Raw genomic sequence first — 244,212 nt, 5'->3', positions numbered from 1 at the left:
TCCCAGCTGGAGGACAGCACCTGCAAACACCGGGGGGGGGCGTGTTCAGGAGAGGCCCATGCAGGTGCCAAGCCAGGGGCACAGGGCCTGGTGATGGCTTGGCCCGAGTGTCTGTGTCCTCCCCCAAACTCCGGTTAAACCCCCCATGCGATGGTATTGGGGTGGGGCCTCCAGGCTGGGCAGTGTGGAGGGTGGGCCCTCCCGGATGAGCTGGTGCCCAGGCACCCCCTCAGCCCGTCCAGCACGTGAGGACACGTGTGCCACCCGGACCCAGCTGGTAGCCTCCAGAACACGAGCCTCCCAGGGCCAGGGGCCCAACAGAGAGAGGACAGCCCCCCCAGTACCCCTCTCACACCGGGTTCACCGAGCGCCGTGTGGAAAGGGGAGCATCCCAGGCCTCCTCGGTGGCTATGGCACCCCTGGGTCCCCGCACGACGGCCGCCCGCTGCCCCCGCCTCCCACCTCCCCGCCCCGGGCACACGGACCTCCAGCAAGCCCGTCCTCAAGGTCAGCAGGATGCCCCGAGCTCAAGGGGAGCTGAACCCCCGCAGCTGCTCACGCTGCCCCTCCACAGGGCTCCCCACGAGGCTCCTGGAAGCCCCTCACCCCAGCCGGCAGCACCGTGTTAGCCGCAGCTGTCCTCTGCTCTGGGACCCACTCGAGAGACAAATGTGCCAGCTGGCCCAGGCTGCGGGGGGTCAGGGACACGGGATTTCAGGGTGCACATCGGTGTGTCTGTGCCCCTGTATCAGCACTGCCGGGCAGCCGAGTCCCCCTGTCCCACGCGGGGCGCATGCCAGGGGCCCTAGGTGTGGCGGCCCCCCAGACACAGAGGCGCCTCTGAACCCCACCATGAGTGTGGCCTCGTTCGGGAAGGGGTCTATGCGGGAAGAGGTGTCCTGAGGGAGGACGGTTGTGTGACCGCAAAGACGGAGATGGGAGCCGTGCGACCACCAGCCAGCAGCACCCGGAGCCCGGGAGCTGGACGGGGTGACCTCGGGGCCCGTGGCCGACACCCCGATCTTCAGCATCTGGCCCCCAGAGCTGTGAGGACACAGTTCCGCTGTTGTTGGCCCCCAGCCCCTGGTGACTTGTCACGGCCAACCCAGGAAGCTCACACACCGGGCAGGTGGCTGACCCGTGAGCGGCAGGGGAGAAGAATGGTCCGCCACCGGGGTGGACAGAAGGCGGGGCGAGCCCCCTGCACCCCCACCCGCCGTGCTGCGGACACTCCCGCCGGGACAGCCCCCGCCCCCACCTCCTCCCGACAGTGCAGGCCTGACAAGCTGCGCATCACCTCCGTCGGGGGCCGTGGAAAGTAGACCTAGGCTGGAAAGCATCCCACCACCCTCGGTCCCGCACCCATCTCACCACCTTTCGCAGCATCCATTAAGCACCCAGTGTATACCCAGTGTGGGAGGCAGACTTCTGAGGCAGACGCCAAGATTCCCACCCTGGGTGCGCCCCCCGTCCCCCCGTGGCCCCCCGCCCCAGGCCGGTGCTGCTGGAGGGTTCTGAGGACGTCATTAAGGCTCGAACCCCTGAGCTCACGTCGGGAGACGACAGGAGCAGCCTGGCCCGAGCACGGGGCCCCTCACATGTGGGTCCAGAGCCGCAGCAGATGACACAGAGACCCCGACAGGAGGGGACAACCTTGAGGCTGGCTTTGGAGAGGGAGGGGCCCGTGGGAGGCAGCCTGGGGGGCCACGTGGGCAGGACACTGAGTCCTGCTGACACCCAGGGCAGTGGAGGGAGCCCCGGCCTGCACATGGGGCGCCACCAGCCAGCATCTCGAGGCGGGGGCCCAGCTCCCCCAGCTCCCGTGGGCACGACACCATCCTCACACCTCGGGCTGATCCCAATGGACTCCGCTTGGCGCCCCTCGCAGGGACCTCGAGGAAGACGGCCGTCCTTCGGCGCCTGGCCTCTGTCACTGAGCACGACACCCGGAGGCACGCGTGGGGCGGGACCGGCCCCTTGTGCGATCCCCGTGCGTACAGCCCGCAGGCTGGTCCCCAGGCCTCCGTGACAACCCCCGGGCCAGGGCCCATGCGGGCTGTCAGGGTGACGTGAGCTGGCCAACAAATGTCCCTCCGAGACTCTGCTCCCGCTTCTTCTGGGCGCAGATGCAGGAGGGGGACCACGGTGTTGCGTGGGGACTGGCTTTGGGTGTTTGAGGAGCTGCCAAACGGCCCTCCACAGGAGCCGTGATTCATTTTTGCTAACATTTTCAAGATCTTCTAAATGAAAACCAGAGCAGACAGTAGGAAGTGAGTTGTTTGGCCTGAGAGGTGGGAAGAAAGCCCCTCCCCCAGGTCTCATGGTTGGGGGGAGGCATGCATCCATCTGTCTGTCCATCGTGGGCCTCCCCCACACCCAGGCCCATGGGGAAGCCTCAAGGCCTCACGTCACTGTGCTTCCAGCTACGACGGAGTCATGCGTGGTGCTCACCCGGTGCCGGCCTCCGTGCAGGCTCCAACCCCGAGTGGGAGCCCTCCCCACCCACCCACCCCCTCACCCCTCACGGAGACCCCGGCCAGCCCCCTCCTGCTCTCCGGACTCAAACAGACCCGCTGGGGAGCCCTCTGCACCCCCCTGAAAGCCTCCCCCTTCCTTCCCGGTGCACGAGGCACGCCAGTAGTCTCCACATCAGAACTGAATCTGGGTGGGGGTCCATCTGGCCTCCGAGAGGTGATCGCAGCAGGGGCATTTCCAGCAGACCTGCTGAACTGCACCATCTGGAACGTTCTCTGGCTGAGACAGCGCCAGGAGGCAGGCCCTGCTGTGCAGCAGGCCTTGGGTTGGAAGCGCCTTCAAGCTGCTGTCCTGGGTGCCCCGAAGCCAGGATGAGGGGGGAAGCCCCAAGGGCCCTGGAGCAGCCTGCCCCCTGCGTCCGGGGCGCTGCAGGGCTCCCTGTGCGGGGCTGAGCCGCTGGTCTAAACCACAGGGCTTGGGCTCCAAGCCTCTATCTGCTTCTCTTCACCAGGGGTGGCCACCTGACACCCTAAGCCCTAAATCTAGTCCATCAGCTGGAGTCAATGAGGAGGATGGGTCAGAGCCGTTGCTAATGCCCCCGTGCCAGCCCCGCACCCATAGCACCTGCCCGTCTTCAGCCACAGGGGACAGGCAGCAGGCCAGCGGAGGCAGTCGCCATGACCCCTGCCCAGGGCCAGGTCAGCACAGCCCGCCCTGTTTATCTCATCTGTTACCTCAGTCCACAAGGCAGCCAAACGTGCCACCGCTAGCCTGTGTCCCCCTGGAGCAGGAGGGGATCCGGTCTAGCCCGAGGCAAGAGTCCCTTTCCCGGAAGCAGGAAGCGGCTCTGAGAGGCTATGGGAGCTGACCACACTGGGCACCAGCTGTGCATGCTGCGGGGATCGCCCGAGGTTAGGGACCACGCTCCAGGGCCCGGCGGGCTGGGGCATGGCACTCTATGTGGGCCCCGGCCTAGAACTCGGTGCCCTCCCCTGTAGAATGGGACAAAGCAGCACCTGCCCCAGCGGGTTGGGAGGAGAAAACAAGTTGACGCATATGAAGAGCTCCGCAAGGGACCTGCCCAGACACTTGGCACCGTCAGTCCGTCACTCCGGCCCCAGATGGCTTTCTCGGACCCTCACTTGATTCAAGGCCCAGGAGAAGCCCCAGCACTGCCAGGCTGAGGCACCTGGTCTCGGCCCAGTTGCTCCTCCTGACCCGCTGGGCCCCTGGCTTGTCCTGGGCATTTTGCTTCCCCACGGGCAGCGAGGGTGCCAAGGTCCAGGCCTATGCCAGCGGGTTTGAAGTCGGGTCCACCAGGAGTCAGTTGGTAAGAGGGAATGAAACACCTGGCTGCAATTCCCTTTGGCCTTTCTGTCCACTCCGGACGCTCGGAGCACTGCCAGCTGCCCTGACCTTCCACACACTCCACAGGACAGTCTGTCCCTTTTCATCCCTGAGGCCTATGTGGCCAGGTTGTGCCATTCGTCCCTAGACCCCCATCCTGGCCTTGCTAGGGCCTCGCTGCAGACAGAATGAATTCCCCTACCCTGTGGGTCTGGGCTTGGCCCCGAAACCTGTCGATGGAAAGTGGGGAGAAGTACCAGGGAGGCAGGTTCCGAGCCGAGGCAGCCGAGTCTCCTCCCCGCATGGTGAGGAGGTGCCCGGGGGTGGGGGGGGGGTCACTGCTCCTCAACCTGGGTCTGGAATAACACATGTGGAATGGAGCTGAATCCCAAGTCCATACAACACAGCCAATATCAGCCATTTCTGTAAAAAATGAAACATTTTTTTTTGCAGAAATCTGCAGCAAAGACTGACTAGTCAGTACAAGAGTGTGTCCACTGTGCCCACCCAGGGAAGCGGCGCATAAGAGAAAGGTCGAGCAGCCTCTCTACTAAAGACGGCTTCATGTGAGGAAGGCAGCATTCCCAGATAGGACACTCGCAAGAACCCTCCACGCTGCTTTTTCTATGTAACCTATTGGCTACGGGACTGAGAAGGACGTGGGCAAGTGGTAGGGATGTGGGTAGGAGGAGAAGGTGACAGCCATGGTCAGGACTAACTTTTCCAGGGCCAAACACGGCTGTCTAAAGACCTTTGGCTTAATTGAGTCACTCAACAAAGGCCAGGTGAGTGTCTACAGCATGGCACCCAGGCCATGGCAGTGAGCAAAGAGTGACAGGGCCAGAGCCCCTGCAGGTGGAGCTGACTCTCTCCTGGGAAGGAGAGTCAGCCGACAAATAGAGACATACGTAAAACACCTAGAACGTCAGATGGTGACAAGCTTTCCAGAGAGGTGTGTGAACTGGGGAGGGGGATGCGCCCCTGGTGAGTTCGGGGAGCAGCCAGGAGGCCAGCGTGGCTGGTCCGGGCAAGGTTGCAGGCGTGCAAGGCCTCGGGGGTTGGGAAGAGCCTCTGGCCTTTACACCGAGTGAGCCAGGAGCTGCTGGAAGCTTCTGAGCAGCAGAGTGGTCAGGGTTAAATACTGAAGAAGCGCCCCCCAGGGTGAGGCTCCCCTAAGTCAGTCCCGTCACTAGTACTCCTTTCCCACATGACAGGTTGCAGGCCACTAACTGCGGGAAGCACATGCTGCGTGACTCCATTTACATCAGGCATCCAGAACAGGTGCATCCATAGAAACAGAAAGTGGGTTGGGGGGTTTCCTGGGAGGGGGGTGCGGGTTGGGGCTGGAAGGATAAGAAGGCCGATAGCTGAAAGGTATGAGGTTTCTTTTCTTACTCTTTGAAAAATCTCCCCCTTTATGTCCCCTTGTTCACTCAGTTAATTTGGTCCTTTACTGCCTCCAAATATGAGGGTATTTTTCAGGAGTATGAAAAAATACAGGATCTTTATACATGTAAACCTTTTAAACATGAGTCTGATGCTGAAAATGTCACCTTGTTGTCCACAGAAGCGGCTTGTTTTGTGGACGATGAAAATGTTCTAAAATTGAGTAGGGGGATGTTTAGACACATCTGTGAATATGTAGAAACCCCTTGAATTATATACATCAAACTGACGATCATATGGGATGTGAATTATATGCCAATAAAGCCATCTTTATTTTTAAATTATTTTTTAAGATTTCACTTTATTTATTTGAGAAAGAAGGGAGAAGCAGACTCCCTGCTGAGCAGGGAGCCTGACATGTGGCTTGATCCCATGACCCTGACCGAGATCATGACCTGAGCCAAAGGCAGATGCTTCACCAACTGAGCCACCTAGGAGCCCAATAAAGCCATCTTTAAAAAGTTGGAGCGTATTTTAATGATTGAAGCCGCAGCATTAAAATCCCTGCTCCTCAGAGACACAGTGACATTCATCTCTGCCTCCACTGTGGTCCAGGTCCCAGGTCAAAGTCCCAGCCTGGCCCCCTCCCAGTGGGCCCAGGGACAGGACTAAGGAAAGGCATTGCTCCCAGTCCTGGGCGACCCCACACAAGAGGTTAATTCCTGGAGTGGGCAAGGGGTCTGCAGACCACCGCCTGGGGCTCCAGGGCACAGCAGAAATGATTCTGTATGACAAAATAGAATTTACAGCTGCTTTAAGCTTCACCCTCCCTTTTTTTTCTATTCTTTATAATTCGGCAGGCTTGGTAAATCAGGTGTCAGGAACACGGGGGTGCTTCTGAGCTGTTCCCCAAGTTACTGTGTAACTCAGAAAAGTCTAACTAGTTTAGTTAATTCCATGTGATGCTCTGCGCGCCATGAAGGGAAGCTGGGAAGGTGCTATTTAAATCCAAAGTCTAATTTTTGTCCTTATCTGAAAGAAGCAGCTGTGAACAGTACCTGCTTCAGACAGCTGCTATTAAATGTAATTGTTTCTTAGCTTGTGAGTTTTCCTGTAGTGAGATTTAGTGCCAGCGCCTGTGATATAAGTAAATATGTAAAATATACTAGGATGTCAGCAGGAGGTACGAAGACAAGGCTCCCATCAATTGACTGCTTCCTCAGGACTGAAAACATTAAAAATGCCTTCTCCTTCCCCTGGTCTGGCCTGGCCCACTGTGGTCCGTGGCTGATGTCACTACACTCTGCTGTTCTCCATGGCCTTCCCCACCCGGAGCCTGGTCTTCAGCACCACGGCCAGCTCTAGATATCACGTCTGGAAAAGAAACTTCCTGCTCAGCTCAGATTTTTTTGTTCCATTCCCATGTTTTTTCTAACTCATGCTATTAGATCCTGGACCAACTACATTCTTGTGGGCTCCCCTATGACCTCTGTCCACCAGCTGCGATGACATGGCCAAGAGGTGCCAGAAGAACCTATAGCCTCTAGATACATGGTCTGCCCATGAATCATTTTCTTTCCAAGGTGCCTAATCCCCAAACCCAACAGACTGACCATTGTTGGTCACATAGATCTGAGGGCTTAGCACCCCACCAGAGCTGGACTAGTGACAGGGAGTGCCAGCCATGCATCAAAATTAGAAAGAGAGAGACTATTTCAGACAGAATTTTATACTGTATTTGATGTTTAAAAAGAGGGGATCCCTGGGTGGCGCAGCGGTTTAGTGCCTGCCTTTGGCCCAGGGCGTGATCCTGGAGACCCAGGATCGAATCCCACGTCGGGCTCCCGGTGCATGGAGCCTGCTTCTCCCTCTGCCTGTGTCTCTGCCTCTCTCTCTCTCTCTGTGTGTGACTATCATAAATAAATAAAAATTTTAAAAAAAAAAAAGAAAAAGCTTCAGAAGTAGACACTTTCAGAATATAGGATAAGGAACTCCAAAAATCTGTTTTTCCATAAAAGCAATGAGAACAATGGCAAAATTTATTAAAATTACTATTCAAATTTTTAGAATTTAACCAAAGGTTTGCAACTCAAGAAATTCAAGGAAAACAGCTATATCTCAGAAAGAACAATGAGCTTTGAGGTCATTTTAGCTTGCCCCATTCCCAACCACCTCTTCATCCCTGAAGTGGTCCTGAAAATCAACAGCTTCATAATCCCAGGAATCATAAAAACCAGCAGCCTAACATCCACTGGAGGAGTGATAATATTTTGGGGGTTTGCAAGAGCCCCATCTCCTGATAATTATCATTATTTGGCCTATATGGTAGTTCCCTGGAAACCCAGAAATAAAGACAAGCAAGGCTTATCTTTATTTGACCTGACTCAATCCTCACTTCTTGTGAACAGCTTTTTCCCTAGGGTGATTGTTGAAAACAATCAGTGGCAATTGTTTAATATCACAGCTGTCTGAAGCGGTATTACCTCAATTGAGGTGAACAAGTTGACCAAAAGCTTAAAGGGAAAAGCTGAGGAATAAGATGTCCACAGGGAGCCCTGAAACATCTTCATATTCTCCTGAGAATCCAGAAATTAGAAATCATTAATAGAAAGAAATTTGAGAAACTCACAAATATGTGAAAATTAAACAACCGACTCCTAAATCATCAATGGTTGAAAGAAATCACAAGATAAATGAGAAGATACTTCAAGATAAGTGAAAATGAAGACACAACATACCAAAATGTAGGAGATGCAGTGAAGTAGTGGTTGGAGGGGAATATATGTCTGTAAATACCTATATTAGAAAAGAAAGATCTCAAATCAGTAACCTAAACTTCCATCTTAAGAAACAAGACAGGGAAGCCTGGGTGGCTCAGCGGTTTAGCGCCAACTTCAGTCCAGGGCATGATCCTGGAGACCTGGGATCTCCCTGCATGGAGACTGTCTCTCCCTCTGCCTGTCTCTGCTTCTCTCTCTCTGTGTGTCTCTCATGAGTAAATAAATAAAATCTTAAAAAAAGAAACAAGACATAAAAGAGAAAACTACCCCAAAGCAAGTAAAAGGAAGGAAATAATAAATGACAAGAGAAGTAAGTGAAATTAGAGAATAGTAAAATAATATAGAAAATCTGTGAAACCAAAAATTAAAAAAAAGAAACCAAAAGCTAGTCCCTTAAAAGATCAACAGAATAGATAAATTTTGTTAGATTGACTAACACACACACACACACACACACACACACACACACAGAAGACTCAAATTACTAGAATAGAAAGAGGAGACATTCCTACTGACCTTATAGAAATTAAAAGGTTTATAAGAAAACTATGAGCAATTGTATACCAAAGAGTTAAATAATCTAGATGAAATGAACAAATTCTTAAACAGACAAACTACCAAAACTGACTCAAGAAGAAAGAAAATCTCAGGAGCCCTATAACAAGTAAAGATATTGAACTGGTTACTTTTTAAAAATTACCCCCCCTGACACACACACACACAAAAGTCAGGCCAAGATTACTACACTGCTAATTTCTATCAAATATTTAAGGAAAAATGAACACCAATCCTTTATAACTTCTTCCAAAAAATAGAAGAGAAGTCAACACTTCCCAGCTCATTCTATGAAGCCAGTTGTACCCTGATACCAAACCAGGCAGATATGACAATCAAAGAAAACTATAGACTAATATCCCCTACAAATATATACAGAAAAATCCTCACAAAATACTAGTGCACCAAATCCAGCAATATATAAAAAGAATTCTATACCATGACCAAGTGGTTTTATTTCAGGAATGCATGCTCAGTTCAAAATATGAAAATCAATCAGTGTAAGACATCATATTAATAGAAAATATGATCTGCTCAGTAGATGGAGAAAAAGCATTTGGCTAAATTTAACACTTTCATGATGAAAACTCTAAGGAGCCAGGAATAGAACTTCCTCAATATGACAATGGACATCTGTGAAAACACAGCCAAAATCATATTTAATGATGAAAGACTGACTGCTTTATCCTTAATATCAGGAATAGGACAAGGATGTCCCTGCTCACCAATTCCATTCAGCACTAAACAAGAGATTCTAGCCAGGGCAATTAGGTAAGAAAAAAAATAAAAATCACTTATTTGAGGGCACCTGGGTGGTTCAGTTGGTTAAGCATCTGACTCTTGATTTCAGCTCAGATCATGATCTCAGGGTCATGAGATCGAGCCCCGTGTTGTGCTCCATGCTAGGTGTGGCACCTGCTTGAGATTGTCTTTCTCCCTCTCCCTCTGACCCTCCACCTTCCCCTCAAAAAATGCACTTATTTGCAGATGATATGATCTTCTATATTGAAAATCCTAAGAAATCCACAAATACATTATGATAACTAATAAACAAGTTCAGCAGAGTTGCAAGATACCAGCTCAATATACAAAAATCAATCGTATGTGTAAGCACTAGTAATGAAGAACCAGAAAACAGAATTAAGGGTATAGTTCCATTTATAATAGAAAAGTAATAAAATAGGAATAAATTTAACACAAGATGTGCAAGATCTACACACTGAAAACTACAACATTTTTTTCATTCTATAAGTGAAAGAAATTAAAGAAGATCTAAATAAGTGGAAAGATTTCCATGTTTGTGGATCAAAAGACTTAATATCATTAAGATGACAATACTCCCCAAATTGATCTACAGATTAACTCAATCTCTATCAGAATCTCAATTGTCTTTTTTTTTTTTTGCATAAATTAACAAGCTGATCCTAAAATTGCATGGAAATACAAAGGACCCAGAATAGCCACACAATCTTGAAAAAGAAAACAAAGTTGGGAAATTCGTACTCCCTGGTTTCAAACTTACTCTAAGCTACAATAAACAAAATGGTATATTTGGGCATAAGGATATATAGATAAACCAAAAGAATAGAATTGAAAGTCCAGAAATAAACTCTTACATTTATGGCCAATTGATTTTCAAAAAGGGTTCCAAGTCCATTCAATTAGAATAGTCTTTTCAACAAATGGTGCTGAGACAACTTAATATCCACATGCAAAAGGATAAAAAGTTAGATCCCCGCCTCACACCATACACAAAACTTTACTCAATGGGGACCTGAGACCTAACTATAAAAGTTACAATTATAAAACTTTAAAAAGGAAACATAACTACAAATCTTCATGACTTTGGATTACACAATGTTTTTTCAGATATGACACCAAAAGCACAAGCAATCAAAGACAAAAATTAATTGGACTTCATTAAAAACTTTTGTCCTTCAGGGGACACCATCAAAAAGTCCAAAAAACAACTCATAGAGTGAGAGAAAATATTTGCAAGTCACACGTCTGGTAAGGGACTTGTATCCAGGACATACAAGTCAACGATAAAATGACAACCCCATTAAAAATGGGCAAAGGACACAAATACACATTTTCCAAAGGAGACCTACAAATGGCCAAGAATCACATGAAAATATGTTCAACATCATTAGTCAGAAGGGAAACGCAAATCAAAACCATAATGAGATTCGTTTCACACCCACTAGGATGGTTATAATGAAAAAGACAAGGCACGAACAAGCGTTGGTAAGGACGGAGAAAACAAGCAGAACTCTCTCATTCATTGCTGCTGTGACCATAAAATGGTACAACCACTTTGGGAAACAGATTGGCAATTTCTCAAAAGGTCAAGAGCAGAGTTACCATCTGACCCAATTCCACTCCTGGGTATATACCCAAAGGAAATGAACACACGTTCACAAAATATTTGTGCATGAATGTTCTTGGCCGCCCTATTGCTAACAGCCAAAAAGTAGAAACAGGTCAAACGCCTCCAATCTGACGAACGGATAACGAAGTCCGGCACACGTACAGGGGAGCACTGCTCTCCACCGTGAAAGGAATGAAGGCCTGACACAAGCTGCCACATGTGACAGGAGGGGGAGCAAAGGCATGGAAATGGCATGTTGCTGGACAAGACCAGCTGGATCTGTGCGTGGGAAACGGTCTTTCTCAGAACACAACCTACTTTCCTGAGGCTATCTGCATCACCTTCCCACTAGAGAGGTGGGCATGGTCCCCAGGTCTCAGCCAGAGCATGGTGAGCTCTGTGACAGCACCTCGTCCCCGCGCCACCATGTGCAGAGGGGTCAGGAGAGATATCTAAGGCTCGAGAGAGTTGTTCCCTGAGCAAGGAGCCTCCCGCGTGCAGTCCGGTCCCTGGACCTCTTGGCGGCTGCCTCTGGGGTTACTGCTGTCTGTGGCGTGGAGGCAGGTCTGTGGGGACGAGGCAGGCACACTATGCTCTGGAGCAGGGGAGACACTCAGCGAGGCCAGCATTGGGGGTTGGCGGACATGGGTGCCCACGGAGACACCAAAGGAGATGTGGGGGTCAGCTAAGTGTGAGGGATGTGCTCTCCAGGCCTGCTGTCCCAGAGTGCTAGCATGGCCTGGAGCAGCCTCGGGGGTCTGGCTATACTGGGGACTCTCTGTGGCCCCGCTCTGCCCCAGGGACACACACTGTGGCCCACCTCCGGAGGCCCACGGGACCACTGGCTGAGTGACAGAGAAGGCTGGCGCAGCACCCCGTGAGATGGCCCAACAGCCCAGGGCTGACCCCTCATCCACATCTCCCAAGGAAGGATGCACACCCATGTGCACACGCACGTGCACACATACACACAGACACATTTAAAAAATAATTTATCAGGAGGCAATTCACACAACACGAAATGAATCATTTTAAACTGAATGATCAGGGTGCCTGGGGGCTCATCTGGTGAAGTGTCTGCCTTTGGCTCAGGTCGTGATCCCGGGGTCCTGGGATTGAGTCCCTGCATTGGGTTCCCTGCTCAGCGGGCGTCTGCTTCTCTCTCTCCCTCTGCTCCTCCCCCTGCTTAGGTGCTTGCGCGTGCTCTCTCTCTCTCTCTCTCTCTCTCAAATAAATAACTCAAATCTTTTAAAATAAGTAAATAAATAAACTGAATGGTCAGTTGCATGCAGCCCCCATGCCGCGTTGTACAACCACCACCACCTCCATCCCTCCAGGTCACACTCCTACACAGTAGCAGTCCCTCTGCCCCCCATGACCTCCAACCTGCCTTCTGTTTCTGGATGTACCCGTTCTGGGTGGCTCATGTCAATGGAATCCTACGACATGGTCCTTCTTTCGCTGAGCATCATGGGCTCGGGGCCAGTCCATGTTATAGTGTGTGTCCGTACCTCGGTCCTTTCTATGGCGGAGCAATGTTCCAGTCCTCGTGTGGATGCCCACATCGTGTCTATCCCTTCGCCATCGGTGAACGCTCCTCTGGCCACGGTGGACAGGGCTGCGAGGAACACCTGCGAACAGGCATTTAGTTGAGTCCCTGCTTTTGGTTCCTCGGGCACATACCCAGGAGCAGGACCGCAGGGCCATATGGAAACTCTGTTTAATCCTCTGAGAAGGGGCGCCTGGGTGGCTCAGCGGTTGAGCATCTGCCTTCAGCCCAGGGTGTGACCCCAGGGTCCTGGAATGGAGTTCTGCATCGGGCTCCCCGCAGGGAACCTGCTTCTCCCTCTGCCTGTGTCTCTGCCTCTCTCTCCGTGTCTCTCAGGCATAAATAAATAAAATCTTAAAAAAAAAATCCTCTGAGAAAATGCCACAACATTTTGTAAAGCGACCTGTGATCTGACATCCTTAGGCAAACAGGGAAACAGTTATGCTGGAAAGCTAAGAAAAGCATGAGCAGGGCGGGAAGGTGGACGGTGGCTGCCCAGGGCCGCTGGGGTGGAGGGGGAGGATGAACTCCCCTCCGAGTGGCTCAGAAGTCCCTGGAAGGCTGACCTGGGCTGGCCATGTTTCACAGGGTCCCTCCGACCCTGAGTGGTGTGGCTGTCAGCTTGCACGGGTCAGACCCGAGCCAGGGGGCAGGGATGGCTCTTGAGCACACCCTCTGCAACCTCGGGATGTCCCCACTTCAGGAACTCCCTGGAAACCACTACCGGCTTCACACCATGGGCCACACCTGCCCTCACAGCCAGCGGCTGCCCTGCTGGTGGAGGAGACCCAGGGACACGTGGCCCTCACCCTCCTCTCCAAAGCCACAGAACTGTTCAGGAGGGTCCAGGGAGGGACAGGGGTCGGTGTGGGCCTGGGCCGGGGAGGGCAAGCCAGGGCTGGTTCGGCCTGCTGATGGGTGGCGTGTGGGAGCGGAGGGCACGGGAAACAGAAGAATCTGGTGTTTTATCTCGAGTGCCAATAGCAAAATCCAGAGTAGTTCCAAAAGTCCCAAAGATCACACCACGTTGGCAGCCTGTGGCTCAGCTTCCGGGGCCCCGGGAGCCAGGTCACACGGCACACTTGGAAAAAAGCCTTAAAAACAAAAGCACGTGGGCAGCCCAGGTGGCCCAGCGGTTTAGCGCAGCTTTCGGCCCAGGTCCTGATCCTGGAGACCCGGGGACGGAGTCCGGAGTCCCCCGTCAGGATCCCTGCTGGAGCCTGCTTCTCCCTCTGCCTGTCTCTCTCTCTCTGTGTGTCTGTCATCAATCAATCAATCAATCAATCAATCTATCTTTAAAAAAAAGAAAACAAAAGCACATGAGCCCAGGGGGTGCCGTGAGGTTTCTGTGCCTGCAAGGCTGGCGAGAGGGAGGCAGAGTGTGGGACCTCGGCAGGAAGGGCTGCGCCCCCGCAGGCCCAGCCCCGCGCGGGGGCAAAAGGGGGCAGGGGAGCCCGAGAAGGGCTTCTGGGGGGGCAGCGGAGAGTGGGCTGGGGCCGTGTCCTCAGAGAACGGGGTGCTCCTGGGGGGCGGGCCTGGCAGGGGATGTGGGGCCACCGTGGGGGCTCCCTGTGGCCAAGCCCAGGTCATAAAAAAGAGCAGTGGGTGATGTCGACCGCACGATCCTGACTAGGTGACAGCCCACAAGTCCAGGGTGACACCAGCGAGAGAGTGAAGGAGAGGAGGCAAGTGTCACTTGTCACCGGGAGGCGACATGGATGCCTCACCGCGCAGACTGGCCTGGAAAGGTAAGTGACCATCCTTCTTCCTCCTGCCCTTTCCCTGGTGACCAGGAACAGCTCGGGAACGGAGGACAGCCATCACTGCACGACCGCTGACCGTGTGGGTGATTCGGCCGGGGCGCCGGGGCCGTTCTGCGTCCTGAGAAGCGACGGTGACCCCCGGGACTTCAACAGAGCCCCGTCATGGTGTGCAAAGTCTCGTGCTCACTCTGCGTCAGTCACGGGCACCGGCACGGTTGTCGTTTGCTGCATCCGCCCATCGTTCAGGGACGAGCCAGGACGTCCGTGCGGCGTTAGGACCCGGGACTCCCCGCCGTGACACTGCTTCGCGACACTGCTCAGCCGGACACCCCACTTGCAGGTGCCACTGGAGACGGAGGAAGCGGCCACGGGGTCCCCCAGGAATCAACCCAGCAGATCCAAAACGCAGATCCCAAACCTCAAACCATCGCGCACAGAGGGCAGAGGGGACATGGGGCTGTTCCTCCACTCGGGGGCCAGAGGCTCCAGGCCGCTGCGGGGGCCACGGGCCCCAATGGGCACCCATGTGACCCACGAGCACAGCAGGGGACACTGGGGTAGCGACTGGATCTTGCATTATTACAGTTACTGGATAATTCCTGTGAGTTTCCTTATAGAAACACACGAAGCCAACATGGCCAATGTTAACCGTTGCCACGGGAAACACAAAAGGCTTTCAAGACACTCCTGTTCCCACTGCGTATCCGAGTGAGGGGACCCGCCCCACGCGCTGCAGCCACACACACACACACACGAGGCAGGACGCCGAGGCAGGTGGGGAGCCCGGCCGTCCTCGATGGGACCGGAGGCTAAAGAGATGGGCAAAAACGTGAAAACGACGCAGCGCGTCTCATTCAGGTTTTTGTCTTTGGGAACCTACAGGGTCTGGTGGTGGTTGTTTGGTTAATGAAAACGTGTTAATCACGTTAACGGGAGGTGAGTCATCAGAAGAGCCAGCTTGCTCTCTGTCCACCAGGCGAGACGCCAGCAGTCGGCACTACGAGGCCCTTGCAGAGGCCTGGCGGAGGCTCGGGCCTCCCGGCCTCCAGAATGGAGAAGGAACAAGCGCTTGTGGGCCCGGGGCTCTGCTCCTGCGGCCCGAGCCAAGCGGCTGCACGGATCCTCGTACAAGTGTCTTGCGAGCGTGTCTTTTCATTCCTCTCCGTAAAAACCTAAGGGAGCCGTCGCCGGGTGATGAGGCTTTGTGCAGGTACTTCCAGATGCTTCGCCAAAGGGTTGCGCCACTTTACACGCCCCCTCGGCAGTGCTCCGCCGGGGCGCACCATCTCTGTGATCGTAGCCATCCCAGCGAGTGTGCTGGCGGGTGCCGCTGTGGCTTCCACTCTCACCTCTTTGGTGTCTAATGAAGGGGACCGCCCCGTGTGCCTGGTGGCCTCCCGCAGGTCTTCTGTGATGAGTCTGTCCCCATCAGTTGAGCTGTCTTCCTGTTGTCGAGCCAGGTGGTTCTTCGTGTGTGCAGATACGTTCTTTACCAATATTTCCTCCCAATCTGCCACTTGCCTGTTTATTTCTTTTTTTTTTTTAAGATTTTACTTATTTATTCATGAGAGACACAGAGAGAGAGAGGCAGAGACACAGGCAGAGGGAGAAGCAGGTTCCCTGCAGGGAGCCCGATGCGGAACTCGATCCCGGGACCCTGGGGTCACGCCCTGGGCTGAAGGGAGGCACTAAACTGCTGAGCCCCCCAGTCGTCCCTTGCCTGTTTATTTCTTAATGATGTCTGTTGAGGAGCAGAACGTTCAGGGAGTCCACTACATCAGGTTTGCTCTCCTGGTTATGGCTCTCGGGGTGTTACTTTCGAGTTACGTTGAGAAGATGTTCCCCCTTTGCCTCTGGAAGGTTTCCAGTGTTGGCTTTTACGTGCAGGTCTCCATTTGCCTTCTGAGCACGGCGTGAGGTAGGGATCAAGGGTTGTCATTCCCCATGTGGGACCTAGTTTCAGAATGACTTATAGAAAAGACTCCCTTGCCCCCCATCAGATCGCTTTAGTGCCTTTGCTGAAGATCGAATGAGAGCACGAGTGGGGTCTGTTTCTGGGCTCTCTACTCTGCCCGTCCATTGATGCATTTGACGTTCTTTGCCTATACTACACTGTCTCGATTGCCACGGTTTAAGAGTGTACTTGAAATCCAGTAATGTGTCCTCCAACGATTTTTTTTTTTTTTTTTTGCCAAGATAGCTTTAGCTATCCTAGGTCCTTTGCATCCCTATACAGATTTTAGAGCCAGTTTGTCAATTTTCCCCCATGAAACTCTTCTGGGACTGGGTTGGGATTTTTTTTTGCTAAATCACTGGATTGACTTGGGAAGAATTGTGTTGTTTTTAATAATATTGAGTCTTCCAAAACACTGAATATGATATATCTCTCTGATCATTTGGATTTTCTTTAATTTCTCTCACTATATCATTTTTTTTACGTGTGTGGCTTATTCATTACTAAAATCATAATGTTTTATGGCAAAAAGCTGGAAAATGCAGCAAAGTCATAAACAGGGGAGAAAAAAGAACTCCACAGTCCTGCCTACCACTCCGGGGGCATCGCTGCTAACTTCTTGGTGTGCTTTCTTCCAGTCCCTTTTCCAGGCACAGTTCCTGTGTTTTCACTGTATCGCTGATGTGACGTTGCGTCTACAGTGTGCACCTCGCATCAATGACCGAGGCGTGTTGTAGCAAACCCCGTTGGTGCCTGTCCCACGCGTCCTCAGGCTTCTCCAAAAGCAGCTCCAACACCTGTTTCTTGCATCTCTGCCCGAGGGTGGCTCCGGCCACAGGGCTGGCGTGAGACGCACATGAAGCCACGGGAGTTCCCATCCATTGCAGAGCTCTGCTGCCCTGATCCTTTGTGGGAGCGTTTTGAGGGTGTTCCTTGGGTTCCGCACAGTCTCTCGGGGTTCCCACCTGGCTCCCTGCTCATGAGAGAAAGCACTCTCTTCTCCCTTTCATCCTTCCCATCTCGCACCCCAAAGGGACCTCCATATCTCGAGGTGGATGTGGCGGGAACCCACAGTAAGACACACCCCCCCACCCCGGTTACCGTAGTTCTTTGGAAAATTATGATTCACTGCATAATATTCCATCCAATATGTTCACTATTGTTTTCTCAAGCCTTCCCTCTTTATGGTGAGTTTTCTACTCTCAGAGAAGTGCCATGAAGACCAGAGTCATGCATGATGTGTTTTTGGTATTTGGAGTAAATTTCCGCAGGATCATTTCCCAGAACAGGGATTTTTTTCTTTTCTTTTCTTTTTTTTTTTTTTTTTTTTTTTAGGGCTCTGAATTTATGCTGCCAAAATGCTCTTCTGAAAGAATTAAGCCAATTTAGAGTCCTTCCAGCAGGATATATTTTATCATATGCTAAGTGGCCCATATTTTCTAAGAGGAATTAGCATGTACTCTTAGCTTCTGGAATGGGAAAATAAAATCTGAGTGATTTTTTTTTTCACTTCAGGAAAAAAGAAAAAAGAAGTCTTCCCCTTTGGGAAGAAAACAGGCACGCCACTGATTTTCATGGGGTCTTTCCATGTCTCTCTTGTGCGGTGAGTTGCTGCTATTTCTGTCAAAAAGGCTGATCAGAACGCCCACCGAAGGGGAAGCAGCAGCACCCACAGAGATAAGTTTCTGGGCCATGAGTTGGGTCTGTCCTATATTTGGAGCAACTCAAGAACACTTCACTGAGGGCCAGGATTTGAGAACAAATTGCTTTTTCGTTTTCAAGTGTTTTTTTTTTTCACTCGGCTGAAGAAATGGAATAAGGTGAGCAAGCGTGGGTAGGTCAGCAACACAGTTAATGGAAAACAGGTTATTTAAAACTAGCTTTTTATCTTGGTACCCAAATAATCCCACCAGTTAGAGTCCCTTGGCATTCACCTCACCCCGGAAGAGCAAGACTCGAGGGCGTCACTGTGCCTCCCATTGGTTCCCACGGTAAAGAGGGTAATGGCCACCCAGAGAGGTCCTTGTGCTGGTCCCCGGAGCTGGGAATCTGTCCCTCTACAGGGCAGAGGGCACTTGGGCGACGGGATTAGTTTAAGGGTCCGGAGATGTCCTGGACGGGCTGTGTGGACATGGGGTAATCACAATGTCCTTTCGAGGGGGAAGCAGAGGGGCCTCCGGATGGCTTGGTGGTTGAGCATCTGCCTTCAGCTCAGGGCATGACCCTGGGGACCTGGGATCGAGTCCCACATCAGGCTCCCTGCAGGGAGCCTGCTTCTCCCTTTGCCTGGGTCTCTGCCTCTCTCTGTATCTCCCATGATAAATAATAAATAATTAAAATATTTTTTTAAAAATGAAAAAACAAAACAAAAACAAAAACAAAGGGGAAGGCGGAGGGTCGGAGCCAGAGGAGGTGTGGTGGCGAAAGTGGAGGTTGGAGGGATGGGGCTGTGCTGCTGGCGGTGAGGATGGAGGAGGGTCGCCAGCCAAGGAGGGCATGTGGCAGTCGGAAAAGGCAAGGAAATGATCTTCCCGGAGCCGCCAAGAGAACAGCCTCGTCAAAGCCTCCACGTTAGGACTCCTGACCTCCAAACCCTGAGGATCAATGTGTGGTTAGCTCTCACAGGAGCCACAGAAGGCCAGTAGTGACCTTCTGCTCTCTTCTATCAAAGCCTCTCCCAAGGGGCGCCTGGGTGGCTCAGTGGTTGAGCGTCTGCCTTCAGCCCAGGGTGTGATTCCGGGGTCCTGGGATCGAGTCCTGCATCGGGTCCCCACAGGGAGCCTGCTTCTCCCTCTGCCTGTGTCTCTGCCTCTCTCTCTGGGTCTCTCATGAATACATAAAATATTTTAAAAAAAAAGACTCCCCAAAAGTTTCTCAATTGGAAAATCTGTTGTCTAAACACCACATTCTTGAAGTGTCTGCCTATTAATAATTAATTTTTAAATAAATAAACCGGCTTCCCAAAGGCAGCGACTCTGAGCAACCAAGGATGGTCCGTGCTGTCCGTGGGGACCAGGGACAAGCTTGCAGGCCTGGGGACAAACCCAGAGTGGGGGTGGGGGGCAAGCGGTGCCAGAGAGTAAAAACTAGCCATAAGTTTAGAAGAAAAATTGATTCTATTACATATTAGATTTAACATAAAATGGGCATCTTTACAAAATCGCCCATTAGTTTGCTCACTGGGCTTCACTTGTGCAACAGGCCTGCAGCATGTGTGCGGCCGGAGCGGCGTAGGTGCCACCTCCTCCGGGACGGCCGTCCGCACAGGCGCCCCCTGCCCGCTTCCCTTGGGAGGAGGAGAAACCACGGAGCACACGGCACCTGCGGTCCTTCCATGGGTCTCAACGCGGCCTCCTGCCCACGAGGTAGTGCTTGCCAGAAACTTCCATTCTCGGTTCCAGGGCAGAGGGACAGACTCGGGGCTACTTCTCCAGAGCTGGTCTCTGCGTGGGGGTGGAGGGGGGGCAAGTGGCCAAAAGTGCAGAGACGCCGAGAGGAGCAGATCCTAGTCACGGACTCCTAGCTTGTTCGTGGCTTTTGAATCCTGAGGCTCAGCGACTTGTCCCGGGGCGCCAGGGGAGGGACCATCGGGGCGGGGTGGGGGATGATCGGAGGCACCCCCGAGGGGCTGGGCTCTGAGGGACCACCCTGGGGCCGGGTCCCTGAGGCGCACACCCCGGGCAGGCCCCCGGAGCCTCCACAGAGGCAAGGAGTGAGTGAGCGACTGCTGTGCGTACGGAGTCACCTCCAAAATAATCTCTCCAGGACAGCCCTGAAGACACGCAAGACCACTATAAGCTCATCATCTTCGCTTTCTTTTTTTTTTTTTAAAGATGTTATTTATTTACTCATGAGAGACACCGAGAGAGAGGCAGAGTCACAGGCAGAGGGAGAAGCAGGCTCCATGAGGGGAGCCCGACGTGGGACTCGATCCCGCATCCCCAGGGTCACGCCTCAGGCTGAAGGCAGGCGCTAGACCGCTGAGCCACCCGGGGATCTCTCATCTTCGCTTTCTGGGTAAGAAAAGTGGTGTCCATTGGATGAAGGAGCGGAAGACCCCCCCCTTCCTCTCTCAGCCAGGTGACCACTCTGCCTCCCGGGACGGGGCCCCACAGCCCACCTTGAGCTCAGGGCGAACCAGCAGATGCGCCGTCTGGCCAACCCGGGTTTTCTGAACACCGCGTGCTACCCAGCAGCTAGAAATAGGCCCAGTGGCGTGGGCGCCAAGGAGGGAGACACTGGCTGAGACGTGACTCATCTACAGCTCTCGGATGCCAGCACTTCTAGAAACAGGTATTTTGGGTTCCTTCGGAAAGCGCACCACGGATGGAGAGGGAAAGCCCTCTGGGCCTGAGGCTTGGGCAGGGATGGGGCGGGCGGGCAGGCGGGCGGCGTGCTCGCAGGAGAGGACAGAGGGCAGTGAGCGAGGGGCCCCAGGAGCACAGGCTGGTGGCAGGGGGTGGGGGCAGTCCTGAGACGCCACTCCCCACTCAACCACGGGCCAGTTTTGTCCTAAGTCTCAAGACAGGACTGGGAAAGGGTCCAGGACAGAACAGACCCTCACGGGGAGGGACGGCCAAGGGCTCTGCGGGGCTCACACGTGGGTGCACCCCCAGCAGGAGGCTCCGCGGGCCTCCCAGCGATCCCAGGGCGCTGCCCCAGATGAAGCAGAGGCGAGGTCACCTGGGGACAGACACAGAGTCACGAGGCCTCAGGGAGCAGTGCATCTGCTCCAGCCCCCGCGGGTGGTAGGTCCAGGCTGGACTCAGCGGGGAGCAGCCCCAGGGCCGCGGGAGGGAAGGGGACAGCTCGGGCCCCTGCTGGTCTGACCCACGATGGAGTCGGGGGAGGGGGGCACCAGGGCTGTGGGAGAGAAGGGGACAGCTCCTGCCCCTGCTGGCCTGACCCAGGATGGCGACTCCCGCAGCCATCAGACACCCCCGGCTCCTCTGGGGGCACAACCAGGGAAGGTTCTAGAAGCCCGGCTTCTCACAGAAGGGAGCACCGCTGGGTCACGCGCTTCCCCTGTTTCTGACTGCAGCGGGATCAGGCCCCAGGGACTCAGCTGAGGAGGCTTGGCGGCGGGGATTCGAGATTCGGGGCTCTCTGACACCGGAAGCATGGGGTCACTCGGCAGCAGGAGCAGGGCCCCCGCCCACGGGGCCTAGCTGGGAGATCCGGGTCACTCCCGTGTGGGCTGCTGGGGCGCCGGGCCCCTCGGCCCTCCGCTTCCAGGACTGTCACCAGCGATGGAAATGCTGGGGCTCCCGGGCTCTGTTCCACCCAACAGCCCCATGCAGCAGCCAGCTGCCTGCCCCCCACCCCCACCCCCTGCCTGCTGGCCCGTCCCTGCAGCGCCCTCCCTGCCCTGAAGATGGGGCTCCCTCCCATCCCAGCCTCCCCCACCCAGTCTGGGCCAGGGCAGGGCTCCGACGGAGAGGACCGGTGATTAAAGCAAAACATTTAAAGTCTCTTAAAAAAATTCAAAAAAGTGATTAATCTTAGCAATAGAAGAGGATGGGGGAGCAGGGTCCTTCCCCCCAATAAACAAAATTTGATTATTCAAAAGCCCCTTGTGCCTTATTTGAGATATGAAGTTAAATTCCGTATTTGAAGACAGATCCAAGCGGTGGACGCAGACCACGTGAGCTGGGGGCCACGCACCCTCCGCCGGCCCCGCCCTGGACAGCTCAGGAGTGATGGGCCCCCCTGGGCTCCAGCCCCTCCCCCTCCGGGGCTGTGACCACCGAGTCCAGACGCGTTTGTGCGGAAGCTGAGCTTGGGAGGGTGCGCGGGTCCGTGGGCCCTGTGCTCATCCCCGCGCGGTGGCCTGAACCGGGGCCGGGGGAGGCGCAGACCCCTCCCCGCACGGCACCCCCACGGCACCCCTCTGTGGACCCCGGGGTCGGGGGCTCCGTCGGAGCCGGCATTCTTATGGGGACGCAGACCAAACTCATAGTGACAAACTGTGCTCAGTGCTGTGAACAAAACAAACGGGGGCAGGGGAGCCTCCCTGGGCAGGTGCCCGAGGACCCCGCGGGCCAACACCCGCTGTCCCCCCTCCCTCCGGCACAGCCCCTGCGAGGCCCGCAGCTCGCCTTGCAGAGAGGGGCTTGCGAGCTGTTCCAAGGGATGGGCGGAGGCTTCCAGAAGCCTTTAAACAGGGCTGCGGCCGTGGAGAACGGCGTCCTGTCTCTCGGGCCCCTCCAGCCTCCCTGCTCCTGCCCGGAATACGGTCGTGACTGCTGGAGCTCCAGGAGCCATTTCGTGACATGAAGGGACTTTAAGTTTGGGAAGCCCAGCTCTAAACGGCAGGTAAACCCCAGGGCCAAGCACTGGACTGCTCAGCCTAAAACCGACATTCCTCACCCAGTGCGACCCCGTCGTTCTCAACACACACACACACGCGCGCGTGCACGCAGTCAGGGCGCACAGCCAGGCAGCCTGCCCGGTGCCCGGGAGAGTGCAGGCGCCAGGCCGGGGAAGCTCCGCCGCCCGAGCTCGGCCCCCGACGCGGGGGACAGACAGGCCAGAGGACAGTTAAAATCAAATTCCCCGTTCCTCTCCGAGACTGCAACTAGATGAAATTACACGGTGCCAGCAACTTATAAATAGAAGAAAATAGACGGGGAGAAATGAGCAGATTAAGCCCCGAGCCGCCAGGAGACCTCGGAGGAGGGAACTCGCTTTGCTGGTGTTTCTCATTCTGCCCACGCGGGGCTGAAAGTCGCGCTTGACGTCTGCCGCGCGGTCCCCGGGGAGCGTCTGGCTCCATCCCTTTCTCACATCAGCTAAATCTAAGTGCAAACACGGAGCATCTCGCTCTGGAGCCGGCCCTTGTGACGCTGGGTCGGTCTCGGAAGGCGAGCCTGGAGGCACGCGGTCCCCCGTGGTCTGGACCTGGTGCGCACCAGGTGAGCACACAGGCGGGGACCCCAAGGCAGGCCGGGTCGGGTCATCAGCCAGGGGAGGCGCTTTTCCCTCCGCACCGCAGCCCATCTTGCGCGAGCTCACACGCTCACTCCTGCTCCATATCCAGTTAAGGTTGGCACCAAACACCGGCAAAACGAGGGAAAGAAGACATTAAACTTAAAAGATCCGGGGTATTGTCAGACGTCTTGCGGGGGCAGAAGGGGCACGGGAGGCTTTTCTGCTGAGTGCCCTGTTCTGCCACACAGAAGACCGCGAGCGATGCTGGGATACTCCAGAGGGGTGACAGGTGTCCTGGCGAGAGCCGGGGAAAGGGAGGCGGTGCCACTGGCCCAGGCTCACCCCCAGCCTCCGGCCAGAAGACATCTGTTATGGGGCAGGACAGAGAGCCTGCCCCAGGGAAGCCTTTGGGCCCCGGCGCTAGGAAGGATCTAGAGCACCGGGCACCCAGTGGCATCTGCCCCAGTCCTGCCCGCCTGGTGTCCTTTACTGTTACGCTCTTCATTTCGAGGGGCACCTGGGTGGCTCCGTCTGTTGAGTGTCCGACTCTTGATTTCGGCTCAGGTCATGATCTCAGGGTCATGGGATCGAGCCCCATGTTGGGCTCCATGCTGGGCATGGAATCTCCTTGAGACTCTCTGTCGGCCTCTGCCTCTCCTCCGCCCCAAAATAAAATAAATGAACTTCTCATTTTGAGAAAACAGTAGGTTCACGTGCCCTTATCAGAAATAACAGACATCCTTTACCCGGCCCCCCCGATGGCAACAGCTTGCACAACTGTAATACAGAGTCACACACAGGATGTGGACCTTGGGGTGGCCCGGCCTCCCACAGCCACACCCCCTCGACCCCAGGGCCACCCTCCCCAACCACCAAGCACCCACCCTTCCTGCCTCCATAACTCCGTCATTGTAAGGATGTTTGTAAGGATACATAATATTTAGGACTGATTTTTTTTTTTATTCAGTTTTGTTCTTTGGAGACTTGTCCAGCTGGCTGTGTATCACACACACACACACACACACACACATTCGTGCTCACACCGGCTCACCCTCACACTAGCACACACTCTTACTCATACGTGTACACACACCCCCAAGGTCACATGCTCAGGCTCACACTTGCACACACGTACACACCTGATGCTCACACACGCATTAGGGTCTGAGCTCACACCCTGATCCCTTTACCCTCCCTGGCTTTTGACAATCAAAGATGAGCTTGAGGCAGGAAAAGACAAAAACAAAAGCAAAGTCTGTTGTCTGCCTGCTGTTTCCCGGCTTCATCTTTGCTTCTTTTTGCCCGTGACTCTGGTGAGGCAGTCCTTTGGTTTTTGTTTTGCTTTATTTTTACTTCTTAGGCAATAAAACTCGTTAGCCTAGCACTGAAGCCAGGACAGGCATCTGAGGACAGGAGTCTTGGCCGCTCCCCAGGGGGATCGGTGACGGCAGGCCTCCCCCTCTGCCGGCCCAGGCGCTCCCGGGTCTGCAGGGGTGAGGCCCCGCTGCAGGGTCCTCTCTTCCTGCCCCTCCCACCCCCTATGCCAAGGGCATTGCCGGGGCCTGCCCCAGGTCCTCTTGGGGCAGGGGAGGCCTTCATCTTAACAAAAAATTTAAGGTGGCACCAAAAACGCAGCAGTTGAGATGAATAATGCTTTATCTCAATATTTAGGAAGTCAAACAGATGCCAAAAAAACCCTAATGAACAAAGTATCAAAATTTTAAATGAAACCAGGGCATGGCCCCCGCCTAGCCGTCCCTTCTTACTCAGCTCCCCCTGACCCTGGCCCTGCTCCGGGGCACCGCTACCATTAAGGGGAAACCCGCTTAGAATGGACTCTGGAGGCCGACGGAAGGCGCCCTCACCTCCTACCACTGTCTGCACCTGCAGAACCGACGACAAAAGACACACCTTGCAGGTGGATACTGCTGTAGCTACTTCACTGCCCAGCAAAAGAAGGAAGGTTTCCTCTGCCCTGGCAACAGCCCAGCCAATGAGAGACTGTCGTGACTCACTCAGCCAATGAGAGACGCCACAGCCCAGCCAATGAAGGACTGTCATGGCTCACAATAAAAGGCAGCGGTAGCCCAGCCAATGAGAGGCCAGCCCAGCCCAGCCAATGAGAGGCCAGCACGCTTCCAGCCCCCAGTTTACTCCAATGGACGGTCCGTTTACAAGAGCCCCGCCCTCTTCCTCTATAAAGGAGCCTCCTCCGCGCCGTCCCCGACTTGTCCATGGTGCTTCCCCGCCGGCTGCTTGTGGGCTGCAGCTCCCTGTTATTCCCAAATAAACCCCTTTCTGCTGGCAAGACAACTGGCAGTTGTATTTTCAGGGATGACAGCAGCCTGAGCCCCAAAGCGTCGGCGGGAGGACGGGCCAGGGCTCCGCACCCCCGCAGCGGGAGGTCTCCCCGGACCCCCCCCAGCTGTCGCCGAGGGCACCCCAGGCACACACGCGTGCGCACGGCGGCCGCTGCAGGGAGCTCCCCCGGCTGACCGCGGGCCAGAGCGGCGGAGGGACAGGTGCTCACACGGCAAGGGCGGCCAGAAGCCGAGGCCCCTTGCGGCGGAGTGGGTGACACGGCCGGACACCGGGCGTCTGCTCTGGGCAGCACGGAGCCCGCGGGCAGCCCCCCACCTGGACGGCGACCGCCCCTGGGTGCCGCCCCCGGCCCTGTCCAGTCCCTGGCTCAGCTGCACGCCCGCGGCCAAAGTGAATGAACGAATGACACTGGGACGGGGGGTCTCTGTGGAGCTCCCACCGGGTGGGGTGGGCTGTGCTCTGGGACAGGGCTGGTGGCTCTCTGGGCGGCAGGGAAGGGCACGGAGGTGGGGCCACTCCGAAGGGGCCCGAGGCCAAGGACGGTTTAGAGAGCACAAGGGGGTCAGGGGCAGTGTCCCTACTGGGTTGGTCACCGCAGCAGCCAGGCTGGGGGCTGGAGTCCTGCAGGACCCCGGGGTCCGGCCCTTGCCTGCCCTTCCCACACTCGGTTCCACCGGGACTCGCTGTGCCAGTTAATTGCTATTCCAAGCACCTTCGAGGCTCCTCGCTGCTTCCAGCTCAGTGTGTCCCACTATTTATAGTTGGCTGCTTAAGAGACACAAATGACTATTGTAACGCTGCTTCCATCTCAGACGCCGGAGAACACGATGGGCTGCAGCGCTCGCTAATGGACCTCATGTCTCTGACGGGTTTGCAATAAAACTGCCTCTCTTCTCCCAAGTGATGAGTGTACTTTCAGGGCCTCTCCAAAAATATAACTTCCTTTAAATAAACTGCTCAGTCGCGTTTCCTTGCGGGCGGACGCAGCTCTCCTCTCTACAAGGCCGCTGTGGCCAGGGAAGGCAGGCCGGCTCTGTCACAGGCTCAGAAGGCCAGGACCCCCCCTCGGCGGCAGCGTCTCTGACTCCACGTCCACCTGCCCACATCCTCCCAAAGCGTGGAGGCCGGCCTCCGGCCTGCACCAGCAGGCTGAAAAAAAGCACAAAACGTCAGATGGCTAACACTTGCCCACAGCTGCTCTGTGCCGCACGCTTGTCAATGCTTTACACGAATTAATTTACTGAATCCTCAAACAATCTGAGGCAGGTGCTACGGCCAATCCCGGTGGGGCAGACGGAGCCTGGCTCCCTCCCCCTGCCTGGAGCCCTACAGGCCAGCACCTACCAGCAGGGCAGCAGGGGCAAGCTCCTCGGGCCCTGGCCGGCCCTGCAGCTCCCCTGCTTGGGCCAGAGCGTGGCTTCACCCTTAAGCCACTTGCCAGGAAGCGCCAGGGTCAGTGGAATTAGTACAGGCGCAAGGACATGAAGCTTTTGTGGGCGTGGCTTGTCCTCTCAGGAGCAGGGGACCCTCCAGACCTGGGGGAGGGCCAGGAGGCTGCACGATGGCAGGAAGCTGGAGTCTGAGTGGGGCTGTGGGGGCCCTGAGTCCCTGGAAGGGCCTTTGTAGAGGTCTCCAGGATGGCCCTTCGGGACACTCCCTTGTGTGGGCCCAGAGGAGGGTGAGAAGACCCCGCATTTGCCCACCAGAGCAGGGCAGGGTTCCCAGAGGAGGGAGGGCAGGCTCAGACTGGCCAGGAAGGCGCAAAAGGAAAAGCTGGAAGCATTCGAGTTTGCCCCTGGGGAGATGAGGGTGTCCTCGGAAGGGTGGCTGGGCTCACCCTGGAGGTGGCAGGGTGGAGAGGGGCCCTGGGGACACAGCTGCACAGCCCCCTTCTGAAGGTCAGCGTGAGGGGGTGGGAAGCCAGGCCCAGCACTCCTCAGAGGTGCAAAGCCAGGCCCCCCGGTCAGCCCCAGGCTGCTCTGGCCCACCCCCGTCTCGTCTTCTGTTCTCGTACTGGCTTCTGGCAGTGATCCCCCAGACCCTCCAGACGTCTCCCCTGCCTGCGCCCCCCTGGCCTGGGCCCTCAAGTCAAGGAGCGAGGGGTCCCCGGGGGCAAGGCCTGGACAGGCCAGGTGGTGACGACATGGTACCTAAGTTGTCATTAGCGCTCCCAGCACCACAGCGGGAAGTCAGGGAAGGTGGAGGATAGAGTAGCCAAGGAAATACATACAGGCCATGTGGGTCCCCTGCTGGGCATCGTGCGCACACAACCCCACCAGGCAGGGTCTACATGGCAGCAATCCCAGCTGCTGGGCCCTGGGGCGGGAACGGAAGGGACCCAGTGACCCCCCCCCAGCACGTGCCGGAGCAGAGCCTGTCCACGAGGCTGGCGTCGCAGCCCCCATCGCGTGCACCCTCACCAGCAAGCCTCCCTCCTCAGCCTCTGCTGGGGGCACGTGGAGAGCTCTCCCAGCCCCGGGAGAGCTGCTCAGCCGCAGGAGTGGCTGGTGGCCTGCAGAGGTGGCACGGCCGCCCACCGTCCGCTCCCCGTCGTCCCACGGTGTGCTTACGCCACACCCAAGGCTCCAGCAGCTCCCAAGACGGCAAGACCAGACCTGTTCCTGCTGCCTTGTGATGACGGGGATGAGCCCAGGTCACTGCTGGGGACAGATGTGCGGGGATGGGGCTGAAACGTGCAAGCCAGTGACCGGGCACCGATTCAAAAGGACCCTAGAGCGGCCAGGAACCAGAGGCCGGGTGCTGGGCACACAGGGCTTTGATGTGCATTCAGGCTCCTGTGATAAAAGGTCTCTTATGTGACACAGGAAGCTGGTGGTGGGTGCGGGGAGGGGCCAAATGGCCCCCGGGGCACTGACTCACCCCCCACCCCTCGGCAGGAGTCCCCCCACATAGGGCCTCCTGGATGAGCATAGAAAGCGCCTCCCAGGCCTGCCAGAGAAACAAAATCGTCCCACCAACAAAGACCGCCCCCCTTCTAAGGACAGGGGAGAGAAGGTAACTTGGCTCGGCCAGCACCTCAGGGTCCCAGGTGTGGCACACGCCGTGAACATGACCGCCAAGTCTGGACAGGATCTCACACCAGGTTATAAAGTAGAAGAGAAGGCAACAGGAATGTTCCAGAACCAGGGAGGGTTGGTGGTTGGACAACCCAGATGCCTCTCTGGCGTATACTTTTCACTTTCTATTATGTGCATTTTGGTTCAGTTACCAAAAGCCCCAGGCTCTGGGTGTGCAGGGTGTGCCCCGAGGGAGACCCAACTGGCTGGGGGGGAGCTGGGACCCCACACCATCCAGTCCCAGGCCCTTTGCGGTGACCAAGTGGGAGTGGGAGCGCTGTCACACGTGGAGCCCCTTTCCAGAACTCTGCTGAATGTCTCACCGGCGCATCCTGACGCCAACTGAACGTCGCGTGTCCGTGACTGCACCCACGCCCACTAGCGAGGACCCTTCTTTCTTTGGGCTCTGTCCTGAGTGCTGGCACAGAGCCCTGAGTACGGCAGGCCCCAGGGAACCAGCGGGTGGCAGCCTGTGTGCCCCCCACACAGACCCCAACAGGATCTAGGTGACTTCTAGGGCCACCCCTGGGGAAACCCAAAGCAGGGCTAGTGGCCACCCAGCAGCTGGCATCTGAGGTCCCCCCACGAGCTTGCCCCACCTCTTCCTTCCTATTGCAACCTGGAGACAAAGCTAATTCCTGGTGACATTTCATCTCCTACTTTCTTTGCTCTGGGACGCAGGGCTGTCAGGGGCTTTGGGATGTGGGGAGACCACCCCTCCTCTGCCCCACGCACACGGACACTGCCCGGTATCTTCAGGTAAAATGTGGAGGGGCGCCCGGGTGGCTCAGTCGGTTGAGCGTCTGACTTGGTTTTGGCTCCAGGGCGTGGGATCGAGGCTCCTCCTCTCCCCACCACTTCATATCTGTTCTCCAAGGAGGAAAAAAAAAGTTGAGCTTTGTGGAGCGCAAACCGTGGCACAGGTTGTGTAAGGTTTGTTGGGGTTTGGGGACGCAAGAGTTTCACAAAATAAACTACCTTCCACTTCATGTCAGAACCTGCAAGCGTCCATCTGATCGCTGCTAGAAAAGGGAAAACCATCCCCAGAAGGATGCTGGGAAGCACACGATTGTTCTCACAATCCGTGCCGGGGTAGGAGGTACTTTCACTCGAGGCCCCGGAAAGAACTGTTGGGTCCTGCAGGCCTCTGGGCGCGCTCCTCCCACGGCTGTGCCTGCCCCGCACTGGCCTGTGTGCCCCCCAGTTCACAGGTCAGGTCCTGACCCCCCAGCCCTTCAGGACATGACCGCATTTGGAGGTCCAGGGGATTAAGTTAAAACGAGGTCACAGGGTGGGTTTTAGCCCGATCTGACCAGTCCCCATGAGAGGAGGGGCTGAGGGCAGACACAGGGGGGCAGGTGTGTAGGGACCCAGGAGGAGACGGTCCTCACGCCTGGGTGAGGCCCCAGGAGGAGCTGGGGTGTCGGACTCTAGCCTCTGGCCCTGGGAGCAAACACAGTTGTTCGAGGCTGGGTCCGTGTGTCGGTGAAGACAGCCGCGACAGACGGACTCGTCCCTCCCTGCTCAGCGCCCCTGCGCTGGCCTCCCCGGCCCAGAGCACTGCCCCAAACCTGTGCCCGACTCACGGCCCAGCCCCTCCCCTTGCCCCACTTCCACTGGAACAGGAGCTCCTGGGCCATGAGGCCCAGCGCACGGTGGGTCTTCTGCGGAGGCTGATGGCCTCCATCCCGGGGACAGCCCCTGGTGCGGCCAGCGCCAAGGTCCGCCGGGCAGCGGCCCTCTCGGCTCCAGCAGGCGCCCAGGGCCTATGCACACGGTCCTGCCCCTGAGTGAACCCCCGGCCGTCGCCCGCTCAAGACTCATAATGATTCTAGAGATAGGGCCCCCCAAATGCTGCAGCCGGCCCTGCCTCCAGACCCCCACCCCTTCCAGACACGGCCTCCCCTGCCTTAAACAGCCTCACCAAGGCCTCACCCCCACCTCATGGCCAGTGACGGATGCCAGGATGGGTGGGGGGGACCGGGATGGGCCCGGCCATGGTTCATGCTGCTCCGGAGCTGGGGGGGGAGGTGCTGCGCCGGCCAAGCCCGCGTCCCTGCTTATCCTGACTGCCCTCCCACTCCCCTGCCGCCTCCGGGGGCCGGGGGGGATGAGAATCCCTGACTCAGGCTCTGCTTCGAAGAGCCACCTCATCGCCCCGACAGGAGCACCCCGACCCGCTTCGGGCAGACGCCGAGGCCACATCTGCCCTAGGCTGCAGGCGCCAGTTCACGAGGAGAACAACCAGAGGCCCCAATGCCTCGCCCTCGCAGGCCCCAGGTTCCAGTCCTGACCTCCCGGCTCCTCCCTCCCCGACTCATGGGAAGCCCTGGGGAACCCCAGCCTCCAGCTCCTTTAGTCACACTGGGTGCCTGGAGTAGACCCAGCCTGCGGGAGTCCTGGGGCCCGACCCTTCCGCGCCGACCAGCCAGGCGTCAATCGCACACCAGCCGCCTCGCCTGGGCTCCCCACACGTCAGGGTTTACCCCACGTAAAGGGGGAGACTTTGCTTCCTGCTTTGAAACCTCACGTCAGCAGACTGGACTGGACGAGCCGCCCCGCCCGCCCGGTACCCTCCATCCGCGGGTCGTGGGCCCGCCAGTTCCGAGCCAGTGACCGGGTGGGCCCACGGGAAGGCCCCCTCAGGGACAGCCTCTCGGAGGCGGTGAGCGAGGGCCCGGGGAGCCCCAGGCGCTGCCGCTTGGTGAAGGGGCAGCAGCCACGCAGGGCCGAGCAGGGAAGGACCTGCAGCGGCGACCTCGGCGGAGGCCAGCACCACTTCCAGAGCTCCCCAGGCGAGGGCCACTGAACCCCTCTCCTGCTTAATCCAGCCCCCGTCGGGGTTCAGTGAGTCGGAACATTCTGAATCAAAACATCCCCACTTCGGACCCGAGCCCACGGAGCGCCCCGCCAACTCACGGAGGCAGAGCTTGTTGCAGTAGCTACAGGCGGAAGACTGCGACGACTGTCCAGCAAGCTGCCCGGGACGTGGGGCCGGGAGAGGACTGGAGGCCTGCCCCGCCTCCCAGGAGCCCCCGCACGGGACACAAAGGCAGGAGCCCGCGAGCCCCCATCCACCCGACGGGATGGATCTGGAAGAGAGGGTGCGTGTCCGCCTGAAGGAGGTGCCGCCGTCCAGACTGGCGCCAAACAAAGGAGCTCTGAGCAAAGGCCTCGGGCCGGAGCTGATCTGGGAGCCCCGTCTCCTGGGGAGCACAGGGCTGAGAGGAGCAGGGGGCCTGGCCTGGTGGGCAGGGGGCCCTTGGCAGGGGCAGGGAGGCCACCGCTGCTCCATGTCCGGGTGACCTGGGGCCTCCGGGCAGGACGGGACATTCTGTTCTCCCACAGGAGGGCTGCCAAGAACCCCACCGACCAGACCATCCCAGCCCCTCCCGGGGTGGGAGGGTGGGCACATCCCAGGCCATGAAGTACCATGAAGGAAATGGGGCTCTGGGGTGCGCCTGAGGGGACGCCAGGGGCTGTTGGGGGGCCTGATGGCTCAGGGAGCAGCGCCATCCCCACCGGGGGCCGAGGACTGAGGCTCGGCCCCTGGGAGCGGCCTGGCCCTCCAGCCTTGAAGGAGCTCGCCCAGGACTGAGCCGGCAGAAGAAAGGACAGGGCCAGCCACGGGCACTCGGTTACACGCTCGTCCCGTCTGCCAGGTGGCCGGGGCCCGTGCCCAACACAGGCCCATGCAACAGCCCTCATGACCTCCTACCTGTGCCCTGACAGCCCAGGGCTGCTGACCCCAGGTGCTCTGGGGCCGGAGGCGGGAGTTGCGCAGGGTGAGAGTAAACAGGGCAACGCAGCTGGGGAGGCGGGGAAGCTGGGCTGCGGACGAGGTGGGGTGATGAGGTGACCCAGGACGCCCCTCCCCGCCCCCTGCCCTGCTGCCCGGCGCCACAACCCCAGGACCCTGGCCAGGGACACGAGCAGCACTGCCAGGCAAGGCGGAGCCATTTGGGTGTCCAAGGAGTTTGGGGCCACTTTCTGGCTTTAGTGAATTCTAACTGTGCCCCCCACCCCCACATTCCAGTGTTTTCTACCCCTTTCACTCTCTGGCAAAGCTCCCAGAGCAGGAAGTTTTCCAGGGGCAGGAAAGGGATGGGGCCAAGCCGTGGAGTGTAAGACCCAGGAAACAATGCCCGGACCTAGGGACTGTGGGAGGCAGGACGCGGTCAGCCCCAGCCCCAGCGTGGGTGGGCCGGGCCTAACCAGCAGGCTGGGGTGCTGAGAAGGGTGGGCGGCTCTGATGGGAGCGGAAGGGCCCCGGGCACCCAACCAGGAGCTGCGGACAGCCCCGGGAGCAGAGTGACCCAGGCGGCCAGCCAGCAAGAACACAGAGGCCCCAGGCCCCGGCTGCCAAGAATTGAATTGTGCCCACAACCAGCGAGCTTAGGGGGGGGGACCCCAGGCCTCACATGTAGGGGCAGCCCTGCCCTCACCTCCACTACAGCCCCAAGAGACCCTGAACAGGAGCCTGCCGGCCGCACCCTGGCTCCCCACCTCCGCAGGGAGGCTGCAGACACGTGGGGCCCTGGTGGGCGCAGGGATACACGGGGACACGTGGGAACACGTGGGGACACATGGGGACGTGCGGGGACATGCCGGGCAGCCCAGTCAGCTTGCACGGGACAGAATAAGCATTTATAGAGAGGAGCAGAGAGCAAGAAGGAGGAAGACACAGAGGGAAGGGCTGACTGCACAGGGGCAAGTCGGGCTGCGGGGACTCAGGACACCCCCAGGCCCTGGGCCCCAGCGGGGAGCGTGGCCACTGCGAACCACCCAGGTCCTAATTCAAAACTCCACAGTTCAGGTTCCTAGGTGAGGTGGGCCAAGGTACGGGAGAGAGCAGGTGTGCAAGACGTGTCCACAGTATCCTCATGAGCCAGGCCCCGTAGTGGGCGAGGACCCACCACTGCCACCCAGGGCCCCCCTCCAACTACGCAAAGGAGCTGGGGCAGGGATGCTGGGCGCAATGGCTGGTGCCACTGACACACACCCCTGGGGCTGACGAGCCTGTGCTCCCCCTTCTTCCTGTCTCCTGTGCCTCTTGACAAACACACCGGGCAGCCTGGGTGTGCAAATGCGTGGCAGGGGCCGTGGCTGTGCCACACTGGCCAGCCCTGCGGTTAGGGTGCCCACCCCGGGGAAGCGGGTGGAGGTGAGGCTGGGACTCCGTCCATACTCCAGGGGTTCCAAAAACGTGGTGGCGGCAGCCACAGGGACAGACAGCCCCGTGGAGCCTTCCCTGCCCTGTGTGCGGATGAGGATACTGAGGCTCCCGGCGGTGAGGCACCCACCCGAGGGACCGGGGCTCTTTCCCTCTGCCCCCCTCAGACAGGAGGGTGCTGGCTAGGTGAACTCGAGCACACGCCCCGCAACCTGGCCTCCCACAGGCCCTGGGAGCCACACTTCTCCTTTGCCTGCACTGTCAACCTCTGACCCCATGAATCTAGAAGCTCCTAAGAGGTAGGCAGGGCTGCAAATTTGGCCCCACAGACCTCCCCAGGCCCAGCTGCCAAGGGTGGGGGCCGGCCCGCCTCCACTCAGCCGTCGAGGTCTGCAGCCCCAGCCGAGGTCTGCAGCCCCAGCCAACAGGGCCCCGGGGCAGCCGTGGCAGAGGTGCAGGCTCCTCCTGAGGCCTGATTCCCAGCCAGCCACCTGCACGAGGGGGGGGGGGCGCCAGAGAGGGAGCGCAGGGAGTCCAGCCCCCGGAGCTCTGGCGGCCGCTCCTGCAGCCCCCGGAGGGAGGAGGCCCTCAGGCAGGAAGCCCCCCACACCGGCTCCCCGTGGGCTGAGGAGCCACCTGGGGCCAGGACGGGGCGGGCCACTGGGCTGCGCGGGCTGGGTGAGGAGCCATGCCTGGGGACACGCTCCACGCCCTGCCCACTGCGGGGGTGGGATGGGTCCATCCTGCGGGGCCCCTTTTGGGGCTCCAGGCAAGGGGCAGGACCAGATGGGGCTTTAGCCTCGGGCTGAAGGGGGCCCAGGGACAGCACCGGGGTGACCTGGCAGGGAGGGGCTAGGGATCCCATCCGAGGACCACGGGCGCCCCCAGGGGCAGCTGGTGAGACTGCAGGTCCCAGGGGCGAGGGAGGGGCCACGGGGAGGGGGGTGGGGGAGTGTCCCCAGCGGTCACCCGAGGGGGCTGGGCCTCCGCCCTCCCTGAGCCCTGGCCTGCCCCTCGGCGCGGGGCGCGGGACGGAAGGCTCCATGGGAGGCCGCCTCGGGGGACGGCCCGGTGGGGAGAGGACACCCACGGGGTAACGCCGAGGGACTCAGTTACTGCAGAACCGGCATGGTTCCTCCACTGTCCCTTCTGCAAAGTGGGGGGGGGGGGAATGGACAGAGCCAGGACTGGGGACAGGGGACCGGCGGGGAGGAGCTCGAGGTGCACCTTCACGCACACACCACGCTGCGGGAGCAGCCCTGCACGGTGACCTCGAGTGGACACGTCTGGTCATCACGGCTCGGGGCAGGGAAGCCGCCGGAGACTGTGCGGGGGGTGGGGGGGTGCCCCAAGACTCCCGGGACGGCTGCCGCGGGGACACAAGGCACTGCCTGACACGGTGTCTGGTCACCAAATCCGGCCTGGGAAGCGAACCAGGCCCAGTTTACAAGCTGGGGGCCCCTCTCGGTGGGCACCCAAGCCCGGTCCGCCGGGGTCAGCTGGCTGCGCGTCTTCACAGAAGGGTCATTTGAGGAAATGTTCCCACCGGAGACTCCACCGGTCCCCACAGGCCGGGCTGGGAGCCTGACCGGGGCGGGCAGGCGCGGTGCCCCCTGGGGCCCTCCTTGTTCTTCAGGGTACGAGGCACAGGACGGGGCCTCCCCTGCGCCGCCCCTCCGCCCCGGCAGCCCACGGACCACGGGGAGTCGGGTGCATTTATTTGGGCAACTTCCGGGCCGAGGAGCAGCCCCTTGCTGTCAGGCACCTAGTGACCGAGAGGTTATTTCACAGGCAGTCTGAAGAGGCTGCAGCCTCCCAAGGCACTGGCCAGCGCGTCCCAACCTGGGGCTGCCGGCAGGACTGTCCCCAAGTCCACCCTCCATCCCGCTAGCGCAGGGACAGGTGCACAACTGCCGGCCGGGCACTCCCCTGCTGGACCTTCACCACACGGGCCCCCACCCCACAAGACACCCCCCAGCACCCCTGCGGTCTCTCCAGCCTGGGCAAAAGCCGCCCCCCACTTTGCTCCCCTACGCCGCCGGGCTGGACGCCCTCCTGGCTGTGGCTAATGCAGTAGGAAGTTACAGGACACAACGAGGAGGGAAGGACCACAGCGTGGCCTGAGAACAGCTTGGCAACCGGCGCTCAGGAGGCTGCCAACACCAGTTTGAAGACGGCAGGCAGGACTTCCATTTTTTTCAGAAACTTCTAGGATGTGCTTGTTCCCTTAGTTTTTGACCAAAAATATTTCACCGAAAAAAATAAAGCACAGCCTATCCCTGCCACACAAACACACACACACACACACACACACACAAAGCAGCAGGGGTGGCAGTGGGACCCCCCGGCGAAGGTGGGAGGGCTCAGGGGTTTGGCCAGGCCACCTACCTGTGTGCCTGAGCTCTGCCCCCAGCTGCGCTGTCCCCCCAGGTCACTCTGGAGAGCAGGAACTGTCACCTCCAGGGCAGTGAGCCTGCACCCCCGAGCCCCAGCCAGCCCCCCGCCTCTGCCCACCCAGCTGAGCGGACGTAAAGATCACCAAGCACCACTGTCCCCCAGCACGGAGCAGGCGTTAGGAACCGGGGTGCAGTTGAAGCCTGGAGGGGCCTCTTGCCGGGCTCACCCACACACCTCAGGCCAGCACCAGACGCTGCCCACCTGTCACCTACGCAGCCCTGACCACACGCAGTGCCGCCTGGGAGCCACCCAGAACCCACACAGAACTGGCTCACACCTACTGTCCTCATAACCCGCACTCCTGGGCCAGGGGCCCCTCCCACGGCCCTTTGGTCAGGGTCCAGCAAACGTGCCACTGCCTTGGACCCTCCAGGACGAGCAGCAGGGCGGAAACGGAATCAGAGGCGCCTCAGGGAGGCATGAGGGGCACAGTGGGCCTGCCCACTGTCACATGAGCCTCCCTGTGCAATGGGCCCGACACACCCAGGTTCAGGGTCAGCTCCGAATACAAGGTTATGAAGCTGACGTCCTGACAACCGCAGCTACCACTTGCCGTCTTCTTCCAAATTTTGAGAGATGTATGAACAGCTTTTCCCCACACGTCGGGTCCAAACACCACTTGGGAACAGCACCTGTCAATCCACACCCCTGGAAATCTTCCCGCAGGAACGCGCCAGAAGCAGGACTTCGTTCCTAATAACCGCACAGCGTTTTATTCACAGACACCCGCAGCGTGCAGCCAGCCCCCGACCCCAGGGGGGCTGCCTGCCAGGCAGGTTTACCTCTCGGGAGGTTTCCTGGCCTGACCAAAGTCAGCACAGCGTCAGCGCTCCCTGGGCCCAGCCACGGAGCAAGGGGCCAGAGCCCTGCTGACTCAGGACGCCAGGGAGCCGTGAGTGTCCACGTCCACAGTCTCAGTCTGTGACTGAGAGCCTACAGTCCTGTCCCCACTCAACTCAGCGCAAACCGGGAGGATCTACAGGGACAGCGCCTCCCCGCATGCTGGGCCTGCTGGGGTCACTTCCGGCTCTGCAGCGGCTGCTGCTTGGTCTGTAGCTCCTGGCTGCCGGCCACCTTCACTCTGGCCCCCGCCCGAGACCGCCGCCTCTTCTTCCGAGGCCCTCTCTGACCTGGGACCCCGGGCTGCTCCTGCGGCCCAGTGGGCTCAGCCCCTGAGCCCCGCCGCCGCCGCCGCCGCCGCCTCTTCGTCATCCTCTCAGATCCGGAGCTCAGGTCTGGACACGAGTCCTCCTTCCTGCCTTTCCCTAAAACAGCAGGGCCACGTGACCAAGGCACTGTGAAGGCCTGGTTACCCCACTTCCATGCTGACTAAAGGTGCCAGCTCCAAGGCCGCACAAAGGGCCTATGAGGGGACCTGACGGCCTCAGGAGCAGACCCACCACGGCCAACCAGAGCATCCTGCCTGTGTGGATGTCGGGTTCCAGGGCCAGCAGGTGGCCCTTCAGGAAAACAAGCAGACAGGCCAACCCAGGAGAAAGAAGCCTGTAAAGTTTAACCCGGGGGGTGGGCAGGCTCAAGCACAAGATGGAGCAGACCAAAGCTGGTGCACAACACAGCAAGCCAGGCTCTGGGGACCAGGGCACAAGCCAGGCCATGCAGCAAGGGCCCAGGCGTAAGCCAAGACAGGCGAAAGCAGAACCGGGGTGAATCAGGAGAGCTTCAGAGGGCAGACGCGCCAGTACCTGAGACCATGAAGGACATGTGGGTGAACACGGAAGGGCTCAGTCTGGGGTGGGGCTACCACCTGTCCCCTTCTGCATCCCTTTGCCCCGGGGTTGCGGTGGGCACTAGGTGCAGGGTGCAGGAGCACGGGGCAGGCCCCCACCCCCACTCCAGTGTGTCCACTGGGCCAAATCACAGTCCTGTGGACAAGCTGGGGAGGAGGCAATGGGAGGGACACAGACAGCAGGTCCGATAGCCCCACCACCAGCAGACACCGCCAGTCCTACCTGACTTGTGAGACGTGGATGTGGGCAAACGCTTCTTTGTCCTCCGATCCCGCCCCTCTTCCTGCAGGTTCCTGTAGGCTTTTTCTGGCACATCATCCTCTGGGAAGAGGCCTAAGGACCAAGCAGGCCATCAGGAGGCTGAAGGCAGGTTAGGGTGTTTTCAGGGTGCATGTGCAGTGCTGCAAACTGCCGTGCAGGCACCACCCACGCCCTTGGTGCAAGAAGGCCCCGTCCTCGTGCCCAGCACGTCTTCAGGCCCACCACGGCTGCGACCAGCCCAAGACGGTGCTGGCAGTACGACATCAGCGAAAGCCGGGCCCTGGGCCGGTTCCAATACATCATGATGGATTCCCTGAAAAGCTTAGGCTGAGGAGGGGCTGATAAGATCACTTTCTGGGCCAATGGCCAAACTCTCCATGTCACAAGGGTCTGTGTGTGGAGGACCCACCACATGTACACGATATTAACACATATCACTGTATGAAATTTTACCTAAAAATACTGAACTTTAGCTCACGGTGAGCACGAAGTACTTGTGGGAACAGTCTGACGGGGGGAGGGAGGGAAGACACGTGATAATACAAGAACAGCAAAATACGAAGGGTAGAACCAAGGTGGGGGCCGTGGAAGTGTTCACTGTAAATCTTCCTGGTGTCACTCTACGTTTAAAACTCGTGGTGACGTGAGAGACACCCCTGTCTTCTCATCAAACCTTATCACCAGTTGCACTGGGAGCACACTGAGCACCCACGTCTGCTGCACAGCACACCTGCAACAGGGCAGCCAGGGAACTCACCGGAAATGCAGGTTCTCAGGCCGCCCCGCCCTGGGAGCCAGCACACAGCGGGGGCTGGCGAGGAGGAGCAGCAGAAGCCCTCAGGCCCCCTCTCCCAGAGAGAAAGCCCTGCCTCCACAGCAACCAGTCCTACTGTGAGGGCGACCCTGGGAGCCAGTGTGCATCCCAGGGAGGGGAGGAGGGGGGAGTTGCCAGCCAGGGTCCCAGCATGAGATGCTCACCTTCAGCAAGGTCCTGCAACCTGAAAAGAGAGACAGGGGCTCACCATGGTTGCAGCTTCTGCTGGGGGTGGGAGGGGCCCCCCAGTAGGCAGCCCTGTGGGCCCTCCCCCGAGGACAGCCCTCCACCTGCACTCTAAGGGCAGGACTGAGGCCACCTGAGATGGGGGTGAGAGCAACTCCAAGGGCAGGGGCAAGGGCACTGCCAGCCACCTTCCGGGCAACTCACTTGCGGATCACTTTGTAGAGGCGCTTCCTGTTCTGGGAAGGGGTGCTCTGCTGGCTGGCCACTGCGAACAGTCTGCTGGCCACAGCCTCGTAGTCAAACTGCGGCACAAAGACACCAGTCACCTCCCAGGTGTCCCAGAGACGTGCACCCAGCAGGGGGAGTGCACAAACAGGTGGGGTCACAAGGACACACCCCGACGCCCTCCCGAGTCCCCTCTGCAAACACTGTACAACGCAGGAGGCAGTGAACACGCTCCCTGTGGCCACCACCCTGTGAAGGGACCGTCCCGGCCGGCCCCTGCAACTGGGCAGCCACATCAGAACAGGGAAAAACAACACTAGTCACGTTAATCTCAACAGACGTCATTTAAGCCAATATTCCTAATTCTAATTTGCCAAGCAACCAAATTCACCAATTAGTAAGCCTTCTGTTTCTACTGGGCTCCAACGCAGGTGTGCCCGGAGGTGACCTCTCAGCAATGCTCTTACCTGCCCCGTGCCCAAGGCCAGCAGGAGCACGTGGGCTGGCCGTGAAGCCTGAGCCCCGAGGGCCAACCCCCAGCCCCGGTTTCCAGGACTCTCTGCCTTCCTAGAGTGCAGAGGCAGAGCCAGGCCCCAGCCCAGTCCACCCACCTGGAGGACGGGGCCCACGCTGTCCTCGCCATCTTCCGCTGGCTCATTGCTCGGGTTGCAGGCAGCTCCACGGAGGGAGCCTGGAACGAAAGGAACCCATCAATTCAAAGACTCGTGCCCAGTGTGCAGAGGACCCCAACCCAGGCACCTGGGAACCAAGAGTCCTCTCTGCTGGGACCAGGACCCAGGTGGGGCGTGCAGGTGCGGGCTGGGGTATGGACAGCCTCACACTGGGGGCGAGGTGCCATGGAACGAGACATCCCAGGGTAGGTGGGCTTGAGCCTCTTCCTTAAAGCAAAATTAAGAGGAAATCATAAGTAGACATCTTACAAAGCCAACATAGCGTCAGAAATTCCCTAATCAGGGAAGAAGGAGAGCTAAGTCCAGCCACAGGGTAGGCCTGACCAAGGGGCCGCAAAGACAGGGTTGCAGGGGATTCGGGGCTTTGATGTCACCACCTACAGAACGGTTCTGAGCAACAGGCAGGAGAGAGTGACAGAGAATGAGGACGGCAGGGCCACAGGCAGGCACAAAGGGCTGCCAGGAACCCCTGGACCTGCCTGTGTTGGGGGGACTCCAGCTGCTGAGAAGAGATGGACAAGATGCACAGGTGGGCTGGCTAATGTGCTAGGGGCACACTTGGGGCAGGGGGTGGGGTGAACAAAACCACCCAGGAGCACTCCGGGGGGGGGGGGGGGGGTTGGCAGCAAGAGAATTTAGACCTTGAATCTATATGGCCAAACAGCCTTTCTGTGGGAGCCCCAGGACCACTCCCCAGGGAAGGACAGGCTCTTTAACACAGGGAGCTGGAAAACTGGACATCCGCCGGCAAGACCATGAGACTAGGCCCTCCACCCATTTCCAAAATTCACTTAAAGAGGATAAAAGAGCTACACGTAAGAACTCCCAATAATAAAACTCTGAAGAAAACACAGAGCAAACCCTTGACGAGACTGCACGTACCAAGGACTCTCAGATGGGGCACTGGGGGCATGTGTGACAAGAGACCAACTGAACTTTATGAAAGTTAAAACTTCTGTGCATTGAAAGCCACTACCCACAAGGCAGCCCACAGAATGGGCCAAGATGTGTGCGAATCAGGCCCAACAGGGCGTGTGTGTCCTAGACTCACTCCCGAGGCAGAGGGAGTGCCTAACGCTCAGCAGGTCACGACTGGCCTGAAAGCAAAGGAATGGAGCGGACGCGTCCCCAATCGTCCGGGACATCCTGACCAAAACCAGAGAGACAGACCCCCTCACAAGCCTGGGGCGGCTCCTGGCAAAGAACCAGGAAACTGGAACCCCTGGACGCTGCTGGTGGTGGTGGGTGCAGAAAATGGTGCAGCTGCTGTGGAACAGCGTGGGGGGAGGGGTCTCAAAATATTAGACAAAGAATCGTGTGTGACCGACCCCACAATCCTACTTCTGGGTATATGCCCCAAACTGAAAGTGGGGTCTCCAAGAGATACTCGTTCACCCACGCGCACTGCAGCATTACTCACAAGAGCCAAACCACGGAAGAAGCCCCAGGGTCCCCAGGGTAAGTGTGACGAGTGGATTATTCCTCAACCTTAAAGCAACGGACACATGCTGAGAGGGACCAGAGCAGTCCCATCTCTCATGCTGAGAGCAGAGCGTAGGGCGCCAGGGGCTCGGGGCGGGGGGGTTACCAGGGACACAGTGTCAGGAGGAAGGATGGAAAGTTCTGGAGGTCGATGGTGGCGGCGGCTGCACAAGCTGGCGAACACACTGAACACCACTAACGTGTACACTTAAACACGCCTAACTCTCCTCCGCCCGCGATGCTGCTGGGGAAGCCCCGGTCAAGGTCCCCACCCAGCACTGTCACGTCTAAGTCCAGGTCAGACAGCTGCGGGGCCGTTCATCGGCAGTCTGAGCGCTCTAACCACCAAGGAGCCTGAGCAACGGCAAACGCTCTCGGGCTGTGCGGTGACGAGACCCAGACACCAAGTGCCCCCAAGGCCCTGGGTCTGTCGCCTCCGCCACCACAGAAGAGGGGGACGCCGCTGGGAACACAAGGCCACCCGGGGGCGGTGGAAGAGCCGTGGAACCAGAGACGACTGTCTCAAGAGAAGATTCTCAAAGGCCTGGCGCTCGCTTAGCCAAGACAGGTTTCTGTTGGTGGCACGCAAGATGCCACTGAAGACCACCACATGAGATCCCCTCAAGCGCTATGGGAAAACTGACGTGACCGAGCGACGCGGTGGGAGGCCGCCCAGCTCCGTAATACCTGACGACCATGACTGCACACGAGACCGTCGCTCAGAAATACCACCCTGTGAACGGCTCCTGCCGCGAGGTAAGGGAAGCCCTAATAGCAGACGGCCGGTGCCTCCTCCAGGCAGAGGTCAGAGAGGTTCTGGAAACTTCAGTGGTGGCCATGGAGGTGGTCTGATGGGAATGACCACTCTGGTCATGGAGGACCCTTCCGTGGGTGAGGTGGCTCTGGTGGCGGCGAAGGCCATGGGGCCGGCTATACGGGATTTGGTAACGACGGGAGCAGCTCCACAGCCAGCAGAAGCTGCAGGAGTTTGACAGTTACAACAATCCTCAAATACTGGACCCAGGGGCGCAGCCCTAGTGGCTCAGCGGTTTAGCGCCGCCTTCGGCCCAGGGCATGATCCTGGAGACTCGGGATCGAGTCCCACATCAGGCTCCCCGCAGGGAGCCTGCTTCTCCCTCTGCCGTGTCTCTGCCTTTCTCTGTGTCTCTCATGAATAAATAAAATCTCAAAAAAAAAAACCTCTGGACCCAGGAAATTTGGAGGCAAGAGCCCTGGCCCCTGTGCTGGGGGCGCCGGGGGAGCAGCAGGGGAGAGCCGGGGAAGCTGTGGGTTACGAGGACCTGTGTCCTCAGCCACACACCGTGACGGCAGGGCCAAGTCACTGCCAAGAGAACACATTCTGGATGACACTCCAGCGTGTGGGCAAAAACTCAGAGACCAGATCTGGGACTAACTGTACAACAGAGTATTTTAGTTTCTGCTCTGTGGAAAGCATAAAGCGTTCCAAGAAGGGTTTTTAATGTAGGCATTTTTTTTTTCACCCACGCTGTTGATTGCCAAATGTAATAGTCTGATCACGACGCTGAACAAACGTGTTTAAAAAAAAAAAAAAAAAAAGATTAACGTAGTAAACTTTACGTAACGTGGGTTTCACGAGAGAAAAAGAGTCGGAGGCAGGGAAGAATCCGGAAACTGGTGGAAGACGCACCCTCACAACCATGGGCCACAACACAGTCCATGAGCCCAACTGAGATCAAGGGATGTCCCACAAGGACCCTATTAGCATCAAGACCCCCAGTGGATGGGCAGCCCGGGTGGCTCAGCAGTTTAGCACCACCTTCAGCCCACGGCCTGATCCTGGAGACCCGGGATTGAGTCCCACCATGGGCACCTCAGTACAGATGCTGCTCCCAGCACAGGGACGCAGCCGTGATCACCAGAACTCCCTGTGCTGGGGGAGCCGACATCCAGGGAGAGGAAGGGCCATGAACAGTGAATAAGTAACTTAAGTAACCTTACAGGATTTGTGCCAGAAAAGATACCTTGTAGAGAAACCCAGCGAGTGAGACAGGGAAGGGGTGGAGAGGCTGTGTTTAAACAGGTGGTCTGGGTGGGATCGGAAAGGAGGGGTGAGCGGGGGCAGAAGCACCAGAGATGAACCATAGGTCAGAAAGGAGCCAGGGAGTCAGGAAGCACGGGGGGCGGGGGGAACTGGGAGATGGAGGACACATGTGCTTGTTTTTAAAGGTCACCCAGGCTGCCAAGCCGAGGAGAGATGCTGGGGACAGGCCCAGGAACAAGAGGACCAGATGAGAGGGGACCCCTGAAGCTTGCTGGGCCAGGACGGGCGCCACCACATGGGATGTGCCATGACCCCATTACCTGGCTTCCCGGATGGCACATCCTGTTTGCACTCATCATCCTCTGACATCCCGTCCTCGTTGTCCTCATCGTCATCATCCTCCTCCTCCTCCTGTGAGTCCACTTCATTCAGAAGGTCTTCAATGGCAAATGGGGCCTGTTCCACAATTGCTTCAAAGATGCCCCGAGTGATGTTATGCAAGACCAGGGAGCTGAGGGGCAGCAGGCACCAGGGCAGGCCAGTCAGTCCGGGCGCGACCTGCCCTCGGCAGCAGCCCCTCCGGCGACCTGGTTGCACACACCCAAACTCTCTCTTCCCAAGAGGGAGCAGCCATTTCCCACGGGCAGTCCTCCTGGGGGCCCAGGGAGGAGGAAGCCCCCTGCTACTTACTCCTTGGTCCGAGCAGCGATTGTGCAGAAGGGATCGATGAACCTGAGGTTCTGGTCTGCTGTCAGCTACGACGAGGGGGGGCTGTGTCAGTCTCTCGTGCGGGCGCAAGGGGAGGGGCTCAGCCGCCACCCGCAGCCCCCTGCCCTCACCTCAGCGGCGCCCACTTTGCTCAGCTCCTCCAGGAAGATCTCAAGGAAGTGGCTCTTCACTCCGCTGGGGGCCTGGCTGTCAGGGTGTAGGATCTCGGTCGTCAGCAGCTCCAGCAGCTGCTCGATCTGCCTGAGGAAGGAAGGAGGCCAGTAGGGCAGGTGGCCACACCAGGCTACGAGCCAGCGACGGTCCTCCACGTCACGGGAGCTCCGACAGGATGCCATCACGGGCGAGCGCCCAGCTTTCCCACCCGCACGGGAGGCAGCCTGGGCCCGGGGCTGTTCCCGCACAAAGCACTCATGGTTTCGGGTTCGTGACCACTGCTGGCACCAGCACAGGGGGCAAGAGGCGTCTCGGCTACGAAGGGCCAGGCGTGCAAACATTCACACAGGCTCCCTTTCTGTGCTCGGACCCCAAGTGGAAAGACAAAGGCCTGGCGTGACAGGAGGCTACAGCACGTCTCATGGGACTGTGCTCACGGGAACTGCCCAGGAAGGCAAAGAAAGGAGCCGGGAGGCCAGAGACGGGGAAGAGCTGCTTCCCGGGTTCCTCCACATGGAGTCCTCGGCCTGGGGCCGGCCACCCCTGCCCTCCCCCGACACGCCATTTTCAGTGGCCTCAGAGGCCTGGGGAAGTCCAAGGCTGGCCACAAAACAGTCCCCCTCTTAATCTGGGGGACACAGACTGCCCCTATCGCAAGCACCCCTGCCAAAAGTGACAAGTCTGGATGAATTAAATATTTCTAGAACCAAAACAAATAGCACTGCTGACAGCTGAATATACCACGCTACACCAAAAACACAGCACCTGGCTGGGAATCACCTGACGAATGATATCATAATAATAAGAGAAATCAATTTGGTTTCATAGGAAGAACTTACCAAGATTGAAAATGTTCATTTCTGGGAACCACGCACAAACTAATTTGAAACATGCTTCACCGTAAGCACCATCGGGTCCCCCTCCTGCTCCCCACCTGACCTCTCTTCACGACGCATGACAGCAAGAGAAACACACGGCCCCACCCCCAGGGCCGCGCAGAGCCGCTCTCCACATCCCGCCAGCACGCACCTTTCTTCCCACCCCTGCGTCTTCAGGGCCTTCAAGGACTCGTTCAGGACCATCCGCATGAGCTGTGACACAGACGGAGACCCTCGTCAGGGGGGACACAGCCCCAACTGCCCCAGAATCCCCCGTCCCGGACACCTCCGGGGCCCAAAGCCCATAGCGGACCACCCAGAGCTGTCAGTGGTCGGAGGGTCTGCATCAGGGCTCGCACTGCACACCGGTCTGCTGGCGCTCACGGGCTCAAGGCTCCTCCAGCAGGGGTGCGATGGCCGCAGCCCTGAGCTCCCCAGATGGGCCATTTTAACCCCCTCCTCGAATGGAAATCTGGGCACTGCTGAAGTAGAGGTCTGTGCCTACTCGGCAACCCTCGGCCTGCGCTCACCAGGAAAGGCCTGGGCTCCCCTCACAGCCCTTGCTCAGTCTTCAGGGGCACCACCTGCCAGGGCAGGACAGGCTCAGAGGCCACATCGCTCTGGGCCGTGCCCCCCCAGCCCTGCCCCCACGCCGCCGCCGGCACCCGAGGGCCCCGCAGAGGAGCGCGTGGTCTCCTCACCATGTAGAACTTATCCAGCCGCAGCCTGTCGATGCCCGTCCACTCGCGGTTCATGGTTTGCCAGAACGTCTGAAGGAACAGGTGCTCTGAAGGAGGAGAACAGACCAGAAGAGAATCACAGGGGAACACCGAAACCGTTCTGGAAGGGAGGTCAGAGATTATGGAGAAACCTGCTCAGGACATCGTGTGCGGCCCAGTCTGCCCCACTCAGAGGCCACGATACAAACCGGAAGCAGAAATGGGGGCTAGGAGGCACCTCTGGAAGAGCAGCACTAGCTCCAACCTCTGCAGCCAGGGTCTCGGAAGAATGAGTTCAGAGCAGCTGGCAAAGCCACCAGCAAGAGAAGCAGCTGCTCAGGCCTGCACTTCCCCCTCCTACTCGGGTCAGGGTCCCTGCCTGATGCCCACGGGCCCGCTCTTCCCCCTCCTGCTCGGGTTGTGGTCCCTGCCTGATGCCCACGGGCCCGCTCTTCCTCCTCCTGCTCGGGCCGGGATCCCTGCCTGACGCCCATGAGCCTACTCTTCCCCCTTCCTGGCTCGGGCTGGGTCCCTGCCTGACACTCACACCTGGCCCCACTACATCCACTAACCCAACCAGGCACAAACCCTCCCAACATTACATCAGACACATGGTGCTACAGCCTAAACTGTGTCCCCCAAATTTCTCTCAAAGCCCTAAACCCAAGACCTCGAGTAAGACTTTATTTGAAGATGAGGTCTCTAAAGAGTTCTGGCAAAACGAGGTCACTGGTGTGGGCCCTACACCTGTCTGGCTGGTCCTTCTAAGAGATGAGAACACAGACACGCAGAGGGATGAGCGTGTGAGGACTGGGAGAAGACGGAGTCCTGATGCCCAGGAGAGGGGCCTTGGGGAAGCAGCCCTGCCCACGCCTGGACCTCAGCGAACAAATGTGGCCTCTCTGACCTCCTGTTGCAAGTTTCTCCTACAACAAAGGGCCGGTCCGATGCCTCAACGACGGACAAGCCCCAGTTCACTAACTCACTCGACTGTCACCAAGTGAATGCTTTGTACTTGGCCTTTGCTGAGCACAGTGACTCTTCTGCAGGTTTTCAGGTGAAAGTTACAACAGACGGGCCTCCGCGAATTACTCAGATGCTAATGACTCTCCCTAATGGAGACAGTGGTTACCGTACCTCCTTGTGCACCTCCCTGTGACTACCCTACCTACTCTAACCAAACTAAACCCATCCAGGTAACCAGGGTTTCCCCAGCAACAGCCAGTGATCTATGCTAGGGACGCTGTCCCCACCCCGAGCATTGGAGGTGCCCGGGCCTCACCCCCAGAGCCTGATCAAACTGGGCCTAGAGGCGAGACATCAAGATTTCTAAGGATGCTCAAGTGATCACAGCAGGCAGGCAGCAGGGCTGAGAACTAGGGATCTTGGGCAGGACCAAAACAGATGCGAGGGCACTGAGGGAACACCATGACCGTCAGGTGACTCAATCCAGCAACTTGGCAACACCGCCCCAAGTTTCCATTCTCATTTTAAAACATAAGCTAGGGATCCCTGGGTGGCGCAGTGGTTTGGCGCCTGCCTTTGGCCCAGGGCGCGATCCTGGAGACCCAGGATCGAATCCCACGTCGAGCTCCCTGCATGGAGCCTGCTTCTCCCTCTGCCTGTGTCTCTCTCTCTCTCTCTCTCTCTCTCTCTCTCTCTCTGTGTGTGTGACTATCATAAATAAATAAAAATGTAAAAAAAAATTAAAAAATAAATAAATAAATAAAACATAAGCTAGTGGCCCTTCAGCCTTGATTTCGTTCAGTCCACGCTGGATCAGTTAAGTTAATACTGTTGGACACTTAGGGCAGCATATCGCACATAAGTACCAGCAGACAGCACCCAGGACAAGGACCTCCCTCTTGCTTTAGGGTCTTAGATCGCAAGCCTTCCACGTCTGGTAGGGCGGCTCTGTCCTTCCCAAAGGGCTTACCCGGGATGAGGATACTCACGTGCCTCTGTGGTCTGAAAAGCATGGATGAGCTGGGAAATGGTCCTCCCTAGTTCTTCCTGGGTAGTAAATAGTAAAAAACTCTCAGACCCCAAAGAAACGTGGTCTTACAACAAGAAGCAAAAGCAGAAAGACAAGCACAGTAAATCCACACTCACTCACTGAGAACCAACTCCCACCAGCCCTTCTACTGTGCGTGCTTCAGGTCTGCAAGTTGTACTGTTTCGAGACCCTCCCCACCCCAACCTCCCTGCAGCCAGAACCAACAGATGCTCACCACAAGCAAGGGCAGACACTGCCCCCGACACCAAGGCTGAGCCTCAAGCAAGAGGCTAATGGTCAAAGGAGGGCACAGGACAGACAGGGTCACCTAACCAGCCACAGAGACTGACCAGACCCCAGAAACTACTCGCCGCCTGCCTGTGTCACTGTGCGAAGCGTCCCCAAGTGCACGTGTTGGATAGACAATCCCAAGGCCTGCCCTTGAGAGATCCCAGCGTAGGAGGCATCAAATACCACAAAAGAATCTGCATTATAAGTAAGGACCCTTGCCACCCAAGTGACTGAAAAAAAGTAATCAATTCACTCTGAGAAATATGGTTTTAAAAAAGCTAGCATTAAAGGCATCTGGGTGGCTTGGGCAGCTTAGGCAGCTGGGGGGTCTGATTCTTGGTTTCAGCTCAGGTCACGATCAGGGTCATAGGATGGAGCCCTGTGTGGGGCTCTGCACTCAGTGGGGAGTCTGCTTGGGGTTCTCTGTCTCTGCCCCCCACCCATGCATGCTCTGTAAATAAGTAAATAAAATCTTAAAAAAAAAAAAAAAAGGGCAATGATGCTGCATGTGAGCTCCTGTCCTAGCAGCTGTGTGTCAGCACACACCCATCCAAACCCACAGAACATGCACACTAAGGGTGAACCCTCACATCCACTGGGGCTCCAGGGGGTGGTCCGTGTCAGGCAGGTTCATCACCTGTAAGAGACACACGACTCTGGCAGGGGAGGCTGTGCGCGTGTGGGGGGAGGCAGCGTACGAGAACTCTCTGCACCTTCCTCTCAATTTTGCTGCGAGCCGAAAACTGCTCCTTAAAAAGTCTAGGGCAGCTCGGGTGGCGCAGCGGTTTAGCACTGCCTTCGGCCCAGGGCGTGATCCTGGAGTCCTGGGACCGAGTCCCACATCGGGTTCCCTACATGGAGCCTTCTTCTCCCTCTGCCTGTGTCTCTGCCTCTCTCTCTCTCTCTGTCACGAATAAGTAAATAAATAAATCTTTTAAAAAATAAAAAGTCTACTTTTTTAAAAAAATAATTCTAAAAAAAATATATAATAATTCTAAAAAAACCCCAGCAGAACCCTGTTCTCAGCAGCCGTGGGTCCTGTCCCTCCGTTTCCGTCATCTCAGCACTGTCTGCCGGCTTGGACACACATGGACAGCCCAGGTCTGCACCTATCACCTGTGCTGGCAATCGTCTGTCACCACGGTGCCCACCTCAGCAGCACGACACACTCCTACCAACGGCCTCGGCCCTCTGACCATAAAAATATAAAGCACTGGGATCCCTGGGTGGCGCAGTGGTTTAGCGCCTGCCTTTGGCCCAGGGCGCGATCCTGGAGACCCGGGATTGAATCCCACGTCGGGCTCCCAGTGCATGGAGCCTGCTTCTCCCTCTGCCTGTGTCTCTGCCTCTCTCTCTCTCTGTGTGTGACTATCATAAATAAATTTAAAAAAATAAAATAAAAAATATATATAAAGCACTGAAGCTGTAAACCTCCGCTGAGCGTCTCTGGCTGCGCTAATACGAGGCTGAACCACGTGATGCTCCAGCTAGTACCTCCGCGACCTCCTCATACACTCACCTGGAGGAGCGGCTTGTCCTGCATCCACATGCAATAAAACAGCCCTTTCCATACCTTCAGCAGCTCGTCGTGAGTGAAACCACCTGCATCGAAAACAGCAGCACTCAAAGCCAGCCCAAGTGCTTCCGAGCGCCAGGATCAAAGCCACGGAAGCGTGACTGCCTGCATGAGATCAAAGCCGTTAAAGACTCTGACCGTCAGAGAACCTGGGCCTCCCCGCCATCCTCTCAACTCAGAACCCGCTGCGCCTGCGGCTCTGAGTATTCCTGCAGGTAAAAGGCATCTCATTATTCAGTAACCACTGAGAATGTCCAAGTATCCGTCTCGGAGCCGCCGTTCTCCCGTTTCTGGACATTGCACGCCGCGTGGATGGGCGAGGGAGGCCTCCTCCGGCTTCACGCTCCGGGGTCCGCGCACTGTTCCGTGTTATGCAGGAAAAGTCAATTCACTCAAACCAGTAAGTCACCTGAAATGTTTCCGGAGATGCGACCTACGGTGCCGGGTGCCTTGGCACCAGGATGGGCATCCCCTGGGGGGGAGGGGGATGCTCCTTAAGCAGCGCGCAGGCCCAGCCCGGGTTCGCCCCACGAGGCCCGAGCCGGACTCTGCAATCTGCAGCCCTAGGGAGGTGGGGGGGGGGGGGGCGCTGCGGCCTCTGCAGGTGCTGGCGGCCACGCCCTCGGGAGCGCTCGCAAGCACGGCCCCCGCCCCCGCGGGGCTCAGACGGCCACCGAGCAGGCTGCCGCTGGGGGCCCGGCGGCGGGCGGCAGGGGACGCACCCCCGGGCCGCGGGGAGGACCCACCCACGTGGTCCGAGGCCCCCCCCCCCGCGCCCACCTGCGGCCCCCTGACTCCTCGCGACGATGTACTTCCGGAGCTTCCTCACCGCCCGGTCCCGGGCCACCTGCTCGTTTCCGGCCAGACGCTGCGCCAGCTGGATCTCCGGCGGGAGCTGCGCGCGCGGAGCCATGGCGGCCGCCGCCGAGCCCTCGGCTTCCGGGACCCAGTCTCGCCACCCGCGCGCGCGCGTGCGACGTCACTCGACGGCGCCGGTCGCCCTCGGGCGTGCGCAGACGGCCCCCTGCGCGGCGGTCTCGCCGGGGCGCGCCCGTGACGTCACACGGCGCGACGGCCTCTGCCGCGGCCGCGGACACCGCCGCTTAGCGGCCGGGCGGGGCGCTGACCTCGGCGCCTGGCCCTGCCGGAGCCCGCGTGGGCCCGGGACACGCGCGATTACAGACAGGCCGTTGAGCGCGTGCCCGGCGGCTGCGGTAGAGTCGGTAGAATCGGAGAGCGGCCCCGTGCCGCCCGGTGAACCCTTGATCCGGGCGACGTGCCCCCGGGTCAGCGGACGCGCGGCCGCAGCCGCTGGCGGGAGGCAGGGGAAGGCCCGGGCCCCCGGGAGACGCCGGCGGAGCTGCAGGCTCCAGCCGCAACCACGGGCCTCCCCACCGCCCGCAGCACCGAGAGGGGGCGCGGGGGTGCGGCGGGGCACGGTGGGGTTCGCGGTGTGCAGAGCCAGGACCGCGCAGGGAAGGGGGCCCTGTGGCGTCGGGCTCTTCTCGGTGCTTACAACCGCCTGGTCGTTGATTCAAGAAAGCGCGGTAGGAAGTAACCGCTGGCATCTGCAGGGGAGCGAGAGCGCACAGCCCAGCACCTACCGGGGAGCGAGAGCGCACAGCCCCAGCATCTGTACTGGAGCAAGAGCTCACCAACCCCCGCATCTACAGTGGAGCAAGAGCTCACAGCCCCCGCATCTACAGTGGAGCAAGAGCTCACCAACCCCCGCATCTACAGTGGAGCAAGAGCTCACCAACCCCAGCATCTACAGCGGAGCAAGAGCTCACCAACCCCAGCATCTACAGTGGAGCAAGAGCTCACCAACCCCAGCATCTACAGCGGAGCAAGAGCTCACCAACCCCCGCATCTACAGTGGAGCAAGAGCTCACAGCCCCCGCATCTACAGTGGAGCAAGAGCTCACCAACCCCCGCATCTACAGTGGAGCAAGAGCTCACCAACCCCAGCATCTACAGCGGAGCAAGAGCTCACCAACCCCAGCATCTACAGTGGAGCAAGAGCTCACCAACCCCAGCATCTACAGCGGAGCAAGAGCTCACCAACCCCCGCATCTACAGTGGAGCAAGAGCTCACAGCCCCCGCATCTACAGTGGAGCAAGAGCTCACCAACCCCCGCATCTACAGTGGAGCAAGAGCTCACCAACCCCAGCATCTACAGCGGAGCAAGAGCTCACCAACCCCAGCATCTGCAGTGGAGCAAGAGCTCACAGCCCCAGCATCTACAGTGGAGCAAGAGCTCACCAACCCCAGCATCTGCAGTGGAGCAAGAGCTCACCAACCCCAGCATCTACAGTGGAGCAAGAGCTCACCAACCCCAGCATCTGTAGTGGAGCAAGAGCTCACCAACCCCAGCATCTGTAGTGGAGCGAGAGCTCACAACCCCAGCATCATCTACACCGGAGCGAGAGCTCACAACCCGAGCATCTACAGTGGAGTGAGAACTCGCCAACCCCAGCATCTGTACTGGAGCGAGAGTGCTCACCACCGCCAGCATCACTTGTGGGGTAGTCTAGCCTGAACCTTGCCCAGCCTCTAGGGCTGCACCCCAGGTCTCAGGACGTAGGAGCTGTCTACCCACAGTGCGTAGAAAACCGCCAACCCAGGTCTGGGACAGTTTGCAGGGCAGCTGTCCTGATGTCTTCACAGTTAACATCGTAAACAAGGACTGACTGAATAGAGGGGGGAAGTGCAACTTACAAATCTTGATTGGATCCTGGTTCAAAGAAAAAGCTAAAAAGTCATTTTGGAAATAGTTGAAAAAGCTTTCATACAGACTACGTTTCTTTTTTAGCGCAGAATAGTTTTTTTTTTTTTTTTAAAGGATTTTATTTATTCACCAGAGAGGCAGAGACACAGGCAGAGGGAGAAGCAGGCTCCACGCAGGGAGCCCAATGTGGGACTTGATCCCGGGACTCCAGGATCACACCCTGGGCCGAAGGCAGACGCTCAACCCCTGATCCCACCCAGGGATCCCCGCAGAATAGTTTCTTAGGTGTGACAGTGGTGTTTACCTAGAGGGGGATTCAGCAGGCTTTTTCTGTGTGTGTCCAGGGACCCCACGACTACCCCCAGGTTCCCTGATGTGCTAGGAGGACTCATGACTGTGGTTTATTATGACAAAAGGATACAAAGCAAAATTAGCATAGGGAAAAGGACTTGTGGAATGAGTCAAGGAGGAAGCTTCCAGAAGCTTCTCCCAGTGGGGGTTACGTAGAACTTGCTTAATTCCCCAGCAAAGAGCTGTACACACATATGAAATGTTATGTACCAGGAGCCTGGTCAGAGGTCAGCGCCAGGCTCCTACCTGGAGCCAGTCACCCGGGAGCTCTCTGCCTGGCTCCTAGCAAAATTCCAGACTCCCAGCAGGAGAGCAAGTGTTCAGCACAAGCCTGTGACAATTAACGCAGGGAAACCTCACCGTAGGGGGGATGGGAAGTTGGAAGGGGGATCCCCACCACGTCAATCGCAGACCCAACAGAAGGACCCCCCACAGGGGAGACTCGGCAGTGACAGGTCCCGACGGGGAAGGACACACACCGCACGTCCTATAAGAAGCTAGCCGCTTCTGCAACGTAGCTTGTGAGAAACCGTCATCACCCCAAACTCATGCTTTTCTCCAGTGGACTTCTGTTCAAAACTGCTTCTTCCAACTTCCTCCTTCTTCCCCACAAAATAAAGTTTCTCTCCTTCGTCGGACCAGCGGTTTTTTTCGGTAGCTTGCTTATTTCCAGTTAGATTCTCTGCTGAGAATAAACCTGAATAAACCCATTGTAGCTGGTAACAATAACTTTTTATTTTATTTTATTTTATTTTATTTTTTAACTTTTTATTTTTAAGGTCAACAAACCACATGGTTTGTGCAAATGGTTTTGGCCCACTGAGGCACCCTTATCACGTGGTGGGAACCCTCTGGACACCCACATTCCCAGACACCAGTGTAATTCATGAGGTTCTGAGCAGAGCAGTCAGGACTTGTGTCAACCCTCTTCCACAACACAGATAAGATAGTGTTTTCAGAATCATGGGCCACACAACTGCTACTGTGGTGCAAGAGCAGCCACAGACCTTATGTAAATGACGATCATGGCTGTGTACCAATAAAACTTTATTTTCAAAACCAGGTGGAATGAGGGGTGCCTGGCTGGTTTAGCCGGTGGAGCACACCACTCTTGATCTGGGGGACATGAGTTCGAGCCCCATGTTGGGCATAGAGCTTACTGAAAAAAAACATAACTAAACACATGATGCGATGGATCTGGCCCACGGATGGTAGCTTGCCAATACCAGCTGTCAAAGGATGTCCTTTTAGGAAAGTTTTACTTTTTAAAAAATGTTTATTAATCAATTAATTTATTTATTTATTTGTTTATTTATGATAGACAGAGAGAGAGAGAGAGGCAGAGACATAGGCAGAGGGAGAAGCAGGCTCCATGCCGGAAGCCCGATGTGGGACTCAATCCCAGGACTCCAGGATCGCGCCCCGGGCCAGGTGCTAAACCGCTGAACCACCCAGGGATCCCCACTTTTAGGAAAGTTTTAGGAGACAACTGCAGAGTGGTGACAGTGAACCATCCTGACTTCCACAACTCTGCTCTTCCTGATGTCTGGAAGTTAATGCAATAAATAATCACGTAATATGGCAAAATATTAGCAAAGGTTGACGCTAGTGGCAGGAGCACAGGTGTTCGTTGCCCTGTTTTTCCCACAGTCTCTATGTTTGGAGATTTCCATGACAAAATGTTGGGAAACGTTTTAGAAACTGGTTTTAGCAGCAGAATGAACTTTTTGACCAACTGTTTAAGTGCCATCCATAAATAGCGACGCCGTGAACGAGACAAGGTCAGTCTCTACAAAGGGCAGCGGGTGAGGCTGGGAACAATCCGAAAGCAGGAGAAAGAAGAAAGAAGACAACTGAGCCTGAAGAAAAGAGCAATTTTAATAATCACAGTGAATCTGTGACATGAAATTTCACAAAAAAAAAGTCAATGAAATGGACCAACATATAGTTTTAAAATACGCCTTATAGTATAAACAACGATTGGACGTTTGCAGCTAATGAAATATTTGCATCCTATGCAGTGTATCTAAGAAATAAATGTGCGGGGCGCCTGAGTGGCTCAGTCGGTTGGGCTTCTGACTCTTTTTTTATATATATAAATTTATTTTTTATTGGTGTTCAATTTGCCAACGTACAGAATAACACCCAGTGCTCATCCCGTCAAGTGACCCCCTCAGTGCCCGTCACCCAGTCACCCCCACCCCCCACCCACCTCCCCTTCCACCACCTCTAGTTTGTTTCCCAGAGTTAGGAGTCTTCATGTTCTGTCTCCCTTTCTGATTGATTTTGACTCAGGTCGTGGTCTCAGGGTCATGACATCGAGCCCCCTGTCCTGTCGGGCTCTGTGCTCAGCAGGGCGCCTGGAGATCCTCTCTCTTCCCCTCCATCTGCCACTTCCCTCACACTCGCTCGTGCTCACACTCTCTCACTCTCTCAAAATATTTTCAAAAATAAATAAACGTGCTCTGTCCTGAATGCAAAATCATCCCTCTTTGGGAAACTTTTCAAAGCCGGCTGTGCCTTGCAGGCAAGAACCGGCAGTGGTGTTTGCAGAGTCTCAAAGGTCCTTACTGGTTCCAATAGGGAAGCAGCAAGTCAGGGTGCAGAAACCCGGCTGGCACGTCTTTACTCTGGACAGAAGTCAACATCGCCAGCGGTAAGACCCACGGGTGCCAGGCACCCTCAGTAAGGTGCGCCGAGAGGACACAGCCTCACCGTGGCGGTGACGTGAGCAAACCTCTGTAAAGGCTCGTACACGAGGGGAGCCTGTTCAGATTTCCAAGTCGGCGTGACTGTCCACGACCCTAGCGGGACCCGGAGCCCGACTGCGGCCCGCCCTCCTGGGGCCCCTGCTCCGGGCCCCCAGCCGAGGGGATCGCGTGCTCCTGCTCCCACATTCTTTCGCCGCACGACTGTGACTCCTGCCGTCCGTCTGCACGACTGTGACTCCTTAGTCCTTTCACAGGATGTAAGGAGCACGCGGCCCCATGAACACTGTCCACGCTCCAGAGCATAACGGGCTCGAAGAAAACTCTCGTTCTTTTAGAGATGAGAATCTCTAATTCTATTCGTGTTGCCTCAACAGCAGCATTCTTGCCCAAACTGCATCACCCCTATCTGATCATGAGGCAATATCCCAGGAGCCCCAAAGACCATCAGTCCTCAAAACAGGTGGTTTGCACTCTTCAAAAAGGTCAAGTTCCTGAAAGACAAAGGCTGAGAAACTGAGTGTGCACTAGCAGCCTGGGAGGAGCGCGGCCCAGAGGGATGACTTTGCGGGGACGAAGAGCAATGAGTCACCCTGTGGGTCGGCTCCCCTGCCCTAAACCCAGACCCTTCCTGCCCGGATCGCTGCCGCCCCTGCCTCTGTACGGGGCCACATGCAGGGCAACTGGATGCAGAGTCTGCGGAAGCTACACCGTCTTTGGGGCCTGAAGTTAGTTCAGTAGAAAACGTTCTAAGTATTAAGAGAGTCTGGTGGGAACTAGGGGAACGGGTGTCTCTCTCCACTTCCACGCACATCACCCCGTGCCATCTGCCCCCAGGACGGCGCACCCAGGACAGCGTCGTGGTCCCAGTGCATAGGGACACCTGCCCAGGGGGTGTGGGTAGTGACAGAGGCGCCCGCGGACTCCTCGGGGAGCGAGGACCGTGGTGCTTCCACACGGTATCACGCAGACCCGCTTCTCATCCCTGTCCTGCTTGTGTCTCGGTTTTTTAGAGCGTAGCAAACTCCGCGTTCGCGGGTCCTGTGTGTTCGCCCAACTCGGCCTCCTGGCTCCGGGCTCGCCCTGATGCAGACGGGCAGGCCCCAGAGCGAGTGTGTGTGTGTGTGTGTGTGTGTGTGTGTGTGTGTGCAGGTGTGGAAGCGTGTGGGGTGTGGGGCGAGGGATGTCGGTTTCCCTCAGGGCCAGAAGTTGGCGGGGCCAGGTGCCCTCCGCAGACTCTGGGGCGTCCTCCCCGCTCCCGGGCTCCCCGCGGCCCGCAGTCTGGGCCCCGCCCCTCCCCGTGCACCCCGGCTTCCTTCCCGCCCATCTCCCTGGTCCTCTGGTTTCCTTATAAAGGATACCAGCCCTTGGGGTTAGGGCCCTCCCTGATCCACTAGGAGCCTCTCCTAACTGCTGACATCTGCAAACACCCCACTTCCAGACCAACGTCACCGGCTCGGGTTCCGGGTGCACGTGACTTTTGGGGAGCCCCTGCAGATCCCGGCGGTCGGGGCCCGGGGTACGGAAGGTGGAACCCGGACTCGCACCACCATCTCGCGGGCTGCTCCCCGCACCTAGGACTCTCCCTTCAGGAAACCCCCAAAATACGCTGCCAGGGAGGGGGGTACGATTTTTGCCACTTCACGGGGGAGTGAAGAGGCTCCAGCTTGTGTTTCTGCCCGGAGCCTGCAAGACACAAAGCAGAGGGTGCGTCCAGGCTGAGCCCGGGCACCCGGGAGCCAGCCAGGGCCGCGTCGCAGGTGGCCCGTCGGGGTCCCCACCCTCAGGAGGACTGCTGTGGCTCTGTCACCACCATCTTGAAATCCTTCATATTTTCTAAATGAGGGGCCCAAAGATTCACGTTGCTCCGGGCCCCGATCCCCGCGCCTGCAGCCGCGGACCTTCCCTCCAGGCTCCAGTTCACCCACTCGGATCGCACGGCGGCCTCTTCCTCATGTTGATGCTCTCGATTTTTCATTATAGGTAATTAGGGAAATAAGAAAAATTAGAGGAAGGAGCCAGACACAGCGTCGGGGTCTGAAGGAACAACTTTGCACGCATCTCGGTCTTTTCGGTGCATGAGATTTTCATTCATTACACATTCATTTACTAATGTAACTTGTTAATTATATTCATCACACTAGATCGACAGTTTTGAAACTGCTCTTGTTTTTCTTTTAAAGATTTTATGTGAGAGAGAGAGCAAGAGAGAGCCCATGTGGGGGGGGGGCAGGGAGAGGGAGAAGCAGAAGTTCCCCGCTGAGCAGGGAGCCCGACTCGGGACTCGATCCCAGGACCCCGTAGATCATGACCTGAGTGGAAGGCAGACGCTTCGCCGACAGAGCCACCCAGGGGCCCCTGCAACTGCTTTTCAGTAACACCCCTACCATTTCCCCCGTGATATTATTAACTTCCCAAGAATATGCAGTATTCCAACATAAAACAATTCTTGTTCCTAAAAACAAAACAAAAATAGTTGTTTAAATAAAACTTTGGAAAAATACATCAGATCACAGGGAGCAAAGTTATTAAATGCCTGCATCCCACCCTCAGAGGCGTCAACAGCTCAGTGAATACGTCAATCCCGAGGTGCCCGGGCCCCACGGAGCCCCCCAGGAACCCGAGTCTCCAGGGACAGGCTGCAAACTCGCATTTCCACAAGCAGCTGGTGGAGCAGACGGCAGGGAAATGGGGGAAACGCTCTTCTAGAAGCCCTTCCAACCGCACAGCCCCCTGCTATGGACGGGGGCTGACCACTGACGTGCTTCTAAATTCTGGGATGGAAATTTTTATAAACTTTCTCTCCACCCAAGAACTGTCCTTAACTCCTGGTATTGATGGCTCCGACCGTGGTTTTATTTCTGATTCACAGCAGCATGTGAGAAGCAAATATTTATTCAGTGCCTCCTGTGTGACAGGACGGCGAGGAATAGGCCCACTGCCGTCTGCCCGCTGGGGACCCCACCCAGGACGCAGGTCCTTAGGACACGTGGGGAGAACCTCTGGCATGCCCAGGCAGGTGGACCAGGTGGACCCAGAGAGTCCACTGCCCCCGACCTTGGCCCCGGGCATCCCCTGGGTTGTGCTGAGGCTTCTCTGCTTAGGGCACCCCTTGCCTGCATTAGTTGATTAGATGGTACATCTGTTCCTTCCTTTGACTCGCCCCGATTTTTGCAGCTCCCTCCACCCTTCCAGGGGGCTCAGGGCTGCCTCTGCAGGTGCTGGCTCCCTTCGAGGGCCCTGGCTCAGAGCTAAAGCCATGGTCCACTTGGTTTGTAGCAAGCACAGGTGGCCAGGCGTGTGATGGGCACTAATGCGGGAGGCAGGACCGCGCTGTGCCCACGTGGGGCCCCTGGCTTTAGGTTTACCTTCACTGTCCCTCCCTTGTGAACGGAGATGAACTGGTAACTGGTAAATGCTTAGCTGTGTAAATGTTCCATCTTTCCTTTTCTTCCTGTTTTTCCTTTCTTTTTCTTTTTTTTTTTTTAAGGGTTTCTTAGGCTAGAATTGAATTAGCAACCAATTTGGGATGCCTGGGTGGCTCAGGGCATGACCCCGGGGTCCTGGGATCGAGTCCCACGTCGGGCTCCCTGCATGGGGCCTGCTTCTCCCTCTGCCTGTGTCTCCGCCTCTCTCTGTGTCTCTCATGAATAAATAAATAACATCTTAAAAAAAAAAAAAGGAATTAGCAACCGATTCTGATGACAATTTTTTGCATATGGGAACACAAGCCACAACTGATTAGCTGCAGAAGCAGGTCTGTGGATCACCTGCCTGCGAGCACCAAGAGGAAAGCAAAAGAGATGAGCACCTTGCTGAGGAAGAAAGGACCCCGAGACGCTGAGAAACAAAGCCCTCGGCTTCCCTATGCCGGGGAAAATCAGGGACTTCACAGATTTCAAGCTGAAGCGATGTCCGAGGCCCTGGAGCGGCTCCAGGACCCTGGCTGGGCAGACAGGATATTTGGTCTTTTTCTCCAGCTCCAGCAACATGAGAACCCCGGGGCATTAAGGAATGAGAGATAAGTGTCAGTCAGTCTTCCAGAGCCTTTGGACAGAAAAAGTAATGCTAATTATGGGAGAGATTTACGTTAGTGTACTAATTATAGGCAGTCATAGTAATAACACTATTAGTTCACCCTGGGGGCTCGGACGCTGCCCCAAATGTTTCACACTTAGTAACTCATTTAGTACTTTTTTTTTTTTAAGATTTTTTTTTTTTATTTATTCACGAGAGACACACACAGAGAGGTAGAGACACAGGCAGAAAGAGAAGCAGGCTCCCTGCAGGGTCGATCCCAGGACCCCGGGATCACGCCCTGAGCCAAAGGCAAACGCTCAACCACTCAGCCACCCAGGGGTCCCTCATTTAGTACTTAGGAAAAAACAAAAACAAAAACAAAATTCAAAACCCTTTGAGGTTGCTTATGAGTATTATCCCCACAGAGAGGGCCAGAGATGCTCAGCAGTTAGTCCTGTGCCACAGAGCAGTACGAGGGAGGCCTGCCTGCATCTGAGTTCGAGCATTTGGCCTCCAGAGCCTCCTTGCTGTGGCTGCTGTAAAACATCTGTCTGGAACCAGGTGTGAGCAGAGAACTCTGACCCACACACAACCTCTACAACCACCATCTAGAAGCCAGACCATGGCCACAGGCCTCTGTGGCCTCAAGCCCGGACCAGTTAGGAGGCGGCTGTGACTGCCAGCTTCTCTTCCCCTTCTAGCTCAGGACAGCCAGAGAAAACCGAATCCAGCCCTGAAAACAATCCCACAGGATGCCCAGCTTGTAGTGAGCCCACCCACAGACCCCATGGAGCATACCCGAGTATTCCTTGTTTTCCATGATCAAGCTGTCCCCCACCCCTGCCTGCTGTGAGTCTCTGCCAAACCCAGGTGACAGTGGGACCCCCAGCCACAAGCCAGCTCTGAATTAACAGCTTTTGCTCACCGTCCTTTGGCTGGTCTTTACTTACTTCCCAGGGTATTACCCTCCTATTTGTAAAATGTTGAGTAGGGGAAAGGGAAGGCTAGGTAGGGAGAGAGAAGTAGGGGGCCATGGGATGAGGCTCACAAAAATCCCAAAAATGTGGAGGTGTAAGGTAACCAGAGAGGAAGAAACAAACAGGACCATCTGGTCCTCGGTGTCTTGTTCTAACAGCTACTTGTGATCCAATAGAGAACTTACTGGACCCTAAAAGGGAAATGGGCCATTAAAGATGTCATCACCAGTCCTTACTCCATGGTGCTCTCAATAAAGATGTTAAAAGTTCCCTGGTTGGATTTCAATAAAAGACCAATCCTACGGGCCCCCAGTGCAGCCCTGTTGGGATCCCTAACAGTCCTGAGAGCTTTTTCTGAATCCTCTTTAATAAAACTCTTATCGGGATCCCCGGGTGGCTCAGCGGTTTAGTGCCTGCCTTTGGCCCAGGGCGTGATCCTGGAGTCCCGGGATCAAGTCCCACGTCGGGCTCCCTGCGTGGAGCCTGCTTCTCTGCCTGTGCCTCTGCCTCTCTCTCTCTCTCTGTGTGTGTGTGTCTCTCATGAATAAATAAATAGAATCTTTAAAAATAATAATAAAACTCTTATCGCATTACTCACTCTCCTTTGTCCATGAGATTCCTTCTTCAACTCCGTGAGACAAGAACCTGGCTCTCCTGTCTCAGCGTGAGCGAATGAGGAGTGGGTCCAGCAGGGAGAGAGGACCCGTCCCGAGGAGGCCTGTGTTACAAAAATTCAACTGTGTGCATTTGAAGGGCTAGCTGGCTTGATTCAACGATCCACTGAGAGCAGCATCCCATCTAGCAAGCACACAGGTGCTCCGGGAGCTGCAGAGAGTGTGAGGATAGTGTAGGCAGAAACAGGGGAGGACAATCAGCAGAAGAGAAGATTATTTTGGAAAAGGTCACCTTCCCTGGCGGGGGGGTGGGAGGGGTGGGGGGTGGGGGGACAGGGGCCTGATCCTGCAGATTCCCTCCTCTTCCATTGGGGGAAGGAGGAGAACCCATGGGACAGATGATCTCCTTGGTGCCACCAGAAGATTCCTACTGGCCAGTTAAGACTACATTTCTGGGGCAGGTTGTGGCTAGGTTAGGCATGAGGTCCCGGCCTGGTGACGTGACCTAAAGGCTCCATTTTGGGCCTGTGGTTTTCTTTTTAACCCAATGCAAGAGGGAACAAAACCTGCTGGGCAGGGTGGAGAGAGGAGGGGGAGGGGAGGAGGGCCAAGCCCACTGAGCCATGTGACAAGGAAAAGCCAGAGAACCGCCTGCCTTTCCCCACGTTGACAATTAATTTCTGATGCTTTGCTTTCTATTTTTATGGAATCAAATCTGACTCAGTGGCACATTCATGCGGCTGTGAACAGGTTGTCCATCTCCTCCTCAGCGCCCCGCCCCGGGCTCAACCACTTGTCCTCCCACCTTGTCCTCCGTCCTTTCCTAAAGTTACAAACCGGGCTTTGCCCCAGCAGGTACCAGAAAGGCTTGTCTCCCCACACACCTGTTCGGGGGAGGCTCCTGGCAGCGGCTCCAGGTCAGCCCAGCACCCGGCAGAGCGGGTGGGCTCCTGCAGAGTCAGCACCCAGGGAGAGGACGCCCGCGGCCACCGAGGGGTGGGCCATGGGGGGGCAGGGGCCCGGCCCTTTCTCAAAAACCAGTCCTGTCCTGACAGCTCCTAGCACGGCCCCTACCCCCGCCCCGAATAAAGTGTGGGACCCTCCCCCATCCCTGGGTGGTTGAATCTAATTCTCACCCAGGTCTTGCCCTAAATGCCCTCCATCTGACCACAAGCCCTGCAGCCCCCAGCCCAGCCCGGCCGAAGCCCCGGGAGCCAGCTCCTCCCTTGCCGGGACAGCTTGGAGCCTCCTGTGTCCAGCGCCCCCCCCCCCCCCGCCCTCCCTGTGCCTCTGGGTCACATGCGGGTGACTGTCCAGATCCGCTGGCACAAGCGGGGGGCGGGGCCGGTTGAATGCAGAGCGCCCTGAGGCCGCACCCTGGACTCGGCCCCCCTGCAGCTCCTGCCCCCCCCCCCCGCTCCCCCAGCTCCCGGCCGCGCGGGCTTCTCTCCCCTGGGCCCGGGGCAAGCTCTCACCTCCCGGGCAGCTCCCCGCTCCCCCGGGCGCCCCCACCCCGCCCCAACGCTGCACGGGGGGCGCCTCCAGACCGTCCCCTGCAGAGCCCACCCCGAGGGGGACCGCCCCCACCGCGCCCGACCGGCCACCGGAGGACACCGAGGCCGCGGTTCGGGGACGTCCCTACAGGGCAGGACCACGAGCGCCCACACGGTGCGCGCGGCGAGGGCCCCGGGGGCGGCCGCCTGGGGCGCACGGGGGCGGGGGTGGGGCAGCAGGGGACCCGACTCCGCCCTCGTGGCCCCGCCCCCACGTGGCCCCGCCCCCTCCTGGCCCCGCCCCGACTCCGCCCCTCGTGGCCCCGCCCCCTCCTGGCCCCGCCCCGCCCGCCCCACGTGACCGCCGCCCGCTTTAAGGGGAGCGGGTTCCGGGGCTCGGGGTTCCGCTGAGCTCCGCCGCTCGGTCCTCCGCCCGCGCCTCCGTCCGCGCTCCCGCCGCCGCCGCCGCCGCCAGCATGATGTGCGGGGCGCCCAGCGCTTCGCAGCCCGCCACGGCCGACACCCAGGCCATCGCCGACCAGGTAGGCGGCAGCGCGCGGGGCCGCTCCCGCTGGGCCTCGGGGCCTCCCGCACGCCGCAGGTGCAGAGCCGGGCGCGGAGCCGGGCGAAGGCGGGACCCCGGCCCCACACCCTCCCCCGCCCCCGCCCCGGCCCCGGCCCCGGCCCCGGCCCCGGCCCGACACCCTCCCCCACCCCACCCCCGCCCCCGCCCCGCTCCTCCCCCTCCCCCTCCCCCTCCCCGCCGCCCGGGCCGGTGACTCACCCCCACGGGACCCGTGAAAATGAGGGATTTGCGGTGACTGCCGCGAGCCCCGCCTCCCCGCGGCCCCGGGCCCAGGCCCTGCCCTTCCTCCCCCGCCGCTCTCAGGCCAGCCGCTCCCGCCCGTGTTGACGCGGTGCTGCCACTGGGAGAAACTGAGGCAGCCAGGCGCCCTCCGAGCGGGCCGGCCTGCGCGAACGGCCACCCCGACCCGGCTCAGGGGACATTCTGCACCCGCCCAGGAGCGCCCCCAGGAGCGCCCCGCACCCCGGTCCTGTCCTGGTCCTGCCCTGTGCCCTCCCCCGCCTCCGCCCAGGCCCGTCCCTGCAGGCTGCTGACTGCTGACTGGCAGCCCCCCAGCCCCCCAGCCCAGCCGGGACTCCGAGCCCCCTCCCGGGTCAGTACCGGTGCCCGGAGCTGCCCTTCTGCATCGTCGAGGCTGCCACGTTGCCCCTTCCCTCACCTCCGCTGGGGTTTTCTTACCATCCCTGCCGCCACCCCCTGAAGCAGGCGAAGGGACAGGTGATTCCTTCCCAAACCCCTGGGCCCCAGCTTTGTAAGCTGCCTGCAGAGCCCGTTCACTGCAGAGCTAGCATGGTGCTTTGCCCAAACAAGGGGGCTCCAGGTGAGAATTCAGACACAGGTAGGCCCAGGTGGGGAGGCGGTTACACAGAGAGAGCACAGGAGCAGCAGGACGGTGACCAGCCTGCCCCGTGCTGCCCAGAGGCCAGCCTCCTGTCCCTTTGTCCCAGCAGGGGCACCTCCCTGAGGGCCACACACACAGCCTTTGTTTGCACTGGATGGTGACCCACCTGTGTCATGATGGTGACCCCCCCACACACACACACCCCCGACCCCGTCTCCCAGGGGCTAGCCTGTGCCCTGCAGCCCGATGACCCAAAACCCCACAACCCTCTGGAACTAGTCCTGTCCCTCCAACACAAAGTCTGTGCACTCCAGGGCCTACTGTCAACCCAGCAGGCAGCTAGAGCACTTGTAAAGTAGCTTAGATTTTAAATTTATAAGCGGGGGGGGGGGGGGGGGGGGGGAGCGCCTGGGTGGCTCAGCAGTCGAGCATCTGCCTTTGGCCCATGGTGTGATCCCAGGGTCCTGGGATCAAGTTCTGCATCAGGCGCCCCACAGGGAGCCTGCTTCTCTCTCTGCCCGTGTCTCTGCTTCTCTCTCTTCTCTCATAAATAAATAAAATCTTTAAAAAATTATTTTTTAAAAAAAGGCAAACCTGTTTTCCTTTTGCCATAAAGATGCTCAGTTCCTAAAAGGTCACAGCTTTGGAAAACAACATTGACCCAAAAGTATGACTGCTCTTTGACACAAATGATCAGGATCAGCTTGTGCCCAAAGGCTCTGCTTCTTAAAGAAATCGTCTAAAGATCAGTAAAGTGATTTTTACCTGCAGAGCCCAGAATCCGCTGCATCCTGTGTTGTGGGAGACGTTGAGGAACAGCTGTAGTGGCCCCAGTAGGGGAATGGTGCAGAGAACCGGGGCACATCTACAAGAAGGGAGAGTACCTTTCAACTAAAGATTGTATTTTGTTGAAAATTTTGAAAATTTTGAAACATTTTACTCAATTTTTAAGAGTAAAAAAAAAAAAATCACACACAGCCTTTCAAGCGACCCGTCCGAGGGTTAAGTAAAAGGGAAGACGGGTGGAAACCTGCATATAGTGCTGTCGTGGTGAGAATGTTAAATGACCCCGTGACGTTCGTGGAGCTGGAAGGGCGGAGGTAAGCTGAGGCACCACCATGGAAACGGGCAGATCGAGGGAGTCGTGTTCTGCGCTTCGTGGACCGCGTCCCTCCGCGATCAAGAACAGTCAGTGGTGGTGGAGAAAACCTAAGGGGCCGCACGGGAACTGTTCACAGTGTTTAACGTGAGCAGGTAAGCTGTGAGCTCCCCTCGCGGGAGGGAGGCCGCTAACGTTCTCTCCCGGCCCCCAGGTGAAGGCCCAGCTGGAAGAGCGGGAAAATAAGAAGTACACTACTTTTAAGGCCGTGACATTCAGGAGCCAGGTGGTCGCGGGGACAAACTACTTCATCAAGGTGAGCGGCAGAGCTGCAGTGGGGAAGGGGGGCGGCCGGGGGCGGGGGGGGGATGACCTGGAGGGCTCCCCCTCCCCGACTCCAGGGCCTACACCATGCAGGCTGGCCCAGCAGGGGCACGTGGGGTCAGAGGTCCTGCCAGCCCCTCACTCCCCTCCCCCGACCGCACCCCATTCCAGGTCCAAGTTGACGATGACGAATTTGTGCACCTTCGAGTATTTCAGAGTCTCCCGCATGAGAACAAGCCCTTGGCCTTGTCCAGCTATCAGACCAACAAAGCCAAGCACGACGAGCTGGCGTACTTCTAGTTCCGCTCTGAGCGGGCCCGTCCACGTGGTTCCGTGTGGTTCCGTCCTCTCTGGGCGTGTCTGGGATCAAAAGCCAATGCTGAAAAAAAAAAAAAAAAAAAAAAAAAAGCCAATGCTGTTGCTTTGCAGGGCCACTTAGGGAGAGGCTGTCCTGCACCTGTCTTGGTCCCTGCTCCTAACTCCCGTGGGCGAGACAAAGTCAGCACAGTCACTGACCTTCATTACGTTCATCGAGGGCTTATAGTCTCTTTAAATACATATTTGTAGATCTTTGCGAATTTCCTCCTTTGTTTTGGTGTTTTCTTTCATCTGAAACTGTAATCACATCCAGAAGCATCAAGAGGTGCGAGTGACGTGTTTATGTGGCTGTTTTACAGCCTCGTGACCTCTGCGCCGTGTGGGGCCCCTCCTGGGTCACGCGCTGGCCTGAGCTGGCCGGCCACCCCTTCCACCCGCAGAGCTGAGCCCCGGGGGAGCCGCCCAAGATCACGGCGAGTGGGTGGGGGGCCCAGGATCCAGGAGCCTGTGTTCTAACCACGGCTCCCCACACCTGCCTCGACTCCGTCCTGTCTCTGGGCCTTAGTTCCCCCATTTAATGACCAGATTTGGGGAAATCTGATTCTAGAGCATTAGTTCTCGTGTACTCAGACGCCTTCACACACCAGCTTACACCCTGGTAGAAACACACAGATGTGCGTGCAAGAGGCCACAACAGTTCACATAACAAGGATGTACGTGAAGGGGCGTCTGGGGGCTCCGCCAGTGAAGCGTCTGCCTTTGGCTCCAATTGTGATCTCAGGGTCCTGGGATCGGGCCCCGTGTCGGGCTCCCTGCTCAGCGGGGGTCTGCTCCGTCTCCCCGTCCCCTGCCCATGCTCTCTCTTGCTCTCTCACGTGAATACATAAAATCTTCAAAAAAAATTATACGTACGTGTAGAAGAACCGTACGGCCTCACTGAGCCTTCCCCCTGGAAGGGTCTCGAGTGTACCCTCTGAGCTGCATGTGCTCGTCCAGGGGGCACCCGGGCAACAGCACAGCTCCGGTTTTCAGCAGAGGGGCCCTGCCACGAGTGGCCGGTCCTGTGGTTGGTTTGCCCCGTGTCTGCGTCCCGTCAATAAAGAGCGCACCGTTATGGGGAGAGCAAGGGCTGGGGAGGGGTCCATGTGGTTCGGGTCGTGGCAGAAAGTTGTTAGGGACTCGAGTTGGTCTCCACTTCCCAAACTACTCGGCGTCTGGGGCCGAAGGATCGGGCCGTCTGGATGGCGAGGGAAGGGAGACGGCCCCAGGGTCGTGAGCGAGCAGCTTCCCGGCTGAGCGAGGGAGCCCCCGTGCGAGCCGCGTGCGTCCACCCGCCGTCCTGGAACGAGAAGGGTAAAAGCCTTCGTGACCCGCTCGACCCCTTGGCGTGGCCGATTCTGCACTGAAGCGAAGGTTCAGCCTGTCGGCGGCTCGGCACGGAGACAGCAACCCGGAGCCGGTCTGGGAGACAACCGGTGGGTTGGAGCTCGTCCATCCGCCCCCCGCAGGGACCGTGGGGCTCCTGTCCTGCCCGCGGTCTCTGTGGGGCTCCTGTCCTGCCTGCGGTCTCTGCGACACGACTGTCCTGCACTTCTGCAGCTCACCCATTGTTAGCCTGCCCTGCCAGGCTGGTGACGCCCCCCAGTCGTGCCCCCCACCCCTGCCTGGAATGGCCCCCTTATCAGCGCCATTCGCCCCTGCGAGTGCCATCCGTCTCTCTGGGACCCAGAACACAGGGACCAGGCCCAGCCCTGAGAGTCACAGACCCCAAATCTCCAGCTCCCCAAGCAGGTGGGCACCTTTCCCAGCTGCCCTCAGGTGAGTTTCCTCTCCTCTGCTCAGAATCCTCGGCCAAGGGCAGCCCCGGTGGCGCAGCGGTTTAGCGCCGCCTGCAGCCTAGGGCGTGATCTGGAGACCCTGGATCAAGTCCCACGTCAGGCTCTCTGCATGGAGTCCTGCTTCTCCCTCTGCCTGTGTCTCTGCCTCTCTCTCTCTCTCTCTGCATCTCTATGAATAAATAAATAAAATCTTAAAAAAAAAAAAAAAAAGGAATCCTCGGCCAATGTCACTCTTCCCAAAGCCAGACCCTGCATCCTCCCCCTGGGGCCACACGGGTCAGAGCACCGGGCCATGCCCTGGTCCAGCCCTGGGTCAGCATCCTCACCAGCTCGGGGAGGGGGGCACACCCCGCCGCACCTGTTGCCTAACTGCTCCCGGGACGCGGTGGGGGCAGAAACCACAGCCCACGGACCCAGATGGCATCGGATGCACGTTGTCCTGGAGATAGAAGGACAAGGAATGGACGGCATCCGAGCACTGGACACGATCGTCGGCGTGGGTCAGCCGTCATCCCCAGGTGGGGACTCCCCAGCTGCGAGACTCCGAGCTGCTGGGAAGCGGCCCGAAGGCATTTTCTGCCCTTGCAAAGGCAGGGACGTGGCTCCAGCACACAAGGGCCAGGGGACGGGTGAATTCTCCATGGTCCGGGTCCGCACACGGGCTTTTCATCTACAACTCAAGACAGATTACAAACTCGGAGAACAGACTTGTGATTTTTTTTTTTAAAGTATTTATTTGAGAGAGAGAGAAGGAGAGGGAGAGCGAGAGCACCAGCGAGGAGAGACAGAGGGACAAGCAAGCTTCCTGCTGAGGGGGGAACCCCAACAAGGGGCTCGATCCCAGGACCCGGGATCATGACCTGAGCCAAAGGCAGACGCTCTGCCGACTGAGCCCCCCCAGACGCCCCTCCCTGTAACTCTCCTAATTAAGAGGGAAGAGCAGAGTGAAACCACGCTGAGGCCCTGTCTCGTCCTGCTCCACCGGCAGACGTCTGGAAGCTTGCTAACCCCCCAGCAGGCTGGGAGTGCCAACAGGTGCAGCCCCCGTGCGGGGACCTGGTGACCTCTCGGGACTACACAGGCACGTGGGCTTCCAGCAGGCACTCCCACGGCACAGTGACCACGAGCAGAGTCCACAGTGACCGGACGCTGGAGGAGGGGGGACTCCTCATCGGATTCAGGGCTTCCCATCGTACCCTACCCAGCTCACCTCCGCAGCCCCGGGAACGGGCCACCCTAGCCTGTCCGTCCCCACCTACCCTGGCCTCTGCGGTAGCAGCTCTGGCACCAACGTCCAACCCAGCGGGACCCACACCTGCCCCGAAGCTACACAGCACACCCCAAAAGCCCAGAGTCGCCCACCCCCATGGGCTGGACTTCGATCCACTGGAGAAGATGGGGGGAGATGGGCGACCTGGAAGCCCTGGTCGTGGTCACACTCTGCCATGCATCTTCTCTCCCTCCCCCTGCCTTGTCCCTTCTTCTGGCCTCACCTGACACCCTCGGATGGCACCCCGCTCCCTCCCCACTACTGTTGCTCAAGGTGGGGAGCAGGCTCTTTTCCAGGAACCCAGCCTGGGAAAGCCCGCAGCAGCGTGGTCTCCAGGGTGGGGCCTGGACCCGAGGCTGGTCTTCCCACCCTCCAGGGGAAGCCGGCACCAGGAATCCTCTGTGCAGCTGATGTTTGACAGCCACGCGTGGTCCTCTGCTGGACCTTTCATGCGGAGCCTCAGAGAGAGACGGGCGACCGTGTGAGGACCCAGGTGCCCCCCCATCCCCATCACAGGATGCAGAGGGCTGAAGGATGTCCCTGGGGATGTGCCAGTGATGGGGGGACAGAGGACTAGCTGAGGACAAGGCACATCGACAAGTCCTCGAAAACAGGCAGAGGGAACTTCCTCTACGGACTCAGCTGCCTGGATGTTCATACCTCGCTAAGGGCAGAAGGCAACCTCAGCCCGACCCCCAGGAGCCTGTAGATCTACTTTAACATATAAAAATTCCTTTAGAAATGTCCTTTATCTCTAAACCCCCACAATACGTGTTGACGATCATCCCCAAGCACACGGCCCACCGATACACATCTGAAGGGTCTCATGCCTCGGATTTATTAGAGGGTAATCAGTGACCTTTGCCCAACAATAGCTGCCCCTCAGGGTCCTGGAAACCTTGCTTCCAAGCTTCCTTCGAGAGGACGCCATCCTCAAACCCCTCCCGACTCCCAGGTGTGTAACCAGCCTCCCCTCACAGGCCCCGGGCCGCCGCTCTTCCTGCCCACGGGCCCGTCCCCGGGCTTCCATAGACCCCCCACTCTGCACTAAAGATGCCTCCAGAATCCTTTCTTGGTCATCGGCTCCGGGCCTCACCTGTATTCCAAGACTTCATCACCAGGAACCTGCGGATGTAACCTTATGTGGCAAGGGGACGGTTCAGATGATTACGCTAAGCATCTTGGGCTGGAGGGGTGACCCTGGACTCTCTGGGGGGCCCAATGTCATCCTGGGGTCCTTATAAGAGGAGGCAGGGGCCAGAGTCACACTAGAGAGGCTACACTGCTGGCTGTGACGTGGGAGGGCCACCGGCCAGGAGTGCAGCTGGCAAAGGCAGAGGGTAGGTTCCCTGGAGCCTCCAGAAGGACCCAGCCCTGCGCCCCCATCTTTACCTGTCCGACCTCCACGACTGTGAGTGACTCTGCGTTGCTGTAAGCCACCGCATTTGTGGGAGTGGGCTCTAGCAGCCACAAAGTCGCCCACCAGGAGGGCCTCGCCGGCCAGCTAGGGGCACAGGAGAGCCAGCAGGGGGCTCGAGAGGTGGAGTTTGAGGCCTCTGGGAGGTACAGCAGCCCCCCCCCTTCTCTCCCACCCTCTCTGGCACAGCAAGGAGCCTGGCGTTCCTGGAGGCTGCCTGGGGACTTATTCACAAAGTGTGGGTGAGTCACAGTACCCGCCGGGCCAGTAGGACCAGCGCTGCCCCCCCCCCCCGCCCCCATGCAGGAACTGGGACCCAGGCGGTGGAACCTGAGCAGTGACTGAAGCACGTCTCAGACTCTGGCCTGCCGTGGTGGGGAAGGGAGGCCCCCCACTCCCGGGGGGCCCTGCCCTCAGGGCACAGCAGGTGGGAGAGAGGGGACCGGGCCTCCTGGCGCTGGCGGTGGGGCAGGCTCTTCCCGGGGGCTGGGGGCCGGGCTGGGGGGCTGGCTGGGGGGCTTCAGGTACTAGGGGATAATTAACAGGGAGTCCCTGACAGGAAAAGAAATCACTGCCCTGCGACACCATGGCCAGAAAGAGATTTATTTGTGGATAATTATGAGTCAAGAGGACACGGACATGGCCTGCACAGCGCTGCTGGAGGCCTTAAACCTCCCAGGGACGCACGGCTGCGGCCCCAGAGCAGCCCCAGAGCGGCCCCACCTCAGAGGCCCTCCGTCCGCCTCCCTCGCAGCAGCTGCAGCAGCCGGCCCGGGGGCGCCAAGGGCTCTGCTCCGGGGCCGCGGCCCCTCGCCCCCTCCCTGCAGCTGCTGACCTCGGAGTCACTTTCCGGGAAGGCCCGGCCAGCTCGGGTCGGGGTCTGAGTCAGCGTCTCAGTCCCCCTGTCCATCCGGTTTTGCAACCATTGGCCAGAATCCCGGCTAAAATTCTAAATCAGGGATCCCTGGGTGGTTCAGTGGTTGAGCGGCTGCCTTTGGCCCAGGGCACGATCCTGGAGTCTTGGGATCGAGTCCCGCGTCGGACTCCCGGCGTGGAGCCTGCTTCTCCCTCTGCCTGTGTCTCTGCCTCTCTCTCTCTCTGTGTGTCTATCATAAACAAATAAATCTTTAAAAAATAAATAAAATAAAATTCTAAATCAGAGAGCATATGCAGCTGTAAAGTCCAAAGCATTCAAGACACCTGTCAACACACAAGCCTCATCCTTGGCTCCGGGTGGCACATGAGGATGCGCAACCGGCTCCCAAAATAGTACCATCTACGCCGCCCGTCAAGACAGGGCTCCCGGATATTTTGCAGGGCGCAGTAAGGGCATAAAGTCTCCCTGCCCGTTTTGCTTCCCTCTGTTCTATGGGATGTGCTGAAGGTGCTGCCAAGCCCGTCAACTCTCCTTTTCTGCCCACCTCTGTGCCCCAAGCTGGGGCCTGGGTGAGGTCTGAAGCCAGGGACCTTGCTCCTCAGCCCAGCACAGCGGAGGGCGCCAGGGGCACCCCAGCTCCCTCCCCAGACTGCCCGGCTCTGCTCTGCAGAGGGCGGAGGGCCGGGACCCTTGCTCTCGGGCCTCACAGGACAGTGCGGGTCGGTGAGGGACACCCAGGCCAGGTGCGTGGCCCGCGGCCTCAGGGAGGCCGTTCCCACCAGAACGGGCTCGCGGGTGCAGGAGCTGCGGGGCCGGGGCGGGGGGAGGCTGCACCCCCTCCCAGGGCGCAGCTGCGGCTGGGCTCACAGTCTCCTGCTCGGGTGCAGGGCTCTGCGGGGCTCCCTCAGCAGCCAGGCCTTTACCACCCGTTTCCCCAGCCAGGATTTAAAATGAAAATTCCGGGAAGAACTTCCCGTTAATAGAAAGTGTGAAGATATTCTCCAAGTCAGAACTAGAGTCACTCAAAAATTCTTGTCTTAAGCAAAGGAAGACACGGGGGGGTCTGCGAGCACAACCTCTTGGGACAGGCGGGAAGTCGGTCCGTGAGACACTTGTATTTATTTTTTTTTAAGATTTATTTATTTATTCATAGAGACACACACACACACACAGAGAGAGACAGAGAGGGAGAAGGAGGCAGAGCCACAGGCAGAGGGAGAAGCAGGCTCCATGCAGGGAGCCCGACGTGGGACTCGACCCTGGGTCTCTAGGATCGGGCCCCGGGCTGCAGGTGGCGCTAAACCGCTGCGCCACCCGGGCTGCCCGAGACACTGTTTTAATCGGCATCTTCACGCAACAGAACAGAAAACGGTTTGCACCGAGAGGAACCTGCGAAGCGCACTAGAAGGCCGGGATTTGAATCCGGGCCAGCCCGGGGCCAGCCCTGATGCCAGCACGGCCCCAAGGCCCCGCGCACCACGGGAGCGCCCCGTGTGATGTGTGCAAGCTCCGAGGCTGCGAGTGCACGGCTGCACTGGGCCACCACAGCAGGGCCCCAAACCCGCAGGGGGGGCAGGACCCTTCTCACCTGCGAAGCCCCTCCCACCACCGCGTGCACACACCCACACACGAGCACACATCAGCTTTGTGGCCACACGTGGGCAGGTGCTTGGTCTCTGTGCTGCGAGGGTCCAGCCTGACCAGCGCCCTCGGGGCAGAAATGAAGTAGGATGTCCTCCTGGGGGGGCGGAGTGTCATCCCTCCAGACCCACCGGGCTCGAGTGCGAGGCTTCCTGGCTTGGGGCAGCGGACCTGGCATCCCACAGCTGCCCGCCCAGGGATGGGGGGCCTTCAGAGTGCCCACCCGGCACATACACCTGACGTGCCCCCTCCGTGAGCACACAGGACCTGGCTCCACAGGAAGCGTCCGAGCCAAGAGCTGCGTGGGGTGATGGGGTGGGAAGGGAGGCCCCCACAGCCCAGCGGCGGGAGGTGGAGTGGAGGGAACTTGGGTGGGCTCAGCAGTCTGGGGGTCACATGCCTCCCCCCAAGACACGGTCAGTGAGGGCCACATTCAGAGCATCCTGGTGATCCCCTTTGCCCACTTGGGCGTCCCTCCCCGACTTCTGTCTCAGGCAGGTGCTGGGGTGGGTCTCCTGATGAGACCGTCGTGCAGGGAGACGTGTGAGAGGGACACCAGAGCCACCAGGTGGGCGCAGAGAAGACAGGGACCCCGGCTCTTCTGGTGCCAGGACACAGAGTGCTCCCGGGGTGCCTCTGGTTCAGGCAGATACGGACCCGAAGCCCCAGGCAGGGGGTCCCACCAAAGGGCAGGAAGGTAAGGAGAGGGCGGGACCAGCGGCCAGAAAACGGTCACCTCCTTTACTGTCCGTTTCAACTGAGGGTGAACGTGAGGTCAAGCAAGGAGGGCAGAGTCGGGAGCGGCCTGGGGACACCCAGTAATGCCAGGGCCCTGGCCTGGCCCCCGCCCCCCGCCTCCTCCCCAGAAGCAAGGAGTCACCCTGCCCTCCACCCTCCAGCACGACTCCTGGATGGCGCAGCTGGGACGGGACCCTGCACCTGCACGGGGACTCGCGGGTGTCACGGTGCAGGCAGGGCCTCCGGCCGAACCCGAGACGTACCCTCCGCTTACTCATCGGGGCAGGGACGCCAAACCACGCCCGGTTTAAAAACTGGTTGCGACACGTGTAAGAACAAGACGACACAGCATCATTTTTACCATCGCTGACATATATTACAAAAATAATGCAGGTCGACACGATTACCTTAGCGGGACTTGGCAATGATCTGAAAATGGTTTTAAAAAAAGGATATCTTGTAATTCATCTTCTGAGGTCTACGGAAGCTTCGAAAAAACTATTGAAATATGTACTCTGGTCACAAGCAGGCGATTTAGGACCAATGATACATCTCTCGTCTTAAAATATATATAATTATTACTTTGCACGTTACTAGACTACGGAGAGTAGAAACAAAGATCAATTCTAATTTGGACCCAACCTGTATAAAAAACCACGGCTAATGACCACAGTGGACTCGGGGGTGGGAAATTCTAAGCACAGACAGGCCGGGGCCTCCAGGGGCATGGGGGGTGGGGGGCGGTGGGGGTCGCACCAGGACGGGTGGGACGGTCTCCCGGGGACGTGCACGCTGTTCCCGCAGGAGCCCCGCGCTCTGCAGATGCTCTCGGGTTGCCCGGCTCCCGCCGCGGGTGCAGAGGGCTCGGGACGCCACCTGTCCCAGTGCTCGGGGCCTCGGAGTCGGAGGAGACAGAGGAAACGGTCCCGGGTCCCACCAGGACGTTCACGATGTGCCAGGAAGCGTGGAGCACTTCCATCCTGCGCACGGCACAGGGAAGCAAAGGACGGGGGCAGGGGCGCAAAGGCTGAGCCCTGGAAATAAAAGGTGGGGAACAGAGTCCACTGTTTGTGGGCGTTTCCCCGAGGCCGCCGGACACCGAAGCTGCCGGGGGGCGTTCCCACCACCTCGCCGCAGACACGCACGGAGCTTCCCTCGCAGTCTCACGCGTGCTCTCGGTATTAAAAAAGAGGGGGGGGAAGCCGTTTGCCCGCTGGCGGCGCGGCCGCTCCCCAGCTCTGCTTGGCAGTGACAGGTGCTTCCAGGCCCAGGCTGACTTTGGTCCCTGCGCCCACCCTGCCGGGGAGGCTGCCGGCCACGGGTCCCCCGTCCTCCTGGTCCGGGGAGGGGGCGGCCCTGCAGGGACCGGTGGCCGGGCTCTGTCCCCCGGGGCTAAGTGGAGGCCGGGCCCCAGGACCAGGACACGACACCAACCTGTGGCCACTGCAGGAGCCGCCGACCACCGAGCCCGCAGGGACGTGGAGGTGGGAGCGCTAAGACACAGGATGTGGAAATGGGGGAAAGAAGAGCACGTGGGAGCGTCTGGGGCCGGCGTTGCTTGCTTTGGGGTCTTCACCAGCGTGAAGAACACCCCACTGAGGAGGCCACGGGAACTGCCGCAGCTGGGGGATCTGCTCTCCCAGGAGCCACCATCTGGTCCCCAGGCCCCCCGCAGGCTGCGGGCTCCTGGGAGAGGCAAACCTCTGCGCCCCCCGGAGTGGGGCTGGGGCCGGCGCCGGGTACTAAGATCGAGGCAGGCCGTCTTCAGGATGGGCACCCCTCTCCGCTTGCAGCCACGCCTGGGGGGTCCTCAAAATTCTGGACACCGTGGGGCCAGAGAGGTCCCCCCCGCAGTGGACAAGCGGCCTAGTGCCGAGGCCTGGGCTGGGGTCTCCGCCCGAGGCACGCGGGGGCTGCTCCGCTGGCCCGGCCCCTCCCTGATGCCCAACACCCCCTCTGAGGAGCGGGCGCAGCGGGGCTGGCTCTAGGGGCCTCCGGCTTCCCGGCTGGCACAGAATGCAGGACTGGCAGGGAGGGGTGAGGGCACAAGGTCACCGGCCCGGGCGGGTGAAGATGTCAATGCTGGGGCCGCAGCCCCGCTGCCCTCTGGACCCGTCTCGGCACCGCCACACGTGCGTCAGGTCCCAACGGGGGGCAAACTGCGCTAACGCGACCCGCCGTGCCGCGACCCGGGGGAGTTTTCCAAAGGGAAACACAACGTGCCAGTCCTCCCACAAGCTGTCCTCGACCCACGGGACCTGCCCTCGTCTCCGTCACGCCAGCCGGCGGGTCCCTGGCACGGACACTCATGACTTACGGGAAGGTCCCACTGAGGGGGGTGAGGCCTGCAGACCGGCCTGCATTTTCGGGGTCCTGGAAAGGTGCCCCCAGCATGACCGCACAGTGCCCACGGCGCCGGCCAGCTGGTACGGACCTGTCCCCGCGGTGAAACGATCCCCGGCAACCTACCCAACAGCGCAGTGACTAACAGGGCGTCTGAAGCGGGAGCAAAGAGGGTCGGGTCAGAGCGACAACACAGAGATTTGGCATAATTCTTCCAGATGCAAGTGGTTAAACCTCAACGGTTCCTGGGGGACGCAGACCCCGGGCTTCCCCAGCCCTAGCCCGCTCGGGACCAGACGCCCCGAGCCAGGAGAGCTGCCGGGGAGCCGCGGCCCCCGAGTTACAGATTTCTGTGATTGTTTTTGTTACTTTTGGGAAGCACGACCAGCACATTTTCACAATTAAGACCAGTGGCTGCTGGACACTCATGAAAGCAAAAAAGACCAAGTTTCATTCACAGCTCTAAGGCAGACGCTACGTGTTCACAGGACGACGAGGGCGACAGCACACGCCGGGCGGTGGGGGCGGCGCCCGGGCCTCACAGCACCGTGGCCTGGACCACGATCTCCGGGTTCTCGATGTCCTTTTTGCTCTGGACTATCCTGAGCTCCAGCTGCGCCGGCCTGGGCTTCAGCCCTCCTGCTGCCTGGGCTGCAGGACAAAGCATCAGTGACGGGGATGGAGCAGCGGAGACCCCGAGTGTCCGCACCCCGGCCCCCTCCGCCTGCCAGCCCCGGTCGCCCGTGTCACCTCTGGAGTCCCCGCCCCGACACCAGGGCCAGTGGAGGCGGCGGGAGCCTCGGGGACCTGCTGCCAGCACTACAGGGGGGCAGGCGCCATCTCCCCCGCCCCCTCCCCGCACTCAGTGCCAGCCGCCTCGCGTGCCCGGGCCTGGTGGCAGGTACCTTTGGCACACTTGATGGTCCGCTGCAGAACGTGATGCATAGCAGACACGGTCTTCTCACAGGCCACCTGCGGGGGGATACACACGGCTGTGACGCCTGCAGCCTGGATGGGGTTTCCGGCATCTGCGAGCGCAGCGTCCACCCTGAGGCGCCAGGGGCCTGGCTCTACTAGCACGTGCCCCCCCGCCCCCGGGACGGCTCGCCACAAAGGTCCCGGGGCGTCGGGCCGATGCCTGCGTGCGGCAGTTAATGGGCCCCCTCTGGCCCCGTACTCCGGGGAAGGAAGGGCCAGGCCGTGGTGTCTGGTAAGGAGTCGGTGCTTAGGAAGTGTTTCTGGAATGAAGCATCTACACGGAAAAGAGCTCTCTCCTACCCTGAAGTTGGCCAAGGTCACCCTTGCTGGCGTCTCACAGTCAAAGACTCGGGGCTCAACGGGAGCTGGGGCAGCGCGCGGAACCCTTCCCACCCAGCTCCGTGATGCAGGGCCCTGCGGGAGCCCAATGTGGCCTTGAGCGGCCCAGCAGCAGGCCCCCCGCAGGGCACCAGCGGCCAAGGTGCCCGGTACCAGATGACACGCCCGGGGCCGCCAACCAAGGCAGCAGGTGTGTGGTCACCCGCGGCCCATCCCTGAGCCTCGCAGGCAGGAGGGGCCGGGCCTGGGCAAGCCTGCCTTTCACAAGGGCACTGAGTGACAGGGAGGGCATGTGCCTGCCCCCGGGGGGACGGGGCCCTCACGGTGGCTTTAGGGGGACCGGCTTCCAGAGCCCCCCTGCGAGGTCCTCCTTCCCTGACAGACACAGCCCAGGTGGAGGTGGCTGCTGTCTCCTAACCGCCCCTCACGCCTGCCTGGGGCTGCCAGGCCTCCTCCCCACCACGGTACCCAGAGGGCCAGCGGCCGGGACAGCCTGGCGGTACAGGAGGCAGCCAGGGGACGCGGCGGTGGCTGCTGTGCTCCACCAGAGGCACACAGGGAACCCCGACACCCCGGATCGGTAGCAACTGCCCCCTCACCCGGCAGTGTCCACGCAAAACGTCTACACACTACATGTGTGGACATTTACACACAAGGGGCAGGGGGAGGGAGGCAGATGGACACACAGCGCCCAGCATGAGCCTCTCTGCAAGTGTGACTTCGGAGCCTTGTCCCTCACGCCCCCAGGGCTCCAGCTTCTGAGTCTATCGAGTCACTGGGGTGATGACACCTTAGGGCCAACATCTACTGGGCTGCTCTCCAGGGAGATGCTCCCGGCTACAGACTCACTGAGGCCACGATGGCCCCTCCCGGGGCTCGGCTAACGCCCCCGACCTCGTCTGGACGTGCTGCACGCCATGGGCCTCGACACGGTGGTCACGGTGGGCCTCGACACGGCCGACCCCAGCACGGCGCACCCAGTCCTCCCGTCTAAGCCTCTGTGGCCCCCAGACTGTCCCCGAGCCTGATGGGGGCAGGGGTGGAGGGGGCTCGTCCTGCTGACCTTGAGGTTGTTGGGGTGTTTGTGTGTCCACGCCAGGAGCATGGCGGCGAAGAGGTCCCCGGTGCCCACGAAGACCGCGTCCACCTTGTGCATCTCCATGCGGATGCGTTCCGTCACCACAGAGCCATCGGGGTTCCCTGGAGGACAGCACGGCCGACGGCCCCTGAGACCCGGGCTCGGCAGACGACCGCCTGTCCCCCTCCCCACTCCTCCCTGCCCGGGGGTGGTGGGGAGGGCCAGTGTTGCCCACCAGGGGCTCACGGGACAGACACGCTGTCCCCAGGAAGAATGGGGACGCAAGCCCTAGTGGGGTGGCCAGGGGCGGGGAGCACGGTGCAGCGGCACACACCAGGGTGTGTGACGGGACGCGGATGGCGCCCCCGGCCCCCGAGTGCTGACCAGGCTGCGCGCCCCCTGCGGTGGTGGGCGTGACCCTGGCCTCGTGTGTCGTTCGGACCGAAAATGCCAACCTGGGCGGTATTTACACGATTAACAAGGGGCGCACGAGGCCCCACGGGCCCTCCTGCTCCGTGGGGGGGGGGGGGTGTGGACACCCGGTTTCTCGGGTCCTGGGCTCAGCCAGGCCGTCCACGTGCCCCGGAGCCCGTGAGATGGACGCTGGCCGTGAGAGCGGCTCGGCGAGCGTGGGGAGCTCCTCTGCACCCCGACTCACAGGAACCTCTGGATTCTGTTCCCATGTGATCGTTCAGGGGGAGCAGGCGTTCAGGATGCTGACCACCTGAGTGGGGCAGGGATTTCTTCTTTTCATATTGAACCCAAAGCCCGAGGCCTCAAGGGACGGGCAGCAGAGGCAGGGGGAGCCCAGGCCCACGGGACTCACGAGTTCTCTGGCTCCCCAGTGCGATCAGGTAGTCACTGCCCCTCGAGGAGGGCAGGTCGGAGCTGGTGATGACCACCGTGTCAGGGGCCCATGGCATGCAGCACGTCCATCACCTGCCGGAGCACGGGGAGCACGTCAGCCACGGCTCGGCCACCTGTGCCAGGGCCCCCAGAGCCCCAAGCAGCCAGGCACGACCGGCACTTGCACCACAAAAGCCCTGTAATGGGGGTTGGGCTTCGTGGGGTGGAGACCGGAGGCGGAGGACACGAGCACCCAGTCTGTGCGTGCTGAGTGCCACTCGTCAGGTTAGAGCCACCAGGCCGAAGTCCCTGTGCCTGAAGCCCGAAGCTGTGCACCTGCGGACCCTGCACCCTGCCGTACTCACACTGCGGGGCGGGGTGGGGGGCAAGCGGCCCTGGACGGCCCGACCCGGCTCATCCGGCTCCAGGGCAGCAAAACCACTCAGCCCATCAAGCCGTGGCTCCCCCGGGGCAGCCGCTCAGGGAAGCCACTCATGTGCCCATTTATTCATTCAGCGAAGCTCTCCTGCTGTGTGCCCGGCGACACGCTGGGGGTGGGGTGGGGTGGGGTGGGGGTGGGGGTGCAGGCTTCCTGCCCTCCCAGAACACATGCCTGGGTAAACGGGGTGCTCAGCCAGATGGGCGTGCTCGGCTCAGGGAAGGGGGCTCGTCTCCAGGAGGAGGTGGCTTCACGGTCCTCCGTGGGGGCAGCACCCGGGAAGCCACTCAGGTCGCCTGCCCTGCTGGGGGTCACTCTGGGCCCCGGGAAGGGCTCCCATGCTGACCCTGAAGTGGGTGCATCTGGCTTTCTGGTCCTGGGGCCAGTGTGATCCCAAGCCAGGTCCCCTGGCCCAGAAGGCTCCCCCGAGTCACCCCGTGTGGCTGCGCCACGAGGCTCAGCCCAGGGCCTACGAGCCGGGGAGGAAACGGGTCCAGAGGGTCACACGGCAGTGACTGCTCTCTAAGTGGCTTTTCCTTCGCAGTTGGAAGAGGACCTGTCCATGAGCAAAGGCCTCAGACCAGGGCTTGTGATCACGCTGGCGGGCACGTCTGCTCCGGAGCCCAGCACGGGCTGCGGGTGGTCACACACGTGGGGCATGCCACCCACCCAGCGCCACCCTGTGCCGGGCACCACACAGGACCTTCCTCTAATTCTCAGAGCCTGTGGGTGCGTCACGGGGTGGGGAGGGTCACCTGACTCGCAGGCCCCAGGGTGCTGGGCCAGCTCCGAGTGGAGGGGAAGACGCCTCTGTAACCTTGCACAGCGAGCCCTCTGCACGCTGGGGAAACAGAGGCTCCACAGCCCCTCGGGCCTGCTATGGCCGTGATGGGACCTGCTACTCGGATCTGTTTCCTGGGCGATGAAGAGAGGGCACCCCTCTGAGGCCCAGCCACAGATGGAGCGAGGGCCCTGGTGTCTGCCACTTGGACACACGGCCCAGGAACCCCATAGAAGGCTAAACGACCGACCAGCAACAAGCTCCTCAGCAGAAAGGCGAAAAGAACCTCAAAAAAGAAACCTCGCCTGCCTCGATGCCAGCCAGTTCCCCCGTCAGCTGTCCCTAAGAGTCCTGGGTGCACCAGTCCCCCCCGTCAGCCATCCCTGAGGGTCCTGGGTGCACCAGTCCCCCCCGTCAGCCGTCCCTGAGGGTCCTGGGTGCACCAGTCCCCCCTGTCAGCTGTCCCTGAGGGTCCCGGGTGCACCAGTCCCCCCCGTCAGCTGTCCCTGAGGGTCCCGGGTGCACCGGTTCCCCTGTCAGCCGTTCCTGAGGGTCCCGGGTGCACCCAGCCGGCCCCCAAAGATGCACACCAACTCGCTGTAGTCAGCCCCTCACGCACCCATGCAGACACCTGCACACGTGTGCCCTGACACGCACAACACCCCACATACGTGCACATGCAAGCAAGTTAAGACAAGGTCACTGGCCGGGGCCTGGATCCCAGCTGTCCGGCGTCCTTAGTAAGAGACGAGGACACAGAGGCACAGGGGACGCCCCTGGCAGGCAGAGGCCGAGCCTGGTGATGGGTCTACAAACCTAGGACCCCAGAGGCCGGGAGACAGTGAGGGACGGGTTCCTTCCCTACAGGTGTAGATGGAGAACGGTCCCCCCGACGCCCTGATCTTGGGCTCCTGGCCCCAGGACCAGAGAATCAGTGCTGTCCCTGGCCCCCTGCTCTGTGGCACTGCCACGGCCACCCCAGGATGCCCCCCGGCTCCCCTGATCAGGCAGCAGGTGAACCTGCACCCAGATGAGCACGAGGGCTGCAGGCGCCCGACGCGGTACCCACGGGGGCTCACGAGACGTCCTCAGGCCCTGGCGGCTGGGAGCCAGGACGTGGGAGCTCCCACCCCCAGGGCGTGTGGCTGTGACCTCCCTGCCGTGCGCGGGGCCACGTGTCCCATGCCAGGCCTCGGGGGGTCTTACCACTAACGCTTCTTCTTCACTGTGGATCTTCCTGCCACTCAGTAACCTGGAAGACAGGCGAGCACAGGTGAGACCTTCCTTCTCCTTCCTTCTTCCTTCCAGCGTCCCGCTGGAAACGCCCCCAAAGCTGCGGTGGCACCGGTGACCTCCTCCATCCCCGCAGGAACCCCGCGTCTGTGGCCATCACAGACCCGGTGGCCACCGTGACGTGCGTAAAGACCAGTGGAGAGTAAAACGTAACGACGGCAAGGAGCACGGGGCCCTGCGTCGTGGTCAGTGAGAGTGACCAACGTCCATGGACACTGGAAACACAGACTACAAATGGTTAACATCGCTCTCCGAGGGCTCGGGGTCCCCCAGGACGGACGGGCCGGGTCAGGGAGCCCCAGATCCACACCCCAGGGTGCAGACAACCCGCCTGGACGCTCAGTGCCACTCCCCAGGCCCTGGCACCGGCTCTTCATCAGACGGGGCCCCCGCCCCCAGAAAGGCCCTCCGAAACTCGCGGCCGCGAGGGCCCGACTGGCTCCCTTTAACCTCATGCGAGGATTTGGGACGTGGTGTCGGGAGCTCCACCCAGGGCCTGCGCCCCACGCCCCTGCCTCAGCGTGCCTCCCTGCGTGTCCCCCAGCTCTTGCCGTCTAGGAAGATGCACGATCACAGGATGGGGGCCGGGGCCCCCCGGTGCCGAGTTCCTGCCCCCACCTGAGGCGGGGCCTCCCGAGAAGGAACCCCACGGCCCCGCCTGACCGGCAGGCCTCTAAAAGCCCAACTGGGTTCAAGTCACTTACTCAGCCTCAAACTGGTTGGGGGTTATGATGTCCGCCACGGGCACGACCTTCTCCTTGTAGACGGGAAGGAGGTCCTCCGGAACGTACTGAGGGCGACAAGGGGCGCGGGCTGAGGCGCACGCGGGAGGCCACGGGAGCCGTGTGGCCCAGGCTGCGGGCCCGAGACCGGGGCTGACCCCGCCAGCGCTCCCAGTCCGGCTCGGAGGGCGCAGGGTGACCCTCGGGGGCGGGTTTCTGCCTTCCCCGCGGGCTGGCATCCCCGCTGTCCGCCCCACCGGGATCGCCTCACGTGCTTGGGGCAGAGCCAACCGAACAGCAGCCGCGGCCCTGTGGGACACCCAGAAACCATAGAAAACTCCTATTTCAGTGTCTACATGTGAAATTCTATTAGGCAACAGCCACGTCTGTTCATTTGCGGAGCGTGGCTACTTTTTTTCTGAAAAATTTTTTTTTTTTTTAAGTAATCTCTGTGCCCAACGTGGGGCTGGAGCGCATGACCCCGAGGTCAAGAGCCGCACACTGCTCCAGGGCCTGAGCTGGCCGCGCCCGGCACTACTCTGATGCAGCGGGACGTGGGGCCCCGGCGGGGGCGGGGGGTCCGGCCCTCCACGGAAGCCTCGCCGGCCAAGCCCTGCTCCCCGGCACGGCTGACACGCGGCGTGCGCAGCGTCCTGCGTGGAGTCACTAACCATGGAGCCTTCGCCATTCCACTTGTCGCCCATCACCGGGTCGCACACTGCGGAGACACAAAGCACAGCTACCAGCACACGCCGCGCCCACAGGGAGGGCGGCCCTGCCCAACCTCCGGCTGCGAACTGCCCGGGAAAGCACGGCCTCCCGCCTCCGCCTGATGCCCGGCGGCTGTCGTCCTAGACGACCGAGGGCTCGGATTTCTATCTGACCGTCGTTTGCACCTGTCCCAGGGACAGTGACACAGGCCAGCAGCCCGTGCGCTCGTCCTGGCGGCAGGACCTGCTGTGGCCTCAGTGTCGCCTGCCCCACACAAGCACGTTCCCCTCGGGCCGCGGGCCGCAGTGTGGGCAAAGCCACCGGCCGTGTGGGCGCTCCCACTGAGGGTGGGGACGGGGACGGAGGGCGGGGGCCGGCGGGGACGGCTGGGAAGGCCCAGCCTGCAGGGCCGAAGCGACAAGACCGCACTGGTCCTGCGTGGGTCGCAAGCCCGGCTCCCGCTCCCAACGGCCCCGTCAGGCCGCTGGAGCTCCCCCCGGGCGGAGGAAGCGTCACACACGTGGAAGGACCCCGAAGGGCCCGGAATGCACACGCCTGAGTCCCAGAGGGGAAAGAGTAACCCAAGTCTCCCGTGTCGTTTACCTGCACAGGCCTCTGGCTGGGGACACCCTAGGGGCTGGGGTTGCCGCCTGGGATTAGGGACAGACGGGCCTGGCACGCACCTCAGTGGGGCCTCGGCCTCACCCTGGGACAGCTGGGCCCCACTCGGGACATCCAGACCCGCTGCCGCCCTCTCTAGGGCCAAGGGTGGCCCACACGCCCCAACCGCAGGGCCTGGCCGCCCCAGGCCTCACTCACGGACGCGGATTACTGCATGTACCCGACCCGCTTCTCTCAAGTGCCCCACGCAGACGCCAGGGCCGCCGTGAAGACGTCCCGAGCCCTTCCCAGAGCCCTGAGGGCACACGCCCCTGCACGCCCAGCACACTCGATGCTTCGGGGCCGGGAGAGGTGGACTGTGAGGGGGAGCGCCGAGCCACCCACTCGAGGGCCCCAGGTCCACCCACCCCAGGGGTGACGGCCCAGCACCTACCATACACGAGCTTGCTGTTCTGCTGCTTCAGCTCCCGCACGATGTCGACCACGGAGGCCAGGAAGGACTTGTCTCTCGTGTAACCTTTGGGACGGAAATCCGGGCCCCCCAGAAGCCAGAAGGCTCGCATCAGCGGCCCACGGCCCGGGGGAAGTGCGCCATCAAAACCCCACGCACCAGAGCGCGGCGGGCAGCTCTCCAATCCCGCAGCCGGGGTTAAGACAAAGCGTCCCCAGCCTCTGTAGTCACTGCAGGGACACTGGGCATTTCCCAAGAGGAACGTCAAGTTTTAAAAGAAGGGAAAAGGCCACGGGTGACAGTGTACGGAGAAGCGTCCTCCTTCTGTCTTTTCCATCGTCAATAACAAGTGTACTCACTCCTGTGTATGTGACTATAAGTAAATGTATTTTTTTAAAGATTTTATTTATTTACTCATGAGATACACAGAAAGAGAGGCAGAGACCCAGGCAGAGGGAGAAGCAGGCTCCATGCAGGGAGCCTGACGTGGGACTCGATCCTGGGACCCCGGGGTCACGCCCTGAGCCGAAGGCAGGCGCTCCACTGCTGAGCCACCCGGGGGCCCCACAAATAGATATTTTTACACAAACCTAATGATTAAATGCACCAGGTGCAGTACGTCACCTCACTTGGGTGTCTTCACCCCCAGCCCCTTCCCAACACCCCTGTCCCCCCAACACGCCTCCAGAACTACGGTGACACAGCACGGCCCATCTGAGTGAGCACCATGCATCCAGGACCCCCAAGGTCATGCTACTCGGCGGCAGGGGCCATCCCTCGTTGAAGGACGCCGGGACCAGGGACGAGCCCACACCCCGCTAGTGCGAGGCCCCTGGCACCAGCACCCAGCATCCCTGGACTCTTACCCGTGAGCACGTAGTCATATTTATTCACGTCGTTCAGCTTGAGGCCCTCGTAGAGCTCGTGGAGTTCATCCGAGTTCAGCACCTGACCCTTCCAGTGAGCGTAGCCTGTGGGGAGAGGGGAACGCTCAGGGCCGGGACACCCAGGGCATGTGGGCAGGGCACGGCCTTACCCGTTGGCCTTCTGTGGCCCCGACAGTTGCTCACTCGCCCTCAGTGATGCCAGGGGACAGTCCTTTCCCCATGGGCGATGCAACGCCTTCGGAGGGTCCCCGACAGTACCAGCCTCACGGCCCCAGCATGCACCCCTGGCTCTTACACCGCCGGGGTGCTCACTGCTGACCCCAGGGTTCCCCTCCACGGCCCGCTCCGTGTGGAGTCAATCCAGGGCCGCAGGGACGGTCAGCTCTCCACGCTGCCTGTGGACGGCCGTGGAACCTGTCACACTGACACGCATGACACCACGTGGCTGCGTGCGTTCTCCCTGAATCCAGGGGGCGTGTGGGGGTGCCCGGCCCGCCTCCCACGTCACGGCCACTTGCTCTGCAGCCTGTGCTGCGCATGTTTCCCCATCCCGCTCCAGCGGCTCAGCCACCATTACCCGGGCACCCCGGCAGGCGGGGCTCGTCACATCCTGCCCTGCAGCCCCCCAAGACCGAGCTGCGACCAGAGTCACTCTCGGGTCAAGATCTGAGCAAGGGCCAAGTGTGACCAGGCACACGGGCACATGAGGAGCCAAAAGGACTCCTAGGGGACGCTGCTGCTGTGCAGAGGACCCCTGGCCGCACAGGCTAAGGTGGCCACCCCCGTCCCACCCATGAGAACGTGGTTGTGTGGCTTGGGAGTGCAGGCCTGGTGCCTGACTTCTCCCCATGGGCCTTGCCCTGGGTGGACTTCACTCTGTGCTGAGTCCTGGGGGGTCCCCCAGCAAACTGCTAAACCCGGGGGTGGTCCTGGGGACCCCCGGCACCCTGCGGCCATCTGTAACCCCTAGGAATGCTGCTCTGACCTCGGGCTCATCACCAGCAGCCCGGGGGCTCGTCTGACGTGCGGATTCTCTCTCAGGCCCGGGCCCGGCCAGGTGAGTGGGTCTCTGGGGGTGAGCCCAGCACAGCTTTATTAGTGAGGCCCCGGCGGGATATTATCCACAGCAAATCTGAGAAACGCAGACCCAGAGGAGGGGCCAACCCACCAGGCCCCGTGAGCCAAGCCCAGCCTGCTGCACGCTTTTGCCCTTGGAGCCGAGAATGGGGGGAAAAAAGGAGGGTGACACTTCATGACTTGTGAGAATTAGAAGAAAGTCCATTTTCAGCGTTCATCCACAAGGTGCAGGTTTTATGGGATCTTCGCGGGTCCCCGTCCTTACAGAGGGTGTCGGGCTGCTTCCACACTACAGGCGCACAACAGGTGCCCAGCCTCAGTTATTTGCCTGGCCCCCCACGGGGACAGTCGGCCAGCCCTGCTCTGGGAGACCTGCTCACCCAGACGGAGGCTCACCCGCCGCAACCTACGGTTGTTTCTTTTCTTTTTTAAAGATTTTATTTATTTATTCATGAGAGACACAGAGAGAGGCAGAGCCACAGGCAGAGGGAGAAGCAGGCTCCATGCAGGGAGCCCGACGTGGGACTCGATCCTGGGTCTCCAGGGTCACGCCCTGGGCTGAAGGCAGCGCTAAACCGCTGAGCCCCCCGGGGATCCCCACAGTTGTTTCTGAGCCACAACAAGCTCTGCGGAAAAGAAACAGGCCCCAAATGGTGTCACTTGAGTGAAGGCCCCGAGTGAGTAAACCAAGACCTACTGCTGAACCTAACTGCAGTGTCACCCCTGGAGGGGAACCCCTTAACCCGACAACATGGACTTTCCAGGTCAATCCTGGGAAACTGACCCGTAGACTCTCCTGCTCCCCTCAGAGGGGCGACCTTGCCCAAGCCAGGCATCCCTTGCTACTCGGTTCCTTTCTTCCTTTGTCTTTTTAACGCTCTCTCTCCCGCCTTTAAGAACCTTTCCTTCAGGGGCGCCTGGGGGGCGCAGTCGGTTGAGCATCTGACTCTTGGTTTCGGCTCAGGTCATGATCTCAGGGTCGTGAGACTGAGCCCCACATTGGGCTCTGCGCTCAGCGAGGAGTCTGCTTGGGATTCTCTCTCCCTCTCTGGACCCCGCCCCCCGCCCCCCCGTTGCCCTCTCTCATTCTCTAAAATAAATTTTTAAAAACCTCTCTTTCACTCAGCTCACTGGTGCTCCCCTCCACTTGCCAGATGGGACACCGCCTGATTCATGAATCATTGAACGAAACCAATTAGATCTGCAAATTTACTCGGCTGAGTTTCGTTTTTTAACACATCCTGTTCACACCGCCGGGCTGGCTACGATGAAGAAGATGGAGACAAGTCAAAGGACAAGTCCCGATGAGGAGGCGGAGAGCGGGAGCCCTCTGACCTTGCTGGCAGGGCTGAAGAGTGGTGCCGCCGCCGCGGAGAGCAGCCTGGCAGGTGTCCACGCGATCACACACCAGTTACCGTCTGGCCCGGCAAGCGGGCAGCTGGGGACACGGACCTGGACAAAACTAACTCGGCCCCAGAAATGGGCGCAGAACGATGCTCACAGCAGCCGCATTCATTTCTTTTTAAAAATTTATTTATTGGGACGCCGGGGTGGCTCAGCGGTTGAACATCTGCCTTTGGCTCAGGTCATGATCCCAGGATCTGGGATCGAGTTCCGCACTGGGCTCCCTGCAGGGAGCCTGCTTCTTCCTCTGCCTCTGTCTGCCTCTCTCTGTGTGTCTCTTATGAATAAATAAATAAATCTTAAAAAAAAAAAAAAAAAGAATTACATCGGAGTAAGATCCTGGCCACCTCCAGTAGCAATCTAAGGGCAGCCCAGGTGGCTCAGCAGTTTAGCACTGCCTTCAGCCCAGGGCCTGATCCTGGAGACCCGGAATTGAGTCCCACATCGGGCTCCCTGCGTGGAGCCTGCTTCTCCCTCTGCCTCTCTCTGTGTGTCTCTCATGAATAAATAAATAAAATAAAATAAAAATCTAAAAAAATATTTATTTACGTGGGGGGCAGAGAGAGTCGCAAGCAGACCCGACGTGGGGGCTTGATCTCACGACGCTGAGATATCAAGGAGGAGACCCAGGCGCCCCCAGCAGCAGCGTGCCGAACAGCCACAATTCATAAACCCGTGTCCATCACCAAGCAGACACGGAGCAAAATGTGGTCCGTCCATACTGCGGTGGAGCATTACTTGGCCGTGAACAGGACAGGCGCACTGGCTACAACACGGACGAGCAAGGAAACGCCGGGATCAGTGGCAGCCGTCACTTAAGGTCACCTATTGTGATTCTGCTTCTGTGCAACCTCTAGAACAGGCAAGTCCACGGGGACAGAGCAGATGTGGGGCCAGGGGCCAGGAGGACGGCGACGGTGAGGCGCAGGGAGTCACGTGGTACGGCTTCCACGGGAGCGGTGAACACGTGCGCTCTGGGAGTGAACCCACAGCCACCGAACTACACACTCCACCAGGTGCAACAGCCCCGAGGCACATAAACGCCATCGCAGAGATGTTGTTAAAAAAAGAAGGGCTTCCTGACGCTAAAGAGGTGGATTACTGCTAGCGGGACCGCGTCCGTGGGGACAGAGCTGCCGGACGTGCCCCATGGTCACAGCCCCAGGAAACCAGTGATGTGGGCGGCCGCGTTCAGAAGCCCCTGCAGCGATCGGGCGTTGCTCAAGGGGTCCCCACACTCGATCCACGTGGCCCCGTTGAGCAGGGCACAGACGGCACGTGGCTGGAACGTCCTGGCCCGTCACGTGTGCTGTGAGCCGAGGGCTGAGTACGCAGCAGGACCACGTGGGGGAAACGGCCAACAGTGAGGCCTCGGCCAGGCGGCGGGAGCCACGTCATTGTCCCCGGACACGCAGGCCTTGATAGGGACCCGCGGTGAGTGCTTCCTGCTTCTGGCTCTTTTATAAAAGAGGTAACGGGGCACCCGGGTGGCTCAGTTGGTTAAGCATCGACTTCTGTTTTTTTTTTTTTTTAAAGGATTGTTTTTTTGTTTTTTTTATTTTTTTATTTTTTTATTAATGATAGTCACAGAGAGAGAGAGAGGCAGAGACACAGGCAGAGGGAGAAGCAGGCTCCACGCACCGGGAGCCCGACGTGGGATTCGATCCCGGGTCTCCAGGATCGCGCCCTGGGCCAAAGGCAGGCGCCAAACCGCTGCGCCACCCAGGGATCCCGACTTTTGGTTTTGGCTCAGGTCACAATCTTGGGGTCATGGGATCAAGCCCCACGTCGGGCTCTGTGCTCAGCTGGGGGTCTGCTTAAGGACTCTCTCTCCCTCCCACTCACTTTCAAATATAGAAATAAAATACCTTTAAAAATATGAATAGAATAAAAGGGTAAGAATGGGGGCACATGGGGGGGTCAGTCAGTGAAGCATCCGCCTTTGGCTCAGATCATGGGATGGAGTCCTGCACTGGGATCCCCGCTCAGCGAGGCGTCTGCTTCTCCCTCTGCCCCTCCCCCTACTCGTGCTCTCGCTCAAATAAATAAATAAAATCTTAGAAAAAAAAAAAGATTCTCTGTCTTCTCCCTCTGCCCCCCAACTCTACACATACTTTTTGTCTCTCTCTTTTAAAAAAAAAAACAAAAAACAAAACAAAACAAACACCCTAAGCTCTTCTGAGCCCAAAGCCCAGGACTGAGCCCAGGAGACTCGTGGTCAGGCTGCACAGACAGCCCCGCCGAGCCCACGGGTGGGGTGCTCCCCCCTCACCAGGCAGGCACCCGCGGCATCTGGAGGCTGGGTGGGGGCCCCGCCAGGAACCACACGAGCTGGCTACCCTGGAAGTCAGCCCCCGGCCTCACCGCCGCGTTCTGGCCCTAATGACACCCCCCCCCCCAGGAAGGCCTCGGGACCTGGCCTCCACCCACCCCTCCCGGGCAGGCCAGAGGTGCCCTTGGGGCTTGGACCCCTCGGGACGGCCAGGCCAGCACCTGCGGAGGTTCTGTGGGAGCCCAGGAGGCAGCCAGCCGCCACTGAAGCCCCCAGAAGCCCCCTCCCCTCATCCCGGAACCCGCGCCCTGGGCAGCAGGAGCTGCTGAGCCGGGTCACTGCTCCGCGGGCCTCACGCTGGTTACGACACAACGGGACACTCAGCAGCCAACACGGTTCCAACGCTCGGTGGCCGAGCCAGTCGGACTCATTTAAACAAACAGGAAGGTGGTTAAGACACGTAACAGAACACGCGGGATGATTCAGGTGAGTTCACTGAATCCACTTAAGCTTCCTGGGGCTTCTCCAAATGTCACAGCCACGGCAGGGACAGGCTTTCGCTGAGAACTGGAGGCTTTTCTTCTGAACCCCCAGTGTCACTCTGCCCCTCCATCCATGACTCACGATACCCTGGCCCTTCCAAGAAAAGCCGCACCAAGAGGATCGCGGGCTACCTCTCCCAAGCGCGTGGGCTGAGCCCAGCACCCACCGCACCCCTGCGGGCACCCTGCCAGGCCAGCTCCGGGACGCTCTGTGCTCCTGGGTTCCGTCTGCGTGCAGTCATCTCAGAAGAGGTGATGTGGGGACGTTTCCAGGAAGGGAGGGGCCTCGCCCCCAGGCTCTACGGCAGCGTGGGGTCCCAGGGCAGGGCACCTCCCGAGGCCCGGGGTCGGGCGGCGAGGGCAGCGGGCTCGGGAAGCGTGTTCGGACACCCCGAGGCCCTTCCGGGGCAGCATCCCTCACGTGCCCTTGACTTAGCAATTCTGTTTCAAAGCCTGTGGGCACAGAAGTCCCCAGGGTCCCCTGCGCGGAGACAGAGGCACCGCGTGAGTTCCCGAGGTGCTGGGTTTTGACACAGGGAATCAGGATCCTGCGGGATCGGGGCTCCCTCGGAAGAGGGCACGGCCCTACTGCAGGGGCCAGAGCCCGTCCCTGCGGCAGAGGAGACTGCGGAGCCGGGACGCTCGCCAGCCTGCCCCGGGGTCACTCGGCCAAGCAGCCGGGCCGAGATCCAGATGCGCCGTCCACACCCGAGGTCAGGCCGCCCCTCACATGCCGGGCGGCCTCTGCAGGGCCCACGCCCAGCTCCCCGCCGAGGCCTTACCTGTGTGGTTGGAAAACTGGACAGAGTTCAGCGCGTCGATCTCAAATCCCAGAACCTGTAAGACAGAGAAGGAGCGGGTGAAAGAGAGCCAGGACCTGGGGGGGGGGGGGCGGCGGCTCTCCCTCCCCGACTCGGGGTCACGTCCGCGCATCGGTGCCGCGTGTGGCCTCTGAGGGGCTGTGCTCGCAAGGTCCGACGGGGAGCAGCCAGCTCCGAGCCTCAGAGCCACGGCCCCACCCGCGGCAACGCCCCGATTTCACGCTGCAAGTCCTGCCAAGTGAAAATATTTGAAAGTGCAAGACAGCGAGGCGCCCATCTGTTCAGACGCGGAGAGAGGACTGAGGCCGTCTTTGTTCCGGGAGTGTGGGTGCGAGGCCACCGCCCTTCTGGGGGTCAGGGCCCAGGGCTCCCCGCCGGTGGCACAGCCGGCCGCCCCGTCCCCGGGAGCCTGGCTCTCGCGCCCCCGCTGCGGCGTCAGCCCCGGCCAGCCTGGGGTCGTCCCTGTTCACAGCACAGGGACAGGTGCCTGCGCACAGGAGCCGGGGCCGCGGACTTAGAAATGAAGTTTATAAGAAGTAGGAACTCTTTGGCGGGGACGGAGGGAAAAAAAAAATTAAGAGCTCCTTTTCCAGTGAAGGGGAAGAAAGGCCGTGTCCACGATGGCCAGACGTCCCCACAAGCCCATGTGGACAGCGGCGTGCCCGCAGAATGGCAAATCCCAGGCCAGTCTTTCCTTTAGCTCATCTTTCCCGTTGCTTCACGTTTAACAGGTAGGTACAGAGTCACTCAGGCAACGTGACATACGGGACACTGCAGAGCCCTCCGGGGGACGAGCCCTGTTCTCCGTGGGGCCCTCCCCACGACCCTGGGCCGTCAGAGGTCTCGGTGGGCATCAGGACCCTCCCGGCCCGGCCCTAAGCCCCTGTGTCCCATGCTGACCCTGGGACCCTGCCAGGCCCACTGGCCTCGTCCCCCTGACCTTCCGGGCTGGCCCCAGTTGGCATCACTGCAGGCCGACCCAGGACCCTGGCCCTGCTACATGGTCCCCTTGAGAGCTCTCGGGGCACTCGCTGCGTCCCTCCCCATCTGTCTGCTTCAGGCCACACACATGGCCTCTCAGACCCTCGTGTCCCCCTTCCCTAGAGCACAGCCCCCCTTGACCCCCCCAGTCCCCGCACACGGCTCCCTCTGGGGTTGGCGCTGGGCCCACACCACCTGCCAGCACCCGCCTGCGTGAGACCTCGGAGGGGCCGCCTGTCAGCCTGGAAGGGGCCCCTTGTCCCCTGTCCTCGGCGCTCCCGGCTATGTCACCCCCATCTCCCCTGGCGTCAGCCTGGCGGGTGACAACTGCAGCGGGTGGCAGGTGGGCCACCGCTGCGCTCTGTGACGATCAGGGCTCCAGGAGGACACGAGCCTATTCTTTAGGACACACAGGCACAGAGCCCATGCTCATGACCCCCCAAGCCTGTCCTGTGTGCGTCCCACCGGCGCCCCGCCCCAGCCCCCAGCCCTGGCCCTCAGCCCACCCCAGCGGGCGTGGCGTCCCCCCTATTCCTGCCGGGGCTCCGTCCTCGGCGACAGCTGAGGCCGCCCACAGGCTGCGGGGAGACCCCAACCACACAGGCCACACGCACGCGGTGGGCCCCCAGGAGGCACCCACACCAGCGCCAGGACCGTGGCCCCGCAGGGGGTGGGAAGCCGGAGCCCCATGAGCCCCGCTGCTGATGGAGGAGCGGATGCAACCCCAGTGGGACGAGGGCAACCAGGGCCCTCAGCACCTCCACCCCGTAAACCGAGCGCTGTCGGGCTCCACGTGGCCCACTAACCTTCGGACTCTCTCCCTCCCCAACCTCAGGAAAATGGGAAGGAACAAGGAGCCTTTTATGGCTGCGGACAGGACAGGGGACCCAGCGGCGGGGAGACTGCGACAAACTTTAGGGAGGACGCACAGATACCCAGGCACAGGGACGTTAAATCCTCAGGTCCCAAGAGGGGGTGGGCGGGGGTCTGAGGAATGTGCTGGGGAGGGAGACAGCGGGAGGGGGGACAGACAGAAGGACAAGGACTGGTGGGCGGGTGGGAGAGGCGGGGAGAGCGGGTGGCCCGGCCTGGGCGTCCTTGTCCTCACGCGCCCACACACCAGGGACCACCCAGCCTCTTCCCTGACTCACCCCAACACCACCCACCACCCCAGGGCTCCCCAACGCTCAGACACACGCAGCACGACCCCGGCGGTCAGGAGGGGCTGCCGGGCACTGGGCGCTGCTCACACTGGGCTGCCCGGGGGGTGCGGGGCCGGGGTGGGAGGGTCCCACAGGCGAGCTCGCCCTCTGTGAGGTTCCCTGAGCTACACACTTGCGATCCTACCTAACAACCCTCTCCAAAATATTTAAGCGGGGATTATCAGCACTTAGAGAAATAAAACAAAAATCGCCCGTCTTACTAAACTCAACGGTTGGAAATGGCCCTTCGCAAATCCGCCCGCCTGAGCCAGCCCCGCGTCCCCAGACTCGGCCTGCGCTGCTTCAGATCCCCTGGGATCCTAATCAAGTCCGAAGAAACCACGACACGAATCCCGGAAACCCGGCCAACAGCCGGCCCCGCCACCCCTGGATGTGTAGATAACTAATCCTTTGAAGCTGACGAGCTGATCTGGAAATGATCCCCATTTCTCGCTTCTGAACGACAGCAGCGGAGGCCACCACCCCCCCACACACACCCCCGGGCTAATTACTCAGTGCACGGCCGCGTGCAGGGCATGCACCACCGCGGGCGCCCCACTGCGCAGGCCCAGAGTGCAGGCGCCAGGGGCTCGGTCCTGCCCCGTCCAGTGGGCTGCACCCCCCACCCCCCTGCACCCACCCCTGAGCTTTCCTGAAGCCCTCGCGGCTCACTTGGCTTTTCCAGGAACGGGATTTCCTCCAGACCAAGGATTGGCTCCGGGGTCCCGCGGCTGGCACTCACGGGTACCGACCTAGGCCTGCCGTAAAAGCGAGGGGTGACCCAGAGTTTCTGGGGAGCGGGGACCCTGGCAACTGGTTAGCGCCCAGCAAACCCTCGGGGGAGTGGACCCTGCTGCCCGCCCCTCATCCTCCTGTCCCCCGGGGGACCAGCGACAGGCTGTGTGTCCAGTGGCTGGTGCGGTGTCCTGTACGCACCCCGCAGGCACCTGGGTTCTCCCCAGGCACATGCACCCCAGTTCCCATCCCTGCAGAGGCCTCAGGAGTCTCGGTCCTTGGGAACAGGGCCCCGAGTACTCTGGACCCCACGGATGGACAAGCTGCCCTGCATGGGGCGGGGGACAGTCCCGGGCCATGCACCCTGGGGGGTGGGAGTCCCCGGGGCCTGCGGGGAGCCTTGGAGCGCTCACCCGAGGGGCCTGCTCACCCCATGCAACCCCTGTGAGCGTGGGCACCACCGTGGAGGGGTCACCTTCCCTGACCACGGTCTGGGCACCAGGGACACTGCCCGGGCGGAGGGGGGAGTCCACCCTCAGTCCAGGGGCTGCAGAAGCAGGGGTGCGGGTGCGGGCGCGGAGGCAGGGAGAGCGGTGTGCGGCCCGGGGCACCTGCCCCGCCGGCGGTCGTGCCAGCCCGTCTCACGGAGAGCTGCTACTAGAAACTTAGCGAAGTAAGATGAAAACACAGAACAACACAGAACAACTCCCCTAGCCTCCCGCCCCCACACTTCCCTGCATTTCACCAAGAGCGGCTCCGAGAGAGGATCCGAGCGAGGGGCCTACGGCCGAATCCCACACCAGAGGCCACCGCGCCCACCTCTTCCACCCACGGCGCAGAGCGTGGTCACCACGGAAACGGGCACACACGCAGGACTCGGCCTCCCCCACCCCCACCCCTTGGTCACATCGACCAGCGCAGCACATGATCAGTCGCCAGATACTTTAAGAAAAAAAAAGAGGAAGAAATGCTGCTGGGCTGAGGAAGGCGAGAGGAAGAAGAGCCTTGTGGCAGGAGAGGGAGCACCACCTCCGCCCACGCTGGCTGCCCACCCCCACGAGCCCAGCCCCCCCTCCCAGCACTGAGCCCCACCCCACAGAGCCCCAGTCTGGGGCCCGCAGCGCCCGGGCTCCTCTGCAGCCCAGCAGGTCGGTCCTCACTCAACCCTGGGGCCCTCTTCTCCTCACCCCCGCAACGTACCGGGGCCTGCCCTACCCCCAGGAGGAGGCCCGGGGCCCCCTGGGCTGCGTGCCCCAGGGCTCCACGAACTCCACACGGTGGCCACAGAGCTGCTGCCCACCTTCTGCCCCCCAAGAGCTCTGAAACCTTGCGCCTCTGTGAGCGAATCTGAATGTAGACAACCTTCCTCTCAGCCCCCACGACCTTGTTCAAAACCTCGCCTTCCTTCTCAGCCTCTGCCGCAGCCCCTGGATTTGGGGTGTTTTACTTATTTATTTATTTTTAAGATTTTATTTATTTATTCATGATAGACTCAGAAAGAGAAAGAGAGAAGCAGAGACACAGGCAGAGGGAGAAGCAGGCTCCATGCAGGGAGCCCGACGTGGGACTCGATCCTGGGTCTCCAGGATCACGCCCTGGGCTGAAGGCGGCGCTAAACCGCTGCGCCACCTGGGTTGCCCTTTGGGGTGTTTTAGTGTTCTGGGGCTCCCCGCCTGCCAACCTGAGCCCCTAGGGTGCGTCCACTGTCTTGTGCGCCTCTGGACGAAGGCTGGCATGGCCAAGGCCCCAGCCTGGGCTCCACGAGCAAACCCACTCCCCTTTCAGAAAAGACCTGCAACCTTGTCCAGGAAGCCCCGCAGCAAAGCAGGCCCCCCTGTCCCCCACCAGCCCCTGCCTCACCCCGTCCCCTGTCAGCCCGTCCCCTGGTCCCCGCCAGTCCCTGACCCCGTCCCCCCACCCCGTCCCCCGCCAGCCCCTGCTCCCATCCCCCCACCCTTGCACCCCGTCCCCCACCAGCCCAGCCCCCCCCCCGTCCCCCACCAGCCCCTGCCCCTCCGCACAGCTGCCAGGAAGACCTGGCAGCCCCGTGACCACGAAGCACAGCCACGCTGAGGACGTGAGGGTCTCAGGCTTGAGAGAACCACTGAGGTTCACGGCGGCCCAAACCGGAGGCGTTTCTGGCACGGTCCCGTGGTGGGCACCCTGCCCGCGGAAGCGGCCCCTCCACCTGCTAGAGGATGGGGTGCAGACGTGCGCACGGGGCATGGGAAGTACTCCGTGTCCTGCCAAGACAAGACTGGACAGGCAGCTTGGAAATCGCTCCTGCTTCCCATGCCTCTAGGCATGCTCTCGGGGCGCGGGGGGGGGGGGGGGGGTGACACCTGCAGCGACTCATCGGGGGAGGGGGCTCGCAAACACTCTGTCCAGCCACCAGCCCCTGGCGAGAACAGCCGGGACGCCGGCTCGCACACCAGCTCTGGGGCCTGCCCCCACGGCTGCCGTTTCTGCCCCAGGCCGACCCGAGGCCCTTCCCGAGGGCGGCTACGCGTGGGGGGGCCCTGGGCGGCTGACGCATGTTCTCCGCGGCCCGATCCCCTCCTGCCGCATCATCAGCCCACTCTGCTGACAGCCACGCACGACACGGTCATTAACTCAGCAGCTCGGCGGGCGATCCGCCCTCGCGGGGACGCAGAGCACTCAGAACAGCAGGAAAGAGGAAGCTCTAGAATATTCCAGCACAGCTCCCACCTCCTGCCCAGACCACCCTGGTTCCTCTGGGGGAGAGGGGCCAGGGTTCTCAAGAATCCTCACCGCGGCTTGTTTTGCAAGACCTTTAGCTGCTCCCACAGGAAATCAGAATTAAGAAAGAGGGGCCACCGGGGTGTCACATGACTGCTGGGATCCTGACCAGCCTCGGGACTGAGTGCCCGGTGTCCTGCCTGCCCCTGTGACTACCCCGCGCTACCCACGTCTGCTGTCCTCAGACCCCCAACGGGAACCTGTACTGCAAACAGCCCCGCATCCCGCGGCGGCCTGCGGCTCGCCTTCAGGCCCACGGCCGTGTGTGCCCCGTGTGTGCTCCCCGTGGTCCCGCGCCCTGACCTCCGGGCTCACAGAGCGCTCAATGCCAGGACCGCGGCCCCCCACCCCACTCAGGGCCCCCACTAGCGGCACCCGGGTATGGACGGAGAGCAGGTCGGCCGCTCTGGGTGGCAGGGAGAAGAGGTGCCACCCTCTCGGCCAAGGGCAGGATGCTGTCACATGTCCCGGGGCCCCCCGCCGGCTTCCCTTCTCCTCCAGAAACTCCGTCATTTGTTCCGTTCCTTGGTGTCACGCTTCCAGGGCACCCTGGGAGAACGGGCCCCATGCAGGCAGGCGCGCACTGGGGATGACCAAGGCCACAAGGCAGGGTGCCACCCCGGGCCCCAGAGAGGAGCGCTCACCGAGGAGTCGGCACCACCGGGAGCAGGGCGACACACACAACACACACGCCCACGTGCTCCTCACACACTCGCGCGCGGACACACTGAGAAAAGATCAGAAAAGGGGGCTGGCTGAGCTCTTGCTTTCCCCACGACGAGCAAGGAGAACAGAAACCTCCGTCCCGATCCAATAAAGAGTTAGGAAATGAAGAAACTGAGCAACTCTGGGCCTTCTTGGAGACACAGCAAAAATAACACCTACGTCACAGGACTGGAACATTCCGGATCCGACCGGGGACTTCCAGAGGCCAGGGAACCGGGAATCATCACAAGGGGCAGGGAATGAAGCAAGCAGAGAGCTACATGGCCCGGAGCACGAGGGAACGTTCCAGAAGATGCGTTCCAAACCCAACACGCCACCCCCAAGGATGTGAATGACCACATGGGGCAGGAGGGATGTGCACTTTTGGACGCGGCCCTCGTGCTGTTTGCCAACACGCATCACCAGGAAAACCGTTAAGGCAAAAACCGTGTCTTTTAAAGGGCCGGGTGACGTGCTTCTGGTATTTTCCAAACACACTTCTGCTGCAGAAGGCCTCGTCTACCCTGGGGGGCTCAGGGAAAGATGTAAAGATCTTCCGCTGAGGAAGGCTGCCTGAGGCTCCGGGGGCTCTGGAAGGTGAAAGGCTGGAAATAGAGGATGTCCCCCCATCCCATAGTCCCGCGTCTCTGGGAGACCCTGCTGTGCCCAGGTCCCTGCAGCTGTGTGGCCTGGCGCGGGTCCACAGCGGCGGTGGCCCTGCCATCCCTCTGCCCGGCTGATGGAGCCAACGTCACTGGCCAGGTAGGGGCCTCTCCCCACTGCCCGCTGCTGCCAGCCCGTCCTGAGGGAGGCCTGGGCCGTGGTGCGTGGGCAACAGGCCCCCGTCCAAAAGCCAGGTGTCCACCGGCCACCAGAGACGTCCTGGGGCCGCAGTCAGGGCGAGGCTGGCTTCTGCGGCAGGCCCTGCACGAGCTCCCAGGACTCCCGGGGTCTTGTCTTCCCGTCCTGGCGGTGACGTGGGGTTTCAATGAGTTTTGAGCGAAGGCCCAAGTCAGATCCTCAGGGCTCCTGGAGGTGACCCTTAGAGGCTGCGCCCCTCCACTGGGACTCCCCAGTGAGCCCCCTCCCCCACACAGAGGTCACATTGTCTTCCTCCCCTGGAGCCCTTGGAGGGCGAGCGGCCCCGCCAACACCCCGACTTCACTTCCAGGCCCCAGCGCGGCGCAACAATCTGTGGTTTTAACCCCCGCGTCCCATCTGCAATGTAGGAGCGTGGCGGCCCCAGGACCCTCACACCACCCGGGGCCTCCAGGGCCTGCTGAGCCTTCACAGAAACAGCACAGAAGCAGGTGGGGGGGGGGGGCCTGGGAGATCCTGGGATCTCGCCCCCCGCAAGGAGGTGCCGCTGAGCCATTGTGCAGACGTGCACCGCGGGGCTCGCAGGGACCGTACCCCGCCCCGGAGGAGTCTAGGTTTCCAACTTCGACACCAGTGTCTGGCGGGAGGCAGCAGGCGGCCGGCTGCACCTGAGCTCACCCCACCTCGTCCTTCCCTGCCCTTTCCTGCCCCCGGAAAGGGAGGCCAGAGCCACGGGGAGGCCAGGCCCGTCCAGGGAGGCGCCTCCGATTCACCGCCAGTTCCCCCAGGACCGCGGGGGCCACGCACGTGGGATCACCCTGCCGGGGGCTCTCCCTCCCATCTCTGCTCATGAAAGTATACTTTGGACTCGGGCCTGGAAGCCAATCCAGAGGCAGGGTCAAGGTTCTGGTCCTTTCTCTTTTGCACATTTTTCTCTGCGCAGGGAGGGCGCCGTCCACGGGCTGCCGGCCTGAGCCTGCAGGCGTGTGTGGTGGGGACCCGGCACCGCCACTGCCCCGCAGCCAGTCTCCGGCCTGTGTGCGATACCCCTGACGGGAGCCAGCGCCCCAACTGCCCCGAGGACCCGTCTCACTTTGCACATGAGGCTTGGGAAGGCTCGGCAGGCCACGGCCGGTCCCAGAGCCAGACCCCAAGACAAGGGACAGCGGGCCAGTCCCCCCTCGGGCTGCCCTCCTGTGTTCCCTTCCCGTGCCCAGTTGTGTGCCCCAGTGCGCCCTAGCCCAGCCATACAGTAGGTGCCAGCCCACTTGAGAAGGACCAACCCCCCCATGACACATGACGCTTCCCCTCGGAGCCCCTGCTGGAATCTGCAAGTGCGAGGCCCCAGCCTGCTCCGGCTCCATCCGGCCCAGCCCAGCCTGTGCTCAGGCTGGTCCACGGCCAGTGGGTGGGCCATCCCCACCCTCTCCCCGTCTGCTCCAGTGGTATGCAGGTGGTGGGGGCCGGGGGCAAAATGCCAGCCCGGACTGTGGTGCACCCTGCAGGGCACCCTGCGGAGCTGTTTGATCCTCCCAGAGCTAAGCAACCGGGGGCCAAAACGAGTGTTTGTGGACTGATAAGAAATCTGGACTCTGCTCAAGGAAGCACTGTGTCCAGTGAGCTGAAGAAATTTCTGGAAATGATTCCTGTTAGGGGCTGAACTGTGTTCCCCAAATTCCTTTGTGGAGACCCTGGCCCCCAGATGGGGTCACAGTCACGCACAGAGGAAGCAGGTGAAGACACCTCCCCAGGGCACACGGAGCCGTCTCAGGGGGACGCAGCCGTGCTGGCACCTTCTTCTTGGGCTTCCAGCCTCCAAAACTGAGAGAATAAACTCGGCGAGTATGAGCTGCTCGGTCTGCGGTGCTTTGTCACAGCCGCCCAACACGGCGACACTGCTGCGTCTGGGGTCCAGCTTGTTTAGAGGACCAGCACCCCTGGTTTCTCCCCTCGCCAGCCAGCTCCATCCCCTAACACTGTATCCTGTTTGGGTAATTAGGAGGATGGGGAGGTAATGAGGGCAAAACACACACGCGGGGAAGCAACTGAAGACCCAACTCACATCCCCTCGGGGCAGGGGTCCCAGCCACAATGAGATGCTCCAGACACACCTATGTGCCACCCAGCCCTCCCAGCCGTCTGGTCCTCCTGTGCGGTGAGAGGTGAGCACGGCACCCTGGGCACTGCTGGCACACCTCGTTCAGCAGCTGGCACCTCCAAGAGATGTCCACATACCCCATCTCCCTAGGAGCAGCCATCGTGCCCATTTTACAGGTGAAGCAACTGAGCTCCATGTGGAAGATGGCCCCCTCAGGTTCACGAACCGAACAAATGGCCCCTGCTTTCAGAGACACCCTGCCACGCTCCTCCTGGGCCCCACAACCCCGGGAGGAAGTGCTGAGATGCCCGTCCGCCCCCTATGACAGGTGGCAGATGACATGACCATACACCACCTGCCCCCCAGCCTAGGTCCCACAGCCCCAGCACGCAGGCGAGGATGCTGGGCACAGGTAAGAACCGCAGCTCCGACCTTAGCAGGACTCTTCCCCAGGTGGGCCGCCCGGAGGAGCCCCTCCCCAGGGTAACTGGTGTGGAAGCCGAGAGCACGTGCCCGGAAGGAACGAGGGGCATCACTGGGGGACCCAGGCCAGCCGAGGAGGGGGACATCTGCCTGGTGCAGGGGGTGAGAAGGGAGTGTGCGCAGAGGACAGGGAGGAGGGACTGGGCACCGGACGCAGGGAAGCCAGCAGGTGCCTGCACACCTCTACCAAGGGCAGCTCCCGAGGTTCCCTGGCCAAGAGGGGCGAGGGCTGCCCGCACCCTCCTGGGGCTGTTCTCCAGGGCCCCTGCCTTAGAGACCCTGCACCCTTCTCCCCAAGCACAGCACCACCCAGTGACCCTGCCCACGCAATCCCTGCAGGCGGCAGAGCTCCCCCTACCCCCAAGAAGCTAGGGGCGCGCATCACCTGCTTCTAGCAGGGAGAGCAGCTCAGGGACAACAGGCCACGGTGGGCGGTCCAGGGGAGCCGACCTTGTCCCGAGCACCCAGCACCCCTGCCGGCGGACAAGGCAAGGAGGTGCCCATCACCCTGGTGTTGCCTCTGGCCTGGCACGAAACTCCACCGCATCCAGGCCTCCTCCTGCCCCTCCAAGGGCCGCCCAGCCACAACCTTGGGGCTGCAAGAGGAAGCCTGGGTGCCTGGCCCGTGGGACCCATCAAGGGCAGGCGGGAGAGGCGGAGGGAAGCCCGCCATTGAGTACAGGCTGCGACGCGAGCGACGAGCAGCTTCCAAAGCCAGAGGGTCGGGGCCCCACTGGACACCCGCAGGGAGGCCTCGTCCGCCCCCCCCCACCCGGCGACCACCTCCCCGGAGAGTCCTCGGCAAGGCGGGGCCCGCCCGGGCTGCGGGAGCGCACCTGCCCCCCGCCCCCCGCCCCCCGCCCCCCGCAGGTGCGCGCTGCAAACACCTGCCTCCCCGCCCTCCGCCGGCGCCCCCGGGGCAGGGCCGGGGTAGGGCCGGGGCAGGCCCGGGGCGGGGTCGGGGGAGGGCACCGCCCCCGGGAGCCCCGGGAACCCCGGGGAGCCCCGGGCCCGCACGGGCAGCGAGTGCGCCACAGCTCCCGGGGGGGGGGGGGCACGCCCGGCCCCGCCGCCCCCGCCCCCGCCCCCGCCGCGGCCCCGCCAAGGTCACGGGGACCCCCGGCCGGTTACGTAAGCCGGGCCGGGGCGGCGCGTACCTGCAGCGGGAACGTGGCCGCCCGGTTGCCCACGTAGCCGCGGACGACGTGGCTCTGGATGGAGAGCACCCGGCACTCCGCCTCCATGCCGGGCCGGCCGGGCGTCCGCGTGCGCGCCGCTCCCTGGGCTCCGCTCGGCTCCGCTCGGCCCCGCTCGGCGCAGGCGCTCGGCTCCCGGTGACCTCAGCGCGGCCGGGCCCGCGGGGCGGGGCGGGGGCGGGGCCGGGCGGCGTGGGCGGGGCCAGGCGGGCGGGGGCGGGGCCTCGCGGAGCCCCGCCCCCCGGGACCGGGCTGCAGCCGCGCTGCGCTCCGGGCGGGGGGGGGGTCCGCGGCCTGTGACCCCGAGCGCGGGCGCCCGGGGTGGTCGGGGCCGCTCCGTCGGCGGCGCCGGGAATCCCTGGCCCTGCGCCCGCCCGTCTAGGGGGCTCCGGCCGCTGAGACCCGCGCCGCCCCGAGACCCTTGGGGACCTCGAGGTGCCCCCCCCGCCCCCGCCCGCGCCTCCCGGACACGTGGCCCACCCTCCTGCCTGCCGCGGGGCGCCCCGGGCCGGCTGTGTGCTCCCCGCCCCTGCACCCCCCATCTCCACCTTCAGAGCCCCCCCCCCCGCCCTGGAGTCACTACCTGGGGCTTCACCTCCACTGGGCCCAGCCATTCCCTGGGGGGCTTCCGACTTCGGGACTGGGTGACTTGGGTCCCTGTGGCCACCCAAGGCGGCTTGTGTTTAAACCTCTGCAGCGGGGCGCCTGGGGGGCTCCCTGGGTTGAGTATGCATCATGCTCCGGGGGTCCTGGGATCCAGTGCTGCGTGGGCTTCCTGCTGGGTGGGGGGGTCTGCACCTCAGCCGTCCAGGTTTTCAGGAGGAACTAGATCCTAATTAATCCTAACAGTAGCTAGTAAGGCCTAAGGTCTATGGAGCCCTTACCATGTGCCAAGCCCATTTCACCTGTTAACATTTAAAATCCTCAACACGGGATCCCTGGGTGGCGCAGCAGGTTTCGCGCCTGCCTTTGGCCCAGGGTGTGATCCTGGAGACCCGGGATCGAATCCCACGTCGGGCTCCCGGTGCATGGGGCCTGCTTCTCCCTCTGCCTGTGTCTCTGCCTCTCTCTGTCTCTATCATAAATAAATATAAAATAAAATCCTCAACACCCCAAGCAGTGGAGGGTCATCCAGTGTCACGTGACAAGAGAGGAGAAGTCACAGGTTACAGAGTCAGGGACAGGTGCTGGTGAGAGCCGTGCAGACGGCAGGGCCCAGCAGGGTAGCCGCTGGCCTCACTGCCTTTTCTCTGTCCTCCTCTGAGGTCAGCAGCCCTTGGCTCTTAGGAGGGCCTGATGATCCCTCTGCAGCTCATGTCACCCCTCCCCACCTTGATCTCTCACCTACTGAGCCCTGCTTTCCTGCACAAACCTCATGAGCACCCTCCCCCTTCTTCATCCCCACCCCTGACACCGTGAGCCACAGGTAAATCCAGAAGAGTAAAGGGTTGGGGGAGAGGCTAACCGGCCTTGAGGGGTCTCAGGCTCTGGTACCCTCTTCCTTGACGGAGGCAGAGGTCATCTCCCTGGGTACGACATTTTGGTGAATTTCCTGGGCTTTGGAAATCTAGGCTCCTCACTCCCCGTGTCCCTGCTTCCCAAACTAGTCCCAGGAGAGTCACCTGGAGAAGCTGGTGGGCCACCCAAGGCCCAGCCCTGTCCCACTTCACTGAACCTGGCCCCGGGGTGCTCTTTCACTTCAGCAGGTGCTTCTGGGGCCACTCAGGTTGGGCAGGTGAGTGAATTTGGGATTTTATGAGCACTGTTATGCTGCTAATTATCAGCCACGAACGAACCTCTTTCCCGATGACTTGGATAGTAAAGACCTTCAGAAACCACAAGTCCATTGAAAAGATTCTCACAGTCCTGGCCGGCCAGGCGACAGGTGGTGCCTCACCGCTGTGTCGGGGGGTGGGGGATGGATGCGGGGCCCCCTAGGACCCCTCGCACCACCTCCCGTGTCCTGAGGCAGGCCTGCCCTTCCTGGGAGAGGACACTGTCCCCAGTGCGGAGCAGATGCCCTGCAGGGTCGCTCTTCGCTGATTAGGAGGAGGCAGCTGACTGCAGGGTCCCCTGTGGGGAGCGTGGCTGGAGAGGCAAGGGGTGTGCGGGGGCGAGTCCAGGAGGTTCCCAGAGGCAGTTCACCCAGAAAGAACCGAGAATTCTCTCCTGCTCTGAGCTTGCTTTCTAAGAGAGCTCTTGGGAGCCCCTCTGAGCTGCTGGGGGCAAAGTATGTCCGGGAAGGACTTGGAGCCTTGGAAGCTGAGCCCGATTTTGGAGACCATATGCCAGAGATTAGTAATTTTTTTTGAAAAGCTTTCCACTTGGATGCGATTACGTGTAAGCTATGTAAGCACATTTTCACCTAAACCCCGGTGGCATTTGAAATGCCCAGATCGAGAGGGCACACCCAGAGGTAGTCTGGCCGCGGCCTCTGATCGCAGAGGCTCATTGTGTAAAGGGTGCTAAAAACGGTTTTCTTTAATGAAATGGGAGGCCCTCGGGTCTTGTGGTCGGCCAGCAGCTTGGGTGGGCACCTCTGCCCTGCTGACCGGGAGAGCCCAGCGCCTAAGACCTTTGAACAACGTCAACCCCCTCCATTCTTTTTTTTTTTTTTTAAATTTTTATTTATTTATGATAGTCACACAGAGAGAAAGAGAGAGAGGCAGAGACACAGGCAGAGGGAGAGGCAGGCTCCATGCACTGGGAGCCCGATGTGGGACTTGATCCCGGGTCTCCAGGATCGCGCCCTGGGCCAAAGGCAGGCGCCAAACCGCTGCGCCACCCAGGGATCCCAACCCCCTCCATTCTTGATGAGGGAGCAGAAAGCAAGCTGAGGGCCAAGCGCAAGCCCACAGCCCACAGCCCGCAGCCCTCTCCCCGCTCCCAGATGGGGTGCGTGTGGCAGTCCTCAGGCCCTTCTGGCTGCCCCCAAACTACGGGGAGGGAAAACACATGGCGAACGGATGGAGCCCACGGCCCTGCAGGACACGAGCGTCCACTAGTGCACCAACATCTTCGTGACTTACAGGCCTTCTTACTCCATAACCTCCCTTCCAGAAACACAGAGACTCAACTTCCCGGAGCCCCAGGAGCCCCAGGGTTACTGTCCCCTCATAGCATGTGGGAAACAAAGGTGGAAGGGAATGCAAATAAAGTAAAATGTCCTTATAACCCACGGCCTGTGGGGGGGGGGGGATGCCTGCGGTGGGCAGAGTGCACCACTCCCCCAGGAAACTCCCAGGTGTCCTAACCCTAGAGACTTCCTAGACGGAGACAAGCCCCGCGTGACAGTGGCAGGGCCTCCAGCAGCCCGAGCGTCCTCAGAGACCTCCTGGCCGCCTCCCTCCCCGTCTCCTCCCCCAGCTCCCAAGTAGAGGACCAGCAGCCCTCCTGGCCCCGGGGCAGCTCGCTGTCCCCACAGGTCCTGACCCCCGGCTTTCATAAAACCACCTTTTTTGCACCAGACATCTCAAAAATTCTTTCTTGGCTGTCGGCTCCCGACTCCACCAACATTCCGGAATGACCTCATTCTGACCTCGAGCTGGACTTTCTAACCCTTTACCTTCCCTCCAGCTCAAGCCTTAACTCAGGCAAAGCACCCCGTGACGGGAACCCAAACTACCGCCTCAGGCAGTAAGGACTGCGGGCGAGACCCCGCGGGACCGACCCCAAGACACCGCTGCACCTCACCTTCGAGGCCCGCCTGCACGTGCTGACTTTGCCCCACTTTTCCTGCCATAAACCTGGGAGTCTTTCCAGGACTCCGGAGACAGGCCTTGGGACACCTGTCCGCTGTCTTCCCAGCGTTGGCCTCCCTGAAATAAATCCCTTTCTTCTTTCACGGCCACTCGTGTCTCTGCCTTTGGGTTTTGTCAGCGACATGTGGCCGAGCCCGGTCTGATTGGGTCCCCCTGGGGCCAGGGGCTCCTGCACCTCTGCGCCCTGGTGGTTATACCAACTCTGCAGCTGGAACCCTACTTGGGCCTGTGCCCACCCTCATGCCTCACCCTCCCGCCCCCATGCCACAGGGGCGCTGTGACCTGACCTGGGAAAAGGCTGGCGGATCCCAGCCCCAGAACGGTGTCACCTCCCACTGGAGGTGAACTTGACATCCTTGCTGCCTGTTACGGGTTCGCTGTGACCCCCCAACTCACATGTCATCATCCCCACCCCCACCCCCACCTCCCAGACGTGGCGGTGTGGCCTTGTTTAGAACTAGGGCTTTCCCGGCGGCTCAGCAGTTTAGCACCACCTGCAGCCCAGGGTGTGATCCTGGAGACCTGAGATCGAGTCCCATGTCCGGTTCCCTGCATGGAGCCTGCTTCTCCCTCTGCCTGTGTCTCTGCCTCTCTCTCTCTCTGTGTGTCTCTCATGAATAAATAAATAAAATCTTAAAAAAAAAATAGGGCTTTCTGCAAATGTAATCATGTTACAGTGAAATCGTTAGGGTCACCCCAAGTCCAGCATGACTGGTGTCCTTACGAAGAGGGGAAGACAAGACGTGGCATGGGGAGACCCAGGCAGACACGGGGAGCTGACGGGCATCTAAGCCAAGGCCAGGGCGTGGACACACGCTCCTCCACGCCCTCGAGAGGAAGCAGCCCTGTTCGCTCCTGACCTTAGGGCCTCTGGCCTCCAGAGCTGGGAGAGAATCCTTTTCTGCTGGTGAAGCCTCCTGGTCTGTGGCTCTTTCTGGGGCCGCCCTGGTACGTGGGCCAGGGTTCCAGCTTCCCCCTGGGACACCACCCCGTGGCCACCAAGCCTGCCCTCTGCTGGTCCAGGGCCACCGGCATGGGTCCTGAAGATGCTGGCGGCCACGGAAGGACAAGCTGGCTGGGCTCAGCTCGTATCTCCCGTCCCAGGTTCTCCGAGGCTTTCCCAGCGTCTGTGTGCTGTCCTACCAGCAGACCTTGAAGACTAATCATAGTCCCAGAAAAAGTCGCCACTGTCCCCAGGCTCCTCCCGGCCGGGGTGCTGGGCCTGAGGTCAGCAACAAGGGATGGGGGGCTCCAGACGCTCGACCACTGTCACGACATGCTGGTATCCCCCAGAATTCGTGTGTGGAAGCCCCACCCCCCCAAGTGATGGTTTTTGGAGATGGGCCTTTGGGGGGTGATGAAGATTAATTGGGGTCGTATGGAGCAGAGACTGATTTGATGGGTCTGGGTCCTTAGAAGAGGAAACAGCAGAGAGCTGGCTGTGTCTGCGTGCAGGCCTGAGGACAGGCGAGGGCCCGCGGTGGGTGGGAAGGCACCCACAGGTGGGGAAGAGAGCTCGACTGGGTAGAATGGGTGCGGGTCCCCGTGCAAGGTTGGCCTCCCAGGGGCCGGAACTGTGAGAGGGCGCACCTGCCGTGTGAGCGCCCGGCCTGTGGGATCTTGTCGCGGCCTGAGCTCGGATAATCACGGTGGACATCCTTGGGGACCGCGCCTTTCTTCGGTGTCCTGCACTGCCGGCAGACCCCACCGCCCCCCGGCGGAGACGTCACCAGCGCGCGAGGTGTGGCTGCCCTGGCTTTATTCGGTCCTCAAGCAAGGTGCACGTGACGATGAAGCAGGTCCAGGATTCCAAACTCAGGGACACTTCACCACGTGCGGAACTTGGCTTCTTGCACGTCCCACGAAGCGAAGCAGGAGACCGGCTGCACAACAAATGAGGCAGGATAGGACGTCGTAAGTGAACCATCCCAGGGCGAAGGGAGCGTGTGGGTGCGTGGTGGGGTTAGGCCTCCGGCCTGTCCGGGTCTGCTCTCGGCACGCACTGCTGCTGCCTTTTTAATTTTTTTTTAAAGATTTTATTTATTTATTCATGAGAGACACAGAGAGAGGCAGAGATACAGGCAGAGGGAGAAGTAGGCCCCATGCAGGGAGCCCGATGGGGGACCCGATCCCAGGACCCCGGGGTCACGCCCTGGGCCGAAGGGGAAGGGGAAACCCCACGTCTGACCACTCCAAAAGGCAGCTGCTGCAGAAGGCTCTGCTCGATGAGGTCCAGGAGCAACGGAGATCCTCCCCTGCTGGAACGGAAGAAGCGGTGAGTGCAGAGGACGCCTGGGCGGCTCAGTAGTTGAGAATCTGCCTTTGGCTCAGGGTGTGACCCCGGGGTCCTGGGATCGAGTCTCACGTCAGGCTCCCTGTGTGGAGCCTGCTTCTCCCTCTGTCTGTGTCTCTGCCTCTCTCTGTCTCTCATGAATAAATGAAATCTAAAAAAAAGAAGGCAGGCAAGTTTGATATAAGATCAAATGTGATGAAAGCAAATTCCCTCTACTCTGAGAGCTTCTCTATCACATCAAGCAAAATAAGCACAAGTGATAAGCTAGGGGGGTGATAAGACACTGGTTTAGAACAAAACACAGGGCAGCCCCGGTGGTGCAGTGGTTTGGCGCCGCCTACAGCCTGGGGTGTGATCCTGGAGACCCGGAATCGAGTCCCACATCGGGCTCCCTGCGTGGAGCCTTCTCCCTCTGCCTGTGTCTCTGCCTCTCTCTCTCTATGTCTATGAATACATAAATAAAATCTTAAAAAAAAAAAACAACACAAAACTACGAGTGTGACTGGGTGTTCTGGGTCAGTCCAGATGATGAGCCTTCCTGCCAGGGAAGGGCCTGGATGCCCCACCCCGACGACCGTGTCTGAGCCTGCTGTCCCCAGGGTCAGGGTGGCCTGGTGCTCAGCCCGTGCAAAACAATGTCTGCTCCCCTTGGGCAGCCAGTCCCCAGAGGGAGGTCGCTGGTGCCTGTACCTTCTGCCCCAACCCCAGGATGCGGCTGCCGGGGTGGAGAGAGGACATAGGACGCTGTCATGGTGCTGCATCCATCAGGGCACACGGAGTCTTCTTCCCTGTTTCTCCCTATCCACCAGTGGCTTCTGGTGGCTTCCTCCCATTTCTAGCATTCCAGTCTGGCCCTTCAGCCTTTCTGCTTTCTTGTTCTGCTGTGTCTGCCTTTTCCTGTCCGACCCTATGGGGTGGCTGGACACAATGGATGCCGTGGACCTGTGGGGTGGCTGGACACGATGGATGCCATGGCACCCGAGGCAGGGCCAACATCCTGTGTGGGTGCCCTCCCTGGCAAGTGCTCCTTAACAGTAGACTTGATCAAACACTAGAGAAAAGCACTGAGAAGTGTCTTGGGGGCTGACGTGTCTGTGACCAGGACTCCCAGGCTCTGCTGGACACTGCCCAGGGGTGGGGGGGTGAGCCAGGAGCTGGGGTGCAGGGGGAGAGGGAGCCTGGGTGCCTGTTACCATTGGATGAGGATCAGACTGAGAAGTGCACTCAGCCAGTGAGGACCTGAACTCCAGCACAGGCTAAAAGAGGCAGGTAGATGATTTTTTTCTTCCCCAAAAAACACTGATGCAGGTCACAAAAGTCCCCAGAGGGTAGGTGTCCATTTATGTGAAATGTCCAAAATAGGTAGATCCATGGAGAAGGGAAGTAGGGGAGTGGTGAGGGGTGGTGGGGGGAGTGGGGAGGGAACAGGGAGTAATAGAGAGCAAGCACATGACTTGAGGGGGGTGGCATATGGAAAATGTTCTAAAATTGCATCACAGTTATAGACGTGTAATTCTGTGAATATATTAAAAACCACAGAGCTGTACATTTTAAACGGGTGAACCCTAGGGTGTATAAATATATCCCAATTAGACTGTTCTAAAAATTAAAAAAAAAAAAAAGGGGGACATTCAAAGCAAGGAAAAGGAAGAAAAAAAAACTGAATTCTTCGAGGAAGTCTAGACTCAGAAGGGATCCACAGGTCTGTATCCTCACCGCTCAGACGCAGACCAGGCCGGGACCCCCAGCCTCAGCTCGGCCGCCATCACTTGGTCCTCACGAGAGAAGGTGAGCGGGCTGACAGTCTGCGACTCTCCTTAGACCTGGCAGGGCACCGAGGGCCCACGAAGACCGCCACCCTCAAGTCTGGAGGGATGAGACCACAGGGTCACAGCTGTGGCTGGCTCGCCCCGGGGGCGGAAGCTTCCAGAAGGGCTAACTGTGGCACCAGATAAACTGTAGTTGACAACCTAGTGGGGGCTGAGTGTGGACCAGGTTAAGAGTTACACTGGTGGGGTGGGGGCCCTCACATGGGCTCACCTCTGGGAGCCCTTCCTGGATCCAGCTGTGGGGACCAGAGCGGATCCCCCGTGCTTGGTGCAGCAGGAAGGGAGGCAACCGGTTTGATGTGCCCAGAGCCAGCTCGTCACGGGCCTGGTGGGGGTCACCCTACCAGACGCCTGACCAGCGCCCCTCAGCTTCCGTCTCGGGGAGTGGGAGACAGGCTTCGCGTGTCATGGCCTGGGGGGGGGGCTCTCTGAACATTTCTTGCAGGGCTGGTCTGCGGGCAACACGTGCCATCTGGCTTTGTCCACAAGTCTTGACTCCTTCCATTTGGAGGGAGATTTCACTGGAGCGAACTCTAGGTGGGGGTTCACTTCCGTCTTCTCTCTTGCCTGGTTACCTTTGCTCCCTGCAGGTAAGCTGGCCTTTCCTCTGGCCTCATTCAAGATTTTCTTTGTCTCTGATTTTCTGCGGTTTCGATGTGATATGCCTATGTGTAGATGATGATGATGATTATCGTATTTTATCCTATTTGGCGTTTCCTTGGCTTCCTGGATCTGTGGTTTGATGTCTGGCATTAATTTTGGGAAATTATCCACTATCATGACTTCAAATATTTCTCCTGTTCCTCTTTCTTCTTCTCTGGGACTCCCATCGTGGGCGTGCTACACCCTTTGTAATTCTCCTGTAGTTTTTGGGTCTTCCATTCATTTTTTTTTTTTTTCACTTTTTTTCCTCTTTGCATTTCAGTTGGGAAGCTTCTTTTTTTTTTTTTGTTTATTTATTTTTATAATAAATTTATTTTTTATGGTGTTCATTTGCCAACATACAGAATAACACCCAGTGCTCATCCCGTCAGGTGCCCCCCTCAGTGCCCGTCACCCAGTCACCCCCACCCCCCGCCCTCCTCCCCTTCCACCACCCCTAGTTCGTTTCCCAGAGTTAGGAGTCTTTATGTTCTGTCTCCCTTTCTGATATTTCCCACACACTTCTTCTCCCTTCAGTTGGGAAGTTTCTATTGACATATCTTTAAGTTCACTGAATCCTTCCTTGGTGGTGTCCAGTTTACGGATGTTCCCAGCTCAGCCTCTGTGCGGCTCTGTCAGAGGTCTGAGTGTCACTGCATGTGTCCCAGCATCACAGAGAATCTGTAAATCTCTGTTGTAAAATGCTGATAAAGCACTTGTGTCCAACATATACCGGGAATTCTTTAAAGTCAATAATAAGGGGGCCCCTGGGGGACTCAGTTGGCTAAGCATCTGCCTTCGGCTGAGGTCATGATCTCGGGGTCCTGGGATCGAGCCCCACATCGGGCTCCCTGTTCAGCAGGGAATCTGCTTCTCCCCTTCCTGCTCCCCTTTCCCCCTGCTTGTGCTCTCTCTATATATATCAAATAAACGAATTTCTTAAAATTAAAAAAAAAGTCAATAATAAGAAAACACACACCCCAGAACAAATGAGATCTTGCTATTTGCAATGACATGGACGCACCTAGAGAGTAAAGTGAAATAAGTCAGTCAAAGACAAGTACTGTATTATTCCACTTCTACGTGGAATCCCACAAAGCAAAACAAATGCACAAACAAACCAGAAACAGACTCATAAATACAGTGATCACACAGAGAGTTGCCAGGAGAGGGGGATGCAGAAGCCCAAACTCCCAGTTTTCAATAAATGAACACAGTCAGTAATAATACGGTACTAGCGTTGTGTGCCGACAGGTGCTAACCACACTTCTCGCGGTGAACACTGCATATTACACAGGATCGTTAGATCACTATGCTGTGCACCTGCAACTAATATAACATCCTGTATCAACTATACTTCTTTAAAAAAAAAAAGGCGCAATAAAGGGCAAAAACTCTGAACAGACACGTCACCAAACAGGATGTGCCGATAACAGATGAGCCCATGAGAAGTTCTCAGCAGCGAATGTTGGCAGGGAAATGCAAATTAAAACAGCAACGAGATGTCACTACACACCTGCTGCTCAAGTCCAGGGCACTGGCAGCATCACGTGCTGGCGAGGAGGTGCAGCGACAGGAGCTCCCCTTCACTGCTGGTGGGGACGCAGAGCGGCGCAGGCGCCTCGGGAGCGGTCTGGCGCTGTTCGGCAGCCGAGCACAGCCGTACCATAGGATCCAGCAATCACGCTCCTTGGTATTCGCCCAATGAGCTGCAAACCCGTGACCACACAAAACCCCTGCCTACGGATGGTTATTGCAGCTTTGTTCATAATTGCCCCCAAAGGGCAGCAAGCGAGACGTCCTCCAGCAGGCGACCTCCAGCAGCCAGACAATGGGGGACTATCAAGCAATGAAATAAATGAGCCATCAAAACACACGGAGGCAGGGCAGCCCGGGTGGCGCAGCAGTTTAGCGCCGCCTTCAGCCCAGGGTGTGATCCTGGAGACCTGGGATCGAGTCCCACGTCGGGCTCCCTGCACGGAGCCTGCTTCTCCCTCTGCCTGTGTCTCTGTCTCCCCTTTCTCTCTTTCTGTGTCTCTCATGAATAAATAAATAAAATCTTAAAAAGAAAAAAAAGTTAAAAAAAAAAAAAACCCGGAGGCAGCGTAAATGCCTATCGCGAGGTGAGAGAAGCCAATCTGAAGGGGCTGCATGCCGCAGGATTCCGTCGATGCGACGTTCTGGAAAGGGTTATGCGAGCAACGCAATCAAACAAAAAGCTAGTGTTGCCGGGTTCCGGGGGCAGAGCGCCGAGGGTGTTTAGGGAGCGAAACTACAGGAGCCTGTGGGGGTGGGTGCCGGTCATCACCCATCTGTCCGAACCCGGGGAACGCACACCGCCAAGAGTCAGCCTGCTGCAGGCGGGGCACGCCAGTTAACGATGATGAAACAGCGCCCGTTCCTTGGTTGTGACCAGTGTAGCTCCCTCGGGGGAGGTGTCGTCAACACGCGGGGAAGCTATGTGGGCGCGCTGCACTACCTGCTCGGGGGCTCTGTAGGCTCAAGACTGTCCTAAGGAGTAAGATCTGTGAATTTAAGAAAGAAGTCAAGTTCATAAATAAAAATCGGTGTGATTCTAGGACCCACTGTCAACATTTTGATGTAAATGTATAATTTTTAATTTTTTTAAAAAGGATTTTATTCATAGAGACACGGAGAAAGAGAGAGGAGAGGGAGAGAGGGAGAGAGAGAGGCAGAGACACAGGCAGAGGGAGAAGCAGGCTCCCTGCGGGGAGACTGACATGGGACTCGATCCCGGGTCTCCAGGATCACACCCCGGGCTGAAGGCGGCGCTAAACTGCTGCGCCACCCAGGCTGCCCTAATTTTTAATTTTTTTTTTTTTTAAGAATAAAAGGATCCTGGGATGCCTGAGAGGCTCAGTGTTGGAGCATCTGCCTTTGGCTCAGGGCATGACCTCTGGGGTCCTGGGATCGAGTCCTGCACTGGGCTCCCTGCAGGGAGCCTGCTTCTCCCTCTGCCTCTGCCTCTGGGTGTTTCATGAATAAATAAAATATTTGAAAACCAAACCAAACCAAACCTGATGTGCGTGGTTGCCGGCCTGTGGTGGCTGAGTGATGGGACTCCTGACCCCGAGCCCCCGGGAACAGGTTTGCTCCCCGAGGCCTGCACGGTGGGTGTGGGCAGAGGCCCTGTGCCGCCCCACCGGGGCGAAGGGAGAACTAGAGCCGGGCAGCAGCACAGTCAGGCCAGGGGGCCCTTAGAGCTCCTTCTGGGAGTTCACGTTCACGAGGTGTAGAATGGAAGCCCCAGGTTGACCCCGGAGCTACATTTTACAGCAGCAAGAGCCCGAATCCCAACTGCCCACTGTCAGAAGCGGACGGAGGGACGTGCATGTGGTGCTGAGACGTGGGGGAAGGCAGGACCGCGCGTGGCGGGGACAGGCCTCGCTGGTATTCCAGTTGTTATTCTGTGGGTTGCTGGCCCTCTGGGGAACCGGTGCTGGATCCACACCACAGCCGAGGAAGTTTGTGTGGGAACACGTGCAGGTAAGGGTCAAGGGCACAGTGCCCGCCTCCTGCCCGCCCACCCACGGAGCCCGTCGCTGGTCCCCAGCATGAGAAGCAGGACACCTCTGCTCCCGCACCCCCCACCCGGGAGCGGCGGCTGGCAGCCCCTTGCTGGCTCCGGGGCAAATGGGCCTAAGAGCCCTGGGGTCAGGCCCACCGGCCGCCACCCTCTGCCTCCCTGCGCCGTTGTCCCCCAGTGGCGTATTTCCATGCGCACGGACAGCCAACATCAGGTACAGACGTGAGTGCAAAGGCAGGGTTGGTTTATTGGACTTGGCTTTGACGCGACAGGCACTCTGCAGGCGCGCGTACAGGCTGGTGGTGAGCACACCGTCCCTGCCGGCAGAGCCAGGGCGGTTCAGAGAACAGATCAGAGGACGGGTTCCGTGTCATGTTCTTCCCACACTAATCGCCTCCGGGTTTCCCGGACCCTCCTTTGTGCTTTCAGGTAAACAGGAGTCAGAAAGGATTGTACGTTTATAAACTGTGATACCAAATTGTACAAAACTAACCAGGCGTGTGGGGTCAGGGGAAGATGACCGTTTTACAAAATACCGTAGGAACACCAGCATTAACGTGAGTTATTTCCAGTTTTGGACTCCAAGTCCCCTTGGCAACTTTGCTGAAGAAAAGAACATGCATTGAGTAGAAAACTGGTATTCTAAATACATTTTCTTTGTGTGACACATTCTTGTTGTGTGGATACATAATGTGAATTAAGAAAAAGTTTTTTTTTCCTCTCTTTGCTGCCAAAATGTAGGCATTAAAATTAAGCCACAGTAAACCCACTGAACTTACCCACAAAATGGAGTAAGTTGGGACAGATTTAGGGAGGGAGGGAGGGAGGGATGGCATCGAGAGGTGCGGCGGTGCGGCAGGGGCGTCTCTAACACTCCTCCGGGGCCTCTGAGCAGGGACGGGCGTGTGCTCCGTGGAGAGCGTCCAGCATGCACCCGGGGGCGGCCGCACCCACCGGGCCCTCGAACCTCTTGATGAAACACCTTTAACGCCGCTGGACTACGTGCTCCATCTTTAAAGCTAAAATGAAAACTGTTACAAAAATAATCTGGCTGAGGATCATGAAACTTTTTTTTTTTTTAAAACAAAAAGTTAAAAATATTTGAATGTTCAAATCTCATCTTCTCTCACACTATCAGATTTGGTTTTGAACGTGATTTAAGTATCTTACGGAATGCAGCACATAAACCCCATGCAAGCACCACAAAACCATCCCGTACATAAGACTTCTCAGTACAATGACTATTTGACAGCTCAGGGTTAGTTATTTCTCTTCTCGTGGACTAATCATGACAAAACTTTATTACAGAGCAGGAAAAGGACAAGGTTCATCCCTCCTTTCTGGGGGGGCCTCCATCGCCAGCCGGTCCACCTGACCCTGCAGGGGCGGTATTTGCACGCAGGGCCCCACCCTGATGACGTGATTAAGAAACCAAAGTCGAATCAATACAACCCCGCGATCCCAGCAGGCCTCCCTTGTCACGAGGCGCTGGCTGGTCTCACTGAGGCAGTGCTGGGGCCCTCTCGTGGGGAGGAGCCAAGGGGGCTGCCTGGGTTTTGGGGAGACGCTGGGGACCCTGCATGGGGCAGAGGCAGCCTTCGTCCAGGAGGCCTGAGATCCCGAGTGGAGGGTCGGCTGGAGAAGCACGGAGCACCTGCGTGCCAACACCATAGCCCCACGTCGCAGACCTCTTCTTTAGGTGTGCGATTTGTTATCTCATAAACTCAACACGGCGCCGTAAACTCCAGGGGCCTTCCAGAGGTGACCACCTGATTTCGGAATCTGCATCCTGTCCATCACGGGGGCTCAGGGCTGGTGCGGTTTCCCTCCGCTCTGTCCCTGCTTCCCCTGCTCATGTCTGAGCACCTGCCACCAACGTCTGTCATTAACAGAAGTCTATAAGAACCTTAAGTGCAAGCTTCAGCATTTCAGATAAAAGGTAGCTACGAACAAATAAATACAAACAATTCTTAACGGCTGATTTCCACCTTCCAGCAGGAACGCAGGTTTTCGGACACTGCAGCCACACCTCTGAAGAAATGAGTTTTAGTCTAAGTCGGGAAAGCTGCTTTTGGGCACGCCAGTCACCGGGGTGCTGGCTCGAAGGCTTACGGAGAAAGGTCAGAAGGGCAGGCGGAGCACAGGACCCGGAGGAAGGAGTGTGCTCGGAGTCCCGGGTGAGCGCCGCCAGGGGCGCTCACGAGGGAAGACACTTTGGGCTGGCCTGAGAGGTAGGAACACAAGGAGGGGAACAAGGCCCAGGGGAGGAAGGAGGCGTCCCGAGGGCGGAGGCTCTTCTCTCCTCGCCCCTGCCGCAGGCCCGTGGAGAGAGGCTACGAGCCTCCTGCTGACCCGGTGACAGGCACCTGCCAGGCACCTGCCGGACACCTACAGACAGGGGAGGAAGGCCACCGGAAAGCTACCCGGCATGGCAGGCACGGCGCCGAGCACCCCAGCTCTGCAGTCTGCGGATGGGGACGGCACCTCCAGGCTCCCACCCCGGTGGGGGTCACAGAGGTCATTCGCACACCTGAGGGGCTCATGTGCCAACAGCGTCTGTTGTAAAACCTTCAGCCAGACACCCACAGCCCCCACAGAAGGATGGAGCAGCAGCAGCTCCCACTCAGAACCTTGTTTATACAATTTATGGGGATTTATAAAACAATAAAAAAAGGCCCCACCTTTTTAAAGTTATAATTTATAGAATATCTGTACAAAAACAGTCTCTAAAAGGACCCTGCTACTATCCTAGAAGAAGTCCATAGCGGTTGGCCTTCTCTTTGGCGTGGTGGTCAGCAGCTTCTTGGTCCCCAGGGGGGTGCTGGTGGGTGAGCTCGTGGGCGTCTTTAGCACTCCGTGGAGGGGCCTCTGCTCAGGGTTGAAGGCCACTCGGGAGGGGCCCGTGGGACTGACCAGGATACTCTTGTCTGTCTTCTTGAATTCTGCCCCGGATGAAAGCAAGGCCACGCGTTAGCGGAGTAGCATTCCTGGCCTGCCCAGCGCCCCAGTGCTGTCTCCCGTCGGTGCCGTCCCCCGTTCCCACTGCCGGCAGCCCAGCCAGGCCCGTGCGGTCACGAGGTCCTGCAGAGAGCAGGCCCCGAGCTTCCAGAGGTCACGGACTCACTATCCTGCTCCATAGAACGAATGAACAAATGTCCACGGACGGCATAGGAGGGGGCGTCGGGCAGGGGGGTGAGGGAATGCGCATGAGCCTGAGGCTCAGGCGGGAAGAGCCTTTCATTCCAGCTGATCTGCTCCCCACACTCCCTCCAGCTCCAGAAACAAGGCCTGGCAAGGCCAGAGGCACCTCAGACTCCCCCACGGTCTCCCCCCTTCACACGTACGTTTACGTGTAGGCCCTATGAAAGGTCAGATCTTAAACACATTACATCCTTTTAAAAAGCTTGGTTTCTGTTAAAACAGAACAAGCAAAAGGCACTGATACTAAAAGCATCTTCTCTTGGGTACGCGGCTCACAATGTTAGCAGATGCAGCTCGGCTGCGGGCTGCCAGTGGTCCCCAGGCCCGAGGACACGGCTTTTCAACGCATCCCCCGCCAGACAGACCCCTTCCAGAGGCCCCAAGGACACCCCTCCACACCCGGCCCTGGATGCCCCACTGGCAGCTTGGCTCTGGACTTCTGACTCTGGAGCGGGTCAGGGCCCGTGTCCCCCGCGAGCTGCCTCCGTGGAAGGAGCCCTGCAGGAGGCTGACCCCACACTCACCCGCGGTCATGTTTCTGTTCAGCCCGAAAGTGACCTTCTTGGAGCTGGACGGCATCTTGTCTCGCTGCAAAGGGAGGACAACAGAGGGAATAAGACAGCGACCATGCCGTCCGTTAGGACTGGGGAGGAAGACCGGGTACCCCGTGATGCCTGAACCCCCCAACGTAACAGGAAAAGGCTCGCCATTTCCACGCTAGGACTCCCATTCACCAGGAGCTTTATAGTTTTACGGGTGCACGGAACGATGGGCCCACACACCGGGACGGGCTCTGGCTTCAAGGGCGGCACATGCGCTTCCCAGCGGTGCCCACACACACTCATCTAGATGATCTAACAATTCATCAGAATTAGCGGTTTCCTATTTGGGAGATTCCCAGATGTGGCTGCACTCTGCATATGACAAAGCACCCTCATTTCCATGTGAACCCCGTCACCTTGCCCTGCACCACTTGCTTTCAGACCATAAACGTTTTATAAGAGAAGCCGGATCTGTCTGTGGCATCATCGGCGAGTGTGTCTGAGACTCTGCACGCGTGTGTATTAACACAGCAGTCGTCCCTCTGCTAGTTCCAGCAGGTACCTACGCAGCACCCCCTCCTTTCTCAAAACAGCCACTGTCCCGTGGCCTCCTGGCAGGGTGGCCCAGTAGCACCCTCCTGGCGGCAGGCCCTGTCAGCCTCAGTCTGCGCCTCACCCTGTACCCCCCATGGGCGCCCGGGGCAGCGCCTGCTCCTTCCCCCACCCTGACCACCCCCGGGGATACTAAGATGAGGCATCACGCGCTGCACTCTCGATTCCCGTGGACCAACCCCTCAGGCCGGCCCAGATCACCGAGAGACGAGCCTGTGCTACCAGGAGGCGGTGAGAGCCCCAGAGCCACCTGGCCCCAGGGGCCCCCAGTGCGGCAGACCAGGGCTCCCTCGACAGGAACCTGCAGGCCGCGGGCAGGAGCAGAGGCCTGGCACACGCAGGCGGCGTGGTCGGGGTCAGGAGGGTGGCGGTGGGGTCACGAACCTGCAGGGCAGGGTGTGCAGAAGTGGCAGTGGCGCTGCTCTTGGCTTTTCTGAAGAACAGCGGCTTTGGTAAGAAGGCAGTGTCGAACCTCACAAAGTCGTTCTCCGTCCTCAGCTGCTGCTTCTTCGAGGGGCTTAAGGCGCCCCCGTCTCCCTGCACGAGGGAGGGGTGAGGAGAGGGGAGGTCACACGTGTGTGCAGGGAGGCCATGTGGGGCCCATGGGCCACAGCGTCTCTGGCTCAGACACCCCCCCCCCCCCCGGGTCTGCAAACACCTCCTGGACACGGCAGGGCGCAGACCTCAGGCACGCGGCACCACGCCAACAGGGCCACAGGGTTCCTAGCTTTTTAGCCACAAGAACCACTTTCATGGATCTTCAAGCCTAGGGCTCCTGAAGATTTCTGCTTTTCAAAGACCACTTGTTAAATAATTGAACGCACTTTCTCATTTCTGACCAAAGACCTCATCGTCCACCAAGAAGTTTGGTGGTGCAAGAGAGTGAGCACGCCCTTAGGACCTGCAGGTCCACTGTGGGGAGATAAAGGACCCTCACCGGGGGTTTTACAGCTGCCTGCAGCCCCCAGCAAGGCCCCTGCTCTGGTTCTGGGGTCCCAGGGTCTGGAAGCCCGATATAGTTAACGTCACACGGCTGGATTCTGCAAGGTCCTGGCGTTCCTGGCCTAGAAGCTGAGGCCTTCCCCCAGGAGCCCCCCCCCCCCCCCCCGGGTGGTGTGAGCGAGGGGTGGACCCAGGAGGCCTCTCTCACACGCCTTCACCCACCAGCGAGAGACACCAGACCCTTTGGGAGGAAAAGCTCCCTTGACCCTGCGGCTTATGAGCAATAGTTCCAACGCCAAGGAAGGTTGCTGAGCCTGAGAAATGACACGCGGAGATTTCCCGATGCTTAGTGAAGACAGGGCACCAAATGAACGGGCGTGGAGGCCCAAGGGAAGTGGTACCTGCCGCAGAGGTGCTCGGGGAAGGTCTAAGGTTACAACAGGCTTCCTGGAGCCCAGGGGAGAGCTCCGGGTGCTTCCCCAGCTGAGACCTTTCCTGGTCACAAGCGGACTCAACCACTCAGAGACACCATCAGCTTGGGATGAGCACTTGGCTGAGCGCACACGGGTGCCCGTTACCCATATGTCTGCCCGAGCGGGTGCTGGACGTGGTCAGCAGGCCCGTTTGGGAAGGGCTGGGGAGCAAATACCGGGCGCCCTGGGGTCATGAGGTTTTGTAAGTACTGCTGCCGCTGCTGAGGAGGGAAGGCTGCCTGGGCCAGCCCTCACCACCAGCGTGCCTCTGCGTCACAGTCGAACGGTTTGCTGACACTGGTACAGACACGCCACAGGGCCACAGGCGACATGGGAAGCAGATCCACAGCCCACTCCTTGCTTAATTGACTCTAGATGTGTAAGCACAGACAAGCTTTTCTTTAAAAAAATAAGCGAAAAGGAGAAGAAATTTGGCCCTCAAAGGGCCAAAGGTTGGCCGCGGGCGCATTGATGAAGGAACACCAGAGCAGCGTCTGACGGGGACACCTGCCTGCCTGTGCATACTGCAGGGGGCCTCAGCTGGGGGACACTCCCAGGCTTCCTGCCGGCCCTCTGCAGCCCCCAGGGAGCAGCCTGGCAGGGTGGGGGGTCCAGGACGACAGTCCCGGCCCCCAAGAAGAGGCACCTGTTTATTTCCTCCTGGTCCAGGCTGTTATAAACCAGGGCCGCCCCTCGGCCTGGAGCTCTGGCCTCGCCCTGCCGCCCCCCAGGGGGCTGGCTTACCAGAGCCTGCCTGAGCGTGGCCTCGGACTCCAACACCGCGCCACGTGCTGCCAAGTCAGACGTCTCCTTCACCTTCTTCCTCTTTTTCAAGATGGCAGTTTTCTGACTGGACGGGCTGTGCACGTCGGGGCTGCCGTGCTCCGCCTTCTTTCTCTTCAGCCTCCCGCCCGGAGGCGGGGGCCAGGCCAGTGCGGGGGGACCGCTGCCGTTGACCGGGAGGGCTCCGAGTTTCCGCTTCCTCTTCGGGACCGGGGCCCCGCCGGCGGGGGTGGCTCGCGGAGCCAGGTCCTGAGCACGGGCGCTGCAGGGGCCGCCAGGAGCCGCGTCCTCCAGGGGCGGCAGTGCTGTGGACTCCGTGCTCCCGGCCTGGACCCTGGAGCTCTTCTTCTTGGGCCGTTTCTTCCTGCTGTGGGCTGTGGGGGGCCCCGCGCCGCCCTGTTCCTGGGGGCCTGGGGTGGCTGCCGGCCTGGGCTCTGCTGCTGGCGTCCTCGGGGCTCTGCTCGCACCGGCCTCTGGCTCGCCACCTCCATTCTGTTCTGGGGGCATGGCTTCAGCGCTCGACCCTAAATGTTCAGGCTGGAGGTGGTTCTTCTTCTTCTTCTTCCTTTTCCTCTTCTGAACACTGGCTTCACCCTCCTCTTCCTCAGTAAGAAAGAACTTGTTTCCTAGAAAGAAACCCAGGCCCATGAGGGAGTGCCTGACATGGGGCTGACCGCTGGCTCTGTCGTCAGGTGCCGTCCTTTCCCTGCCCAGCTGGGACCAGACCCTCCCGATGCCGGTTCCCACAGAGACGGAACTACAGCCACGCTCAGGACTATGCATCTCCAGGCCCGTGAAAACCACAGCTGCAGGGCAGACACACCACACTTGCTCCAGAGGGCGCAGTCTGTGTAGCAGCCGCTACACCCTCACCTGCTGAAGGTGGCCCCAGGAGGAAACAGGGAGGCTGCGGGTGAGAATCCTTCCTCCTCAGCAACCCGAGCTGAGGCTCAGGCTCTGGCTCTGCCCTGACCCCGGAAGCCCTGTGCCCAGCCTCCCAGCAGTGCAGAGGCGCCCTCCTCCTCCCTCACCCACGTGGAGCTTGGAGGCTCACCTCTCTCTTTTTCCAGCTCGGTTTTCTCTAAAAGTTTATTTCCTTTTTTCTTGTGTCTTCCTCGGTTGAGGGTTTGCTCCTCTTCATCAGCAGAAATGTCCTCGGCAAAACTGAGCTGAGATATACTGCCTGCTGGACACCAAAGCCGCATCCAGTCAGCTTCCTGAGATGCCACGACTCTGTCCCCACCTCACACCGGCATTCTCCACCCTGACTTCTGCAACCTCGCTACCTTCCCAACCCAAATCTGTGGTGGATGCAGGAACTGCACCCCATGGGGGACACCCTGACAGCATGCCCCCTGGGGCTCAGCAGCCCACAGGCGTACATGGGGAGCAGGGTGTGCTGGCTTGCTCACATGTCCCTGGCTATGGACAACAGCTTTTCCCTTGGGGCACACCTGACCATGACGGCAAAGGAAAGGGAGCCTGAGATGTCAACTCTTTTCTTCCTAAAGAATCAAACTGGTATCTTCCTAAAACCGACGATGACCCCTCAGCCCAGTCTACCCCCTTCCCTGGCGCAGAGGCCTCCCACAAGCTCTGCCCAGCTGACGGCCTTCACAGGTAAAGGCTGTCTTATGTTCCCAATGTCTCTTAATCCTGTTTGTCAGTATTTGCTGTAAGTGCCTCAGTTGGGCCATGTTCATGTAACATCACCAGCTGTAATCCTGATGCCCTCACCTTCAGAAAGATCCTGGAACCTGAAACAGAGAATAAAAGTCCCTGAAAAAACCTCTTCTTTCTGTGTTCTGTAAACACACACATACCAGTTTTCAGATGTGCTACTTGGGTGTGTGTTCACTTTCTTTTCCTTCTAGGAGGAGAGGCTAACGGTGGTGTGATGTGAAGGACGCATTGCCCTCGAGGACGTGGGACGTGGTGATCTAGAGAGTCCACTGTGGTTCGTTCATGTGTAACAGAAGAAATTAAAACTTTTCTCAAGGCCAAAGCAGCCCATGTCTCTGCTTATGTCCCACTGTCCTCTCTGCTCACCTGGTGGAGAAGCACCAGTGCTGGGTGGGGGGGCAGAGCACCAGGGGAGCCAACAGAAGGTCCAGTTCAGCTCTGTCACCTGCCAGCAGGGACCTCGGGCAAGCCTCGTGCCCTGGCTGAGCCATCAGTGAGGTGGGACATTAGAAAAGCCTTGCAGGGCTTCTCCTCACAGGAACTAACTTATGTCAAGTGCTCGGACACTTGACACTGAACACAGTGGGTGTTCAGTTTCTGGTCACCAACCACGAGAAGCCAGGGTGCTCTGCACTCAATGACTGGTGTGGCAGACCGGCACGGGCGTGACCACAGTGGGAGGTGAGGGAGCCGACACCACTCAGTGGCACCCTTACGCGGCAATCGCTGGCGGTACGAACGGCCGTTACTGATGTGCTGCTGCTGCCCCACGAGGACGCGGTGGCCAGAGTTGAACTCTTAGGGGCATGTGAAGCATACACGTGTGGGTAGGGGAGCAGCTGTTCCACGAAACTTTCCTGCTGCTGTGTGCACGCCCAGGCTATGGCTAGACGTGATGAGGGCCGGGGACACAGCCTCCACTGCGAGAGTCCACAGACTGCGCCCACAGCCACTTACTTTTTGATGAGTTTGGAGAGACGCTTCCTGTTGAAGGGTGGGATGTTTTTCCTGTTGGTGATCTCCAGGAGCCGGTCCGCAACAGCCTTGTAGTCGAACTGCGTGAGAACAACAAAACGTAAGCCCGCAGCCAAGCCACACTGACTTAGAAAGTCACTTCCACAGGTGACGGCAACCAGCGGTGTGGGCTCCCAGGCGCATTCGGCAGCAGGCCGGTGGAACAAGGGAGTGCTGAGACTCAGCGACCAAAGGTTCAGTGCGATCTCTGAGAAGCCTGTTCTATTTGTTCTTGGGGGATGCTATTCTTCATCCATCCTGTTTATTCTTTCTTTAAAGAAAAACTGTGGTAGAACACAGCACAGAGTTGGCCTGGGTGTGGCTCTCTGGAAGTGTGATCTAGAAGCCGACCTGTGCTTGGTAACACAGTCACCTTTACTGGAAAAGCGCTGAGCTGCCTTTGTCGTAGGGAGCGCATGGATCCTAACAGCGCACGCCGGGATGAAGACTGACAGCTTTCATAACTCACGTTTTTTTTTTTTTTTTTTTCCTTTTCTCTGTCACGTTTAAATGTGCCTCCAGTAAGCTCATCGTAAGGAAGTGACGTCAGCGAGCAAAGGGATTAAAGACGACGGGAGCCGCGGGCCTGGGGATAACGCACTCTGACCCTAATTCCCACTTAGCCAGGCCACTCCACAGCCAGTCTGTTCTACCAACCTGGAGCAGGGGCCCAGCGTCCTCCAGGCGCCCACCGCCTCTCTCCCCGTCGCCGTGGACCCCGTCCTCTCTGCAGTGCTGCTTGCCCAGTGCTATCAAAACACACACAGAGACAGAGCTCTTTAAACACAGTCACTACTTCCAGAGGAGCCACTGTCTCAGTGTCTCTTCAAACAGAAAACCCCTGCAAATACATTTGTCATCTTCCAAAGCAGTTTTGTTAAAATAAATCCCACAGAAATCACACATTTTGCCTTTTAATTGCATCACAGACAAGACCTCTGCTGCCCTCAGCGCCCTCCGGCGAGCTTTGCCTTCCGTTAACACTGGCGGCGGGGGACGGGAGGCCCTGGGCTGGAGGCCGGGAGAGCGGAGCAGAGCTCACTCAGGAGTCTGTCCCCGGTTTCAGGAAAACTTGAGGCCGGGGGTAGAAATCTATGCAGATAACACACTCACGTCTCAGGGGGCTGCCGCAGCAGACACAAGTTAATGCTAATGCAACTATTAACACTTAGAAAATAATTCAAAGAGCACTAATGCCCATGAAGAAGCAGATAAAACTACCAAGGAAAACTCACAACTTTTCAAATTTTATCTGCTTGTTAGTGGTGGGGCCTCTGGGCACAGCCTCGAGAAGACGCAGCAGAGCCCTGCATGCATGTGCGGGTCCAGGGCCACAAGCACGACAAAAGGAGCTGGGAGAGGGTGGCTGGTTGAGACAAAGGCCGGGCGCGCAGGAGGGAGCGGGGACGGCCCCCACGACTGCATGAAACCTGCTCAAGGGCAGCTGGTTAATTCATCTACACTGAATTTAAGATCAAAGATTTTCTTCTTTTGAAAAGAATTATTTTTCCAATTAAGGAATAACACATGATTGCTGTAGAAAATTTAGGACAGAAGTACAAAGCAGAAGTCACCCATTAACTCTGCTTCATGCAGCCAACTATTAACATTTTGATATCCTTCCAGATTTTTGAAGGCACATACCAAACCAGGCTCCATAGACTTTTGGGTCTTGTTATAAAAAAATGTTTAATTAAATTTCCCCTGGCCACTAACTTTTGAAATCTTTGCTTTTTAACGTCTGTGTGACATTTTAAAAGCATGCGCACACCCGGACCTGAACGTTTACCTAATGCTGAGCCCTGAAATGCTGTAAACCACTGCTGGAGTGGGAGGGGTCTGCAACTGGAAATGTGGGCTCCACATGCAGTCCCTGCGGGCTAAGACTGGCCCCGGCCATCGCAGCCCACAGCGGGTGTTACCCAAAGAGGGACCCAGAGATCAGGAGGCAGCGCTATGGAAATAAGCGTGTGTTCGCCACGTGAGCACCAAGGACCCTCTTGGAGATACAAGTCCACATCAGGATGTTTAAATACATCAAAAATCCAAACAACAAAAATAAACAAAAGCCAAGGCAAGAGCAATGGTAAAGTGAAACCCTAGAGGGACTCCCGTGACCCTGGGAGGCAGCACATGCACGCCGCGGAGGGCTCCCGTGTGTCAGCGCCCCTTGGCTTCCCTTCTCGGGGAGCTCATGGCAGGGCTCCCTTTGATGAGGTCTTAGGTTATCTCAGTGAGACTCCAATGTATGTACTAAAGTGTTCACCTGAGGAGAATTTTATCTAAAAAGACAGACTGTTCAAGGGAATCCTCTTACCAGGCTTCTTTTTACTGACTGGTTTTCTCCATGCCACCTCGTTTTCAGGCATCTCATCTTCGGAGAACTCGTTCTCCTCCCCTTGGGCTTTCTGTTCCTCGAGGGTCTCTTCCGGTCCGAAAGGAGACTGGTCTACGATGACTTCCAGCACACCCCTAGCTATAGTCTGTACCAATGTCTGGCTGGGGGTAGAAGTACAGCAGAGAGAAGGTGATGACAACAGAAGACCTGGTCATTTAGCAGAGGTGATGGGGCACATGGTGCACGGCCCACTCTAGCCTCCCCAGGGCCCAATGTGACCCATTGCCCGGCCCACAGTGTTGGCTCTCCTGACCACACTCCCACGCCAGCCGGCTGTGGCTGTGCAGAGCCAGTGGAGCGCCACGTGCTGAAGGCAGACAGAACTGCGACTGTGGGGGGGGGTGTGTCTCCTGAAGGTCTGTGGTCAAGCCAGCAGAGCACAGGTAGGACTCAAAGCATCACAAGTCTTGCTAACAGAAATTCAAAGTTCAGCTGTTCTGGGGTTTGGCTAAACTATCACAGGTGTCTTGCATCAAGCCTCTCAACAATTTAACACCAGTACCCACAATTAAGGACCAAATGAAGTAGAGAAAAACAAGCATGGGATTCACTTACTCCTTAGTTTTGGCAGCAATTTTGCAGAATGGATCAATAAATTGGAGATTCTGATCTGCCAAAAGCTGAAATTTAGGAACAAAACAAAATTTTTTTGTATGTCCTAGAAAAAGGAGCCGTTCACATTTTTCACATAGGGTTAGATCAGGGAAACACCTTTGTCAATGCTGAAAACGCACTCTGCGTGAACTGCCCAGATGCTCGGAGCCAGCTCATGGCCATCTTCCAGCCACATGGGCATCAAAGTGCAATGACCAGAGAAAACCACCCCACTAACCCATGCTGTTCTGCATTCCCTGATCTAGAGACAGGTTCAATCGACAGAGATATTGTCAGAAACTGTAAGATGAAATAACAAAAAATCATTATGGTGAGCGTGTCCTTGTGTTAACTATTGGACTGTGTCAGTTGCTTTCAATTGTTTTATAAGCAGGACTTCAAGAACATCCTTAGCTCACAATCTTTGTTCACGTGTCCTATTAGCTGCTTAGGACACATTCCCAGATGGGGAAGGATTTGTCAAAAGACAGGGTGAGCCAATTTATGTTGCTCCTGTTGCTGGTAAGGCCGGTGCTGACCACAGCGTTTTCTCCCCAGCTCCAGGAACATGCAGAGAACCAGAGTCCCCGGTCAGGTCCGCTGTGGTCTCATTACACCCCGGGCCTGATGTCTCACTGCTTCTTACCTCTTTCCCTCCCACTTTGGATAGTTCATCCAGATAAATATCAATGAAGTGGAACTTCACTCCATTAGGAGACTGGCTCTCAGGATGCAGGATTTCTTTCATCAAGACATCCAGGAAGAGCTTGATTCGGCTGAAGAAAACAACACACGCGGTCCTATTAACTGCAGCATGCCAGCTCTTCCCTCTTCCCCCAAAGAAAACAGTCACGTCTGTTCTTGTGCTACAATGCGTAACAAACAGTGCAAGGCTGAGAACGTGCTATGAGGGAAAAGCAATCCCTGGAATCGGTAGAAACGCGCATGTGCCCCCACGCCCTCAGGAGCCTCTCCTGGGCTTCGTGTTCTTCACGCCTAAGGAGGTTCTGCGTCTCAGTCGACGGAGGGGAAGGCAGAAATCACGCCACTCCTACTAGCTCGCTAACTGGAACGCTTGAAAGTCACACTATCCCTTTCAACATTTTAAAGCCACCAAATGCTTACCCCAATACTTTACCAACCTTTCTTCCCAGCCATGTCGCTTGAGAACTTCAAAGGACTGCCTCAGGACCAGGCGGATCAGCTAAAGATAGACAACTTTTGTTACCAAAGGGAAAGTAAGAAATGCCGGTCAGTCAGCAGAGTGAAGAGACCAACGAAATTGGTTACAGCCTGCGTCTCCAAAGTGAAAACACAGTCACAGTCATCTCATTGAACTTTTCACCAGGAAGTGTTAACTAAGGATCCCCAGACTCACCCCCAGCAGCTGAAAGAGAAAACAGAGCGGCCTGCGAGACCTAGTCGAACACCGTCCCGTGATCCCGCTACCTCTTGCCACACTAAGCCTGGGGCTTGCTCTGCTTCACAGATAAGCCCTCCCACTGCTCTCAAGAAGCTCAACATCCTTCCTTTACAGGCTTCGAAAGCACACTGGGGGAAGGGCCTTCAGATCTTACCATATAATATTTGCCCAGGCGCAGCCGGTCTATCCCCTTCCACTCTCGATTCATTGTTTGCCAAAAGGTTTGAATGAACAGGTGTTCTGCAGTGAACAAAAGCTTTTGAATACTTGGTTTTCAGATTCACATATTGCCATAAAGCAAGAAAGTAACAAAGGGAAACAAACTAGGATTATTGTTTACTTTTTTCCAAGAATTTTTTGGCAGCTAGAAAATTTGGTCCATAATTAAATATGCTCAGTAATTTATTTTCCATTCCCACAAAAGCCTATTATAACAGGAAGGCTGATAATATCTTGATATTCAACTGTAATGCTCTATGAAGCATTTTTCTTTATCCACTGCAAAGCCTTGTTTCTATTAAAATCAAAAATTCTCTGAGCCACATCCATGGGCCCTTTCCGCCCACCTACACCTAACAATCAATCCAAAGCCATTAATTTTGATGAACACTTGGATGATCCGCATAGAAACTCAGCTTTTTGTTTCATGTTCCATGTCAGCTGGTTGAGCTCTAATAAAACATTCCATTTTTCTCTTCTGAGCCACGAATCTACCACTTTTCCATCCAAAAATAACTGTTGGATTTTTTGGTTTTACTTCTTTTTGCACAATTCTTTCTTGATATCTGAAAACCTAGATAATATTCCATGGGTAGAATTCTGCTCATTATGGGTCAGCTGGGACCCGGCTGAACCACAGAGCCACTGGGGTTTCGAAGGCCAGTGGGATGGCTCTGCTCCGAAGAGCGCCAAGCAAATCCAACCAAATCTGCTGTCTTTTTTTTCCTTTGTCAGCACAATCAAAACCTGAATGTCTCAGAAATAATTCATTTTCTCCCTTTGTTTTTTGGCTTACTTTATGGCTTACTACCAGTGATGCCCTTATGTGGCTCCAGTCTTCAGGATGTCCTGGTACCCAGAGGTGACAGCAAACAGTGGCATATGCATGCCCAGCCTCTGAGTTTTATTTTTATTTTTAAAAATGATTTATTTACTCATGAGAGACACAGAGAGGCAGAGACAGGAGAAACAGGCTCCATGCAAGAAGCCCAATATGGGACTCGATTCCAGGACTCCAGCATCACACCCTGGGCTGAAGGCAGATGCCCAACCACTGAGCCACCCAGGCGTCCCACCTCTGAGTTTTATTAAAGCAACTCAGAATGTGGAGACTCAGGAGATTTTCATTTCTTTAAAAAATGTATACATATATATATCCATTTATTTTTGAAATCTTACAGAGGTCACACAATACTGCACAATATGCCTCTTTCATTGGCCCTCTTTTGGGGTCAACATCTAAGCTCTTCAGGGCTTTCTCACAGGGAAGGTCTGTCGCCCGACATCTACACCCTGGCAGCCCTGGGCACAAGTTCAACAAGCCCCCTGGAAAGAGGAAACTCTGAAGGAAGAACAAACAATATTGCCTAGTTTCCTATGCAAGTTACCCAAGCTGATGAATGAGGAAGTTCTGAAAGTTATGAAAACATCAGGACTTACGGGCCTCTGAGTTGTTAACAACGTGGACGAGTTGGGAAATAGTGTTCGCTAGCTCCTCCTGCAAAGGTGGGGTCGGGGAGAGACAGCAGGGTTATTATGCGGCAGCACTGGACGTCACAGCATCTGCTGGGGTCTGGGCCTCTTGTTACATCACTGTTTAGATTTTAGCAAATGCGAAACTCCCAATCTCAGTGGACTATTGTGCCAATGTAATAATGCCTCCGAGGATCACGCTGTAGGTTTAAGATAGTATCTCTAGTTTCAGTTCAAATGACCTACAGAAATAAACTGTCAATTCTTGGCTTTAAAAGTACATAGCTGGGAAAAAAAAAACGTAACTGACGTGGACATCCTACCCTAAGCCACCAAATTCTGGCATACAGATGCAAGGGGATCCCTGGTGGTTAGATGTGGGGACTGTCACTCCTCAGGGGTGTGTGTGGAACCAGAAAGTCCCATCCTAGGCTCACTCGCTTGGAGCCAGGCTGCGATGGGGGGTGTGTGTGCAGGGGGTGGGCCAGAAGCGAAGGTCAATGGCACCCATCCAGGCTCTGTCCAGGGCAAAAGGGCCATGTGAAGAATAAGTCCTGCTACAATGCAGCAAGATCACTGGTGGGGAGAATTTGGTGGTCTGGGTCTAAGAAGAGACCTGCCCTGGGAAGTGTCAATAGAATCCTGTTCACAAGTGACATAAAAAAAGAACAGCCATCCTTGGTATGACTTGCATTTACTTTACCTGGGCTCACGTCTTCCTCACCCATTTTAAATGAAAATGATGCTCCTGTTCATCTGTTTTCTTCCTCCACTAAAGCTGTCGTTTGGTTTGTTACTTTTGAATGTAACTTAAAAATATTTTGCCCTGCTGTCCTACTCAAAATATGTTCAGTGAAGTAAAAGCAATAAATCAAAGCAGGCTATTACATGGCTTGGGGAAAGTGGTAAAGTTGCACACCAAAATCCAGACAAGTAAAATCTATAATCTTTTACGTATCGAAGGGCTTCAAATAGCGTTCCTCAAGGCTTACTCTCCACTTCGACATTGGCAGGTTTGCTTTCATGCACTAGAACAAAACTCTGTAGACAGCGAAAGTCATTTTCTTAAATTGTTTTGGTGGTGGGGTTCAGCATGCTCGGCAGATGGGTCTAGAAGCACATGCACATCTGTGCCAAGTCTCCCATTGACTCTAAGGGTAGAGGTTGTCAGAGGCAGGTCCACTGCTTGCTCTACTAGGCTCCCGACCCTCAGCAGGGTGACTGCCCAGTCACGGCACCCGTTCAGATCATGCCAGAGGTAGGCTCGGAGCCCGGTGCTCACAGGCTCTTTGACTAGAGCCATGACATTACTGACCACAAATAATAACATACTAAACAGAAGCTTCAAAATATGTAAAACCTTCCACGGAACCAACCTATGAAAATATGACAGAGAAACAAGAAACTTCTATTTTATGCCTCTTCTTCGTTATCTGAAAAGATAACTTCTCTGCTTGGCCACTGTATATCCCTTTCTGATGGACAAGAGGCGGGCAACTGAGCCCTGAGCAGCGACTTCAATTTCTTTACGTGCACAGGAGACAGACACATAAAACGAGCAAGCCCTTTTTATCCATCTGGGCCAAAGCACCAGTCGTCTGACAAAGGGAACTGTATGTTACCTGTAGGAGGGGTTCGTCCTGCACCCACATGCAGTAGAAGAGCCCTTTCCATATTTTTAGAAGTTCTTCTTGACTGAAACCTCCTAGAGGACAAAACAGCACAGACATCTTACTTTAGAGTCCTCACATATCCTGTCGCAGGGTCTAGAACTACCACGTGACAGGAACAACACCACAAACATCTTCATTCTCTCACCCACTTTTTTTTTTTTTAATTTGAAGCATACACTTCCTTGGTGGTACAAAATAAACACATATAGATCACGTAGTTTTATCATCTATGGGGCAGGTGGTAGTGGTGGTGTGTCCTCACCATCTGAGGAGTGTAAGGAAGTACATGTCATTACAAAATTATTAATGAGGTAGTCATTTATAAAAATAGCTCCCTCTGTGTGCTCCTCTCTGCCAAATCTAGCATATCACTCTGCATACCAACATTTGCATTATTCTTACAAAATGAAATTGCAAATCCTACAAAAGATACAGGATTTGCTTAAGTCCCATACAACTGGCCCTGGGGAAACTGGCAGAGCTTTGAGATATTTTTACAAAGATAACCTCCCACAGCTTTTTAGAGATTTTATTTATTTGAGAAAAAGAGTGTGCGACAGAGAGAGCATGAGCCAGGGGGAAGGACAGAGGGAGAAGCAGACTCCCCACTGAGCAGGGAGCCTGATGCAGGGCTTGATCCCAGGACCCTGAGATCACAGCCTGAGCAGATGCTTAACTAACTGAGCCACCCAGGTGCCCTTGCAAAGATATTGTTTTAAAGATCCTGGCAAGAAGTCAAACTTGGCTATATCTGGATTTCTTTCCCTCCTGGTTATAGTTTTCATTTCCTGGGCAACATTAGCTTTGTTTTAAGTGACATCACCTTGGTTAGCCTCGTTTGGACTCCTTTTTAAGCCCTGTACTACCTCCGACTAAGCCACAAGTCATACACAGCCTTTTAGCTCCTGGGCAGACCCCAGATGTCATAATTGCTGAGTAACATATGGGATCTCAAAAGCCAGGTGAGTATACATTCTTGGAGTTTCCAAGTCGATGGAGAACAAACAACCCTTGAGTCTTGGTGCATGTTACAAATGGTCTGTGTTAATACTTCATTAGGGGGTACTAGGAAAAATGGTTTGGAATATCAAAGAAGGACAAACTAGGTGAATGCATACAAGTACGTATACACTGGGCATCAATGTAATTTCAATATACCAAAAATAATTAAAAGGTGGCAAACAGATCCTTTTTGATGTATTGAAGTTTAGTGTATTCAGAGTGAGAGTGAACCTTTAGAGGTATATAGGTATTGACTTCCAAGTTACCAAAGACCTGATATGAAAATATCAACAATTTTATTACGGTGCATTTTGATAGTTAGTTTCTACTTAAAACCGGTATGCTAAAGAGTAAAATTTATTAAAATACATTTCCTTTAAGAGTCGGGCAAACCTCATGGCATGGCAACTGGCTCCCCCGACCCTCGGGCACCTTGTTATAAGCCACACCTTGGGGGCCTAGCTATTGCTAGCACAGCTACAGTGAGTGATAAATTTCCCTGGAGCTGAGACAACTGCAATCAGGACCACAATAACTTTGTCAAAGTGACCTGTGTTTATATTCAATCATGCTAAGACTAATGAAGAATTAGGGACGCCTGGGTGGCTCAGTGGTTGAGCATCTGCCTTCGGCTCTGAGCACGATCCCGGTCCCAGAATCGAGTCCAGCATCAGGCTCCCTGAGAGGAGTCTGCTTTTCCCTCTGCCTGTGTCTGTGTGGCTCTCATGAATAAATAAAATCTTAAAAAAAATAAGACTACTGAATTAGTGGGCAGGGCAAGGATCACCCTTGGCTGGCTGGGAAAACATCAGATGAAAAATATACGGGGGGAACTTAGAATGGATAAATCAGATGTCGGTAACACCCGAACCTACTGATCCACCTTAGCTCGCAGAGTCACCTATCAATCGGAAGACCACAGCACCACCTGCTAAGTATTCTTACAAAAACCAAAACCAACTGACACGTCAAATCTGACTATTAACCAGTTTGTGGGGAAACACAGGGGACAGAGGAATATGTCAGGTGAGACCACGGGATACAGTCACCAGGGCAAATGGCCCGTTCCAGCAACAAGTAAACAGCAAAGGGAAAAGATAGGAACGGCAGCCAGACCAACTGAATGCAACGGCTGCCTCTTGCTTGGATTCTGATGTGTCACAGACAAATTCACAAAATGATGGGAAAACTCAACGGATTAGTTATTTCACATGAAGCAACTTTAAAAAAAGGTACGATAATGGTACTGTGGTGATGTTAAAAAGAGCCTGTCTTCTGGAGCTCCATAATGAGGTGCGTGGAGATGTCAGTGGGAGGTGGATGTGGACAGATGGGACAGACCAGGCAGGTACTAACTGGTCCTGAAGCGGAGTACTGAGTACTCTATTTATCTGAAAGGTAAAAAGTACTGCACAAGGTCACTAAGGTGTTACCAAGGGCCGTTTTCGTTCTTCTGTTTGTGTAGAAAGCTCTTCATAATGAAACTAGAAAACCAGAACGCCGGCCAACTTAACAGCAAACAGGATTGGATGACGCTGTTTCCTGTGTTAAGGCCTGGAGCTGGGCAGTCCCGGGGTCTGCGGCCCCCTCCAGCGCTCCCCCCTTCCAGGCAGGGCTCGGGGAGGGAGACAGTGGTCTGCGTGGGGCTCGGCCCAGAGAAAGGGGAGCCAGCAAGCTGCGCTTATGTCGAATACGCATGAATTCCCTCAGCTACAGGGCTGCTGCAAGGCTGGACAGATGACCCCAACTCAGAGGCTCTTGCTCTCGCCAGCAGGCTTGAAGAGGACGTAGTGTGCACCTGCACTCGGCCACCTCACCAGCTGCTGGGGAGCCTGTGTGAGAAGGGAGCCCATCTAGAGGAGCCAGGTTTGCCATGGAGAAAAAGTTTGGTGCCATCAGCTGAGCTCCTTCATGAAGCTGTGCTTTGGTTTTCCCCCTTAAAACTGGTCTGGGGGAACCCTGGGTGGTGCAGCGGTTTGGCGCCTGCCTTTGGCCCAGGGCGCGATCCTGGAGACCCGGGATCGAATCCCACGTCGGGCTCCCGGTGCATGGAGCCTGCTTCTCCCTCTGCCTGTGTCTCTGCCTCTCTCTCTCTCTCTGTGTGACTATCATAAATAAATAAAAATTTGAAAAAAAAAACAAAAAACAAAAAAAAACTGGTCTGGCTGGGCAGCCTGGGTGGCTCAGCGGTTTAGCACCGCCTTCAGCCCAGGGTGTGATCCTGGAATCCCGGGATCGAGTCCCACGTTGGGCTCCCTGCATGGGGCCTGCTTCTCCCTCTGCCTGTGTCTCTGCCTCTCTCTCCGTGTGTGTCTCATGAATAAATAAATAAAATCTAAAAAAAACAAAACAAAACACAACAAACTGGTCTGGCTTAGGGGCACTTGGGCATCTTTCCAGATCTGTCCTGTGCTTTGACATAATGCTTACATATGGTACAGACACACACAGACACATTAGCTGTGTGTGTGTAACCTAGATAGCGTCGTGGGTTCTACACATTCCACGTTCTGGCACTTTTCACTTAAAAGCAGCACAGCGTATATTTCCAGATGGTTCTAAGAGCACTAGTGTGTCACGCCAACTCTAAGTGATACTGTGACATACCGAGTATCTGTGGTTACCCCACACCTGTAATGGGCAAAGGTGCAAAGGATATGTATGCTAGAGAGGTTTATGTAATGGAAAACTATGGATTTCAACAGTCACAGGGTGACAGTAGCTCCTAGGCAGTGCGCAGGAAAGGGGGTCAGGTGTGAAAACAGATTGCTTCTTCCTAAGCGAGGCAGCAGAGTGCAGAGGACACAAACCCATGGCCAGGCCCCAGCTCGCTACTTGTTAGCCGTGCTATGTAGAAAACCATCAGCTAGCCCCTGGCCCTGTTCTCTCACCTATGATATGTGTACGGTTTAGGGTCACAGTCAAAATTAAAGGCATGTACGAGAAGCACTTTGTAAGAGTAAAGCGCTTTTCAGTGCTATTGGTAGGTAATATGATTGTCTTGTGTTCTCCACCCACAGGCTGCTGAAGCTCTCTCCCCTTTTAAAACACTTATTTTCAATATATGTATAAAAATCACTTGTTTTTGCCCAGGAATTTAGTTTTTATTTAAGACTTAAAAAAATAAATTTAGAACTTTTATTAAGTACTTTCTACCCTCATGGGGCTCAAACTCACTACCCCAGGATCGAATCCCTGGCTCCACTGACAGCCCCAGGCACCCCCCATTTTTTGTAAATTGACTTACAGCCGACACTCAGTGTTACATCAGTGTCAGGTGCTCACCACAAGTGGAGCTACCATGTGTCACCCACACGACACTGTTACACTACCATGGCCTATATTCTCTACACGACTGTACCTTTCATCCCATGACTTACTCATTCCATCACTGGGGGCCTAACGTACCCATTTTTGAAGGCTTTAAAGCGAAACAGAGAAATGCTCATTTAATTTCCTCTCACTCTGAGGGTGAAGGATGTATCTGAAGCAGGTTCAGCCCTCAGGGGCTTTTCTGTCTTCTTGGGGTTGACTTCCTAAACCAATGCCACCAGGTTTCTGGCAACAATATAGGTTTAGTTATTTCACAGCAAATGAGGCGAACATGAAGTGAGACATGGGCAGAGTAAATTTCAACAAACTGTGAAATGAGAAAACCCTGACCGCTACTCTCGGGATGAAATGAGCTCAGGAGCATTTTAGGTTGGGGTGAGTCCACACCTGGTCAGTCAAAACACCTGCAGCTCTCATCTATTCTACCTACAAGGGGCCAGGGACCCCTAAGCCTGTTAGTATGAAGAAATACTTCCTCCAATACTGAATCTGAAGCCCCATCAGCCGTAAGATGTACGGTTCTCTTACGTGCCACCAAATGAGAGCAAGAGGGCACAAGGTTGATTTTAAGATCCATCCCAGTTTCTGCAGATGTTACATGTTTACAGTTGCAGAATCAATAAAGCCGGGGGGTGTGTGTGTGTCTGTTTTTCATTCCCTGCTCTATTATTCTCAGTGCCAACAATAGTAAGAGCACACAGTAGGTGCTCTGTGTTTGCTGAAGACGTGAATGAACGGTACAAATGAGCTCTCATGGGTAAAACCATAGATAGCGATCATTCTGTACGTGCTCTGTGTGAAGTTACAACACCCCAGAGCATCATTTAGCTGCTTTAAGCACTACAAAAGTTCCCAATTTGTTTACAAAGCTTCTGGGGTTCCTGGCTGCCCCAGTCAGTGGAGCATCTGCCTCCTGATCTTGGGATCGTGAGTTCCAGCCCCATGTTGGTCGTAGAGATTATTTTTTTTTAATTTTTTTTAAAAGATTTTATTTATTTATTCATAGAAACAGACAGAGAGAGAGACAGAGATATAGGCAGAGGGAGAAGCAGGCTCCATGCAGGGAGCCTGATGTGAGACTTGAACCCAGATCCTGGGATCATGCCCTGAGCCCAAGGCAAACGCTCAACCGCTGAGCCACCCAGGCGTCCCTAAATTTTTTATTAAGTAAGCTCCATGCCTAGTGTGGAGCCCAGGGTGGGGCTTGAACTCATGACTCTAAGTTTGAGACCTGAGGGGAGATCAAGAGTCAGACACTCAACCGATAGAGTCACCCATGTGCCCCAAGATCACTTAAAACAAAAAAACAAACCCCCACAAAACTATTTATGTTGCTGGTGGGCAGTTCTTCATACCAGTAAGACTAAGATTTCAGATTTCCTTTACTACACACGAAACAAAACACAACAAACCGTGAGCCTGTCAAGGAGACACACACGTCAGGTCAAGTTACTCCCCAACTTGCATTTCAGGTCCACGGGGGACAGTGGCGGCAGAAGCCCGGCTTATTATACCTCCCTGTCACCGTCTGTGACATTCACCATGCAGTTCCTTCTTCAGAGGCCCAGCATACTCTACGCAACGTGGGCGTGGTGGTGAACAAGATAGTCTCTCTTGGCATGATGGGCACTGACCAAACAGGACCTGGGGGCACTGGTGCAGACCCAGTGGCCTCATGCCCATGTCCCTGCAGATCCTGGGCCCGCTCATCAAGCTCTGTTTGGCCATTTCAGCCCATATGTACTGCATCTGGCCTTTCTTGTGTTCTTGTGTGGAGGCAAGCCCGGTATGCCTGGATGTGCTCCCACTTCCAGCTAAGCAGACAGACGGAAGTTTACACTGTTTGGGGAAGAGTGATACAGTAACAGAGAACGAAGAAGCCACACAGCTAAGTGCCATGACAGACACACACTGGATATTTTGGAATCCTGGAGGGGTGGTGTGAGATGGTAGGGAAGGCACTTTGGAGGAAGTGATGTTGAACTGAATGCTAGGAGTGCGCAAGAGAAGCAAAGGCGGAGAGGAGAGAAACGATGCATGTATACCAAGAGTCAGCACAAAGCATCACGTAGGGGCCGAAGTGGCAAGAGAAGGGAGGACAGACCATTGCCTGCAGACCTGGAAATCCAAGAAGGTGGTGACGTGATCAGAACCGTTTTTAGAAAATGACCCGGGCTGGTTTGTGGACGAGAGGTTCAATAGAGGGTCAAATGGACTTAAAGAGATTGGCTAGGAAATAAGCAAGTTCAGAGTCTAGATGAGATAAACGGTGAGGGCAGAGTAACTCAGCAGATGAAACAGGCAGAAGCAGCAAGAGACCATGGATGAGGGGTGGAGGAGAAGACCGGGAAGAGCCATCCAGGACATTATGGTGCGTCCAGCCTGGCTTTGAGGGGATGGCGGGAGCTAGCACCTAAGATGAGAGAACACAGGCGGCAAAAGTGAAGCAAGAGAGAACAGGTTTTAGGGAGGAGGAGAATGAATCACGTTGGGGCATTCGAGTCTGGGGTGCCCACGAGGGACACCCAGGTGGAAGCGCCTCGTCCGTGCATCCTATCTGCGCTGGGAGCAGCCAGGTCTGCTCCCGCAACTCGAGCACTCGGGGACCCGAAGCTGTGATAATAAACGTCGCCTCTCCGCGAGATCCCTAAGCAGAACTGAAGTCAGAAATCTGGTCTTCCCTCCTTTCTGGGGCACGTCCCACAGAACTGTATTTTCTTTTTCCCCCGGGGTGGTCCTTTTCCATCTCTCCTCAAAGACCAAACGAACTGAGAAAGTCAGTACAGAGACAGATAACGCCTGTCCTTTCTTTCTTTTAGGTTATTTACTTATTCGTGAGAAAGGCAGAGACGTGGAGGGAGAAGCAGGCTCCCTGCGGGGGAGCCCATGCGGGGCTGGATCCCAGGACCCCGGGGTCACGCCCTGGGCCACCGGGGTGGGGGTGGGGGTGTCCCAATACCTGTTCTGTCCAGTAGACTCTCAAGGCAGTAGTGTTAGCAGTCAACACGTCAAAATGAATCCGAGCGCAGCGCAGAGCCTGCGCCGTGGGCGGTGGTCCGCACCCCCGGGGGCTGCACCGCATGTCGGGGCCCGTGAGCTTCGGGCTGCAGCCCCGACGGCCTGGAGCGCAGCGCGGCCCCGCACCCGCTCCCGCACCCGCAGCCGCTCCCGCTCCTGCACCCGCAGCCGCTCCCGCAGCCGCTCCCGCTCCGCTCGCCACCGCAGAGGCCTTCCCGGACCCGCTCCCCATCCCCTCCCCGCCCTCTGGACCTCTCCGAGCCCCCCGGCCCCCCGGCGCCCCCCGGAGGTCGGGTCCGTCCGTCCGTCCGTCCGCCCGCCCCCTCCCGCCCCCTCGTCCGGGCGAGCGCGGCGCAAACCCCCGCGGGCAGCCCCCCCCCCCCCCCCCGCCGCCATGTGCGCCGCTGCCCGCCCGGCGCCCACCTGTCTCCCTCTGCGTCTTCACGCTGATGTACTGGCGCAGCTTCTTCACCGCGCGGTCCCGGATGCCCTTCTCGTGAGACGCCAGCCGCTGGGCGAACTGCAGCTCGGCCGGCTGCATGGCGGGGGCCATCGCGCCCGCTGGACCATCCCCCGCCGCCCGCCGCCGCAGCCTCCCGCCGCCGCCGAGCAGCTCGGGGCCGCGCCTGCGCAGAAGGCGGCGGGGCGGGGCCGGGGCGGCGCGCGCGCTGATGGCGTCACAGAGGCGCCGGGCGCCGCCGCTCGCAGCGCGTCCCGGGGGCGAGGGCGGCCCGCGGCGGTTCGGCCTCGGCTGGCGGGCGTCGCCGCAGCCGGCGTTTGGCGGCGAGGTTAGCGAGCGCCGGGTCTCGCCTGGAGGAGGCCCCGCGCCTCCAGGCCCGCTCCGCGGGAGCTCCGTGCGCCGGGCGGCCACCCGCCGAGCCTCGGCGTCCGCGTGCTGGGCTGGGGGCTGGGGGCTGCGGGCGGGATGCTGGGGACAGCCCCGTTAGGGGCGCCCTGAGGGGCCGGGGCTGAGCCCCCGCTGCCCTCGGAGCCAGCGCCCCCGAGCGCCCCAGTGTCGGGGCCCGGGGCAGATCCCAGTGCAGAGGATGCTTGGGGTCAGGGGTAGGTCCCGGTGCAGGGCAGGTCAGGGTCAGGGTCAGGGTCAGGTCCCGGGGCAGAGGACGGCAGGGTCAGGGTCAGGTCCTGGCGCAGGGGTGGCAGGGTCAAGGCCAGGTCCCGGTGCAGGGCATGTCAGGGTCAGGGTCAGGGTCAGGTTCCGGTGCAGAGGATGGCAGGGCCAGGGTCAGGTCCTAGGTCAGGGGATGGTTGGGGTCAGGGTCAGGTCCTGGGTCAGGGGATGGCAGGGTCAGGGTCAGGTGCCAGTGCAGGGCATGGCAGGGTCAGGGTCAGGTCCTGGTGCAGGGGTGGCAGGGTCAGGGTCAGGTTCTGGGTCAGGGGATAGCAGGGTCAGGGTCAGGTCCTGGGTCAGGGGATGGCAGGGTCAGGGTCAGGTGCCAGTGCAGGGCATGGCAGGGTCAGGGTCAGGTCCTGGCGCAGGGGATGGCAGGGTCAGGGTCAGGTCCTGGGTCAGGGGATAGCAGGGTCAGGGTCAGGTGCCAGTGCAGGGCATGGCAGGGTCAGGGTCAGGTCCTGGCGCAGGGGTGGCAGGGTCAAGGCCAGGTCCCGGTGCAGGGCATGGCAGGGTCAGGGTCAGGGTCAGGTGTAGGGGACAGCAGGGTCAGGGTCAGGTCCTAGGTCAGGGGATGGTTGGGGTCAGGGTCAGGTCCTGGGTCAGGGGATAGCAGGGTCAGGGTCAGGTGCCAGTGCAGGGCATGGCAGGGTCAGGGTCAGGTCCTGGTGCAGGGGTGGCAGGGTCAGGGTCATTGCCAGTGCAGGGGATGGCAGGGGCAGGGACGAGGTCAGGTCCCAGTGCAGGGGATGCCGGGGCTAGGTACAAGACAGATGCAGGGGATAATGGGTTGGTACAGGTCCTGGCATGGGGACAGATTTAGAGTGGTTGTTTGCGAGTGTGCTCTCCTGCCTGGAGAACATTCGGGGGACTTGGGTGTTGTTGGCAACCTGCTGGCCTCAGAAACAGACGAGGTCTTAGTTGTGCAGGACCCAGTACACTGGACCGCGCTGGTGGCACCGATGGTGCACGCTCGGCCCGCGGGGCAGGTGAATGGACCAGGTGGCATCTTCCCGAGCAGGTGGTCGTCTGGGCTACAGGCGGCTGGCTGGGCTGGCCCTCCGAATCCCGGGCGGACCCCCGGAGGAGCCTCGGCTCCGCTGAGCGCCGCCCCTAGCCCAGCGCCCCCCGGGGTCGGGAAGGCCCCCGGGACTGCTTACCTTGCCGCTCAGCCTTGCATCCCCCTGTCCTTCTGCTCTGCAGGCAGCGAGTCTAAAAGCCCGGTTAAGGCAGCAGAGCCGACGCGGAACCTCGCCGAGCCCCACCGCTGCCCCCACCGCTGCCCCCACCGCTGCTCGCCGGGCGGAGGATGCTGCGCCAGCTCCTGGAGGTTCGAGCCTCGCTGCTGCGCGTTCCCGCGCTTTCGGGCCTGCGGGGCCTGCGGGGTCAGAGGGCGCGGCGCGCAGGCGCACGGAGCGGGCCGCAGGGAGCCGGGCCGCAGGGAGCAGGGAGCCGGGAGCCGGGCCGCACCAGCCGGGGGCGGCCATGGGCGAGACGGGCGGCGCCGAGGAGGCCTGCGGGGTCAGTGGGGAGGCCGGGCCCCGGCGACTGGCTGCGTGGTGCCCCCGGAGCGCCCGGGCCGCGCCCACCCGCGCAGGGGGCCCGGGAGGGGGCAGCGGGCGTGGCGGGGACAGTGCGGCCCCGGGGCGTTGTGCGGGGGCCCGGGAGGTGGGGGGACCCGGGCTCGGAGCCGGGCAGTGTCCGGTTCACGGTGAGGGCCGGAGGCGGTCACCCGGCCTGCCCCCCCCACGGCCTGGGCGGGTGGGGAAGATGAACGGAACAGCGGAGGTGCGGGGGGCGCTCCCAGAGGGCCGGGCAGCTGGGCCCGGGGGTGGGGGGGTGAGAGTGAGGGGGGCCCGAGCGTGTCCGGCTGGTGTAGGTCTCGGTTTCCGGGGGTGGGGGTGGGGTGGGGGGTGGGACCGGAGCGTGTCCAGAGCATCAGCCTCGGCCCCCCGCCAGGGGTGGGGGAACGAGTGCCCTGGTGGCCTCGGCTCTCTCGGGGGATGGAGGTGGGGTGTGGGGGTGGGGGACCAGAGCCTGTCCGGAGCCGGGGCTGGCCTCGGCCTTGGGGGGGGGTTGTTGGTGGTGGGGGGACTGAGCTTGTCCGGCTGGCCTCAGCCCCCGGGGGTGGGGGACCAGAGAGCTGCCCGATTTTCAGCCTCGGCTGGGGGGGGGCTGGCATGTGGATGGGAAGGGAGACACTGGCTCCCCCTTTGAAGTGTGCGGAGCAGAGGGCAGGATGGGTAACGAGGAGCTTCTGAAAGCTTTGTGAGCAGGAGGTGTCCAAGGAAGGAAGCCAGCCGACTTGGGCAGCAGTCGTCCGGAAAGACGGTAATAATGGGAAAATCTGCTCCTCCTTTTAGCACGTGGGGACTAAAGAGGAATTCGTTAAAGTCCGGAAGAAGGACCTCGAGCGGCTGACCACTGAAGTCATGCAGATCCGGGACTTCTTACCTCGGATCCTGAATGGGGAGGTGCTGGAAAGCTTCCAGAAATTGAAGATTGTAGAGAAAAGTGAGTCTGACTTGCAGTGAGCAGGCAGGGATGGGACGGCAGTCTGTGCCCGTGGCTGACCTTCCACGAACTGCCACTGTGGCTGCAGTTGGGAGAGTCGGTGGGGACTCAGGGTGAGGTGCCCTGGGGCGCAGAGCTCACACATCCCTAGTAAGCTGGCTGGGGGGAACGTGGCCAGCTCCCTGGGGTCTCCCTTAGTGGCTCCTGTTTCTACCTGCCTCTCATCCTCGGCGTGAAGATTCCATACTCTTAGAATTAGAAAGCTCCACTCTAAAGATTAAGCGTTGGTATAAGTGAAAAATCCTGCCTTGTGGAAACTTTGCATGGAGTTAAAAGTCTCGGTAGAGATACGTGTGTATTTACTTGTTTCTAGGTGAACAGACAAGCCCGTTTCTTGTTTTTATTAAGATTGATTGATTTATTTTAGAGGGAGAGGGAGAGAGTCCCAAACAGACTCTGTGCTGAGCTCTGAGCCTGGTGTGGGGCTCGATCCCACGACCCTGAGCTCATGCCCTGAGCTGAAACCCAGAGTCAGATGCCGCCCTGCCAGCTGCCACCAGTCAGTTTCCAGCCCTGATTTAAGTCTGGAATCCCAGGACTTGTCCATTCAGAGATTGAGATTCACCTTGAGCTCTGACGTCAGGTGTCAGTTTGGGAGCCTTATCGAAGTTCTAAGATTCTGGGACTGATTCTGCGCTTAACTAACATACTAAATTACAGTTAAGTGAGTCTTTGGTGCTTAAGGCTGGTCTAACGCTGTGCATTGGACTCCTCACCATCCCTGAGTGGTCTCTAGGACAAGTGTTTCTTTTCTTTTCTTTTCTTTTTAAAGATTTTATTTATTTATTCATAAGAGACACAGAGAGAGAGGCAGAAACACAGGCAGAGGGAGAATCAGGCTCCATGCAGGGAGCCGACATGGGACTCCAGGATCACACCCTGGGCCGAAGGCGGCGCTAAACCACTGAGCCACCCGGGCTGCCCAGGACAAGTGTTTCTGAGTGGCCCAGAGTGTGTCTCTAGCACTGGTCCAGACAAGAAGATACCTGAATTCAACAGTACACGTTTCTGGCGTGGGCTGATGTACCTGGCCAAGGGCGCAGCCATACATAGTTAGAAGGGAGAACGCTCATGACCACTGCAGTCCCCTGTCCTTACTCCCTCTTTGGAATCCTCAGATTGGGGGTCTCCTCCTACTCATGGCCATGACTCCTCCCCAGGGCTTCCTTGACAGTCTCAGCTCTTGCTGGACTTGACGCTGGTAGCCGTTTGTCTCCCCTTCCTCCATCTGGAGGGCTGTTGCTAGTCTCTGGGTGCCTCACCAACCCCTACCCTCCTCCACACATCTCACCATCTGGGATGTTGTCTCCCATGGAGACCCTGTCGGCTGTGCTCTAGGTCCCTGGTTATACCGTAGCTCTAGACCATTGGCTTCGGAGTCCCTTGTTCTGATCCCGTGCTCAGCCAGTGACCTTCTGAGAGCAGTCAGTCACCTGAGTGCGTTTATCTTCAGGGAAGGAAAGTCCTGACCCGTAGCAGAGCATGCCAGTGGGCTGAGTGGTTATGTCTCAGCAAATTAATGAACTGGCATTCTGAAAACGACATCAGGGTCTCATGAATTGGTTAGCACGAGTCTGGAGATCACAAAATCAAAAATGTATATATGAGACTGAGGGGCACAAAGATTGAATCTGTGGTGATGTGATCAGAGTTAGACTTTAAGAGCTCTTGCCTCGCCGTCCCCAGACCCTGTAGTCATGTCTTCCTGCTCTGGCTGTTTTGTCTTGGTCTACTTTGCTGACGTGTCCTCTGCAGCAGCCTTTCGGCTAGTGGAGCTTCCTGTGGAGTCGCCTCACTCCACGGTCTTTCCATGGGCAGTCTCATGCACACACAGCTTCAGTTTCCATATTGCTGCCAGTGGCTTCTGGGTTTGGCCCAGACCCCCAGGCTTAGTTAGGGCCTTGAGTCAACTCCTACTTGGCATTTCTCCTTGTGTATTTCACCATCATTTCAAATTCTCAGTGTTTGTCCCAGCCTAATCAGCCTGCAGCCATCAGGAAGCACCCATGGGTCCTCGGTCAGGCTTATTGGCTTCTTGCAATAAGAGAGGCCACACCCCAGAAGAACCATGGGCATCTTGCCAACAAGAGGCTAGAGCCGCGGTGGGTTTTGGGGAAGGGTGGAATTTAGGTGAAGTGCACATTAAATCGTGTTTTAATGGCCTCCAAGCAGAGTAGGGCCGTGTGTGGGGGCATCACCATATCCTACTACAATGGACCGCGGCCTCGTGTCTTTGAGAAGCACAAAGTTTATTTTATTTATTTTTAAAGATTTTATTTATTTATTCATGAGAGACAGAGAGAGAGGCAGAGATACAGGCAGAGGGAGAAGCAGGCTCCCTGCAGGAAATGTGATGTGAGACTCGATCCTGGGACTCCAGGATCACACCCTGAGCCAAAGATAGACACTCAACCACTGAGCCACCCAGGCGTCCTGAGAAGTACAAAGTTTAGATCGTGTAGAATGTTGTGTCTGGAAATTCCTTATTTGAAGCTCTGCAACTAGCTAGAAATCAAGGCTGCTGCCCTGTGTCCCAGTGACTTTGATCCTGTAGGGAACAGCGGGATGTTCCTTTTTTACTGGTGTAATTCCAAACAGCAAAATTTCTGACAGTCTGAGATTTTACAAAATAGGCTTTTTGTGAATCAGAAATCAGCAGTCACTGAAAGGGGTCATTGTCACAGTGTGTTCTTGGGAGAAACACTGTTTCCTGTTAACTTGGCAGCTTGCTTCATATGTCTGTTGGCCCAGTGTGGCGAACTCCGGGACAGATTTCTCCTTTCCTGCCTCTGACTCATTCGTGCCGTCCATCCCCCTAGCCCACCTCACACTGGGCTTTCTCAGTCTCCTCAGGGCACAAGCAGGTTTTTTTCCTCATGGCTGCATCCTGGATTCACTAGCCTGCGTCTGCTGCCACCTCTGAGCCCAGGCCCCTATCTCTGCCTCCTGTTTCTCTGTTTGCTCATTGTCACTTTCCAGTCTGCCCAGACTGTGTAGCCTGTGTAGTTTTTATTTTTTTATTTATTTAATTTTTTTTTAAAGGTTTTATTTATTTATTCATGAGAGACACACAGAGAGAGGCAGAGACACAGGCAGAGGGAGAAGCAGGCTCCATGCAAGGAGCCCGACGTGGGACTCGATCCCGGGTCTCCAGGATCACGCCCTGGGCTGAAGGCAGCGCCAAACCGCTGAGCCACCCGGGCTGCCCGCCTGTGTAGTTTTTAATAGTTAGGTGTGGTTAGGTCATTTCCCTGCTGATATCTTCAGTGGCTTTTCCTTGCTTTTAGGATACAGACCAAAAAACACCCCCTCTCTAAAAAAGCACCACCACCCAAAAACCTAAGCAAACCTGTACCATGGCCCAAAACACTTTGTATTATTGGACTTAGCCTCAGGCGCAGTCTCATTTCCTGGTCTGCCTAGATAACATCTGTCTTCCCATTGGTCCTGTCAGGTGTTGCAGCACACCACACTTTTCCTTCAGATAAAGTCATTTTTATTGTCATCCTATGATGTAGGTCCGTGGGAGGGCAGGGCCCCTCTTTTTGCCTCCCACTGTATTCTCTGTGCCCAAATATTTGGTTCCGAGGGACTTCCCACCCACCCGTTTTCTGCAAGCTCTTTTTTCTGAATTGCTCAGTATCACAAAGCTAGAGCTAGAGGTACCTGGGTGTTAAGAGAAAGGGAGGATCAAAGTGGATTTGGTGTCATGCTCACGCTCAAGGCTTGACTATGAACTTGAGTTGGCCCTTGAAGGCTTCTGCATCTCTGGCCTGAGGCCTGGCCTACAAGAGGTCCTTCTAAGGCATCTTTCACTTAGTTTTGGCTGTTGACATGGGTGACATGAAGGAAACAAAGTTTCTCTCCCTTTTCTTTTTATGAGGAGGAGGGCTGCTGGCTCTTCCCTGGGCCTTCTGAGACAAATCTGGTGAGCCATGGCCCCGAGAATGGCTCCCCGAGAGGTGATCCAAGGATCGCAAGGTGACAGCAAGAGCTGATGGACATGCTGATCTACCTGCCCTCCTGGCCCTGTGGTCTTAGAGCAGTATTGGGGTTTCTTTTGCTTCTCCAGTGGATGTGCGTTTGTCAGCTTAAGGAATGACAAAGAGCAACACAGAGGGAGGAACGAATGCAGACAGGAAGAGAGTAGAGGGCAACTATACCTGATTCGAGGGGAAGCTGCTTTTGGAGCCTAGGGGGTTGGCTTGGTTGGGTTCAGGCCATAAAGGACCCATGTTGACAAAATGAGTGTCACGTAGTGAATGGGACTTAATTCTGATTTTAGCATAGTAACTCCCTTTAGGAAATTGGGCAGGTAAGTGGTAGAGTTTGGAGTCTTCATGGGAAGGGTGTTCCCTGAGGATCTCTGAGAATATATGAGCATTGAGGAGCCAGGCATGCTTTGAGGGGTAAGAGGAAGGTGTTTTCAGATGGGGTGATGGTTACAGATGGTATGAAAGTCACAGATGAGAGTAGAGTTGATTGCCCACTAATAAGCTAATTTTTCAGCTTGATACGTGGAGCAAGGATTGGGGTATAGCAGAGTCAAGTCAGTAAATGTCAGTAGTTGATAGGAGACTAAATAATAATAAATTATTTTTATTTTGAGATGAGAGGCAGGTGGAAGTTATCCATGGAAATCATGTCAAAATAGCGACTAAAATGACATTTTCAGGGGTATGATTTTTTTTTTTTTTTTTTTTACCTGTAGAATAAGCTTGAGGAATTGAGTGGAAGATAAAGGAGAATCAATAGATAGAGTACTCACCAAGGAAGGTCTTGGACTCCATTTGGGAGCAGGATTATGGCTGCCTGGGTGGACTGGAAGGGACACGTGAAGAAATGGTTAGTCTGGGTGGAGAAGTGAGGGCAGAGCCTGACAGTGGAAGTACGGAGCGCTGGCGCGCTGCTTCTGTGAGCTCTCAGATGTTTCCCTGCCTGTAGAGGGGACGGTGATGTTTACCACAGGAGGTGGCAAGGCTTCAAATGAGACGACTCTTTGGGAAGCACAGGCGCTTAGTGTACGGCTCGGGGGGGCCCTCGGGAAAGGACCTCTTCAGGTGGAGGGGCCCCTGGTGGACTGAAGACAGCTCCGCTCCTGACCCAGCACTTTGCATTCTGACTTAAACAACATCACTCTGTGAATTTGAAAAAGGTTTAGGGAGGCTTGGAGTACGAGTGACCTGGTTTGAATTCTGTTTCTGTCCTTTCTTAATCTGTGTAAAATGGGGCTCCCATGGTGTTCTCAGGCCTCCACAGATGACCTTGGCAAAGCAGAGATGGGGAAGTACTAGGTAAAAGTTAGCTCGCTCCCTTGCCTCTCACCCCTTCCCGAGTGTGTTCATCTAACAATAATGGAGTTTTACTGTGTCAATGTGTGTCAAAAAGTTTGTTTTAAATTAGAATCCTGTTTTTTAAGGACTTATTTTAGAGTGTGGGCATGTGCGTGTGAGTGGGGGGAGGGGCAGAGGGAGAGAGAGAATCCCAAGCAGAATCCATGCTGAGCATGGAGCCTGACGTGGGGCTCCATCTCACGACCCTGAGATCATGGCCCGAGCTGAAATCACGAGTCGGTCACTTAACTAATTTATTTTTCAAAAATAAAATCCTATATATTATGTGGTTCAGTATGTAAAATAGATGAAAGTTATATTTTCTGCATATTTAAAAAATTCTGTTTTAGAACATTACTTGTAAAGTTGATACAATGAAATGTTTTGATGAAAACAAAATATGATCAATATTAGATTTTGGAAATCAGTTGCAGTGCCATCCTCAGTGTCCAATTTCTGTTTTTAGTTGTGGCTGTTAAGTTACAAGAAAAAGACATAAATCACAAAGGTAAAGAATTGCAAATGGTGAGTTTTTAAACATTTCACTTTGCAGCATCAGGATGCTTTTCAAGGAAACTGATCTGGAAGCTTGAAGGCAGTGGGGTCAGATGTTTTTGTTTCATGGTGAAGTCACAAGGTCTGATAATTCTTTGTCTTACTGGCATGGATTCATTTGGAGGAAGATGGTGGAAAAGCCAGTCGGCCTGTCCTGTGGAACACTTGTCAAACACCTATGCTGCCTTTGAGATGTCAGATGATATGATTTAGAAACAATTGGACATCTTAGTGGCAGGCGTCTGGAGTTGGGATTGTGTAACATTTCCTATTGACACCAAACATAAATTGCAGTCTCATTTGATGACTTTAAATCTGCAACGTTAGTTTTAACCTTTTAAAATTTATTTATTTAAATAAAAATGTTTAAGTGTTCATATTGTAAACCAGCCTTGTTTTGTTCCTTAAACGTCAGTAATGAACAGAAACTAGTGTAGCTGTGATATACTGGGGAGAGGTTTGTCTAATTTTCTGTAGCAACAGAAAAAATTATTTTGTGCAATTTAAAATTTGTGCAGGAGGGCAGCCTGGGTGGCTCAGCGGTTTAGCGCCACCTTCGGTCCGTGGCCTGATCCTGGAGACCCAGTATTGAGTCCCACGTCAGGCTTCCTGCATGGAGCCTGCTTTTCCCTCTGCCTGTGTCTCTGCCTCTTTCTTTCTCTCCCCCTCTCTCCCTCTCTACCTCTCCTTCTCTCTCCCTTTCCCCCTCCCCCTCTCCGTGTCTCTCATTAATAAATAAAATCTTAAAAAAAATAAAATTTGTGTAGCAGCACCTTGTCTCTGTCTGCATGGTCCAGTAGAACCTTCTGTGATGATGATGGTACTGTGTGATTCCCTAAATGTTTAAAAAACAGCTGCTAGCTGTATATAGCCTATTGGCCCAGCACCATTTATTGAAAAGACAATCTCCTACTCCTGTTGTACAGGATTGTTTTTTTTTTTTTTTTAAAGATTTTATTTATTTATTCATGAAAGGCACAGAGAGAGAGAGGCAGAGACACAGGCAGAGGGAGAAGCAGGCTCCATGCAGGGAGCCCGACGTGGGACTCGATCCTGGGTCTCCAGGATCACATCCCTGGGCTGAAGGCGGTGCTAAACTGCTGGGCCACTGAAGCTGCCCAACAGGATTAGTTTTGATCTAAATGGCTGTGTATGTGGGGATTTGATTCTGAATTCTTTTTTTTTTTTTCTTTTTATTGCGCCCCCCACCCCCCACCCCAGGCCGGCTGGAGCGGAGGAGGGGCCCAATTCTGAATTCTTTATTAGTTTTATTTATTTTTATATTGTTCATTATTAGTGTTTATTAGTTTTTATATTGATTTTCTACTTGGTTATGTTTTATTCTAGCTCCCTGATGAAATTGTCTTTTTGCTGGAACATTAATCACAGTTAAAGTCTGAATCTGGCAAATTCAGTATCTGGATCAGCTATTGGTCTGCTTGTAGTGTCTATTTTCCCTTTTGGTAATCTTGGTCATTTTAAGTAACTAATGGACTATTTAAAGTGAAAATTTGTAGAGACTTTGTTTTTTTTTTTTTTTTTGTAGAGACTTTGGATGATAGTATTTTTCTCTCGCAAGCCGTGCCCCTCCTCACCACCCCCTACCTCATTGCACGCACTGTCTGCTCGCCTCTGCAGCTGTCGTGTGCTGCTTATGCCTTGCTGAGCGCCTAGAAGAGGGAGTTGGCTCTGACGTCAGCTCATTTTTCTGTGCTTCCATCTCCTCTGGGATCATGACCCACCCTAAGTCTTGGCTGTGCAATAGCTCTGTGGTTTATTTCCATTTCCCAAGCTCTGTGCTACCACTGACGGCTCTGCCCAGCTTTGCTGCCTCTTTGCCTGTGCTGGTTTGGAATATGCTAAGATTCCCAGGAGGAATGGGGTGGGAGGCTGGGCTCCTGTACCGCTATGAATGCTCCTCCTCTCTGGGTCCTGGCCTGAGGGCCTCTGTGACTCAGTGGTCCCCACATACCTTGAAAGGAGTTAGTTTGTTTAAATTCCAGTTTCCTAATTGTTCTCAAGGGACGATTGATCTGCTACCTCACCATCATAGCTGGAAATGGGAGTCCTTCATATATGTGGTTGTGACTTTTAAGTTGTTAAAAAACACATTTTAATGTCATACAGTAAAGACAGGCTGTGGAAATGTCCCAGATTAAAGGAGGCTAAAGATACGGCTGAAGGCCACACGTGACCCTAGACTGGTGGTTGTACTTGGAAGGGAAGAAATGCTACATAAAGGGCAGTTTCGGGTCATTTGACAGAATTGGAATGTTAGTGGCAGATTAGATAAAGTTATTGTATTCATTTTTCTGAAGTTGATAACTGTATAGAGTAGGTGTGTAGGACGTTATTCCTATTCTTGGGAAATACTGAAGTACTTACGATGTATGTAACTTACCCTCAATGGGCTCAGAACGCGTATTGTGTGTGTGTGTCTGTATGTGGTACAAACGATGAACAAATGCGAGACGTTGCCAGCACGTAAGTCTGGGTACAGGGAATATAGGTATTGTTTGTATTTTTTTTTTCATGCAATGTTTTGTAAGTTTGAAATTGTTCCCAAATAAAAAGTCTGAAAAACATTGTAAAATGGATAAAGTGCTGTTTATAGAACATATGTGTCCTTTAGGCACTCTTGGGTTGTTAGCAGTGGGGTTTGAAAACCACAGTACTACCTGGTCTCTAAAGCATTGGTGGGGGCAGCCCGGGTAGATCAGCGGTTTAGTGCTGCCTTCAGCCCAAGGCATTATCCTGGAGACCTGGGATCGAGTCTCACGTCAGGCTCCCTGTATGGAGCCTGCTTCTCCCTCTGCCTGTGTCTCTGCCTCTCTTTGTGTCTCTCATGAATAAATAAATAAAAATCTTAAAAAAAAGCGTTGGTGGGTGTTTTGAGATTAATTTCCCAAGAGTTTGGTATTATTGAGAAGAGGGAGACCTCTGTTTCAGCTCAGAGAAAAATTATTATTTCTGGCCTATAGAAATCTGAACAAGAGAGAGAATCATGAAGCTTATGATGAAAGAGTGAATGCCAAGAAGGGATTATTGGGGTACCTGGCTGGCTCAGTCAGTGGAGTGTGCAACTCTCAACATTGGGGTTATGAGTTTGAGCCCTACAGTGCATGTAGAGATTACTTGAAGTCTTAAAAAAAAAAGATCATTTGAACCAAAAGTTTATTGTGACCCAAGTGAGACAATATCAGTGTCTCATGTCCATGTTTGGCAGGAACAAAAGGGGAAGCTTGGAGTATAACGTAGAGGACAGACAGGACTGGACAGAGTTTGGGGAATCCACAGGAGGATCACAAAGCCCCGGGAACTGGAGGAGTGGGGTGCCAGGGCTTCCCTTAGAGCTGCCAGCTGCACAGAAGGTGAAGTTACTGTTACTGGAAGATTGTCAGGGATGACACAGGGGAAGTAGATGTCCCAGCAGGTCTCCTTTCGTCCCCGGTCCCTTTGGAGCCTGCTGCTGTTCAAATCTAACATGAAGCTAAAAGCCAAGGAGCCCGATTGCTGTGGATGTTGACTTTAGCCTCTTGGGAGCACCGAGTGGGGTGGAGTACGGATCCAAAGGACATGTGGAGATGGTCTGGCAGACGGGGGCCTGGGAGAAAAGGAGAGAAATAGGGGCTTATGGACAGAGGAAGTGGGAAGGTAGCCAAGATGGAGAAAGTAGAGAGGTACATTATTTGAATATATCACTCCTGACACCCCACCATTAACATCTTATTCTAAATAAATAAAATCTTTAAAAAAAACATTTAAGGGATACCTGGGTGGCTCAGCAGTTGAGCGTCTGCTTTCGGCTCAGGGCGTGATCCTGGAGTTCTGGGATTGGGCTTCCTGCATGGAGCCTGCTTCTCCCTCTGCCTGTGTATCTGCCTCTCCCCCGCCCCCCGTGTGTCTCTCATGAATAAACAAAATCTTAAAAAAATAGTAGTATTCGTATGCCAATAACTGAAAACATTTCCTGATTCTGGTTTGAGAAATACATTCACAGAACTCATCTGAATTCAGTAAGATTGATCTTAGGTTTCTGTGATGGTATTTGTTTTCAGGTGCCCAGCGAATTTAGTCAGTGAGTCAGGGAGGTGTTCACCATCTGCCTGGCATCTGTCAAGCACTGCTAGGTAATGTCGAGATATTCAAAGGGCAGAATTTGACCCTCTTCCTTAGTAATTTACAGGTAGACTAAGGAGCTCCAAGAGACTCAGATGTTGAAGTTAGTGATACAAGGTACTGCCAAGTCCATTTGGCAATGCCAATATAGAACAAATTCCTGTTAGTCACACGTTTTCTTCATCTTATAAAAGATAACTCCAATGGCCTTTAAGTTAGAAGAAGAAGAGTGGTTTGGGGAGATTTTTGGCAGTGGAGAGAAAAAAATGCTATTTGCACGTTCTGATTCCAACTCGTTTCCCCCAACCCCTTTGATTTGTTTTAAAAGTTTGATAGCTAATTAAAGTGTTGTTTGGCTGGCTTATAGTGGGTAGGATTTCAAATGCACTTAAGCTCTTTAACTGAAGGTGTTGTTTTTTTTTTTTAATGAATCCTGAAATATTCTCATTTTTTCACTTTTTTTCCCCCGTTTTTTTTGTTTGTTTGTTTTTTGTTTTTTGTTTTTTTTACTTTAGGTATTTATATTGTTGACAGGCTGATTAAGTTAAAATGAAGTCTTTAGGGTGAGCCGTGATCCAGTATGACTGGTGTCCTTGTAAACGGGTATATTTGGACATAGAGCACACGTGTATAGGTAAGCTGATATGAAGGGACCAGGAGAAGGCCCAGGGACAGTGGAGGCAGATGGGAACTCTGGAAGATCTAGGCTCCTGAAAGGTGGAGGAGGCAGGGAAGGACCCTCGCCTACAGGTTTCGGAGGGAGCGTGGGCCTGCTGACACCTTGGTCTCGGGCCCACAGCCTCCAGAACTGGGGGACAGGATGTTTCTGTTGTCGGCTGTCCAGTCTGTGGTGCTTTGTTACATACCCTCCAGATCTCAGTTCACAGTAAAGATGGAGTCCATTAGCAGCTAATCGTGAATTCTTTCCTAAACCTATTATGGAGTGCTAGGAAGGGAGAGGTTAGCTATGAAAGACCGTTTATTTTGGGTTTGAGACTTTTAGCTGTTTTGGTCAAAAACGATACTTTCATATTAACATGAAACAACAAGTGTAAGTTTATTCTTATTTTAAGCATGCCAGGTGCTAAAGGGTAGAGAAATTGATCCCTTATGTATGCTTTACATTTCTTTGCTCAGGGTTTCAGAAATGCTGCTTTTCATTTGTAGCTCAGCTCCTTGCTGGTAATAGTTCTCTGCACCCTTTCCGTGGATAAGTTAAGCAGTGAGAGATACAGCCTTTTCTCATGGTATTAAAACTATCAGGGCAGCCTGGGGGCTCAGTGGTTTAGCACCACCTTCAGCCCAGGGTGTGACCCTGGAGATCTGGGATCGAGTCCCACGTCGGGCTCCCTGCATGGGGACTGCTTCTCCCTCTGCCTGTGTCTCTGCCTCTCTCTCTCTCTCTCTCTCTCTGTCTCTCATGAATAAATAAATAAAATCTTAAAAAAAAACTATCAAAAAAGGATTGTGAGTTTCAGAAGTGGCCTGTGATGTAGATTATTTCTGTATATTAGTAGTCTGTCTTAGCCACCATTTCATTCAGTTAACAGTTACAGGGAGATTTCCTTATGAATGCTAAAGATTAGTAGGTACAAGACAGCCTAGGCTGGATGGCAGCTTCTTCCCTATTCTGACATCGAAGCTGGGTAAGATAATGTATTATTCACTGTCCATATTCTTTCTGTCCCTGGTTTTTAAAATAAAAAAATCATAGAAGTGGTATATTCTCATTATGAGGATGAGACATATAATCAAAGTGGCTGTATATTTTTCTCTCTTCAAGGATTAGCAGAAGGAACTTACAGAGAAGTAAAATTCATTTGTGTGACAAATATTTATAAAATTCCATGTACCGTTGTAGGGATTTGGGATGTATCAGAAAGCGAAACATGAAAATGCCTGCCCTTGTGGGGTTTGTTCAGGGCTGTTGGCACTGCGGGGGGCCACGCTGAAAAAGCAGGGTGAGGGTTTGGTTGGGAGAAGGCGGCAGTGCTCCCATCTGGCCACGAGGTGGCGGCCTTGTACAGCTGAAAGGCACCTGCCACCTCCAGGTGCCCGGGTAGGCAGGTGTGGCATCCCCCCCCCCCGCCCCCGCCCCGCCCATGCTGACTTTGAATTCTGTGGGGTGCCCGTGGGAGAGTGGAACGTTTGACCCCGTCCCCTTGTTATGGTAGCCTATGGATGTACGGCTACACAGGGCCAGAGACTGTGAGGTTACCCTAAGGAAAATCTGTGGGGCCAGGATGAATTCCCATGTGTGTTTATACGTGGTAAGGCTTGTAGAGATGTAATTTTCTATCTTTGCCACCTTTGAGTGACGTACAGCTTGATGATACAAGAAAATTTAAGAGTGAACTGCGAAGAAAAAGTTTGTACCACTGATTTATTTTAGTTCTTTTCATTTTGTTTCTTTTTATGAGCATATGCATTTCATAGTTCATTCATAATTATAAATGACATAAGTTTTCATTTAACACTGTCACAGAAGGCAACTGTGTAGCTTCTAGAGCCTAGCACTTGACTGACAGTTGATTTCTTGGGTGGCCAGGATTTGCAGCGTAGAGCACAGACTTCCAGGAGAGTCCTGTTGTGGCGTGATGCATTGTAGGAGGAGGGGGCAGAGAGGAGAACTGATTTGAGCTAGAAAAAATAGTCCCACTTTACATGGTTTCTGAGAAACGCCGTTTAAGACAAGTTGTGCCAGCCAGTTTCATAATCTGTAACCGAATATTTGGCTTTAGGTGCTAATCTTCCCTCTAGGGCAAAGGGTGCCTGGAAACTGCTGACTCCCTTCATTTCTCCCACGCTTTGGGGATGCCCCTGCTGTCCTTGGCAGTCCCCTGCCTTCTCAGAGCCCAGGGCCACCAAGCCACCCCCTGGGCTTGTCCACACTTCCCTGGAGGGAGTGCTGTCCTGCCGTCTCCTCCCCAGGTGGAGGGGGGCACCAGTTTTCAGGCCGCTGGCTGCTGCCTCCCACCACCTGCTGTTTCTGTCCCCAGGTTCCTGTGGCTGGGCTCCCTCACTGGCTCTCACTGGTTGTGTGTTGTTTTCATTTTGTTAATGGCCAGAGACCAGGCTGTTGTCCTGAAGCCGTCTTTCTCAGAGTCTATTCCCGGACCAGCAGCATCTGCCTCACCTGCGAGCTTGCTGGAAGGGCAGATTCTTCAGGCCCACCTCAGGCCTACTGAATCGGAGACTCTGACTGACGCTGGCGGGGGTGGGGGGGGCGGGTGCAGCCTGTGTTGACCCAGCCCTGTAGGGGATACTGGCGGACTAACATTTGGGAGTCAGTGTCCACAAGCACTGCTGCATTAGCTCTGAGTGCCGTGTGCCACCTCACATCTGGGTGCGTGTTAGCATAGACACTGATGATTTCTTAGTTCCTGAGGTCAAGGCACTTCATTACTTTGCTTTTTAAATGTCAGTATTTCTGCACCATAATATCTTTTCTTTAAAGTTGACCATACCTGTGATTCCAGACTTACTAACGTGGATGTTTTGGGGATTTTGTTGGCTATTTGAATCACCACCTAAATGAACGTGGTGGGGAGTTGCCACGGTTGCCCGCCTTCACCGCGGCCTTCTCTTGTCTGATCACCGTTGCTTCCGCCCCTCCATTGACGGCCGCTGCGGCTCTTCCTCCTGAGTCAGTCTGCCAGTTGGTGAGACGAGCACTGTGAATCAGCCCTGGCTGGCACCGTCTACTCACCGAGCTGCCTTCTGCTTTTTATGGAGCAGATACAAGTCTGTGCCACGAGACAGTCGGGTTTCTCAGCCCTGCCGTCAGTCCCTTACGTAACCCACTTTCTTAGAGCCTCCAGTACGAGTTTGGCAGTAAAATCAGGGCTTAAAAACATAAGACTGAAAACAACAACAAGAAAAGTGCTTTTGGGTATGGGCTAAAAACTGGCAAAAACCTGAAAAGCAGAACTTTTAGAATATTGGTCATTGAAGGACTGGTTCTGTGAATAATCACACCTGAGCAGCCCATGCCCATTTTCTTGAGAGATTTGGCTCATTGGATTCTTAGAGGACATTAATGGTCTGAAATGCTGAGTGTTGTTGTGTCTCTCTTCTTCTAGACCTGGAAAGGAAAGAGCAAGAGTTAGAGCAACTGAGAATGGATTGTGAGCACTTCAAAGCCCGCCTAGAGACCGTGCAGGCTGACAGCATGAGAGACAAGAAGGTACGATGCTAGCACACCAGTGTCCGGGCTGCTCCCCGACAGAGCCGAGTGGCCGGCAGCCCTCCTAGCCCTTAAGCCTCAAGAGATTGTATTTTAAAATGTATGTAATTCTGGGGGCGCCTGGGTGGCTCAGTCAGTAAGTGTCGAACTCTTGATTTCAGCTCAGGTCACAATTTCAGGGTCCTGAGATTGAGCCCTGCGTTGGGCTCCATACTCAGTGGGGAGTTTGCTTGAGATTCTCCTTCTCCCCTTGCCCCTCCCCCTCCTGGTGTTCTTGTGCGTGTGCATACATGTGCGCTTTCTAAAATAAATCTTAAAAAATAATAAGGGCTGGAAAATAGTCGAACATTTGGATTTTATGACCATTTAATGTGGAGAATATTTACTGGGTAGGCTTGTAATTATGACTTCCTGTTAACTTTAAAAAAAGTTTTTTTTTTTTAAGATTTTATTTTTTCATGAGAGACAGAGAGGCAGAGACAGAGACAGAGACAGAGGAAGAAGCTGGGATCATGACCTGAGCTGAAGGCAGATGCTCAACCACTGAGCCACCCAGGTGCCCCAGCTTAAAAAATTTTTTAAAATATTTATCTATTTGACAGAGTACTCACATGTGCCTTAGTGGGGGGCCAGGGGGTGAGGAGGGAAGGGTGGGGCAGAGTGAAAGAGAGAAAGAGAGAAGCAGACTCCTCACTGAGCATGGAGCCAGATGCAGGGCTCTTTCTCAAGGCCCCAGAGTTCATGACCCGAGCCAAAATCAAGACTTGGACACTCAACCAACTTAGCCACACAGATGACTCTAATTTTTATGTCTAAAAGATCACTTCAGAACATTAAAAATCATAGAATAATAAGAATTCTGAAAAATGTACTTAATAATTTATAATCAGAGATGTATTAACTGGAAATATTTGTAATAAACCTAGGGGATCATTTACTAATCTTTAAGAAACAACTAATGTGTTTTAATATTTGACGAGACTAATAGTATTTCTTAAAAATTACACATTCTTGGGGATCCCTGGGTGGCTCAGTGGTTTGGTGCCTGCCTTTGGCCCAGGGCGCGGTCCTGGAGTCCCGGGATCGAGTCCCTCGTCGGGCTCCCTGCGTGGAGCCTGTTTCTCCCTCTGCCTGTGTCTCTGCCTCTCTCTCTCTCTGTGTGTGTGTCTATCATGAATAAATAAATAAATAAATCTTTAAAAAAATTACACATTGTTTTTCTATAGAATAAATGATTTCCCCTTCTCTTCTGTAAAGCTAGAACTATCCTATCACTTCTGATAAAAGTCAGGGTGTGTGTATTTTTTATTTTAAAGTAGAAAAACACTAACAGTACTAGTAACAGTAGCTAGTATCTGTTGTTTCCTGTGTGCTGGCAGGTGGCCAGCCACTGGCTGTGCATCGAATATCTCTTGTGCGTCTCCTAGCACAGCAGAGTCAGTAGGCACTGTTAGCCTCAAGGAGGTTAGGTAGCTGGTCACAGGTCCACTGCTGCCTCATGTGAAAGAATTCTGAATATTTGTGGCTGCTATGGAGGTTTTCCAGAACTGGTGGGTTTTGTATGGACTTTAACATTGAACAAGAAGGAAAGGTCAGGGAAAGAGTTTCGGTCTCAAAACTGAGTTAGGTTGAGTGTCAGTCACATAATCAAAGTTGAAATTTTAGCTTTGTCGTATGTTTAGATCACAATAATTTAAGATGACGGTGGCTAATTTGGGCCTGAAAGTTTCATGGTCTGAAAGAAGTTGACCAACAGACAGGAAGGATCTGATAAAAGTTGACAATGCACTTGTTAGGTTCTGTACTTCCTGAATTTGCTGAGATGTCCTTGTTAAGGTTAAAACTTAATTGGACAGAATCTTAGATTTCCTTTTTTTTTTTTTTTAGTAGATAAACATAGGAAAAATGCATGTTTTGTGGACATTTTAGAGGCAGTGCTTAAAAATGCACCATTCATGGGGTACTTGGGTGGCTCAGTGAGTTGAGTATCTGACCCGTGATTTTGGCTCAGGTTGTGATCTCAGGGTCGTGCGACTGAGCCCTGCGTCAGGCTCCCTGCTCAGCGTGGAGTCTGCTTGAGATTCATCTCTCTCCCTTTTGCTGTCCCTCCCCCCTTACTCACTCACTAATAAATAAAATCTAAAAAAAATAAGCCATTCTGGTAAAGTGCCCGTATAGAGGATGAAATGGCCCTGGTGAAGTTAGTGTCAGATCGGTAGTGTGTTTTTGCCCTGACAATTTGACCTTAGTTAAAATGTGGGAATATTTTAGGTTAAACTATTTCCTATTTCCAGTCACGTTTCCTGTTTAATTGTCCTGCCAATTTAATACCGATGGGAGCCCTTTCAAGTCTGCTGTTACAAGGCCACATCTCTTCTTGTTGTAGAGAACTGACAGCTGCCTTTTCCGTAGCCTTTTCTGTGGTCTCCGTCCAGATCTCTACAGCTCATGAGGCTGGACTCTGGAGGCTTATTTTAGACTTGAGAAACCAGGAAAGAATGCAGGGGCTAGATCCCAAATTAGAGCACTGCTAGTAAGTACTACAGTATGCGTAGAAGTCATTGGGAAAGACAGAAGTTACTGGATCCAGTACGTATGAAGAAAGGAGAAAACAAAGTGTGGACTCAAAATCATAAATAACTGTGCTGGATGAGCAGCCACCCCGAACCCCGGGAGAATGGCCATCGGGCAAGGAAAGCTTGGTTCTCTGCTTAGTTGAGATGTTTCCCCAGCAGTGGTGGAATCAGATCAGGGGAGGCCAGCTGGGCCTTGCTGTGGGCGCGGGGGCTGGCCGGGAGAGTGGGTCTTCCTGGGAGGGGCAGCCTCTGAACTCCAGAGGAGAAAGGGCCCGGCTTCCCCTGTGTGTGACACCATCAGAGGCCCGTGCCGTCACTGTGAGGGCGCATGTGGCTCTCGACAAAGGGTCTGCCAGCAGAGCTTTTATAGTGTCTGACCTGGCTTTCCCGCCTGTGTGAACTTGTCCTGGATGATGTGCGGGTTCAGCCCTGCTCTCTAGGGGGTCTTTCAGCTGCTGGCCTCTGCCTTTGCCTTCTCTGCACGTTTTCTTGTGCACGTACCTTTCAGAGTTAACTACTAACTTGCACAAGACTGCCCATGTATGGTTATCTGTGATTTTGTTAGGAAAGAGTTGCTACTTTTGAGATAGTAAAAGGGAAGTTGTTGTAAACATTGTATATTATTTCAGGAAACCTTCTAAAGAAAAAATTAACTGATAGTGTATTTTAGTTACAGAGATGAACTACAGAGGGTTTTGAAGGAATCCATACTCACTTTAAGTATGTAAACATGTCAGGACTCGGTTACTGTTTCTTTTTTCAAAGCAGTTTTGTTAAGATATATTTTGCATAACAGAATAATCTGTTGTAAAAGTGAAGTTTGACTGTTTCAGTGAGTGTACGCAGTTGTACAGTGTTCACCACAGTCCATTTCGATTTTGGTTAACATTTTTAGAAAGAATTATAGAGGGGCACCTGGGTGGCTCAGCGGTTGAGCGTCTGCCATCGGCTCAGGGCGTGACCCCGGGGTCCCGGGATCAAGTCCTGCATTGGGCTCCCTGCATGGAGCCTGCTTCTCCCTCTGCCTGTGTCTCTGCCTCTCTCTATATATGTCTCATGAATAAATAAATTAAATCTTTAAAAAAGTAAAGAATTATAGATTCACAGGAAGGTACAGAAAAATCGACAGGAGTCCCTTTGTGCCCTGTACCCAGTTTGCCCACTGGTGGGTCTCTGGAATCCCTGCAGGGCATGGTGAGAGCCAGGAGACCAACAATGGTAAAACCCACAGGGCTTATTTGGGTCCACTGGTCTTATCTAGTGATGTATCTCACCAGTATTGGATGCTCTCCTGTGTGTGTGTGAGAGAGAGAGAGGGAAAATGTGTGTGTGAGAGACTAGTTCTGTGCAGTTTTTTAAAAAATATTTTATTTTTTTTAGAGAAGGAGGGAGAAAGGGAACAGGGAGGGGGGAAGAGCAGAGGGAGATGGATGAGGAGATTCTGTGCTGAGCACGGAGCCGAGCCCAACACGGGTCTATCTCATAACTCTGAGATCACGACCTGAGCCGAAACCAAGAGTCAGATGCTCAACCGACTGATCCACCCAGGCTCCCTAGTTCAGTGCAGTTTTATCACATACATGGATTCATGTAACCACTACCACATTCAAGATACTGAATTCTTTCATCTATTAACACATAGTTGCTACACATTAATCTCCATAGTTATATTTTAAGAATGTCATGAAAATGACTTGTATCACTCAAATTCATCAAAATTCTTTCTTGAATCAGTGGTCTGTTCCTTTTTATTGCTGTGTAATGTTCCATAGTGTAGAAATATAGTTCATTTAACTATTCTCCCATTGAAGTTTGGGTTATTTGCTGTTGTTCATTATTATGATAGAGGTACTGTGAGCATCAGTGTATAGGTTTTTGTGTGACTGTATGTTTTTATTTCTCTGGGATAAATGCCTAAGAGTATGGTCATTGGATTGTGTACTAATGATGTTTAGTTTTTTTTTATTTTCAAGATTTATCTATTTATTTTATAGACGGCATGAGCAGGGGGAGGGGCAGAGGAGAGAGAGCCCCAAACAGACTCCTTGCTGAGTGCAGACCCTGATGGGGGGGACCAGTGCCATGAGCATGAGATCGTGACCTGAGTTGAAACCAAGAATCAGCAGACCAACCAACCGAGCCACCCAGGCACCCCTGCACATTTAGTTTTGTAAGAAATTGCCAAGTTGTTTTGCAGAGTGGCTGCCCCATTTTATGTTCCCTCCAGTAGTCCATGAGTGATTTATTTCTTCCACATCCTAACTGGTAAATGGTGTTATCACCATTTTTATTTTAGCCATTCTGGTAGATATATGGTGACTGTACTTTGCATTTCTCGCATGGCTAATCATGTTGGGATCTTTTAACATGCTCGTTTGTTGTCTGTGTATCCTCTCCTGTAAAATATCTGTTCATATCTTTTACCCATTTTCTAATGGGATTGTTCTTTTTTTCCTGTTGAATTTAGAGAGTTTTTAATATATGTTAGATGGAACTCCTTCATTGGAGATGTGATTTACAGATAGTTTCTGCCAGGCTGGAGCGTGTCGCTTCATCTTCATGGGGTCTTCACAGAGCAAAAATGTTCAATCTGGTGAGGATGAACAAATCTTGTTGATTTTTGCTTCCATGATCATGAACAAGGTATGAGCTTTGTTTTTTTTTTTTTTTTGTTGTTGTTGTTGTTGTTGTCCAGTTGATCTTGTACTTTGTGGAAGACATGACATCTCCTCCATGGACCTGCTCTTGCACTCTGTTACTGATCAGTTGGGCGCATTCCCCTGGCCTGTTCTGTTGTCTGGCCCCTCTACCTGTTCGTCCGCCAGAGCTCACTGTCATGGTTACTGTGGCCACGTAGTGAGCCTCAGCATTGGGTAAAGAGATTCTTCCCATTTTTTTCTTCCTCCAAATGGTCTAGACAGGCCCTTTACTTTTCCACATACATTTCATTATAGGTTCATTTGTGTCTACAAACATGCTGAGGTTTTGATGGGGATTGTCTGTAGGTTAGTTTTGGGAGAACTGTGATCTTGTCTGTGTCGTGTCTTTCAGCCCATAAACAAAGCACATCTTTCCACTCCTTTAAGTTGTCTTTAATCTCTTTCATCAGTGGTTTGTAATTGTCAGCACACAGATCCTGTACACATTTTGTTAGATTTTTACTTAAGCCTTTTATTTTCTTTCTTTCTTTTTTTGGTTCTACACAATGTTTTCATTTTTATTCAACTATAAGCAAGTAGCAGAATTAATACAAATTTCTGAAACCCCAAACTGGCTTTCTTCCATGAGTAAAGAGTGATCAATTTAAGAGGTCCAGGCTTGGGGATTTCTGACCGCCTTTCACCCAGGCCTGCAGTTTATCTAGATAGCTGCGCCTGAACCACAAAGCGACTCTCCCTATTGCTGTTTCCAGTACCGCTCTTTAAAGGAACCAGAGACACTGGCCCCCAGTAATCAGTCCTAGATGTAACACACTGGGGGCTAATGGTGTGAGAGACACTGTCGAGAAAACGTGACCCAGAAGATGCTATTATGCACAGTTCTGGACTCAGGCTCATAAAGACAGAGGCAGTGAATCTATTTTTTTTTTTAAACCTTTTTTTTTTTAAACCTTAAAGATTCTTTGATGTTCTGCTCTATTACTGTAAACCTGGTCTTTTCACCTGAATTTTTTCTTCTTTAAATTCTGGATTGCTAGTCCTCCAAAATGGAGGATTAGATTTGATCAAAACATAAGGAGTGTGACTGTGTAGAATTACAGAGGACAGGCAGAAGGAAAAGTCACCCTAAACCACTATCTGATGGCTCAGGTCTTGTCTGTGAGAATGGGAGCGGGGAAGGGGAGAAATCTACATGCATCACTGAGCTTGAGAGCATGCTGGGCACTGCCTGTCCCTGTCTCCTGGCGTCCCTCCACTTTCCAGACAGCTGCTCACAGAGATGGTCACACAGCTGTCCCATTCAACCTGATAACAGGTGCAGGCTGCCAGGGATTTGAGCTCATACTTCTTGTGGGGAGATGCCACTTTGAATTTACCAGAGTGGTCTCCATATTGTTTGCTGAGAATGGCCTTATCACACTTCAGTGGCCCATCCTGCATGTAAACCAGCTGGAAGTAAAGGGTGAAGGCCTTGGGAGGTCCAGATCCCATGTAATGGAAGAGAACTGTGCCACTACTCATGTCGTTGCCCCGTGTGTTGACCCCAGAAAATAGCCCCATTGCCTGTGTTTGGGCACCTGGCAGATTGCCTTCCTGCTGGGAGCATCTGAGTCTGTCATGACCAACATGCAGCGTTTACCTGGATCAAGGCTATCCCATGCAATACTGATGGGCTGGTTCTTAACCTGGGTGGGCGTCAGTACGTTGTGCAGTGTACCAACCTTGGCCCTGCTGTATTTGACCTGCAGTGGATGCTGCAGCTGCTCCTCTACCTCCTGTGGGCTCAGGGGCCCAGGCTGCCTTCTGAGGTCCACCAGCATCTTGGGGCTGAGCCGGGTGGACGGTGGTGAGAGTCTTGGCGAGGCTTAGGCCTAGCAGCACTGACTCAGCATGGTCTGCAGACTGGCCACAGGACACATGGGCCCAGCAGCTGGGATGCATTTTGTTTTCTTTGGAACACTTTTAAATGGTGTTTTAAATTGTAGTTTCCACTTTTTTGTTGTTAGCATATAGAAATGTGATTGCTTTTTGTGTGTTGATCTTATAACATGTGACCTGGCTGAACTCATGCATGAGGTCTGGGAGTTTTTTTTGGATTCCCTGAGATTTTTTTTTCCCCTGAGATTTTTTTAATATAGACAATCATGTCATCTGCAAGTAGGGACAGTTCTAGTTCTTCCTTCTACTCTCTCTACCTTTTGTTTCTTTCTTTTGTGTGATTACACTGTCTGGAACTTCTGGTACCGTGTTAAGTAAGAGTGGCAAGAACAGACAATCTTGCCTTGTTCCTGATCATGGGGGAAAGCAGTCTTTTACCAGTAAGTATGATTTAAAAAAAAAAAAAAGAAGAGCCCTTTTTAAAAAAAGAATTTAACTGAAATTCCAGTTAGTTATATACAGTGTTATCTTAGTGTATCAGGTGTACAGTAGAGTGATTTAACATTTCCATATATCACTGGTGCTCATCATGACAAGTGCACTCCTTAATCTTCATCACCCGTTTCACCCAGCCTCCCTCCCACCCCCTCTTTTGTGACCAGCAGTGTGTTTTCTGTAGTTAAGAGTCTGTTTCTTGGTTTGCTTCTCTCTCTTTTCCGCCCGCTTTGCTCATTTGTTTTGTTTCTTATATTCCACATATGAATGAGATCGTATGGTATTTGTCTTTCTCTTACTGACTTATTGTACTTAGCATAGTACTCTCTAGTTCCATCCATGTCATTGCAAGTGGTAAGATTTTGTTTTTATGTTATATTCCTTTGGGTTCGCTGGAAAATTGAGTGGAAAATACAGATTTCCCATGTGCTCCCAAACCCCATTCATTTGTAACCTTCCCTATTGTACAGATAAGTGTGATTTTAGCTGTAGTGTTTCATAGGTGCTTTTTATCAAGTTGAGGAAGTTCCTTTCTGTTGTTAGTTTGCTGAGAATTTTTCTCACAAGAGAGTGCTGGATTTTGTCCAATTTTTAGAATATTTCCATCACATATTTGTTTGTAGTTAGTCCTGTTCCCTTGCCCAGCCCTAGGCAATCACGGATCTGCTTTCTGTCTCTCTCTATAGATTTGCCTTTTCTGTATATTTTATGGAAATATAGAAATACAATATGCAGTCCTTTATATTTGGTGTAATGCTTTGGAAGTTCATTCATGTTAGCATGTGTCAATTGTTTGTTCCTGTCGTAACACTTTTTTAAAAATCTTTCATCAGTTGATAGACATCTAGCTATTTTCAATTTTTGACTCACGAATAACACTACTGTGAACATTCATGTACAAGTGTTTGTGTGGATATATATTTTAATTTTTCTTGGGGAATACCTAGGAGTGAAATTGTTGGGTCATAGGGTGAGTATATGGTTATTAGCATGTGTCATAGATTAGTGATCATCTTTTCTCCTAAAACGAGTATGAATATATGTCTGAATGTGTAAGAGATTCTGTATACCAAATACATCATCCCCGGTTAGATGTGAATGGGCCACCCTAGACCAAGTTATGAAGTCACCAAAGTTTGGTTTGTGGCCCACTGATTCCTTTCCTTCTCCCCCTAGTTGTCCTGCACTTACCTCTCTAAAAGAAAAAATGAAAACATCTAAAAAAATATAACTTAAAAAAAACTATGACTTTTTAAAGATTTATTTATTAGAGAAAGAGAGACCATGCGTGTGTGCATGTGTGCAAACAAGGGAGGGGTAGAGGGAGAGAGTATCAAGCAGACTCCCTGCTGAGCACAGAGCCTGATGTGGGCCTCGATTCCACAACCCTGAGATCATGACTTGAGCCGAAATCAAGAGTTGGACTCTTAATCAACTTTACCACCAGGTGCCCATGAAATACTTTAACTTTGAGAACTGTTATTATGATTCTAATTTTACTTTGGTATAAATGAATTTAAGTAGATTTCTATATTTCTTTTTTTTTTTTTTTTAAAGATGTGTTCATTAATTTGAGTGAGAGTGTGTGTACATGAATGGGGGGGAGGAGGGGCAGAGGACAAGAGAAGGATGTTCCCCAGTGAGCGTTGGAGCCTGATGTAGGGCTCTATCCTGCCACCCTGAGATCATGACCTGAGCCAAAATCAAGTCAGATGCCCAGCCAACTGAGCCACCCAGTCGCACCAGGTTTCTGTATTTCTTAAGTTTATCTCTTGTTAAGTAAGGAAATGCTCTCACCTTTTAAGGGAACTTCAGGTAACAAGAGTAGTACAACCAGTGGTGAAAGTGGGGAATCAGGAATCCCCATACTGCCCAAGAGCCGCCTGCAGCGAGCCTTTAGGATTGTTTGTGTGGTCTGAGGGAACATCGGGAGGACAAGTCACTGTTGAGAACCCTGGCTGGGATTTGCCAGCTATATTCTTCAGAAGTCCCGCTGGCCTCTATCTTCCTGTCACACGGACGCTCAGCTTGACTGTGCTCGGCATGCCTGGGAGGCCCTCCTTTGCACTTCTTGTCTTTGCCCCATATGTCCTAGCCGGGTTAGCTGTGTCGTCTGACATCTGTACAGTGGGGTGAGCCACTTGGAGGTGGCAGGGTCATGTACTACAAGTGTTGCTCTGTGGACTGCTGTGTTTGGTTGTTACTTTGTTCAGGTGGCCCAGTTGGGGTTGATTCTAGGTGTAGCCACTTGGGACCTGAGGTGCCTTCTGTTTCATTTTACTTGAAGAAGATGAATTCAAGTCTTTGGCAATACTTATAAACTCTAATATAGCAGTGTGTTCTTTTTTGAGAGTGTAATTTTCCTTCTGAAGTTTAAAAAAATACATAGATTGTGGCTAAGGATGAGTTTTCATTTGCCAACATGTTTTCTATAATTCTACGTGCATTAAAAAAAAATCTTTGTATAAGAAACACAATAGAGGTATTTTAAAGTTGAATGCTGTTCATTTTGCTGATTTCATTTTGTTTTGATTTTAGGAGAAACTTGCTCTTCGACAGCAGCTGAATGAAGCAAAGCAGCAGCTCCTGCAACAAGCAGAATACTGTACAGAAATGGGAGCAGCAGCCTGCACCCTTTTGTGGGGTGTCTCCAGTAGTGAGGACGTCGTCAAAGCCATTCTGGGAGGAGTAAGCACGACCGCTGGGCTCCCTGGATGTTGTTGATCAGTGTTTATGGGACACAGAGGGTACAATGTGTACGAAGGCATTTACAGATGAAATCCATGTCTTACTTTCATTCATCAGACAGTGGTGGCATACCAGTATGTAGGGTCCACTGTAAGCTGGTGCTCTAGGGGGTGCGTAAAATGAAAGAAATAAGACACCTACTCTCCCAGAACCTGTATGGTATTTGTGGAGATAGTACCGCTTCCATATTGTTGCTTGACCTACACACACTTAACAAAGTTTAAAGTACTTCTATGTATGTTACCCCACAGGTACCATAATACTTGATTTGTTTAAAGTTACGTGTTATTTAACATATGTATTAATAGTGCACACACACATCCACACTCAGGAAACTCAGAAGAAGAGAGATTTGAAATGGGCTTTGATTAACTTGAATAGGTGGCAAGGGCAGAAAATGGGGAGGGGAGAGGCAGCATAATCAAGGGCATGGGCTGAGAAGCCTGAAGTTAGTTTTAGGGATGGTGCCCAGGTCTGCTGACTGAGAGTGGAGGGCTAGTGTGGTAAAGTTATGGGGAGATAATGATCCAGAAGGAGGATGGAATGTGATTTTGGAAGACCTCAGATGCTAGGTTGCTGATTTTCTCTGGTAGGTGGTAAGGCTGGATTCCTGAGGGTTTTGAGTAAAAGAGTGGTGGAAAGAGAGACTTCAGGGAGATTGTCCTGACCTCGAGTGAGGGTAGGTAGGAGCAGGGTGGGCATGGGGACAAGACAGGAAGACTAACTGAAAGGCCCTCCGAGTGGCTCACGCAGTACCCTGCTGTGGGGGGCAGGGAAGGCAAGTGTGGTGCCAGAGGATGAGAGGGGCCAGAGAGCTTGTGGCTGCATTCTAGGAGAGGGGTGTGCTTGTGGACAGAGATACAGATACGAGGCCAGCAATAAATTACTTATGACGTAGAGAAATAATTGTGTGTGACTTTAGGTGGAGAAATTGTGTTTTAACATTTATTGAGCTTTATTCAGGTGTAATTTACACATCATAAGATTCCCCCATCTGTGAGCATACAATTTAGTGATTTTAGCTCATTTCCAGAGCTGTGTAATCATCACCACAACCCAGTCTTAGTACATTTATATCAGCCCATGAAGTTGCCTTGTTCCATTTGTAAATGTGTTAGCTTTTACGCTATTCCTTAGAACCCTGACACCCCAGGAAGTGCTTCAGAGGTTCTGCATACTTGGAGGGACTTCTCCTAAGTAATGAAGATTTAAACTGCCCAAGAAGCCTGCTTACTGCCTTCATCTCTTGACATGTTGAAGTTTCTGTTAAGATTTTGTTTGAAAATCCATTCTCCCATGGTTGAAACCTGTGGTTTCATGCCAAGAACCAACAGAGAACATATTTTTCTAGCATATTCCTAGAGTATTTTGGGTGAACTCACCCTAACACTTCCACCACTGTATAAATTTGTGCTGTTCCCTCACATATATTTTATTTTGCTCTTTCTATCAGTCTGCAGGGTAATTTTTCTACAGATTCCAAACTTCCTTTTTCTGTTCTTTTTGATATGGGAACTTGTAATGAAGGAGCAGACTTTTAAATACTGCTTCTGTAATTAAAAGAGAGTCTTCCTTTTGTGTGCTTGTACTCTTATAAAGTATTGTATGAGTATTTGTGCAGGGGTGTGATACTTTCCTTTCCAAACTTTCAGGATAAAGCTTTGAAGTTTTTCAGTATCACCGGTCAAACAATGGAGAGTTTTGTGAAGTCACTGGATGGGGATGTCAAGGAGCTTGATTCTGATGAAAATCAGTTTGTGTTTGCTTTGGCTGGGATTGTAACAAGTAAGTAATTCTTTTTAGGCACAGTGACTGTTAGAAGTGTTTCTAGAGTGATGATTACAGCCAGGTGTGTGTGTGCAGGAACATCTCCCAGGAGCTTTTTAAATGGCCTTTGGTTCTTACTGTAGAGAATCTGATTCAGTGGGTGTGGGATAGGTACAAGGTGTGTGTGTTTTGGGGAGCATCCCCCCACCAGGCGATTCTGATAAGCATCAGTGAGTAAGAAGACTGATCTAGAAAACACAGGATGAATTGCATGTTCTGTTCAGTTCTGCACATGGAAAAAAGTCAAAACTGGAAGTTTAGCTACTCATTATTTGGAATCATTTTACTAACATCTAGCTAAAATAGAAGCCTTAAGCTAAGAGTGAGAGAAGCCCTTGCTCTTGTTTTGGTACAATAATTAAAGAATTCCAAAAACCTAAATTGTCTTCCAAAGATTATAGTTATTCTTATGATAGAATTCTATGATAAAACTGCTGTAAGCGATAAAGCCAAATGACTATATAATTAATAAATCCTATCTTAGTGTAGTGGGAGGTGGTGGATACTAGTGAGTAGTATTGTTCTGAGGTCAGTGAAGTGGTTCGGTTCATTGCCACGACTGTGAGTTTTGCTCTTTATGTTTTTACTCTGTTTATGTTGCTCTTTCTTCTCTTTATCCTATGCTATCCTGTTGCTTTATCCTATGCTACTCTTAGGGTAATTCTCTGCTATTAAAGAGAGGAAATCTTATTTTTCCTCATGGCATTATCCTTCATCTATTGAAATCCTAACGAGGTAGATCCTGTGTAGACATTTTCTTCATAATCCCTTAAAAATTTGTGATACTTCTTTGAGGTGGCTCTTGAGACTCTGACAGTGGCCGGGGCAAGTCCTGACTTAGCCCAGCCCTTTCCCAGGACGGTGTGGCATGCTTCAGACATCACACCTTCAGGTGGAGGGGGCTTGCACTGCTCCAACTTTTCAAATTGCTTTAAGGTCTTTTTTCTATGGCATTTGCAGACTTGATGATTGGATTCTCTGCTGTTTGCAGAGGATGCCACAGGCCTATGACAAATATGATTCGTCATTCCGCCAGATTGTGAGTCTGAGCCTCTTGAGTAGCTGACTAGTGTGGAGCAGTGAGGTGGTTGGCCAGTGGGTAAAGCAGCCTGTTGCCTGACACAAGATCAGCTGGGCCTTGTTTGTTCTTCCTGGGAGTGGCCTACATGGATACTCACAAAGAGTCGCAAAGTGCGCATTTACATTTCACTTAGGCATTGTGAATTTTATTTGGAAATTACTTACTCTGGTGGTACTTTATTAAAGTGCTGCTTCACAGAGGTTGTGGAGGCTTGTGCATCGCCAATACCAAGCTTCTGTCCTATGGGAGGAGTAGGCAGTAACAGTAGAGACCTTGGGTTAGCTGTCAGATAGATCCTCTGCCTTCTAAAACAAGGATTCTTTTAAAAAAAAGTTTATATACAGTTGGTATTTTGATAGGTATTGCATTAAATATGTAGATTGCTTTGGGCGGTATAGACATATTAACAATATTTGTTCTTCCAATCCATGAGCACGGAATGCCTTTCCATTTCTTCGTGTCATCTCAGTTTCTTTCATAAGTGTTTTATGGTTTTCAGAATACAAGTGTTTCATCTCTTTGGTTAGATTTATGCCTAGGTATTTTATTGTTTTTGGTGCAACTGTAAATGGGATTGATTCCTTAATTTCTCTTTCTGCTGCTTCATTATTGGTGTATAGAAATGCAGCAAATTTCTGCACATTGATTTTGTATCCTGTGACTTTACTGAATTTGTTTATTAGTTCTAGCAGTTTTTTGGTGGAGTCTTTCAGGTTTTCTATATAGGATATCACAGCATTTTTTCACAGATCTATAAAAAACAATCCTAAAATTTGTATGGAACCACAAATTTTCCAAAAGACCCCGAATAGCCAGAGCAACCTTGAGAAAAAAAAAAGAACAAAGTAGGAACCATAACAATTCTGACTTAAAGTTATATTTCAAAACTGTAGTCATCAAGACAGGATGGTATTGGCACAAAAATAGACATATAGACCAATAGAACAGAATAGAAAACCCAGAAATGAACCCACAACTATATGGTCAGTTAATCTTCGACAGAGCAGGAAAGAATATCGACTGGGGGGAAAAAAACCAGTCTCCTCAACAAATGAGTGTTGGGAAAACTGGATAGCCACATGCAGAAAGAGGAAACTGGACTACTTTCTTATATCATACATAAAAATAAAGTCATAATGGATGAAATACTTAAATTTGAGACCTGAAACCATCAAAATCCTGGAGGAGAATACAGGCAGCAACCTCTCTGACATTGGCCATAGCCCTTGTTTCTAGATATGTCTCCTGAAGCAAAGTGAACCAAGGCAAAAATAAACTATTGGACTTTATCAAAATAAAAAGCTTTTGTACAGCAGAGGAAACAACCAACAAAAGTAAAAGGCAACCTATGGAATCGGAGAAGGTATTTGTAAGTGACACATCTGATGAAGGGTTAGTATTTAAAATATATAAAGAACATAAAAAACTCACCACTCCAAAAATGAATAATCCAATTAAAAAATGGGCAGAAGACATGAATAGACATTTCTCTGAAGACGACATACAAATGGCTAACAGGTGAAAAGATGCTCAACATCACTCATCATCAGAGAAACACAAATCACAACCACAATGAGATACCACTTCACACCTATCAGAATGGCTGAAATCAACAACACAAGAAACAACATGTGTTGGCGAGGGTATGGAGAAAGGGGAACCCCCTCCTGCACTGCTGGTAGAAATGAAATCAGTGCAGCCACTGGAAAACAGTATGGAAGTTCCTCAAAAGGTTAAAAATAGAACTATGACCTGTGACCCAGCAATTGCACTACTAGGTATTTATCCCAAAGATACAAATGTAGTGATTCAAAAGGGCACCTGCACCCCGATGTTTATAGCAGCAATGTCCATAATAGCCACACTATGGAAAGAGCCCAGAAGTCCAGCAACAGATGAATGGATAAAGAAGATGTGGTCTATATATACAATGGAATATTACTCAGCCATCAGAAAGGGTGAGATCTTGCCATTTGCAATGATGTGGATGAAGCTAGAGGGTATGAGGCTAAGTGAAATAAGTCAGTCAGGAAAAGACAAATACCATATGATCTCACTCATGTGGAATATAAGAAACAAAACAAATGAGCAAAGGTACAGAAGAGAGAGAGGCAAACTGAGAAACAGACACAAAGTCTAGAGAACACACTGATGGTCACCAGAGGGGAGGCGAGAGAGGGGATGGGGAAATAGGTGATAGGGAGTCAGGTGTGCACCTGTCCTGATGGGCATTGGGTTTTGTATGGAAATGTTGATTCACTCTATAGTACACGAAACTAATATTACACTGTATGGTAACTAACTGGAATTTAAATAAAAACTTGAAAAAATTAAATTTTGCATATAGTAAACTCCCCCATTACAGATTGTTCTTCTACCTTATTGCTGTTTTGTGAGTTTTGGCAAATGCATATAGTCCTGTAGCCACCATAGTTAGGGTATGGGACAGTTCCAATTATCTCCCTCAAACCTCCCCCACCTTTCCTTTTGTCACTGTGCCCTCTGTCCATTGTCAGCCCCAGATAACTGCTGATTTGGCAGTATTTTTAACTTTTAGCTGAAAAATTTTTTAAAGATTTTATTTATTTATTCATGAGAGAGAGAGAGAGGCAGAGACACAGGCAGAGGGAGAAGCAAGCTCCATGCAAGAAGCCTGATATGGGACTTGATCCCGGGACTCCAGGGTCACACCCTGGGCCAAAAGCAGGTGCTAAAGTGCTGAGCCACTCAGGGATCCCCTAGCCAAATTTTTCTTACTGGCCCTTATGGCATCCAGTGTTTGCTCCAAGTAAGAAATGCTTACCTTATATCTCTCCTTGGAGCACCTGCCTTTTCTGATTTTACGGTAGTTGGTTGATCTCCGGCATCAGCTCTCTGATAATGTCCAAGATAAGTTGTGATTTTGCATATTATCTCCTTCACTCCTTTTAAAGAATAGAGGTGTAGGTCTAAGATTTTATTTAGTGATTTGAGAGAGAGCACGAGCAGGGAGAAGGGACAGAGGAGAAAGGGAGAAACAGGCTCCTTGCTGAGCAGGGAGCCCGATGGGCTCCATCCCAGGATCCTGGGATCATGACCCAAGCTGAAGGCAGATGCTTAGCCACTCAGCCACCCAGGCGCCCCTCAGTAACTTTTATAGGAGTACAAATATAGATGGCCAATTGTTATCACAGTCCTGTGGGACGAACTTGCTTAGCTTGCAAGGAAAAAACTTATTGCTCTAGTTGTAACTACTTTCTTTGCTTTTTTATTATTCGACAGTTATAATTGTACCCCTTGCATCTTAATTCTTGGTTTATTCATTCAAACAATATTACATAATAATTAAAGAATCAAAATTGCTTTTTGATTGTTGGTAATTTTTATTTATTTATTTTATTTATTAACTAAAGGTTTTATTTATTTATTCATGAGAGACACGATGAGAGAGAGGCAGAGACGTAGGCAGAGGGAGAAGCAGGCTCCAGGCAGGGAGCCCGATGTGGCGCTTGATCCTGGGTCTCCAGGATCACACCCTGAGCCAGGGGCAGGTGCTCAACCACTGAGCCACCCAGGCATTCCCATATTTTTATTTATTTTTATTTTTATTTTTTTAAAGATTTTATTTATTCATGAGAGATACGGGGAGAGAGAGAGAGAGAGAGAGAGAGAGGCAGAGACACAGGCAGAGGGAGAAGCAGGCTCCACGCAGGGAGCCTCACATGGGACTCCATCCCGGGTCTCCAGGATCAGGCCCTGGGCCGAAGGCGGTGCTAAACTGCTGAGCCACTCAGGCTACCTGATTGTTAGTAATTTATAGGCAGGATTGGATCCAGTTTGTCTCTCATGGACATAAGAGCTCCTGAGAATTGATAGCAGAGCACCCTTGTGTCCATGACCATCACCTCTACTTCAGGCAAGCAGTATGAGAGAGAAGATGGGCTGGAAGTTGAGGCACAGTGTCCAGTTCAGCTTTTGCCTCTGACCAGCCCTGTGTTCTTATGTCTTTGGCCCTCAGTTTCATCTCCTAAGAAGACTCTTGGTGCCTGAGGTCTGCTCTAACCCTAGGCTTGAGTGGTTGTGCGTGTGGAAGGAAAAGGTGCCAGTTTTGTACCTTGACCTACATATGGTTTTGTGTCACCCAGTCCGAGTCTGCAGTGAAGAGTCCGTGGATGGGCATTTAGGTGGTTTCTACTTTTTGGCTCCTACAGGTGATGCTGCTGTGAACATTCGTGGATAAGTTTCTGTGTGAATGTATATTTTTGGTTCTCTTGGGCATGTACCTAGGCATGGAACTGCTAGATCACATGATAGCTCTGTGCTCCACTTTCTGAGAAACCACCAGACCATTTTCCACAGCAGCTGTGCCATTTTACTCTGTGATGGCTACTTTCTCCTGTGTCTTCAGGACAGTCCATCTTTTTCTGTATGTGTGTGTATCTTTGGTGGTGTTGGAGGTGGTGGAGATCTAAGAGCAATCATCAGATCCTCTTGTCTACATCCTCACCACTGTTGTTGGACCTCTTGAAAGGCGAGGTTGGCTTGTAGAGAGCTGATTTCCAGTGTGAGCAGTGATCACCGTCATTTTATCTTGGTTCTGTGTCTGAATCATTTATTGAATCAGCTGTCAGGACAATAGCCAAACAGAATCATTTAAGACTTAGGCAACAGATGTAACTGGAAGCACTAGAAGGAGACAGACACTCTGAAACCATGACTCACATGACTTGATAAGCAGCTCAGAATCGCCCCTTCCCCTGGTGGGAGAGGACCCAGCAATAAGCAGCACTAAGGCAGGGTCTGGGCAGGAGTGTCCTTCCTCCGTTCTCTTCTGACATGGACAGTTGTTAACTAGAGAGATAACCAGGAGGTTCTCTGTCATCAGACAGGTGGACTAAGGGGGCTGGGTTGAGGGTGTTCCATTGACCTACTGTCATATGAGAAGGAGGAAGGAGCACCGTTTCATGATTACTTAATTGACTAGAAGAGAAGTGCTGGTATTTCTAGTTAGTGATTGGGATGATACTGTGTGTGGTGCCGTCTGGCTAAAAGGTGATCCTAGTTCAGGCCTGCAGACTATCGAATTTGGCTGAGTGGCAATTGCTCTGAGACAAGCAGGCATTAAGCCTTGCCTTCTGGATCATGAGACAGGTTCTGAGAGGCAGGGGTCGTTGATGCATGCCTTGTCGTTGAGGTAACCTGGTTAGACCATCCCTTTTCAGCCTCAGCACTAGAATTTTCCACTGTGGGGGCCTTCCTGTGTGTTGTAGGAGTTTAACAACTCTAGACTCTACCCATTAGAAAGGCCAGTAGCAGCCTGCTGAGTGTGACAATCGAAAATGTCTCCAGATATTGCCGAGTATCTCCTGGAGACAGTCAGCTTTCCCTAGCTTTCTAGATCATGAACTTAACTTTTCAGGTACATATACAGAAAGATTTACGATAATCTGTGATATTAGAGGTAATTGTTAAAAGATATTTTAGGATCATTGAAGACATATTTTGTTTCTGTATTCCACGGGTATGGTTCTGACATGTTTGATTTAGTCCAATAACACAGAGGTCTTGCTAATTCAGAAAATTTGGTATGTATTATTTACAAACTATAGAAATGATCCCTGAAAGTATAGTCTTCTGTGTGTATTATTTATAATATGCTGTAGCGTTCATGCTGCAGATGAGATGTTCACAGAAAACAGATCCAGGATGAGCAGTAGAGATTAATGTATTGAACGTGTAAATTGTAACCCTGTTGTTACTGTTGTTGTTAATTTATTTTTAAACAACTTTACTGAGATAAAATAATGCACTCTGCAATTCGCCAATTTAAAGTACACACTTTGATGGCTTTAATATATTCATAGGGTTGTGCCTCCGTTTCCACAGTCCATTTTGAATCATTTTTATCACCCTGATAAGGGAGAAACCCCACTAACCTGAGCCATCACTCCTCAATACTGCTGTTCCTCAAGCTGTGGGCAACCACTGATTGGCTTTCTGCCTCTGGATTTGCCTGTTCTTGGCATTTCATATGGTCGAAACAGAGAGTATGTGGTCCTCAGTGCCTGGCTGCTTTCTCTTAGGGTGGTGGTTTTGAGGTGTGTCCATGTCGTTCCTTTGTATGGCTGTCCGGCTCTACCCGTTTATTCATTTATCAACTGATGGATGTTTGGGTTGTTTCTGTTGGTTTGTTATAATGAATAATGATGCTGTGAACATTTGTGTACAAACTTTTGTGTGGACATGTGTTTTCATTTCTCTTGGATGTGCAGTAGGGGTGGACTTGCTGGGTCAGATGACCATATGGCTTTAACCACTTAAGGGCTTGTCAGACTATCTTCCATTCCTACCAGCAGTGTCTGAGGGCATCAGTTGCTCCAGGTATTCATCAGTATTTTTTAAACTAACTTTTTGATTGTGGCCATGCCCAAGTAGGCATGAAGTGGGATCTTACTGTTTTTTTTTTTTTTTTTTTGTAAAGATTTTATTTATTTATTTGAGAGAGCATGAGCAGGGAGAGGGAGAAGCAGACTTCTCCCTTGGGGGACCACCCAGGCGTCCCCCAATGTTCTTTTAAAAGTAATCTCTTCTCCCAATCTGGGGCTTGAACTCATGACCCTGAGATCAGGAGTTGCATCTTCTTGTGACTGAGCCAGCGAGTGCTCCTCGATTCTTTGTATCTTTAACACCACACATAACTGACACCAGATTCATTTCTTAAATTATATAATTACTGTGGTAACTTATAGAAATGTCTGTAAAAATTTTAAAGAAAAATAAACCTGGAAAACATAAGTACATTTTTTGGCAATCCTTGATCATCTTGGAGTTGCCTCCTAAGTGTTCCAAACAGATGGATGAATAGGGGGGCTGTGGAGGAATTTAGTCATATTTATTTTACTTTGTAGTTTTCTCTTTAGTTATTGATACCCAGTGAAGTATAGGCTTGGCATTTGCTATCTGATTACAGGACACATGGTACAGGACTTTATTTACCTGTACCATGTTGTGTTTTTGTTGTGTTTTGTTGGGTGCTGTTGCCTGTTGAGATACAGTAGGTTTTTTACTCTGTAACTTTTTCTTCAGTGATACTTCAGTGATGTCCTGTTCTCAATTGTAACAAACCACCTGAACTTGAGGTCTTTAAACTGGGATGGTCACTTACTTTGCTTATGCTCTTGCAGTTTGCTCAGGGCGTGGCAGGGGTGACTTGCTGCTGCTCTGCAGCATGTGGGGCCTCAGCTGGGCTGTCTCAGAGTATGGAGGGCTGGAACAGCGGGGGGCTGGTGGAGGCCCTCTCCCCTCACGTAGTCTCAGGGCTTCTCACTGTATCTTCTTACTGTGGTCTCTGCATCATGGCAGCCTCAGGATAGTTAGGTTTCTTTCTTAGTGACTCTGGGCTTCTAGAGAAAGTGGCAGGAGACCAAGGTAGCAGCCATCAGGCTCCTTCCCACCTTGCCTTGAAAGTCATAGTGTTAGTTCCACTGCATTCTGCTGTCACACTTGAGTCACGGGACAGGGGCCTGTCCAGGGTTTGCTTGCTGGAGGCATGATTTGTGGAGAAGTCATCTCTGGAAGCTGGCTACTAAAGGACGTAGCTAGATGTAGGTTTTTCTGTGGGGTTTCCAGGAGGTGGTCTGCTGTAGTTACAGGAAAAAGGCTTTCCTCTGAAAAACTGCCTTAAAATGACTTTTATGAGTTTATGATGCCAAATGCTTAAAGGTTAAGTTTCCCTGCAAGTGTTTCTTTCCTAAAATTACAGTGTGTCATATACTAGAAAATATAAGTATCAGGTTCAAGTTCATTGAACAAAGAAGGTAAGATCATGTCAGTGAAGGGTCCCGTCTTCAGTAAAATTATAGCTGTTGTGAAATTATATACCAAATAACACAGCACTGATTTATGAGGCAAAATTTGCTGGAAAGGCAAACAGAAGCGGGAAAAAATCTGTTAGGTTTAAGAGACTTAATATACCTCTTTTTATTCTTCTCAGTCCAGATAGTCAAAAATAAATAGGCATGCTGAGCATTGATTTCATAAATTTAGTCTGGTAGCATAGATAAAAGTTTATATTTTGCCATCAAATTATAATTAATAAAAGACAGAACTAGTAAGTGATAAAATTCATCCTCCATTCTTGATAATTATTAGCAAACTGAAAGTTGAAGAAAAGTTACTTAAACTTGTAAAGGGTATCTACGAGGATCACACACACAGCAGACACCAGGTTGACCTGTGAACTCCTGGAAGCATTCCTGTTGAAATCCGGAGGATGAAAAGGCTGCTGCCGCCCTGCTTTTCTTCCAGTTTGGCCTGTTCCTCTGAGTTAGGAATTTTAGTTCCTGTGAATCATGCTTTATTGTTAGACCCAGCTAAAGAAAAGTCTTACCAACATGCACATAAATACACTTGGAGCATTGCTATAACCTTACGGGTGTTTGGTAGCATTGACAGAGCCTGTATTAGCGGCAGCAGTGTCCCATGGGAGCAAGTGGGATTACCTGGTCTGATCTCCATGCTGGCTTTTCAGGCCCTCAGGCATGAAGAAACATGATACTTGCTGACCCATAATAGAACGTAAAATTTAGAAAAAGAGCCTTTTCAGGATTAGTGTTCATATTCTTTTTTGATCTCATGATTTCAATTTACTATTGTGGTTCAAAGTCATTAAGGATCTTTCTCTCCCAGGATTGAAAGTGCATTTTAGTGTCTTTGGTCCCAGATAAAGTAATATGCATCCACCTTCTGTTTGAACCCTGACTACCCATAGCTGTTTAATCCACTATTCTGGAGCATGGTATCCATCTGCTGTGCTGTGGTCAGGTTGCAGACAAATTTAGATTCTGTGCTCTATTCCGCTCCCGAGGCATCTGCTAATCACAGAGGACATTACTCAGCGTCCTAGTAACTGTTGTGGTTGTCAGTTACTCTCTCTGGGCTGTCAGTTCTGTGGATGACACTGTTTGATGGTACCTTGTGGGCTATTCTGTGTTTTCATTAGGTCTCTTAGGAGAAAAATAGCAAAAAATACTCAGGCAGAAAAAAAATACTCAGGCAGGGTTTTCTGAACTCTCAAGTTAACATTGACTTTGATGCTTTGTTTTATCTTTTTGTTGCAGATGTTGCTGCCATAGCATGTGGTCGAGAATTCTTGGTTAACTCAAGTCGGGTGCTGTTGGACACCATACTGCAGCTTCTGGGAGACTTGAAGCCAGGACAGTGTACCAAACTCAAAGTGTACGGTGGATGATATTAAAAAGTTCATGTTTGTTTACTTATTAGTTAGAATTTGCTGATTGGGCTTCTTTTTCAAGTAAACACAGTTAATTTGGTAATAGTTCTAAAAAAAAATAGAAGAAATACATTACCTGGAGAATTGCGGGATGCACTCTTTATTCAGTACTATTTTAGAAAAATAGTAAGAAACAAAAAGAATGTTCTCACCTTAGAGCAGTGAGTCCGAAATACTATTATATGACACTTAGGTTATATTAGTTAGCTGAAAACAAACTTACAGGTATTTGTTATAACGGCATCCTGCTTCCACATAACAAAATCTGTGTTCAGTTTCTACTGGGTAGCAAACCTAGTGGCTGACAAACACCCCCTTCACAGTTCTGCAGGTGGGAAGTCTTGGGGTGGGGGGGCTCACCTGGGTTCTCTGACAAGGGTTTTGCATGGCTGAGATCGAGGGGTTGTCCATGCTGGGTTCGTCTCCAGAGATTCTGGGCAAAACTGTGCTTGCAGGCACATTCCAGTTGCTAGCAGATCCAACCTGAGGCCGTGTTTCCTCGCTGGCTGTCATGTGGGGCTTGCTTAGCTTCTGGGTTGATTGAGTTTCTGATCATAGGAGCCACCCATCTTCCAGCTCCGACCGCCCACTGAATCCTTCTTCCATTTGGAAACTCTTGGACTTTCTTTTCTGCTACCAGCTGGAAAAAAGGCTCTGCTTTTGATAGGCTCATGGGTTTGGGTTAGGCATCACAGGATAAACTCCCTTTTGATGAACTCACCTGATTAGTAACCTCAGTTACGTTTGCAATGACTCCCTACCATATAACTTAGCACAGCCAGGGTGTTATGTTCTGTGTCCAGCCCTGGGGATTAGGGCAGGAGATGTTGGCCATTTTAGGCCTCTGCCTACCACACTGTTCATTCTGACTGGCTGGTTTCCTCCTTGGAAGATTGCTTATAATAATAGCTTCTTTAAAGTCCTTGTCAGATATTGACATCTTGGGCAGGTGTCTCTTTTCTCATGTGAGTTGGGATTTTTCCCATCTCTTCGTGGGCTGAGTAATTCTGGGTTGTATCTTGGACATTTGAGCCCCTGGATCATGTTTGAGCTGTGAAAAAGGCTGATGTTTTTGTTTGATGAGGCAGTCCGCCTGGTTGGGTCCAGGTCACAGGCTCAGAGTAGCCATTGTGCTTCCAGTGTCACTTCCAGTTTCAGAAAGCCTTCGCGGTACAGCCGGCTCTGCCCCTCCTCTGCTCCATCTGTGCCAGCCCGAGAGACCTGGGTCACCACTGCCAATTTACTTCTCGGGCTGGGATGTGCTCTTTGTGGTGAGAATCACACATGCCCAGCTTGACGTGAGGCCAGGGGTTCTCAGCCTTGTGGGGTCACCTGCATGATCTCTTAACTCCCCACAGTGTGCTTGGTACTTGTTAGTTACCCAGGGCCCCCTGCCAGCCCCTCACCTGGAGTGCTGGCATGTGCCCTGCTCTGTCCTATGCTTCTGCAGCTTCCAGAGGTGAGGGAGATTTCCTTCCCACACAGTGGGGGTGACGTAGGTGCCCTTCTTGCCGCAGAGCCCCTTCCTACTGCTTTCCTGGTGCATGCTCTGTGCGAGCCAGTGCTACTCCTGGGCTTCGGGGCTGAGTGGTAAACTTGCTGTGGGGCTGCTGGTTCTTAGACTTCTGGACTACTTCCCAGGCTGCCTGCTACTGTTTACTCTTCAGGGGCTTCATGTAGCTGCTCCCTGTATTCCGTTCAGAATTCAGGGCTACATTCAGTGAGAGCAAGAGGGTGGGGTGTGTTTTTTCCATCTTATCTGGAACCAGATTCTCAAGTCTGTTCTTACGTTTTGTACACACAAATACATGTCCATGAGCAATCTGTAATACATCATAACGTATAGCTCATATAGTTTTATGTATGTTTTTACACATTGTGGATCTAACTTTATTAGATTAAATCAATCTAATTTCTGTTAATTTCTTTTAAATATTTTGCATTAAAGGAGGCATAACATGAATTATCCCTGACCGATGGACACTAGTTTGTTTGTTTATTTATTTTTAAGATTTATTTATTTATTCCTGAGAGGCAGAGAGAGAGAGAGAGAGAGAGAGAGAGGCAGAGACACGGGCAGAGGGAGAAGCAGGCTCCATGCAGGGAGCCCGACGTGGGACTCGATCCGGGGTCTCCAGGATCACTCCCTGGGCTGAAGGCAGGTGCTAAACCGCTGAACCACCGAGGGATTCCCTGGACATTCAGGTTTTACATTCAGGTTTTACTCGTCACATGTAACAGTGTGCAGAACATCTGTGGCAGAGATCTCCTTGCTAACCTGTGTGAGTGCTTCTCCAGGAGCTGTCCCTAAAGTGTGATATTTGAGAAGGAAGGAATAACACTTTTAGGTTGGGTAAGATGCGAAATGGGTCTCCAAAGTGTGCACTTCCACCCACACGGCAGTGGTATTCTGGGTCTCCCACAACCTCCTCAGTGCTTCGTTATTTTTTACCGTCTTCTAAAGAATGCTTGTGTTGTGTACATCCATCTGTCTGCCTGTCTCTAGATGGATATTACCAGTGAAGTTGACACTCTTTGCACATGTTCATAACAGTTTTTTCCCCTGTGAATTACCTGTTCATGTCTGTTGCTTGTTTTCTTTTGGGTTGTAATTTTCATGACTTGCTTTGGATGTGTTCTGGATATTACATCATTGTCTGTCTCGCTTCTGTGGTCTGTACAAAGTCAGTGTTTATGGGGCCAGTCAGCGCCCTGCTGCACTTCCGAGGCAAGGCTTTGTTGGGGGCTGCGTCTCGTCTCTGTCTCTGTGATTCCAGCACATGGAGCTCTGTGCCTTTGCATCTGAGGAAGTCCTTGGCCTGCAGTGGGAGATAGGCAGACTTGGGTTCAGAGATGTTTGCTTGCTTCCTTGGTTTTTCCATCTGACAGGGAGCAGAGCCCATGTATGGACTGTTCTCCTCAGATCCCACTTGGGATCTCAGCATGTGAACTCTACCTCTGAAACTAATGATGTACTACTAGATGTTGGCTAATTAAATTTAAATTAAAAAACAGTGATGATATAAATTAAAGAAAGACAAAAAATATTAAATTTTTTTGGAGCAGTTTTAGTTTCACAACAAAATTTAGAGGAAGATACAGAGATTTTCTATATGCTCTTTACCCCCACACATGCATTGCCTTTTCCACTATCAACATCACTCACCAGAATGTTTTGTTTTGTTTCTGCCAACAATGAACCTATGTTGACACGTCATAATCCTGTAATCACCCAAAGACCATGCTTTACGTTTACTCTTATGGTTGCGTATTCCGTCGATTTGAACTGATGTGTCATAACATACCGTTCATGAGTGTAGTACCATACAGAGTGTTTTCACTGCCCTGCAGATCTGTCATGTTCTGCCTGTTGGTCTCTTCCCTCCCTCAGCCCCAGGCCACCCCTGACCCTTCACTGTCCCCACAGTTGTATCTCTTCCAGAGTCATGTAGCTAGAATCACACAGTATACAGCCTTCTCACACTGGCTTCCTCTGTCACTTGGTCACATGCACTCACAGTCCCTCCATGTCTTCTTGTGGCTTTGAGTTTTGAGAGTTCTTTGTATATTTTGGATAATATTCCTTTAACAGATGTGTCTTTTGCAAATACTTTCTTTCATGCTGTGACTTGTCTTCTTAGTTTCCTGACATGGTCTTTCACAGAACAGAAGTTTTTAATTTGAATGAAGTCCAGCTTATCAGTTATTTTTTTCCCCACAGATCTTGGTGTTGTGTCTACAGAAGGCATCACTGTATGGGTCGTAGATGTTCTCCTGTATTATTTCCCGGAGCTTTATAGTTTTGCATTTTACATTTAGGTCTGTGACTCACTTTGAGGTGATTTTTGTAAAGCATGTAAGGTTTGTGTCTAGATTGATTTGTGTGTGTGTGTGTGTACATCCAGTTCTAGTGCCACTTGTTGAAGAGACTCTCTTTGCTCCCTTGTGTTGCCTTTGTTTCTTTGTTAAGGATCCGTTAACTATATGTGTGTGGGTCTATCACTGAGCTGTATTCTGTTCTGTTGATCTGTTTGCCTTTTCTGTCACCAGTATCACACTGTTTTGATCATTATAGCTTTATGGTGAGTCTTGAACTCAGGTAGGTTGGTCCTATAACTATATTCTCCTTCAATACTGTGTTGAGTATTCTGGGTTTATTCCCTCTCCGTATAAATTTAGAATTAGTTTGTCAGTATACATAAAAGAACTTGCTGGGATTTGGATTGGGATTGCATTGAACCTATAGATCAAGTTGGAAAGAGCGGACACTTTGACAAGATTGAGTCTTCCTATCCATGAAAGTGGAATCAAGCTATCTATCCTTTCCTTTTTCTTTTTTTTTTTTTTTTAAGAGTTATTTATTTATTTATTAGAGAGGGAGAATGAGTGAGGAGGGGCAGAGGGAGAGAGACACTCCAGCACTGAGCTTGGAGCCTGACACAAGCCTCGATCTCACGACTTGAGCTGAAACCAAGAGTCAGATGCTTAACCAACCAACTGTGCCATCCAGAGGCTCCAATCTGTCTTCCTTCCCTTCCCTTCCCTTCCTGTTTTTCTTTCTGTCTTCCATTTATTTAGTTCTTTGGTTTAATTCCTCAGAGTTTTATAGTTTTCTTCATACAGATCTTATGCATGTCTTGTTAAATATGTACCTGAGTATTTAATTTTTAGGAGGCGCTAATGTGAATGGTATTGCATTTTAAATTTTAAATTCTACTTGTACATTGTTGGTATATAGGAAAGCAGTTGACTTTTGTAAAAGTTACCTGGTTACCTGGTATCCTGAAGCCTTGGTATAATCTTATTAGTTCTAGGTTTTTGTGGTTGATTCTTTTAGATTTTCTACATAGACAATTAAACATCATCTGTGAACAAAGTTTTATTTCTTCCTTCTCAATCTGTATACCTATTTTAAAAAGATTTATTTATTTATTTGAGAGAGAGTGCACACACAGACGCATGTGCATGTATGTTCGTAAGCTGGGGGCAGGGGGTGGCGGGCAGCAGGAAAAAAAAGCAGACTCCCTCCCTCCCAAAGCTCCCAAAAGCTCAGAGCCTGATGCGGGACTCAATATCTTGACCCTGAGATCATGACCTGATCTGCAGCCGAGAGTCAGATGCTGAACCAACTGTGCCTCCCAGATGCCCCAATCTATCTTTCTTTCATTCCTTTCTTATCTTGACCTCTCCTCTCCTCTCCATGGCAGCTCCATGCCTAGCATGGAGCCCAGTGTAGGGCTCAGTCTCATAGCCCTGAGATCATGTCCTGAGCTGAAATTAGTTTATCAAGTTTGTCCAGCAAACTATTCCTAGTTTACTGAAAGTTTTTGTCATGAATGGATGTTGGGTTTTATCAAATGTGTTTTTCTGGATCTATTGATATGATTTTGTGATTTTTCATTTTAGTCTGTTGATGTGATGGATCACATTAATTGATTTTCAAATTGAACCAGCCTTGCGTACCTGGGATAAATGCCACTTGGTCATGGTGTATAATTGTATTTATACTTCTTAAAAAAAAGATTTTATTATTTATTCATGATAGACATAGAGAGAGAGAGAGAGAGGCAGGCAGAGACACGGGTAGAGGGAGAAGCAGGCTTCATGCAGGGAGCCCGATGCGGGACTTAATCCCGGGGCTCCAGGATCAAGCCCTGGACCAAAGGCAGATGCCAAACCGCTGAGCCACCCAGGGATCCCCTATACTTTTGTAAAGAAAGAGTTTAGGTACTTATTTGTGAGAGACACACACACAGAGAGAGAGAGAGAGAGAGAGACAGAAACATAGGCAGAGGGAGAAGTAGGCTTCCTGTGTGGAGGGAGGGTTGACCCTCTTGTCATTATGTAATACCATTCTTTATTCCTGGTAACATCCTTTGTTCTAAAGTTACTGTGTCTGAAGTTAACATAGCTGCTCTTACTTTCTTTCAATTAGTGTTAACATGGTATATTTTCCTCCATCCATTTACTTTTAATCTATATTTTTTTAAAGGGGGGACGAGGGACAAAGCAAGAGAAAATCTTAAGCAAGCTCCATGCCCAGCGTGGAGCCCAATACAGGGCTGGGTCTCACAATCCTGAGATCATGACCTGAGATGAAACTAAGAGTTGGATGCTTAACTGACTTAACCACCCGGGTGCCCCACTTTTAATATATATTTATGTTTATATTTAAAGTGGGATTCCTGTAGACTACGTATAGTTGAGCCGTGTCTTTTGATTGGCTCTGATGTCAGTCCTTCGGTAGATGCATCTGGACCATTGACGGTCACAGTATTACTGATAGGTGGACTGCTGTCTACCATACTCCTGACTGTTCTTTATTTATTTGTTGTCATTGGTCTTTGTCCTGTTTTGTCTTCCACTCTTTTTTATTTTTTAAAAATATTTTATTTATTTATTTAATTTATTTATTCATGAGAGACACACAGAGAGAGGCAGAGACACAGGCAGAGGGAGAAGCAGGCTCCACACGGGGAGCCTGATGTGGGACTTGATCTCCAGACTTCAGAATTATGCCCTGGGCCGAAGGCAGGCACTCAACCGCTGAGCCACCCAGGCGTCCCTAATTGAGCATTTTAAATGGTTCCATTTTCTTTCCTTTCTTAGCATATCAACTTATACCACCTTCTTAACTTTTTTTAGTTGTTGCCCTACAGCTTGCAGTACATGTACAACTAATCCAATTCCACTTTCAAAAAACACCGTATCAGCTCCCAGGTGGTAGGAGTGCCTTGTGGTCATGTGGTCACCCTGATTCCTCCCTCCCAGGCCTCGTGTCCATTCTGTAAGCTGTGATCATCGACTGCTGTCGTGGCTGTTGTTTTAAATGAACTGCTGATGGATCAAGTAAGAATCAAGTTTTCACTTTTCCTTCACTTCTTTTTCCATACTCTTCCTTTTTAAAAGTAGATTTGGGTTCTGATTTATGTTCCTTTTTTCTAAAGAGCTTTAAACATTTCTTGCAAGGCAGGTCTACTGGCAACAAATTCCAATTATTATTTGTCTAAGAAAGTCTTCATTTCTCCTTCATTTTTTAAAAGATAATTTCACTGGGTGCAGAATTCTAGGTTGTTTTTTATTTTTTCTCTCTCAACACTTTATCTTTTTTTTTAATTTTTTTATTTATTTATGATAGTCACAGAGAGAGAGAGAGAGAGAGAGAGAGAGAGAGAAAGAGGCAGAGACATAGGCAGGTTCCATGCACCGGGAGCCCGATGTGGGACTCAATTCCGGGTCTCCAGGATTGCGTCCTGGGCCAAAGGCAGGCGCTAAACTGCTGCGCCATCCAGGGATCCCATCTCTCAACACTTTAAATCTCTCTTTCTCTCTCCTCTCCTCACATGGCTTCTGAGGAGAAGCTGATGTAATCCTTGCCTGTGGCCCTGTGTAGGTAAGGTTTTTTTTTTTTCCCCTTTGGCCATATTCACGATTTTTTCTTCATCTCTTATTTTCTGCAGTTTAGAAATGATGGGCCTGGATGTACTGATTTTTGCACTGACCTGGGTGGTGCTGTCTGAGCCTCCTGGTCTGTGGTTTGGTGTCTTACAGTAGTTTAGTGGAGCCTCAGTCATTATTTCTGCTCCTCAGGTGTCCTGTTCTGGTTTTTTGTCTTTGTTCCCTTTGCATTTCAGTTTTGTGGGTTTCTGCCAATAAATCAGAGAGCATCAGAGATACTTTCTCACCCATGTCCAGTCTACTAGGAAGCCCATCAAAGGCATTCTTCATTTCTGTTTCTTTCTGGTTCTTTCCATGTCTCTGTTTACGTTTTCCCATCTGTTCTTGCCTGCTGTCTGCTTTACCCATCGGAGCCCTTGCACATGCCTCAGAGTGGTTTTGAATTCCTGGGCTGATCATTCCAACATGTCGGCCATGTCTGCTTCTGTCTCTTGCTCTGGCTGCAAATGTGTTTTTTAGCCTTTTGCCTTGTGATTTTTTTTTTTTCTCGATAGCCAGACACGATGACCTGAGTCGAAGGAACTGCTGTAAATAACCTTTAGTACCGTGGTGGTGAGGTGTTGGCGGGGAGGGACGCGTTCTGTAGTCCTCTGATCAGGGCTCAGGCTTCCAGTGAGCCAATGCGTCTTCTCAAGAGTTTCTCAGTTTTTTCCTTCCCCTGCTGCCCTTAAGTGGAAGAGGATGGCTGGAGTGAGCTGGTGTTGGTTATTTCCTTTCCCTAGGTCAGTTAGGCTCTGGTTGACTGGTTTCTGCTGAGGGCAGGCCTCGTTGGGAAGAACAGACACCTGGGTATGTTTCACTGTGGGTGCTTTTCCCCTATATCTGCTCTAGAAGCCTGGTTGGGCTCCTGGAGGTATGTGTCACAGTACTGTGGAGGCTTCTGTGACTGGGTCCTCCTGGATGTGTTAATTCTCACACTTGTCTACACTGAGCCTCTGGTGGTTCACCAATCCAGCTCAGGTTTCCTGTCCCTGCTCATGCTCCTGCGGTGACGTCTATTCATAACCCCCTGCTCCAATAAGCTGTGACCCCCTGTACTCACCTGTCTTTCTTGTCTTGGGTCAGCAATTTTCCCTGTGTGCTCCCTTCTCCTTGGGATCTAAGAGGGGAGGACTTTCAGCGTATTGAGCTCCTGAACATGTAGAACTGGAAACTGAAAGTTGTAGTTTTCATTTTTTTTTAAGGGTTTTATTTATTTCTTGGAGACAGAGAGTGTGCCTGTGGATGAGTAGGGGAAGGGAAGAGGAGGAGAAGGAGAAGCAGTCTCCTCGCTGAGCAGGGAGCCCAGTGTGGGGCTCCATCTTAGGACCCTGAGATAATGACCTGAGCCAAAGGCAAACACTTCACCAACTGCACCACCCTAGGGTCCCCTAGCTTTCATTTTTAAAGTCCATTTTTAAAAGGGGCCATTTCTCTTCTACTTCATATAAAACTTTTTCCTTCTTCAGAATTCAAGCAGCCAGTTGTCTCCCCGTCCACCCTTGCTCTCCCTTGTCCACTGAGCAAGCACTGGGGTTTTGTCTTCTCCTGTATGCCATTCCCTGCTGTCTTGAATGACTTGATCATGTTTGTGGTTGATTCTTCAATACTCTGATGTCAGGGTTGCTTGCCTTTCTCGGGTCCAGGGATGGGAGCCCTACACAGTGAATAATCTAGTCTTGCGGCCACACCCTGGCCTTTGCTCAGCCTCTGAAATGGCAGACCTCACTGCCGCTCATAGGTGCATGTTCTCTCTGTACCTTGTCCTCGTCACTCCCTTAAACCTGCTGAGAGCTCCTGCTCACCAGTCTTCTCTCCTGACCATCCTGCCGACCTCCCCGGCTTCCCGTTTTGTCTAGCTCACCTGGACCCAATTGTGGTTACACCAGGGTTTCTGTTTGCCTGTCGGCAGTCTCAGATCCCTCACCACTGTTTCCCGCTCCTGCAGCCTTGGACCAGCCATTGGCCTTCTCCTTTGCTGCAGCCAGGGCTACCCAGTGATGCTGGACAAGGTGGTTCCCAGTGCATTCATGCCATTTGACTCTCTCCTGGCCTGAAGCCCCTGTCAGAGCCCTCTCCATGTCCTCATTGCCCTCCACTCTGGTCCTCACAGTGGCAATGGCAGACTTCAGACTCTGACCTTGGCCACTTTGCTGTTCCTCCGTCCTCTGCAGATGGGCTCCCGGCAGAGGCTTTCCTTCCTGTTCCCCAGGGAGCACTGGGGGTGTGAGTGTGAGCTTACTCATCGTGGCTACCTCATTGGTACCTTCCCATCCTCCCTTTCGTCTTACATGTGTCAGAGGAACCTGTGGTCTTCTGGGACTCTTGGGTGAGTGGTCCTGGCACCTCTGGTTTTGATTAGCAGTCCTCTGGGGTTTTGCTCAGTGAGTTGTCATCTCTTGCTTCAGCATTTTCAAATTCTCCCTCTCTAGTGGCTCCTCTTCAGCCCTTTACCTCCCAGCTGTGCTATGACAACCTTCAATGGGGCCCATTTTCTGTCTCTGCTAGAGTTTGGGCAGCCTGAGGTTTACCATGACATGACATGACACATTTCCCAGGGTAAAAGGTGGCTCATGGTACCAGGTTCCTTTTGCTTCCTCTTGAAGTCCCCATGGGCCAGCAGCCTTGTAATAGATTTGATTCTGCTGTGTGACCCAGGGTCATCTCTTTGGTGGCACACACCCACAGGGTGACAAGTGGGACATTCTTATGGCTCAGCCTCAGTGAGTTCTTTCACTGTTCTGTCCCCTTGGGCTTTATAATTTCCCACTTGCCCTGGTTTATCTGCTTGCTTTTGGGGAAGACTCTCCAAATATAGAAACTTCCAATATCTGGTGGCCAGACACATCAGCTGATGCTGGGCCTCTTGAGGTGCTTTGTGCTGCCAGCAGGACGGCTGGACTGCTGTCTGCTGCAGTGGTGTATCTCGTAAGCCTTGGCCTCCAGGCCTCCAAGAGGGTCACACCAGCTAGGGCTACACTCTCTGTGGGCACTTCTCCATTCACAAATAGCCCCTCAGGTACCTGTGGACAGCCCGGACCAGCCCTAGGCCTCCCTAGGCTCCATCCGCCAAGTTCAGTGCCACCAGCTGATAGCAAGCCCCTGTCTGCCTCTTCTCCATGCACTTCTAGTTCTTACCCAGCAGTCAGGATGTGTCATGTCAGGAGCTTCCCTGTCACCACTGGCATCAGTCCTTGCTCTCCACCCCCAGCCACAGGTCACCCAGGCATGCACACAGCATTTGGCGTTGGCAAGGTCTCTGCTGTGTCTGGGGCTGCACTCCAACCTTGGGGTTGCAGAGGGCCAGTGTGTCTCATGCTGATGCTGAGCCTGGTATGGTGGACCCTGATCCTCTCCTGGCATTTTTCCCTACTGCTGTAACATGCACCGCTGTTGCCCTGGTCTTTGACACCTGAGGCTGGACAAAGAAACTTTTTGTTTCATGTGGGAGATCTGGATTTTGGGAATCAGGTTAACCCCAGCCTTTCTAAGTACCCCCTGTTTTTTGTCTTTAATTTTCTCATTAATTGTTTCTCATTGCCTGTTCTTCATTATGATTTTACCAACCCTATCGAGCAGACCATGAGAGACCTCTTAGCAGCTTGTTCTAGCTGCTGCTTAGGGTCAGATCTGTTGGAGATGTTGTTGATGGGTTTCCTGGAGGCCCAGCTGGAGAGGAGACCAGGAGGTTGCCAGGGAGGGTTTATCCACATTCCTGAACGAAGACCGCTGGTTCTCAGTGCAACAGTATCCCCAGATTTGGGGTTGAGCTGCATGCTCTGTGAATGGACTATGTTTACTCTGTGCCAACCATAGGCTATTGACCCAGTACATTTCATAGTTCAGGGCCCTGGGAGTATATGGTGTTTATAGTCAGGGAAGGCCGGAGAGAACAGTAAATTTGCAAAGGTGTTTCATGCCCAGGCACATAGAGGTAGAAGATTATAGAAATGCCCCTGGGGACCCCTGGGTGGCTCAGCGGTTTAGCGCCGCCTTCAGCCCAGGGCGTGACCCCGGAGTCCCGGGATCACAAGTCCCACATCAGGCTCCCTGCATGGAGCCTGCTTCTCCCTCTGCCTATGTCTCTGCCTCTCTCTCTCTTTGTCTCTCATGAATAAATAAATAAAATCTTTAAAAAAATGCAGAACCTGTTTCAGTAGTCCTGAGATGGACCTGACAGTCTGCTTTAAAAAAAAAAAAAAAAAAAGAAATGCCCCTGGAGTTAGGAATGTACTTGGCCTTGCTACATGACAACTTCCACTTGTCATCAGCAGGGTTTAGTCAGTGAGAAGTCCTGCACATGAAATTTCCCAGAACCAGCTTGTGAGCTCTGCAGGAAAACCAGTTCATACTTTATAACCAAACCAGCATTATTACATCTTTGAACAGATGTAGCTCTGAGTGGTTGTAGCTATATTTGCAGAGCTGAACCTCCTTGAGTGATGATTCACCATCATAAGGACCAGCGGGCTGAATTTCCCCACAGAATCCTAGCTTCTAAAGAAGAGAGAACTTGTCTGGGATAGTCAGAACTCAGACTGTATTTTATAAAGGTGATTCTGGAAGCATTTCCACAAAATGTATTCATGTCAGTGCTTTAGAACTACACTTAGGACACTAAGCTTGGACCTCTAAGTGTACCCCACAGAGAGTTGCCTCTCTTCCATTCACTGTAAACTTGTAGTTGGCACAGACTGTGCTTCTGCTCTGTATTCTCAAGGTCTAATACACAGAAAGGTGCTCAGTAAATGATGCTTTGTGAGCAAATGAGATGCAGACATTCATTTTCTGGTTTATGGTTATACCTTGTTTGTTGTTAAAAGTCATGCAAAGTGTTACCTTGCATTTGGGTGGCCTGAAACCCTCACATAAGGAACAGCTTAATACCAGTGGAAAAGAAATCTTCAAACATGATTGAGCTTTCTTAATCATTTCCAATTAAAACTTTATTAATCCTAGGTAGTAGGAAAGCTGTTATTAAGGACATTATAACACATTTATAGGATGTTGGTTAACAGTTTAATATTTTAAGAGGCAAGTACATTCTGAGGACAAATATTAGATTATGTTCAAATCCCTTAGAGTCGGTAGCATTTCCAGGTATTAACAAAGGTCAACCAAGCTTCTAAAATGTTTCTCTCTGACATTTGGGTTCTGGGAACTACTATGTATTATTCTTTTTCAGTCAGTAGAGCTTTTGAGCCACAAAATATTTAACATCCAGTGAATTCATCTAGTGGTTATAAATTGGTAGGTGGTGGTTTGAATATAACTTTGATTCTTCTGAAAGGTACTTTTAGGGTTTCAGCCTATCTAGTTTGATCATTCTGTGTACATTTTTTAAAAAACAAAAAAATCTGTATTTGGCATTTTCATTAAGAAAAAGGCAAATAATCTAATACACATGGGTAAAAGAGATAATCAGGCAGTTCATAGAGGAAACACTGGTAAGCTTCATAAGTATGGAAGAGATTCTTCAATTGTATTGCAAATTATAACCATAATGAAATAACTTTTCATTCTATTTCACTGGAAAAAAGTCATGAGCTTTAGAGAGATGTGAGGCCCAGAGAAAGCTTACACCTTTCCACTGTGCTGATGAGAGGGGGAAGGAGGCAGGTGGGCAGCATCTGTTGAGGTCAATATGCTCATGCCTGGGACAGGTAATCCCCTTTTGCATATGTACTCCAGAACAAGTTTTAGCTACAAACACTAGGACGCTTGTGCAGAAACGTCATAGCATCTGTGTTTGTAGTAGCATGTGCTAGGAAATTACCTAAGCCTCTGTCACCTGCAGAATAGGTAAATAGATTGTGATCAGTTAAAGTTGGGATGCATCAGCGAAAATATATGATTACTATACAATCATTGTAGACAAATATCTCACCATGGTGTGGAAGATTACATATGGTGTGCTGCCACTGAGACAGACATGGAAGATTGAGTTGTTGAGCTCTGCACATGTGCTGTGAGAAAGTATCTAGAAGTGTGTGGCTCTGTCACATGACAAATGGAGCTGTTGGCTCCCACCTCCCTGGAGCGTCTATGGCTATGTTCAGACATGGTTCACAAAGGGAATTTGACTATGGTGATAAGATTTTTTTTCTTAACCAGGGAGGTGGGTATTGTATTCTTTATATCTTTTTGTGGGCCTTTAATGTTACATAGTAGATAAAAAGTTATCGATGTTTGGTTAGGGTTACATACACTGGTTTTTAGGTTCTAACTCAATGAGGGGGACACAGAATCTGAAACAAGTAGGTTCTGTAGTTAATTACTGTATTTAAAAACAACAACAACAACAACTTAATCCTAAAATTTGTATGGAACCACAAAAGATCCCAAATAGCCAGAGTCACCTTGAAAAGGCAAACAAAATTGGAGGCATCACAATTTCAGACTTCAAAGTTATAGCACAAAGTTATAGTGAACAAAACAGTATGGTAGTGGCACAAAAACAGACACATAGATCAGTGGAACAGAGTAGAGAACCCAGAAGTAAATCTACAACTATATGGTCAATTAATCTTCGACAGAGAAGGAAAGAGCAATCAATGGAAAAGAAGACAGTGTCTTTAACAAATGGGAAGACTGGACAGTAACATGCAAAAGAATAAAACTGGGCTACCTTCTTACACCATACACAAAAATAAATCAGAATGGGTTAAAGACCTAAATGTGAGACCCAAAAAACATAAAAATCCCAGAGGAGGCACAGTAAGTTCTCTGACATTAAGTTGCCTGTGGCAACTTCTTTTTAGATATATCTCCTGAGGCAAAGGAAACAAAAGGAAAAATAAACTATTGGGACTTCATCAAAATAAAAAGCTTTCACATGGCTAAGGAAACAGTCAATAAAACTAAAAGGCAACCTATGGAATGGGAGAAGATATTTGCAAATGACATATTTGACAAAGGGTTAGTATCCAAAATATATAAAGAACAGTTACAACTTAACACCCCAAAAACAATCTAATTTAAAAAATAGGCAGAAGGCATGGATAGACATTTCTTCAAAGAAGACATACAGATGGCCAACAAACGTGAAAAGATGTTCAACGTCAATTATCATCAAGGAAATGCAAATTGAAATGACAATGTGATATCACCTCCCACCTGTGAGAATGGCTAAAATCAACACAAGGAACAACCAGTGTTGGTGAGGGTGTAGAGAAAGGGAAACCTTCATGCACTGTTTTTTGTTTTCTTTTTAAGATTTTATTTATTTATTTGAGTGACAGAGTACAAGCTGGGGAAAAGCAGAGGGAGAGCAGGCTCCTCACTGAGCAAGGAGCTCGACACAGGGCTCAATCCCAGGATTCTGGGATCCTGACCTGAGCCGAAGGTAGATGCTTAACTGATGAAGTCATCCACGTGCCCCAACCCTTGTGTTACTGTTAGTGGGAATGCAAACTGGTATAGCCACTCTGGAAAACAGTATGGAGGGGTCACAAAATTTAATAATAGAGTCATTCTACAATTCAGCAATTGCACTACTAGGTATTTACCCAAAGAATGCAAAGGGATATATGCACCCTGATGTTTATAGCAGCATTATCCATGATGGCCAAGTTACCGAAGCAGCCCAAGTGTCTATCCACTGATGAATGGATAATAATGGTTATGTACACAACAGAATATTACTCAACCATCAAAAAAGAATGAAATCTTGCCATTCACAATGACATGGATGGAGCTAGAGGGTATTATGCTAAGTACAGTAAGAGAAAGATAAATATATGATCTCACTCATATGTGGTATATAAGAAACAAATGAACAAAGGGACAAAAAAGGCAAACCAAGAAACGGACTCAACTATAGAGAATACACTGATGGTCACCACAGGGGAGGTGGGTGAGGGGGTGGGGGGTGGGGAAAAAGGGGATGGGGAGTCATGAGTGCACTTGTGATGAGCACCAAGGGATGTATGGTAGTGCTGAATCACTATATTGTACACCTGAAACTAATATTACACTGTATGGTAACACTAGAATTTAAATTAAAACTTTAAAAAATTTCATTCGACAGGCACTTGCTCCTGCAATTGACCCCTAGTAAATGCTCAATGAAATAAAAAAAAAAAAAAAAAGAAAAGAAAAAAAAGATGCTTGGGTGGGTCATTCAGTTAAGGATCTGACTCCTGGTTTTGACTCTAGTCATGATCTCAAGGTCTTAGGATTGAGCCCCATGTTGGGCTCCATGCTCAATGGGGAGTCTGCTTGGGACTCTCCCTCTCCTGCTGCCCTCCCACACCCCTGTGCATGCGCTCTCCAGCTCACTCACTTAAATATTTTTTTCTTTCAAGATTTTATTTATTTATTAGAGAGAGTGAGTGAGTGAACATAGCAGGGACAAGAAGGAGAAGCAGGTTCTCTCAAACCAGGGAGTCCAATGCAGAGCTCAATCCCAGGACCCTGCGATGATGACCTGCGGTGAAGGCAGACACTTTACCAGCTGAGCCACCCACATGCCCCAGTAAATAAATGTTTTTAAAAAAAAGTTTAGGCCTCTTGGTCTGAAATGTCTGACTGTATTGCTGTACTATTTGCCTCTCTCTGAAACTGCATATGCAGTCATCTGTAAGAGTTTTATTGCTCACTGTTCCTTAGCATTACATGATGGTGCTAATTTGGTTACTTTAGATTTTACTCCAGATGAACAGTTGGTGGCTTTTGTTTCTGGAGGGTGGACATCACAGTAGTGCCTTTTTCTTTATTTTAATTGCTGGTTTGTTTTGAAGTACCGGGTATGTTTGTTCTTTGTTACTTCCGTTGTAATTTCGAGATGAATACAATAGTTGAGTTGCATCACCTTTACTTCTAATGACTCAGCGTTGTCCATCACACTGTCGGGAGGGCTTTCTGACTTCCTACCAGGCCAGCCTCCTCAACCCCAGGCCTGCTGTAGCTAGGTGAAGACCGTGTCCTTGAAAGAAAGCTGCTTGTGTTGCTTTTGTAGCATTTCAAGTTTGCCGGTATCTCTGTTAGCTTTCTCTCCTTTCATTGCCAATGTCAGCTTTATCTGTAATTCCAAGGCTGCAGAGCCTGGCCAATTGCTGCTTCGAGCCTGTAAGCCCATTTATAACAAATACTCTGCTTAGGTTTGTGGTAGGAAGCAAAATTTGCCTACCCTTTTTGTCACTGGAATAAAAAGTCTGATTCCTAGTTCTATGGTAGTTTGGGGAAGGACATTTACTTTTAATACCTCAATGCCAGAAGAGTGGACTGAATGCGCAGTTTCTCTTGAGTTTGCAATTGGAAACATGATACATTATTTACAAAATATTTGTGGTTAGGATAGAAATCTTGGAACAGAAAGCACTTGCATAAGGAATGAAAGTTTTCTGGGTTTATTGTTTGCTAAGTCCTCTGTGACCTTGGAGCACTCTCTGGTCTTCTGTGAGATGTAGCCTAGCAATGGCATGAGGTCTCAGGTGGTTCTGTGGTCACTGCAATGACATCTGTTCCACTCTAGCTTCTTAACAATGGCTGACTTTGACCAAATATGAATTTTAAAGACATTTATCAATTTGGTGAGTCCTTTTTGCTGCCTTAAAGTTAAATGGCAGTTGGTGAAGAATTTCAACTGAATGTATTTCCTAGAATTTGCCCTATATTCTAGTTATCACCCCAATGTTAATTTTGCCTTTAAGATTTAAAGATTAGCTAACTTTATTTTCATTTTCTAAGGCAAGGGTTGCAAATTTTTTCTGGAAAAGGCCAGATAGAAAATATTTTAGGCTCTGTGGGCCATACGATCTCTGTAACTCTGACTCACCTGAATTGTAGCATGGAAGCAACATGGGCAGCACATTTAATTTTAAGGACTTCCAACTACCTGTGTTGGTGATCTGAAGTAAGAACTTCACTTTTAGAATCCTGGATTGGAGGCTCCAGAAAGTTGTAGTTAAAGTGATGAATTTTCCTCATGAGTACAACTTTTAAATAGCTCTTAATAACTCATTAAACAGATTACTAGTGAATAGACTTTGGATATGTATAAAAATTGTCAGGAAAACTTGAAAGGACTTGCAAGTTTGGCTCATTCTGTGGCCTGTGAGGAGGCTGAGGATCATAGTCTGAGAAGCGGGCATCATTGCTCTCGAGGGTGCTAGTCTAGTGTTGTCTTCTTGAACCTGGTAGCATTGCCTTGCCTTTGAAAATGCTCATCTAAATACGGGGAGAGAAAGACCGTTTCTGCATGCTTTGCCTGGCAGAGGCTCTCAGTCACTGGGGGTTGGTTCACTTTTCCATATTTAACCTGCATGCTTACCATGTCCCAGGTCCTGAATAAGCCATGGAGCCTAGAAACCAGCTGTTTGTTTGTTTGTTTGTTTGTTTGTTTTAAGACTGTTTTTATTTGTGTGTGAGAGAGATAGAGAGCATGAGTGGAGAGGGGAGGGAGAAGCAGACTCTTGCTGAACAGGGAGCCCAACATGGATGGGGCTTGATCCCAGGACGCCGGGATCATGACCTGAGCTGAAGCCAAATGCTTCACCGACGGAGCCACCCAGGCGCCCTGAAACCAGCTATTTTAACAAAAAACTGTAATAAGCACTTTCTGTGGCGTGCATGGATGCGCCTCCCACAGTTTATTTAATCAGGCCCTTGTTAATGGACTGAATGGCTGTTACTGATTTTCTTCTGTCTCAGGCTCCAGTGTGTCTTAGCATGACGCTGTTACTGATCCCATCTTTATTTAAAATTTGATTGTATTGCTTATTATAGAATTTTTGCAGTAGTTTTGTTTTTGTTTTTAGACATTTGGATTACAATACATTTAAAAGATCCTGGTTACTGAACTGAATGTTTTGGCACCCCTTACATTTGCCCCCAAAACAAGTGTCTTACTCTCTACACCCTACTGGGCCCTGCTGGTTAAGTATTCCATTGTACCCTGATATTGCAGGTCTTTGTTGGACTCAGGATTCCGTTAGCTTTTGCTGAAGAGAATGACTGTCCTAGCAGGTAGTTAACTTTACCTGACTCTTCAACCCTGGCTCCCTTGAGGTGATCGATCAAATTTGTGTCCCGTCCTTGGTTTCCCAGTTCCCACTCCTCGGGACCTCTTGTCTGGCCTCCCTCTTTCCCTCTGCCCTGGCTCTGTTCGGCTCTGTTGGGTACCTGTCCTTACCTCATGGCCCTTGTGTCAGTTACCCTGAACTTTCACTCTGTGATTGTTAACAGTTCAATTTTTTTGTTAAGTTTTAGGTTCTCCTTTGAATCACTGGGTATTTATAATAGTAGCTCCTTGATGGTATTTTGAATTTCTTTTTATATTATTTATACTTGCTAAACATACCCATTTTCTATTCTGTAACTGATATTTCTATTATCTGACAGTTCTTTTTTTAGTTTTGGCTCTCATTGATTCTTTGTGCTGTTGCTTATGGGATCTTGTTTTTCATGGTTTTGTGATTTTTGTTATGAACCCACGTTTGTTAGTACTCTGTTTGTGGGAATTTTGAAGACCAGGTTGAGGAACCTTTCCTTCAAGAGGATGTTTACTTTGGCTAGGCAGCTGAAGGAGCTCCTATCCCAACTCTCCTTTTTTTTAACTTTTGTTTTAGTTTTTAGGAGAGAGGTGAGGAAGGACAGAGAGAGAGAATCTTAAACAGGCTCCATGCCTAGTGTGTGAGCCTTACACAGGGCTCGATCTCATAACCCTGAGATCATGACCCAAGCCCCAAACCAGGAGTCAGACCGTAACTGGCTAAGCCACCCAGGTGCCCCTCCCAACTCTCCTTTGTATTAAAATAATTGGCTTGTGGATTTTCAGGCCATAAAGTATGGATTCATGCCAAGCTTGAAAGCTTACTCTTCCCTGGCTTTGTGTGGGGGTCTGTGACCTGAGTTCCTGTCTTACATTGGTCTGAGGCTTTTCCTTCTGTCACTCTGCACAAAGCCACTCTGTTGCTCTGAGCTATGTGCTTCTGGAATCTGTCCTCTCCAGCACACGCCTCCCTGAATTTGCACTCTTACCCAGTTCCTGATCAGGGATGTTTTCCCTTGACTTCTCACAAGCTCATCTATTCTTTCAGGGGTTTGCAAAATCTTTGTGTAGCCTTTTTAAAAAATTGCTTTGCAGTGTGAAGTTTTGGGATCTTTGTATTCTGCAGTATTGTTAAAAACCTTGTCCAATCCATGAGCATGGAATATTTTTTCCATCTCTTTGTGTCTTCCTCAGTTTCTTTCAGAAGTGTTCTGTAGTTTTTAGGGTATAGATCCTTTACCTCTTTGGTTAGGTTTATTCCTAGGTATCTTGTGCTTTTGGGTGCAATTGTAAATGGGATTGACTCCTTAATTTCTTTTTCTTCAGTCTCATTGTTAGTGTATAGAAAGGCCACTGATTTCTGGGCATTGTCTTTGTATCCTGCCACATTGCCAAATTGCTGTATGAGTTCAAGCAATCTTGGGGTGGAGTCTTTTGGATTTTCTATGTACAGTATGTCATCTGCAAAGAGAGAGAATTTGACTTCTTCTTTGCCAATTTGAATGCCTTTTATTTCTTTTTGTTGTCTGATTGCCGAGCCTAGGACTTCTAGTACTATGTTTTTTTGTTTTTTTTTGTTTTTTTTTTAGTACTATGTTGAATAACAGAATTAATATTGTGAAAATGTCAATGCTACCCAGGGCAATTTACACATTTAATGCAATCCCTATCAAAATACCACGGACTTTCTTCAGAGAGTTGGAACAAATAATCTTAAGATTTGTGTGGAACCAGAAAAGAACTCGAATAGCCAGGGGAATATTGAAAAAACCAGAGCTGGGGGCATCACAATGCCGGATTTCAAGTTGTACTACAAAGCTGTGATCATCAAGACGGTGTGGTACTGGCACAAAAACAGACACATAGATCAATGGAACAGAATAGAGAACCCAGAAATGGGCCCTCAACTCTATGGTCAACTAATATTCGACAAAGCAGGAAAGACTATCCACTGGAAAAAGGACAGTCTCTTCAATAAATGGTGCTGGGAAAATTGGACATCCACATGCAGAAGAATGAAACTAGACCACTCTCTTGCACCATACACAAAGATAAAGTCAAAATGGATGAAAGATCTAAACGTGAGACAAGGATCCATCAAATCCTAGAGGAGAACACAGGCCACACCCTTTTTGAACTTGGCCACAGCAACTTCTTGCAAGATACATCTATGAAGGCAAGGGAAACAAAAGCAAAAATGAACTATTGGGACTTATTCAAGATAAAAAGCTTCTGCACAGCAAAAGAAACAGTCACAAAAGACAGTCTACAGAATGGGAGAAGATATTTGCAAATGACATATCAGATAAAGAGCTAGTATCCAAGATCTATAAAGAACTTATTAAACTCAACAGCAAAGAAACAATCCAATCATGAAATGGGCAAAAGACATGAACAGAAATCTCACAGAGGAAGACATAGACATGGCCAACGTGCACATGAAAAAATGCTCTGCATCACTTGCCATCAGGGAAATACAAATCAAAACCACAATGAGATCCCACCTCACACCAGTGAGAATGGGGAAAATTAACAAGGCAGGAACCACAAATGTTGGAGAGGATGTGGAGAAAGGGGGACCCTCTTACCTTGTTGGTGGGAATGTGAACTGGTGCAGCCACTCTGGAAAACTGTGGAGGTTCCTCAAAGAATTAAAAACAGAGCTACCCTCTGACCCAGCAACTGCACTGCTGGGTGTTTACCCCAAAGATACAGATGCAAGTGAAACTCCAGGACACCTGCACCCCGATGTTTATAGCAGCAATGTTCACAATAGCCAAACTGTGGAAGGAGCCTTGGTGTCTATTGACAGATGAATGAATAAAGAAGCTGTGGTAAAAAAAAAAAAAAAAAAAAAAAAGGATGTGGTCTATGTATACAATGGAATATTACTCAGGCATCAGAAAGGACGAAGATGACCATTTGCTTCGACGTGGATGGAACTGGAGGGTATTATGCTGAGTGAAATAAGTCAATTGGAGGACAAACATTATATGGTCTCATTTGGGGAATATAAAAAATAGTGAAAGGGATTAAAGGGGAAAGGAGAGAAAATGAATGGGAAATATCAGAGAGGGAGACAGAACATGAGAGACTCCTGACTCTGGGAAATGAACAAGGGGTGGTGGAAAGGGAGGTGGGAAGGGGGATGGGGTGACTGGGTGATGGACACTGAGGGGGGCACTTGATGGGATGAGCACTGGTTGTAATGCTATATGTTGGCAAATCGATCTCCAATAAAAAATATACAAAAAAAAAAAACCTTGTCCAACAGTTTTCCAGTTTTCATTGGACTCTAACTTACCAGTTATGGTCAGTTCACAGGTAGCTTATAAGATCTTGTGTGACTCTGGATACTGTCTTGTCGGTTGTTAGAGATGGCCGGGGTTGGGGTGCTCTTCCTCCCCTGTGCTGTGGGGTAGACACACTTGTATGGCCTGAGCCGGCTACCCAGACATCATAGATAATGTTCAGTGACTGAAAAGATAGGATTACATTTTCAGCAGCTGAATTGAACTGTTTGAGCCCAGTATACTTCTGCATTGAGGGTTGCCTGTGTGTAAATGCAGGACCAGTTATAAAAGAGATCACTCAGTAAATGTGGTCCTGAGATTCCTGTGGGACCCTCTGTGATTGTGTACCCTGGTCCTATGTGCTCTCACAAGGTGGTTTTATGTGGCTGTGTTGCTGGAGCTTCCCACTTTCCCATAGTGTCCCGGAGATCAGTATTGTTTGACGTGCATCACCCAGCCTGCAGAGTGTCGGAAAGCCCTGTTAACCAGGAGCTGTATTTAGGGTGAGACTTCCCGTGGGCGTCACCTCAAACTGTCTTCTTTATGTTCCAGGTTACTGCTGATGTCCCTGTACAATGTGAGCATCAACCTGAAAGGCTTGAAGTACATCAGTGAGAGCCCAGGATTCATCCCACTGCTGTGGTGGCTTTTGAGTGGTGAGGACAGGCTTTCCCTGTACATTTTCTCATACAGCATGGGCACCTGGTCCGCTGTGGCTGGAGGAAGGTGTAAAGTATTAGAAATAGGGGTTGATTGTCCTAAGGTGTTAGTGGTTTTTTTTTTTTAAGGTTTTATTTATTTATTCATGAGAGACACAGGGAGAGAGAGAGAGAGAGAAAGAGAGAGAGAGAGAGAGAGAGAATGGCAGAGACACAGGCAGAAGGAGAAGCAGGCTCCATGCAAGGAGCCCGACGTGGGGCTCCATCCTGGGTCTCCAGGATCAGGCTCTGGGCTGAAGGCAGGCGCTAAACCACTAAGCCACCCAGGCTGCCCTGTTAGTGTTTTTTTAAAAGAGATTTCAAACTAGAGAGAACTCAGTGGTATGCTAGGTTGTTTCTAGTTTTGTTTCTGAAGTATTGCTTTCAGTTAGTTATGATTCTGTGACACAGAGAAATTATCTTTTAAAAATTATTTTAATTTTAATTTTTTAAAATATTTTTATTTATTTGAGAAAGTAAGAGAGAGAGAGAGAGAGAGGGAGAGCATGCACCCAGAAGCATAAGGGAGGGGCAGAGGGAGAAGCTGACTCCCTACCAAGCAGGGAGCCTGATGCGGAGCTTGATCCCAGGAACCTAGAGTCACAACCTGAGCCAAAGGCAGACACTTAATCAACTGAGCCACCCAGACACCCCAAAAGAGAAACTGTCTTAACATCTGGCAGAGGACATTCAGCTGTCCCTTTTTCTGTGGACAAAACAGTGCTGTGGGTTGTCTGGGGCTCTGAATGTCAGATGAAAGAATGTGGGGAAAAAGAAATATGAGGGATGCCTGGGTGGCTCAGCGGTTGAGCCTCTGCCTTTGACTCAGGGTGTGATCCTGGGATTCCAGGATCGAGTCCCACATTGGGCTCCCTGCATGGAGCCTGCTTCTCCCTCTGCCTGTGTCTCTGCCTCTGTCTCTCTCTCTCTCTCTCTCTGTGTCTCTCGTGAATAAATAAATCTTTAAGAAAATCTGAGATTGCACCTCTGAAGTCCCATATGTGTTATGTGTATATGGGTTTTTTGTTATCTCTAAAATAAAAGCTCTTTCTACTGTATCTTTTCTCTGTGACCACCAATTTATTTATCTATTTTTACTTTTTAAAATTTTCATCCCAATGTAAGTAACATACAATATTATATTAGTTTAGATGTACAGTATAGTGGTTCAGCACTTCTCTCATCATCAAGATAAGTGTATTTTTACTCTCCATCACCTCTTTCCCGCAGCCCCTACTTACCTCCCCTCTGGTAATCATCAGTTTGTTTTCTATAGTTGAGTCTGTTTCTTTGTGTCTTTTTATCCCCATTTGCTCATTTGTTTTGTCTCTTAAATTCCACATATAAGTGAAATCATGTGGTATTTGTCTTTCTCTGACTGACTTATTTCACTTAGCATCATACCCTTTAGCTCCATCCATGTTGTTGCAAATGGTAAGATTTCATTCTTTTTATGGCTAATATTCCATTGTATATATACTACAACTTCTTTATCCATCTTCAGTTGATAGATACTTGGGCTGTTTCCATAATTTGGCTGTTGTGTACATTAGCCAAATTACCTACATCTCAGGCTGTTGCCCTGAGAAGCTTTTTATCTTGATGAAGTCCCAGTAGTTCATTTTTGCTTTTGTTTCCCTTGCCTCAGGAGACATATCAAAAATGTTGTTAGAATCAGTGTCTGACCACAAATTTAACCTGATTTTGTCCCAATTTGCTCATGATAACTTTTAACACTATGTATTCAGTAGGTACATATTTCACTTAGGTGTGCAAAAAATGGACTTTCCTTATTTTTTCGTAATTTGGATTGATCTCTATTTGAGCTTCAGTTCCACTTGGTGATGAATGCTTATTTTATGTAACAGATTTTTTGAATTGTAATTGATATGCAATTAACTGCCCACATTTAAGGGAAAAAATTGATTAAGTTTTGATATAAATATACACCTGTAAAATCATCACCTCAATAAAGGTAGTGAAGGTGAGCATCAGCCCCAAAAGGTACCTTGTGCTCCTTGGTGGTGCCTCTCCCTTACTTCCCTGCTCCCCTCTTCTCAGACACCTATTCACCCCCTTTCTGTACTATAAATTAGTTTTCATTTTCCATGTGTTTATATAACTGGCATCATATGTCTTGTACTCTGTCTGCCTAGTTTTTCTCATTCAACATATTTATTTTGAGATCCAACTATGTTATTTTGGGATAACAGTTGATCATTTTTTATTGCTAAATAGTGTTCTATGCTGTGGGTATACCATATTGCTTTACTTATTCAGGTGTTGATAGACATTTGGATTGTCTCTAGGTTTTAGCTATTATAAGTGAAGCTGCTATGAACATTCTAGTATGTCTTTACATTGACATATGCTCTCATGTCTCTTGGGTAAATACCTAGGAGTGGAATGTCTGGGTATGTGGTGTATGCTACCATTTAGCACACCCTAGAGTGGTGTGTCAGTGTTCCAGCTGATGCGTGTCCTTGTTGGGGCTTGTGTGGCCTCTGTTTAACTTTAGACACTCCATCAGGGGCATAGTGGCACCTTGTTGTGGTCTTAATTTGCATTTTTATTATGACTAATGATGCTGAGCATCTTTTTATGTGCTTATTTCCCACCCACATATCTTCTCTGATAAGATATCTTTTCATATCTTTTGCCCATCTTTAAAAAAATTGAGTTGTTTTAATTGAATATCAAGAGTTTTCTTTTGTGTATTCCAGATACAAATCCAGATATTGGATACAAATGCAAATATTTTCTCCTGGTCTGTGGTTTGTCTTTTCATTTTCTTAAGAGCATCTTCAAAGAATGGAGGTTCTTAATTTTTAAAAATATTTATTTATTAGTTAATTTATTATTTTAGAGTGAGAGTGTGAGCAAGAGCAAGAGTAGGGAGAGAGGCAGAGAGAGAGGAAGAAAGAGAATCTCAAGCAGACTCCCCACTGAGCACGGAGTCCAGTGTGGGGCTCAGTCTCACGACCCTGAGAGCATCACCTCAGCTGAAATCAAGAGTTGGACACTTAACTGACTAAGCCACCTAGGCTCAGTTTCTTAATTTTGATGAAGTTTAACTTATTGTTTTTTTTTTTTAAAGATTTTATTTATTTCTTAGAGTACACAAGTGAAGGGGAGGGGCAGAGGGAGAGAGAAGCTGACTCCCCACTGAGCAGGGAGCCCAATGTGGCACTTGATCCCAGGACTCCAGGATCATGGCCTGAGATGAAAGCAGATGCTCAACCTAATGAGCCACCCAGGTGCCCCTTACCTTATTCTTTTTCTTTAATGAATTGTGCTTTTGGGGTAGCTTTGTCTAACTCAAGATCACAAAGTTTCTTAAATTTGTTATTCTTCAGTAGTTCTATAGTTCTACATTTTACATTCAGGTCTATGATCTGTTTTGGATTAATACTGGCATGTAGTAAGAGGTGGGAGTCCCAGTTCTTTTTTTACGTAAGGCTGCCTGGCTGATGTGATGCTGTTTGTTGTGAAGGCTCTTTTCTCCACCCGATAACCTCTGCACCTGTGTTGAAAATCACATGCCAGTGTATGTGAGGGTGAGGTTTTGGCTCACTCTTCTGTTCCATGGATACATTTTTGTATCATTATGCCAATACCATACTCTATAATAAATCTTTTTTTTAATAATAAATTTATTTTTTATTGGTGTTCAATTTGCCAACATACAGAATAACACCCAGTGCTCATCCCGTCAAGTGCCCCCCTCAGTGCCCGTCACCCATTCACCCCCACCCCCCTGCCCTCCTCCCCTTCCATCACCCCTAGTTCGTTTCCCAGAGTTAGGAGTCTTTATGTTCTGTCTCCCTTTCTGATATTTCCCACACATTTCTTCTCCCCAAAGTCATTTACTGTAAATCCTCCAACACTGTTTTAATTTTTCAAAGTTGTTTTGGCTATTTCTAAGTTCTTTGCATTTCCAGATATATTGAGAATCAGTTTGTCACTTTCTACCAAAAAAACACCTGGTTGAGAATTTTATTGGGATTATGTTGAATTGACATTTTATTTGAGGAGAATTGACGTTTTAGCAATATTGCATCTTCCAATATTCATGAATTCCAATATTCATGATCCATGAACATGGTATATATGTCCATTTATTTAGATATTGTTGGGAGACAGGGGTCTCTCATGTTTCTTTATGTCTTAAGAGCAGAGGAACTGACCTCTTTTGTTCCTTACTATCTTTGCAAGAATGCTTATATAGTGAGCACCCATTATAGGTAGAGGTACTATCTCTATACAGAGCAAAGGGTGGGTTTGTTTATAAGCATGCAGTAAGGATAATGCTTCCTTCTAGGGCAAAGTTTAGGTAGGCTTACCACCCATTATGAAAGATATGGGGTTCCTAAGCTTGTGTAATGCAACTCATGGCCTGTGCATGGCCCTATGGAATTGGGTCTCATTGAACTGGCCCAAGTGTGGGTATGGCTGTTGCTGGTGAGTGGTGCAGTTCTTTGTCTTGGACTCAGGAAGCTGATGTGTCTCCTGCCAGCACTCGTGAAACTATAGCCTGCTGACCTCTGTCCCAGTTGGGCTCCAGACCCTATCTCCTGGCCAATTTGTTGGATTGCTGCTTTGTAGGAAGCACCTCAGACATGGAAGCTTTAGTCCTGGGTGACTTCTCGCCTTTGCCTGCCTGTAGGTCGGCTTGGCTTGTCCTCAGAGACGGTTATCCTGAAACCAGATGCCCTTCACTTACGCTAGCTTGCAGCCACTGAGCCCTCAGCACCTTCTGCTAGCTGTTTACTTTCTCATCAAAAGAGGGCCGTATGCTAAATGTAGGGCCCATTTTAGCTGTGGTGCTCCAGAAATTGTCTGGGCTGAAGTGACAATTGTAATGAGTCTCTAATTTATATAGCTCCCTAGGTACAAATAGCCCAAGAATGTCAGTTCCTGACTTTCACCACAGGTGCTATTCTTTGACCAACATGGTTGTTCCTGTTTAAACTTTGGGTCATGTACAATAGGAAACTGTGGTGAAGTTGCCTTAATGACACTTTTTCCCACTGTGGCATTAGGCATTCTTGTCTATGAAAATAATTGCTTGTTCTTTTGACACAGTGAGGACAGCCAAAACCCTCATAAATCCTTTGCAAGGTCATTTTGCCTGATATCTTTAGAGCTGTTATCATAGTCAAACAAAGACAAGGTCTAGTAGGCCCAGGATGTTTGACCCCTGAATTCTGTATGGAATTACTTCAGCTTAAAAATTGACATTTGTTACAGAATTTGTTGCGTATTTTGAGAGGATGAGTATGTATTTTATTATGGAATAGAGAAATAGAAGCAAAAATAGTTTTCTGAATAGTAATCCTTGCTTCTTGGTGCCCAGTGGTGGTGGTATGTTTGTTTTCAGAATTCCAGACTCTTGTAACTGCTTAGAGCTAGGAGAGAATTTGAGAACTGGCTTCTTGTACCACTTTGCTTTTGGGTAGCTCTGCTTTATGAAATATACTAGAGAAACAAAAGTCTCTTCTAGTTTTTTAGAAGATCTAGGGAAAAAGATTTCATTATTTCTCTCAGTAATTGGGTCCTTCTTTTATCAGTTCTTAGGGGATTTGATGTATTTTAAAGTGTATTGACTTTGGACATGTTTGACTCATTAAAATTGCAGATTTTCTATTTAGGAATTCACCTACCCTTTCAGAATCCCATTTTCTGATCTGCAAAGTAAAGATTTCTACCTCAAGGGTCTTAGTGTGTATTAACATGCAGCCAACACCTCAGAGTCAGTGTTAAATAGGTGTCAGTTTCCCTTTTTATGCCTCATCTAAACCTTTCATGCTGTAATGAAAACTCATTTTCTTTTATTTCTTTTGACCTAAAGGTGGCAAGTTGCTGTCCAGTACCTGTACTTGGATCCAGAGTATAGGACCAGTTGCTGTTAATCATCCCTGACTTCATAATTTCATTTCCTTTAATGTTTGTTGGATTTCATTTTCCTTCCCTTTGTTCATCTATGTGGCTGGCTTTTCCCCAGGCTTTCTCTACATTCTTAACATTCCTCATAGGTTGCAGAACTACGTGGAACACCAGTGGATGGCTGATGAGGATAGGGTGTGCTGGGATGATGACCACATGTTACAGAACTGCTAATGCAAAGGAGTATTTTGATCACACTGCTAACTTTTTAGTGCTGTATTTCCTACTATGTTCACGGTGTTGGATAGGAAGGCATTTACACCTTATACTTATTCAGGTTGTCTAAGCAGTGGGAGACTTTGGTAGTCCTACCAAAATCGTATCTGTAGCCCAAACCTCTGTCCTGAACTCCAAAAGCACATCTCCCACTATCTCCTTGCCATCTCCACATAGGCATTTAACAGCATTCACATATTTCTGTATGCATGACCCCTACCACGTATCCATACAGCCTCACATGGACACCTAAGGGACAGTGAGACTCAGTATGTTCAGACTCCGTTCCTAATCTTTCCCACACTGACCTCTTTTCACGCCTTCCTATGACAACTCTATGTTGATTTCTCAGGCCTTTAGAAACCTCAGAGTGAATCTCATCTCCTTTTCCTTTCACACCCACATCCAATCTGTTAGGAAATCTTAATGGCTCCACTTTCAAAATCTGTCCAGAATCTGACCACCATCTACCACTCCCAGCTGGTCATGAGCCTCCATCATCTTTCCTTTAAAGAACTCCAGCAGCCTCCTATAGATTTCCCTATTGTCCATCCTTGCAGGGCATGAATTGGAAGCCAAGGATAGGACAGAAGGAATCCAAGACCAACTCTCCTTATTGAAAGCAGTCAAAATGTTGAATGAGATGTAAAAAAGATACAAAAATTGCTCCTCTGAGCTAGAAAAAGAGTAACTGTATCCAAAGCCCAAAAGCTAAGTGAAAGTGGGATGCCAGAGAAGTTAAGAGACCTGAACTAACACCTGCTTTGAGGGCATTTCTCAAAATGACTTTTGGTTTCCATGGCCTCACAGAGTGTGGGGACAGGAAACGAAGCCCATGTCTCACCCCAGGTGAGTGGCCTTGTAGGGACTCCCAAAGGCATTTACCAACATTGCAGGGTAAACTGAGGATACTCCTCCAGCCCTTGGGGACTGCAGGAAAATTGCTTTTAGGGGAAATCATTGAGAGGACATGAGGCTGGTTGAGACTTGTGAGCTGGACCCAGCAATTGGAGGCTTCTCACTCTGCACCCCATCCTTGGGATGTTTGAGCTTCTGTCTTCCCTGCTCCCACAAGTCGTCCCAAGGACATAGCCTTGAGATAGGGATGTGGTGTGGAGACCTTCTGGACGGTATGCGTGACTGAACCCACTTAGGGCTTCTATGTAAACTTTCTTTTTTTTGAAGATAGAAGTGTTTTTATGTATTTATTTATTTTTTAAAGTTTTTATTTACATTCTAGTCAGTTACAGGGTGTTATATTAATTTCAAGTGGCACAAGATAGTGATTTAGCACTTCCATACAACTCTTGGTGCTCATCATCACAAGTGCCCTCCTTCATCCTCATCTCCGGTTTCCCCCATCGCTCCATCCACTCCCCTCTGGTGACCAGGAGTTTGTTCTCTACACTTAAGAGTCTATTTGACTGTCTGTTTTTTCCTCCTTTGTTTTTGTTTTGTTTTGTTTTGTTTCTTAAATTCCACATGAGTGAGCTCGTATGCTGTTTGTCTTTCTCTGACGGACTTATTTTGCTCAGCATAGTACCCTCTAGCTCCATCCATATTGTTGCAAGTGGAGGGATTTCATGCTTTTTTATGGCTGAGTAATTTCCATTGTATATATGTACCACCTCTTCTTTATCCATTCATCAGTCAATGGATAATCGAGACTCTTCCTAATTTGGCTATTGTTGATAATGCTGCTATAAACATTGGGGTGCATGTTAAATGTATCCTTTTTTGTATTCTTTGGGTAAATAGCTAGTGGTATAATTGCTGGAGTAGGGTAGTTCTATTTTTAATTTTTTTATTCTGGTGGGTGAGTGTGAGGACCCACAGGTCTTGTGGTTGGCCAAGACAAGCCTTGTGTATGTTCCCTTTGCTTATTAAACTTGGCCAGCAGCCAACCTTTTTCTATGGTCTTTCCTTGATAGTATAAAATACACCTTTCCTTGTGGTATAAAATAAATTTGTTTAATATGTTTCAAGAAATAAAAGAAGGGACTAATATATGAGTAAAGAGTAGGAGATTATAGAAATGGCCAGGCAGATCTGAAAAAGGACCAAATAGTAATTCTGGAGATGAACAGTGTCATGATTGCGATTATAAATTTATTAAACAGATTATATACATAGTTGAAGAGATAATTAAATTGATATAGACAGATCTGAAGAAATGATCAAGAATGAAGCACAGAGAGGGTTGGAGGATAACAGATAGGGACGTGGAGGAGAGACAAAGAATGGAACCCATGGGTAACCAGAGTTCTGGGCTAGAGGAGAGCAGGTGGGGCAGGAACCATATTGCAAGAGAGAATGGCTGAGAAGTTTGCCAAACTTGGTTACTTAATGTGAGAAGTCTGCCTGCTTGTAAGTGGGAAGATTGAGGAAAACTCTCTCCTTGGGCACATTGTAATGAAAACCACAGAATATTAGAGATAGAGATGGTCTTAGAGGTAGGCAGACAGCAAAGTTATGGCTTCAGGGGGGTAGCTCTTAGAATTGACCCTCCTGGCAACAGTGTCCTATCTTATGCTTAGAGAGAATAGCTGCCAACCCTTGTTTGCATGTTCCTCCTCCCACAAATACTTTTCAGAGCAGGGGTGAGATGGAACTGAGGCTCTGTCTCTGGAGCCCTTCCCAGGATGTACCTAGGGAGGAGTGTGATCTCAGATAGCAAGTATGTGGGAGAGAATGAGGGACAGAGGGAGAAGCGGGTGTGTGGGTGAGTCCAAGGAAACGTGGGCTGTATGAAGCAATGGGGTTAGAGCGCCAAAGGCAGCACAGCAGCACCAGCACTGGGTGCTAGTGAGGCAGGGGCGCTGCTGTGTGAGTGGGCAGGAAGGGGGAAGCAGGGACGGCTGACTCTGGACTTCAATGATGTGGGTGCAGGGTAATGTGTGAATGTGCACCTTTAAAAAACAAAAAACACTGTAGAGTTTTGGGTTATAAAGCAGGTCTCAACCATTTCAGATGATAAGAATCCTGTGGAATATTTTCTTTGACCACAGTGCAGTGAAGCTGGAAATGAGTGAAAAAAAATTAGTAGAATCTCACATGCAGAAATTAAGTAACCCATAAGTGAAGGAAGAAATCATAAGAGAAATCAGGTATTTTGAACTAAACAATAAAAATATTACATATCAAAAATGATGAAATGCATCTAAATAAGTATTTAGTAGAAATTTTATTAGTTTAAGGAGGAAGGCAGAAATTCATGATCTGAAACATCTACCATAAAGCTTTTTTTAAAAAACTGAAACAACCCAAACAAAGTACACGGAGGAAAATAAAAGGAAAAAGCAGAAATAACCAGGCTGTTGCTAGCAGGTTCCACAGCAGCTTTGAGCTATGGAGGGAAGCATCTGGACCAACAGAGACCATGGGGTCTGAAGAATGGAGAGTGTTGGAAGCTCAGAGGCTGTGGAACTGTTGAGTACATCAGTGTGTGCAGAGTCCCAAAGGAAGCATAAGAGAGAAAGGAACAGAAAAAATTATTTGAAGAAAGAACACCTAAAAACTTGATAACTTTGATGAAGAACAGTCTAGACATCCAAGAAGTACAGTGCACTCCCAGATAAACACACATCTACACCTAGACGTATCACATCGAACTGTTCATACTCGAGACAAAGAAAACATCTCAAAAATCAGCAAAAGAGAAACACGTGCATAGGATCCACAATAAGGCGAACAGCTCTCTGTTCGTCAGAAACAGCGGTCCTAATGCAGGGGGATGATTTTTCAGAGTTCTGAAAGGAAAGACTGTGGACCGAAAATTCTATGTCCAGCTAAACTGTTCTTCAGATGTGGAGGTGATAACACACTCCCGGATAAAGAGAGATGGGGGGATTTTATTGGCAGCAGACCTCCTTTACCAGGAAAGAAGTTCTTCAAGCTGAGAGAACGTACCAGAACATGATGCCCCCAATCCCTGCCAGGTGCTGTCGGTTTCACACGGGGAGTGTTGGGGTTTCAGAAACTGCTGCTTCAAAGACTTGTAGCAAAAATGAGAGGGCTTATCCCACTTCTGGGTATTTACCCCAAACAATTCAAAAACAGGATCTTGAAGAGCTGTTTGTACAGCCGTGTTCATGGCAGCCTTACATACAATAGCCCAGGTATGGAGACCACCAGAATGCCCATCGGTGGCTGAATGGAAAGAGGAGAGGTGGGGCACCCACATGGGGGACCCTGTTCAGCCACAGAACAGGACATTCTGACCCCTGCTGCCATATGGTTGAAGCTTGAGGACATTATGCTGAGTGAGGAAAGCCAATCCCACCGCATGAGTCCACTCATAAGAGGTGCATAAAGCAGTTGCACACAGATGCTGAAAGTAGACCAGGGGCGCCAGGGGCAGGGGAAGGAGAATGTTTCATGGGGATACAGCGTCAGATTTACAAGGTAAGCAGAGGGTCTTGGAGATGGATAGATGGACGGTGGGGATGGTTGCACAGCTGTGGGAGTGGACTTCCACCATGAACTGTACACTTGAAAATGGTTAACCTGGTAAGTTTTATGTTATGTAAGTTTTATCACAATAAAAAAATAAAACACTTGAAGTGTCAGCTGTCAAAGTGTAATAAAGCCACATGGGAAGATAGTTGTAGTATCTTGTTGTTCAGAGAAAATAGCTGCCCCAAACTGTGTACATATGACCCAGTTTATCATATGTATGCACCCATGAAATGGCGTAGTAAAACATCCCCACCCCCCTCATTTGAAGCTTTGACCCCCCTCATTTGCCCATCTGCAGGCTCTGCTCAGGCCACACCTCCTGGGAGCCTTCTGCAGCCACCTGGCCCACATTGGGCTCGCTTCCCTTTGGTTTCCATTTTACCTAGAAACAGTTTAACATTTTCTTGTTCTTTTGTTTCACAAATGCCAGTTATCTCCAACTAGACCATAAAATTCTTTTTGGTAGGAACCAACTCTTAGGTTTCTTTGGAATTCCTGTGATCACAAGCCTGCCTCCCCCAGTGCCTGTCAGCGGTGGCCTGGGGGCCACAAACCATGGAAGCAGCCCTGCACAGCGCAGCATTGCCAGGTGCTGGTGTCTGGTTTCCCTCAGGCCATGGCTGCACTGACCACCGTGCTCATCTTGCCTCCATTCAGGATCTGCTTTCCAGTTCTCCACCGGCCTGAGCCCTGACTGGACCTCAGGACCTCCTGAATCCATGCCACCTTTCCCCCAGCCTCTGGGGCTCCTTGCCATGGCCTGCAGGCAATTAGCCACCCACGTGTGGCCCAGCACTGCCCGAAGACCCCTCCTGTTCTGCACACTCCCGGGGTGATCCTCAGATTGATGGATCACACAGCTTGGTCTGAGACCGAATCCCCACCTTGGTGGCGTGACTGGCCTCTGGACTGGGCAAGTTAGCGCTTGACTTAGCCTTTTTGGGGCTGTCACTCTGGTTGCCCACTATGCTCCTGTCCTCTTCCCCTGGAGCGGGCCTTCTACATTGACCATCGGTCACTGAGGGACCCAGCAGTGCCAAGTGATGGTCTCGGTGATGGGTGTATGCGTGGAGCAGGACCTGAGGCTTCCTTGTAGACTTTTCTGGCTACAGCTGATAAAGAAGAGAATTTTTCCCACTCTGGGCCATGGACCTACTACTAGGCATGAGTCTAGGGCTGCCTGTGGTGGTGCTCCCGGCTGCTTGGAGGAAGGTGACCTGTGCTGTCCGTCACTGAAGCCAGGGTAGGTGCTGAGACAGGAGACTCCAGAAGGAATCCTGCAGTTGGTCAGTTCATCTTGTCCTTCCATGTCCTGGTTCTTTAGCTTTTTCTCAAATTTCAAGTTACTCTGGAAGCTTCTGTGAATCACTCTTGTTTTTCTTCAGTTAGTTTAAACCTTGTTTTCCTTTCTGTTGGGGCTGTGTATCTCTCTCCCGCCCACACCTTGATTCCTCTTCATCTTCCATGGCACCTGTCACCTTGGGCAGAATGTACACTTTCCCTCCTAGTTTCCTTGGTGCTTTGCTGTCTGTCTGCCACACTGGAATGAAAGCTCCGGAGGGTATGGATCTTCATTTGGTTCACAGATGGAACCCAGTGCCTTTAACACAGATGGTCCTCTAAAATACATATCAAGTGAAGGATTGAAGCTGTATATCATCTCCGCGATGAGAAGCCATTGTTTGAAACTTGGTTATATCACAGAGAAGGGTTTGGTTGTGTCTTAGGGTTGTATACACAGAAGGAGGCTGAGAGGTTTGGAGGCTAGGCAAGTTGGGCTGTGTGACTTCAGGGTCCCTGCTGGCCTGGGTATGTGGTGTTGCAAGAGCACTGTCTGTGTTGTGGTTCTGGTAGGTTGCATCTCTGTACATGAACAGTGACGATAACCATGTGATTAAAAAAATGTTTATGGCCTTTATTTACAAAGATTTTTTTAAAGATTTTACTTATTTGAGAGACAGCAAGAGAGCATGAGTGGGGGGAGGGGCAGGAGAGAGAGAAGCAGATTCCCCACTGAGCAGGGAGCCTGACATAGGGCTGGATCCCAGGACCCCAGGATCACTAGCTGAGCCAAAGGCAGATGCTTCACTGACTGAGCCACCCAGGTGCCCCAATATTTTTTATTCTTTTAAAGTACTCTCTATACCCAGTGTGGGGCTTGAACCCACAACCCAGAGATCAAGAGTTGCAAGCTCCACTGACTGAGCCAGCCAGGTACCCCTATTTACAAATGTTTTTTGATAAAAATGTTTTATTATGTTGGTTAAATATTCCTCCTAATACTTTTGCATTAGCCCAGTGCTCAGACTGTTAATGCAGTAAGTGTGGTATTTGTCTTTAAGAAAAACAACAAAAACCCCTCAAACATCATTGACTTGATACTTGGCCTTCAGAAGGTCCAACAGGCCAAAGAAGTCAACCTTTCTACAGGTGATGGTGGGCCCTGTTCTCTTTGATTAATCAAAACTTACATAACACTTAAAAAAAAAGATTTTGTTTACTTGAGAGAGAGCATGAGCAGGGAGCAGAGGGAGAAGCAGACTCCCCGCTGAGCAGGGAGCCTGATGGGGGCTCCATCCTGGGACCCTGAGATCATGTGCTGAGATCATGACCTGAGCCGCAGGCAGGCGCTCAACTGACTGAGCCACCCAGGTGCCCCTACATAGCACTTTTAATAAGAAACATAATTTAAATGTTTGATTTTCAGCTATTGATAGAATTGAGTAGATGGATGACTGCTTCATATCTTGAAGGATGTCAGAAAACATTTGGCTCACATATGTCAAATCCAGCAGGTTGAAAGCCATCTAAGATTTACTGTCATCTGATCAAGATATAACTGACTTACAGTCACAATTTAGAAAGGGGAGCTAGTGTACATGGGGAGATGAGTTTGGTGTGGGACATGCTCAGTTTGAAGTAACAGTAGAAACTTTATATACAAAAAAAAAAAAAAAAGAAAGAAAGAAAGAAAGAAACTTTATATCCAAATGGAACTATCCAGAAGTTCATTGGTGATGAGAAACTTAGGAGTTTGGAGTTTGTGTAATAGGCCAGAGGCCTCGAGTGTGGGGTGATTCTGTGGTGCTTGGGCTGTCATCTACAAAACAGACAGATGCTGTATGTCACGTCAAAGGGAGGCCATGACAATTCAGTGGAAGAGTACATGGAAATGCACAAATTTTCAAAAAAGGGGGAAACAGTTCTCTGGGAAGGTCAGATACAACGTGAAGATCAACAGGAATGGAAACAAGGCTCTGACTGGTGATCTAGGGGCAGAGCTCATGTGGCGCATGGGGTCAGGAGCTGGAGCTGCCCAGAAGGATGAGGAGGTGGGTGCTGCTTGGGCCAGGCTGGCAGGATGGGAGTTTTGGGTGTTTGTGCCAAGGGCAGTCAGATTCTCCTTTCAAATAGAAAAGAATTAAAAACAAACATTAGTATGTCTCACTTTGAACACACAGCAGCCTGACATCTTGGATCAGGAGTCATTATCCCTTGCAGTTTGTCTTTACATAGTGACTTCTTTTCTGGCATAAAAGTAGGTTACTAAAATGTGAAATCTGCTTCATTTTTGGTGGTTTATTTCAATAGGCCCCTAATACTAGAATAATTTTCATGATGATTCTCTCTGTGAATTCTGTGTTTGTCTTTGAGAAAAGATACCCCTGAGTATTCTTCATCAGCTCACTCATGAGGGATCCGGTGCTTAGGGTTATTACTCTTGATCAGACTATGAAACCTCAGCTGATGAGATTTCCCACCTGATTTGCAGGCCTTCCAGCTGTGAACACCTGTTGATGACATTAGTCATGTAACCTTGTGGAAGCCATTTTTACTCAGAAGTCCAAAGAAAAACCCTTTAGAAGGTAAAAGCTGGGGAGTTAGTGTTTACCAAATATTTGTTGGGTTATATTTCTTGGACACAAATATAACATTCTAAGTGCTGCACTTACAGAGGATAAACGTTTTTGTCCCAAGGTCACATGGTCCCGTTTGAGACAGGTCCTGGCTGGACCGGCAGATGCTCAGGTAGAGCGTCCTCTAGTCTTGCCGGCATCACATTCCCAGCCAGACTGTCCCAGCAGGCCACAGAGACCTATATTGAGTAGAGAAGTTGCCAAGGCACCACAGACCATTGTGATTCCACTCAGGAACAGCCCAGAAGGCAGGGACCCCCTCCCCGCACCGCCCTGCCAGTTTAATCTGGGAAGGTGCCCCTTAGAGCTCTGCTCACGTTCCTGCAGGTTACAGGACTCATCAACGTCTGAGATTACTATCCGTCTTTGCATAACCTAAAACTGGGTACAGGGCGGGGCTGAGAGTAACACTGCTCCCCAGCCTGGTGCAGCTGGGATTAGGAACCACGGTGCCTTTCTTCCGTGATGTGTTTGGCTGTGTCTGTGTCTCCAGGACTCTGTGGACAGTTTATCCTTTGTCTTCTTCCTCATATCTGTTCAGGGCTTCACTCTCCCTTTTATGGACCATGTGACATAGAGAAATAGAGCCTAAACTCCTTAGAGTAAGCCTTTTGTGGAAGGAAGAAAAAAAGAAAGAAAACACATACCCCTGTGCCCTGATATTCACACTTAGGTGTCTATCCCTAAAGGTTGTAATTTAGTTGATTGGGAGTGGAGCACAGGCATCTGGGTTTTCACATCTGTCCAGATCCCTTTGATATGTAAGGCAGGTTTGAAGGTTAGTGTTATGAGGCAGTCGTAGGGATCCCGTCATTGTGCCTTGATTGGTTTCAGCTTTGGGGCTTAAGACAAGTGCGTGGCACCCATCTGTCCACAGTCACTGATGCACAGGTAGACGCATGAGCTAATAGGCCCATCTAGACCCCAAAGTTGGTGGAGAAGCTTCTCTCTTGCTGGATACGAACAGGGATGCACATTGTAGCTCTGTGTGAGCGAGGAGGGCAGCCTTATTGGTGACGCTCTGGAGGGCAGGACAGAAAGAACAGATCCAGGCCTTTGATGATGTATCTGAACCACTGAATCCAGCCCTGCTTCTGCACTTGACAAGAGGTGATGGATTCTTACTGCTCAAGCCAGTTTGAGCTGGTTTTATACTTTCAGTTGAACTGTTCTGACTCACTGTTCTGTAGTAAATCCAGTAAAATTTCCTAAGTCAGGTCCAAGTTTCTCAATATGCAGAAAGAAGGCACAGAAGGTGTGATAGTTGGAGGTAACATCTGCATTTGCTTGAAAACACATCCTGCCAGCACCATCTTACCTGCTTTTCTGTTCTTGACAAAATGTGCAGTGCAGAACCAAATAGAGTTCGTAGAGCCTCCACGTGTGCGAAGTGGAGATGGTAGGATGGGGTGCAAATCCTACTTATTAGTTTGGTTTTGAGCCAAGTTTGGTGAGCAGCCTGTGCTCCCAGCCTCCATCTGTAAAACAGTGATGTTGACGCGAGCTTCAGAATGCCCATAAGAGCTGTCAGCCCTTGGACCTAGAGTGGCCACACAGAGTCACCAGGGTTTGTCCGTTATAGGCCATAATAATGATAGCTGTTATCAAAAGTGAGTGAAAATTGGCAATGAGAATGTCATCAGGATAAATGAAAGCATAATTTTGGCTTCAAATAACGTTCAGTGAAATTTCTTTCTAAGCTAAGTTAGCAATCTTTCACTTCACTTTGCACGACTGTAAACATCAGCCAGAAAAGTAACTTACATGATTCTTTTTCAAGACTGTGCACAGAGTGCTTAACTCTTAGCATAATTGTCATTCTTTATGTCATTCATAATTGCCATTCTTTAAAAAGTTTAGCATCACTAAGGCAAGGCTGTTGTATGGGAGGTGGGGTAGTGGAGGTACCGCCTTCTATATGATGTAAAATATGTGCGACTGGCTTAATTTTTAATCCCTGGTACCCCATGTCCTGTTTCTGTCATGAACAGCACTGGAAGCAAATATGAACACAGCACCTCACCTGTGCCCTTGGTGTGTGGCAGCCACAGGACTAAAGGCCATACTCACCACACTGTGTAGTCTCTACAACAGGTCTGTTTTACACATAGACACTGAGACTCGTGGAGGTGTGGGCACTCTTCACGGCCACACCTGGGAGTATGGTGCTTTAGTGGAGCTGATTCACATGCATGGCTGGGGGCAAGGTGAATGCTGTGGACAGTCATGAAGGTACAAAGCAAGTGGCAAACCCTCAACTTCTTATCCACGTAGAAATTTAAGTCACTGAGCTCTGGGCCTAGGAGGACGGCAGCCCACATCCGATGTTGCTATCCTTACATGAAACCGGACATGGGAATCTGGAAAGGACTTTTGAGTTATGATGTAAATCCCCTTAGGACCTGCCACTGGCTTTCAGTTTGCCCTAATTCTGGCTGCTCTTTCAATTGTCAACATGCCTTTAGGGATTTTCTTATTCCACAGCAGGATCCTAATGGTCCATTTCTTTCATCCCTACTGAGTCAGCGGAGGTGACTTATTTGGCAGGGTTACTTGACAGCAGTGTTTCATTTTCTTCTGGCCTAAAGAGATTTTCCCTGTGGTAGAACTGCAGTAAGTGTGTGAAAGCACTTGGAAGTGGTAAGTTGCTGGTCACATGCAAGTTTTTATCACCGTCTTCTGGGAAGAATCAGTCCTTCAGAGGGTGGCCAGCACTACAGTGTGTCCTGCAGTAGTCGGGTGGCAGTTTCTCCCATCTTGCAGCTAGAGATGTGCAGCATTTTCCCAAGTTCCTCAAGGAGTCCAGAACCCAGATGAAGGGTGTCGTTCTCATGACAGGCTTATGACTTCTGTGTGGAAATGCACAGGCTTTGAACAAAGTTGGGAAGGACCGGTACTGCAGCCCCTAGGAAGATGAAGTGGGCGTGCATGGGAACGAGGCATTGCGTGTCCACGGGCTGTGACCTAACAGGCTGACTGCCTGTTAGCAGGATTGTGTTATAAGCACACAGCAGCATTTGAAAATTACCAAACCCTGGAGGTCCAAACGGCTTGAGTTCCAATTCTGAAGTCAGAAGCAAATATAAACAGGCTGTTTTAAAAGCATAGTGGGAGCTCTGTTAGAAGCAAGGAAGAAGAGGGAAGGCCTCACGCACTCCTGCGTTTCTGCTGCCCTCACGTGCACCGTGGGCTCCTCAGGCCCAGGAGCAGAGGGAGTAGAGAGGCATGCCAGAGCTCCGTGGGTCTGTTGGCTGGTCTGGCCAGCCCTCTTCAGCCACCCCGAAGCAGGAGAGGAGGGCCAGCAGCTCTGACTTGGTCATGTCCCAGCAGTCTCGAGGGCGAAGCGATGGGGTAGTGATGGAGATCCAGCTGGCGGGTTGCTGCCTTCCTCATCAATTGTTGTCACTGGGATCCTTGAGGGATGGATGTGTGTATGTTGGGGAGGAGGATTGAGAACTGTTGCTCTCAAGGTAAACACCCAACTTGTAGATCTGTTGGGTGTCTTCAGAGTAGTGGGCCCGTGTGTGGCAGCCGATGGAGAGGATGCTGGATTGGTTTGTGTCAGATCTCAGTGCTGAATAGGCTCATGGGTTGAAAGGACATGGAAGTGACTGCAGTATTTTCCAGAGGAAGGCTTGATGGCAATCTGCTGAGAAACCTGCCCAGCCCATGGCCAGGGCCTCCTCCCTCTTTTAGGGCCCAGGAATGATGTGGAAGTACTTTAAAGGTCGTTGATAATGCTTGTGAGGTCTTATCTATCCTTCCTGGCTTTCTGTCTACTTATCTTGTCAGCTATCAGGAGAAGGATGCCAAAATCTGTGACCATCTCTGCATTTTGTTTTCCTTTCACTTCAGTCAGTTTTCACTTCATGTGTTTTGCAGCTCCGTTAGTAGGTGCACGCACGTTTAGGGCTGTTAATGTTGCTAACAGAACTGACTCCTTGATTGTTAGAGTCCTTCCTTATCCCTGGTCATGATTCCTCCTCTGAATTCCACTTTGCTGAGGTCAGTATAGCCACTGCAGCTTCCTTCTGATATTGGTATATCTATTTATATGTATGTATATATAAAATAAGACATATAGAAATATATAATATATATTTTAATATAATGCATCAAAAACATATTTCCATGTTTTTAACCCACCCGGCCTTTATATTTTTTGCGACTTCCTTGTGATAACCTTAAATATAAACGGCCACTTATCTTACCAGCAGAAAGGGTATAACAGGGAATAAGAGGGAACTGCAGCCCACAAGCAGTCAGCAGGACAACACCATAGACAAATAGACAAATCAGGAGACCGACCGGTACCAAGGAGGCTCTTTATATTATAGAGGAAAGGGGGGCGGGGCTGTTGTAAACGGAATGTCCATTGAAGTAAACAGGGGGCTGGAAGTGTGCTGGCCTCTCATTGGCTGAGCTGTGCCGGCCTCTCATTGGCTGAGCTGTGCTAGCCTCTCATTGGCTGAGCTGTCTCCAGGGGAGGAGGAAACCTTCCTCCTACTGGGGTGGTCTCTTCCCGCAGAGTCAGCAGGTGCCCAGGAGGGCTGAGAGCTCCCCCTGCTGGCCTCTGGTTCTAAACAAGGTTTCTCTTTGTTAGTGTTCATTCTTGCAAACTCTTTATAGTTGGGCCTTTTGAAAGTTAATCTGACGGGGGCTACTGGGTGGTTCCGTCTGTTGAGCGTCCCACTCTTGATTAGGGCTCAGGTTATAGTCTCAGGGTCGTGAGATGGAGCATCGAGTCAGCTTAAGAGTCTGTCTCCCTCTGCCCCTCCTCCCCACTTGCATGTGTGCGTTCTCTCTCTCAAAAAAAAAAAAAAAAAAAGAAAAAGAAAGAAAACTTAATCTGACAGTCTACTTTTTAAATTGTATTATCTTTTACATATAATGTGATTATAAACTTGTGTGTGTTTAAATCTGTAGTGGTGCTCTTTGTTTTCTATTTGTCCTGTTTTCTTTTTTTTTTTTCCCCCTTCAGTGTCTGCTTTTTTTTTGGATTAATTTCATAATATTTTGTGATTTCATTTTATCTCCATTTTTGACTTATTAGCTATACCTGTTTATTTAAAAAATATTCAGTGGTTATTCCAGGATATAAAACATATGTTCTTAATTTATCTTAGTCAACCTTTAAAATATACCATACTGCTCATGTATAGTGCAAGCAGCCTACAACACTGAACTTCCTTCCTTTCCCCCTTCCATCCTTTTGCAATTGTCATACATATGTGGAAAGCCCCCAAATCCAGTTTTATTATTTTTACTTTAAACATCTACCTTTTATTTATTTAGATTTTTTTTTAAGCAACCTCTGTACCCAGTGTGTAGCTTGAACTCACAACCCTGAGATCCAGAGTGGTATGCTCCACCAGCTGAGCCAGCTAGATGCCACTAAACAGCTACCTTTTAAAGAACCCAAAAAGATATGAGGGACACTGTCTCCATATTTACTATTTCTGGTGTTCTTCATTCCTTGTGTACGATCCTGACTTCTACCTGGTATAATTTTCTTCCTGCGTGGAGGACTTTTAACACTTTTTGAGGTGCAGGTCCACAGGTAGTGAATTACATGAGTTTGTTTTACATGGTGTTCAGTCACCATTATTTTGGGAAGATATTTGTGCTGGTGCAGGGTTCGTGGTTGACAGATGTTTTCCTTCATCCCTTCACGAGGTTGTTCAGCTGCCCTCTGGGCCACGTGGTCTCAGACTTGGAGTCCACTGCCCTGCTCGCCTTCATTTCTGTCTCCCGAACACATCTCTTGTTGGTTTTGAGAGTTTCTCTTCATTACTGGTTTTTAGCCTTTTGATAATGACATGTCTCCGTGGGGTTTTATCTCCTTGGGTCTGTGGTTTATAGTTTCCCTGAAATCTGGATATTCTGGGCCATCGTTTCTTCAAAATTTTATGACTTCTCCTCTTCTCTAAGACCCCAGTGACATGCTTGATGTCCTGCAGGTCCCTGCTGCTGTTGGCTTTTTTTTTCTTTCAGTCTTTTTTCCTTTTTGTGTGAGGGCAAAAGTCCAATGAAGAAAATTATAATATGAAGAAATGTGGTAGCTTCATGTTTTCCTTTGGGGTGATAGCCACCACCATCCTCAAAAATCATGTAAAGCAGGCCATCTGTGCTCACCACCTCCTCACATTCCTGCCACCATTTCTTCCCACGTTGTGCTCTACCAGTAAACAGAAACATATCTGCTGGCACAAACCCGTGTTTAAAATGTATTACCTGAAAAAAAAAAAAATAAATAAAATGTATTACCTGTAGACTAAACTTCCAGAAAACTAAACCAAAAGGTAATTCTTGGAAAGGTGTTTCAGATGAGATGCCCAAGTTCTGTCGGCCTGCAGGAGAAGCACAGCACCCAGTAGGAATTCTGGTTCGAGTCCCTGCCCAGCACTTCCTTACACATGCGATCCTCTGTGCTCAGTAAAATCTCTGGGGGTGGCTGCGTGCTCCTGTTTACTGACAAGGAAACAGGCTCAGAGATGTGACTGCCTTACTTGTCACACCCCGGCAGTTGGGAAGCTCCACACGTGGTGGTCATGTTCTGGCATCCTGACTGCAAATCCCTCGGCCTGAGCTTGTGCGTTTTCTCCTGGGCCGGGCTGAATCCATAAGCTCAACCGACATGGAATTTGAAATGTAAAAATTATGTGTTGCCTTCATTTCATAGATGACATGCCATTCCGAGACTCCTGTGTTTGCCAGGGGTATTTCTGTTATGCTTATTGACATCTGCTTATTTTAATGTGTTTTGACATGTGTTGAAGTGGGACTAATTTGGTTGTGGTTCAGGCTCTGCCTGTGTATCAGAGCTGATCCATCTGCCACGCCAGAGTATTTTAGAAAGGGAGCAAATTCCTACTTGGGATAAGTAACACCTTTCCCACTTCCCTCTGTGTGTGATCTGTTGTCTAAAGTGTCGTGTTGAAAAAGTTGAGGAGTGATTTTGGAAAGAGGGAGGTGAGGAATCTGTTTCTAGAGTGTAATTCAGAAACAGATGAGCTAATGGAAGAAGCCAAGATGTTCACATCCATTATGAGGGCATTTTAATTCATAAAGGTTGAAGTTATAATCTCTCTTTGGATTTTTAAAGAAAAACTTAGAAGTAAATGAAGTAGCCTACTACATAAAGTTGCACTAACCCACCTCATAGTCATCTAATGGTTGAGGCATTATGTTTGCAGACCTTGAAAAATCCTCTTGAAACCACTGTCTAGGGAGCCTCTCCACATGCCCCATCCACATGTCTGATCATTTCCTTCTTTAGTGTCCCATGGTAAATATTACAGATGGACTTATATTTTCACTTTCTGATCTCTTACATATTAATGGCTGGGAATTATTTTACTTAAGAAAGAAATCTCTAGGTAAGCAGGACTGGAGTTTGTATTTCTTTTGTTTCCCATGCAGTACGTTGTTGGGCTCGGCATCCCCTCTGGAGGCCCTGCTGCTGGGCTGGGGGGCTTTACCTATCCATTGGTGGCCGGTGCTGTGGGCAGGGCACCTGGCAGCTTGCAGCACTCCAGCAACTCACTTACTTACAGGTGTTCCTTGAGCTCTGAGCCCTGTCCTAGGAACCGGAGGGTCAGAAGTGAACGAGATGGAGTTCTTCACCATGGAACTTATATTCAGGTGGAGAGACATGAGGACAAACAGAATGACCCATGTCACATGATACAGATAACGGCGGGGCGGCATGGGGGGCTAGTGGGTGATGGGGTGAGGCTGCTCTCCAGGTATTTGGGTGAGGCCTGTGTGAGTGGAATGGCAAGCCGAGCAGAGGTCTGAGAGCAGAGCTTCACAGGCCGAGGAAGGGCAGCGGGAAGGCCCTGTGGCAGCCACAGGCAATGAGAATGTGGACGTGGAGAAGGCCCGTGTGGTTGGCAAGGGTTGGAGAGAGCGCCAGGAGAGCCGGGATGGGCTTGGGAAACCACCTCTCAGACCAGGGCTGGCCCCCGCTCGGAGCACTGCCCAGGATCTTCACAGCTGTCTCTAGGCCTTGACATTTTCGGTGCAGGAGGAAGAGGAGGAGGGCACACAAGGGAGATGGGGTGGGAGGAAACCCAGGAGGGGTGGTGTCCTTGAGGCCCAGAGAAGGCAGCATTGGTAGATGCAGCAAGTTGACTGCGCTCCTGAACTACCAGCCGTGGTCAGTGAGCTGGTGGGCTGGGGAGGCCAGGGGCTCGCTGTGTGGGTATTGGGTGGGTTGGGGGCTAAAGCCCAGCCGCTCAGTCCCTTCCTTTTGTTAGTGGTACATGCGCAAAGCTCAGATAAGCTGGTTCAATGTGGCATGGCTGTCGAAGTATACACTCAGCGTTGGGCGCCTACCGAGGACGTGTGCTCTGAATCTAAGGCAGTGACACTGATGTTTGCATGTGGCTCACAGATCAGCTCTGAGGGCGGTTCCAGGAGAGTCTCCAATGACATCCTGGGCAGTGGCGGTGTCATTGGAATGAGGATGTAGTCTTCATCTCTGATAGCTCTGGAGGCAGTTCTGGAACTCTGATGGAAGTGCCCGGAAGACACCCCACGCCCCGCCCCCGGCTGTTTCTGTTTTCTTCATTAGCCACCTGGCCGGACCCTCCAGGCTGAAGAGCCCTTTGCCTGGAGGAGGGGTGTGGGCAGCCGCCAACCTCCTCCCTCTTCTTTTGCCAGAGCAAACTGTTGATGGACAGACCACTTTGCTTCTGTTTGGTTTTGTTTCATTTAGTAGATTTTGATTTTTGTGGGGAAAAGTTAAAAATAAAATTCTATTTTAATTGTTTTTGTAATTTAACCAGGATTCTATGATCAAATCTTTTGTAGTCACCTTGAAATTCATGGGTTTTATCAATCTCTGTACAGTTTTCCAGACAGGATGGAGTGCACCTGCCCTCCTTCCCCATGCTCACCTGTTGTGATTATCGCTACAGTGTATGCCTGGTGTGTTGCCCTTTTGTGTTGGTTTCATCTTTCATCGGCTCTTTGAGAGAAGATAGGGCAAGGTGCTGGGCTCTCTGGAACTCATCCCCAGTGGTTCCCGGTAGCAGAAGAGCACTGTAGCTGGCCAAGGGGCCGTTCATAGAAGGATGACAAGATGCATGGCTGGGCTTAGATGCTGCCCATCAAAGTATTTGCTCACTGTTTTTATATCGAAGTGCTAAATCTACTCAGACTGTTATTTTAATATGAGGGCTCCTACGGCAGTATTAAACATCATGAATTTGATCTGTCTTAATATTTAAGGCTCAGTAACTCTCTCCTGGTTAGAGAATTAGAGAATCAAGTTTGGTTGATTTGTGAAGATGGATTTTGGTTTTATTTTAATGGGATTTTTTTTTAATATAAATTTTTCCTCCACTGCAGAAAATTAATTTTAGAGAAATCTTTTGTGGTGTTTCAGGAGTAATATGCATTTACATTTATATGTAAGGGCTTGTGAGTGCCTCCTTAATCTGAAATAGTCAGGTGTCATTGTTGGGCCCTTATCTGGGAAAGTGTGTTCTCACCAGAGGGACCAGCAGTGCGAGAGCCCAGGGCCAGAGTGCCCTGCTTTGTTGGAAGGACACCAAAGGCCCACGTGGCAAGAATGGGTCGCTGGTGGAGAGAGTAGGGGTGAGGTTTGTGCCCTGTGGTGTGGAAATTGCTATTTATGGAATGCCAACTATGTCTGAGCATTTTGATAGACACTTTCATGTGTGTCCTCGTTTGGTCTTTACGGTAATGATGTGGATGATTTAAACCTTCAGTTTACAGCTGAGAAAACAAATGCCTACCCAGCCTTTGTTTAAATAATTTTGCTAAGATGACAGTGGTGCTGCTGCCACCCTTGTCGTGGAGCTAACTCCCAGTTCACCTCAGATTTTAATTTATGCTTTTAATGTATGAATTTTTAAAAACAAAGTTAATCACCAGGTAAGTAAAGAACAGCAAATGTGTTTAATTTCATATATGCCTGAGAACAGAAGGACCCCCTGAATGTATGTGTGAGCATGTGTGTGTGTTGGGGGGGGGGATGTGGGAATGTGTGTTGGAATGTGTGTGTGCATGAGCATGTGTGTTGGAGCATGTGTGCACAAGTGTATATGGGAACTCATAGGAGTATATGTGGGAGTGTGTGTGCATGAGCATATGTGTTGGGGCATGTGTGTATGAGTGTGAGAGCATGTGTGCACAAGTGTATGTGGGAGCTCGTGGGAGCATGTGTGGGAGTGTTGTGTATGTGCATGTGTGTTGGAGCATGTCTGTATATGTGGGAACAGGTCTGTGGGTGAGAATGTGTGCACAAGTATATATGGGAGCTCACAGCACATGTGGGAGTGTGTGTATGTGAGCATGAGTGTTGGACCATGTGCACATGAGTGCATGTGGGAGTGTGTGTGAGCATGAGTATATGTGGAAGCTTGCAGCATGTGTGGGAGTGTATGTGTGTGAGCATGAGTGTTGGAGCATGTGTGCACGAGTGTATGTGGGAGTATGTGTGTGAGAGCCTATGTGCACGAGTACATGTGGGAATGTGTGGGAGTGTGTATGTTGGAGCATGTGTGCACAAGTATATGTGGGAGCATGTATGTGTGAGTGTGTGTGAATGAGTGCATGAGGGAGTGTGTGGGTGTGCATGAGCATGTGTGTTGAAGCACGTGTGCATGAGTGTATGTGGGAGCGTTGTGTGTGAGAGCCTGTGTGCATAAGTGCATGTCAGAGTATGTGGGAGCATGTGTGTGTATATGAATGCATGTGGGAGCATGGGTATGTGTGAGAGCGTGTGTGCATGAATGCATGTGGGAGCATGTGGGAATGTGTATGTGAGTGTGAGTGAGCACATGTGCACGAGTGTGTGGGAGCATGTGTGGGAGTGTGTGCGCATGAGTACATATGGGAGCTCACAGCACTTGTGGGAGTGTATGTGCGTGAGCATGAGTGTTGGACCATGTGCAGATGAGTGCATGTGGCAGTGTGTGTGTGGGTGTGTGTGAGCATGAGTATATGTGGAAGCTTGCAGCAGTGGGAGCTTGCAGTGTGGGAGTGTGTGTGCATGAGCACCTGTGTTGGAGCATGTGTGTACGAGTGTATGTGGGAGCATGTGTGTGTGCATGAGTGCGTGTGGGAGTGTGGAAGCATGTGTGGGAGTGTGCATGTGAATAGGTGTGTGAGAGTGTGTGTGGGAGCTGTGCTTTAAGGAGCCAGTTCAGCTGTCAAGTAATCCATTGGGCTGGGTCCAGTCAGCTTTCTCTGCGTCCATGTGAGTGCCTATGGCTTGAGGCATGTGGTGTTGGGAGTCAGTGCCTGTGACAGGGTCTGTAATAGGGTGTGTGGAGGTAGGGATGTCTTAGTCACATGTCCTTGTCCTTCCTCCCTCTGCTCAGTGGGATGGGTGTGGGGTAGATGGAAATACCTGTCACCATCTGGGGAGCTAGTGTCCTGGGGACACAGTTTGGGGCCATAGAGCTACCTGGATGGTGATGATGAGTGTGTGTGTAGAATGGGAAGGGATAGTGAGGGGGCAGGTGGGCGAGGGGAGTTCTTGGACCTTCCTTGGTGTCAGAGGGAAGGTGCACCTGTCAGGGCCTTCTTTCTAAGGAACCTGGGTTAAACTTTTCAGTTCTGCTTGTGTTCAAAGAACTGCAATTTTAAAATTCCTTATTATTTTATTGAAATATGATTATATCCTAACCTTCCAGTTTGGGTTTTTCCCCAAATCCCTGCATAGAGTAATAGGGAAGTTGCCTGCCACTGAATCTTTGGCCGGTAGTCAATCCTCCTTCCCCACGTGGGCAGTGCACACTGAGTTGGCACACCTTGCAGCACCAGTTCCTTCTCAGCTGTTCAGCATGGATGTGATGCATTACTTAGCCTGGCTACGGGCACAGCTCCTTCCAGATGCTGCTGCTGGGGACAGATGTGACTGTGTGAGCTGCGTGCTTCTCAGAGGCGTTTGTGACAGACACCAGTGACGTGAGAGCTCAGTGCTATGGGGGATGTCACCAGGAAAGTCACACTGCTGGGTTATAATTGCCAGTAACTCTCCTAGTGCACTTCTCTCCTACCATGTCCTCCTCACTCCCAAATGTAAAAAACATTTACAAAGAAATCCATGTACTATTTAGAAGGAAACTTGGTATGATGCAGTGGTTTCCTGTCCATCGCACTGCTCAATAGGACTTTGTGAGAAGAAAATATCCCCAGAAGGTCAAAAAGGGTAAAAATATAGGAAAACTCCAAGCAGAATATTATTTCATTTGTTTTGAGTTCCCTGAGCTTTAATAATGAAATAGTGCTTAAAAGAATAGTGTGGTCTCACATGTATGATTTTCAAGAGGAGGTAAAACAAATCTATGCTGATAGGAATCAGAACATCAGTTATGTAAGGGTAGGGCTTGACTAGGAGTGAAGGGGGATGAGGGAATTCAGTGGTCATGGAAACGTTCCATACCCCATTAGGATTATATGGATATATATGTTTGTCAAAAGGTTTGAATTGTACATGTCAGATTTGTGCAGGTTGATGTAAAATTTAACTTCATTTTGACAAGACCATCCAAGAAAAATGTTTTTTATTATGTATTTTTACATTCATTATAATAACTAACCCCTATCTACTGGTGTCAACCTTTTTCCAGTTCAAGTGCAGGGTGCAAGCTTTCCCTCCCTTTATCTTCTCCCATTTGTTCTATCCTGGGTCTCCAGGATCGCGCCCTGGGCCAAAGGCAGGCGCCAAACTGCTGCGCCACCCAGGGATCCCTGTTCTACAGTTGTCTTAAATATTCCATCTGTTTACATTGAGAACCATATCAGACGTTAGGATAATTTTTGCATCAACCGGCAAATATAATATGTCCCCTTATTTTTATTTTTTCATCCTTTATTTTTTTCTTAGTGTTCCAAAATTATTTTTTATCATTTTTTTTCCTGTTTAGAGAATGTCGTTTAGCAATTGTCTCTTCAGTTTATTCTTCCGGATTTTCAGAAAAGTTGCAGAAGTTGTACATGTGAGATTGTACAAAGAAGAAAAATATTGAAAGTCGTGAGAAAAAATGGCATGTCAACTGTAGGAGAAAAATAATTCAGTGATACTCACCCTGCTTCTCCTAATGTTAATACCTTCCATAACCATAGACTAGTTACTGAAATAGGAAACCCACATTGTTACACTATTAGAACCTCATCTTTAGCTCATTAGAATTTTGTCAGTTTTTCCACTAATCTTTTTCTAAAAACAGATGTAATTCACAAAAAATGAAATTCAACTATTTATAGTGTATAATTTAGTAGTTTTTAGTATAGTCACAGAGTAGTGCAAGCATGACTACCATCTACCTAATTTTAGAATATTTTCATCACTACTAGTAGAAACCAGGATGCCCATTAGCGGTCACTCCCCATTCTCTTCACCTAGCTCCTGGAAACTGCTAATCTGCTTTCTGTGTCTATGGATTTACCTTAATCTGGGCCATTCATAAAATTGGAATTTTATAATTTGTAGGTTCTTTCATGTAGTGTGTTTTTACGGATCATCTGTATTGTAGTGTGTACAACAATACTTCATTCCTTCTCATTGCCAAATGATATTTCACTGTGTAGATATACCAAAATTTGTTTATTCATTTGCCACTTGATGGACATTTGGGTCATTTCCACTTTGGGGCCATGTTATAAATTGTCAACACTTATTAAGTGGAGCACAGGTTGCTGGATGGTGAGCTATGGTTCAACAGTAGGCCACAAGAGGAATTGAAAAAGAGGTCCTAGAGGACACCTTGAGGTGCCACACTGGGAGATGAAGGTGGAGTGCAGACGGGGGGAGGGGTAGGAGGGGGCCAAGTGCCTTTATCAGGGTCTGGGGTTCCTGGGTTAGGGCTGGACTGATCAGTTCAAACCAGAAGAGTTAGGACTCAGGGAAGCCCTGTGGGGATCTTATCTAAGTAGAGGGCACATGAGGGGAAGATGCTGGGAGGTGAGGTGGGGGGTTGTTGATCACAAGGGCTGTGGGATAAGTCATACCAGGGACTTAACATTTGCTTGTGACTCTGCGGGCTGTGCTTGAGAGGCTACCATTAGGCCATTTGACCAAAGAAATGCACGGTGAGGTAGCAATCCCAGGATGCAGCTGAGCTACACTCTCAACAGGTTGTTATTGAGCAGTGCTGTAGCGAATGTTCCTGTACAAGTTTGTGTGGTGTAGCCTTGCTGCTATTGTAGTCTGCTGATGACAGATTTTCTTAATTTTCCTTCATCTAAGAATGCTGGAGTTCCTCTTCATTTGTGAAGGACATTTTCACTGGGTATAGGATTCTAGGTTGGTGATTCTTTTCTTTCAACATGTGGAAAGTGTTGTGTCATGTTATTCCAGTCTCTATGGTTTCTGGTGAGAAATCCAATATCATTGGATTGTTTTTCCTTCCGTAAACAATGTGTCATTTCCCTCTGCAGCTTTAAATATTTATTTTCTTTGTTCAGAAGTTTGGCTATGATGTGTCTTGGCATAGATTTCTTGAGGTCTGTCCTACTTTGAGTTTGCTCAGCTTTTTGGATCTGTATGCTTGTGTTATGCCAAATAGGGTAAAATCTCAGCCATTGCTTCTTAGAGTATTTTCCAGCCTGCAGCCATATGAATGTTAGATCTTCTTTACAGTCTCACTGGACCCAGGAGGTTTATTTTTTTTCTCAGTCTTTTTTCTGTTACTCAGATTCGATAATTTCTATTTTCCTATCTTCCAGTTCACTGATTTTTCCTCTGTCCCTTCCATTTTTTTCTCTATCAAGTTTTTAATTTCAGTTATTATATTTTTCAGTTCTAACATTTCCCCTTTGTTGTCCTTTATATCTTTGATTTCTTTGCTGAGACTTTCTGTTTTTTATTTGCTTCTAGCAGATTGCTGTTACTCATTGAATAACTTTTATATTGGCTGCTTGAAAACTCTCATCATATAATCTTCATATCTATGTCATTTTTGTGTGGGAGTCAGGTAAATGCCTTTTCACACTCTAGTTGATTCATTTATCTCCAAACCCATAATTGAGCCATCTACAGCAACAGTCTCTGTCTCAAGTAATAAATTTTCCATGATTGTTTATAACCAGAATTTGCTGATCTGTGGCCTGAACAGACCCAAATTCTCTGTTACTTTCCTCCCTGCACCGTTTTGGTACATAAGATGATTACCTTTCTCTTAGTCTGTGTTCCCTTCCAAGACTGTCACCAGGCTGATTCTCCTGTGTGTGTCAGCCTTCCTGATTCTGTGTATCCTATGTCATCTTCTCTCTTGGTATATTCCTTGTTTAGGGGGAGCATGTCCTGTTGAGTCTCCAGAGAATGGGTGTGTGGGACACAAAACTTTTGAGATACTATATGTTTGGAATGTCTTTATTTTACCCTCACCTATAATAGTCATAATTTGGCTGGGTATAGAATTATTTTTTATTTCTGAATTTTGTTTTTTTTTTTATTTCTGAATTTTGAAGACATTATTGCATTATCCTGTAATGTCCAATGTTGAGTAGTTTTGATGCCTAATTCTTTGTATGTGGTCTGTTTTTCCCTCTAGAAGCTTATAGAATCCCCTCTTTGTTTCATTTTCTGAACTGAAATTTTATACTGATATGCCTGGTCTATTACATGTATATTTTATTAATTTTGGTGGAAACTAAAAGGTCCCATTTCAGTTTGGAAACTTTTGTCTTTTAATTCTAGCAATCTTTTATCAGTTATTTTGAATTACTGAATCATTACTGAGCGATTTCCTTTCTCTGTTGACTCAGTTTTCTCTTTCTGGAATATCTGTTATTTGGGTGTTGAGCCTCCTATTCTAGTCCTCTTTTCTTGTATTCTTCATCTCTTTGTTCTTTTAGCACCACATTTAAGAGATTTCCTTAACTTTATTTTCTGTCTTTCCTATTGAGGTCTTCATCTTTACTATCATGCATTTAATTTCTAACAGCCTTTTTTTTAGGGGGGGGATTAAAAAATACAACATCTCATTCTTGCTTAATGGATGATATAACTTCTTTTATCTCCTTGAGGAAAGTATCAGCAATGTTTTTTAAAAATTTCTCTTCTTATTACACACTCTTTTATTTTCCCTCCTTTTGTTTCTGCTGAAAATAATGACCATCTTTTTCTCAGGGGTCTGATGATGTGCATTGTCTTCTCACGTTTAAGGGTGGGACTTATAGTACAACACCCATTCATGATAAAAACTCTCAACAAAATAGATCTAGAAGGAACATATCTCAACATAATAAAGGCCATATATGGAAAAACCCACAGTGAACATCATATTCAGTGGAGAAAAATTGAAAGCTTTTACCCTAAGGTCAAGTACAAGACAAGGATATCTACTCTCATCACTTTTATTCAACATAGTCCTGGAAGTCCTAGCCACAGCAATCAGACAAGAAAAATAAATAAAAGCCATGCAACTTGGTGAGGAAGAAGGAAAACTTTCACTATTTGCAGACAACATAATACTCTATATTAGAAAACCCCGAAGACTACTAAAAAACTGCTAGAACTGATGAATGAATTCAGTAAAGTCACAGGATACAGAAACTCAACATAGAGAAATCTGTTGCATTTCTATACACTAATAATGAAGCAGCAGAAAGTGAAATCAAGAGAACAATACCATTTACAGTTGTACCAAAAATAATAAAATACCTAGGAATAAACTTAACCAAAGAGGTGAAAGATCAGTACTCTGAAAACTAAACATCGATGAAAGAAATTGAAGATGAAATGAAGAATGGAAAGACATTCCATGCTCATGGATCAGAAGAACAAGTATTGTTAAAGTGTCTAAACTACCCAAAGCAATCTATAGATTTAATGCAATTCCTATCAGAATACCAATAGCATTTTCCACAGAACTAGAATGAACAATCCTAAAATTTGTGTGGAATCATGAAAGACCCTGAATAGCCAAAGCAATCCTGAAAAAGAAAAACAAAAACAGAGGTACTACATTCCAGACTTCAGGTTGTATCACAGAGCTGTAGTCATCAAAACAGTATGTACTGGCACAAAACTAGACACAGAGATCAATGGAACAGAATAGAAAGCCCAGAAATAAACCCACAATTATATGGTCATTTAATCTTTGACAAAGGGGGAAAGAATATGTAATGGGAAAAAGACAGTCTCTTCAGCAAATAGTGTTGGGAAAACTGGACAACTATGTGCAAAAGAATGAAACTAGACCACTTTCTTACACCATACACAAAAATTAATTCAAAATATATTAAATGTGAGACCTGAAACCATAGAAATCCTAGAGGGGAGAGCACAGGCAGTAATGTCCCTGACATCAACCATAGGAACATTTTTCTAGTTATATCTACTGAAGCAAGAGAAATAAAAAGAAAATTATTGGGGCTACATCAAAATAAAAAGCTTCTGCACAGCCAAGTAAACAATCAATAAAACTAAAAGACAACCTACAGAATGGGAGAAGATATTTGTAAATGACATATCTGATAAAGGGTCAGTATCCAAAATAATAAAGAATTGATACAACCCTATACCCCAAACCCAAACAATCCAATTTAAAAATGGCCAGAAGACAGGAACAGACATTTCTCCAAAGAAGACATACAAATGGTCAACAGACACATGAAAAGATACTCAACATCACTCATCATCAGGGAAATGCAAATCCAGACCACACTGAGATATCACCTCACACCTCTTAGAATGGCTAAAATCAACAACACAAGAAACAAGGTGTTGGTGGGGATGTGGAGAAAGGGGAACCCTTGTGCACTATTTGTGGGAATACAAACTGGTGCAGCCACTGGGAAAACAGTGTTTAGTTTCCTCAAAAGGTTAAAAATAGAACTATCCTGTGATCCAGTAATTACAATACTGGATACTTAGCCCCCCATATACAAAAAACACCAGTTCAGAGGGATACAGGCACCCCTATGTTTATAGCAGCATTATCTATAATAGCCAAACTGTGGAAGCAGCCCAAGTGTCCATTGATGAATGGATAAAGATGTGCGTGTGTGTTTGTACAATGGAATATTACTCAGCTATAAAAAAGAATGAAATCTTTCCATTTGCGGCAACATGGATGGAGCTAGAGAATATTATGCTAAGTGAAGGAAGTCAGGGAAAGACAAGTACCATATGATTTCACTCATGTGGAATTTAAGAAACAGGAAGGAAACACATGAGCAAAGGATAAAAAAGAGACAAACTGAGAAACAGACTCTTAACAAATGGATGATCACCAGAGGGAAGGTGGGTGGGGTGCTGGGTGAGATAGATGATGAGGATTCAAGAGTGCACTTATCCTAATGAGCACTGAGTAATGTATAGAAGTGTTGGGTCACTATATTATATACCTGAAACCTAATACCGTATGCTACCTACACTAGAAAAAACAATGGGAGGGAGTGCAATGTGCTGATTGGGAGCCCTAGCACGTGGGTGAGGCTTGGGAACTTGACTGTAGTGAGAGCTTGTTCAGCCATTCAGTGGGAACCCACAGGTCAGCACCCTTAGGTGTTTTCTCTTGGGTTATTCAGATCGGCTGGAGAGGATTCATCTAGTCTGTCTATAGGGCAGAGGCCTACAAACTCTGGAAACAGAGTAGGGAAGAGAGAGTATCTTAGAATTTGTGGATGTGTTTTCACATAATTCATGTGTTTTCCAGACAGAGCCTCCATCTTCAATTGTGCTGAATGTCCCTGCTCTGGATTCTTTAGAAAATAAATTCCCAGTCCTCGAGGGAAAGAGCAATTGCTTAGGGGCAGGGAAAAGGGTAAGAGTCCAGAGATGTAATTGTTTCTTTTTGTAAAGGTCAGGCTTATTGAGTTATAATTTTACATAGAGTAAAATTCATTTATTACTACAGAGTTCTAGAAGTTGTGACATAGGCACACACCATGTAACCACTGTTGTAATCAAGACACAGGATAGTTTCATCATTGCAGAATATTTTCTTTACGCCACTTTGTGATCACCTCCTCCTCACTCCCAAGCCCTGGCAACCACAGATCTCTTTTCTCTTCCTGTAGTTTTGCGTATATAAACAGAATCATGATGTGTGTAGATTTTGAGGTCTGGCTTTTTTCTCAGTGTAATTCATTTGAGATTCATCATGTATTTGTGTGTATCAGTTGTTAATTTCTTTTACTGATATTTACATATTTTTTTTTACTCTACGGAGATACCATGGTCTCTCTATGCATCAGTTGAAAGATGTTAGGGTTATTTCCAGTTTTTGGCAACTGTGAACAAAGACATTGTGAATAAAATATTTGAAAATATATTTAACCAAAGAAGATACATAAATGGGAAGTAAGCACATGAAAAGATGTGTCTTTTCCAATATTTGGATAATTTTTATTGAGTTATTTGTTTTGTTATTGAGTATATTTGAGTTTATAGTCTATATTCAGGTATTTTTAAAAAATAAATCAGATACATATTTTACAAGTATTTTCTCCTGGCCTCCAGGTTCATCTTTTTATTTGCTAACTCTATCTTTTGAAGAACAGATGTTTTCAATTTTGATACAGCTTATTCTTTTTTTTTTTCTTGCTTGAATTGTGCTTTTTGTTTTTTATCTAAGAAATTCTTACCAAATTCAAGGTTACAAAGATTCTGTCTTGTGTTCTAGATGTTTTTTAGTTTTAGGTTTTACATTTAAGTCTATTACTAATTTTCATGTAAGTTTTATATGTGAGGTGAGGTATGGATTCACATTCTCTGGTTTTACATGTGTTCACTTTTTCCAGCACTTGTTGAAAAGGCTGTTATTTTTTAAAATTAATTAATTTTTTATGGTGCAGAAAGTTGTTTTTATTATAGCATGGGGATGGGACCCTGGACTAAAGGAGCTACACTGGGGAAGATAAAGAGCAACTGATTATATACTTTTAAGTTTGTGGAGGGAAGAGGTGGGGAGAGATGACGTAAATTTCTAATCTGTTGCTGAAAGTAGGGTATACCTGGCCTTGAAGGTCTATTTGTCAAGATAAGGTTGTATTTAGTCTTTAATGAAATATCAACATTAAGGCAGCTAGGAGTTACTTAAGGAATTTTTTTTTAATGAAAGATTTATTTATCTTAGAGCACATGAGGGGCAGGGGAGAGGGAGAGAATCTTCAAGTAGACTCCATGCTGAGTGTGGAGCCTGACATGTGGCTCAGTCTCACCACCTGTGAGATCATGACCTGAGCTGAAGCTAAGAGTCAGACGCTTAACTGAGCCACCTAGGTGCCCCGAGGAATCCTTTTTAAAAATTAATTAATTTAAATAATGCTTACATCCCATGTGGGGCTTGAACTCAGGACCCTGAGATCAAGATTCCCAGGCTCCACTGACTTAAGCCAGACAGGCAATCTGAAAAGGCTGCTATTTTTTTTATTAAAATGCATTTCTAAAAAAGATATCAATTGCATCTATGTGTTTGTTGAGATTTTACAAAACTGCAGTCTGTTCCAGGTTTCTCTAATCCTATTTCATTTGTCTCTATGATTGTCCCTTTACCATATCACACTGTCTTGATAACTAAGTCTTGAAATCAAGTACTCTGAATCTTTCAGTTTTTCTTTTTCTAATTGTTTTGGCTGTCCTAGTTCCTTCACTTTTCCAAATAAATTTGAGAATCAGTTTGTTGATTTCTGCAAACAAGCCTTACTGGGACTTTGATTGGGATTGCACCGAATATATAGATCACTGGAGAGATTGACACTGTAACAATATTGGGTCTTCTGGTCCATAAATGTGTTATATCTCTCAGTTTACTTAGGTTATCTTTAATTTATGTCCATGTTTTATGATTTTTAGCATACAAATCTTGCACATATTTTGTAAGATTTATACTTAAATATTTTATGTTTTTGGTGCTGTTGTAAATGATATTCTTTTTTTTAAAAAATTCCTTTCCCATTGTATTGTTACCAATATGTGGATACAATTGATCATTGTATGCTGACCTTGCTAAACTCAATTAGTTTGTGTTATTCAGGGGTTCTGTGTTTTAACTGATTTTCTTTCCTTCCTTTCTTAAGTCAGTAATGGAAATAGCATTAAAGTTTTCAACTCTGATTGTGAATAGATTTGCCTATAGAGTTCTATCATATATTGCTTTGTGTCTTTTGAAGCTCTTTTGTTGGGTACATACATAATTGAGACCATTATGTCTTCATGTTGTGTTGACCTCTCTATAATTATGCGGTGTCACTCTGTAGTCCTGGTAACATTTCTTGTTCTGAAGTCTACTTTGTTTGGTAGTAATATAGGCTCTGTAGCCTTCTTTTAAGTAGTATTTGTATGACATATTTTATTTATTTTTTTAAAAGATTTTTTATTTATTCATTCATAGAGACACAGCTAGAGAGAGAGAGGCAGAGACACAGACAGAGGGAGAAGCAGGCTCCATGCAGGGAGCCCGATGCGGAACTCGATCCCGGGTCCCCAGGATCACGCCCCGGGCTGCAGCTGCAGGCGGCGCTAAACCGCTGCGCCACCGGGGCTGCCCTGTACGGCATATTTTAGATATTTGTTTTTACTTTTAACTTTTGTCTTTATATTTATCTTGGGTGTCTTATGGACAATATATAGTAAGGTCTTACTGTTTTATGCATTCTCTGTCTTCCAATCAGTGTGTTTATAGAGTTTTCATTTAATGTATATAGAAAGAAATATGAAAATATCTCGTTTATTTTTTCCTCTTTTTTTGTTTGCTATAGATTATTTGAATATTTTATTTTATCTACACTGTTGGCTTATCACTTTAAAAACTTTTCTTATTATTTGCCCTAGGGTTACAATATAATCTTTAAATAATACTACACTGCTTGGGGTGTACTGTAGGAACCCTACATCAGTGCTTTTCCATCTATGAATGATACTTATTTCAGATTCCTTTTCTAGATGTTCATGTGGCTGGGTCATCTCCCAGTCTGGCTCTGTTGATTACTTTATTGCTCGACTCTGGGCCTTCTGTCTCCCTTGCTTTGTCATCATCATTTCTGATTGAACGTTGGACATTATGTGCAGGGCAGTAGAGCTAACTTTTTCTGTAATGGTCTGGAGAGTAAATATTTTAAGCTTTAGGGCCATATATGGTTTCTGCTGCATATTCTTCTTCTTCTCTCTATCTCTCTTTTTAAAAATATCCCTTTAAAATGTAAAAATCCCTCTTAGCTCACAGCCTGTATAGAAACCGTTCCTGGGCTGCTTTTGGCCTCTGGGCTGCAGTGTACCAGCCACTGCAGCAGAGAATGAGGTCACTGGTGTTGACATGTGGACATGGCCATGCCTCGTTCTGCTGGGCTGTTGGTGTGGGATGAGATGAGTGTGGGTTTTGTTGTTGCCGTGCTTGCCTTCTATGTACCATGGGCTTCAAATACCTCTCTTTCCCCTGTGCTGAGTGAGGGTGAGGGCTGAGGTGCCTGAGTGGTTTCCTCAGTGCCCTAGTCCGCCCCTTACTGTTGACCTTCCCTCTGTGTCTGTTTCTTACTTTGCTCCTGTCCCAGCTGTAGACTGCCCTTACTGGCTGCTGAATGTTTGCTGAGCTGATGCTGGAGGACGAGGGGAGCTGTTTGTCATCTCAGTTCAGCCCCTGTTATCTGTGTCTGGCTGGTAGGGCCTTCCCAGGCCTCCTCCCTGTGACAGCCACACTCTGCACCTGGCCTTTGGTAGCCCGTACTAGGGAAAGTTGCCCCCTCCATGGGTAGAGCACAGCAGTCTTCACTTTGCCCTGGGAGCCCTGGGTCAACAGCAAAAGCCTCTGGGTGGCCTTGGTGTGTGACACTTCCCACTGAGGACTTAAGTCTGCTCTTATAACCCACGCTTACTTCTTAAAAGGTTTAAGTGTAGTGCTAAGAAAGAGGTACCTATGTTGAGCCTGGATCCAAATATGATATTCAATCAAGAAGTGGATCAATGGCATATTAAAGTTTCCCAGTAGGAAGGAGTAAGCAGTAAGAAGAGTTGGATCCATCCTGGTTAAGAGCGTAGCTTTGTGTCGTGCTGTTTGCATCTAGCTGTGTTTTAGTGGTGCTAGAGTCCATGCAGGGTACCAGCTTCTGAACTCCAGAGAGAATTCCTCAGGAACATGGCAACACTGTGCATACTGTAGCCTATGACTCTGTGGGACCTGGAGGCCCCAAGAGCTGCCGTACCTGTACGTGGCCTCTAAGGGGTTGATGTACTTGGAATACAAATGAAGTAATAATTCTTCAAACAATCTTATGTGGACAGAATTAGAACACCATGAAAGGCCCTTGTGCTTTTAGTTCAGAATCTTAAAGTGATCTGATTATGAATAATATTTGAAGACAGGATGTCACTAAATAGATGGTCATTGAGTTTTATTGTGTCGCTCTTATGAGTGGAGCTCTTACATTGGAGTAACACTGTTTCTCATTCAGCTTGTAGTTGCTGGAGAGTCAGACCTGTCATTCAGAAGGGCCAAGAGCTCTGGAGGAATAGACTTTGCCTCCGTTCCTGTAGAGTCTCATTCTAACCAGAAGCATTCCCTCTCTCCCCCAGACCCAGACGCAGAAGTGTGTCTTCATGCACTGCGACTCGTCCAGTCTCTGGTCCTGGAGCCGGAAGTCTTATCCAAGTCGGCCTCTGAGTTCCGGAGCTCCCTGCCCCTGCAGCGCATCCTGGCCATGGCCAAGAGCCGCAACCACCACCTGCAGACCGTGGCCCAGGAGCTGCTGGACGACCTCCGCGCCCTGGAGCGTGATGTGTAGGGATGCTTGGTGTGTCCCTTCCCCTCCCCCAGGCCCCCACTTTGTGTTCTGAAACCATCACTGTGCGCCATGTGTTCTAGATGGTAGAATGTGAGTGCTCGAGAGGGACGTGAACGTGTTTGTATCCACACAACTTCCTGGAAGTGAAGAACCACAGAACTTCCTTCCTGTGGGTGGCTGGCTAGCCTGGCCCAGGGGCAGTCTTCCAGAAAGGCCCATGTCCTGCACCTAGAAGAGGGCCGTCTTAGAGCGGCTCCTGCTGCTCAGGAGACTTTCTGACACCTGTGGGTTCCCCATACAGAGAGGATGAAATAACCATCTGCCCCATTGGTCAGCATTTATCTGAGATACATTTTTTTTGAAAAACAATTCATTCTCTCTCTAGTTATAATTAATACCCTAAAATGCAAGTTTACCTTTAAACCTTTTGGTGAACCTGCTATTTCAGGTGACATTGGACATTTTAGTTCTATTTTTTGTGCCTGTTTTATTTTTGAATAAAGAAAGCCAGAAGAGTCACTGATGTGCACAACTATTGTTTTCTGAAATGTATACTTGCTATTAGGAAGTTGTATATTATAATGCATGTGCTTGGTGGGTAGAAAAAACCCTCCTTCCATTGTTCTGGGCCATTTGGCTATACATTCAGAAGTCCCATTTTTCCTATAACAAATATCATGAAAAGGGCCTCATAGATTAGAGTCCATGCAGTTGGTTGCAGTTCTTCACATGACATAGGTGGGTGTGTCCCAGGATCCCTTCACCATGTATGTCTTTCTCAACCACACCTAGGCCACTGGCAGAGAGCACAGAGGGATCCACTTCATTTCTCACAGACACCATGTGTGCCAGAGTGCAAGTTCCATCCACATCACCCTATAAAGTCACATTAGGGAACACGTTCGCTCCTCCCTTGTGCTGCTTCCCTCACAGTGATGCTGCGGGCCCTTGGGCTCTGGGCATCCTCTCAGAGTGAAGGAAAGAGCTGTCATCCCCTGATGGTGGCAGCCTAATATACGTTTATAAGCTGTTTCTGCTGCGTGGCATGTTAGAGTAATTTCATTCTTCTTAGGTGGATCTTATAGGCAATGTGTAGTTTATGGCTGAAGCTGAAGCCAGGGGCTTGGAGGAAGGCACAGTGCTGACTCGCAGGCCGACAGATTGCGGAGCACTGCTAGCTCATCGGAGCCAGAGAGCTGTTGTAAGAGACAGTTTGAAATTCATGGGTGCAGAAATCCATCCATCTGTGTGCTGTGGTTCTGTAGGTCTGACTATTGGCGAATAAAATTGAGGATGTTGTGTGTTTGTACTTTTTCGAGCATGGTATTTTCTTTTCGGGTATTTGTTTGATAAGGTAATGGGAGATAAACTAGTGTAATGAGCTTGTGCTGCCTCTAGAAATGCTGGGTCTGTTCCTGCCAAACACGGGATCTGCAGTGTATAGAGACACAGAACTGGGCCAAACATGAGTGTTATATAGCTTAGCTAATTAGTAGATGGATGTGATCAAGAAGGATACTTTTTTTTTTCTCCTAATTTTGAAGTGTTATAGGGATAGCAGGAGTCCTCATGAAAACTCCTTCAGGGAGAAACGCATGACAAATGCCATGTGTGGAGTGTCTATCACAGGAAAAGTACTTACAGCCAGTCTTAAGGAATGGCTTAGCCTTTCTAATATTTCTGTTTTTCATGTGAAGGTCAAGGGGGACACATGAGTTCTAACGAAATCTCAGTTTAAAAGTATGTATAAAAGCTTGTGCTTGGCAGTGTTTGGGTCTCTTGTGAATTTAAAATCAGAAACAAAAGCAGTAAAATAGCACATATATTTTAAAATTTATTTTCTTTTAAAGAATTCCTCTGACGTTAAGTTGAGGCACTGTTTCTTTCTCCACGGTGCTGTCAGTTTGTCTGTAAAGGCCTGGAGCCTGTCAGGCCAGCAGCAGCCAGGCCTCACACCACCCCATCCTGCCCGAGACGGTGCTCAGAGCAGCCCTCTTGCTCACGGAGCTCAGAGATCCTCATTCAGAAGCAGACCCATGCTGCGGTTCTGAGGCTGGCTTTCCATAGCTGGGTCTGTGCACGGCGCAGAGTGGGGTTGAGAAGTCCTCATCCCGGATATTTACATAGCCCCATGCCTTTTACTTATTTCAGAGGATTTCAAAATTAATTGGAACACCAAGCAGAGCATCGCAGGTCTGGGGCTTGAAACCAGCCTAAGGCCGGCACTCAGACCAGGGACAAAGAAGGGTGCAAATGAGAGTCGTAAATGTGCCTGTTGCTCTGGTTCTAACCAGTCCTGCCGTGAGCTGTCCTGCCATGACATTAATTTGAAGGGGGAAAGGTTGATGAATACTCCCGTAGACTTACTAATTTCGTGAGACAAAGTTTGCTGTTTTCTCCTATGCCGTGGATGCTGACTACCTGAGCAGGACTCCTCTGACCAGAGTAGAGTCTTGGGCGTAGATCCTGGTGTAGTACGGGACGCACTACAGGATACAGCACCCTGTCGGGACTATGCTGGCTCAGACGGCGGAGTGACGAACCCAGTAGAAGTTCTTTGATGCTCTTCCAGGCCAGGCTCAGGTGGGGAGGTCAAGACACAGCTGGTACACCTGCATCTTCACCGAGCTCGTCTGTAGGCTCACAGCTGTCCCTCTGCTCTGAGAGTGTGCACATTTAAAATTGTCTCCAGATGTAGAATAAGGAGTCCTTTGAATGTGCTAGTGCACGTTGCAAAATGAAGACTTGTCTTTTCTCACTTGTAATTCTTCAAGTGTCTTTTAATTGTGGCAGGATTTACCACATAGATGTAAAAGATAAGCATAAAATTACCATTTTGACCGTTTTTAAGTGTAGAATTCAGTGGCATTAAGTACATTCACAGTGTTGTGTAACCACCACCACCGTCTATGTCCAATACTTTCTGTCATACGAAACCGAAACTCTGTACCCATTAAACAAGATCTCCTCATTCCCCGGCTGCCCTCTTTCCAGCCCCTGGTCTCCTCTGTTCCACTTCTGTCTATGAATTTGACTCCTCTACATACCTCCTATAAGTGGGATCATAAAATATTTGTCCTTCTGGGCCCACTTATTTCACTGAGTGCAAAGTCTTCAAGGGCCAGCCAGGCGGTATCATGTCTCAGTTTCATTCCCTTTCATGGCTAAATAGCATTCCATTGTATCTGCATGCAGGCACACCTTGGAGATATTGCGGGGTCAGTTCCAGGTGCCCACGACAAAGCGGATATGGCAATAAAGTGAGTCTAATGTTCTGGTTTCCCAGTGCATGTAGAAGTTACGTTTACACCGCACTGTAGTCTGTTAAACGGTGTGCAGTAGCATTGTTTCTGAAAAACAGTTTGTTGATAGAATACGCTAACCATTATCTGAGCTTTCAGGGAATTGTGGTCTTTTTGATGGTCTTTGGACCATCTTTGGACCTTTGGAAGGTCTCCCCTCGATGCTGATGGTTGCTGACTGATTGGGGTGGTGGCTGCTGAAGGCTGGGATGGCCACGCACATCTTACAATAACACAATAATCAAGTTTGCCACATTGATCAGCTCTTCCTTTCATGAGCGATTTCTCTGTAGCCTGTGATGCTGTTTGATAGCATTTGACCCACAGGAGAACTTCTCACATCCTGCTGCCGCCTTATCAACTAAGAGTGTTTAATATTCGACATCCTTCATTGTCATTCCAACAGTCTTCACAGCATCTTCACCAGCCCTGGATCCCATCTCAAGACTCCACTTCTTTGCTCATCACTGAGAAGCAGCTCCTCGTCTGTTCAGGTTGGATCCTGAGATTGCAGCATCTCAGTCCCATCTTCAGGCCCTGCTTCTGATCCTAGTTCTCCTGCTCTTCCCACCACATCTGCAGTGACTTCCCCAACTAAAGTCTTGAGCCCTTCTAACGCCTCCATGAGGGGCTGGAATCAACTTCTTCCACATTCCTGGTAAAGTTGGTATTTTGACCTCTCCCGCGAATCACAGATGTTCTTAATGGCATCTAGAATGGTGAATCCTTACCAGAAAGTCTTCAATTGATTTTGCCCAGATCCGTCAGACGAATCACTATCCATAGCAGCTAAACCTTACAAAATAGATTTCTTAATAAGACTGGAAAGCTAAAATTACTCCTTGACCCATGGGTTGCAAGAATGGGTGTTGTATTAGCTGGCATAAAAACAGTAATCTCATTGTCCATCTCCCGCAGACCTCTTGGGGGACTAGATGTACTGTCAATGAGTGGTCATATTTTGAAAGGATTATTTTTTTCTGAGCAGTAGGTCTCCAGCGATGGGCTTAACGCATTCA

The 244,212-nt window shown here is 52.2% G+C and overlaps 5 protein-coding genes, 3 long non-coding RNA genes and 1 pseudogene across 18 annotated transcripts; 4 read left to right on the top strand and 5 right to left on the bottom strand.

The window, feature by feature from the left end:
* Positions 1–3,387: 3,387 nt before the first annotated feature.
* On the bottom strand, positions 3,388–25,223 carry LOC119867085. Of its 3 annotated transcripts, none has more exons than XR_005382461.1 (3): positions 24,976–25,223; positions 12,426–12,545; positions 3,388–4,245 (listed from the first exon to the last, which is right to left on the bottom strand). It is a non-coding gene; the product is annotated as an uncharacterized LOC119867085 (long non-coding RNA). The 3 variants fall into 3 exon arrangements; XR_005382460.1 differs by lacking the exon at positions 3,388–4,245 and adding an exon at positions 7,064–7,118; XR_005382462.1 differs by lacking the exon at positions 3,388–4,245 and adding an exon at positions 7,064–7,118 and having other exon boundaries at positions 25,022–25,218.
* LOC102157277 lies at positions 15,111–21,715 on the top strand. 3 transcript variants are annotated; one of them, XR_005382458.1, is made up of 4 exons: positions 15,111–15,436; positions 19,382–19,545; positions 20,014–20,473; positions 21,222–21,715. It is a non-coding gene; the product is annotated as an uncharacterized LOC102157277 (long non-coding RNA). The 3 variants fall into 3 exon arrangements; XR_005382459.1 differs by lacking the exon at positions 15,111–15,436 and adding an exon at positions 18,109–18,171; XR_005382457.1 differs by lacking the exon at positions 15,111–15,436 and adding an exon at positions 19,125–19,172.
* Positions 25,224–36,825: 11,602 nt separating the features above from the next.
* RRP1 (ribosomal RNA processing 1) lies at positions 36,826–50,877 on the bottom strand. Of its 2 annotated transcripts, none has more exons than XM_038581603.1 (13): positions 50,693–50,877; positions 49,856–49,938; positions 48,005–48,062; positions 46,032–46,117; positions 45,482–45,543; positions 44,410–44,539; positions 44,261–44,325; positions 43,891–44,081; positions 39,985–40,064; positions 39,353–39,450; positions 39,127–39,146; positions 38,110–38,220; positions 36,826–37,404 (listed from the first exon to the last, which is right to left on the bottom strand). In XM_038581603.1, the coding sequence occupies exons 1-13, from the start codon at positions 50,823–50,825 to the stop codon at positions 37,157–37,159; spliced, it is 1,365 nt and encodes a 454-aa protein (XP_038437531.1). In that variant the 5' UTR covers positions 50,826–50,877; the 3' UTR covers positions 36,826–37,156. The 2 variants fall into 2 exon arrangements, with proteins under 2 accessions (XP_038437531.1, XP_038437532.1); XM_038581604.1 differs by lacking the exon at positions 50,693–50,877 and adding an exon at positions 48,927–48,973 and having other exon boundaries at positions 49,856–49,901.
* Positions 50,878–63,187: 12,310 nt separating this feature from the next.
* On the top strand, positions 63,188–66,236 carry CSTB (cystatin B). Its single transcript, XM_038581602.1, has 3 exons — positions 63,188–63,346; positions 65,545–65,646; positions 65,826–66,236. The coding sequence occupies exons 1-3, from the start codon at positions 63,281–63,283 to the stop codon at positions 65,952–65,954; spliced, it is 297 nt and encodes a 98-aa protein (XP_038437530.1). The 5' UTR covers positions 63,188–63,280; the 3' UTR covers positions 65,955–66,236.
* A 7,868-nt stretch (positions 66,237–74,104) lies between these two features.
* Positions 74,105–102,473, bottom strand: PDXK (pyridoxal kinase). The gene is given in 12 exon segments (XM_038581601.1): positions 74,105–76,747; positions 77,002–77,068; positions 78,477–78,613; positions 79,318–79,402; positions 79,404–79,430; positions 81,764–81,809; positions 82,555–82,640; positions 83,244–83,290; positions 84,338–84,421; positions 85,222–85,326; positions 91,320–91,374; positions 102,299–102,473. Coding segments are annotated over 12 exon segments (939 nt in total). The 5' UTR covers positions 102,386–102,473; the 3' UTR covers positions 74,105–76,634.
* Positions 102,474–114,636: 12,163 nt separating this feature from the next.
* RRP1B (ribosomal RNA processing 1B) lies at positions 114,637–139,408 on the bottom strand. Of its 5 annotated transcripts, none has more exons than XM_038581596.1 (16): positions 139,216–139,408; positions 131,389–131,471; positions 129,734–129,791; positions 128,229–128,314; positions 127,794–127,855; positions 127,298–127,517; positions 126,613–126,677; positions 125,977–126,158; positions 124,317–124,408; positions 123,603–123,700; positions 122,700–122,719; positions 122,017–122,148; positions 120,924–121,588; positions 119,149–119,301; positions 118,135–118,198; positions 114,637–117,351 (listed from the first exon to the last, which is right to left on the bottom strand). In XM_038581596.1, exons 1-16 carry the CDS (start codon positions 139,343–139,345, stop codon positions 117,158–117,160), a joined length of 2,304 nt encoding a protein of 767 aa, XP_038437524.1. In that variant the 5' UTR covers positions 139,346–139,408; the 3' UTR covers positions 114,637–117,157. The 5 variants fall into 5 exon arrangements, with proteins under 5 accessions (XP_038437524.1, XP_038437525.1, XP_038437526.1 ...); XM_038581597.1 differs by having other exon boundaries at positions 122,017–122,145; XM_038581598.1 differs by having other exon boundaries at positions 127,298–127,427.
* LOC119867083 lies at positions 133,444–134,501 on the top strand. Its single transcript, XR_005382455.1, has 3 exons — positions 133,444–133,673; positions 133,709–133,734; positions 134,216–134,501. It is a non-coding gene; the product is annotated as an uncharacterized LOC119867083 (long non-coding RNA).
* An 80-nt stretch (positions 139,409–139,488) lies between the features above and the next one.
* HSF2BP (heat shock transcription factor 2 binding protein) lies at positions 139,489–241,200 on the top strand. 2 transcript variants are annotated; one of them, XM_038581595.1, is made up of 9 exons: positions 139,489–139,580; positions 141,125–141,251; positions 142,285–142,435; positions 156,585–156,688; positions 166,836–166,985; positions 168,698–168,830; positions 179,052–179,169; positions 201,500–201,603; positions 239,683–241,200. In XM_038581595.1, the coding sequence occupies exons 2-9, from the start codon at positions 141,231–141,233 to the stop codon at positions 239,889–239,891; spliced, it is 990 nt and encodes a 329-aa protein (XP_038437523.1). In that variant the 5' UTR covers positions 139,489–139,580; positions 141,125–141,230; the 3' UTR covers positions 239,892–241,200. The 2 variants fall into 2 exon arrangements, with proteins under 2 accessions (XP_038437523.1, XP_038437522.1); XM_038581594.1 differs by lacking the exons at positions 139,489–139,580; positions 141,125–141,251 and adding an exon at positions 141,320–141,442.
* Positions 163,045–163,744, bottom strand: LOC102154117 (annotated as a pseudogene).
* Positions 241,201–244,212: the final 3,012 nt, after the last annotated feature.

Source organism: Canis lupus, chromosome 31 (genome assembly GCF_011100685.1).
Source record: "Canis lupus familiaris isolate Mischka breed German Shepherd chromosome 31, alternate assembly UU_Cfam_GSD_1.0, whole genome shotgun sequence".
In the NCBI taxonomy this organism is placed as follows: domain Eukaryota; kingdom Metazoa; phylum Chordata; class Mammalia; order Carnivora; family Canidae; genus Canis; species Canis lupus.
Note: the sequence above shows the minus strand (reverse complement) of the source record. Positions and strands in the feature narration are given on the sequence as shown.

Excerpts from the sequence above, each read along its gene's own strand:
- RRP1 (XM_038581603.1), bottom strand. The coding sequence starts at position 50,825 with ATGGCTCCGCGCGCGCAGCTCCCGCCGGAGATCCAGCTGGCGCAGCGT. Across the intron at positions 48,063-49,855 it reads AGGACAAGCCGCTCCTCCAG|GAAGAACTAGGGAGGACCAT; the intron begins GTGAGTGTATGA and ends TTTACTACCCAG. Across the intron at positions 39,147-39,352 it reads CTCTACAAAGTGATCCGCAA|GTTGCAGGACCTTGCTGAAG; the intron begins GTGAGTTGCCCG and ends CTCTCTTTTCAG.
- CSTB (XM_038581602.1), top strand. The coding sequence starts at position 63,281 with ATGATGTGCGGGGCGCCCAGCGCTTCGCAGCCCGCCACGGCCGACACC. Across the intron at positions 63,347-65,544 it reads CCCAGGCCATCGCCGACCAG|GTGAAGGCCCAGCTGGAAGA; the intron begins GTAGGCGGCAGC and ends CCCGGCCCCCAG. Across the intron at positions 65,647-65,825 it reads GGACAAACTACTTCATCAAG|GTCCAAGTTGACGATGACGA; the intron begins GTGAGCGGCAGA and ends ACCCCATTCCAG.
- RRP1B (XM_038581596.1), bottom strand. The coding sequence starts at position 139,345 with ATGGCCCCCGCCATGCAGCCGGCCGAGCTGCAGTTCGCCCAGCGGCTG. Across the intron at positions 129,792-131,388 it reads AGGACGAACCCCTCCTACAG|GAGGAGCTAGCGAACACTAT; the intron begins GTAACATACAGT and ends CCACCTTTGCAG. Across the intron at positions 127,518-127,793 it reads CGACATGGCTGGGAAGAAAG|CACAAGAACAGACGTGACTG; the intron begins GTTGGTAAAGTA and ends TACGCATTGTAG.
- HSF2BP (XM_038581594.1), top strand. The coding sequence starts at position 141,407 with ATGGGCGAGACGGGCGGCGCCGAGGAGGCCTGCGGG. Across the intron at positions 141,443-142,284 it reads GCGCCGAGGAGGCCTGCGGG|CACGTGGGGACTAAAGAGGA; the intron begins GTCAGTGGGGAG and ends TCCTCCTTTTAG. Across the intron at positions 201,604-239,682 it reads GCTGTGGTGGCTTTTGAGTG|ACCCAGACGCAGAAGTGTGT; the intron begins GTGAGGACAGGC and ends TCTCTCCCCCAG.